The sequence below is a fragment of the Manacus vitellinus genome, unplaced genomic scaffold, assembly GCF_001715985.3.
Source record: "Manacus vitellinus isolate BGI_N305 unplaced genomic scaffold, ASM171598v3 scaffold_49_pilon, whole genome shotgun sequence".
In the NCBI taxonomy this organism is placed as follows: Eukaryota; Metazoa; Chordata; class Aves; order Passeriformes; family Pipridae; genus Manacus; species Manacus vitellinus.
The window spans coordinates 5,497,791-5,762,322 of NW_021940603.1; the positions used below are offsets into that span (position 1 = coordinate 5,497,791).

At 39.7% G+C, this 264,532-nt stretch overlaps 1 protein-coding gene across 3 annotated transcripts; it reads left to right on the top strand.

The window, feature by feature from the left end:
* Positions 1–11,097: 11,097 nt before the first annotated feature.
* NYAP2 (neuronal tyrosine-phosphorylated phosphoinositide-3-kinase adaptor 2) lies at positions 11,098–144,118 on the top strand. 3 transcript variants are annotated; one of them, XM_018080049.2, is made up of 8 exons: positions 11,098–11,376; positions 17,960–18,202; positions 68,958–69,256; positions 89,006–90,103; positions 108,700–108,909; positions 117,488–117,591; positions 141,476–141,749; positions 143,788–144,118. In XM_018080049.2, the coding sequence occupies exons 2-7, from the start codon at positions 17,997–17,999 to the stop codon at positions 141,701–141,703; spliced, it is 2,145 nt and encodes a 714-aa protein (XP_017935538.1). In that variant the 5' UTR covers positions 11,098–11,376; positions 17,960–17,996; the 3' UTR covers positions 141,704–141,749; positions 143,788–144,118. The 3 variants fall into 3 exon arrangements, with proteins under 3 accessions (XP_017935538.1, XP_008929476.2, XP_017935539.1); XM_008931228.3 differs by having other exon boundaries at positions 141,476–144,118; XM_018080050.2 differs by lacking the exons at positions 11,098–11,376; positions 17,960–18,202 and adding an exon at positions 22,151–22,229 and having other exon boundaries at positions 141,476–144,118.
* Positions 144,119–264,532: the final 120,414 nt, after the last annotated feature.

Below are 264,532 nucleotides of genomic sequence, written 5' to 3' on the forward strand. Positions count from 1 at the left end.
ACATGGAATTTCTCACTGGCTCTGTTTGGTACCCTCTTAATATTCACTTACTCTTCGACTTGTTCTCACAAATAAGTTTGTGTTTCAGTGTCTTTGTACTGGGATAGGTAACAGGAGTTGCATCAAATTTTTATTCTTAATTTCACCAGCAGTTTATTCACCCCAGTGGCACAGTAAGTAAAATGGCACTGATAGCACAGGAGAAAAAGTCTCAATCTCATTCAGAGTTAATTGTTGGCTTTGTGCATGATGGAGCCAAGATAAACATATTTGGTTTTTATTTTTACTGTCCACCCCTCCATCTTCCCTGGCCTATGTCTTAGTTGTTTGGTAGGTTTTTACTTTGATATATTTACAGAAAGGACAGAGTAACTGGCCCTTAAATGTGTAAACTCAAGACTGACAAGGTTATTCCTGTTTATTTCTTGCATTTACCTTGTAACAATGCTAAATACACCATTCTTCATATTATGTGTAATGCTGAATATTTATGAAAAAAAAAATTATTTTTCTTATTGATGTGACTGGGCAAAAATTTGGTGGTTTATGGCTGTTCTACAGACAGGTGATTGTTTTACAAAAAGATGTAATTCTGTGGTTGGCCTTTAGTGGTGGAAGGCCCATTTTCCAGGAAGCTGAGGACATTTAGTTTTACAGGAGTTTTACATTGGAAGATGTGAACTGGAACTTCCATTGCACTTTTGTTTATTATTTTCCGGATTGGAGTAGTTTAGCAAATACTTGGTCGAATTTAGATGATAAAGAAAAAAACTTTGGTGTTGAACATATGCTAAAAGTAGTGGAATTCTTATATATAGATTGAGTAGAATTGGCATTACATATGTACAAATGGTCTGACCTTCAGCAGCCTCATGAATTCAGGGTACTGTAAATTCAAACAGTCTCTAAAACTAAGGACATCTTTGCATGGCTGCCAGAAAGCAGTGATTGTAGCACTTATGAGCATGGTGGCATTGGTTTGTATACTTATAGACACAGTTTTTCCACCAGCATTTTATCAGCTGTAGTATATAAAATGTGAGTCATTTTCATTTAGTCTAATTAGAGAGTTTGCAAACAGTAATTCCAAACAAAAGCCAGTCACACTGTATTAAACACTTAACTGTGGTGAGCAAGAGTGCAGGTTTTGTTTCTGAAGGGTAGTCTGTGTACAAGAGGTATTTAATTAGTTTTCATCAGCGCTATGGATCCCGTATTTGGGGATTATAAACAAGCCAGGAAAACCTGGCATAGATGAATTGCTGTTAGCAAACTCATTGCTCAAAATAGTGCCAAGATGCATATAGACACTAAACAATACCATCATAAATTTACTGAGAAATCCTGTGGTGAAAATAAGGTTTAAAGTATAGCTTTGGATTCATGCTGCATACATCTCCCTTTTTCCATCTGGATATCAGTTAGAGTTCTTATTCTTCCTCATATGACAGCTCTTTAACTATGTATTGTTGATCATGACCATACTATAAAATGCTTTGGTGTATTTTGAGAGTTGAAAGGACTAACAAATGCAATATATATGAATGTGATACATTTGTAATGAATTTGACACACACACAAAAAAAATGCATTATGGTAGTGTGGAGAACGTGGTTTGACCATAAGGATGCCAGGGGATCTTAAGCTATTAAGGCTGGAGCTTTGTCCTCAATTCACCCTGTCATTTCTAGGTGTTACAGTACGTGGCACCAAATGTACCATGCTGTCTCACATCTAGTGTAAAAAAAAGATGGTATACTGTGAAGTATATTGGGCAAAAGGAATCTGCTGTGAACTGAACCTCACTCTATAATTTTCACAGTGTATATTTAGGACAGGTCTGTGCAATTACTTGGAGTTTTTTGTATATGAAGTATTTGTAACACTGGAAAGAAAAATCCTGCAAAATTATTCAGTGTATTTAGAGTACAGAGTATTTAGTATGACACATTAGCAAACAGGTACTTGGGAGAATTTAATGGCTCGAGATAACTGAGAAATCTATATTTTGCCTCATCGGAGCTGTGTATATGTATTGTGTAAATCCATAGAGGTATATTCAAGGTGATTAGCTAGGATTTAGTTCTGTGTGGGAGTAGGGGGAAAAGGTCTAATGGAAATGTTGACAGACCATTAACTAGAGTATCACTAATGGGTGCTATAATAGAGAGAGATATTTTTAATTGTAAAGGGGTTAATTGGTATTCCTTATTTGCATTCCTTTCTTCCTAAGTGGTGGCAATTTGAGCTTATCCACTGATAGGAATGGGGTTTATACTGATAGAATATGAAGGATCATAATATTTTCTCCAAGAATACAAGTAGGAGGGAAAACCAGAAATATGTTAACTGACATATGATGATTAGACAGCTATAGCTGAGGAGAAAACTGAATTTTTTCTAAGAATTTATTTAGGGAGTGCCTGTAGGAAATTATTGTTTCCACAGTAATTAGAAGAATTCAATTTTTTTGATTTTAATTGTTTTATATCTGAGCATGAAAAAACAGCTTACATTGGTCAAAGTGTTAACTGTGACTTACATGTTGCAAACTTCAACCCTTTTCTCTGTGGAGATAAGGATTTTCTGAATGTAGGAGTGAAGCTACTGGTCTTTCCTTTTGCTCAGTCTGAGGTGGTGAGGGGAATGCTTACACAGCCCATGTCTAGCCACTCAGACACCTAAAATGAGGCTTATTTATGGGAACAAATTGGGCTTCTGTTCCCTGTTGCTCTCAAAGAGGCTTAGTTGGTCCATGACCAGAGGAACAGCTCGGGCTGCCATGTTACCTCTCACTTTCTCACCAGCCTGCTCTGACAATAAAATCTTCCCCTTGTGCTGTTTAACCTTGGATCACTGCACAGGGTTTAAGCCAGGAGCAGCTAATGAGGGCTGGGGGAGCCTGGCCATGTGCCACCACGGCAAGCTGCCTCCACTGACTACTGACTGCATGACAGCCAGTCTCCATTGTCTGCCTGCAGCTCTCCATGCTTGGACTGGGCTCCAGGGGCTGATCATCTCCTCAAGCTGGCTGCCCACAGACCAGAAGGAAGCTTAGAGCCCACCCAGCACCTTACATAGTTACTGCCTCTCCAAGTGTGACTCACTGATTTGGGTGATGTGAACAGCTCAAGGTTACCAGCCTTCCTTGCCACTTAAAATGCCCTGTATGAAGCCTTCCTCTTTGAGGTCATTGCTTCAACTCCAGAGTTAATGAGACAATCTTTGTTTCATTAGGAAAAGCAAACCAAGAAACGAACAGATATCCATGCCTCAGTCTCTTCTGCTGTGGCCATCTCTCTGTTGTCTTGAAGTCATCTTCCTGGCATTCTCAAATTTCCTTTTTTTCTTTTTTTCTTCTTTTCTTCTTCCCCCCCTTTTTTTTTTTGCCTATTTCTCCTTGGTTCTGTTTTTCCCTTGCCTTCACTGAGCTGTGCAAGCTTTCTCATGCTAAAACAGCTTTTTCATCCATATACTTCACTTGCAATCCTGTCTCATCCTAAAGTGTGTAGCAAAAAATATTTCATGTGGATTTTTATGAAGTACTGAAAACAAAAACATTTGAAAAATGATAGAGGTGTGTTGCTTATAAGCCCTAAGTATATTTTATTGTACAAGTAGCATCTTTTCATTTCTTTGTAAAGTTAATGCCTTAAAGAATTCAACCAATAGCAACCATTTACTCTTAAATACCATCTTAACATACACGACACAGCTATGTGTTTTAATAGAGGAATTTACCAATTTGTCAGTCCTAAAGTACGACCTGCAATTTCTTCTCTGAGTCTTTTCATCCTTTCAGTATTTACTGTGCCTTCATGTAGTGATCCAGATGCTTTACTGGTGGAAGTGAATAACTGACTTTCTCTATCTTTGCCCATTTCCTAATGGAATTATGGGACTGATTTGCCTGTAGTGCTGGGGAAAAATTGCAGATTGTATCAGTGAGTGCAGATAGGAGACTTCAAGTTTCAAGGGAGTTTCTCATCTCTCATTCCACAGCCTCTTGTTCTAGACATCATCGTTGGTGCTTTTACAGATTTTGTACTCTGTGGGGTTCCAGGCACCCTTTTTTTCAGAGTTCAGAGATGCTTTGAAGCTCACTGGAACTCCTTGTTCACAGCTGAGTCTCTGAGGAGCTTGGATGAAAGCAAGAAGTTGGCTGTTCCTGAGAGAGACCCAACAGGCCTGCCTTCCATCTGCTGGCCTGTGCTGGGTCTCTTGCTGCCCGCTGATCGCACAGGCAGGGTGGTCCTCTCACAAATAACAACATCCATGTGGTGCCAAAATCCCAGGCGAGTTCTCAGCTTGATCAGCTTCCCAATCTGCTTCGCCACACGGCCCTGTGGCATTTGTGCCAGCATAAGGCCAAAGGAGTAGCTGGGGGTGGGGGAAAAGCAGAGCTGCGTTCTTAGGTTGGTTCTTTTTTAGCTGCAGTGCTGGCTTACACAAATTTGGAATTCCTGGAGATTTTCAAGTGCTCTGGTAAAGCACTTTTCAACTTGCATCCGTGGCCACATTTGTGTACAAACCCTTCTCTGCCTGCCTCAAAGCAACTGAGCGGTTGCATGTGCTTGTCAGAGTTGTGGAGTTTCTAGGGCAGGGAGCACTGCCTGTCAGCTCCCTGACTGCCTGCAGGATTTTCTTTTTTCCTGAGGCTTTAGCAGGCCAAGTCCCAGTGCCACAGCTTCAGCATGTATGCTGCCTGGGCACTGGAGTCACTCAGATTGAAGCTTAAGCTCACTGGTAGTGTCGGTAGCATGAGGACTTTTCACTTCCAAAGTCACGGGGCCACCTTGGCAGAGGGACCATTCTCACGCTGTGAAGTGCCCTCTGCATTGTGTAGGGCAAGGAAGTGATTTGGTTGAAAAGAACCATCCTCTTTGTTTTTGTTTTTTTTTTGGATTGTCCCTCATTCTCACCCAAAATTATTTCTCTTCTGGATCATTTCCATGACCCAGTTCCCTGCAAGGCCTCACAAATAGGAATGAGCAGCAGGGTGGGGAGGCAAAAAACAAGCTTAAACCTTTGTACTCCATAGGAAAAAGAGTACTTCTTTGGGGCTAGAAAATTGAGTCTACTAGAGCAGAAATAGAGCAACCATACTGACACAGCTGGCTTTATCCTGGAATAACAAACCCACCTACTATCCCCTGTATGAGATGAACAGTGAAAGCACAGTTTTGCTAGTACAACTGCATCTATGTTGGGAGATTTTACCAGCATCCACTATGCTATAAATACAGATGTCTGTATATGGGACCTGACCATAGAAATGTATCTTTACCAGCTTTAATTGATTTTAGCTAGGAGCTAACTGGCTCCAGAAGAACTACTTATAGCTTAACATTTCTGTGGAAAATGTACCATTTAGTAATTAATGGGGTTGGAAAGCAGCCAGAATCTTTCAATCTCATCCGGTTTAAGAAAAAAGAATCAATTGACTCTTTTGAATGGTAAATATCATGAAATATTTTACAACAAATCATGGTTTAAAATAGCCCAGTTGCACTAGCTGTCATGTAGGATAAATCACTTGCATCAGGGCATGATCTTTGTGATTTGTGGTCTATGCAAATAAGTGCAGGGTTTTGCTCCATATTTTGTATTCAGGCAAAGTTCCCCGTGGACTTCAATGGGAATTTTGCCTAAGCAATAACAGTAAAATTGGTCCCATGTGAAAAAAATTGATCACTGGGGAAAATTAAGAGATTTTTCTTAAAGGCACAGATGGCAGTTAAGCATTTAACTTTAATTGGCTTTTCACATGAGTAGGGACCCCTCTACTGTTTTACCTTTAGAAGAATCCTCCTCAGAACTCTGAAGAGAGAAATGTGCATGATGGTTGTGGGAGGGATAGAACCAGTGTGCTGCAGGGAAGTGAAAGAGTTCTGTTCTACAGAGGGATGTGAAATAGCTGAAACAAATGCTGAGATTAAGTAATGAGAGCTTCCTTTACTCTCATTGTGTGGGTAGTTTTACTTGTTATTGCAGCAGTGTGTGTGTGAGGAGTGAGAGAGGGGCAAAAGGAGTCAAATGTGGATGGGAAAGGGAGCAACTGCAGAACTCTCAGGGTTTTAAGAATGCTTGAGGGGAAAAGGTGCAAACATTAAGGCTTATCTAGGGCATGGCACGAAATTATTTGGGAAAAGCAACCTTGAAGGCTCAACTTATTTCAGCATGTCATGTTGAAAATTAATTGCAAATAGATCGTTAAGTGTTCACTGAGCTTAGCATGATGGTAGGTGGGTACTAAGAGCATGAACAAACAAAATCTGAGACAGTTTCTTAAGGTCAAGGTTATGGTGAGCACTGTGCTTGGGTTTGGATGTAGTTTGTTTTCTATACACTTTCCTCGAATTAACCCACTTCTATTTAAAAATATTTATTAACTCAAGTTTAAATCCAAATAAAAATCTAAGGAGATTTTGTTTTCATTTGGTGCTAAAGGCACATCACAGTGATTACTAAACAGACTTAGAATGAAGCACAGGTAAGACTGTCATTGAAAATTTCACTTGCCTCACACGTGAGACGATGATAGTCTCTGTGAGAAAACTATTGTTTTATTGTGAAATTAAGACACTTAAATGGGTCCTAGTGGTTGGGAGTGACTAGAACCAGATGGTAGGTGCTAGAATCAAGAAAAGCTGAATGCAACTTCTGGAAAGGTCAAGAATAATAGCAAGGTCTAGGCTAAGAGATGTGGCCAGGGGTCAGGCAATAAATCCGTACTACAATGGGTATGAAGTGGTGAGAGCAATTGCAGACTGGCAGCAATAAAAATTAAGAGCCAGGACTAAGCACATAGGAAACAGGAAAGAACAATCGAAGCTAAGGAGGCAGAGTAAAGGAGAAATAAGCAAACCAAGTTTAAGTTAGCTTAGCCAAGCAACTTGTTAATCAGCCAAAGTCAGCATCTTGATGGCCTTGTATTTTTAAGTGTGGGTAAACTGCCCACCCTTAGCTTCCACTGTGATGATTCTGGCTTGGTGAACCTTTGGTCTTGGCAAAACCTGACTGATAGGAACCCTGTCTCATTTGGCTGCTGCATGGACAGGTCTTGTTCAGTAGTCTCTCTATTCCAATTCACTGGGACGAGGAGTTTGGGTGCAGGAATGTAAGTTCATATAATTCTCCCCTTGGTTAGGTGTCAGGAATCTCCAGGTTTAAGTCCTCAATTTCTGGTTTTTATTTCAGATTTTTTTAGCCCCTGTGGAATCTCCATTCTTAGAGCTCTTCATCTATGGCCTGCTGGTCAGATATAAAAATCTGTCATGGAACTGCCTTCTCTGCAGAAGCTTTAGATGATGTCTGGAGTGGTGCATTCAAAGAGAAGAAACCTGTCCTTTTTGAGCCTCATAAACATAAATAATTACATAACAGTCCCTGCATCAAGTCAGGTGTTACTAGGTTCAGGCCTGGAAATGTGGGGCTTCCTTTTCCTGGGGAGCCTTCCTTCTCCATTCACAAACCAGGACAGAGACTGAGTCACTGGCACTGAACTCCAATCCATTTGTCCTCAAGCTTCCCTTCAGGGACAGGCGGACTGTTGTTCTCAGTCAATAAGTGGTCTGTTAGCATCTTAAATGAATATTCTCCTCCTCTTGAAAACCCTTTGTCTCTCCACTGCCTGCAGTCTTGAGCCCTGCAAATCCTGAGCATGTCAATTGAGCCTGAAAGGGCTCCTCATCCCCTGGACAAAGAAGCCTCCTGCAGCAGTCTGCCCTCTCCTTGTTATATACTGTGTGCTCCAGCCTCCTCACAGCCAGGTAGAGGCTGGGGTATCCCACAACTCGTCTAAGACTGAGTAGTTACCAGTGTGCAGCTCCACATTGTTCATCTTCTCTTTTCCTGGTGTGCAAATGCCAGCCACAGGTCAAAGTGACAGCTCTCTCTCTGTCTGTATATTTGTTATATATGTGAGCATGTACATACACATACATAAATGAAGTAGGTTAATCGATGTGCTATGTAATGAAGCTTTGCACGAGTTTTTCAGAAATTCAAAGCGAATGCGAGTAATCTACGTCTACTGGAGTTATGTGTTTGTAAGCTCCAGGAAGGATGTGGAGCAAAGGAGATGGGGAGAGGGGATTCACAGCTACTGTGAGGAATGAATGGTTCTCCACTGGTAGCTCTTTGGAGGCCAGGAAGCAACATGAGAACACAGGTAATAATTTGTGGAGGTGCATAGATTTGTACTGATTAGGATTCTTTCATAACCTAGGAGTGAAAGCCAGTCATGGCTTCTTTAGGGTTGTCATTAAACGTGTTTAGGGGTGATCATAGCACTATGCTGTAAGAAATTTGGGAATAGAAATGAAGAACATAAAACATGCTACCTGAATTTTTGTCCAGCCCTTCTGTTGTTCACACAGGAAGTGCCATGAACAATTCTGTAGGTGCTTTTTCCTGGCTTGATGTTATCTGACTATGGAAGCAAATAAGAGACTTTTGTGTGTGATAACCAGGAATGGAACTGCCAGCCTTGCAGAGGTCGTGATATAATCCCAGTGCCCTTTCCATAGTGCTATTGGGAAAAAAAAATGGACATTTCCTCCCACAGCTGATGGAGATATAGTCCACAGTAACCCTGGTGCAAGAACAATAAATGTGGACACTCCCTAAGGTGTAATACCATATATAGTCTAGAAGATGATTGTATATAAGTAAGTTCAATTGCTGGGATGAACCATGTGGTGAAGACATAACCAAGTGTTTCACACTTTCAGATTAAAATTACTAGTTCTTCAAGTTGCTTATGAAGTTGCAATGACTTTACAGTAATATTTTTGTGAAAGTAACTTGGAAACAAATTTGACTGCAGTTTCGCTGTTTTCAGTGCATGATTTGGGGCAGAGTTAGGGTCCTGGAGAAGTACTGGAAAAAAAGAGGATATCATGTGACAGGAATCTCCAGTTGATCAAAATGAAAGAATTCCCCAATCACCACATGGTCACAACTGCTTTTAAGGTATCCTTCAAGGAAGGAAAAAATCAGAAGCAGAGCTGCAGGCTTGCCTCTGGGCTAGGAAAAGAACTCTCTTCCCAGGACTGCCTCCAGTTCTACATTCTAGGTATTTCCCTTCCAGGTCTTTTTTCCTGACACAAAGGAAAACCCTCCATATCTTCAAGCCCTATTTTTCTGACTTTGTAACCCTTCTTAAGAGTAACCCTTTTGAAACGGTCTCTTGGAGATGTAATGTGGAAGTTTCAGTGTCCTGTTTCACAGAGTGGCAAGAGGTGTGCTGGGACACGCAACTATTACAGTGAACAGGGAATGAATTACTAATGAATATGAGAGACAGTTTTAGAATCAGGCTTTCTTCAGGTTTTGCTTTCAATGTGTGAAGGTGGTCGCCATGTTTTGCAATGGGTCTTGGTGGCTATCTTGAAGGCTGTTGAATGTGAGGTAATATTGATATTCCAGCTGGGGGGAAACAAATCTGCAGGAAGTTCTCCTGTGCTCTGTAGGCAGGGTCTTATTTTGTATTGCACAGCTTTTCATGCATTACTTTTGAAAGCATTTCCTTCCGTGACTATAATTCCTGTTATTAGTTTTAGAAATAAATTCAACTGCTATCATAACATCAGAATCAAGGTTTATGCTGGAGAAAAATATGCCTGTAACTTAAGAAAGGAGAAAGAATCAAATAGCATTTAACAATGGGGTAACACAATCTGTGCACATTCAGCCATCACTCCTTTCCTGGCTTTGGCACAGGGAGTGAATGCTTTTGCTTTGTGTCCAGGCTGCAGGTTTGGGGGAGAGAAAGCAAAACTGCACATACTCTGCAAGGAGGAGCTATAACGTAGATTGATCCAGTTCAGAAGAAAGGAAATGTTTTCTTCCAAACCATTACACAAATTCTGGATGAGCATTAAACTGTGTAGTTTCACCCTGAATGCTTTTCAAACAGAATGCTTCTTTCCGGAGTGTGCATATCAATATAAGTAAAACGGCATAAATGTCACGCTCAGTCTGTCCGAGCGGCGTAGTTTTGTTCTCGTGCAATGGGAGCAGGTGGTGGGAGGTTGTTTTGATGGGTTGAGAAGCTCCTCCCCTCCTTCCCCAAGCAGCAGCAATCTCATCTGCGTCAGCAGTAATTGTGTGCCTTGCACTGCTTTTCAGTGAGGGTGAGTGCAAAAGATACATCAATATGAGGTATCAGACTGAGGCGTAGATGTTCCTTTTAAGTGGCTGCTCATTTCCTTGAGCCATAATATGGGCTAAAGGTTAACTTACACAATCTCCGTGGAAGAACAATTTCTCTTTTTTGGGAAGGGAGAAGGAGGGGGAAAAGGGCGTTGTTTCATATCCTTTCCCACCTATAGACTCCATGTGATGTACAGTGCTGCTCATGCAGATTTTTTTTTTTACCCCCCACTGGATTATTTGCTAATCAGACTTCAGTGCAGTGGAGATAAGAGCGAGACTGTTGCCTAGCTCCCGAGCCCGGAGCCAGGACCGCCGCCGCCGCTCCGCCGTCCCGCCTCTCCATGGGCCCGGCGCGGCGGAGCTGTCCGAGGTGCTAGGATGATGCTGGCTGCGCGGGGGGTCAGGGCAGCCGGATTGCAGCAGGAGAGGAGCCCCACAGTCCTGCTGGCACCCGAAGGTAGGCTTGCTCTTTGTTTGAGAATTCCTGATTAATCAACAACAGCACCAACAGAGTCAGGCAGCCGGTGAGAGCAAGCCTGCCTGTAGTCACGGGGGAGAGAGAGACGATGCCACAAGCCAGACTGCTTCAGACCTTCTGTATTGAGTGGCAATGAGCGAGCGAGCGTCTTTCCTTGCTGCAAGAAGCCATTTGGATAGGATATTTGCTCTTCCTTATATTCCTTTCTTTTTGTCTCCACGGAACATATTCAAATGAGGCACCTTAGAAATCTCTGTGTTAGTGCATATGATGGTGCTGTAATCGTCTGTGTTGTAAAGTGGGCAAAAATCATCCAGTTTCTTCTCTGCTGGACCTCAAAGCAGGGTGTTGTTTATACCCTCCCATTATCCATACCCTCTCTTCTCTGAATGTGGATTTAAAGAAGCAAACACTTGTCTTTTCTTTCCACTGCGTTGTTTGTTTTTTTTTTTTTTTTCAAAGCCAAACTTTCCATGCCATTTTAATCATATGCTAAGAAGATCTGTAACATAACACATTGACTTGTAGTGATGTCGAATTCTACAATCTGGGCAATTCTGCCAGCAAGATTTAATGCACTTTAACTGAAGAAAAAACTGAGCCTAACTGAAAATCTGTTTCTTATGGTGCTGAAATATCCCTTCCGACTGCACTGAGGTAACCACAGGAAAGGGCTTTTACAGGCAAAAGTCACCTTTGATTATTGCACTTAGTGGTCCCCGTGGACTTAGATTTTGGTACGTACATATTTTAATACATCCTATGAGCATGCTAATGAAATATGGTGCTAATTAGAATGAAAAAATAATATTACGAAGTGAAATAATGAATAGTCAGAATGCATAATGAGGTTGCATGTATTTTTAGACTGTATTAATCAAGCCATTGCTAAACTAAAGGCCGAAGTCTATTTGACTGGTTTTGTGTACTTCACGTGTTGATTGTGCTTGTAATAGAGACGTTTTGTAGCTGAATTTTTTTTGTTTGTAAAAAGCCCTGTTAAATAATTAAAACCATTCTTTTATATTTTCTGATTAATTAATTGAAATAATTTCCAACATCTATGATAGTTACTTATCAGACCTGCTGTACCATTAATATTTTACAGCATATGAACATGATGCTGGTGTAGTGAAATCTCCATTTCATTTTCTTAAAGAGGAGGAAAAAATAAGTCCGTCAGCAAGAAGCTTGTGATTTCTTCTGAGTTCATATGCACTCCTGTTTGCACACAGAATGTCTGTGTATATGTCTGTGTGTTGTGTGATTTTATTTCTTCTTGTTGTTTATAAGTCTTCTGCATCATATTGGGAAGTAAAATGTCATAATTGCACTTAAGTGTTGGCCATTCTGAACCTAGGTTTGTAATTGTCCAATACCCATGTGGTTAGGAGGATGCCTCGTTTTCCTCAGGGGATAAAAGTAATAAAAGTGATGCTGTATTGCAAAGTAAACAACAGCTTTTTATGTCCTGGAGTCATAGAGGAGTCATTGTAAGCAAAGACCTTTTTCCTTTTCAAGAGGCATCTGCAAGGGAGCCAAAATTCCAGTCTCAGGGTATTTTTTTTTGCTTCTTAAAACTATAGGGAACACAACTCTTCCATAGGAGGAATAGAACATCTATAGAAATGGACTATTTCTTTAAATCCATCCAGTAGCATTCGCAGTCTACTGAAGGAGAGTCTTTTAACCTCTTGAAGTGAAGGGCTCAGCACTACTTAGCTTCAGTGATTTTGCCCAGGTGCTAGAGCTCATGCTGTGCAGTACAATGAGGACTGGGTATATAATCTGTCCCAGTCAAAATATAAAACGTATTTTGTACTTTTGAATAATGGCAGTGGTTCTTTGGTTCTTTTTTTCAAAATATGTGCATATATAGTTGTCAAATGACACACAATAGGAAACTTGCAGCCAGTTTCAGAAGGTCTTTCCTCTTTGACATTGGAATTTAATGCGTCACCGTGTGTGAAAACAGTAAAGCCATCTCATTGTTAGGAATGAGCAGGGGATGCAACTCTAAGAAGCATGTCTTAGCAATTTGTATCATCACATTCAAGTGCTTGGATATTTCAAATCTCACTTGATATAAGGCACAGTTATGATAAGAGTTCTGCAAACTAGTCTCTAGTATATTTTTACATCACCAAATTTTTGTTGGTCACAGCAAAAGTATTTTTTTGTACATCCAATACCATTAGGTCCTTATTAGTGCTGCTGTGGTCAGCAGTTTGTGAAAACTGGATATGGCTGGCCTGTCTACTTTGCTCTTATTTTCTTGCAAGCAACTAGAATGCAACAGCTCAAACTCGAGGGTTGATAGGCTGATTAACATCCTTGATTTGTGCAGAATCCTTCTAATATACTGAATTTAGTGGAGGGAGTTGATAGGTAATGTGAAAGCAGATGTGTTTTCAAGGAGATGAAGCAGTATTTGGGAGGGAATCAGGCAGGACTGGAGAGGTGTGTAGTAGGTCTTGATAAATTAGATATTGGATTCAGGACTCTGGGCAACTCCCCACTTGCTATTCCAGGCTCTGTTCTCCTGCGTTAAAATTAAAAAAAAAAAAAATCCCTCTGCTTTGGAAGAAGGCAATCAGTGCCTTTGTCATTACTTCAAAAAGCTCCTTCAGTTTAATGTCAGCATTGCCAATTTTCAACGCAGCACAGCTGCAGCTTATGGCTGTCAAGCAAACTGAAAAGCAACTGATATTTTGGGGATCCTCATGTGAATAAGAAGGAGAATGCCATGTCTGAATCTTCACGTGTGTAGCACTGCTTGGATACTGTGATATTGGGTCGATTACTCCTCATATTCTGAAATCAATATTTTTGCACACTGATCATATGAAAAGGAGGAGCTTTGGGACCGAGAATGTTGTATATTTGGGATCAGAGCAAACAGTTAAATTAGAAGTAGGGTATGCAACAGTCTTGTGAAACACAATGCATTTATGCTCCCATAGAAACTGTGTCTGAATCAATACAATGATCTTGAATTTAGTTATGTAAATATTTCTAAGCAAACCAGGAAGGGGACTGCTTGCCCTTGCCAGTAAACCAGATGCACTGGCAGGAAAGGAAAAAAAATCATCTTTCTTGCTTTACTCCTCCCATGCTGACAGCTGAAAGCACGAGCCAGGGCAGTGTGAGCTGCTCTGTGCTCCTTTGCCAGTGTCCCTCTGATTTGGGGGTACCTGGAGGGGCAAGTGTCAGTGAGTATGAAGGGGTGTGATTGTGTTTTTTCTCTCAGAGAGGTTTCACATCGTGTTAGTTTGACCTTTAAGAAGCAAAGTGAACATGACTGAGAACTCCTTCTTTGTCTCCATGTGCTCAGGTGAATTTTCAAAGATGTTCATGTTCAGTGAACACTCAGAACCAAGTTCCTCCAAACAATTTTTGTTGACCTTGTAGTTTGTTGACTTCCAACAGCTGAATTCCAGTGCTTTTCCTCTGCCCTGCTGTCTCCTTTTGTTCCTTCACAATGAGGAGGAGAAAAAGGAGTGTCTAAACAATTTTTCAAATGGTGCAACTCCTAGTTAGAATATTCCAGGGCTGCTTGATTTCAGAAAAAAAAAAAAATGCACAGAAAGCAATTTGATTGCAAATACTTAGGTGACTCTGTATGGCACTTGTCACTGACTAACAAAATCCCTGACCACAGTGTGCATGGTAGGGGCACCAGAATGGTGGTGCCTCACCTACAGCTTGCATTACTTATTTAGCAACTTGCATTTGCATAGTTTTAATCAAATATAAATGTACTCCAGCACAACACTTGCCTGTACTTGTGTCTGCCCTGGCAGATGGTTAGGAATTGCTCACTGCCTGAGTTTACAAGTCAGCAGAACCTTTGATCAAAGGTTGATCAGTGCTGTCTGCCATTTTCCAAGGAGGGGGACAGCAGGCACTGCATGGGACTCCATGGGCCACATGTATTGGTTGCAGCTTATTGCAGTTGTTATGCACATTTATTAGGGTAACATGGTATCTCTGCAGTGGCATTAATACCTGTAAATAAAATTGGTCCTAGTGTGCCTCGTAAGGAATGCTAATACTATAAAAATGTTTACAGTAATTAGTTAAGCTTTTTGCATTTTTAATCCCTGTTTAAGTATAGTATGCACAACTGTAAATTATTAGTAAATGCAGTGAGGCTGTAAAATACCATGCATGCAGGAGGTACAGGGGGTTTGGTCCAGAAAATGCTTGCTTGCTTGCACAGAGGCTCTTTGGAGTTGGTGCCATATGTGCAGGTTTAAGGTTCTGAAATATGTGTTTTCCCCAGCTACTTCCAGGAAGTACCCCAAACTGAATTTGGTGTTATGAGTGTGCAAGCATCACAGTCATGGGAGGAGCTCAATAGCTACAGTTGCTCAGTATGGTTGCAGGATTGGACCTCAGTTAGGACAAAGAATATATCTTGGTCTATCTATTAAACAGTGTGTAAGTTTTGTCATTCTACATGAATTTAGTAATAGGAAACATCAGCAATAAACTAGCACATAAAGAATCTCATCAGCACATACAGCAGAATAAAAGCTTTTTATTTCAGTCTTTTTGCAACTGGAATGACTTTATCCTCCTGTTCAAAAAATAAACATCATAATAAAAGGAGATTCAGTATATCCTAAGTGGTAGCTCATTTTTGACTTACAAAGTGAAAGGAAAACAATGAGGGAAAAATATGCAGTATTGTTGTCACGAAAGAGAATGCGAAGTAGATGAAGTTCTATGTCTTGGGGAAAAATGAATCAGAACTGCATTTATTTAAAGCCTGTTGAAGTTATCTTCAGTATAAAATTTTCTACTATATTTCAGGAGTAAAATCTGGACAAATCAATGACAATACTGCCATTGAGTTTACTAGAGTGAGGTTTTTCTGTTGCGCAGGTTTATTTCAATTTAATTGAACATATGCAGAAACAAGGCTTTATTAGAAGTCCAAAATGGAAAAAACCAGTGTAATAGCCATCTGCAGGGGGGAAATGGCCTGGACTTGAACCATCAAAGAGCAGATATCATTTAAGGAGTTCAGAGACAGTGGATTTAGAGCTGTCTATGCTGTTAGCATTGGCTTTAGTCAGGTAGGTGTCATGCTGTAGAGACACACTCCTAGGAAGGGGCTTTGGTAACTGGACTTACATTTTTTAATCAGCAAGGTTGGGAATTGGTCTAAAACAATGTCTGCTGAAACACCAGTAACATTGGTAGAATCTGTTTAGCTCATTATCAGCTTTCCAATTTACTTCTTTGCAGATAGTGTGCCACTTATGGTGAATATATGGAATGGCTGAATGCCTGTTCCAACCCAGTGGAGTTCTAGTCTGTTCCAATGTCAAAGCTGTGTAAAATGCCATGCATGCACGTTGGGCTGCACTAAGACCTCCTTCACTGGTTTTACCCTGCAGGGATTAGTAGGAGATGCTTATACCCATGCCTGAAAATGTTTAAAGATCATTTCAGTGACCCTGAACATCAGCCTTATGCTCATGTTCAGGTTTAGTTGATAGAAAAGGTTGTCTGGGAGGTAGAAGAGGTAATAGGAGCAGACTCTTTGCATTCTCTGAATCTTCATCATTTTAACAGTCATGTCATCATTGTATAGATATAATTTTGATATACAGACATGGGGAACAAGAGAAAATTATTGGTGTGCTTTTAAGGTATTAACTGCCTGAAACCAGATGCTTGTTGCCGTTGTCACTTCAAGTAATCAAAAACGGGGAGAAAAACATTCAAGGGTGGAAAAATATTTCTCTGGTTTTTTTCATCCCTTGCATTCTCATGGTCAGGGCTGTGCCTGATAGCCCACAGTGGATTGCTGGAATCCTGAAGAGCATTTAATTTATTTATTTGTTTATTTATTTATTTAGGAGCAGTGCCTATTCAGATCAGGATTTTACTTGTTCAGCTATGTGATAAAGATTAGAAATATGACATTACATTAGGAAAAGGGGGAAGGATTTTTGTTGCTGGTCACACAGGAACCCTGTCCCTAAAAATCTGTGTGCAGACTGGATTCTCATTGTCTATTCAATAAGATCACTTCTAGTTGTAGTGCTGGCAGGGTTCTCAGGCTGATTCCGAGAAGTCACACAGTCCTTCTTCGGGGAAGGGAGGAATGCTGTAGGAGTGAATAAGCAAACGTGCCTTTGAGAGCTGAGTTCAGCTTCCAGGTCTGCCTGCAGGTCACTCAGTCCCTCCTGCAGCGACTCCCCAGTTGTAAAATGAGGACCCCACACAATACAACTCAAGGTTGTCCTGTCTCTGGACCTTACAGGACTCAGTGTTTAAAATAACATGGCAAAACTATTTTTTTTTAATAAAGTTCTATTTTACTTATCTAGTAAGTAGTTAATCCAATGCATAGACTTTAGAGAGAGACAGCATATCTCTTGAAATTCTGCCTTGCCTTTAGTCTCCTGTAGTATTTACTGATGTGTCAATCCACCAGAGTTCTTGCAACTCCCAGGATGTCTGTTGATGAGTGGAAAACCTTTGGGGCCTTTCTGAGAGCTTTTAGGCTACCTGCCATAGAGCCAGGAATGACCTAAGGGTCTAAGTGTGTCTGCTCCTTGCTGCTTAGCTGGAGGTGCTGTGAACCCAAGTGCCTGTCATACCTGTGGAAGAAGTATGGAAGTCTGGAGAATTTCAGGGCTTTAGAGTTCTGAAGGACCCAACTCAGCTGGGCTGTCTTGTCCATTCTTGAGCCTCAAGCTAGCAAGGTGTTGGGCAGCAGATGACCAGGGTTTATGGGCTCATATCTACATTACTAAGAAATACAGGAAACTATTTTACAATATTTCTTTCTAGATTTTGTACCTGATGAAAATTTTTTTGAAGAAAAGTTTTTTGTTTCAAAGAATTGAACAATATTTTTCACCTGAACTTTGGAATATCCTGAAGAATAGGAATTTTGTTTAGTAATCTGCTCTGGTGCAGCCTTATCTAAACTGTAAAAAGCACCTATTGTCCTGTGATGAAAGCCTTCTCAATCTAATTTAAACTGAGATTGGGGGATGTCAGTGTCAATGCAACTGGTGGGTATTACAAAAAGGGAGAGGATGGGAGGAAACTTTTTTGGGATTTACAGTGTGTAATTGGATGGATCTGCACTCCCTGGAAGAAGAGACTCTTGATTTTGTCTCCTCTTGTCTCGAGTAATGTTCTGAATTGCTTTGTTTATTATCCTTTAAACAGGAGAAAGTCTGAAAAATTGTCTCTTATGAAGATGTTAATTACAACTGACACAATCTCGCTGTCATAAACCATAAGCTATTTTCCTACTGATTAAGGTATTATGTGTTTTTCAACCTGCAGGAAACGTTGCTTTCCTTTGTTCATTATCTCCTGCAAGATGATGAGTTCTAATCAGGAGGAGGTCACTTTGGGCGCTTTTCTCCAGTATATTGAAGATATGGGGATGAAGGCCTATGATGGCTTGGTTATACAGAATGCATCAGACATTGCTCGAGAGAATGATCGCATGAGGAATGAAACAAACCTGGCTTACTTGAAAGAAAAGAGTGAAAAACGTCGAAAACAAGAAGAAGCAATAAAACGGTAAATATTTTGCTAAAAAGATGAGTGATCTGGCAGAGTGAATGAAAAGTGAGGGGTTCGGTCTCAGGTATGGGAAATATGTGTAGACCAGTTGATTTCCAAGCAGCTTGCTGGTAAAAGCAGTGCAGACCACTGACCCATGTCAGGCTTGTAATTGCACTTTACATTGTATAGGCGTGATAGTGAATGCTTCTTCCTCCCTCAATGGAAGAGAGTATTCCTGTCTCAATATATTCAGTTTGAGCTTGTGTGGCATCTTGAACAGGTGTCATTTGTAACAAAAAGTTTGGGTCTCAAGAATAAGAGATGTAGATCTAGTGAAAAATAGATTCTCAAACTCTCAGTGATTTTTAGATGGACAGTTTGTACTTTGTGCAAAGGTATATTTGTGTGTGAGCGAGACAGGGAGAGCCTCGCAGGTCACAATAAGCTCTCCTTTAGCTGATGTTTTAAATCTGGTAAATTTTCAAAGCTTTTTAATAACTATCTGAGGTTTTGCAAAAAAAAAAAAGTCTATTATTTGCGATTTCCTCTCCATTCTGTGAACTCTGAAGTCAGTAACAATCTTGCAATCATTTAAAGGAAAATGGATCAAGCCCCTGATGGGCAGTACCCAATAATGGCTCTTCTTGAACAGTTCCATTGATTTTAATTGACAGTTAATGAGGGGAGCACTTGCCTGACCTGACCTCTTGTGCCAGTGGATATCAATGAAATCTCTGCAGCCTCTTGGAGAGGAGAAGAAGGTTGAATGGAATATATATAAATACTTATTACATACACATTTGCATTATTTAAAAAAATGGGTTTTCTTGAAGTGAGGTTAAAATCATCCATCCAAATGCTATACTTTTATGTGCAAATGGATGGCTTGAGCACAAACTGAGAGACCCTTTGAATTTTTTCCCCCAGCATGAGTCTTCTGTATTTCAGTTTAAGTGATTAAATTTTGTGCTATGTCTTGGGTACTGTACATCCAGGTGTAACAGACATGCTGCGCTGTGAACATTCAAGCACTGCCTCAATAGTCTGATTATTTTGATGGAATATTAAAAAGAAAAGAGCAGCGCATACAGTTTGACAGAGGAGGGAGATAAAGGAATGTAAAGGAAAAATATGGCTGCTTTATGTTCCAGGAAGTGGAGCTTTTTGGATTGTCAGCAACTTAGTTGGAGTGATAAGAATAATGTAAAATTAAGGTGAATACAGCTAACTAGGCTGTACTCTGGCTAACCTGTTTGTGTGTACTTTTGTATGTGTGACCATAAAGGCCACTAAGTACCAGAACAGGGTTTTTTTTTTGAAGAAGTTTCTTGGGACATGAGAGAGTAAGTTGTAGACTGACCTGGTTCTTTGTAGTCCTCTAGCCAAGCTTCTCTACCTAACTTGAATGGTGGTAACAGTATTTCCTACTGTGGTTTGTTTGTGTGGTTTTGTTTATTGATCTTGGCAAAGTGATTTGATGAAGAGCTCTGGACAAATACAGATTATTTAGGTTGAGCCAAACCATGAAATTCTTGCTCATGCTAAACTGATATCACTGAGGACAGAGTTCTGATCCTCGGTGATATCAGTTCAACTGATCCTCAGCTGAAGACAGGATTAGGACCAGCAATGTAGTGGGTTTATTAGAGGAACAGCATGTATCTGCATGTGGATTGGAGGCATCAACATTTCCTGAATACTGGGCTCTTCTGTGGGAAACTGTGTTTGCAGTGGTCCCCTCTGATCCCTCTCCACCTGTCTTATCTCAGTAACACTGAGGGGATAAACAATATCTCTCTGAGGAAAAAAAAGTAGGAAAAACATCTTAGAAAATCTTGAAAAACATTCTCTTCAAGTCTTTTTCTCTGTCTCTTTCTTATGGAAACTCTTAGAGGTAAAAAAAAAAATAAAATGATACTTGTGATCCTTGATTAGAAAGACTAAAAGCAATGACAGACCAAGGGAGAACATCTGATCTGTCTAAAGCAACCATGATGTCTGAAGTCACTTAGGCTGATTGCAATTGAGTCTGTTCCCTGTAGTAACCTCCAGAGATTCATCCAAAACCATGTTATCTATTGAAACATAGCAGACAGGAAAGGTAGTGTAGGATTATTGATTTCTTCTTTGTTCTGTTCTATATTCCTTAAGTCTTTACCTTATCTTGATGGATATTTATATTATCCCTAATTCCTGATACTGTGGCCTAGATAGAAAGCGGTGCACATGTGCAGTGATAACAGTGCTACCAGTCTGGAGACTACCAACAGCTGCAAAAAATCTCCTTAGCAACAAGGGAGTCATCCCCTGTGATTAACTGCAGGTAGATTTTTGAGCAGGAGCAGGGGTTCCCACAAACACTCTTCTTTGGCATGTGGAGATGAAAATAAAGCAGTTGTAAGTCTTTGGACCTTATGAAAATTATCTGATAGTCCAATTATTGAATTGTTTTAGAAGCTAGTTTACCATTTTTGTATTTAGAAGCTATTTTAGTGTTCAGATGGTCTCTCTTAGAAGAAGGCTGGTTGTGTATATTAAAAACATAATAATGAGTAATGTATTAGCTAATAAAGTGGTGGTGTTCACACACAACACTATTTGGAAGCAGCTGTTATTTACCTAAATCATCTCATAACTATGCTGAATGACTTAAGTTCATTGAAATGCATTAGTCTGAGCAGTTTGAAAACAAGATCTGAAAAATGACCTGAAAAAAAAAATGTTTCATTGCACATTTTGCCTTCCAAAGAATACACTGTGTTGTCTTTCCTCAGTAGCACTGATGTACCTTCAGTGTGACTGCTGTCTCATCATGTGTGGCTCTGATAGGTTAATTGTGGGGAAAAATGTATGGATCTATTTTCAGGAGATAAACACAGTGTATTGGATTGGAAAAAAAAACCCAAGCAACTAGTCTTTGTCTGATCTTGCTGGGCTGAGTCAGCTGATCTGATCTGAATTTCTGACCTAATTTTAGTATGGTATTTAGCGATCATGCAGAGAAAATAAGGTTAATGTGCTGATTAGTAGCTGAGAGTAAGCCACAATAAATAAATATATATATATCACCTAATGTTTAGACCTTTTTCTTCCATCTTTTATTTGTCTGGTCTCATTACATGATCATGTCTATTCAGGCAGCTGTGTCCAGACCAAGAGAACGTACTGGCATATTTCCCACAGAGCCTATAAATTGCAAATAAAGTTATGGAGCAGTATCATTTTCACTGGCAATAAAGTTGCAGTACTGTGACATGTACATTTGCCATGATACAGTATCTGCCCTAGGCAGCATTTCTGGGAACAGAAGGTAGATTTGCCTCAGCTATTTTGGGTGCCAGGAAAAAGGTGAGTATTTGGAGTTTATATAGGGCATCTGTTAGAATGAGCAGTTGCTTTCTGATTCACCCATAATTGAAATACATGTATTTAGGTACTTTATTGTACATTGTTTTGTGTGGATACTTCACCAATGCTTTCCTTAATTGCACAAATACCAACTCTTGTAACGAACAAATAGCGAACCCTCCTTCTCTGAAGGCTCAGACATGTTGCAGTAATAGGTACACTTTTAAGAGGTGCATGCATTTAAAGTTCTGGCTTCTATTTTTTTAGGCATAACTTGAGCTACTGTTTCTGTCAGGGAAGTTGTTGTTTTGATTTGTATCACTGTGAAGATGTGACTGCTCTGGTGTAAAGCTGGTGGTGTTACTGGGCATGAATTTCTACCTGCCAAATCCTGGACTTAATCATCAAAATATTTACTTCTGCTGGTTTCCCTTACTTGTAGCTCATTCCCAGGATGTAAATGGCTCTGTGGAAAACCTTGTTTCTGCTTGTTGAGGGAAGTATCCAGGCAGATGCTGTCAATAGGAGGAGCTTTTAGGAGCACTGTTCTGTGCTAAAGCAAACAGAAATGGGCCAGCCAGCCAGTGGCAGAGTTAAGCTCTTGTAGTAAAGAAGGAATTGTAATGAACAGCTGTCATCCTAACCTCTCCTTTCTTTGGCAAATCAAGTATTGAAGACTAACCCATCAGCAAAAGTAAGATCATATTTTTCTCTTACCTTTTTTTTTTAAGTTGTGGAAGTAATTGAATTCAGGTATTATCTGTCTTCAGTGTTCTGTAGTTCCTATCCTTAATTTCCTTCATGAACAAGACGAAAATTATGTGTCCTTCAGCTAAAAGTTGTGTTATCGAGCGTGGGTGACAGCAAGCAAATATAAAAATATTTCTATGCATGGGATTATTCACTGCCAAAAACTCTGTTCAGCTGAGAAAATGTGTGTAATCTTAGACTATATGGACATGCTGAAGTGTTTCTGCCAGAGTAAAAAATAACCTAAATAAAATAATTTCATTATGAACTTAATGTTCTTAATAATGTCTTGAAATCAGAACAATACTCTGGGTGAAAGAATTCTTAAAGCACTATTTCTTCTTTTTTTCTGAACATTTATCTGTACTTTAAAGTCTGTAGTAAATTACACATTTCTAAGTTTTTAGGAATAAAAATTCAGGCTTGCTAGATTATAATATCCTTATAGCCTGACATCAAGAAAAAGGTGAAGGAAGTGCCATAAATATTTTGGATCATAGTGAGAGCCTTGGTTGAAATACTGCAAACACATTATTGAGATGTTATATATTATAAGCTTGTAACCTGTTATTGTCTTGGTGTGTTGGTGAAGGGGTTTTTTCTTTCTGTGTATTTTTGTTTGGTTTTTGTTGGTTTTTGTTTTTAATTAAAATCTGAGTTCACTCAGTGAACGTGATTTTTAGATATGAGGTCAGTGGTACATGCTCCTTTTAATCAAAGGGTTTGTGTTATGAGGAAGCTTAACTGGGGCACTGGTTGTTTTCTTTATCTTCCTCCTGGACATGTTGCATGCTCATTTCATCCTAGATTAAGTTATTGCTCTGATACCACCATTACAGTGGAAGTGGCTGACAAAGTGTGATAGAGACTTATTTTACCGTGATTTCAAAACCTTTTTCTCATGAAAATATCATAGGGTCTCTTTTGAGGTTGGGTTGATGTAGAAAGAGTAGCATTGATAGCTTTTTATTCATCAGGAGTAAGTAAAATGGTTATGCAGTCAGTGACCTCCAAATGTATTTTTGTTGCATTTATAAGTAAACAGATGTGATGATCTAGCCAACAAATCCTCCCTTCCAAATGCTCATATCCATATGGCTGCCTGTATTATTGCCACACAAAATAAACAACAGACACAATGTATACTATATTATATTGCTGTTGCTGTTATTCTGAGAAGTTTTATTTTAGAACAGTCATGCGACTAATGTCATTTAAAATTTACCATACAGGCTGATAGCCAGGTTTGTAATCCAAAGTTCCAAGGAAATAAAGCAGAAATCATTATCAGTTTGCCGTTTAAATGTTGATGTTAGTTTCGATAACTCTTCCCAGATTTTAGGACTTCTGCTTACAACTTTTACTTTCTTTTGGGCAAGTTACATGACCTCCCCCCCTTCATCATTCCACAAATTGCTCAGACCTCTACTGGCCCACTATGTAGGTGGGTGCACTTTTGCTCAGGATTCATTTGCTACATTTAAAAGCATATTAGAAGTGTGGGGTCGTAGAGAGTCCAGAATGCTTCTAAAGAGTTTGCAACCCCTTTTTCCCCTTGTTAAAATCCAGTCGAAGTGGCTCTGTGTGTTCGCAGGCTGTCTGACCACCTGTGTAAATGAGCGAGCTGGCCTTGCTCCAGTTCCATTTGGGCGTGTGTTCCCATACAACCTCCAGGCTGGTGCCGCCTCGGCACTCTGAGTCATCCTGGAGGAGTTATGTTGTACCTCCGGAAGACAGTCCTTGGCACGCTGTTTCTGAAAGATGCTGGGGGGCGTATGGATCTTAACGACCAGTTTGCAGTCATTTGCTCCCATTCCACTTTTATTTCTAGTCTTTTTTTTCCTCACTATTTCTTGATTGCCTGTTAACTATAGGATGTGTAATTCTAACTTCTCCCTGGCAGTTAAAATTATCCAGCATTACCTCTAACTGAAAAGTCCCTCTTAGCAAGAGAGATGCGTGTAGAGCTATGAAAATGTAGATATTTTGCATGATCCTGTAGAGTTCTGGTGGTGCCAGTATTTCTAGTCAAAGGTTTGCATTTGTTTGGAAAATGTCTTCAAGTGTATTATGAAATTGCATAGAGTAGAGTAGAATTGAATAAAAACTGTTGTTATGAAGACTGGATAAAAAATAAGGAAGGCTTTTCAGTTATACCCAGATTGAGTCTTTGCAACTAATCTAGGATGGACTCCATTAATGAAGAAGTACATTCAGTAATATACTCAGCACAATTCATATGCAAATTAAAAGCATTGATCTGTTCTAGTTCAAGGTTTCCAATAACCAAAAAGTACTCCATGCTGAAGTTCACTGACACCTGACAAATGCTGTAATTGCCTGTGACCTGAATTTGGCATTCATGTTAAAACCTGAAGGACAGATACTTGTACAGAAAATATGCAGAAAGAAGTCTCATGAGCCATTAGTAGCAAAATTGCAGCTAGTCAGAGTCCTAGACATGCACACATGCATATTCACATGCACTTTGAAAATTTTACCAGAGCTCTCTATACAATAAACGCTGGCAATACGCAGCCCCAGTCTGAGAACCCAGCAGAACTGATGCTCTGTGCTAGTGTTAGAATAATAAGAGTGAATCTTTCTGTACCTTCAGGAAAATCCATTATTTAACAATAGCTGTTCATAAAGTTGAAGAAAAACAAACATTTTCTTTCAGCAAAACAGCTCAGTGCATTGCTCTTTTAAGGGCCATAAATCACAGCTGTATTTGGCTGGGTTTGATATTAATAAAGATTGCTTTAAGCCTCATCCAGCTGGCAGGCGTCTGTGCCTTTTGCATGTTCTTCTCAGCACTGTTCTGACAGGCTATGCATGCTTCTATTTATTTATTTATTTATTCATATTCCTCCATAGGAACACTGTATGGTACTTGATTATTTGATTGGGATGTTAATTTTCTTAGCCTAAAGTAGAGAGTCTGCTCTTGGGTATGCCCCTGAAAAAAAAGAATATCACACTACTTCTGCAGCAGAACCATCTGGTGAAGGGGGTCTTGTTGTCAAGTTATGCTAGATCAGTGGCTAAAATTTGTATGAAAAAAGGAATGTGTATGTGCATTGCTTAGTTTTTTCTGCAATTGGATTAAAACAGGAGTAAGGAGAGATTAGAGAAGAAATGGATTGCAGAGACGTCATTAGCTGTGGGGTTTATAGTTAATTTGAGACTCCTTTTATTTTTCCTTCTGGCTTTCTACTTCAATTTGAATTGTAATTGTAAGCGTAGTCAGTTTAAAAATATATAAAAATAAACAAGCACACCACAAAACCCCGATAAAACCAACCAAACAAAGAAAACCCATCACGTGGAGTGTGTGCTGAGTACAGGGCCTTCACCAGCAGTACAGAGCCAGCAGGCATCTCCTGTGCAGCAGCCGTGGTGGATCCGGCGTGGGTGGGCACAGCTCAGCCCTCGGGAGAGCCCCGCTGGGCCGGGGGCGGATACTGCAGCTCCCCATGCGAGCTGCTGTGAGCCTGTGAATGAGCAGAGGGAGCTGCTGTGGTCCCACAGAAGGCAGTCATAAGTGAAATTGTTTTTTATTTCACTCTTTATTGCACAGTACCCAAGGACCCCAAATGGAAATTAGATTCCTCTGAAACACTAACCCAGTGCACGCTGAGCAAAGACAGCTCACAGTGTGAGCTGAAATTGTACCCAACAGGTGACTAAAGGGACAGCTGAAGAGTTAGGGGACTGCTCATTTCCTTCCCTATATTAGTAGAGCAAAGAATAAATTGAAGTGTATCCCCAGTGTTTGTGATGAATTACATCCAGCAGTACTCTCTGAAAGCTGGAGAGAAACAAACACTGTCAGCACTCGGGTAGGTGCTTCTGGAACGTGTCAAGATTGAGGAGACCATCTGAAACCCACAGAAACATTCCTGCCAACAAGCGTGTTTCTTGACAAAATGGTAACATTTTAAGAGATCAAAAATGAGAGTAACTGCAGGGTTTTCCATAAATTAATAAGATTTACCTGGGTTTAATCCATTTCTCCTTCTGGTGGATTATATAGGGTGTATCTCGCCAGTAGATCCTCTGCGAGCTGAGGGCACTTTAGTTATTAAGTTGAGATCACATGTTGGAGCCATTAAGTGAATTGCTTTTTACAGCCTTTCCCTGAATGCTGGGGCAAATGCCGTATTTCATACCCTTAGCTAATGTTATGCTGTAATTTAATTTCTGAAACATACTTTTAATTGAATCTTTAAAGACAAAAGGAAATTGCTGAGTCCTTTAGTATTGCAAAAAGAAATTGTTGAAAAATGTAGCCCATCTAGAGAATAATCTTCTATAATGAAACTCAAAGTTTGTTTTACTTCTCTGCATGCAGCTACAGAGAAGCAAATTCCCGCTGTCTGCAGAAAGCTCAGGGCTGAAACAGAGGTGTTTGGAAATGTGGGAATTTATTTATCCTATGCTCCGCTTTGTAACTCTGACATGAGACAATCCTGCAGCTCTCCACAATATGTGTGTCTGAATAAGTAAACAAAGAGAGGCTAATTAAAAAATTAGTCTGCTAAGACCAAAATCATGTTAGTAAGAGCTCTGACTGGTGATCTCATTTTTCTGATTTTTGTTAATGAGATGAATTTGAGAGAGAGATCAAACATTTTGCCATAGAACTGAGTATTACAACAAATTCAGTTATTTGCATCTAGTGACTGCATCTGATATTTTAGTGGTTAGATTTTGATATTCATCTTCCATAGGCAGATGGATTCAAGGTAGTTTCAGAAAAAATCCTTATAATCTGTATGTTATGCAATTCTGATATGGGAGAAACATCTTGATTGGGTCAGCAGGGGTGCTGGTCTTCAATTTTATGGACATCTGATTAAAAATAATAGCAATCAATGCTAAATGCTGCCCACTCTAGTGGAGAGAAAATCCTGGAACATCACTTTGTGTTTTAGTATCCCGATTCCTTTAAATCAGCAAGAGGTTTTTAGTGGAGATTTTCCCTTTTATTGCTACTCTAGAAAAACCTATGGGTACATGGTGGAAGTGAGGCATGTATGGGGACATGAAGAATGTAAGTGGAGTAAGAAGCATCAGGTTTAAAAAAAAGAAGGATCTGAATTCAACCCATGAAGCTCTAGCAGAGTATCTTCTAATAAGGGGAAAGAACAAAGACAACATCTTGATCTTTATGTGCTGGGAGAGCTCTGTACTTTAGATGCCCTGAGTTGGTAGCAATTACAAGTGTGAGTGGTGCTGTTGGTTTCAAGAGCAGCCCCATGTAAATGATGGACAGACTTAGGAAGCCAGTGTAGGGGTGCAGGGAATCTATTTGGCTTTAACTAAAATTGAATTTTTATTTGGTTTTCTGGCTGGAAGGAAACAATACAGGTTATCTATTTTCAGGTGCTTCTACAAGCATGGAGACAAAGGATTGACTTTTATTAAAAATTTCAATTACATTGGGGTCTGTCTGCTTTTACATATTTGCTCAGAGGCTTGGGCACTCACTCTTTATGGTTAGGTTCCTTATAAATTTTTGCTTAAAGGCTGTTCTGTATCTGAAATTATTTCAGGACTTAGATATCTTTTCTGTAGGAGCAGTAGCACACAGGAATACCCTCTGTATGCCTGTTAAACACTGAAGGCCAATGTATGTCAGAAGTCTTTGGGCATTTCACGTCAGATTCTGGCATCATAGGGAGGTTCCTGAAAGTGCAGAAACAAAGTGCCTCACTAGAACTGACACCAGTCTGGTAAAACAGCCCTATGGCTGCCCCTACAGAGACAGAATCATCTCAGTAAACCTGGCTTTGGGTTGCAAGTGACTCCAGCTGTATTCCATCACTGGGTTAGGAATGGCAACCCACACGATGTGGGTCTTTATTAGCCTGCTGTATTAGCAAACTGCTTAATTTTGGTACCAGATGTTCAAGCTCTGATGATGAAACTCTACTTTGGTGTCAGGAACATCTTTCACAGGAATCTCCTGCATTGATTGTCAGCCTGTGCATTACCACATTAAAAAAGGCAATGACTGAATTTTAGAGTTGGTTTGACATGATTTTTGTTATTTCACTGGAACAGTCATCCCTCATTCCTCTCTATACCAGTTATGAGAGTTTAGAGGGCTGAAGCAGAAATACAGTATTCTTTGTATTTCTGTAAAAGTATTCTGAAATTTATGTACTGCACTTAATGCCAAAATGCAGCTGCTTTTGAAGACTGAACCATTTTCATTTGTGTTACATGCCTGTTGTTCTGAGATTAAAAGGTTTTAATCAGTATATCACAAATGCCATTTAAGAGATAAATTGTTTCAGCTTTACATCTGAACTGTTAGACAAAGCAAAGTGCAGCTTTTTTTCCTGGGAAATCATATTCCTGCATTCTTAATCTGAATTCTGCTACGCCCGTGATGAAGCGGATCAAGAACTGCATATGTACTTGCCATGGCAACCCCTGTATCACATGATGCACACACTAGTTCAGCCAAAGAGCTTCATGGCTTATTAAACAGGCACACACAGACCCAGACACACACCATTTGGCCATGTGACTGCTCTAGCCTGGGCAGCTTTTTAAAGGGAAACTGTGTTTGAGCATCATAGTGTTTTTACCAGCATCATCTCGCTCGTGTTCCTTCCTCTCCTCTCAGATGCTGTGCTGAGCTTTTTAAAAAATGGATGAAGGTTGAAAAGACTCTGCTCATAGGTTTTTTTCTTCTGTCTTTCATTTGGAAAAAATCTATGTGCCGAGATAGTGGGGGTTTTAATTAGTGTTTTTTTAATTAGACATTAAGGGGCTCTTTGCAATTGAGTGAGCTATGGTGGACATACTATTTTTCTGGACACATTTTCTACTCTCACCTCCTAGATTTCACTACGTTTCAGGAGAGTAAATGAGGACAGAGCAAAAAAAAAAAACAAAAAAACCCAAAGCCATCCCTGGTCCATTCCATTATCAACAAAGCATTCCCAAAACTACTTTGCTCTTTGCTGCTTTATACACTTCCACTTAGACCTGTTGATGGCAATGATCTCCAACTCCTTGCCCAACAAAATGTAGTCTGATAGAAATTTTTCCTAACTTTGCTTGTTTAAGAGAAGTTATGTCTGACACTTGATTAAGAAATCTGAAGGGCTCAAACCCCAAAGGAATGAGTGGTGGTGTGCAAAGACAATTTAAGAGATTGAGCTGGAATGAAGCAAGTGTGCCTGACCTTAATGTCCCCCAAAGGAGAGGAGAACAGCACCAGTGCAGTCTTGCCCCGATTCCTTTGCTATAGGGCACTGTCAGTGTGATCTCTGCTGCCTGCTGACAATGTTCTTGAGGAGGAGCACACTTGTACACGGAAGGGAGCTGCTGAAGCACTGATTCTTTACTAAAACAACACGCAGTGGAAAGGAATCTCTCTCCCATTTTGTTTGCCTCTCCTCTGTCAGGTGCCTGATTGAAGTAGTATGGTTTTTCTTTCTCCTCTAGTTGAAACCTGAGGTTTTTGTGGCAAGCACTTCATTTGAGCCCAGCTACATCACCAGGTGCCTGACTAAAATGGAGAACACTGTGCCCAGCAACAAAATACTGTGCAATACTGCATTAGTCTTAATTAGTTATTGCCAAAAAACACTTGAAGTTATTCAGGCTCTTGTCTGCTATGCAGATGCAATTTATCAAGTGTTGTAGAGAAACCAACTCTTAAGTACATGTGCTGAAGTTAATAATTTTTGTGATTTATGCTGTTGCTTTTGAACTTGAGGAAAATCTATTTTCAATGTTCAGTTCCAGTCTATCAGATTTTCCTCTTCGTTTCCCCAGTAATCAGTCAAGGTGCAAATACTGATAATCCACACTATTCAGTGAGAAAGTGCTGGTTCCTTGTGTTCTGTTTAAAATGAGTTTATTGTTCGGTTACCATTTCAGGGAAGATCCATGGTAAAGGAACAATAACCTGCTTTAGGAATTAATTTAGAGAGGTATTTGTACCTAAATTGACCACTAAACAGAGAAGGAGTAATATTTGTGTGATTAGGGACACAGTGAGAAAGGTGCTCTCTTCTGAAGTGTGTGTCCATGCATCTCTGCCAGCAATTGTACAAGGATTTAAATACAAAAATCAACCTTTGAGTAAGGAGACATTTAAGGTGATATGCAACAAAAAATCTTTTTGGTAGAATAACGTAGTATAGGTTGCCGTTTTTATTGCATTTTAAGACAGTACAGATTTTTCAGTATCTTTAATTTGTTAATAATACTTGCTCTGATATACTGTTAAGAGGGAAAGAAAACTTAGAGATCATTTCTTTTCTTGGAAGGCACTGAACAAAGGCCCTCTCTGCTCTGCTGAAAAGCAGTGAAGATTTTGACATGTGCTCCTAGCAGTCTGCTGCTGCTGTGTTGTGCTGCATCTGCAGAAGGGAAGTAGTAGCAGCAATATCTCCCCTTTTGTGAACCAGCTCTTCAGAATTCCTTCATTCCTACAAGTGGGATTGCATTTTCAAAAAGATTACCACAATCATTTTTTTTTTTTCTGAGAAACTGGTCCAAATCTCTCTTCTATTCCAAAATTTCAAATTTTGTTTATTCAGTTAATTAATGAGTTTTGCTATCTAAAGGTTTGTGTTTAAACCTCAGGTTTCTATACTGTTTGTTTGCAGTTATGGCAGTGGAAAAGGCCATTTCAGCTCGTGACAAAATATTTTGACTAGCCTCTTCCTACTTAGTCATTTGTTTGTCCTCAATATATGTTTATTGTGAATTGTCTTCCCAAGAGATTATAAACAAGATGGTAGCTGTCACTAGCTGATCTTTGCTGTCATTTATTGGTGTGCTGATCCAGGAGGTTCTGTGTGAAGTGGGTTTGTCAGACTGGGTCTAAAATTTGTGGAAATAATGTCACATACCAGAATACATCAGAAAAAAAGCCCAGTAACTTCATTGCAAGACATTTAGGGTTGCTAAGAGACAGAATGTAATTATCTGCCAATTTGTTTACCATTTCCAAACACTTCGAAGGGGGAGAGCTGTGGGCTGCCCTGAATTCTAAGCTATGTGCAAAATAAGCTGAATGCATTTTCTTGTCAAATGCAGTTTTAAGGGTATTTGGAAGTGACACGAGAACTCTGACCCGTATTTTTTTTTTCTATGTGTAAATATCAGTTATTTTAATTTCCCTCTCACTTCCCATATCTACATACATTGCATGCATTTTAACCGGTAACACAAAAAAATGTGAAAAAATGAAATGTATAGCTATATACAGATTTTGTAGTAAGAGAATTAATGGCTGTGCTTGATGGAAAATGAAACATTCTTACTTTAACCGTAGCAGTGCTTGGTGTTCCTGTGTTATGATTCCATTATTAATGTGTGCTAATGTTAATGTGAGGTTGACCAGCAAGTCATTCACTCATTTTATGTTTCTTTTTCTAAAATGTTTTGTGTTGTGCTTGTACTTTGAAATAAGTACTGCAGTTTATTTTGGGTGCAAACTAAGTTTGTTCCACAATGAAGTTGACATTTCTCTGTGTCACTGTGGCTATTATGGAGACAGTGTAAGATTTATGCCATCCTAAGCATGGTTGGTTTTAAAGGCATGCATCTGGTAATGAAGTACAAACTGTAAACAGAGGTTTCTCCCCCTGTTTTCAGAATGGGAACATCTTCCATTGCTTTGTCTTTAATGGAAATAAATATTCATTTTTAGCCAACGTGAAACCCTAGCTGTAAAATTGAAAAACTCACCACAATACTAAAGGGATAAGCATTTCTGAGCATCCTAATAGTAAGCTCAAGTCTGAATTCGTGTTCAAACAGTATCTTTGACAATGCAGTGCTGAATGTCCATACAGGTGCATTACTGTTTTGTAGGATGTTGCTCTGGGAAGGTTAGGAGACGTTGTCCTGGTATTTGGCCTCTGCACCTTGCCCCTGGCAAGGGCTATGAATCTTTTTGTTCACTGGAGTTCATTGGGACAGATGAAGGTAGATGTTTTTACCACGCTTCTGCAAAGCCAAACTTCAGGTCAATTCCCCAGAAAAATTGTCCTAGAGCAACTTTATCTGGCAAGGCTTTTTTTTGGGTAGAGGCTAGTAACCTCTCACCTCCTATCCACCTCTTCAGGGATGCACAGGGGAGATTTAGGGAGACTGTATCAGCCCCTCAGTGTCACTCTAGCTCATTCTCTGGTCCTTGTGGTTGCAAAAGGAGGCTTGGTTAAGTTCTGACGAAACACCTCTTTTGAAGTCTGCATCAGTAACACAGAGCTACAGGCACACTGGCTTGTGTCAGAGATGATCGTTCTTTTAACTTCTGCTGGTAGCAATCCAACAGTAGAAGTCTGCATTGGGCAACCAAAGGGTTAAATCCCAGTTTTCCCCCCCAACACCTGCTGACTGCTCTGTTAATCTGCCAGATCCCTTTGATGCTTGCTCTGTCCTGTGGGTTTGCTGTGGTTTCTGTGCTGGTGACATCAGGAAAATGTGACTGTGTGGGTCTTTCAGTGAAGAGCATAAGGGGCAGTCAAGCAGAGGTTTTTTAATTAATCCGATATAGAAGTCTAGAAGCAGTAAAAGGGGACCCGAATTCAGATACACCCCATAGACTAAGATCATGTGGAGGCCAACAGTGTTTAATCCATGTTTATTTCCATATGCTTTCTGAATCATCAGTGATTTAAGTACTTGTTCCATAGTACTCCACCACCAAATATAACCATTTTCAGATTTAATTTTGCACTATATCCAAATGTAAATGCCTCCACCTGTATGACCCAGGTGCCAAAGTTGTAACAGAAGGTGCCTGGATAAGTAGGATTGCCTGAACATTTACTGTTTGGCTGTAAGTAACTTAGAATTTGCAAGGGGATGCCATCTCCATATGGTGCAGACCTACCAGAGCTTTTGGTTTAAAAGGCTGAAGTAGCCTTAGGATAGCTGAGGTGAGTGGAACTTGTTCAGAAGGGTGAGTATGAAATGACAGCTTGAGAAAGAAATACACTGACTGCTCTTTTTCTCTCCTTCTCTGTGAAGTCAAAGCATTGATCTTTTTTTTTTTTAGTTTGAACTAAAACAAATTTCAGGTTGTTTGATTGAAAATGGTTCTTTGCTTCCTCAGTGGTGTCTTCAGTTTGCAAGAATTTTCAGTTTCTCCACTGGGATTATGAGGCCAGAGGATATAAAGATATCAAATCTTGCTGGTTTCCCGCTGTGTTTTTTAAAGCTTGTGTTATTTATTAGAACCAGTCAAAGACCAGCAGAAGTAATTTGATGAATAATTTGTTTGACAAGCAGTGGCAAAGTTCCTTAGCTGATTCATACTCTCCGATTGCCTCACCTTTGTAGTTGCTTTGTTTTCGCTGCTGTGTCCTGATTTGCCTCCTTGCAATACTTTCTGCTGAAAGTGATGCAAATCACTTTTCCCAGTCCTTTTCATCTTTCTCTGTGTGTGTGCATAGGAAAAGGCAAAATATGTCTGAGCATTTTTGAATCTGTGGTGGCTGAGGCTTTTACAGCATGAACTCAGACCTTGCTCTGAGCCCACTCACCAGAACTTAGAAGGGGAACAGGAGATTCAGTTGTGCATTCTTTAGAACAAATGTCTCTCATGACTTTCTGAAGCATTCGGGAGAAAATTTAGCTTAATCTTAAAAGTAGCCAGTTTTCTCTCATTGCAATTTTAGAACCTCATTGCATACATGATTAAATATTTAGTTTCCAGCCTAAAGCAAGTAGGTTTTGGGAGCAGAGTTCTCAGTCTCTGGCTTTTTTTTTTTAATTATTTTTTTTGTTTGTTTAATTTTTATTTATCAAGTGTCTCAAAGCAACAGAAGGACAGTTCTTCTCAACAGGGCACAATCTGTGACCATTTTTCATAAGATGGGATCTCCACTTCTTATAACAGCTGTTTTTAGGGCCTTTATGCCTATTCATGGAGGAAACTGTTAGGGTAGTTTAGTCTTTCTCCTCTTCCTTGCAGGTTGATGCTTTTGATATGTTTTTTGTTGGTTTTTAATGGGGAATGTGTGATGGGTCTGTGGTCAGATTACACCGTAACCACACTGGAAGAAAAGCATGGGTGGTCAAAAACCTTCACAATTTTGTAATCATAATGAAGGCTTGTATGCCAGTTCTAATTGCTGCAAGTGAACCATTTCCTGACCATGCTAATGGCACATCCTATTACCATAACCATGTCTCAGCCATGGTAGAATACCTGTTGATTTAGGATAATGGTTATAAAGAAGAATAGAACGAAGCACCCATCACTGCAGAAGATGCTAAATTTGCTTCCACTTTGATTTAATTGTTTTTGTCTAGGTGAGAAGCCAGAAACAGATTCCAACTGGATTCTGTTAATCAATAAATCTTTAATCAATGGATCTTCAATCAATGACTTCTCTCACTTTTCCCAAATCACAATTTGTCCTGAAGCAGTGAGGGCTAACATCATATCTAATGCAACTTCTTTAATTTACTGGAATAACATTTGGGATGAACTTATCTTGAACTTTATTTGCAATAAACCATTGGTGAAATGCTATTTTTTTTCATCTCTGCTTGGTTTATTTCTGAGCAGCCTGTTGCATTTTGATGCTATTAAAATAAGAATGCTGATGTAGGGTCCTGATTCAGCTCCTATTCATTATTCATTTGTACTCCAAATAAATAGTTCAGTGCTTGCTCCTTGCTAACAGCCATTGTGCTGCTGAAACTACTAGAGATTGCAGTAAGCAAAACAGAAGGTCATGAGCACTCCAGGTCTTTTGACACTACTGCAGCAATCCTTCCTTACAATTGCATAAACAAGCAACAAATACAGCACAATCAGTTGCCTTTCTCAGCTCAGCTCTGCATGATCATTAGTGGCTTTCCACCATGTGGAGTTGTTCCACCCCAAGGGAGATGAAATCCCACCTGAGAAGTTGTTTCTTCTCAAGCTGATGCATGTGCCAGCTGTTTCACATCTCCTTTCTTTGAAGGTGTGACAGGCTGTGAAGGAGCAGCCGAGGTGGCTGCTGACATCGCGTGCGACGGAGAGCGGGCTCTGCATCCCGGTGTTCACTCAGCAAATCAAGGGCATTAAATTAAGGCAGTAGGCCCCACATGCCATTTGACAGTAATGGTGTGTTAAACTCGCTACTGTCTGTGCATTTGAGGGTTTACTTGTAAAGTCACCGTGCTTTTTGATAGGATGGTCCCTGATTTGCGCTCAGCCAAGATTTTTCTGACTCTGTGGGATGCTTGAAAAAAGGGGACACTGAGAGGAGTTTCATTCTGCCTCGTGACTGTTGTGAAAGGGCCAGAGATAAGCAGTGCCTGAAATCTGGAGGGATGTGGTGGTAACACCTCCGTATGCCTCTGGCACCCGGGAGGAACTGGGTCAAGAGGAGCAGCTTGCTCTTCTGGTGTTTGTGAGCATGACGGAGATCTTGCTGCCTGTTTTTTTACAAGTTTTTGTAAACCTTGAGTGTCATCAAAGACAGCAGGTTAGCTAGACTTTGAGTCCAACCAAGTAGGACAGTGTACCGATGCTACCTTCCTACCTTTTTTATATATACTGATAAATTACTTTCAGATTCCTTAGTTAAACAGGCTGTAGAGCAACATCTTCAAGAAAAAAGTCTATGTTATAAACTGTCAAGTTTCAGTTAACTTCCCAAGCATTTTAAAATAATTTTAAATTAAATATTTTAAATTTCTGGTCATGTTCATTCACTTGCTGTAGTGTTTTAGTTATTCTCTCTCTCTCAGACAACTCAAAAATAATGACTCCTTTTAAAGGCACTGTGATTGGCAGGAGTATTCCTAAAGTATTATGTGATAGGTAATTTCCACTCATATTCTCTTTTCAGACTTGGGATTGATAGGATAGGTGCCAAACTGTCACATTATAGCTTTCGGTAATTAAAATATAGGATGGCACTAGTATTGGTTCTGGATAATTACTTGTTTTTAGAGCAAAGCTTTGACAGACAATATTATGGATGGTCTCTAGAAATTGGGTTTAAAAAGCATTTCTCATGCCACAGAAAGCATGAGATTATATTTTGCAGGTAGGGCTATTTGGAGGCCAGTTGGTACCATTTAATGTAGGAGATGGTTGAATGATTTGTGGAAAATAAGGTTATCTGACAAATTCAGCCCATATTTCAGTTAATAAATAATTCATAAACTGATCGTGACTTCCACAGTGCATTCATTATTTATAAGGGCTCACTGAATAATTTGTGCAAACAAATTTCAGCCTATAGAGTACCCGTGAGTTGTTTTGTGCTTGTTATTCTTATTGTGTGATCATGGTGTTTGGTTTTATTTTCTTACTGTACACAACTTTTAAGTTGGAGGGTAGTAGATAACATTGAATAGTTCCCAAAGCAAATGGAGTCATTTCCTGTATGAGACAAAGAATGTCATGCTTTGCCACTGCTGCTTTTAACACAAAAGGATTGTTGGGACTGGAGCTGTTTACATCTTCAAGCAGAAGCCCACAAAGGTGTGGTTCAATTGAGCTTAAGAATTATAAGTCCAAACACTCAGTGTCACCCAGCTCTGCGTCAATTTTTCTCAGGAAATGTTTTTATGCCTAACTCGCCTTCTTTTCTTCCTCCTTTATTTTTCCCCTTCAAGAGAGTTTTTGCAGGTGCTTCTTTGCTCCTTTCCTTTTCATGAAAATTGCAATTCATCTGTTTTCCAGGGGAGTTGGATATTGAGGAAGGGAGAAAGGATGAGGAGTAGGAGATAGTAACAGGAATATAAATAATGATAATAAAAACATCTCCTGGAAGTTATATATATATTTCAAAAATCTCCAATAAGAGAGCTTGAACTGATGTAAATAAATCCTCAGTGCCTTATAAGTAAAACAAGAGCTTAAAGGGGAGTATCGTGTTGTCCAGAGGAAGAAGGCTGGAGAGACTAATTTGATTTCCCCTGCCACAATCAGCACTTAAGAGAGCAAAAAGTTACCAAAGCAGGGTTTTGGAGAGAAGGATTTGCTTTTCTCTCTGCCATTGTTACAAAATACAAGCTCAAGAAAGTCACTAAACCTGTTTTTCTTTGCTTCCCCTCTCTTTGCCTTCTTCCTATACTCAGACTGTGAACTAATTACAGAGCTAACTGTGACTCTGCTATGCACCAGTGGGACCATGGGATGCTGGACACAGCAGCATTGGAATGTCCTGCCTACAGACACTTCCCTCAGCCTCAGTGGGAGTGGTGTGGTGTATCCTGTGTACCACTTGAGTAATGCTGCTTGATTTTTTTATCTTACTCGTCTTAAACTGAAATAGGTTGTTGATCATTTTAGGAGACTCAGACTGTTTCTTCCTTTATGTCTTGCCATGCTTTTTTTAAATAATGGAAAAGTCTCTACACATAAAATGGGGGTAGCATTCCTTAATTGCCAATTCTGTGACAGACTAAAGTTCAGAAGCCATATAATTCCATTACCTGTAGGAAAACAACTGGAAACAAGTTTTCAGTTTTCATTAGTGAGAGTTGATGAGTTATGAAAAGGAGTTGATAAGGTACTCCTTAAGCAGCTGTGGAGATGTAAATTTTGAGGCAATAGACCTTTTATCAGTAGCTTGGGTTAATAGCTTGTTAACTCCAGTCTGTTTCAAAGTGATACTGAGCTGGTTTATTTTGAGGGGAAGCAGAATATAGTATAAAACTGCTACTTACATCTGTATGCTTAATGTCCCAGGTTTTTGTTATTGTGGGCACCAGGTGTCTTTTGCACCAGACATCTGGAGTGATAAGCAAACCCCCCTTTTTTGTGTACGGACACATAGGTAAATGTGGTGGAGTCCTGGAGTTACTAATGTGCATCTTGCTGAGAAAAACAGTCACACACATCCTAATTATTCCTGTTTGGAAATCAATAAATAATAATGTTGTCTGATATCTGTACAACTGGATCATCCAGAAGCTCTGAGGAAGATTAAACCGGCCTCATGCTTCACGCTAGAATGGCATTTCTGAAGGCCTGGGTATTGAGTGCAGCTCATGAGAAAATCTGAGGCACTATTTGAGATTATGTTTGGATGCTGGAATTAAATCAGAGAATTCCCATGAGACGTGTGACGCTGTTCAAGTTGCATTCCTCAGGCAGAGTCTCTGTTTCTGTGTAGTATTTGTGATGTTGGGAGGAGAGTCTGGATGACTTGTTTGTAGGGTCTGGATGCCTTTGACCTAACTAGGATGAAAGTTGGAGACTTGCAGCTACCATGTAAAGGTGTAATTTTGTGATGACAATACCTACTTGGTGTCAGACACAACGTGGTGACCTCTTATCATCATTGCATCAGGCAGCAATTTTTGTAATAGAAATAGTTCCCTTATTTACACTCACTGGTTCTTCACTGGGAAAGAGAGTAGAAATGAGCATCCTCATTGTCATCACTGGATGTTAGCCCAGCCTCTGAATTAAAAACATATCCCATATGTGAGTTTAGGCACTGAAGCTTGGTGTTTGGCCTTCAGTCATAACTCCCTGGATCCAGACAGCTCTCAAAAATTTGGGAAAATTTAACTCAAGATCTAATTCTGGATTCAAATTTCACTGCCTATTAGATGCTTTCATAAGCTTTACCTGTCTGTGAGCCACAGAAACAGAACTGTGTTTTCCAAATAATATGTAACCAGTCATTCTACTGGAGTGGGATTGGATACTTATGAGAAATACTTGCTCATGTCCAAAAGTAAGCCTTTCAAGGTAGGAACAAAGAACATTTGGAGCAGTGTGTTTACTGAAAAGAAATTTCTGTTCTGTCTCCACATAAAAGGGTTGTTTTTAGCCCAAACCGTAACATGAACACCATTGAAGGACTTCTGAGCTATGAAAGAAGGGGAGGTAGAACTTCTTAAGCCAGTTTTGCTGCCGAAAGTAGGTGCTTCCTAAAGCTGCATTCCCACCGTAAAATGATGTATACCATTGTGAATAAGGTACCGTCATTTAAACTACTCATTTTGTTTGAAAGAAAAAGCAAGCTCTCAGTTCACCTTCAATACTTTAATATGTACCACTAATAACCATTACATTTAAAGAGACACTATTATGCCATATGCCCTTTTATTGGTCTCTGAGGAGTATTTGCAAGTACACAGAGATGTGTGTAAGTTATTGCTGTGATAATCAAACCATGTGTGTCATATGTCACTTAGAAATGATATATTATTTAATAAAAAAGCTTTTTTTAAATTAAGCAATACTTCATTTTAAAACATGTGTAGGCATTTATCTTTCATGTAAGATTAAATAAATATATGTGTCATGGAAGGGGCCAGAATTCTGTAAGCAATAGATGAAGACTATGTGATCAGACTTGGAGCCCTCAAGAAGAAGTACCACTTCTTATGTCCTCCCACATATTGTGCTCAAATTATCATATTTCCCTTTTCCCTCTGTTTTCATGGATAGTCACTGGCTGTGTAATTTAATTGGCAACACTTCTATTGCTTGGGTTATCAGTTTGTATTTTTTACTAAATTCAACCATCTTTATGTCTAAAAAAATATGAGTTTTAAAATAGAGAAATTCACAGCTGGAGATTTTTGATCATTCAGTAAATAACAGAGAGTGACATTAATTTCATTTCTTCTTCGTGTTCTTGGTCTAGATTTTATCTTTTATAAAGATTTGTTTTAAAGTTCATAGTTTGCCTATTGAGAATACAGATTTCTAAAGGATTTTAGTGGAAGGAAAAACACTACCTTCCCTGTTCAAAAAGTTATTAATCTAAAATTTATCCTTTAGCCATATTTGTTTTCCCATATTTGACCAGTTCAAGACACATGTCGAATTTTCCCTCTCTGTGATTACTCCTAAATATTTCTGTAGCTGAAAATACAATCTTTCTGTAGCTAGCAGGAGGGTATTCCTACCTACCCGAGGCCAGAATATCTTCCTTGACATAAGAAATCCCTCATGAAAGAACTCCAAGTCCTAATCCTGGACATGGAATAAGGAATCACTATGCGGCTAAAAATTAGACTCTAATTATGCATAAGTTGAATAAAGTAGGAATTAGCTAACTGACACCAAAGCAAAGTGCAGAAAACAACTCAGGGCTGGCTCCTGCAGCATCCAGTTGATGGAAGGATTCTCATCCACAGAAATAGAAACAGCACCAAGCTCCAAACAACTCTAGTATTTTAGCTGCTGTTTGTTTGGGGCTTTGTGATCTATCTTTCTTTCTTTTCTCTCCTCCTGACAACGTAGCTGTCAGGAAACTAACCTGCTATTTAATCTAATGATGTGTTTACATTTATTAATCAACTTGAATATATATTTTCCTCAGTGTGACATTCTTCCCCCTTGTCTCCTCCCCCAGATCTAAGCTGGCATCATTCAAAGTGATGAGTATCTTCCTTCTTTTTTCACTTGAGAAAGTGGCACAGAAGTTAAAGCACTTCAAAGAGATTGTTATCTCTCCATAGCTATTGTATAATTAAACATCAACCTCCCCATACTGATGTACATTCTCCTTGATCTTTAAGTAGGAAAACAAAAAGAGGCATCTCCTGTGTTGGTCTCCTCTAACAGATGAGCATTAGCTTTTCACCTTTCTGCTGTAAACTGACTTGGCTTTGTCGGAAAGGAGTTGAAGTAGGGCAAAAAGATTTGCATGCTGCTACAGAAAGCTACTAATATAATCTATCTAACAATTGATTAAATTGTGAGGATGTATGATTAATGATACCTTGGTCAAATGTGACCTTTTAAATGTAGGACAGGATGTGTGCAATGACTTGCAAGTTTAAATGTGGAGTTTTAAGCTATGGATGAGAGGATGCTTTACTTGTCTGTTTTGCTCAGCATGTCTCAAATAGGTTTTAGCTGTAGCAAATTAGGTAGAGCTAGATGAAATGAAAGCCACCTCCGACTGAATTATCCAACTTAAAACAGCTTTAGCATGCTATTTTTAGATTTAAATATTCCTGTTTCATGGTGAGAGATGCCAAAGTTAATCTGCTTATGGAGATTCAGTCTTCTAAAGTTTTCACATGGGGTCTGTTGAAGAAGGAAATATATTTTCTGGTTTAGTGTTTTAAAGAAATTTAATTTTGGATTTTTTAATTTAGCTGGGGGAAGCTAATTGCTGTCCAGGACCACATTTTGGTATGGTAGATAAACCCTTACTGAGCCGAATTTTCAAGCACGTAAACTCTCATTGTGTCACCAACTGTGATGAAGTGACAGGGTTTCTGCTATCAGCCATGGAATTTGTTTCTCTGGAATCAGTCAGTGAGAGTGGTAGGTAAGGGGACAGGATGACATGGCACCAGACATTCCTTATTTTCAGCTCTTTCCACCCAAAAAAAAAAAAAAGGCCTGATCAAAGGTGTTCAAAAATATCTCCCTCTTTACTTTAGATGACAGTAGAGTGACTGTCTAGGACTGTAACAATCAACTCACATGAGACAGGTGACAGCATCTTGCTTGGTTTCAGACTCACTGCAGTATGGTCTAGTGAAAGTATCTGCTAAAAGCTCGTTAATGTTTGAGCTCTAATTCATTGTTATATATAACATAATGATAACTATTAGTGCTGCTGATCTATGGCAGAGGGCTGAATGTGCAAATAGCTTTTCCTCTAGTCTGGAACTAAATGGTGCTGGCCTGGCCGCAATCCCAGCTGGCTGTTTAAAGAAATGTGTCAAGGGATCACAGGAATATAGACATCAGTGGTGCTTTTGGAATTAAAGCTTGCTCTGAGCTCTTGATTTCTTTACTCTCCTTAAAGATCTCCAGCACAGTGCAGTGTGGATAACTCTTTTTAGCACAAGAAGCTGTCCAAGCAAGTGTCTGAAGTATGGTTTCAGATGAGTTTTCTCTGAGGAAAATATTTGCCTTTAAATCTTTCCAGCTCTAATTAAGCCTGCATACCTACATTTCATGTCTGTGTGAGCTGTAATTGCTAACATTTGCACAGAGGAGCAAGCGAGGAGCTGCCATGGCTGCTTTGTAAAATGCGAGCAAGCAGAATCCAGCAGCCAGGCCCAGTCAGTTTTAATAACTGACTGACTGGCTGGATCTTGCAAAAAAAGGATGGAGCTCTGCTGCATTTGGAGCCTACTTGAAATAAATATACCTTTGCTTCAGAGATTGCACACTCTTCTTCCCTTCAGGGATTAGGCTGCTTTGTGGCAGCACTGCAGGGGAAAAGGGGGCTGCAGGCCAGGGGAAGCTCAGGGAAGGGCTGTGCATGAGGGAGCAACTGCAGCCACAGGACCAAGGTGCCTTCACTTCCCTCCTAGTCCATCATATAGTCACCAAAAGCATAAGGCTGGGCTAGCAGCTTAAGGTAACAGCTACAGAAATAAGTAAGGGAGGGAAGAGAAGTAGTTGTACCTGGCTGGGTAAAGGAGAACTAATTAATTTCTTGGCTCCAGTGCTGCTGTGCCCCACTCCTGCCTGTCCTGTTGGTGCAGCAGGTAGGTGTGGGTGTGATGGAGTTGTCTTATCCCCATTTTTCTTATTCCCTCGAGGCAGTAGGAGCTGCTTGCTAACAGGCCCATGGCAGAGGGGATGGATCTTAGCTCAATTATGCTGTGGATCCAAGCCCGAAGCAGAATGTTTCATTTCTTCTATTTCTGGGTTTGCTTATTCTGGATGAATGGACTGAAATGAATCTCTCTGCAGAGCATGGATACGTGGGAGGTACATGCCTTTCTGTCTCTGGGCAATAACTACCTTGCTTCTAGGATTGTCTTTTTGGCCTGATTTTTCACCTTGGCCAGCTATCAGTGTAAGTCAAGGCATCGTTTCAGAGATGGAATTACAGTACTGAAATGTTACTGATGTGCGAAACTGGTGTGAAATCAGACTCTGGCTACCCATGTCAGCTCCCTGGGAGCAAGGAAGGAGCTGAATGCTTACATCCAACAGCATCAGTCAATGTGTGCAAATACAGTACCTTGTCTGAGACTTCTGCAAAGACTTTGCTGTCTGCAGTGAGATACCAGGTGAGGTACATGAATCTCTGCTAGTGAACCAAAACCATGAGTCTATTGCATCAGCTTTTGTTTACCACAGTTAAAATGGAATTTATTCTCTGGGGTTATTACTGTCACTCATTATTAAAGGTCTAGTTAATTTTGTTGATTCTTTATTATTTGTTTAGAATTAATTTCTTATTTCCTACTTGAAGAATGTTAGCTATGTAAAAACAAAGACTTTAATTAATTGACTGACTTAATTTTTCCAATATACATTAGCCCTGCTCCTTCCTACACATGTATCCAGAAGGGCAGAATAAAAATGACACGTGGTAAAATGAAGCAGAATGTCTAAGCTCAGGTCATTAAGCTCATGGTAATAATAAAGGCTTCACTAAATGGAAAATACCACCAGTACTCCAAACTGTCTTGATCAAAACTCAATTCATTTGTATTGTTTATAGTGTTAATTACTTTTAGGGGAAAAAAGTTTGTATCAATTTAATACATAGCATGATTGTTAAATTGTAAATAACTGAAACTGCTGAAGCTTTTCTTCTAATAAAATTGTAATTGGCCTTTCAAAGTAACTGCACTAATAATTTTTCCTCCTACTACTATTTAGTAGAGATCCTTAGTTGCCATAAGTCAATGTCTTTTAGTCTCATGAGGGTCTGTAGCCTACTCAGCTGAGAATCTGGACCAAAGCAGAGCTGTGACAAGAGAAGAGAAACATCACCTCCAAGGTATTCGTGTATAGCATTGTTACTGTGACTGAAGTCAGTGCATTGCTACTTACAGAGGAGAAAAATAGAGCATTACAATTATTTGTGCTCACTGAGATGTTTTATACACAAAGTGATAGAAGTGATAGAAATTTGGAGTAAAAAATATGGTTCCATTTTGCAGTTGCTGATAGTTACATGTTAAACTGGTTTTATTAACATGAACAAAGGGAAGCTGTAATGCACTACTTCTCCTCAGGACATGTAAGGATCTATGTGCTTCTTCTTGTTGTAGTACCTCTGCACCTTCTGATCTGCAGTGTACCTGATGTCGATAGTGTGGTTGCAAAATGGGGCTAGAAAACCTAAATTCATCCCATCTTAGTCCCATGATCACCAGTACTGTGTATCTGAACTGCCTGTGCACCTGCTGTGGAAGGACAAGGGCCTCCAAAGGATGAATACTTCAATAAATGATGGTATGAATCATTAAGCCAGTCTTTTCAAGCAGTCTGTGTGGTGAAGCAAAGAGATGAATGAAGGTCTTCCAAATTGTGAATGGTCTGTGACTTCAGGAGTATCCTCTCCTTCTCAGCAATCTTAGTCTGTTCTGATGTTTTGGTTTTATTCACTGTGCCATTTCTGATAGCAGCCACGCCTAGTGATCATTTCTTTCTTAAAATCACCTTGGCTATAGTAATTCTTTTGTGCACAAGTGTGCTTCAGGAATCTCTGTTTACTACTGTCAATATATTTCTGGGGTTTGGATGTGAAGTATCTCTCTCTGTGGCTGGTGTATTTCCAGGCCGCTTCATCTACAGATTCTGCATTAAATATTGAGGTTTGTACATGTAACCTTTGCAGTTTTGCATGTGTACAGAAGATTTTATACATGACAATACACATTTTCAAGTGCAGTGATCCCATTCTGTTGGGTTTGTACCTGAAAATTCAGTGTACCTTCACTGTCTTACAGCAGGTGGGTGATATTCTGGTAGCAATTTGTCCTGCACAGGAGTGTGGCAGAAACCCCAGGGTGGAGCACAGTCCTGGAACTTGACTCTGGTTTCGGGTTCTGGGTTACGCAAGTGTATAACCGTGTTCCTGCACAGGATATAAGGTAGGGCTCTCCCTCACACTGCCAGCAGCATCTCAGCCTCATTTTAAGAGTCTTGAGAATGGAAGCCACCCAAAATGTCACGTAATGATACTGTTGCATCTTCTGTCTCCCGGTTGTACCCAGAGAAGTGTTCCTCCCATTACAGATGTGGGAGTGTGTGGACACACCAGAAATCGGCCCTTACTTGTCAGATTGCAAGAAACCTGCTCTGGTTTCTAATTATCTAGAGTATGCAGGGCAGCTTGCTTGTTCCCTGTAAATAGCACTTAGTCTAGTCTCAACCTGTTAAAAGTGTACAACAGTTAACATTTATTTTTTCCCCAAGTATTTAATTTTGACAGCACTATAAACAAAAGCACTTCCATGCATCTTTCTTTGCTGAATTATTTATTTGAATGTAGATATGAATCATCATTATTGCGGAATACAGTGAAGTCAGGTTCTAGAACGAAAACATCAGTGCTAATTAGCTGGAAATAAAATTGTCAAAAATACTTGATTCTAATTAGGGTCTTTTTAATGTTTATACACTGTGGACTTGATCTTCCTCTCAATGACTGTGTAAATCTGGAATGCTTTCATTGCCTCTAGTATGGTATCCATGCAAATAAGATGATAACTTTATGGCTCATTCTAATGGTTATTATATGCTGTTAGCTAAATAGAAAGCAGTTCAAACTTTAAATTGTTTGATTAAGTAAAATCAGTCCACGTTTTACACTGCGTATCTAAAGCGTAGAAATATTAGTAGCTGTGCCATTCAAGAACTATAGACCTGACTGTACTCTGAAAAATAACCACATGCTCTCATCTATTTTACATAAAAGTATGCATGTATAATTAACTTACTCCTCTTTATATATAGCTGGGTGTTTTTTGTTTGTATGGTGGAAGTATTAGAGCTGATCTGCACAATGAGTGATAGTGACTCATACATGTTAAGAGTTATTTAGCTTCTCTGAGGTTTCCCCACATAGTTCATTTTACCACTCTGTCTCTTTCCCTTTGAAATCAATTATTTGTCCTTTTCTTCAGTGAAGCTCAGCTACTTCTTCTATGTAATTCCTCAGTTGTTCCCCATCCATTTTCACAATCTCCCTGTTCATCAAAACACTCAATCTTGCAGTATTGCCTCTGCCTCTTCTTTCTCAAGAGTTTTCTAGAATAACCTTTTGATGGTTGAGCCCAAAACTTAGGATAACCAGATGTGAAATGGGTTTGGATTTAGTATTTTACTCTATGTTTTCACAACTGAGACAAAGTTTATATTTGTGTCTGAACCTCACTGAACTGTGAAATAGGTCACATTTAGAGAACTTGCAGGATCTTATCCTTGATAAGCAGGAATTTTGAATCTTGAGTGTTCTCTCACTGACTCCTGGTGGTCTGCTTGGGACTCCAGAGGCACTTCTGCAATTCCTCCAGTCCAGATTTCTGTGCTGTAGTCTCTTCTCTCTCAGGTCCATCCTCTCTGCTTTATAAGTATAAAACAAAAAAAAAAAAAGTATATTCTTTGTTTTTCTGAAATGAAAGCAAGCTTCAAAAATCATAACTTCTTTTTATTAAGAGTTAAATTCCAGTGCAGTTATGCCAAACCAGCATGGTTGCAGACTGTTAAGCTATTTATTTTTGCAGCTGCTTAAGTAAAAAGCTAAAGGCGAAAACCTTTTTTGCAGCAAATAATTGACATGTTATTTTTCTGTTTTATAAATTGCTTAAGGGGCTTATGATTTTATTCATAGATTAATAAATTTGTTATAACTGTTTGGATAATTCTGTGACTAATTCTTGAGCTGCTAGTTTATAAACAATTTGAAGATTTTTAATTCAAAATTCAGGGGTTATCAGTAGCTGGTTTCCTTTGTTCGTGACTAGCTCTGGGTTCTTGCTTTTTCATGGTCTGTAGGATAAGTGTTTGGTCCCCATGTGGGACCTTTAAGGGCAATTGCAATAGCAAAGAAATAATAGTGACTTTAAGTTGGTTGGTTTAGCAGTGCAGCATATTTAATGCATAACATTTTGAATCTTTTTGTCTGGGACTATTTTCTAATGTTTAGCCCTAAAATAAGCCAGGTCTGAACCAATCCCATACCAGGGTGACACCTCTGACGTTCACTTGGGGATTTGCTCACCCCAGGATCGTTTATGCCAGGAAAGAATAGAAATGGCTTTGCTGTTTAGCTGAGAATTAAATTAGAGAGGTCTTCTGAAGAAATGGATCATTTGTTTTTCCACATAGGTCCTGAATTAATAGCCAGATGAAACTGTTTCTCTGTGCTAGCCTCCCTTGCTGTCCCAAGTTCTGCTTAATGGAGACTTGAGCCCTGTTCTGTTGTGCTGCAGCCCCATTAATACAGTCTGGAGAGGCCATCGAGGGAGTTCAAAGGTGTATAGTGACACATACACTTGTGTTCAATGAAATATGACCCAATAAATGGAGAAATTTCATTTATCGCCTGTCTGAGGAGGCTCTGTAGGAAACTGGAGATGTTTAGGAAAGGGCTGTTCAGTGTGCTTTAGGTTGTATCTCATTTCGTTCCAGAAACTCCAACTCAGTCAATTCTGCTGCATTTGAGATGACTGTAATGAGGGATGTAATGTCTCTCTGAATTACCTGAAAATCTTTTAAAAGCTCTGTCACTATTCTTTCCCTTGAGATTAAAGACTAATCTTGGGTATTTGCCATCTAGGAATCTACCTAATTACCTGAGGTTATATGCTGGTCAGTAAGAGATACTTTATGAAGGACAAGGGAATTATTCTAGTGTTTGTAAAGTCAGTAATTAGGCACATTATTTCTCTGGGGATTGATTTGAGCAGACAAATGCAGGAAAGTCCTGATCTCCTAACAGGAAACTCCTATTTCATGAGATGATCCATCTCCTCAAGTGGGTCATTGCCTCACCTGTGGGGCTTAGTTGCACGAGGACTTCAGACTGGACAGAAGACAAGGCTCAAAGGATGTATTGCTGGATCCCAGAAAGTTGATGGCTGTTCATAGATCCAAAGGTATTTCCTCTGGTTACAAAGCAAAATTCCCTTTCTAGTCTAGAGAGTATAAAGTGTAAGGATGCTGTCAGCCCTCCCTTCCACAGGGACACTGTCACATACTGTGGCAGCAGCTTTCCCTGCCTCTCCCAGGCTGCACCAAACTCTGCTGCTTGACCAGCTCCCAACTCCTTCAGAACATTTTAAGGAGCAAAATATAGTTACTCATATGGAATAAGTACTTCTGTCATTCCTTGAAGTTCTGTGCTGTCTACTTGGCCTGCCTCATTGACATTGCTCACTGGCTGGTTCTCCTGCCTCTTATTTGACACAGGCTGGAAGGAAAGGATCTTGTTCCTCCAAATGCAAGGTGAGGGCTGTGGCTTATATTTGCAATATAATAACCCCCTTGAGTGGGTTATTGCACCCCTCTATTCTCCTTAACTTCCTGTTGGACATGCCAAAATGAGATGTATCCCCTTGCTAATTGCTGCAGTATGCAATCAGGCCTCATATTAATATGCTGGGCTTTACAATAATTTATTGTAATTTTTGAAGGCAATGAAAAGACTTACTATGCTTTAGTCTATCCTAAAAAAACACATCTAGAAAGTATTTTTAAGTACTTTGAAGAAATATTATGACACTTTGTTGGTGAGGTAACTCCATCTAGAAGCAACATGGGGAAAAAAAATGAAACGACAGGAATTATTTGACTTCGAAAAAAGAGTAAACAACATACATCTAACATTATTCCATGACACTTTTCTGACCTGAAACTGATTAATAGAAAGTTATAAAGGTTGGGGATTTTGATGCTTTTTACACCATATCCTAGAACCATGAGTTCCACCAATGATTTTAATGCTAAGTACTTCCTTTTATGTATTTTGCACAAATGTGTCTTATAAAGCACAGGTAAAATAGACCAGTTGTTTGATGGTTTCTGCTAGGTAATACTTTATATCAAGATTCTACAAGTAGTTTTCTTCTTAGGGTTGCTAAAGCACAACTTATCAAGCCTTGATTTTATTTTTAAATTAGAGAAATCTATACTTAAAATATGATTGTAATCCAAAACCTTTCCATCTCGACCTGGGAAGTATGAGTAGAAAAAATGAATTGGTTTTCAGACTGAATTACCTGTACCATGTTTCACACTTTAACACATACTAGTAGGAAAGACTTGGCCTTGAAAATGCTCTGCTTATACATATAGGACTCCATAGGCTGAAGTTCTTCACTTATTACATAGACTAACCAGCACAGAATTGGAGGAATTTCTTTATCATAATTAAATACATTACCTGGGAGATAATGTAGATGTTAATTTTAACATTTCATTTAATACTTCCTTGGGCCTTCTAGAGTTGGGTAAACCAGAACTGTGATTTGTGTTTGGATCAATGAAATACTCCCTTAAACAATAAACTTCTTGTTTATTCTCGGTGGTAATATCACACTCTCGCCTCCTGATTTTAGGGTGAAATAGTACATCCAAGATAATGATCAGACTTTTATTCCTACCACAGAAAATGATTTATTTGGTCATCTTGGAAACATCTTAGTGCATAGGAATTGAGCAGAGAAATACATAAGACATCTTTATTGATTTATGCATACAATGATATTCACAGTATGTGGTTGCCCATAGTAGCCACATATATTCATGCTTAGATCAGATTTTAAGTTCTCGGGCTCAGTCTCAAGAATAAACAAAATAGCAAAACTGGAACTCAAGGAAATGATGATAGACTGAATCTTCTGAAGTAGTTCCAACTCATTTTACATGCTGTTTGACTTAAATCATCAGATCATCTTTCTATATCAGAATGGCCATTTTTGTTTTGGAAAACTGCTTGTTGCAGATGAGTTTTTTGAGGGGATGAAGGTTGCCACAAAAAAAATTCAGCAGTTACATGATATGGTATCTATAACCCTGGAATGATTTCCTTACTCCTAACAAAGAAATTTTGAAGTATTCCATTTTTGTGCCAGCAAAGAGAGCCATGTCAGCAGATCTAAATCCAAACTTTGGGTTTGTTTGTAAACTCAAGACTCTCATCATGTACAAAGGTAGACCTGTATCAAAATACAGGAGATAACTACATTTGGTTCTGATATAGGTCAGACGTGTTGCATGCTACTGTACCATCAATGGGCTTTATGAAATATGATGCAAAATCTTAAATCTGAGCTGGACCTGAGCATTACAACATCTTCCCAAATAGTGTCACTACATTGTCATTGTGCTTTTGTTCACTTGGGTGATTCTGGAGACACACAGAAGGCAAACATGGTTTCATGCCTTTACTCAGTAGTGGAGTTGAAAGTAGAAGAGAAGAGAGTTCACTCTCTTTAACAGATGAATTTTATATCCAGTCCAGAGAGAGAACAAATGTCTTCCTATATGGAATATTGCCAGTTTGAATCCTGATGGAAGGATTAGTATCTTTGGATCTGAGCCCTGGAAATGCCTTATTTAATACTATGCCTTTTACAATTTATCTTGCCAGCTGATGTTTTACCAGTGGCACCATGTGTTTATATACAGAATTATGCCCACAACTTGTGTAGGTCATGTTGTTGTAGTGATGTATTCCCAGTGCCAAAGTGGACAACTACTTTCCTAAAACCTCTGTCTGTCATCAGCTTATATTCCAGTTTCCCTACAGTGCATTTGGACTGTGCTTTAGGTTACATATTTCTTAAGTAACTATTGGTAATTTCAAGAGATCTTGCTATCTATCTCCACCAGACTTTGATTCCAAGGCCAGTGTGCTGTAAGAGCTGGAAGGCATATCCTGTAGCACTTATATGGACAATGCCTTCTGCAGGGAACGTGTTGCCTGTTAAAAGACCACGTGGTTAAACTCTTACAACTATTACTTGTGAAAGAGAGAACTGAACGAGACTGTCACATCTCAGGGTCTGACTTTTAACAACTCTACTCTTCATTTTCAACCAAGGAATTACTGTTATTTATTCCTTTCTCAAAGAGATTCAAGCAGACTGGAAACACTGCAGAGTCTCTCCTTGTGTAGCTTCTTCTCACCTGCCATCATGAGGCTAAAGGTGCTGTTGTTACCAGCTCATCTCTGCATTTTAAGTCCTCTGTGAATGACACCTGTAACGTGTCAGGCTGCTGGGAAAATATTGCAACTAAAGTACAGTCCCAAGAGCTCTTAGTTTACCTAATAAGCTATACTAAATGTAATGGCCAACTGAAATAATATTCATGGCTTTGACTGTAGCATATTTTAAGTTAAAGGGATCTCATTGCAGGATAGGTGTCACAGCAAAACAGATTTTGTACAGCTTTATTAGAAAGCATTGGACTATTTCCATTTCCATGTACAGTACTAAGGATGTTACTGTTAACTATGCATTGACACAGTATTTTGTGTGAGGGATCCAAGTTTTAATGGTTTTATACTCTCTGTCAGTGTGATGTATCATAATTGCTTTTTTGGACGAGTTACAAGCTGAGCGTAAATATTTAGTATTAATGAATTCAGGTTTATTATGTGTAAGTGTATCTGCAGTGCAGCAAATAAGCATCCATCCATGAAGTATCTTAGCATGTTCAGGGCAGGAATTTTCCCTTTCTTTCTCATCTTCCTCTTTCTGCTTATCTGACTTCTGAAAAACAAAATGACTTGTTTTTTTTCCAGTTGTTACTTGTCCCCTCAGCATTGGCACTTCACCACAGATACTGGACACACTCTTGCATTTCTGTCTGTCATGTCTTTTGTTATGAGCAGATTGACCAACCAGTCAAATCCATTCATAGGTTGTTGTCTGAGAGCTATATCATATTGACAACATGAGGAATTTTGTTTTTCCTTTTTGTATATATCATGTATTTTTCATGTCATCAGACTTCTGCTTCTCCTGCTAGTGTGCTGGGGAACTTTGGAAAGCAAGGTGGGAAAGAATGAGATGGTAGTTGTAGATAAGCCAAAAGCACGTTCTGCCCTTGCTTTCCAAGTCTGAGGCCTCACTGCAAACCACTGGTGTGCTTTCAGGCCCAATGCTCAGTCTTCTCCTGAGAGACTGCCACTGTCAGTTGTGTCAAAAGGGAGTGTGTGTGTGTGGGTTCATAATGTCAACAGCTTCTTCCTGAATTGAATTGATTTGTGGTGTCTGTGATGCACCCCTCTCTGAGGCTCTCAGGCTGTGTTCTGGCATGGGGCACTGTATTCAGACCAGTATTTCTGTGCATTTCAGAGGTGGAGAAAAGCAGAAGTGTGATAGGAGGTGGTGCTGGATCTGAGATTGCAGTTTGGGAATTATGGGATGTGAATTCAGGTTTTTGCTCAGCTATATGTCCTGCATCATCTGCCAACCTTTGAAGTAGAGCAATAGCAGTTCTCCAAGAGTAAATGATTGGGAGATGCCAAGGTCCTGTAAGTCAATGAGACTGTATAACTATACAAGATAGCTGTACAGACTGGACCCCGTGTTCTCAGTGGGTCTTCTGCAGTCCTTGCCATCCTCCTGCCGTGCAGCTCCATTTGTGGCCTCAGCTCTGCTTTGTCAAAACAAGCTACGTCTATCTGTGTAGGCTCAAGGGTGGCCTCTGCTTTCCCCAGTGCTCCTCATTCCCTCCTTTCCCCTTGTTCCATGATGAAGAATCACTGTTGTAAATGTCAGAGCAGGCATACAGCTGCTGACAGCTGTGATGGTGCTGGGCATTTGCACAGAAATTCCATCAGTGGAGTGTACAGGATGACTGGTGGTTCTGCAGTAACAGGCAATGTACAGAAAGGAGAAGAAAGAACTGTGAAAAGATGAGACTAAAATTAAAGGCTGAGAGAAATGAGAAAGAGAGCAGTAAATGTTTCTCTCCAGAAACTCCCCTGTGAATCTTTAGGTTTCCTGCTGCCTTCCCACATTTTATAAATGGACTGAACAGATGACAGTTTATATTTATAAACCTAACGAGATGCTGCTAGTCTTCTGTGAAATTGGTTGGATACCTAGTGATAAGCTAATACTTCGTAGCAGTTTTTCCCCTCATGACAATGTGAGTTCCTAAATATCCAGTTTTATTCGGTGTCTTTTGTAATAAGGCAGATGATCTTCTCATTAAGGCATGACTGGGGTAGAGCCAGACTCCCCCTGCTCAGGCTGGCTGGTCTGACAAGATGCTTCTGGGCTGTTATGGCTCTTGTGGAAACAAGAGCCTCCTCGTGATCAGGGCTGGCTGTGATGGTACTGCCTGCTGGACACAGGCACAACTGGTCCTGCCTCAGGGAATGAGATAAAATAAGAACAGGGGAAGGGGAAAGAGGGTGTTGAGACCATGTTGTTCTGGTAGGAGTGGCTGGCCAGTGATTCAATGTGCATTTCTCAATCCTCTGTTTCCTGTGGCTTTACAGTTTCGTAGGGTTCTGCAACAGTCTGTAATCGCTCTGTGTCTGAGATGACCTGTCCTGTGGTTAATAATTTACACATAATTCACAGAATTGCCCAGAAAGTGGTAGGCATTTTTGGAGATCAGGATAACTACTTCTCTAATGCCAGCAATAAAATTGCCATTTATATTAAAAGCCCCAGAGTGCTTAAAATTTAGTTGGAAGTAGCAGATGAGACACTGCTTAATTTTCTCCTGCCCCTGCAATATCATAGTCAATTTTTGCTGCTGTTTTTAATAATAAACTGGATAAAATGTGCGTGCTATATGCTTTTAGCTATGATTATTTAAACTCTGAATTTTGTTTCTTTTTTCTTTTTCTTTGGTTTAAGTGTTAGGAAATAATTTTCATATGTTTAAAAAAACGAAAGTGGAGACAAGTAATAAGGCTTGTTTTGGATAGCTTGGAGGCCCAACTGTTACCTGATGGAAAGCCTTTCTCATGTAATATCTTGTAATTTACTTAACATTGCTAATATTTTATAGCCATAACTGCAGTGCAGTGAGAACTCTACAGTCATTCTGGAGGGAACTCAGCCCTCAAATTGCATATAAATGTTCTGTGCTTCTGGAGCTTGCTGTAGGCCCAACTCACTGACCTACTCAGTGGTTTTATTAGCAATTTTAACTAAAAACACCTCTTCGCCTGCTCTTGGAAATTTTAAAGTTGCTTTGGAGAATTCCAAAATGGGTTCCGTTGTGAAAGAGTCATCAGAACAAGCTTATTCTGCTGATTGCCACATTTCCCTCTCATATGTCTAACAAAGAAATGCTCTAAATTATTTCACCTGTCAAACTACTAGTCACTTGAAACCCCAGTGGAGACAAGTTTTTTGAGGGTCTAGATCTACTTATTTTTTGTTCAGCCTTCAAAGTGTAAGTTAAAACTTTATAGATGAATTTCCCTTTGCCTTAATACAACGAGATGCATAGTTTATCAAACACATCACTGCAAGCTCACCTTAATAATCTGAGCTTTAGACTCACTCAACCTGAAAATAAATTGAAATATACTGGAATTAGGTTCTTACAGGAATATTTTCTACCACAGGAGTTCTAATGAGCAGGTAAGAGACAGATTGGCAAGGACCTGAATAATAATAAAACACATTAGGGATGGAAGGTAACTAAGACAGAACACACAGCAAAACAAAAGGGAAAAACAATGGTCATTATTAGCAAAGAATACCAATGAAATTTTCAAATTATATATTGCAACATTGTCATTGAAAACAGCACTAGCTGGGACAGAAGCTTTCTGCATTAGATGTGTAAACTGTATAACTCTGTGTATAACTCTGTCTAAGGGAAATTTTGAGGAGCTTGAATCTCAAGAACTTTGTTTTGTGGGTGATTTAGTCTCTGTTTTGGCTCTCAGTTACCTTGCACTTTGCAGTTAAAAGGCAGGACAGGGAGACTCCTCTGGCTCTCACTCTTCCCAGGCACAAGATGCACCAGGGCACAAAGTGCTCCTCTCCAGGGACAACCTTAGTTGTTTGTCCAACCATTCATATGCACTGCAGTCACTGGGGGACTTGGCTTGAGGAAAAAAGTTGACATTTGTTTATTTCTATAGAAAACGGAGCAGTTTGTTTATACTCCTCTCTAGCTCTGTAGTCCTGACAAAGCATATAAATTATTAGTGGGAAGGATCCGAGCCTGGCTTTGTCAAAGGAGGTGAGGAGACTCTCCATGCAAATGAGACAGAGGAGACTGGGTAATACAGTCCTGCTCGGGTTTCTCAATTTTGTACTGTTTTTTTCAAACTGGATGCATAATGATTAGAGTCTCTGCTTTCAAAAGCAAAATGTGAGTGATTTGATCAGCTTAGATGTTTTCTTCCTACTAGCCTGCATCTTTGACAGTTTTGTGACTGCAATCAGATGCTGTCCAGCTGAAATAGGTAGTCAGTTCATATTTTCACAACCAATCTAAACCTTTTGTAGAAGAAATACTGATGTCTTTTTGAAAGGAATCTTTAGTTGCTTTCATTGTACATAAGTATTAGTACAGGAATCCAGTCTTTCATTCCCTGGCTGTATTTCTGTATCATTTTATCATTTAAAAAAATAGTAATCCATAGCCTTTCAATTTTTTTTTTCAGTTCATCAACCAAATTTAATGCTCACGAGACTGAAAAATGTAGGGAAATAGTCGATTTCTAACTGTCATACTATGTGTGGTGTACAAAACTGGAAAGATATAATAACAGACTTAGGGATATGTCTGGCTTTTCTTTTTTTGCTATGCACTAGTCAATTCTGCTGAAAGCGAGGAATTAAGTCAGTGCTCTTCATTTTCCTATAATTTGAAGCACTCTGTTTTCTCCTAGCCTGCAATTCAGGTTATTTCCCAATCCCACTGTGTTCAGAACGTGAAGGAAACACTCATCTGTTCAGTCCTAAAAAAGAAAATTCAAATGTGGCTTTAACATGTCTCTTTGCTGATGTAGGCTCCCTTTGACACACATTGATTGCCTGTCATACTCTTTAAATCAAAGCTGCATATCTACATGTTCCATGGTACTACGGCTAATTGTTCCTCTGTTCAGCTGGAAGGGCACTAAACACAGATTAGTAAGCATATGCATAAATAACTCTTATGTATTATGAAAGGTTATAATTTACAATAATTTTTATCTGTATTTCAAGAATTATAGATGTTAGCATCTACTAGACAACCCAATTTTGTCACTTTCACAGGAGGGAATCTCTCCCTAGGAGGTATTTTCTTTCCTTAGCACTATTCTTTCATGAGCCCCCTTGAAGTTATTTTGGGTCTGGAATCAAAGCTATCCTAATTTTAGTGGATACACCTGTGAAATATGATCTCCTTTTTAATATCTTCGGGTAGATTAGAAGCTTCAGCTTGGATCACTAACAAACATCTGGGAAACTGTAGTTTTGATTTCCCAAATTTTTTCTAGTGTCTTGCAACCTTAGATTGCATTTAGTTTTCCATTCCAAATTCCAATAGCAATATTATAAAAGAGCCTTGGCTTTCATTTTAGGAGTGTGATGTGGATAAAGAAAAACTTGCAAATATGGTGACAGATAACTGTATAACTCAAAACCTTAATGGGAAACATGCTGGCTTTACCCTTTACCTCCATGAAGGTTCCAGAGGGCACTTTAGACCTGCAATAATGTAATTGTGCTTCCTCTATCTTTTCTCACCTCTAATCATCATCTTTTGTTGTAAAGCAGTGTATCCACTGGCTAAATAACTACATGTTCATAGCCTTTATTTAACAATTGTTATCTTTCACTTCTTACTGAGTAAAAAATTAAATAGAGATTCTAGAGACCAGAATAATGAGCTGGTCATAGCCAGAAACATTAAAATTTCTGTGTGTTATTCCAGGTAAGCTGGAAAATCATTTCACCTACAAATTCACAGAAGTGTGTGTGTGAAGTCCAGTATGGTTCACCCTTCCTAGACCTGAGGACATGGTTTCGTGGTGAACATGGTGGTGGTGCTGGGTTGACAGTTGGACTTGATGATCTTAAAGGTCTTTTCCAACCTTAGTGATTCTATGATTCCATTCTTTCAAGCTCAGTAGCCCATTATTGCATTTATTAAGAGGATGACAATGCCTGTTAAAAGATAGGCAAAAGGTATGTTGCCATGAGCTCTCTGCAGGGCTTGAAAGCCTGCCTGTTCCAGTACTATACAGAATGGTTCAAAATGTTTGAGTTGAGGCTGCTCTGGTTTAATATCCTTACCATAAGACCATCTTGAAGAAAGATTTTTTTGGGTTAGCATTACAAAACTGGAAATTCTGGGGTAGCTGGTGCAGTGAGAACAGAGCAAAAGGCTTCTTTGTCCTGTCCGGGCACTGGGTGGCAGGGCAAGGTAAGGGGTATCATATATTCTGGAGCAGAGAACAACAGTATTTTTTTGGTTTAAAATAAATAAAAAAGCAAAGTTGAATTGCTCTTACTAGAGACAAACAGATACTCTTTGTGCTGCCTAGTCTGCAGATAACTGATTTGGGCTGCAGTGCTTGGTGCTTACATACAAAGTGTCTCTGAGGCCCTTGCTGGTTTAAGTTATTTTAAAGTAGGCTGCTGCCTAAATGTAGCTTTGGGAAATGGAAAGACAGCTCATAATTTTTCAGGGTTATTGTTCTTAGATAGAAGACTTTTCAAAGGGGTTTAAGCGACCTGGAAATGTACATACAATGTAACTTACTACCAGCAGCTTTGCAGATTTTAATGGTAATTCTTAAACCAAAGAAAAGTAACAACACATTATTTCTGATGTCATCTTTATGTAAAATTAGGTCCAGACTTTGTGTAACCCCAGTTGCCACAGCTCACCACCTCAGTGCACAGAAAGCACTATTTCTTGCAAGCTGAGATACTTCGAACATGCTCCTCAATAAATGACAGCTCTGAAGAGTTGCCTGAGGAATAAAGGGAGTTTACACACTTAGTAGGAACAGCACAGAGCTGATCACCTTTCATGCAGGGAACTGAACTAGTACATTCCCTATTTAATTTAGCATTATGCCATTGAATACAGGTTACAAGTGTTTGCTCTTTGTTTTAATGTTTTAGCTCCCTAAAAAATACTCACACAGACTGTCACAGCTTGGAAAACAAACTGTTGCTTTAGCAAAATTTGCAACTTCATAGGCTGTAGTGATGACCCTTTGGGCAATGTAAGTACGTGTCCATAAAGGAGCATTTAACTACCACTTTCCTTCACTATCAGAACTTGTTGGATGTAGGTTCTGCTCAAAAATTTGGCAAAAAGCTACTCCTGCAGGAAAAAAAAAAAAACATAACGCAGCAGTGCCCCAAATTATCTGAACATCCCCATTTGCAAAAGTAATTCTGAGAGTGATGAAAATCAGCATGTGCTGATTTTTGGCAGCTTTGGCAGGTTATTGGCAGGTTTTATTGTAGCCAGTTGTCTCTGGTGTTAAATTCTTATATACATAAATACCTTTTAGTAGTCTGCTGGAGTTCCTGGGTCTGGCCCATTAGCTCTGTGCGCAGATACAGAGAAGAAAAGAATTTCTGTACTTTGCATTTGAACAATTCATCTTGATTTCTAAATGGAATGCCTGGAGATGCAATGAATATATTGGAAGACCTCAATATGGAATCTATTCGGGGGCACACTGGGTATATGTATGCATGGGGCAAGCTATACTTCTGCTGACTGTCCTCTTTCAGTGGTCTTAACCACCTCTATGCCCATTACACTTGCTTTTCACATGCTCTGACATGCAATATTAAGTCAACTCTGTTTCTGAAAATATAATGTCCTTTTTTATTTATTGCTCTGAGCAAATAAGCAGCTTCTGACAACCCTGGCTAAGAAACTGACATCCATCAAGACAGAGTTGTTTTATATTATTATTTCTAAAATTAGGTGCGAAGCACATAATTATTCTCTTTTGGCAATGATGATCCCTTTGCTATGCATAGAAAAGTGATATAAGCAGAGAGATTTTCAAAAGGACTTTGTACCTTAATGAACAAGCTCTCCAGGCTTTGATGATAAGGACTGCTGATACTGATGTACAGGGTTTCATGTAGATTTTTTAGCAGTTTGGGACTGTCCAAGGAAGAAGGAGGGGAAGAGAGAAACACCAATGTACACGTCTGTGTGGAGTGATTCCCTTTCCTGTTTTCTGGGTTTAGCACATCTGTCAAAAATATTTCACTTACTTTTTTGAGTCTGTTTCACTTTGCAAAGGACAGACACTCACTGCTGTCCACTTAAATCACAAAGTAGTGATTGACAAAAGAGCTGAAACCTTTCCTCCACACATCAGAACGAAGAGAGAGGTTAGTAATGCTAGCTGTAAAGTCAAGGCAATGGACTCAGGCATGGGTCTTCCAGTGAACAAAAAGGATTTTCTGGTGAAGATTTCTATGGGTTAGGGAACCTATGACAGCAAAGTGATGTATCCAGCAGAACATTAATGTAGTTAGGTTGGAGAGAGCTGCAGTAGTTACATTTTCTGTCTCTTGTGCAAAGACCAGTCCAGCACACAGAGTCACTGTAAGTGGGGAACTTGCAATGTTAGTAGGAACTTGCACTGTGCATTCCCTTAAATAAAAATTTAAAAATACAGTTTGTATATTAAAGTTGATTTAGTTCTATTTAAATAGCTAATCACAGAATCGTAGAATATGCCAAGTTGGAAGGGACCCATGAGGATCATCAAGTCCATTCCTGACTCTGCACAGGACCATCCCCAACAGTCACACCATGTGCCTGAGAGTATCATCCAAATGCCTCTTGAACTGTCAGCCTTGGTCCTGTGACAGCTGCCCTGGGGAGCCTGTTCAGTGCCCAACCACCCTCCAGGTGAAGAACCTCTTTCTAATATCCAACCTTAACCTCTCCTGACACAACTTCAGGCCATTCCCTTGGGTCCTGTCACTGGTCACCAGAGATAAGAGCTCAGTGCTCTTATTCTTCTTCCCCTCAGGAGGAAGTTGTAACTGCAATGAGGTCTCCCCTCAGTCTCCTCTTCTCCAGCTGAACAGACCAAGTGCCCTCAGCCGCTCCTCATATGGCCTCCCCTCAAGACCCTTCTCCATCTTCATTGCCCTCCTTTGGACATTCTCTAAAACTGCCACAATATTCAAGGTGAAACCACTCCAGAGTAGAGCCCCAAGGACACGTTTGGCCCTCCTGGCTGCCAGGGCACTGCTGACTCACATTCAACTTGCCATCGACCAGGACCCCCAGGGCCCTTTCCTGGCACTGCTTTCCAGCATCTCCTTCCCCAGTCTGTCCATACATCCAGGGTTGCCCCATCCCAGGTTCAGAATCTGGCACTTTCTCTTGTTGAACCTCATGGTTGGTGATTGCCTAGTCCTCTAATTTGTTGAAGTCTCTAGGCAGGGCCTCCCTGCCTTTGAGGGAGTACAGCTTCTCTGAGTTTGCATATGCTTTTTTAGCAACTAAAAACTGACCTGAATGTCAGTGAAAGCAGTACCTAAAACATTACTAATATATTCAGATATATGCCTGGTCAAAAGAATGTAAATTCTTGAATTTTGTCATGTGCTGTGATTTTTGGAAACAAAATTGCCTTATATGAATATAACAGGTCTAGAGTGGTGAGGTGCCAGAAGATAAGCCATTGCATAAAACTGTCCCTTCAGTGGAACCTACATCCCTGTTATATCCCTACTGTGACTGTGCTACTGAGACCTTCTCCCACTGTGCCAGGAAGTGCCTCTCCCTTTCTTATCTACTCACATGGCATTTATAAAAGAGGTAGGTCATTTATACAAAGAGGTAGGTCAGCTCAGGGAGTGTATTTTGAACTGCAAGTTATGAATGACAATATTATCAGAAGAATTATGTGAATAACTGGAGTTTCAGGTCACTAGTCAAATAAGAAAAATCTATATGTTTTGCTACAGATCACACTGAAGTGAAATTTGTAAAGAGTTTTCCTTCAAAATGAAATGTTGCTCTTCCTGTTCACTGCAAGTCAGGATCGAAGGGTCCTTTCAGAATCCTTTCTCTTTAGAACTGGATACCATAGGAAGCAGTTATTCAAAACAATATTTTCTTTGTATTTGAGCTTGGATTTTAAAAGGAAAGTAGAGGCATGTTTGCTCAAGGGACTCCGAAGGGCATCTGTACAATCTGTGTTTAAAATACACCGAAATTTGGAAAGGGTAGACCCAGTATAACATCTCAGCCTGCACAGAGTGCTTGGTTTACAGGTCACCATTCTTAGAGTCAGCACATTTCATTTAATTCTCCAGGTTTAAACTTTTCGCAGCATCTGATCCATGAAAAGGCTTTTTTTACTTTGTGCAAATTTTATTTCCATTACAACTCCTTGAGTCAAAACTGAAGAAACATTTTATTACGAAAATGCTCAAAAGTGATTTTGCATGTTAATTTGTTCCCATATCTCATTGAAATATTTATTTAGCCACAGTTGCTCAGGCAGAGTGGAGTCTGGGCCATGTGGTTTTTCACTGAATGTGATAAAAACACAGCCTTGTTCTAGCTCCACCCATTTTTGACAGGATGCAAAACCCCACTCCATTAACACGAACATGCATTTGCACTCAGTTTAAACCATTGCATATGGTCGATGTCTAATTCTAGGTGACTCTGAAAATGTGAGCTTTCATTTGCTGGCTTTTAGCTCTGCGTCCCCCAGTGCAAAATTAAAAATAACTGTAGCCATATAAAAGCAGAGCACGTTTCACTCCCGCCTGTTAAGTGTTGTCTGTTCACAACTCACAGACCTTCCCATGTGCATCAGCTGGGTCACAGTCACACGTGGGGTTGGAGCACTGGGCACCCTGTGCCCCAGATACAGCAGAGAGTGTTGGTCTTTGAGGAAAGCAGGCCTTTGTGGTTGTTCAGCCCCATGTACTCACCCTTAGTCCCGGTTTTAAGAGGCATCCTGCTATAGGGAGAAAGAATTCCAGTGGAAATCAGAAGTAGTACCTGCACTTCTGTTCAAACTGTTGGAATACAGTTTTGTTAAGCTCTCTGTGGATCCTTACTCCTCAGTTACTCCTCTCCAAGCTGCTTAACTTATGTTAAATTTGTTGTAAAAATAGCATACAGAGCTTTTATTTATCAATGTTCCCTATAAACTGTTTTGGGTTTGTTTTGGGTTTTTTTTGTTTTTTTTTTTTGTTGTTGTTTTTTTTGTTTGTTTGTTTTTGGGTTTTTTTGTTGTTTTTTGTTGTTTTTTTTTGTTTGTTTGTTTGTTTTTTTGTTTGTTTGTTTTTTTTCCCAGAACTATTGCTATTGGTAGCATTTTCAACCTTTTGCATTATAAAAACAGTTCACTTCAGAGCACAGCAGATCATCAGTTGAAATCAGGTTTTCTGACATTATATAGAAAACCTGCTGTGGACAATCTTAGTTAGTTTTGCTTATACTGTCCATTGTGCACTGCATAGGGATTACAACTGCCTTTTGGTTGCTCACCAGGGACTCAGTTAATCTTTCGGTACAGCTACAAGTCGTGGTTCTGTTTCATCTGGGCAATCTTCTGTGAGCAAGATTCAGTCCTGTTGGGGGTGGTAGAGCCAGAGTCTCAACAGTACCCCAGAGTGTTCAAAGAAACAATCCAGTCTCAGAATACGTGGACACACATCTGCAAGTGCTGTTGCTTACAACAGACTCACGAGTGACAGGTGATTTCCACAAAACTTCCAGGGTATTTCAGGGCAGTAATGCAGGCACTCAGAGAGGAGGTGTCAGCTCATTGCATATTTGCGGGATCAAACCCTGGGCCTGTGGGTTTGACAGGTGTGATAAAAGAATAAATTTTATTTTATAGCAGTAATGTATTCTGTATCCTGAGAGGCCTGACTTCTTAAGAAGCACCTGATCTCCTACCTCAAATGCAGAGGCATATGGCAGAGGTAAGATGTTTGATGTGCATAGACATGTCTGTTGCTCACTTTGAATAGTCCTCCAGGTGCACAAAATGGCTCTAAATTTGACCTTTGTCATGACTCATTTACATTTTATCTTGTATCTAAAAGGATGATAGTATTATCCTTTGGATCTTGATGTAAGATCATGGTGAGTCATTTGAAGTATTTCAGAAAAGTAATACAGAGAAAAAAAAAAGTATGTGTATTCTTTGGGAATAAGGAGGGGGACCTCTGAAGTGGGATTTAAAAAAATAGAAATGTATGTAATTTTTATGTTTAATTTTTGTAATAAAAACCATGTAGGTTTGTGTAAAAGCATACCTACAGCACAGTTCCTGAATCCATGATTGTGAACCTGCCCTTATTTCTTCAGTATTACATTTCATGGTCTGCTGAAATCATGTTTAGGGGATAAAAATAGTATATCTTCTGTTTTTTGGCATCCAACCTCTAATTTACAAATATAATTTATGCTAATCTTGAAAGTGCTTCTCAGATACAAAGTAAAATGTGTCATCCCTAGTATATGTGTGTATAATTTATTCTGATGGGGAATAGACATTTCAAAGCCATTTCAGGCCTTCATATTCAGAATATTTGATATGAGCAGAGGAGCAGGGCGTTCATTGCTCTTAGAGTAAGGAAATGGTTAAAATAATAATAGCTACTCTCTTAACCCAGAAAATATAGATGCATCATGGGATAAATTGCTGTTTACACAGCCAAGCCAGCTTATACAAAATGCTTGAGTTATGTATTTGTATTTCTTTTGTGGTTTTGCTGTTGTATAGTAATTTCTATGGAAAATTCTTCCTATATTATCACAGTTAATTTTTTTGTGACTATTCTTCAGTCTCTGACTCAGATGGTTTCTGTGATGGATTAGAAGCATGTCATGGGGGGTTAGCTCCGTGTGGGCTTGCAGCTCCCCAGAGGGAAGAAGCCTGGCCATCCATGTGCATCATTTGCCCTGTAATTCATAGTTCTCCCCATTTCCACACAGGAGCCTGCAGAGACTCCCAGCTCAGTTTCTGCCAGCTAACAAACCAGTATCTGTGACTGAGTCTTCTTCAAGCACAAGAGGAGCTGCTATTGAAATAATTTCTCTTGGTTCTCTGGAATTTTAACATTTAGAAGGATGGTGACCTTTTGTGATCCCTGATTGGTGTGTATCGCAGCAAAGAATGGCAAAATACCTTCAAAGATGCCATGTCCCCAGCAGAGGACATTCCCCCTCCTCCTGCTTAAGAGGTCAAGTCTCATAGTCAGGTGTAGCTCCTGTTTTGAACTTATAGCTAAAAAGTCAGAAAATCTCACGTAAAGAAGCACAGGAAGAAAAATAGAAACTGTACAAAGATGAGGGGAACTACCAAACTGGTGCCTGAGGCATGAAACTAATCCATTGTAAGTCTGAACTGATAAGAGAATTTTTGCATGAATTCCAAAAACAAGAGTAGATAGATGGCTGGGAGGAAAATGTACCTCTAGGGTATTCTGACTTTATGGAACTTAGGTAGTCCCAAGATTTCTACTCCTTACAACTGCACTGAGGGATTTAATATTCCACATTTTTTATAGTTAAACCAGCAACACCAAGTAAAACAAAAGTTTTCGTACAACTATTAATTTCTTTTCCAGGAATTAATTCAGTTTCTGCTTGGACCAATTAATGAAACTGCACAGCAAATTAAATTTGTTTTTCAATGCTGAGTAGGAACAATGCAAACTAAAAAGACCACACTGACTGAGGCAGTCAGTCTCTGGATACTTTTTCTTTGCTACGTATTTTTCAACAATGTGATGAAAACTTATTTATGTTAGTTTTCTAACTTAAAAATATATTCATAGTCAATAGGAACACTATGACTCATGACAAAGCAAGGTGGACATGACCTTGCCCACACTGCATCCATTTAGAGTACTTACTGTGTTCATTTTTAATGTTTAGTCTTCCTCTATAACTGGCCCTTTTGTGATGTCTAATAAAATGAATAATATAAAATATTTCTCCTTTGTAGTTCTTCAAAGATGTAAACAATTCCATTACTCTCTGCTGTAGTTAGGTCAATGCTCCAATATCCACATGGTAGAACAGAGCAGGCAGAGCACCAGAAGCTGAGCTGTGATGTGTCCAGGACTGCCATGATTACAACCTATGTGCCAGCAGGCTGATACCACAGGTAGGAGCAGCAAGGTCAGTGTGATTTAATGCCAGCCCAGTTCTGACCTCAGCTGACAGACAAAACCTGTATTGGAGATGTAACAGGACTCATTGGATCCATCAGTTGGATCTCTTGTTCATCTTTTAGAAATGAAAGCTGAAATCCACTGTTACCCTTTTAAGGCAGATCCAATAATATTGGTATTTTTTGTAATGATTTAATTCCAGTATTTTGTGGAAGAGAGAGAAGGATAGGAAGCTTGCTTACCTTGCAGTGCACCCAGGAAGAGAGCATGTAATCTGGCAGCACTCAATGGTCTACACTGGCCTTGTTTGGAAGGCTTTGAAAAAGTCCTGTAATGTGGTTTTGAAAGGAGAGATGCTTCAGAATAGTCTTCTTAAGGGTGTCTGAAACCAACCTCATTGCACCCTTTTCTCTACTCACTGCAGCACCAGTCACTAAACCTTGGCAAACACCAAAGTGCTTTTTCAGCACAAAGTCAGCTTTGATGTGTGTAACGTGAGTGATCATATGATTAATTTTGTTGTTATATAATTCATGTCTCTCTTTGGAGACAAATATCTTGCATTTTTAACAGTTATTTGAATGCTGTGCATAATTCTTTGTCAGGGAAGCAGTTGATCCTGGCCAAGTTTGAATTGGAACTTCCCAGAGGTATAATCCAAATCTGTATTTCCATATATATTAATAAACTATGTAATACTTGCAGCAACTCACCTAATACCATTTTGAAATGAGATAGAACTCATTATCAGCACAATGAGGAGCACAGACTCTTCCTTGTCAGAAATAATGGAGTGAGATTACACAATTACTTTCTCTCACTGTCTCTTTAGTCATTTATGTAACAAGGTGTGTGTAAAGGTTTCTTGGCTTGTGCTGTAGGGGGACATACACTGGTCCCAGCCAATTCTTATGGTTGCAAGCAGGAGGAGTATATAAATAAATCCTTTAATTCTGTCTGGTTTCATGATGTAGCATCAGCAACATTTTGCATTGCACAAGTCTAAATGGAGCTTCAGCTTGTTGCTACCTGAGGGTAGGGGATGCCATGTTTGAAATCTGTCATCCTGATTTTGGACTTTGGCTCTGGATAAGAGTCTGAAGTGATTCCTTTCTCTTTGTACCACAGAGAATTTTGGTCTGTATTGGAGGGGACAGTCCTAAGCTGTGCCAAGGGAGGTTTAGTTTAGACATTAGGAAGAAGTTCTACACAGAAAGAGTGATTAGACACGGGAATGGGCTCCCCAGGGAAGTGGTGGAGGCACCATCCCTGGAGGTGTTTAAGGAAAGACTGGATGTGGCTCTCAGAGCCATGGTCTGGTTGGCAAGGCAGTATTGGGTCATAGGTTGGGCTCGATGATCTCAGAGGTCTTTTCTAACCTAGTTGATTCTGTGATACTGGGATGTGAGCTTGGCACTCCACCTTGTGTGAGGCTGGCATGTACTAGTCAGGCTCTGCTCAGAAACCTGCTGCCAACACTCAGGGATTGCTACCAGAGTAAGTAATAAACCTAAGCCTTTTGTGATCCTGGTCAATGACCAGGGTCCTGATTCAAGAATTAGAGACTAGTCTTCTTCTGCTTGGGGTTTACAGTGCTTAACCATCAGCTGCAGGTTGGCTCCTACACTCAAAGAAGAATGAACTCTGTTTTGAATGTGGCTGAGAAGGGGGAAATGGTGTCCTGCTGCTTTTTCTAGTAGCTGAGCAGAGGATGTAAAAAAGCAAGACCAGATCTACTTCAACTGTGAAACAGAACAGAAAGTTCTGTCCCTGTCTGTAACTGCAACCTCCCTCTGACCTGGCTATAGGACTGTTTATTGTGGAGGAAGTGTAGGAAGCAGGTAGGAGGTTTGCATCTGTGATACTGAAAGGAACTCAGTAAAGAAGAAAAAAAATTGAGGGAAGGGAAAGAAAGGACGTGATTTAATTGTTTAATAAGACAGTGCATTTAGACACCAGACATATTTTGAAAGTTTTTATTTCTGGAATATAAGATGAAGCAGTTTGGCAAAAAAAACTCGTGCTTAATATAAATGCAGTTCTGTGTATTCTTAGGAAAATAAGAATACAGGTCACCTTCGTGGAATTTGTGCAAGTCATTCTGGAACAGAATCTGTCTTACACTGTGTGGTTTAAACACCTTCAAACTGCAGTGAAGTAAATGCACTAATTAAATAGTGTAACCCGTTAAGAATTCTAATACTGGAAACTTGGCAGAATGAAATTATATTTGCTAAAAGTGATTTATCCAATGGACTTAAGGCAGGAAACAGACTCCCCACCTGCATCCTTCAGCATTTTTGGATAGTAATCTTCTTCAAATAATTTGACAGACCCTTTTTGTAGTCCAGTGTCAGAGGATTATATTATTTTCAGAACAATTTATGAAAGATTAGTAGAGGCATAGTTAATCATTTCAACTAGCTACAGTTTTTTTATAAATATTCAAATTAATGAGTTCTACCTTTTGATCTTTCTGCCTGCAAATCCCTCTGGAATTGATGCCAATTAGGATTTGGTAATAACTTGGTTATGAACAGGGACCAGTGTGTGCATGTGTGGCATGCCTGTGTGCACATGTTTACACGTGTGGGTAGGTGTCAGTGCCCCTGGAGAATGGTACATGATCAATTAGACCTGTTCAGGGGGACATCTCCACTCAGAGAGGAAATGGAATAAAAATGCAAGGACAACAGTAAGCAAAGGTTCTGCTTTATCATGCACAAAGTTGTGCACTGCTTGTTGCCAGTCTGATGCTTTTAGGACAATTACATACAGCTTGTACTCTTCACACTAATAAGAAATGTTCTTGTTTTTAAAAAAGGAAATGCATTCCAGCACCAAATAAATGGCACCAGTCCAAGGCAACATGGAATAAGAAACTTTCAGAGAAGCACACTGACCCTGCTTAGAGCTTCACTCTGTGTGAAGGGGAAACAGGAGCTAAGTGGGGTTTCCTGGGACTTACCAGTTCTTGTACTAACACTTTTATGTGCCCACAGTGGAATCATTTCAAACCTTGTTGCAAACAGGGCCATGCTGACCTGTGTGTGTTGCTGAGTTTCTTTGCATAGTCACTGAATTGCCTTAATTGAAATGTGTAGTAGGTTTACAGTATAAGCACCAGTAAGAGCTGTTTTTCAGAACTGATAAACCTGCATGAGTAGGGCAGGAACAATACCAGGTTCTCAGTTCTGCCACCCACAGTAAATTTGGTATGATGACACTTGTTTCAACTGAAATTTCCTTCTTCTATACCTACATTTCTGAATGGTTGGAGGTTATTTTTTTGCTGGTGTCCCACAGCCTATGGCCTTTTCGTCTCCTACATTTGTAACTTAATACTCTGAAATCACTTGTGTTGCAGCTTTATACGGATTTCATGAGATGTTAATGTTCAGTTTCCTGTAACCAAGTAATTTTTACCATTCTCTAATATCAAGAGAAATGATTGATTGGACCCCAAAAGCCTTGTTTTCCAAGCTGCATGAGTATCTGTACTCAAAGATGAGTGTCAGGGAGCGTGAATCAAAACACAGTGTTGTATTTCTAAAACATTATTCTTTGCCCAACTCACAGTCTCCTGTCCTCCTGAAAATTCAGTTCTGATTTCAGATGTTTGAAATTTATTCTATAGACAATTTCTAGTCACAATGGTATGAAATCTGACAAACTTTTCTCAGTTTCTTCTTGTAAAGTTTTGAGTGCATAGCAGTGTATCTGTATCTCAGTTGTTGGCCTATATTGAAAAATAGACCTCTCATAGTCATCTTGTTTTAAGAAAAGGGCATTGCTCATTCTCAGATTTAAAAGTAGGATCTGCTCATCAGAGGCAGAAGTGAGACCCTGGTTCCAGGTACAGTTCAGGCAAAGGTGGATAATTTACTTATATTTGTGCTTTCTCTTACAGCATAGGTGGAGAAGTAGCAAGAGGAAATGAAGGCAGCTACGTGGGGAAACATTTCCGCATGGGATTTATGACAATGCCGGCTCCTCAGGACAGACTGCCTCATCCTTGCTCCAGTGGCTTTACCGTGAGATCCCAGTCTCTTCATTCTGTTGGAGGAACTGATGATGAAAGTAGCAGCTCTCGTAAGCAGCCACCTCCAAAACCGAAGCGAGACCCCAACACCAAACTCAGCACCTCATCTGAAACAGTCAACACAGGAACAACAAGTAAAAGTGGGAAACTACCTGACCGGACTGAAGGTAAACAGTGTAATTCTTTGGAAAAAAAGGGGTTTGGTGAACCACTGTTAAGATCATCCAGCTGATAATTTTGCATTTAAGAATTGTGTGTCAGTGCCAGCACAGGTATCCTAGATCACTGTTGTCTAAATTTTGGACCAGTGGATAGTTTTGCCTTTGACATGTCATAGAACTGTACCACTTACATGGTCTGATTGTATACTGGGAAATGAGTTGAGTTTATTCAAAATGAAGAGAAAGAGAGATTGCCATCAGTTGGCATGTAGGATAATGTTATCTGCCCACCAGCCAAGGTACACTGACCATATCACTAGCACTGTGCAAACCACAGCTCTGGAAAGGGTCCTCCTTAACAAAGGAGTGAAGAACAGAAATTACTGAAAAGGATACTGCATGGCCCTGAAACTCCACAGCAAGGAAATATCATCCAACAGTAAAAATTGTACCTGGGATGATATAATGTATTGCCCAAAGCTTCTGTTTGTGTCTGAGTCTACATTTTCCTCTTCCCATTCCTCCCAGTTACTTTTCAACCAGTGCAGCATTCAGAAGAAAATTAACAAATGGACGGAATAAGGATATTGCTTCCTTACTCTGAATTACTGAAGATGAGCTAACGCTATAGACATCCTCTCCTTCCTTTCTTCCATGCTGGAAATGTATTCTGTGCAGCAGTAGGACCAGCTGTGCTCCCTCCTAGGAGCTATCAGGATACTCTTTCTCACAGTGTGAATGGTTTTGGTCAGTGCTGGTCTTTCCCACTGCTGTGTTAAATATCAGTTTTGACATCCCACGCAGTACATTGTGCTCTTAGCACATATTCCTTTTGCTTGGTGGTGTGGCCAGAAATACTTCTTAGCTATATCTGTGTTATGACCCCTTTTAAGCAAATCTGATTTTAAAAAGTTCTCAGTTATAACAAAGTTGCAAATGAATGTGTAATTCAACTGGTGACACGTAAGTCTATGACTGTGAAATTGAACACAAATGCTGAAAAGAACTGTGGCTTTATTTATGCTGTTGGTAGTTGTTTTGCATGTGACATTTACCATTACTTCCATAGCTTGTCCTCTACAGTGACTACTACATCAGCTCCACTGCAGACTAACACAGCAAATGCAAGCATTAAGTAGCTGTCCTTAATAAAAACAGTTTAGCAGAATTTCACTGGACCAAAACACTCACAGAAAAGATTCAGATTTGAACCGCACACAGATTTAAATTTTCATATCAGGAAGTCTTTCAATTCTTTAACTTAATACACAAGGAGAATGGATGGCACAAACTTCACGATATTTGAGTCCAAGGAAAGAATATGTAGTTATGTCCCTTCTGACAGATTTCAAATTTTGGAATTGGTTGACATTTCTGTTTCTAAAACCACTTTGCATCCTCCACACCGAGCTTGATCTATCCCATCACTTGGTGGTTATGAGTGACATGCGTGGTACTGTAGCCATGTTCACTTTGGTTAATCTGTATGGCAGTGGTACTACTGTACCAGAGAGCTAAGTATTGCAGAGTGCCTTGAATTTGTTATTGTAATCACGAGCTGAATATTCATAGCAAGATCTCTGGAAAGAACTGATGAATGAGTAATACTGCATCATTAGCATAGAAGATAATACCTAAATGTTACCTTTCAGTGTGACTAAATGCCTTCATGGAACATTGGAATCTCTATGGTGCTTAATATATGATTTGTATTGTATTCATTCTGCTGCTTTGTATGTGGAGCAACAAAGGGTACTTTTAGGCAAAAATGATGATGTTCCTGGAGATTTTGAATTGGCACACTGTTGTTTTCATGTGTTCAAAATGTCTGCCCTGTTTCTGTGTCTTTGGTTACAGGGGTTTCACCAAAGAGTTTAATATACAGTAAGATCAGATTGTAGGGTTGTTTTTTAAGTAAGCAGTCAAATTTTTAAGACTGAGATATACTCACGGATGGTACAACATGATGTTTGGATGAACAGGCTGGATTTCTGAGATGTTTTGCTGTCACTAGGAGAGGCTTTGTTATCACCTGTGCACTCCAATGTAACACGTTGTTTTGATGAAAGAATTTTCGCATTCATCTGGCTAGCATAGGAATGTTTGTATAAAGACTATGGTCATACACTGATGAGAACATCTAAAGATGAGCAGAACTAGATGAAAGTCAAAGTTCGTATCTGCGATATCGATTGATAAAATTCTAAACAAGCTTTGACACCAAATTCGAAATTGTTAGTGTTGCTCTAAAATTAATTCCTAGCAAATTTAGTATCTGGAATTGTGGCTAGCTTAGAGAATCGCATGAAACTTGGATTCTGCTAGTCTTTTTTTATGAGCAAAGGTTATGTTTTTCTCTATGTAGCAGTATCTTTCCAATTTCAGGTGAGACAGTCCATAGGATACAATATTCATGTTCTCCTTGGGAGGTCTTTGAAAGCTCAAGTCCAAGAACGCACAGGTTTAACTTTCAGTCAGTGCTGTCCATCTTGTACCCAAATATTTACATATGCATGTCTCACACATTTGCATGTATTTGTGGTATTTGCAGGCTGAATGACTACAGCTTTTCCAGGAACTGTGGAAAATAATGATGAAACCCCTGTTGTTTCTCCATCAACTACTGTGGAATCTCTACAAAGGAGTTGTCACAAAATTGTTCCCAGCTCCATTTTTTTATGACAATGCAGAGTAATTCAGACTATAATGTCTATTGTCTGACCCTGTGGCTACTTTGAAAAGTAGTTTGCTGCATTTTCTAGACAACCAGGGACAGTCTTACCACTCATTTTTATTAAACATGTTTACTTTTTGCTTTTTGATAATGTTTATAGAAAAAAAAACCCAAACAGCTACTGATAGTAAATTTGATTCTTTTTCTCATCATGGTAAAGTCAAAATATTGAATTCATCCCATCATAATAACTGCCATAATATTAGATTGGTTTGATTATAAGTCTGCCTTTACTGCAGAAGGGGCAGAAAAAATTTGGTCGTGAGCTTGAAAGACCTCTTTTCTTCCTGAAGCACAAATAGCGTCAGTGACGCCCACACCAGTCCTGCACACTTTTCCTGTAAATGCTTTTGCTTCCATATTTGTGGGAGTGTGAGAATCTTTTAGGCTGCAGTGACACATATTAACCCTGTCTCATCGTGCAGCAGCGGGATAACACCTTGGTTTCTATGTTTCATCCCAGCCTACCTTGGCTCTGCCTGAAAGAGCACTCTCCAGCCCCAAGGCCTCATTCTCCTTAACTTGACTTTGCTGCTGTGTTTCCACGCTTTGTGTCCCTTCCTGTGCTTCAATATTCCATTTTTTTACTCCTCTGGCTCCCTCTCGTATGCACCCACTGAACGCCTTCCACCCAATGCGTTTCTCCTCCGTGACAGATTTCTAGAAAGTTGTTTTTAAAAATGTAGGTTGTCTTTTCTTCAGAGTTTTCGAACTCTGGTAGGAACAGCAAACAAATGGAGCTGTGCCCCATGCATCACACATTGGAAGTGAGAAGTGAACTGAAAAGGGTAATTTAAAATTACATTTCAGCATGGAAGGCATATCTAATCTTGTTCCTGAAAGGCTCTTTATTGAGAAAAAGCAGGAGCATAATTAATTGATGTGTTTTCAGTGCCCAATCTTACAGAAAAAGGAAGTAATAAAACAGTATAATTGGCCAATGTAACCAGCCTCAAGCAGTGTTTTTGATATGATCACTGCATGTCCACAGGAAAGGCTTACAGATCTGCTGCAGTACAAACATAAATTAGAAAGTATAACTGAATTGCATTTTGAAAGTTAATGTTTTGTTAAAATTCTACTTAGTAATATGGAGGACTACTTTATATAAGTAAATGCACGTAGAATATATGTAATATAATTTAATTTATGTATACGTGATTTACACAAGTATAATGAAAATGCAAGTTGTATGTGCTTACACTGTACATACAAATGTGCACACAAATGCAAATTAAAACTCAGAGTAGCATTTTTAAAATTATGTTCATGGTTGTAATTTTGGTCCTGACAGAGCCAAAGGGAAATATACTTGTGATATGGGAAATACTTGCAGGGGACCCACCTCTTGAATCCATTCAGTTTGTTCAGTATTTTCCTTCCAAGTGTCATGTGGAAGAAGATATCCCTCTTGCTGCTGCCTTCTAAGCCCATACAGTGGGCTCAGCAATTCCTAAAGGTGGGCAACTTGTAAGGAAAACTTTCCTCTGGAGAAAAGTAATTAAGGTAGCTGTAACTGGGGTTGCAGTCCAGCTGGTCTCTCCCATAAATCTAGTTTTCTGTCAGCTAGACTGGTGGCTCTTAATTGTAAACTTGAACTTTTGCTACTCTCATTGAACAGTGCTTGGAGTAAAGGGATTTAACATTTTTGCTCGTTTTGCATAATGCTGGTTTCCTTTTATTTCTTACCTTGGTGAATAATGCATTTAACCTGAACTTTGAAATAGTGTCCTCTGCAGTAACCACGTCATGTCTTTCCTTATAACCAGATCTTATTCCCAGATCTTTTTATCCGTACCTTCTAAAGTGAGAAATACCATTAATGAGCCCTATTCAGACCTAACAAGTCTAAAGGGACTGAAGAGTTCTGGTGGGTTAACCTGCGTGTGGGCAGTTTAAGATGCTACTGCTCTGGGCTATCTGCTTGGTCTCCTGCCTGTATGACAACCCAGGGCTCACATAGCAGAATGCAGTATTTTAGGGACATGTCTTTGAGACACAGGTGCTGCTGCAGGGCAGGAGCTGTACCAGAAGTGGGGCAGGCATGTCTGGTGAGCAGCATCCTGCAGTGAAGTCTGTCAGAGCCCTGAGCAGTGAGTGTGAGACTTGTGCGATGGCTCTTGCGCTGTGCTGCCTCTCAGCGAGGGCCAGGTGCCACTGGGGTCTGCAGTGCTGCTGCGATGCTGGGGTGTGGGCCTGGGAACAGTGGAAGGGCAGGCTGCATGGCTGTGGCAGGACAGGGTGTGCTGCCTCCCGAACCATCCTTGGAGTGTGATGCCTTGGAGCCATCCTCCCCTTGGGTGCTCAGCTGGAGCTGCATTGTGCCCGAGAGGCCAGAGTGCTTGCATGTTGTGCACCATATGCTTTTTAGCTCATTTTCTTCTTTCCTACAGCCTGCACTGTGTTTTGAGCACAGTGTTTGGCCCCATGGGAAGCTGCAGCTAGTGTTCATGTTAGCTATATAGGTATAATGCAAGCCGGTATTGAGCCACCTGTAAAGCAATGTCTGCCTTCCTTCACATACCTTAATCTGATTCTTGATCTCAGTGCTGCCTTGTCAATTATTTTTTGTACACTGCAGTGTATCTCTTGCAGCCTGTGAGGCTTGAGAGAGCTTAACTTGAAACTGCATGTTGGGAGAAGGCATCTGGCAATGATGGAGGGAAAAGCCAAAGACAGTGGCAGAAATCACAGGCCCTGTTGTCAACAGAATGAGGCTCTGTTATCATACATGACTCTGGAAAGGAGTTAGAGCAGCAGTGTTAGAGCCATGCAGTCTCTAGTAGAACCCTTTGCTCAGCCCTGCCTCTCAACCTCTATGCTGCTGCAGGGATTGGGAGGGTGGGGGGCACTGCTGGCCTGGCTGTGCCTTGGGACTCTGCCCAGCAGTGCTTCTGCTCTGTGTTTGGCCACTTTGGTTGCTGAAGCAGCTTGTTCCCCCTGACCTGCATTCCAGCAGGTAAGACATGGCAAAGATTTTGGTATGTTTTCTATCATTTAATAGCTTAGAGATTTTCAAAGGCTTTGCTTTTGGGGATGATGGTGGTGCTAGCTTTTCAGTGCTTTGGGATTTGGTTTTCTCTGCTTTTGCCGAGATTTCAGTTTGACCCTCCCTGCAGCGAACTGGTTTTCAGACTGCAGCTCCCAGAGCTGGGTTACCTTCCTGCAGGTACCACCTCCTTCAGCCATTCATCTTTTCAGGTCTGTTTTCTGGTCCCTCAGATGAGGGAGGGCAAGGGGAAAGGAAGGAATGAGAGCAGCAGTTCCTATAGTGTTTATAATAGCTTTCTGTGCAGAGCAATGAACACAATGTGATTTTGGAGGGATTTACAAACAAGTTTTGAAGCCACAGAGGGAATATGTTCTTACCCTCAAGGCACATATGCATACTCATTAACGTTAATGGAAGCTGCAAGCACTGAACAGTAAATAGACCATGCAGTGGTAAAAGACACGGAGCTCCAGTTACCCACTCGGGAATCACATAGTGCCCAGGACTTGGCAGTTGGTACTTCAGCTGTGTTCTGCTAGTCTATCCTGTGTACTTACTGTATTTTTTTTGTTCCTCTTAATTTAACAAAGTTGCTTTATGTGTTCCTCTTCTGTCTTTTCTGGATAGGATGTTGCTCATTTGCTGAGAGACACTGCACCTTTGTGAAAAAGCACAAAATTCAATGTGCAGCCCCCCTGTGGTACAGCTATTGCTCTGCTCTCAAGGGTGATGGAAGCTGTGATGTTCTTGATAACAGAAAAGCCTTAATAATGCAAGTTCAGGGAGCGTTGGGCTGATTTACCAGATTGACTGCAAATGCAGCCTGTCCAGGAGGAGCTGCCTGCCCTAAGCCAAAGCCAGCAAGCCCTGCTAAATACTTGTGACTCCTGCTGTGAGCATGTGGGCTTTTCTGCACACTTTACCGCAGTGTATCAGGGCTCAGGAAAGTTTATAAGCCTGGTCACAACCTCAGGCCCAAACTGCACATCATCTGCCCTGGAATTAGCAAAACCATCTCAGACCTAAAAGCAGTCTCGGGTGTAATGCAGACATGCAGTATAGGAGATTTTCTCAGGCTGCTGCTAGCCTGAAGTCTGCTGACTATATAGGGTCACTGTAGTCCCTGAACACACCAACAAGGCAAGGAAATATCAGCCACTTATTCATGTAGTCAGCTGGGATCTAGGAGAGAGTATTACCACAGGTTTCACATCATATGAAAGTCACTATGCTGCTTTTAGAGCCAACCTGGCCAAGAAAGGACTTTAGATGTGCTCTTTGAGGTGTCCGAATCAATAATCTTTGCCAGAAAGACCACAATGAAGAGAGAGTCTCTGAAGGAAGCTATCACGTGGGTGGTCTTGTTCACTACGTGGTTAATTTGCAGCCTCAACAGACAACCCCTATGTAACTGTAAGGTTATAGTGTCAATAAATCCATTCATTATCAACAGGTCACTGTAAGTCATCTTATTTGTGACTCTATTTCATTTTTTATTTTGTTTATACCTCAGGGAACCATAATCCTGGACCTTCTCAGCATTTCCACCTGTGAGTTGAAATACTATGAAACACTAGATTCTTGCTTTATTTTGCTTCACTGAATGGCTCTGCAGTCAAGGCCAGGAGAGGAGGGGAGGAGAAATCCAGGTTAATTCTCTTGCCTTGTTTTGACAGCCCATCACAATTTGTTAAGTAAAATGAAATGCCTGTGAAACTACAAAAATAACAATTTGAGAATACTCCTACTATGCTTCTGTTTTGCATACTGTCTTTGGCATTGTCTGTTAAAGGCATTGTGGACAAATGAGTAAGGGCTTGAGGGATCAGACTGAAATCCTAGAGCCTCTGTTTACTCTCAGAGCTGGTCTATGATAATAGAGATGCATGCAAAACTCATTTGGAATTAAAGGAAAAAACACAAAACAGCAGCACTCTTTGTTCTACAGCAAATGCCTTGGATTTCCACCTCTTTGTCTTACCTCATTTTTAACTGGTGCCCTAATTTTGTTCTCACTTAAACAATCAAATGAGACAAATCCTTATGGAGTGAAGCATGATTGAGCTCTCAAAGTATTTTGTACCAAGAGGTTTGTACAGGTTACACTCACATTGGCTTTACTGGGAATGCACAGTGCTTACAGAATCACATCCCAAGAGATTCAATTCTAGCTCCAGGTGAGACCCTGTCATGGCTAGCCTCTGTTTCAATGGTAATTTCTTTCTAATGACTGTTTGAATAGTAGTCTTGGTTGGTGCACTGGTTTGCTGCTTTCATCTCTTCCACTTGGCTTAATGTTGGGTGACATCAGGCAACATATGCCTGACATGCTACAACTGTGTTTGGCACTTCATGCTTTTCCGTCTGTACGTGTGCAAACGGTGCTGTGTTGGGATAACGTGCACAGCAGTGACAGCTCAGCAGAGCACAGCTTCCTTTTTGCAGTGCCATCAACTTGCCTGGAGGTCACAGTGTATCAGCCTGGGCTTTTCATAGATGTATGAGGGGAAAAAAAAAAAACTAAGCACACAGTTTTGGGGCTAATTTTAGTGGCCTAGCTTCTGGCATGTCAAACAAGAAACACGTACCCCAAAGTTCATGGGATTTGCAGCTGACTGCTAGTTCAGGGTGAGGGGAGCCTTAGATATGGGCATCTAAATAAACCAGAGCATGGTGTACTTGAAATCAGCGAGAGGCATAGCTTAATATCCATTTCCAGTGCAGAGGTATAATATTTGCCATGTCTTCCATAATTTCTCTGAGATGATCATAACTAATCATAAATAATACTCTGCTTCCAAATTCAACCATCTTACAATAACAATTGGAGGATTCTAGCTCTTCTTATGCTTAAGAGTAAAACAAAGCCAGAACTGCAAGTACAGGGCTCTCTGAGCATAAACACGCTTGAAAAAACTCAGCTGTATTGGGAGCAGTATAACCTTTGGGTTGTTGGTCCTAACAGTGCTTTGTGGAGTAAAGGAGATTCCTGTAATTCTCCCCTTCATGCATGGCTGCAAATGGAGCTGTTTCTATTTCCTCTTGGTGAAATATTAAAGGATGGTTTGGCTATAAACCTTGCCTTATAATCAGTGGGGGCATACCAGAACTGTCCTCAATTGGGAAAGTTTCAGTGGGGTTAGGTTTTTGATTGTGACAATGGACGTCTCTTAATATTTGGATTTTGATGAACAAGATGGTAAGTAAACTTTTGATTAAAAGAAAAATCAGTGATCAAAAGAGTAAACATACAAATGGGTACCAAGCACAAACTTGAAGATATACCACTAGTGAGGATGCAAAAACTTGATCATATGTTTAGCCTGCTTATTTTATTATTTATGAGGGTTTGCAAGCAAAAACATGAAAACTCAGTGTTCTGTGGTTCTGAATTTGTTATTTTTTGTTAAAGGCAAATAATTTTTACTGCGTTTGTGGCTAAATATCTGCAGGGGCTAATTGCTGTATGATCCCAGTTCTGAAAATACCTGCTTGCATGTCAGAAAGTGTTATGGCAAATGAAGACTTCTGTAAGTAATACTAACCATCATCTCCCAAGGGTGTAAGTGGAGGAACAGGCCCTTCACATCTCTACCACCACTGGCACAGATGACCTTGAGCATTTCACTTGGCTGTCAGTGTCACAGATTCCTCCTTTGTGACATAGGAATAGCAACAAAGGCTTTGTTAGTGAAATAGTTTGCAATCAGCTTATGATCAGAGTGTTTCTGTTCACATTCAAAGCTTGAGCTGATGGGACGTGTCAGTGCTTTTGTGAGCAGCACTGTAAAAAGAAGTAGAGAAGGGATTATGTGAAAAATACTGTCCTTGCTAATGTGAAATTCTGCACATCTGGCAGGGTTTCATTTGTGAACTCAGGGCAGTCACTGGGGAAACCAAGACTTCAAACAACTACTCAGCATAGGAACTGCTCAAGTTCCCTTTCCCAGCCTCCTGATGGCATCACTGATGCTGCAGAGCGTGAATAAGGATGGCAAAATCTGAGCTGCCATTATGATCCAGATCTGTGAAATGCTGAATGCCATGGGTTTACAGAACAGATAGTCCCATGAGATGGTAGGCAACAACCTGCCTCAGAGCTCAGGCTGTTCTGAGCTGTGCTCTACCACAGACTGTGCCTCGGTGGCGTGGTTGAATTCCTGCAAAGAGCTTTGCTTCTGAACAGCAACAAAATGAAACAGGCTGTAAACAGGCTGTTCCTTTGTGTGCTCTGTCTTTGCCTTTTCACCCTCCATCTCGCTTCTCAGGTGGAACAATGAGGTCAAGCCTGGCATTTGAAACAGGAGGTGGCCTTCCTAAAGCTTGTCTGGAACTGTGCACAACACTGTCAAAATGGTGCTGTACACTGCAGCCATACCAGGTGAATTTATGGTGATGAGACTTGGCTGCATGACCCTTGTAGATCAACACTATTACAGGCTCTACTAGTTTCACTACACCACTCTGCAAATAAGTGCAGGAAGAAATGATGGATGCCAGGCACACAGAGAAACTCCAAGTGGAGGCAGCTGATAATGTGTGGCTTGTCTGTAATTTTGTCAACACTTTATTTAGAGTTGAGGAGGAGAGAGAAGTCAACCCTATGGAGATAGAAGTAAAATTAACAGCTATGAGGCATTTTTCCTAAAGCTGATTACTGTGAGTATTTCATACCATTCAGCCTCTGACCACAGTGCTGCTAGTGTTACATCTCCAGGCCCTGCTGCCTGCCTGTGAGCTGCTCTGACAGTGCTCTCTCCACCTAAGCTATCATCATATTTACCCAAAAGATGCTCAGTGACAACCTGCAGTAACTGCCTCTGCAGGGTCACCTTGTGTCCTTTTGGCAGAGGAAAGAGTGCCCCTTTAGATGAACTCTTGTTCCTTGTGGCTCGTTTGCTTCCTTGATGCTCCTGCTGTGGTGACTCATCTGACCCCAGCCATCAACCTTGTGCTGTGTTTTGAAATGTGAGCTCGGTGGCAGAAAGAAGGGCCTGCCGGATGTGTCAGTCAGCGGCAGCAAGAGGCTCTTTATACAACAGCCAAAAAGAAAGAATTGCAAAAATCCCAGAGAACTTCTGGGGGGAGAGAGGGTTTGTGAAATCTATTGGTTTCTTGTTGCTGGTGGGAGATGCCAAGGACACACAGGAGCCAGTGTGGAGCTGCCGTGCCTGTGAAATTGTTGGACACAGTAAACCTCATGTTGAAGTCCCCAAGAGCTCAGTATTCTGCACACCACCACCTCGGTAGGTCTGCCAGCTTCATTTAATGGGCTGCAATTATTTTAGATGCTCAGCAAACAGATTGTTACTTATATAAGCAAATAATGCATTTGACCTACTTATTGTAGCTGTAAGTAGAAGATAAGCATTGCTGTGGATCTGAAAAATGAAGTGTCCCATATCTCTGGATAAATTATTCAAGTCTTTGCATATAGTAACTGCTAGTGTTCTGGTCTAGTTGCTTGTGAACCAAAACAACAATTAAATCAAGGAAACAAATACAGACTATTTTTCTAGATAAATGAAGGAGTTGAGTTAAACTTACTGTTTCATTAAGCATTTGCTCTTCCTCTAGCTTTATTTCCTTCTTTACCATTTCCCCAGTAAATAATTTTAGAGTTCACTATTTGGGTGCATCTCCTGGTTTTAGAAATGCCCCAGAGCCAGGAACTCTTTCAGAGATCAGTTTTGTTCAGTGTCTCTGTGAGCACTGGGTCAGAAAGCCTGAGTACCATGCCTTCTCCAGGAAGTTCATGAAAGTTCAGCAAACGATTTCCCACATCATTGCCCTGAGCTACAGTAACTGGTAATCGATAGCACTGTTGATCCTGTGAAGCCAGGAGTTGCACTGACTGGAGTCTGCCTTTGTTTACATGAGCATTGCCAGATGATACCACTGAGACCTTCAGTGCCCTTTGGGCAGCAGGTAACATAGGAATAAGCAGCTCAGCCCTCAAAGGCTTACTGGTATGATTGTGGTGTCCACTACGTACCAAGCTCATGTGACGTAGGTGTCTAGGGCATGTGTTGATGGGACTTAGCTCTTTACACATACTCAGAAGCATCCCTTTCTGAACAGAAGGGAGATATTTTCTTTTTACAGGTCAACAGAAATGCTGTTGTGCTTGCAGTCATCCCATGGCAAAGCCTGTAGAAACTCATAGAAAATGCAGAGCCTCACCGTCTTCCGTGTGATGTTCAGGGAATAGCTACAGGGAAACCGCAGAGAGAGAGAAGGGGCAGCTGAGTGTAGGGTGACAACTCTATGAGAACTGCACCACATCAAAATGCTGAGCTGGGGGGTAGTTAGGGTTAGGGTCACCCATTGTTCTCCATTTGAAACTCAGTCAGTTTGTGGAGAGCTGCAAAAGTAGAGCAATAGCAGTCAGTTTACAGTAAAACAGCAAACTGTCTTCCAAGATGACAGTTAAGATTCCATAAATGCTGCTATAAACTGGAAGGGCTTTACTCATGTTGCTGCTCTGTGGCTCTTTCACTGTACTCTGTTGTGACCATGGGTAACTCTTCACTGCTCCAACTCTGTACATGTTTCTGCAGTAAAACCACCGAAAAACACTTTGTAAATTAATTTCTCTGCCAGCATGATTCAGTAATTCTGTTTGCACGCTCTTCATTAATGATGCTTGTGGCAGATAAGTTCCCATGACAATTGCCTTTCTATATCTAGAATTCCTTCAGCATATATAGAGTTACAAAAATTTTTATTGCCACTGGTACACCATTTGCAAAATCTGATTTGCATATTGCAGACTTCAGGCTGTCTGAAACAGAATGAACCAGCACTTTAAAAGTACTCGTTGCATGTGTGGGCAGTGTGAGGATCCTTGAGGTTCCTTCCCCAATCATCCTCCCACTGCTCCCTCCTCAGAACCTCTCCCACTGGAACTGCCATAACTTATACCCATGTAATGTCATAGATCCTGGCCCATTGTGTCTGGGCATATTAGTTCAAGGATATTTTTCTGGATGGATACTCAGAGAGTAACCTAAAAGAAGTTATGTGAGATTTTCGTTTGCCTCCTTTTGCACTCAGCTCATCAGTTTTCCTGTAAAAGGAGGATGATTCAAATTGACTATTCTTTTCTTACTTATCCAAAGTCTTGCTTTTTCTGCCTTTCCAGAGCTGTGCTGACTGACAATAACTTTTAGCCTCAATGAATAGTACAGAACAGCTTGATTGCAAATAATTTGTAATTATTCCTCAAATACTCTCTTCTTTTTTTCTTTGCCTATTCAATGTTATCTGGAAAAATCAGGGACATCAATTACTCATTCTTTAAAAGAACTAGGATGTGAAGTTCAAAATATGTGAGAGCACGAGGCTGGGCATTCGGACAGAGACTTAGTTACTTTGTAATTTTTTTTTAAGTTTTTGAAGACCTTTTCACTGTAGAAAAGACTAATAAGTGGGATTCAGTGTGCCAGGTGGATACACAGAGAAGTGGAGGTCTATGGAGGAGAAAACCTACAAGCCAGTCTGTTCTGGAACGTGGCCATTTGCGGAGGGACTCTCTCCAGCACGCTGATAATCCAAAGGTTTTGATGTATCCTGGCATCTCTGGGTCTACCCTTGTCTCAAGGCTGCAGAACAAAGGACTGGCAGCCCCTCCTGTGCTGGGAGGAGGCACTGGCAGCAAGGCAGTGCTGGCTTTTGGGAATCCCAGGCAGGTGTGGCAACCTTGGCATATAGAGTGAGTTAGGAGCTGGGGTGTTGGGGCTGAGAGTTCAGCTTTGTGGCCCAGATACACAGCCCTAAACTGAATCTGGCAGTACAATGTCTTCAAGCACAGCACCCATCAGCTGCAGTAGTTGTATTGTTGGAGTAATGCAGAACTGAATTTAACTGCAGGGCCCAATTCTGCTCTCTGTTGTACTGATGTTTAATTCTGGAATATCACTCCCAAAGCTACTAGCTTTCCACCACTTTGAATTAGAGCAGAAATCAATCATTTTAAAAGGCAAAAGAAGTTGTAGCCAAAATAAAGAGACCTGAATACTTTTGAGGAAGTCTCCTTAATCATAGCCTTGAGACATACAAGTAGCACGTCAGTATTATTTTATGACATTGACTTTTAGTCCTTTCATTTTCAGTATAATTTTGTCTTCTTTAAATGCCCAAATAATTTCCAGTAAGAGCTAATAGATTCAGGAGCAGAGAAGAAATATGTACTGCATGAAATCATTGTGCTGAAACCACCTATTGCCTATTTGAATTAATCAGGTGGCTCTTTTTTTCCTTCCATGTGCTTCCCCTCTTTTAGAGGATCTTTTAGGAAAGGAAGAGGTAACCTGCAGGGAAAGGCCTTGTGTCCATGAGGACAGTGCTATTTTGAAAGCCAGGGTTTTTTTTGTGACAGAGATACAGTCTCTGATGTTACTTCAATCTAGTGATGATGTTTCTATAATCACTTGTTAAGATGCATCTTTGTGTGTATATTTTCTGACTGTTCTCAGTAGGTGAACGTTTGCATTCAAATATTCCTTGGAGAAGAAAAGATGCATGTTCAACACTGCATGTCTCCAATAACTACATTTAAATTTGCTTTAGTTTTCTGCTGTTGCTTTCCAATGATAGGTAGCTCCGTGCAAGTTTTGATGTAACCAAATAAATTAAAATAAAACCTTTGTGTTAAAAAACCTTTGAGCCTTAACTGGCAAAAGATAGATAGAGAAAGGCAGCATTAAGGGGTAAAATGACAGGCAAGGCCCTGTGGCCTGTGACAAAGAGATGAATTAAACTCAGGTCTCCTGAGTTCCTATCTTTTGCACAGTTCAGAGGACTGTGCCTTTTTAAATTCAGTTTCACTAAGAATATTCAAACTTCACCTACAGAGATAATGAAATCCAACCCAATATAAGCACTGGTGCACAAATGCACTTAAAATGATGTGCAACTTTGAACAAGCAGTTCATTTCATTAGAGCCAGTGGGGTTATTCAGTCTTGAACTTGCATACACATATATATACATATAGGCTCTGTACTACCCTAGAGCTGGATTTTCTCTGTTGAATTATGTGATGTGAATCAGAATCTGTGTATCTGTGATTCAGTATCCAGCACGTTCAGGGTTTAATTAAAGAAATTCTATTTCCTTTCACTCCTGGAGGCTCCTTTTGATAGAGGTATCCCTCAAAATACAATCAGATTAATTCCTTCCACATTTAAAGTCACATTTTTTAAGAAATTTAAACATTTTTAGGACCCAATTCATTCCTTCATTTAGAAATAGTGTGAATCCTATAGCCTCTTGTAAAAATTGAAAGGGAGGAATTTTCCTGTTACATCTGTTTATTCTATTTTTTACAGTGAACAGCACAATTCATCAGATTGGTCTGTGAAATTTAAAAGCTGGAAAACACCCAAAGGACAATTACAAAATTAATTTTAATTTTTAGATGTTTTCACTCATTCCTTACACAGCGAGCAAACAATAAACAGCGCTATGACAACATATTTTCATATTTCAGTCTCTCCTTAAAGAGTAAAAAAATACTTCAGAAGGATAATACCAGAAGCACTTTGTATTTCCAAAATTAACTTTGAAAGGCAGATTATCTGGGCATGTCTGAAAGCTACGTGTAACCTTTGCGCTACATATATCTCATTTCAAAAATGTCATATTCTCGGTAGGGCTTCTGTGAGGCTATTTTAGGCATTGTGCTACTTGCTTTGAGACAAGAACCGAAGTTACCAGAGCCTACATCTCTTGTTTTGCTTGAGGTTTGTTAGAGCTGGATAATTAATTGCTTGGTAGTAGGATACTATTAAACATGGCGAGTTCCTGCCCGAGCAATATAAACTTTGTGAAGTTCACTGTTGTTTGCAAGGATTATTGTATCTCCAGTTTATCAGTCATGGTGATTTGGATGGTTCTGATGCAAACAAGGGTCTGCTAGCACAGCATTGTGGCAGCTCCTATGAGGGCAGAGGACCATGGAGCAGATGCTGAGTTTTCTTCCTCTGAGCGCCTCTCATCTCTCAAACTCCTCACAGGCCTGGTGGTCACTTGTGTTTGTGTGTGTCTGTGATAGAAGCACTTTGAGATGGACGTTTAAGGAAAGTTGCACCTGGCGGGGAAAGAAATAGTTCTCACTTTCATTTTTTCCATTTAGCTTTGGATCAGGACCCACGTCCGCTGATGTATGAGCGGCAGAGTTTCAACACAGGTTAGTGGCAACAGTTGCACCAAGGACATAGTAATCCATGTTGAAAAGCACTTAATTACTCCATGTTTAGGGCAGACAACACAGCAGTGTGTGTACCACGAATATGTCAGCATGGTTTGCTTTTCATAGGAGTTTATGTTCTCAGCAGGTACTGAATACTTTTTCTGCCTGATAAATGTCAAGTACTTCAAGCAATCTTGCCTATTCCTCTCTGGAGATTGCCAAATAATCCCCTTTCATGGAGTATGGGGTCTTGCCAGGGCTTCTGCATTCATGTACATCTATCTCTGGGAAATGTTGGTAATACAGAAACTGCACAAATACTCCCTGCTCCTTTCATTAGCTTTGCACAGCTCTGTTTAGCTGCAGGATTCCTGTTTTTTTCTCTATTGTTCCAGGCTGGAGCGGTAGTTCATGATCCATATTCCATTATAAGGTGTCCTGTAGAATTCAGCCCTTACCATGGACCTCTGTTTCAGAGTAGAAACCTTTGCTGAATAAACTGAAATGTCTTGCATCATTAACTTCTTAAACCTAATTCAATTTGCCTCCTGAATGTCCCCCTGCATCCAAGGGGAGTTCGTGGTAGATGTTGAACAGTTCCTCTGTTCCCAGTCATGATTAAATGATTCCTTTGTTATTTATCCATTTACCTGTGTGTTTTCTCTAGGAAGTCTTATACTTTGTGCAATATATGGGAGGTAGATACTTTTTTACCTTTTAAAGTTTATAAAATACTTAAAACATTTAGTTCAAAATTGTAATTTGAAAAGTCCAATTTGTCACAGAAGGAAAAAGATCTCAGTAACACGCCACCTCCTGGAAATAGATGGTTTCATAAAATTAACTATGGCAGAGGAAAAATTCTTTAGAAACAAAATGGAAAGTAAATCACTTTGTCACATTTTACTCTGTCTCATACAGCAAGATTGGGTCATTTGACCTTTTTGTTGATAATGTCACCAAGATATTTTAGGCTAATGCTGCATATCATGCAACAACAGATGAGGCTCTGTGTGTCACTTGGTACTTAGTTTCAACCCATGCAAAAATACAAGACTAAATGGCAGAATGTCAATCATTTTTCCTTGACATTTCTCATTTCCTCATTTGTAATGTAATGTAATTTGTAATGTTGTATATGCAAACTACAGCACCTCAGGACAGGTTTAGACCGTGTGGCAGAACTTAATCAATTGGATAAAAAACTGTGAAAATGGAAGGAGGGAAGAGGAAAATATGCTTTTTCGAGCAATTTTTTTGAAAACACAGTACTTGTAACCACTTTTGGCTATTTTTCAATAAAAATATCAGCTAACACTATCCTTGAATGACCACTGACACAAGAGCATCCCAAGTTTTGATTATTTGTCTTTCCTTAACATCTCTGTAGATAAAGAGATGAAAGAGTGGGGATGTAGCTGTGAGGCAGAGCATGTTCTCAGTGGGACACCCGTGGCACAGAAGATGTAGAAACCAGCACACGGAACAGGGTGTTGAGGAGAGCAGAGGATGAGGAAATGTTTCTGTCTCAGGTATTCATTAAGGAGCATGAAGCACAGGGAACAGAAGACTGGGAGAAGCCTCTGTGTACAATTTTCAGATGTAGCCAAAATAGAGTTCAGGTCATATGCAACACATTCACAAATGATCAGACAGTTTGTGCCAGTCACTGACTCTCTTTATTTTAATGACAGCAATCTGAATAAGATTGCTTTTGACAGGGCTGTAAATCAGATTAACAGAGGTGTGGAGAGAGGATTGAGATCAAATTTATGTCAATAGAATATATACAAATATAATTTACAAATAACAGACTAAACGAAAAAGAAATAGTAATTTAGCTGCAAGCATGGCAAGAAAGATATGCTAGCATTGTCAAATACATCAGGAGTAGTATTTTCTGCAAAGCCCAAAAGATTCTGGTAGCCTACATCTCATTCCCAAAAGTCTAACCTAATACATTCAAGAAAATTAATTTGGGTTAATTAAAAAGACAAATTTAAAATGCATTAGGATATATCCACACAGTGAAAAAAATTATCAAGCTACCAAACACTCTTATCTGTGGTAGCTTTTGCATGTCCCTAGCCTGCTGCAAAGTGGAACACATTAATTAGAATCATCATGAAAGCATAATATAATTTTTCGAGTGTTATTTTGTTTCTTTTAATTCTGGAAAGATTTCTTTTTCTTTTTGCTTTGTTGTACCTTAGTTGTATGTTAAGCTTAAACAAATGCTGCTGATGAAGAGTGGTCTCATTACTTCATATATGTACATGTGCATATATGTACATTCGCAGCTCCATATTCCTAAACAAAACTTGTTTATCATCTGCCTGTACTGCTGTGCCTTCTGGGAATTGAACAGAGGTTATTTAGCAGATCAAAGCAGAATTGTGACAAAGTGACAACACTGTGTTTGAGTCCTCCTCTGATACCGACCAAGTCACCTTAGTAAGGTGCTTTAATGCAGGTCTCTGCCAGCCCTGGGCCAGAGTCCTCACAGGTACTGTCCTCAAAATACTGTCTTTGAGCTGGCAGAGCAGAGCCTCACTGCTGGCTTTCATAATATGTTTAAGGCTGTTTCTAAGAGAGGATTTTTGACTCCGTGAGTACTGCCTGCTTGGTTTAACATCAGACGTTTGCTGGCTGTTTGCTGATGGTTCAGCAGAAGGTGTCTGAAAATTTCTCTGAGCACTGAGTTCACAGTGGCAGATTTGGAGCAGTGAATTGCAAGGAACAACAAAGTTTGGAAAGGTGGGAAAGCTGCCATTCAGAACTGGCCTGTAGTATAGGAGTTTTTTGGGGTTGGTTTGTTCGTTTTGTTTCTTAATTGGGAAACTTACTAATGAGGTGTCAATCACTGTATAGGAATATAAACGAAGTTTAATGTATGCGGTAACTTTTGTTTCTGAATAAATTTGTTGAATCTGCATTGACTAAAAACTAGCTTCACCTAAACATTTAATGAGACATTTTATTAACCCTAACATTTAATGAGATGTTTTATTAGCTCCTTATGCAAAGCGAACAAAATGCAATTTCCATGAATTTCTTTATTGTTTAATTCACAAAGGATAATTTCTAAGAAACCCTTGACCTCTCATTTCAAATCAGTTTCATCACAATGTTTTGATTTATAGTTTCAAAGACAAGGTTCCTATAAATAACCTGTGTGGAAAGGATCTGAATCTGAGACTTTGTTCCTCCTTGACTTTGCTGAAATCTTGTTAATAATGGGATAGATTCCAGATAAATTAGGATTATCTCAACAGTAGATTTTACAGTTTGTGTATGACTATTTCCTTTCTCTGTCAGTGCTGAGAGAATTGTTGTGCTTTGTGCAAGAAGTTACTATAATTATAAAGGTCTTGCTTCATCACTGTGTCACTTCAGAGTTACATCACTGTCATTCCAGTATGAATGTCCAGGATCTTAATTATTCTCTTGGGGCCAAAAGGAGTTCATTTTGAAACTTAGTGTTATGTCTTAAGCAACTCTTTGGATCTTTAAAATCCCACAGTGATATTTGAAAAGCATAATATTTAAAAATGGAAAGTCCCCTGTCCCAAAGAGTTTGGGAAAGAACAGATGTCTCGGAGGAAGGGAAGTGCTCACTAACTACTGGAGTGTCAGAGCATTCTGGGGGAACTCTAGGAGTGTTTTGAATATAGGGTTATTTTTATAATGTTCTAGTGATGTAATACCAGAGAAAACCAACAACAAGCTGGTCCCAGGAAATTCATTCCAGAATTATGACACTGTAATGGAAATCTTATGGTTGACAAAGTGTGTTACATGCTTCTGATTAGTTTATATTTTGTTCTGTTTTCAGTGTCAGCCAAACCAAGACCTCACAGTGATGAATACACAAAGAAGATTCCACCTCCTAAGCCGAAACGAAATCCAAACACTCAGCTAAGCACATCTTTTGATGAAACATATATCAAAAAGCATGGCCCTATGAAGACAACACTCACTAGGGATGCCTCTTTATCGCAGGTCAGCAGTCCTGCTCCTGACACAGAGGAAGAAGAGCCTGTTTATATTGAAATGGTTGGGAATATTCTCAGAGACTTCAAAAAAGATGAGGATGACCAAAGCGAAGCCGTCTATGAGGAGATGAAATACCCTATATTTGATGATGTAGGCCAAGATTCAAAATGTCAATGTGAATATGACCATCACACTTGTTCTTCTCAGTGTGCTACTCCCACAGTGCCTGACCTAGATTTCACCAAGTCTTCAGTGCCATCTACTCCCAAGGGCTTGCTTTGTGATATACCCCCACCATTTCCAAATCTGCTTTCTCACAGACCTCCACTGCTGGTGTTCCCACCAGCACCAGTGCAGTGTTCCCCAAATTCTGACGAGTCTCCTCTAACTCCACTAGAGGTCACAAAGCTTCCCGTTTTAGAAAATGTGTCTTACATCAAACAACAAGCTGGAGCTTCTCCATCTTCACTGCCACCTCATACACCAGGCCATCAAAAACTGGAGAAAGATCAGACAGTATCTCATGGAACTAGCACCCCTGGGCACACCTCCTCACCTCCTCATCCTTCTACCTTATACAGAACACAGTCTCCACATGGTTATCCTAAAAGTCACTCTGCCTCACCTTCTCCTGTCAGTATGGGTAGGTCTCTCACCCCCTTAAGCCTCAAAAGACCTCCACCTTATGACTCTGTACATTCAGGAAGTCTCTCAAGAAGCTCCCCATCAGTGCCTCATTCTACAGCCAGAAACACATTGCAAGAAGGAGGAAAGATGGTAAATGCCTCTGTCAGTACCTACGGGTCATCCTGTCAGAGTGGTTCCCGTTCTCGGACACCCACCAGTCCTCTGGAGGAACTAACCAGCCTCTTCACCTCAGGACGAAGTCTCCTGAGGAAGTCCTCCAGTGGCAGAAGATCTAAGGAGCCTGCAGAAAGTAAGTCCTTGGTGTAATTTTTCCTCATTTTTCTTTTTACAATATATCTTTCATTAGATGTGTTAAATATGTTATATATATTAGATATCTCAGAAGTCTGAATTATATAAATTTCTTGTAACAAAAAGAAAAATTATTATTGTCAAAATTGCTTTAGTCTTCATATTGTTATATTTTTAAGGTTTTTAAGTATGCATACTGCACTGCAGAAGTACAGCTCATGACTTGGTCTTGCAAAAGAAATCAATTTTCATTAATTTTCCACAAATGTAACGTTTCCATGTGAGTTGGGATCTTCCTACCATGGCACATCCTTCCTTTCTTGATGGATGCTAGGACACAGTCATTGTCCAAGCAGTTGGTAGCAAAATAAGCAAACAGTCCTTGTTTGGTTTTTTTTTTGCCAAGATCCAGTGATCACCCTTAACTTGACCAGTGATCCCAGCAAGTATGATACCAACCAGAGGTACCAGCTTAACTTTGGTTAAGCCTTGGTCAAAGGCTGGAGTCGATGATCTTGGAGGTCTCTTCCAACCTAAATGATTCTGTGATTCTTTGTAAACCATTCCTCTCCTTCCCACTGCCTCCTTCTGTGCTGTGACACAGAGTATCTCTTTCAGCTGGGCTAGTGGGACTGGTTGGGAGGTTGTGCTGTGAATTGATCTGAAAACCAACACGATCTATAACACACATAGCCTATAAACCCACACACAGAGAAAAGCACAGGAGGAAATTGTGCAGGAAAACCTTAAGCCAATATTGACTTGTCATATGCTGTATCATAAAATCACTGCCCCACATACATTCAGGTTTACAACATGTTCACTTCTGAGCTAGTGAAATGTGGAAACTCCTAACAATATCAAGAGCAGTCCCACAGGTGTGTGAATGCAGAACCCGGCACCTGTATTTCTGTTGCAAAAACTTTCCTATTCAGTGGTGCCAGTGTCCCACAGGGGAAGGTCACCCTAGCACCTCTTGTCAGAGTGCAAAGTGGGCTCAGGATGCTTTCTCTTCCAGCTTCAGCAAAATCAGTTTATGACTCTGAAATCTTGTCACCTGCCTAAAGGAAAAACTCTCTTAGGAGAAAAGGTGATCTCATGTTTGTGTAGGTACTATATTATGCCTATTTGGCAGCTGTAACATATTAAATATGATATGATAAGCTACTCTAGTTTATACCTGATAAAGGAAGGTACTCTGGTTTCCAGGCTACTGTATCGCTACTGAAGAGAAGTGAATTCCACACTGCCTTTCAAGTTGTGTTTCTGCCTCTCTCTTACATTACTCATTGCAATGTGGTCACATCACTTTGGGACACGGTCAGGGGGCTCAAAAGAACACCCCCTCTGGGTTTCCATGGCAGAGGTTGTTTACCTTGCACCTCTGCAGCTTAGTGAGTACATGCCAGTGTGTAAGTATCAGGGAACTTGGTGGCAATGGGGTGGGTTGGCCTACAGCATTCCTCCTGACTCATGGACTCTGCTGCCCCAGCCTCAGCAGTATTATTCTTACTTATCTCTGTGGACTTCAGGAATAATGACTCTGAAATCAGAAGGTGGAGGTGAGAATGGACTTAGCAAAATATTGAGAATACTACTTGGCACAGCAGTTTGCTTAATTTGGCTTTAATATTTTCATGCCTGCAACCATTAATCCTGCTTTATGAATATCTCAGCTCCATGGGTTTCATTAATTGATTGCAGTAGTAAAAATTCAGTAATGCCAGATTTGTGTGCTGGATGGGAACAAGTTTGTGTCTAAAAGGCAAGATGATTCTTGTAATTGTGAGGGTTGCCATGTGACATTTTTAAATAATTTCAGCGAAGCGTTAGAGAAATTTTGGCAAAGGGCATGTAATATTGAACATTATTAAACATGCTTCTTATTCAGAAGTGAGCAGAAATCCCCTGTAAACCCCATGCTACACCAGATCTACCAAGTGAGCTTTATAAGAAGGTTTTATGCTCACCAATGTAAGCAGGTTTGGAAACTGTAGAAATTCCTGCAATGAAGAAGTCCTGGGACATTTCAGCATATCTGTGCTGCTGTCTCATATCTACCTCCAGAAAGACATTTTCTATATTTCATTTGACTGAAATTGAATGCAAACGTTTCGAGAGACTTTTCACTAATAAATTTAGACTAAATCTTGCCCTGCAGATCTGTACCAAGAGCAGCTTTCTTGGCCTCTCAAGGAACATTCTGTTTGCTCCTTAGGAAGTAGAAATGTGTTCCTTATTGGTTACAAACAGTAAGACAGCAGAGATATGAAATGGAAACTGTGTTCATTTACTTTAAGAAAAACACATTTGTGCTATAAATAGACACCAGTGGTGAAAAGACTCTGGAGTGCAGCTGTGTTGAGTAAATGAACAGACTGCCCACCTAATCCGATTGTAATTTGTCTGGTATTTACAGTATGACTTAATCCTGTGGGATTACTGCCCTGAGCAAGAACCAGGTTTGTCTTCAGATATTACAGAGGTAGAAGACACTCTAAGATTTATAGAAAAGACATATAGGTCTAACATTTTATGTCTTGAAATGATCCACCATAAAGAATCTAAATTGGGGGATTTGAACATAGAATTTGACCAGACTGTCACATTTACATGTCATGATTATACATAGTGATAGCAGGGGAGGCTGGACTACTCATACAATATGTTAATGAAACCTTGCTCTTGCAAATCACACTGGAAGCCTAAGGCATTCATACCATTCTGGGTTAGGTTTTTAAAGCAGTGGGAGAGCAAATACATAGAGTAGGACTAACTGGGACTGCCATGGTTTTATAATTGTCATGGCAGTGTAATTTGCTCTCAGCATACAGAAATATTTCCAGAATCTAGAGGATAATAAACACACACACAAAAAAGAAGGTATATTACTATTATAAAGTCATGCTAGGAAATTAAGAATATTTGCCTCTAAAATATAAAATTATTCTGACCACATCTCAAGCAATTTTCTCATTGAATCCTCCAAAACTCAACCCTCTGTGACTCGTCTGAAGCTCCCACTACCATATGCTAGTATTAAAAAAAAAGCACAAAAATAAATTTTGTATTCAGCTGAGTGCATTTGGAAAATATTGCAGCAATTACAGAGATAATTCTCTCCTCTTTATTGTTAGTACAACTGACTTTGTAGAAGTTTGGCATCTGAGTCCAAACTCCAAATGTATTTGCTGGCTTTTAATTTTGTAGCATTTTTGAGTGGGGTTTTTTTTTTAGGAGGTGGGACTGTACGAAGATTATTTCCAGTCAACAGCTCTAATATACAAGCAAACCTGTCCTTTTAGTTTTTCTGTATTATTTTATTCACTCTTCTGCCATTTTTGCCCTTTTATCCCCCTCCATTTTATTTCTTTAGAGTTCTTTTGCGTTAGTGAGAAATTGGGATCAATCATTAATACTAAGGAGTCTGTCACCTAAGGGCCACATTTTCTGAGGGTATGAGCTTCCATTGAAGCTCCAGACATGTTGCTGAACACACTCAGCATCCACTGGCTGCTGCTGCTGTGATGTGTGTATCTGGATTTTATAAGCAGCTCACTTATTGTACTGTGTTCTACTAAAAATCCTCTCGTGTGCTCTTAGCATCTTAAATATGCATTACAGCACAATTATGAAAGTGTGGAGAAAAGAACAAAGAAAAGTAAATTGTAAGGCCAAATCAGAAGTTAAAAAAAATTTGGTGCAAGATGATAAAAAAGAAAGGCAGAAAGATGGAGAGAGCCCTACAGAAAACTGAAGAAAGGTGTAGGACATGAAAAATGTGAAAGAGTGGAAAAGATAGATACTATTAATTGTCACTGACTGTTCCTTAACCCTTCTTGCCTTTGTGTGGGATAGCATTGGTAGTGTGCCCTAACACTTGGCTGACCTCTGTGAAATATAACTTCAGTCCTCAAAGGTCAGAAGGAAACAATTTAAAGGGTACCAACACTGCCAGGTGTCCTTTTCTGATGTGGTTGGAAGGTGTTTAGGTATGACCACTCAGTCCAACTGTGTTGAATGACACATTCCCTTTGTTGTTACTGTGAACACTGAGTGCCTGTGTTACCTGTGTCCTTCAGTAAAGAGGGAACTATGGAGGGAGAGGGAGGGAGTGGTCTTGAGGTTTTCTGCAGCTGTATTTGCTGCTTCTGTCTTTTCTGCACCATAGAAACACGCTGTACTCCATGGTAATACAGCACTGGAGTCATGTGCCTAAGGCTACCCACATCCTAAAGAGAAGCTGCTGTGCATCTGCACTGCAATGCCTCTAAGGCTGTGTGTGGCTTCAAGGCTCTCTGTGTGAGATGCTCCTGTAAACCCTTGTTAGGACCAGCCTTTCTTTTCGCGTATCGGTTGTTTCCTTTTTTTAAGGCTTCAGTTTCCTCATAATTTCCTGGGAACTTCATGCCAGTTTTTAACAAGTATTGCAGATATTCATCGTAACTGCACAACAGAATAGGTACCTCAGCTGTGTACCCTGACTGTGTCTGTGCTTGAGGTGCGAGATCAGGACACACTGCACACAGCAGCTGGTGGGTTTTTTTTTCCTAAGCTACTCTGCAAGACTTTGGAGCTGCTTTGGCTTTTGTCTACAGAGTTTCACTCTTCAGCTTCTAGTCACATATAGGGAGGAAGTTTGTAAACGTGCTACTTTGCAAAAGCAGTTAAAGTGATTGAAAATTGGCATAATTATTAACATTTCCTGTTCTTGGCTGGTACACACTGAATTAGGAATCTAAACCTGTCAGGTAATGGGAGAAGGGGAGGGGTGCTGAAGTGGCTCACTTGCTACAAACGAGCTCAGGTTGATTTTAAGAGGCTGAGACTTAGAGTGGGATATTCTACTTTTTTTTTTGTGGTTTGGTTTGGTTTAATGCTGCTGCTTTCCAGGAAGTGGGAAAGCCCATACCATAGAAGTTGTGGATGTCCCACCCCTGAAAATGTTCAAGGCCAAGTTGGATGGGGCCCTGAGCAACCTGATCTAGTGAATGACATCCCTGCCCATGGTAGGGAGGTTGCAGTTAGATGATCTTTAAGGTACCTTCCAACTCAGGCCATTCTGTGATCCTAAAGAAACTTCTGATTTCTTGTTAGGTAGAACAATATGTTGGAAAAGAGAGTTTGGGAAATGCATCAAGTGAAAATGCACTCCATGTAGGCCCATATAACCTTTATCTTTGTGCATTAAGCCCAGGATGAGGGACACAGACAGGGCAGGATTTCAGTTTATGCGTTTTTAACAGAGTTCAGATGAGAAATGCTGGCCTAAGGAGGATGAATTTTGGATTCCATTGTATGCCTACCTTCTCATTTGCTTTTCTGCTCAGCCTCTGGTATTCTGAGGAGGAAGAGCTTGCCTGCAAGACTAGACTGGCCAGAAAAACCATTATAGATACTTCATTGCATACCATTGCCCAACTACTGCACAGCTGAGTCAGTACTAGAGACTAAAATTTAAATGCCTACGTAATTTCTAACCTCTAGGTTAATATTTTTTTCCATGTTTTTATCTAAAGGGATGTCAGCTCCATTCTCCATCCCTTTTAGGCATTGTAGCAATTGATTGCATGCAGTATGAATGCTATGTTCAGTCCAGTCCAGCTTTTCAGAAATAATACTGAATAACTGAAGTTACTCCTGAACCTTTGAACCAGAGGTGAACTGACTTCTCCACACAGGAGAAGCAGCCATTTTCCTAGAAGTTAGCTTTTGTAATCTGATGAACCATGATATGTATGGGATTAAATGAGATGATCACAGCAGTCACATCTCATTTGACAGTCCTGAAATCAGGCCTGAAAGCAAACACTTAGTGGGAGTAGGGAAAAGTGCCAGAGGAAAAGGTAAGAGAACACCAGCATTGAAGAGAATTACACACTTTCACCACTGCAAGGATATGATCTTACCACAGTTAATTGCATTTAGCTAAACCTAAAGAAGGCTCTGTCATTGCCCATCAATTACTATCTATCAAGATATAAGCAGGTAAGGAGTTGCAGCATCAGAAGTACTTTCTTCAGGTGCTCACCAGTGAATGTATATTCAGGGCAAGAGCCGTGTACACCTGCACTTGCAAAGATTGTGAGCTGCCTGGCCTGCTGGTATGAGTTAGGTCTCTACAGCTCTGTCCTTCACATAGGGTCATGTCTGTCGGGGAGCGTGTGATTTTGTGAAGACAGCACTGAACATAATTTAAATGTACACATGTGGTTGACCAAATGTCAGCATCCTTCAGGAGCTACATTTTTGGGTAGAAAACGACATTCATTTTGCCATTGAATGGTCTTTGCTGCTTCAGCCGTGCCTCCTGTTGTCCTTCACCAGCAGTCCTTAGATCCCTAGTGAGAGGAGGTACGCCCTGGACTAAATATTTGGTTTGGATCCTCTAGCCTGGCCAACTGGAGGCTTTTCTTGAATCTGATGTATGTTCCCCAATTAACAACCACAGGAAATAACTGGAAAGAAAAATCATAATTTGTCAGCAAGGTCTTTCAGCTAAGCCCACAAAATGTTGAATATGAAATCAACATTTCACCCAGGTTTACTCTAAGTGAGAAGGAGTGAGCTACGCAGCAAAAGTACCAGGAGGAAATGTGGGAAAGCATTCGTGGCAGCTCTGTGGCAGCTTGCACATCCCTAGGTGCTAATTCTGTGCTGTAGCTACACCACTGCTGCCCCATTTTGCATTGCACACCAGTAATTCCATTCTTTCTCGACACCAAGGATAATTCCAGGTTTGAGAACTTGTTTTCAATGGATAAATCAATAGGCACCTGTTCCTTGACTAAAATGTATGCTATGTTGATGGTTGCCTTGCTGCTTTCACAGAAAAGCCAGCATGTGTATTTTAAAGGCTTTTAGTCGTTCAAGTCACTGATGGTGGGATGTTCCCTCCATTTTTAAGATGAAGGAATGTTTTTGTTAGATGCAGTTATTAAAATAGAAAACAAGCTTTTTGAGATTATACAAAATACTTTTGCTAATTGGTACCATGACATCGTCTCCTCTTCTAATTCAGCAATTTAGGCTTATCAGGAAATCAGGTCCTCCCGGGATTGTGACGATATACAGAAGCATTGAAGAAGACATAAGTTCATAAATAATTGCTCAGGTTTTTCTGGAAACAGCTGCTGTTTCTGATTGATGTATACAGATTTATTTATTTATTCCTTCTGTTTATACTACTTGACTGTAATATATATTCTTTTTCTGAAGAAGAAATAAAATTGTAAGGGGTAAAAAAGAAAAATTAATAGAGATAAAGCTATTCTCTCTTTGTTATATTTCAAGTAAAAGTTGATTTCAGGTAAAGAACTGAAATAGACATTTTCTCTTTATGTTTAATGTACAGTAAGATGTGAGATGTCTGAGAGTTGTTAAAAATAGAGGGGGAAAAATGCCTTAAATTCACTTACTGGAACCTACTTCACTGTGTTGTGAATAAGCAAAGTGGCATGTGCTGCACTTAAGGACGTGGATAATGATAATAGGTTCTCAGTTTTAAGTGCCATTGATTTTTTCCCCCTCCCCTGAACAGAGCTTTCTAAGCCAGAGAAATATCTTGACCTTTAGACCAAATCCTCAGCACTTATAAATCACTGCTTTTTATTTGAAATCGTGAGAGGTACTCCAGTTTATACCATCTGTGTCTCTGGCTTCAAGAAAATAAATGCATCCTTTGTGACTAGAACAGCTTGTATTCAAAATGGTGTAGTGATACAGCAGGACAGTGAATCAGAGAGTTTATTGCCTTTTTGTTTCAAACAGGACCACACAATTTATGACCAATTTATGGGTGCTCAACCTTAATGGTAAGAAATGCTTAATGTGGTGATGTTTGCCATAAGCATATATTAACTTCAAAAAAACCCTGCTAAATACAATTTCTTAAATTTTCCCACTATGCTTTTTTAGGGGAGGTGGTGTCAGTGTAGGGTATCAAATCCTCCTGTTGTGAAAGAAATATGGGGGTAAAAAAAGAGGATAGGAATGGAATTACTTTGATTTGATAGAATGGTGCAGGGTTATTTATGTAGCTTCCACTCAGGAAGTTGGTGCAGATGCCCTGGATGAAGCACAGCCAGGATGGCAGTGCCAGTGGTTTGAGAGGACAAGCTGCTCAGTCTTTTAGAACTTGTCTTTACAACCGAATACTGTACCCTGAAATGCATCTTTTTCTTAATTAAGAGTCAGATTTTCTTTGCATTAGGATTCAAGTGAATTTTCATTTGTTAAGTCTTGAAAGTAAAACCAGAGATTATTGGTAGGAAGGCCTTTGTTTGTTTTTAAGAAGCTCCGTGTTCATACAGCACTTTGAACCCCATTTGACATGTTCCACAGATAGGTGTATAGAGATAGTACTTAAGTTTCTTTGCTTAAACTGAATCACAGGGAAGGAGATCACAGTGTTGTTTAGGAAAATTAATCAAAATCCCACAGACCTCACCACCACTACCAAAATAAGGACTGTGAACTTTAGGATGGTGCAAGTTTCAAACACAGCAGAACATAACAATTTCCCCAAAATTATTAATGAGAGGAAAAAAAATAATTTTGCAAACAAAACTCACAGTTTTTTTCTCTAGGAACTGGAATACCTACATCATATCTAGAGGAGCTGCTTGAGATCACTGTTAAATGAAACAGTTTTGCAATCTTATGATCTAAAACCTGATTCAGTGATCTCTTGAGCTGCTGTCATTGCATCTTTACAAGAGATGGAGTTTAATTAATGCCTTATCTGCACTTACAGTGACACAACTATAGCTGTAGAACCTCTTGAGTTCTTTGAGGGGAATAATGGAAAGAACAAGGCTTCTTCCTTCCATTCCAAAAACCTCCAATATTTCTGACTGCTGTTTCTCCTCTTGATATTTCTTAAAATGCCTTTATCTTACTGATCCATGTAACAAACACTGGCAATTTCTTGGGCTAAGTAGTTGATATTTCTGTTTTTAAAGAACATACTTTGTCTGGCATGACTGATTTGATTCCTGGGTGAGCAAGCTCAATTTTTAAACCCCGTCACTAAAAACCCAATCCAAAAGTCCTTGAAGTATGAAATAAGATATATGTTAAGGGATCCAATTATAAATTATGGCAAGAGGGGTCCTCTCCTTGTCTTAGGCTGCTGTTCCTTGCAGAACCACTCTGCACTTAGGTTTCTTGAATGTAGCAGTGAATAATACAGAGTGGCTGAACGACCACATGATATGCTACACATTTTTGTCAGTGCATTTTCTAATCTGCCCATAGAATCATTAAGGTTGGAAAAGATCTTTAGGATCATTGAGTTCAACCTTTGACCAAACAGCACTAAGTTTTGACCAAACCAGCACTAAGTGTCATGTCCAGTCATTTCTTGAACCCTTTCAGGAATGATGGTTCCATCACTTCCCTGGGCAGTCTGTTCAAGTTCTTGACAACTCTTTCAATGAAGAAATTATTCCTGATGTGCAACCTGAACCTTCCCTGGTGTAGCTTGAGGTCATTTCCTCTTTTTCTTTTGCTAGTTGCCTGGAAGAAGAGATAATATTCTGAAAAACAGTCTTAGACCAGTCTTAGACTCTTAATGGAGAAAAGGTGGATATGTTTCTCCTTAAGTTTCTCTAAACCTTCCAGGATTTCATCAGTAACAAGAAAATCAAAGAGTTAAAAATAGCTTTATTTGGGTTATACATGTAAATGATTCAAACATCAAACGATGAAATTGCTGGGATGTACAAACGTGCAAGGTATAGATAAGGTGAAAAGTACAGGAATGTTGAGGAAATAATTGTCAGGATAATCATGCATATTAAAAAATTAGGTTCCTTTACATTGGATTTGATGTGAAGGTTCACATTCCTTTTACTCCTCTGAACAGAATTATCCATCCCTAATAATTATTTTATTGTTAAAACAGTAACATGCAATTAGCACTTTATCTGGCATTTAAGAATGAGTAAGGAGAACTATTGTTCTTGTAACTACTCATCTGAAAGAAAGAAACTGTGTGTTTAATTTTACTGGAGATAGCAATTACTTTATTTTTGTCTTTGAATTCGTGATTCAAAAAGTACCTCCCTCCAGGAAATCTATAGCTATTTTACTGCTCTGGCAGTATTTGTGTAATTTGTATGTAGTTTGTGTGTGCTGTAACACATACAGAGACCCTTGTACCAGCCACACAAGCTGCTCTGCTCACTTGGGAAGGCAATAATAGTAAGGCCTTACAAGCACAGGCATCAGCCAGAGCTGTACAAGGCCATCTGCAATTCTGCTTATTTCCTCAGGATCGGAAGTCTGTGCTGGCACAGCTTCACAGTTGCTTCGCTAGCAAGGGTAAAACCAGTTCACAAAATGAGACCTCTAATTAGAAAGTGGGGAGGGCCTAAAATAATTAACTTGTTAAAAGGCATAGAAAGCCAGAATGACATAAAGGTTTTATTCTGTGACTGGAAGGAACCCTGAGCTTTAACTTGCAGAGTAAAAAGTGCCTGGGACCCTGACCCAGCCAGGCTTGGCACAGAGGCTGCACAGAAAAGTTCACGTGCTTGTGTCTGGCTCTGTAAAACAGAGAGCAGAATTCAGCTGAGGCCAGTGTTGAGACAACGTCAGGATTCTCTTTTACAGGTAATGTGTTGCGTTAGAAGGGGAGTTGTACAAATGGGATGTGTGTTCCAATAATAAAAGGCAAATTTTCTAGTTCATTAATGAAGCCAATAAAGAGAAATGCATTAATACATTTTTTTTAAAGTAGTTAAAAATATATAAAATAGTCAGGAAAGAATTCATTTTCACACTAACTTTGTAATTGATTTTTTTATGTGAACGTATGAAAGTGAGGGTTTCTGTCTCCAGTTTTCACAACTATCTTTGCATTTTCTAACATTTACTACTGAACCTGGAGGAAGACATACAATTTAGAAGAAATGAAAGTGGTCAAACAGTGGAAAAACCATATGTTCAAACTGCTGAAATAGTTCAAGGGCTGTTTTTCTGCAGAAAACTTGACAAAAAAAATGTTGACAAGTTTAATATAGTCAGGACTACTATGAAAGATGGATGTTTCTGAACTGAAGCTTTGAAACATAAGGTCATGAACTTTCCACGAGAACATTTTTCTTGAAGTGTCTATATACTTTAGCTCTTTCGGCTCATTCTTACCCTCTCATTTCTTGCCATACTCTGCTAGGACATGTGCAGGACCTATCAAACCATCATGTCCTCAGCCAAACATGAAGGGTGTGTTTTAAGAACCTGAATAACAGAATGAACATGCAGTGGACAGGGCTGAGACGTAAAGCCTTTAAGAAAGAATGGGCACCATCTTTTCAGATTGAATGCCTAGTAGCAGTTGGGCAACTTTTTGCAGTCGCTGACTTCCACAGTGTCATTGCATGGTTCATCTAACACTGTTTTCTTTGATCAGTGTGGAGTTTAGGGTGGCAGTATGTTCTTGTGTGCATACATGTGTTGCTAAGTAGTCCAAGGCTCATGTCAGTGATACCAGAGTTTCACAAGACTGCCACATTCAGACTTCTCAAACTAGTCCTCTTCCTTCTTCTCCTACTTAAATCCTATTTGCTTCAGACAGTCACAGACCATGTTCTTACCCACCTATGGATCTGAAATATATGTACACAAATTTAGGTGCTTGACTGAAAGGGCAGCCTGGATAATCAGCAGGAGATCTGGATGTACAAACTAGGTAAGAGAAATGTTTGCAGCTCACCAGGATCAGCTGTGCTGTACATTCATATGAATCAGCATGGCTGGCTAGCCTCTAGTAATAACTGCTGGAAGGAAAACCCTTCCTCTGTTGAAGTCAATGGTAGAATTCCCTTTTACTTCCTGTAATTAGGCTTTTGCCCAAACAGGCTCTGGAGGACACTGGCTTGTGATGAGGTTCTTCTAAGTGCAAGTCACCAATTTCTAGGATTCCCAGCTCTGAAAGGAAAATAAAATAAAAAGTGCAGTGAGAGCAGAGAATAAAGTGTTCTGCTTAATTATGTAATGGTGACTGGTCTGAGTTAAATAGAAAACTTGTTTGTAGAGTGCCAATAGAGTGCCATCCTTGTCAAAGTTTTAATGTTTGGTTAATGTTTGATTTAATTTTGAGAGTTCCAGGACATCGCTTTTATTCGTTTTAGTAGCGCATCTGTACAGTACATATCTTCCAGATGTGGCTTTTTCAGTCAGATGATGAGGCTGTGGGGTGATTTGCAGCAGAATAGGCACACTTGAAAGATCAAGAATGGTATTGGAAGAAATCATTAAGGAATAATGATGGCCCCATTGGAAATAGGATGTATTATATTGTCATCACTTCTGTAATATGTATGTAAAATATATATGATCATCTTGGATCAGTCACAGAAACTTAGAATTGTTAGGATTGGAAAAGACCTCTAAGATCCTCAAGTCCAACTGTCAACCCAGCACTGCCACCATGTTCACCATTAAACCATGTCCTCAAGTGACATATCCACACATTCTCTGAACACTTCCAGGGATGGAAAATGGCTCTTTTTAAACAATACTAAAACTATGTTTTCCCTTATTTCAATCAGTATAAAAGAGAATTTTCCCTCTTACAATAGGACATCAAACAATGTTGAATGTATGTCTTACCATGCAGAATTTTAAAAACTTCATCTTTTAAGTGACTAATGGTGCCAGCTGGAGTCTTTTGAAACTTAAAGAATTCTCTTCTGTTTTTTCAACCAGATTGTAACAGAACTTTCATTGAATATTTTATTCCAAAGCCTTGATTGATCTTTCTTTCATTAGTCTTTGGTTAATTGCATTGTGGCTTTTTCTTTTCCTGTCTTGTTTTCCTAGCCAGGATTGCACACTTAGCAGGTTTGAGAAAGCCACAGAAAATCACCTAAATGCATTTCTTCAGCAATCCTTCTTCCCCTCCCTTTGCTGTCTGCAGCAGACAGATGTGATCTCTGCTGGATAAAACAAAACAAACCCTACACTGCTCACAGAAACATGTGCTCCGTGAACGCCGAGAAGCATTTCAGCCGTGTCTTCTTAAATGTTAGATGGTTTGTGAGACTCTTTCAGGCTTTGTATTGATTTTGCATGGAACTAGGTCAGAGCTGCTTTTAATTGAACAAGCTGGCTGCTGCAACTCTCACTTAACTGTAAAAAAGGAGTATTAAAAATTGATATGCAAAGCAAACTTCTGCTTAATTAGCAAGCGGATGAAGTCAGAATAGACAAACCACCATAGTTAATAAAGATGAGGATATGGGTTTCACTGACAGTGTAATATACTCTTCTTTTTTTTTTTTCTAATGGCTTAAGCACTGAACATTATCCATGTTTGTTGCATGCAGCATTAATAGCCGATTATTTTTCTTTGGGAGAGGTTAGGATAAATTTACAGCTGTGCAGATCAGACAAAGCACCACACATCAAGAAATCCATTCAAAGACAACTCTAATTTTTAAATGTGCAATAAAGGTAAATAAAAAGCCCAGGTGTGCAGAAAGAAGAAACTGGGATTCTCTCGAGGGCTGAGTATTGCTCTACGTCCAGTGTCTGTGGCAGTGGTCAGTCAGACGGGTGCAGGCTGCTGTCGTGCTGGCAGTGTCAGAAGGGACACTTGTGGAGCTGTGCCCAGCCATTCCCCTGGCCAGGACCCCGGGTTAGACACAGCTCACAGCTCAGCAGCCCTGCCCCAGGTACAAGGGTAGGAGCTGCAGCCTGGGACATGACTCAGGGAGCTCTGATGATGACACATGCTGGCTGCAGTCTAATCCTGCATCTCCACCCCTCCTGATGGTCATGTGTACCCTTGGGGATTCTCTGTGCTCCTGCTCCTTCAGCCAGGTCCATTGTGGCTGGATGAGGTGAGGTCTGACATGTCGAGGCTGGAGGAGATCAGAAGTTCTGACTCATCTAAACTCCACCCAAAATGACTTACTTTGCTTTACACCTGTATGTATATGCTGAATTTTAAACCCTGTGAGTAGTACTGTTTAATTCCCCCAATATGCAAGTTCTGCTTAGAGTGATGTATTATTTATTTAGGTTTGTAACAACACACAGGGAAAAAAAGGAATAAATTATTAATATATGGATTACCTTATACATTTCAGCTCACAGTTGAGAGAGATGGCAGAGAGCAACCCTCAATTTAAGTTCCTTAAGACAATTGCTTTTCTTTCTTCCTCCAAAACCCCAAGCAGTGATAAAGGTTCTGCAATTTATCACTTAGCATTGCACTAAGAAGCCACCTGGACCTGAAATTAATTTGTGTTTAAGATCAGTGGCAGACTGGCCACAGATTTACACTCATTTGAATGATAGCTTTTTAGGTAAGATGTTTTCTATAGTTGTAATTACAGTTTTTTTGGTCCAAGTTACAACTGGCTCAGTTTGTTTCTCACTTTCTTCAGCATTTCCAAGTTTTCTGGTACCACAGCTCACGTGCCAGCCTTGCCTAGTATGCAGCAATTCGAGGACATGTCATAGAGAGGAAATTTTACATGCCAATTATTTGTAAAATATGTACTCCATCGGAGATTTTAGCCACCATCTTATTCTTTAAATGGAAAAGCCTGAGATTCAGGTGAAATAAATAAGAAAAAAGCATATCCTTGAATAATGAAATACAATGACAGCTGGAAGTGCTTGAAACATTTGAATGCCTTTATGGTAGTTTAACCAACTGTGTCCATAAATATTTAAAGAAGTGAATTATTTCTTGAAATTTACATTTTTATGTACCATTTTGGTGGAAGAAGTATTGAACAATAAAGATGCTTTCCATAATAATCTCAGCTTTCAAAATATAGCACTTGACTGTGAAAAGATTTGCCAGTGGCCATCATATGATTCACTGAGCTCCCAGTATAATACTGAGCTTTGATAGTTCCTAACTCCAAATTAAGGCTTATAACAGCACTAGGTAACCTAGATCCCATCTGTGTTTCTGTGCTTCTGAAATGAAAAATGAGAAAAGAACTGTGCAGCAGCTACTGTTACCTTTCAGCCCTGTGTCTCTGTGTACATGTATATATCTGACTGGTAAGAGTTTGTGTTTTCAGTATGGATCAATGTGAATAAATTGGCCATTTAAATCCTGCTGTAGCTGTTATAAAAGGTCACTGCACTGAAACTGTACTGGTTTGTTTTTCAGTCCATGATAAGGTCACCACCCTATAGGTAACTACAGCCACCAGCTACATTCGTGCTCTGCCTTCTGTCCATGTCTTGTGTCAGGCTGTAGGAGCAAAAAGGTGGAGTAGTGAATATGCTGTTATGAGACACCATAATTTGTGCCACTGAGCTTGCTTCATGGAGGTACATTTGCAGCAGGTAGTTATTGACAGTATAAAATCATCCAAGTGGCTGGGCCAGTCAGCAAATGTGTCAGTAATGGGCTGAGACCTGGGAGGGGAACTCTGCATTTCTGGAGCTGTCCTGGGCGCATCAGAATTGAGGTGCTCTTTCAGTCAAGCAAGAACTAGCAAAGTAATTTATTTTTTTTAATTGAATTTGAATATGATTCCCATTGACATTTATTAAGGAAGCTGAAATTATTATAAAGTCGTCCCCAAAATATTTGAGTAAAAGTGAGGTAATAATTTTTTTCATTTTTTTTATGTGTTCACTAGCAAGCAGGAAAGAAATATTACAGAAAACTATATAAAAAATTGACATGTTGTTTTACTGTCTGTGTATCAACATTACTGATAGTGATCACCAAATAATAATGATTCAGGCTCTGTGATGGGTTACACAACATTATAAACTGATTCAATCTGCTTTTCATTTTTAGGAAATATTAGTTTTCAGATAAACTGTGAACTGAAAATCCCCAAGAAAGGATAGTGGAATGTAAATTTACAAAGTCTAGACAGCCAGCTGAAAACTGATTTTCTACACCTTATGAAGAACAAGACCATAAACCAAATCTTTATTTAGTCTAAATATTTCCATAGTTTCCAGCTGGTTGCAGAGAAATGCTGTGCTTTGATTCAGCTGATAATAAAACTAAGAATGTGCAAATCATTTTTATCAGGCAACAAGTACAAATGCATCTCTGTTAAATAAACTGAAGTGGATAAATCCTTAGCTCTGCACTCAGCCAGAGCATTTCCACTGTAACAAGGGCTGACTACATGAGTGGGTGACATTTCAAAGGGTGGTGTTCAAGTAGTGTCAGTGGGGCACACACAGAGAAGGTTTACACTAATGCAATCACAGCATTTCCAGGAGCAGCTGAATTACACAGTAAATTAACTCTATTGAATGATGCACTAAGTTGTTGGGGTATTCACAGGGCCCAATTCTGACTTTTAAAAAACATATTCTTGTCTTTTGTCTTTCTCTTTGTTTTGCTGGAAAGAATAAGCTGCAATCTAGACAGCATCCTGTATTGGTGGAAAAGAAATTTGTGTGCATATCCAAAGAATTTTGTAACTTTGTTCATAGCCTTCCTTCCCCAGACAAGTAATAGCTTAAAAAAGTGAATGTTTTTGGTATAAAGAATAAAATCAGATATAACTGTATGTCTCTGTTACATGAAAAAATACATTGCTATTTTTGATAGCTCAATGCTCAGAAAAAAATATAAGAGCCTTTTTGTTGATAACTGAAACAGTTCAAATCTAGCAATAGTTTGGGCTCTCCACCTCTTTGCACAGCTCTTTGTATTAGAAAGTCTCTCTATGCAGTCACAGGCAGAGCTGTGTTACAGACATCTTGTAGCAAAGGTCCCTGAAAGGTAGATGTCATGTTATATTGATGCAGACTGTTATTCAACCTTGTACCCTGCTGGGGTTACCAACTAGGAAAAACAAACAGTTTGGATTTTCATTGCAGTGTCTTTTTGCATACATTAAAGTAGGTAAGTGACCTAGAAGTTCATGGAAGAGGTTTGATTTTTGAAGGTCTTTGTCACATGAAGTGTCTCTGAATTTTATTTATGATTCCTAAACTGGGGTTGTTTGATCATTTTCTCATGAAGTGTTACTACTTGAAGGTTGTGGTAAGATATCCTTAACATTAATTTTTACTGTTAACTGATAGTCATTCACGTTCATTGAGGAAACTCCAGGCTGACTGTGTTGTTACTCATTAAGTTCATCTGCAGACTGGAATGTCAGAGAACCCAAAACAACGTGAGATTTTGTCCCTGTTGGGCACAAGTGGGGTCTCTACCTACTACAGATATCTGGTAGTGCATCTTTCACTGCTGTAGCATAGGCAGCAGTGTGGGGGGTTTTGAGCCACTGGCAAATCAAAGCAGTTTGAATGTGGTTCTTTTTCTGGACTGTGTCATCTGAGTGGAAATTCCTGTTGGATATTCCTGGCCAGGGGGATATCCAGGAGAGGAAGTGGCTGCTCCGACTGACAGTCCTGCACAGCCAGGCCACTTCCATTTGGCACAGGTCCCCTGGGGAGCTGTTGGCATCTCCTGCCTGTGAGTTGCTTCTGGCATTTTCTCTATGCTTGGCTCTCTCAAATCTTCTCATGTCCCTTGTAGCAACAAAAAGTTTTTGAGATAGGGCTCAAGGGAAGATTGTTGTCTCTATCAAATATGGATTCCAAGCCTGTAGATACATACAGAAGTTAGATACATACAGAAATTAAAGGTACATCAGGGGGTTGATTAATAAACCCGTGTGACTAGAACTTGCATCCTTACATGAGAGTATCATGTAAGGATGTCTGTGGGTTTAAATACAAAGTATAAAATTCAAATCTCAGGGGTTTGTTTTTTTTTTTTTCAAAAAGAGGTAAATGGCAAACTTTGAATAACTGACTAGCTCTTACAAGTAAAGAGCAATCTAATGTTTCTTCTGTATCTAGTTTTCCATGTGAATCTTTAACAGCTACAGAAGTTAAAGAACAGGAATGAACTGATCCTCCTGTATTGCTCAACGTGCAAGAAAAGAAATTAGGGTCTTGAGAAGAGAACAGAAAATCACCAGCCATGAAGAAAGCAGACATCACTGCTTCATTGAAAAAATCATTCTGTTGTGTTTTGAATTTCTCCTTTTTACATTAACTCATGGAGTTGCAAGCAGAAAGTAATTTTCTGACTCCAAGGATTTTCCAACCAAGTGAAATTTCATTTCCTAGGTTATGGAGCTGGGCACACCCAAAATGTATTTTTGGTCTTTTGTTTTGTGGGTTGTATGCTTTTGTTAGAGCTTCCAAGGAATACAGATATGTAGCTTGCACAGTATTGCCTTAGGAGAGAGCTTCCTTAGAAAGTGCCTGAAGAAGAACTTGTTCCCAAACAAATGACAGCTGAAAAGAATCCAAGTATTTCTATAAATTTTTAATAAACCACAATTTGGTAGGATACTATTTTCAAAATTATTTTCGTGGCATATAAAAGTTGCAACAGAAAAGTTACATTTTATCCATCTGCTGCATGGTGTATGGTTTCAATAATTAAAAACTGTATTGAAACCTACGTAAACTACTGGGTTTTGGCCTAGATGGTAAAATAATGCTATAAATTGTTCTTAAAAGATTTATGATTGCTATATATGGAGTATTGTGCAAAAGACTGTTACGTGATGTGGATGATTAGCAGACACTCTGTAACAAAATGTTCACTTGTGTATTTCATAGAACCACTAGATGAGCTGAAGATCAGAAGTCACAGCACTGAACCACTACCAAAGCTGGAAAACAAAGAGAGAGGATATCATGGGACAACTTCCTCTAGGGAGCCAGGGAAAGCTCAGGAATGGGATGGAACGCCGGGCCCGCCTGTGGTGTCCAGCAGGCTGGGGAGATCCTCTGTCAGCCCAACCATGTTGGCTGGAAGCAACAGCTCAGGTAAGTCACGTGGCAGAGCCAGGAAGATCAAATGAATCTCCCTGTGAGATGGAGGATCTCTAAAGATACACAGATGTAGATAAGTATCCAGATTCTTTAGACTTCCAACTATCTTCTAGGATCTGCCCTGCCCATTGACTGCTGTACTAGTAAGCCTCGTGCTGTCTGCCTGTGCTCTGTGCTGGAACAGATTGGGATGGTGGCAGGTAATACAAGCACGTAAACATGCAGTTCATCTACTTTGAAAGAAGTAAGGAATTCCATGTGACATTGAAAGGGGACACTATGACTAAGTCACCCCAGGATGGCACCTCAGAAAGAAGTTTGTAAATTCAGGTATCACAGAGAGTAACAAAAATACACTATGCAGAAGCAAGGCTGTCTTAGTGATGGGCACAGTGACTGGACACAGGCAACTTTTGACTTATGTTGGTACAAGAAATTTCCAGAAAAGTGACTATGGGTTTCAGAAGTCTCAAATTCACACCTATCCATTTTATTAATCAAAATTTTATATGTATTAAATAGTAAATTGCCATAAACCATGGCATTATGATGCAGCCTTGTTTATAAATTGACAAGACAAACAGAACTGATGCGTGAATGGACATCTATAAACAGATATCTATGGCTCTTGCATGAGTACCACATTGTTACTTTTGAGATTTGACAGCTCTCATAAATGAGTAACTTCACTGCTTATTAGTTGGATTGGGAAAAATATCCACTTTAAAAACAGTTGGTATATATAGTACTGAAGCCTCATGGTCAATGTTCAGTAAGCATGAGAGCACGAATGAGCTACTCAAACAAGAAATCATTCCTGCAAGAGGGATCTGCTGGGCAGTGAGTGGCAGAGATGAGTCTTTAAACTGCTGAGCCAGCAGAGATACTCATGCCTCACCCAGAGCATCGCTTCCCTCTGTGATAATGGGACTTACATTGTCTCTGAATTGTTGAAAATGACACCTGAAACTCAGTGCATAACTTGAATAGTCTTTGCTGATGTGACATATCATTTGCAGCAATCATGTAGTCCAGCTTTTCTTGCTACAGACCCTGCAGATAATCCTTCCTGGGGCAGCAAATGTGACTTTTCTGCTAATCTTATGACTCTAGCACAGGTTCTTTGGGTATTACTGCCATTTTCTTACTTGTCTGTTCTCAAAAAGACTTCTGGTAGGTAGGAATTTTCCAGATTAGCTCATAGCTTTTGGTAAAAATTTTGTTCCCAGTGTATTAGAGAGTCTGTGCTAATGCAGGTAGAAGGGTGGGTTTAAAAGCTACCACATCAAAGTATTGGGACATTCAATAATTAGACAAAAGGTGTGTAACAACCCTCTCAGTTCTACGAGATGACAGTATGGAGCAGAGTAGTAAAGAAGTTAAAATTAAAGAGTAAGTTCTTAGCAAAATATTACACTGCTGTCCAACCTTTCTGCAGCAGTTTTATTTCAAAGAGTTGGTTGATCTCCAAAAACAGACAAAACATGTTGGCCTCAGCCTTCATTTGGCATCAGAAAACTATAATAGTTGTTGAATCATGCCTTGATTTAGTCAACTGTGACTTTGTCTTACATTGCTAGGACTGTCAGAGAAAAAAATATATTTTCTTGGCTGAATTTTGACTCCTTTTTATGATTAAAATCTGAAAGCTGATTATGACTTTTCTTTCCCTGCAGTTTTATGCTATTTCATTTGATGAATATTGCCTCTCATCTACCCTGAATATTTTTCCCCTGTGTCTCTTGCTGTTGCCTGAGCAACATGTTTTACCTTTAATCAGTGGGGCATTGCATTCAAAGTGTACACAGTTCTCCTCAGTGAACTTGTACATGAGCTATAACAGTTCATTCTTTGCAATTAAATTAGAACTGTAACAGAATGCAAGAAGAGAGATTTAATACATCTGTATGAATACAAATGCGTTTTGGAGTCAAGGAGATAAAGTAATTCTGCGCTAGGAATTAGAGCTTAGATTTACCACAGGACCGTAAAAAATCAAGGTAGGCCCCAGTACAGTCATCATTGCTGTTGCTCTCTTTCCAACATCATAGATAACAGAAAAAAAGCTACTTTTTTTTTTTTTTTTTTTTTTTTTTGTGCAGACATGTCCTTGAAATACCACAGTTTGCTGCCTGCCTCCTAGTTCACACTGGTACAGGCATTTACTGGGGCAGTGTTGGAATAAACTAAAGAAAATGGGGTTGAATTACTCCACTGTAAAGCAGAAAGTGTGAAAGGACTTCTCAAGTGTGCTCATCAGGCAGCTTTGCTGAGGCACAGATGAACTGGGAATTGGGGTGGCCTGAACAAATCCCTGAGTGGCAACACTGATTTTTTGTAGGTTCTCCCCATCTCTGAAACTGCTAGTAAGATAAGAGGGAGAATGAGCCCTCTCCAAACAGAATCTTGAACTTTCTGTCCATTTTGTTCAAAGAGCCTGGACTGTCAGCTGCACACAGGTATCATTGTGCCTGATTGCTCTGCGACATCATTTGTCAAGGCCACTTTCTGTTTCTTGGCATCCTATCATTTCTCATGGAAAGCAATGTGATTTGGGGGCATGCTGACATTTAGGAAACTCAGTGCAATTGTAGTGAACAGCCAAATGGAATCTGTAAAACAGAAAGTTGTACAGTTTCACTCCAGGAGAATTGAAGAGTATTTTCTGGAACGTTACTGCTTTTTTCCTGACTGCAACCATGAAGCATTTTACATTGCCACCTGCTGCTGGAGACAGGCACTGCCTTGCCTTTTAAACCTCAGATACTCTGTTGTGTCCTGTTTTTGAAGCACCACCAGCTTGTCACTCAGCCAGCCATTAGTATCCCACCTGAAAGCACTGTAGATAATCAGGAAGGGAGTAAATGCCCACCCTTCATTGGAATTACTGGCTATCACTTTGGATTTGCAAAAGTAATGAAAATTTAAGTTCAGCTCTTTGGGAGCGGAGCAATGCCTGGGAAGCCCAAGGTGCAAGTTGCATCCATAGGTACAGGAAGGGAGTAGCAGCAAAATACCAGTTCATTCCAGCTAGGTCTGCTTCATGTAGAGATGACTGAGTGCTCCCACCAACCCTAAATTTTCTCCTTACCTGCAATATCAGAGTATCACTGTGCTCCTAAATCCACAAGGATTCTCCAAGTGAAGACAACTTAATGCTGGAGGTCTATGTTACTGGACAGCCTGCTTGGTGAGGTCCAGACCTTGCCTGTGATGGTCATTCGTGTTCTCTGCACACAAATCTTCCCAAGCAGTGCCTGTTACCTAAAATAAAAGGAGTAGTACTGGGAGCTGTACACTGAGGGCATCTAGCCAATGCCCACAATCCAGGTGTGTGACCTCCAGGCTGTGGGATCACGTAGATCCTGACTGGAGTAAAACTGTTATCTAGATGTGACAAAAACACACATAAAAAACCTGAACAAAAATGCCTGACACTTACTTGTGTTACAAAGCAGCCAGGAAATACCAAACAAACACAGCCAAATCCTACAACAAAAACTTTACAAAGAAAATAAACACTCATACTCAGGATACAAAGTATATTCCACTAATAGCTTTTCCCTCTGGGCAAAGTATCCTCAAAACTTATATAGAAGGTTCCTTTCAGGCATGGTTTTACTCATTACGTGACTTGGTTTTGAGACTTGCTAAGCTTTTGACCTATGGATATATCTGGTAACACTGAGGTCCACAGGTTCAGAGCTCCCTTTGTGAAAACATTTCAGTTTGATGTGCTGCTGTGCTATTTCAGCACTAATTGGCTTCTGCAGGTGAAGTCCTAAATACTTTTTTTTTTTTTTAAAGTAACAGGATACTATGTAGTTTATTCCACCATAATGTTTCTTAATTTCAAATAATGTTTCAGCTTACTCATCTCTTTTTAGAAAACCAACATGGCTAGGCCAGTATGAAGATAATAGTGTGATTCATTTTTCCAGTATGCATGTTTTCTTTTTCTTCTTTTTTTCTTTTTTTTTAGCATGTGATTGCTCTCAGCCTGTCACATCGCCTTGTTTAATTCAAAACGCATTTCTTGGCAGCTGTAGCAAATAAGCAATATTTCTCTTTTCATGTGCAAAGAAGAGACTGTGACAGGATAAGAAGCTTCTCCAATGTAAGTGACAGCCAGAGTATTTTTTTGAATTAAGATTAGGATAGGCAGAATGAAGGCTTCCTTGGATGAAAATGAACTCTTCCCATTAAGATCCAAAAATAAAAATCATGCAGAGTTGTTGTACTTCTGGAGAATATAGAAAACCATAGCACATTGGTATTAAAATTATTGAAAATATTTCCATAAATCTTGTCGCATTTCAGCACTGTGCTTTGTTGAGGAAAATCCTACAACACCCCCTGTCTCAAATGCAGCCAGCCAAGCCTCTACATCTTTAGTAATGATGACAGCACTTGCACTTTTGGAAAACAGGCCATTTATGTGAGTGCTTAAATACATGATTAAGAACACAACTTTAAGGCAATCCTATCTGTGACTGGAAAACCTGTATTTCTGTGTTGGAGAGTCTCTCCTAAAATTCTCATCCTTAATGCTGCCCTTTGGATGTGTCCACTTGCTTATGTCCATGTGTAATCCCACTGGCGTTGCTGGGACTCAGTTTAAACCTGAGAGTGCAGTAAAGCTCGTCCCACTGCACTGACTACACGTGTGGGGTTGCCTCAAGTGAGGTTCCTGTGGTCCCAGCCACTGGCACGTTGGGAGTGTTGTGGCTACTGTGGGTGACATAATAGGAGACTGAGGCACAGTAGCCCACCATCCTCTACTAGCACTCCACTGCCTCTGCACCTGGCTCCCAGAGGTGAACAGTCCATTTTTCCTATTGTGTCACAGCGTGAGAGATGCGTAACTTGAAGTTGTGCACAATAATACCACCAAAGTTCCATCAGTCAAATATAGCAACTGAATTTGATGAGCATTTTTGTGCATAATGTAACATTTTACAGCTTCTTGGCTACCCCCAACAACCTTCTGAATTCAAACTTCATGCTGCCCATTGATTGCAAGGGACATCTCTAAGGGATGCTCACACGCCCTACATCCCCTGGCCCCACTCCCCAGAAGCACTTAGACGTGTTCCTGTGAGCTCCCTGGCTTGGCACTAGGCTGTCATCCCTTGTCTGCATTGGAGTTGCTTACAGCCGTGTTAGAGCCCCTGGCTGTGGATGCAGAGAGGGTCCAGTGTTTGGAGTGGAGTCCCTGGAGCTCCCTTTCAGGCAGGTTTCATTAGAAAGAGAGGACCCATGTGCACAGTGAAGCTCAGTGCAGAGATGAGGTGCCATGCTAACTTTATCAGGATGGAGCTAGATGGATTTTAACTTGAGTTTCCATGGACCCTGAGCAAATGGGTCCCCTTTTGGACAGATATTTACAGAGCCTTCCCTGTGTGCTTATCAGGATTGCTGATAGAACTCAGCTTCACACCAGGAATTATTGTCACAAAGAGGACTTCTCAAGACTACTCATTTAAGATGTTAATACCGAGCTGTCTCAATATCATTCACAAGAGATAAACATGAATTAAACACTAGAAACCATCCTGAGATTTGTTGGTAGTAGTTGTTCTTCCTTTAAGATTCTCAACAGTAAATAGGAAAACCTATTTTCATTCCAGACTCAGAATTGGTGTCAATATTCAGGCCTTGCAGACAAACTGAAATGACCATTGAAGACTTGAAAACCAAGAGATAAAGATACAGGCCATGATGGGACAGTGGACTTATGTATGTAAGAAGAATTCTTGCTAGTTTTTAGATATCCTGGAGCAGAAGTATTTATTTGAAGTGACCATTACTTAGAAGTGATCAAAACCCAGATAGCCCCAGTACAGTAAACAGCTGCCCATAGCTGAAAAATAACATGCTGCAGAATGCAGAGCAGTGAGTTGTGTTGCATCACTTATGCAACAATTTATGTATTGGTTTTATTCCCCCCAGTAGTGTGCAGTGTGATGTTACTCAGACCACTAACTACAGTAGACTATAGTATTTCTTTGGTCTAAAAATATTGCCAATAGTGATATTAAAAAAATTCCTCCAACTACCCAACTTCTGAACTTTAAAAAAAAAATAAAAGCTAGATGAAGCCACCTCTGAAACACCTTTTGGTGAGAGTCACCATGGAAATCACAATAGTTTCCTTAATACTATAACATATATTAGAGGGAGATAAAGGAAGTTATGCTTCATCTGTGTGTGATAGGTTTTATTTCTTTGATGCCAGATGAAAGGAGTCTCTTTGGCAAGAAAATGGTAATCTCTTGTTGTTGCACATAGGTCCAAATTGGAAATTATGACACTTCTCCCTGCTTTCCTAAAGCAAAGAAAATAATTCACAAGCACAGGCAGACAGTGCCTTGGAGTTTTTTATGTGCTGGGTGTCTGATTCTGCTTGTCACAGCAGAAAAAGAATCTCTATTTAGCAGTACAGAAAAACAACTGAAAAAAGACCCAATTCTTGTCCTCCCTGAAACCCCAGCAAAATTCCAGGAGATGAGAGATGAGATATAATAATGAGATCCATTTTTTTTTAATATATGTTACTGAAAAGAACGGTCAGAAATCTGGCACCCAGACAGTGTGAAATCAGAACAAAAACAAATCTAATCAACCTTCAGAGTAACTGCCCAAGTCCAAAAATAGCAAACCAACAGATTACGTACAAAAGGCAAGGTTACAGACGAGACCAGTCTGCTCCTTTCTGTGCCTGTTGCTGTGTTGTCTCGTGGGATGTTTACAGACTGACTAGGAGTGAGTGGATTGAATAATGCATTCATCGAACAGTATAAATATTTTTGCTGCTCAGCCAGCTGGATGGTAACCAACCTATTAATATTTAGTTGATGAATATTCACCCATACAGATGTTTTCATTGGTCTAAGTGCTCTGGCATAAGTGGATAGCTCTTCTCCACACCCTGTTGAATTCTGAAATGTCTGAGGAAAATAAGCATTTAAGGTGACAACGAGAAATTATGGGTGAGATTGGAAGAACCCCTTTCAGCATGTTGCTGGTATGTGGAGTAATGTGCCAGCTCTCCTTAAGTTTCCAAGGTGTGCCAAGTGACCTTAAGGGTGTGCTGGTGATAGAGGTCTTCTTCCTTTCAAACAATGGCCCAGCCAGTGGCTACTGATGATACTGGAGATCCACAAAGGAAATAGAGAAATTAGTGTGAACAAACATAGGCAAGGCAGCAGTGTAAATGAGGCAGGAGAAATTTCAGACAGACATAAGAAAAAGACATGTGAGAAAATATGTGCTTCAGAGACAAATTTGCTAAACCAGGATTGCACAAGGCATAGGTCCTTCCTCTGTTCTTGAAAACATGAAATTGAATAGGAGGAATTCTTTGAACCTTACTTAAAAAATTAAAAATTCTTTAAATTCTAATGAGGTATGGTATTATAATTACTTGTTATTCATGGTAAAGCAATACTATCAATGCTAAAAGTGAGAGTCTGTTATTGTACAAAGTGTGTCTGGAGAGTGCAAATGTTCTTGGTCTCAGTGTTTGCCCACTGAATAGAAAAAACAGGTGCAGGATTGGGAGAAAGGTTTATGAAACATGAGGAGAATAAACACATTGATCCGAGCCAAGTCATGGGTTGAGAGGTGTTTCCTCACCCATATAAAGGAAAGGTAGGGACAAAAAAATTTCTTGGGCAGACACAGGCAGACCCTTTTCTCGGGAAAAGACAGTTGTGTGGTGTTGAACGCTGGGGTAGCACATGGGTGTCAGCATGGTTTAGATAAAAAACCTTCATCTAGGCCTCCTGAGCTGCATGGTCACCTCATGTCAGCATGTACAGTAATAACCTGCACTGGAAATCAATGGGGAACCTTCTTAGAAACGCCTTCATGCAGAACAGCAGAAGGAAAATTAAATAACTGTGTAATTTCTGTGCAGTTCTTCTCCGAAATGGAGTTTTCTCTCAAGGTAACCTCTGCTTCTGTTATCACCTTCATTCTGGGTAACTGACTTTGCCACGACTGGTGTTTTGATTTGTCTCCATTCTTCCTACATTATGTCTCTCAATTTACTGCCACTGACATCAGATTTCCAAGTATTTTTGGTGTCATTCCAAATCCCCAAGTGTGACAGTATCCTCAACACTTCATACACTGCCTCTTTCATTTTCTGGCATTTCATGCTTTCCCTCAGCACAGTCAGTCTTTGGGCTGCCATGTCCATGAAACCAGAAGCCGCTGTAACTCCCTTAATCACTGCTGTATTACAAGAGGGGTAGAAAAGGCACTGGGGGTGAGGCAACAAGAATGCTTCTTTTACGTTCTTCCTGTCTGTCTACTGGTTTATGCTCTATATTTCAGCTTCAGAGATGCTAGAGCAGAGAGGCCAGGACATGGAATGGGTTCTGTCTTAATCCCTCTTCTTCTGATCTCAACTTCTGTTCATGATTCAGTCAAATGCCTGAGATTTTAACTAATAACCAAGCCTGGATTCTCCATTTCAGGGGAATCCTGGGTCCGGCGTGTTTCAGTTTACTGCAGCAGTAGCCCACCTCCTGTTCACTGGTGTTTCTACTCTCTTCCTTTCCAGAGTCTAAAGCAAGCTGCAGATTAGGTCGGTCTGCATCCACATCAGGTGTGCCTCCTCCCTCCGTGACACCGCTCAGGCAACCCAGTGACCTTCAGCCGAGCCAGGTACCATCGTTAGCCAATCGTGAATGACTCCATGTGCTGCAACATGCCAAATGTTTCTCACCTCTGTGTCTGTCATCTGTTACAGTAAATGGTTTCTTTGGGTTTTTGTCTTTATTTTCTGTGCTCGTGCGTGCATCTGTGTGTGCGCATCTCCCATTGGCAATGAAATTCCACTGGCCACAGCCAGCAGAATTTTCTTTGCTCTTAATTCCTTATATCTTTTTCTGTCTTCATTCTGTAATATAAATGTAGTAAAACTGTACTGTATGAACTGTCTGGGCTTTTTATTTTCTCATGTTTTCTGTACTTTTTTACTGTCTTGAAATTTATCAAACTTTGATAAATTTAATTTATGTTTTTATGTAAATTTCTTTTAAATGTCTTGTCTGGAGCACTTACACCAATGTTTGTCAATGACTTGTACATACTTGACTTCTGCTCAGTTATACTTTAATATTTGTGCCAGTCTCACATTTGGTTGGAGCTTAATGCATGATTGTATTACACTGTGATTTATCACTGTCCTGAAAACTGCTCTTAGAGCAAGTGATTTTGTTTAGTTAAGGCAGCTAGCCTCTCTTCAGCTATAGACCATGTAATGCTTACAGGACTATTAAATAGTCCACTGTAGTTATATTTATTGTATATTGTTAGGAATCAGAAAAACTAATCAAAGGGGCAACATCTCCTTTTATCTTAAACAGAGATACTTTTTTTTCCTCATCAGAAACAAAACTACCACACAGAAAGAAATAGAAATGTTTGGGTTTGGCAAGTTTCTCCAATAGAGAGAAAATGGAAAAGAAATAAAGACACGGGAAACCTATACTTACCTTTATTTTATATGCTAATACTGATATTGTAACATTTTGTTGCACAGACCTGTATTATTAGTTTGACAGAACTAACTGAGAGTAGCAATTGAGAGAAGAGGTTTCGCTTAAAAGTAATGTGAATGCCTTCTGTCAAAGCACTCTGGTATCACATCACTCGTGTGTGCAGGCCCTCACATCACTGCGTACGTGGGGGGTGTATGTGTGCACAAGGACACAAGAACATATATGTATTTATGTGCACATGCATATATGTATATGCACACACACAGGCACTCTTATTTAGATGGCGAGTTTCCAGGGAATTAGTCCCCAAAATCCTACTGAACGTCTGTGAGGTTTGAGTGGGAAACTCCCTGAGGTCTGCTTTGCAATAATCACATATTTGCATTGTTTGGAGCTGGGCCAGTTGCTTCTATAAGCAACTTGACCAAAGTAAAGACCATAAGAGTAAGGTTGATTTACTCACTCCAGACAGCCAGCTACTTGTTAGGAAGGTAATATTCGGCCAGCCTAGTCCATAGAGGTTACCATTCTGTAACCTGTATGAACTGATGCTATTGTATTACTTCTGAGCCCTGCCGGACACGAAGCCTGACAGAACCATGCACGTTTCTAAAGCATATTGTACATAAGCAAATCAAATCCATAATGGAGATTCAAAGTGATGGCCCATTTAAATAACATGTCAAGCGTTCCTTCATCTGAGGAAGAAATTAGGGTAATTGCACTTCCAAAGGTTTTCAGTGTCCCAGTGTTCATGTAGTATATATTTTTGATTAAATGGGTCTTACAGTGGAGATGATGCTTTGCTGTTTACTCAGTGGGAAAGGCACCTTGGGTGTTTTGAAGGGATTTCAGTCTCTCATTTATACTAAGAACTAAACAATAAGCCTTGAAAGCAGAAGTTGATGTGATAGAAGAGATAATGAGCCTTTTAGAAGCTGTGACCAGAGTTCACTGAAGCTGTGGAGGGAAAATCCACCTCAATTCATACAGAAGAAAGGAACAAAGATGATAAGAGGAATTTTCAAGTGACCGTAGGAGGGTGATCTTGTTAATTGAATAATGTATGGTATGGTCATGACTTCGTGAAAAACAAGAAAAACTAGTGCAAGTTTTCTCTCCTTAAGTCTTCCCTTCAAGCTGACAATATCTTACAGTCCATCTATTATGTTGCCATTTGTTATGATAACATCATTTTTAAAGGTGTTGATTTAACCTTGATTTCAGTGGAATGGCAGAAGTCCGAATATCTCCAGGGCAGATAAAAACATTACTTTGACTGTACTCTTTCAACACCTATTCCATGTTAACGAGCAAATAATCTGTGATGGGTGAAATGTGTTTCAAATGGCTGGGTTGTTAGCCCATCCTCAATCTGACAGATTGTGGCATACAGGGTATCTATTTTCGTGTGCTCTGGCTATTGATTGTATTGATACTGGTTTCCCTAACCACATTGTAATGAGCAGTTAGACTTTCCAAAAGATTAAAAGGATTTATTGTGTTATCCACCTCTTTGTCGATCAGATGGATGCAGCAGACATTCATACAGGGATTCAAGATCTGGGAAGGGCAGATGACTGTGAATTGGTTTTCTCAAATCTTCATGGATACCAAACTGATGGTTTTCAGAATGTTTAATTTGGGGAAAACGTTTTGGAACTGAATTCTCAAAGCCCATTTTTTTAAAAACAACAATTCAAAGAAGTGATGAGGATGTTTAGTAACTAAAATAGATTTGATCTAAGGAAACCTATATTATATTCCAATCAAATATTGGCTAACTATGTAACTATTGACATTAAATCCCCTATGCCTTATTTTCTTATTTCTTGTTTGCTTATTGGTGTAGGAATTGTGAGGAGTAACCAGTGAGTATTCACAGAACTTATTTGTGGTGTATTGATGGTAAGCATTAGAGGGATTACTTATAAATAAAAAGAAAGGTCTTATGATCAGAGAAGAATTATGTAGCTGGTCTCTGATGGACAATACTTTAAAAATTCTGTAGGTAGTATCAGAGAACAGTTACCAACATGCTGAGCCAGACAGAGAGCCTGCCATTCTGTCCTTAGTTCTGGGAAATGGGGAGAGTATTTGGAAAGAACTGGCTGCAGGAAGCAGCCTTGGATGAAATCTTGAATTGTCTCAATTTAAACTGAAAGAAAAATGTAAGTTTATCTTGGAACTGAATTTATTGATTGTGAAAGGACAAAGTTTAAGAAGTTAAGGAAGTAGCAGAGGAAGTCAGGTGGGGAGCTTGGAAGTGTAGTATGGCAGAAGCATGAAACACTTTTGAGCTACAAAAGTAGCATATAGCCGTATTTCCTAACATTCTTAATATAAATATTCTAAAGAGAGGAGTTTAAGTAGCAGAGAAGCATTCTAGATATCACCTATTGCCTTGTAAAGAAAGGAAAGGAGGAAGAAAATGTTAAAGGCGCAGGAGCAGGTCATGCTCATGTGCCAAACGATGAGCCAATGGGGAAGATGACCTGCCTATCTGAACAGAGTTTTAGCTGGAATTCAGGAAAATAGGAGAGTTTATGAAGTTTTAAAGAAGAGAGAGGCAACTCGGGAGGAGAAGGGTGTCATGAGGTTATGCAGGGAAAAAATCAGAAGGGCCAAGGCCCAACTAAAACTTAATCTGTTGGCTGCCATAAAAGACAATAAAAAATGTTTCTGTAAATACATTGGAAACAAAAGGAAGGCTGAGAAGAATCTCCATCCTTTATTGACTGTGGAAGGAATCATAGTGACAAAGGATGATGAAAAGGCTGAGGTATTTAATGCTTTCTTTGCCTCAGTGTTCAATAGTAAGACCTGCTGTTTTCTGGGTACGAGCCCCCTGAGCTGGAAGGCAGGGACAGGGAGCAGGATGAAGCCCCCATAATCCAAGGAGAAATGGTCAGTGAACTGCCATACCACTTAGACACACACATTAGGATACAGTGCGTTTATATTAGGAAAAATTTCGTCACAGAAAGAGTTGTCAAGCAATGGAACAGGCTACCCAGAGAAGTTGGGTCCCTCCTACCATCCCTGGAGGTATTTAACAGATGTGTAGATGTGGCAGGGGACATGGTTTAGTGGTGGACTTGGCAGTGCTGTGTTAATGGTTGGACTTCATTATCTTAAGGCATTTTATAACCTAAGTGATTCTGTCAATCTATAAAGATTCCCCGGTGTTCACAGAAAGCTTACAGGGAATGGAAAAATACTCTAGAAAGTACAACAAGTTATATCTTAGAGATAAGAAATGTCTGACTAACATTAGAGTTAGTAAAAGTCCATTTGTGTTTGGCCTTTATATGGGAATGAAAACAGTCTTTTTTAGCCAAGTAACAGTCTTTTGTAGCCATCTAAGTGGATAGAGAACAGTAGAATTTAACCATATGTGAGGTTTATAAAGTACAGTAAACATCATGGTCCACAGATGCCCCAATAAATAACTGCTCACCCATATTGCTGGAACCTCTGTGTTGGTGCCTGAGGCTTCTGTACCAAGTATGGTCAGGTGTTTGCCCCTGCAGTGGTATATGCTCAGTCCCGTCAGGGGACCCCCACAGTGAACAAAACTGTTCACTTGCGTAAAGCAAGCAGGATTTGGAGTCACAGGCATCACTGTGATACAGTTTCCTTGGCATCCTATCATTCTTCACAACATCACCTCAGGGTAACAAAGGATTACATTCTGTCGATGGGCTCAGACGTCCCTGTCGCACACGGGATTCGTGTGCACTGAGCATGTCTGTCACAAAAGAAGAAAGTGTTGCAAGCAAGCTGGGCTGTGGAAGTCCCTCTGCTGGAGAGCAGAGCATCTCACATCCAGAGTTCTAATGTACATAAAATCATCTCTAGGTCACTACCATGCTTCTCTAAAACAGTCTTCAGCACAGCAAAAAACCCACTGATTTCCCTTTTAAGAAAAAAGAGATGATATAACTAATATGGATTTTTTTCTGCAAATGAATTTGCAGAAAGTGAGGTTCATTTTCATTAAGATGTAGACAGTGATTGGAAAATCCCATGTACTAAGCTGCATAGCAGCACAGTAGTGCATGTTTATAACAAAGATCCATGGCCTGAAGGAAAACACACTCTTTGAAAACAAAACTGCTGATAGCTAGAGTTTGGTATTTAAGCTTGTCTGCAAAGCAGAGCCTATTTTCAGACAGATTTCTACAAATCTGTGTACCTTATCTGCAAATGGGCAGCCTCTCTTCATGCTGCCTATTATTTGCCTTTCAGTGGCCAGACAGTACTGTGCTTTTCTAAGGTATGCTATCTTAATTCTGAGGATGTGTGTACCTCTTAAAGTCTGGTGTCTTCTTGTGGGGAAAACCGGGCAGTGATATCTAGCTCCAATTTAAGCAAGAAAAGAAGATTTAAACTTCACAGTGATGATCAAAGTAAAATCCAGAAGCCGTGCTGAGATTAGAAGGAATAACTCAGAAAAGGGAATGAAGATACATGGACAGCTATGAATTATGGAGTTTCAACGTGCATTGAAGGAATGAAGAAAAAGCTAGAAAATATATCAGCATCAGCACTGAATTTTTTTGTGACTTATTTGAAAAAAAGAAAGTGCAGCTCACTTTATTACTTCCCTGGTATTTGCCTGAACCTTCAGGAAGCTGAGATAGTACTTTTCTTTCCCCATATGACCTACCTACCTCTGAGTATTCTAAATCAGGGGTATAATACAGCTTCCCCATTGGTGGCATGAAGAGAGGTGCCTGCAGAGGGAATTCACCTAGCAAAACCCTCAGTGAGCATGTAGAGCTGCTTGTCTGTTCCCTTGGACAACCTGGTAATTCAATTAATTAACCTGGAAAGCTTGTTGGGATCATTCCTGCTCTGTGTGTGTTAGAGGCTCCTGGACAGATAACAGTCACTACGATTTCCATTGCTGGTTTGTAGGCATTTATAGGTTTTCACACTCCATCCATGGGCACTGGGAGAAACAGTATGGATGTGGCTGGATCCTGCTGAAAGGTACTCTTTGAAATGACACACTTTTGGCACCTTCCCTCCTGCCCAGGGGAGCAGCCTTGGCAGTGGTGCTGGGAGAGGCTGGTGTCTGGTGCTGGTGTTTGAACTCACTGACAGAACTGTGCTAAGGACATGAAAATCCAAGTTTTGCAGAGTGGAGAAGCAAGAGACCAGGAGTTTTCCAACACAGTTTTTCCAATGTATTAATGTAGGTAGGGAAGTAAGAAGCAGATTTTTTCACTTTGGATATGCAGCTGGGAGGGTTTGTCACTGTGTTTGTGTCCTGCTGGGCTGGGACAGGTGTCATGCACATCATGGTGTGGGAGCAAGGGCAGGAGAGAAGCCCCCAGTATTGTTTGGGTCCATGCTGGAGGGGGCCTGGGCAAAAATACACTTTAGTAGCTGTTTAAAATGAACAATTTGGCTGATGCAAAAGGATTAGGGAAAGTTTTGTTTATCCTAGAACCAGGGAAGAGAAGGTGGGTGCTGCCAGAGCTTTGACCCCCATCCCACTGTGGACAGGCAGGCTCAGCCCTGGGCTGAGAGGGGGCCAGGCCCAGTCCACCAGCCCACCCTGCCCAGTGCAGCCCACTCCATTCCACCAGTGCATCCCGCATCCCAGATCCTGCACCTGCAAGGAGGGCAGTGGCACAGACCAGGGCTGCCCCCGTCACCCCTGCCCTGGGCTGGGAAGGCAGGGAGGAAGGGAGAAGGAGGAGACTTGCTCCAGACTCCTTTATTAAATCCCCATTCTTCCACACAGCAGCTTAGATAACATTTTGTTTAAGACTCAGGATTTCGGTGCCAACCGAAATGCAATCAGAAGGCACACAATGAAAAAAAAATTCTAGCATTAAAACTGATGTGAGGCCTTCAGGGCAACTATTATTTAATTTTGTACTCCAGCTGAAAAATCCCAAACACCCATTCTAATTGTTCCATTTTAAAACAAAATCATGATGGAAGGGAAATACAACAAAGAAAAAGCTGAGGTACATATTTGGCTGCTTTCCACATGCATCAGTAGAGCAATACCTTGTAGTTTAAGTGCAGTTTAAGGTCATTGTAAGAAATATACAAAGCTTTAGAGTAATAATTTAAAATTGAATTTTAACAAGTACTGAGCATTCTTCAGCAACACAGCTATGTATTTGTCTCATGTCTAAGGTAATTAATAACTCTGAATTGGGTCAACTAAATATCACAAGCCCAGCTCATAATGTCTCTAGCCTTAGTTGTGTATATAAAGCATATTGTATTCTTTGTATGCCTTGTAAGCATTGTGGTCACCCTGTAATTAATGAATGCAAGGAGGGTAAATTGTTACCATTATGGCTATAATTATTTTTGAAGGCACCTAGACAAAGTACTTTTCCAATGAATTGACATTATCATGCTTTAGTTGGCAAATGTGCATCTGAAAGCAAATACTCTGTGAGCATAAACAAAGCATCTGTGCTCTTCTATTGTTCTCAGCTTAAAGTTGCCATTTTCCCCAGCAGTAGTGTACAAGAGTTCAAAGAGTCAGCAAACACCCTGCAGTTGTCAGGCACTGTAGCAGAGCTGGGTTCCTGATTGCTGCAGTTAATGAATTCTGCTGCTGAGAAATGAGCACCTACAAAGCAGGATTCACTGTTTCATATCTGAACACGGTAGTCTTTTTTTAGCTTTCATTATACATAAGAAATATAGTCATTGCAGGTAGATGGAGAACTCTGCAGACTGAAGTGCTCCTTCATCAAGTTTGAATGCTAGGGAAATGGTAACACAAAAAATAAAAGTGTTCTAATAAGAGAACTTGTATGTGTTACATAGCATGAACCCATGGCAGCGCTCAGTACTCTAAACCTTTGCTAGATGCACTCCTTGATGAATCTCAGACTGGAACTAGCATCAAACTCTGGTGTAATGCACAAGGATTTGCAATGAAAGATCCAGCTTCTGTTATGCTTGGTCTGTTCACAAAAGGGAAAAAAAGATCCCCTTGGGCTTCTGGTTAAAGATCTCAGGGGGCATGCCTCCCACATTTGCATTCAAAGGGAGTATCTAACTACTGTGCTAATTGCCACTCTGATGTGACTGTCCCTCTTTTCTCCTCTAATTTTCCAAAGTTCTGAAAGTCTATTGTGTGTTTTGGACATAGAATAGCAAAACATATGAAACAATTCATGGAACGGTGGCAATCGTTTTCTACTCCCTATTGTAAATGCCAAGTGTTCCCCTACAAACCAGTGCAATGCCTCTGAGATGTCTGTTTCTGTGCTCCTGGAGCCAAGGTTACGGTTGTTCCTTTTTGATACTTGATCTTTTTTCTTTATTCAAAATATATGTCCACTGTGTGGGAAGAGTCCCATACTACTCACTCTGTAATCAGAGCCCCATGGGGTTTTGGTTTGGACTTTCTATACGCTATTTATTACTTTAGATGGTAGCTTCTATTTTTGCCCGAGAAACTATTCACTTAATGGGACTTAATTGCTCCTTATGTTTAACCATCCCATTTAATAAGGCTTGGGATAGTCACTGGATCCAAAACCTTCTAATGTTGGCCACCAGGATCTACCACAGTAATGATTGCAGTGTTGTCTAAAAGTCATAGTCATAAATAAGGTCCCCATTTTGGTAGACAATATGTGTAGAACAAAGTCTGTTCTTACCCCAAGGATTTGTAAGGTCAGTGTAACAGATGAGAAAGCGGTTGCAGGTGGGAGTAGACTGGTAAGTGTGTGAGGGTCAGGAATTGTTTAAGGTTTGGGTTTTGTGAAATTAGAAAGTGCAAAAACCACTTGGAGTGCAATCTACTGTATCTGTGACAGTGATTTTACATAGTTTTATTTGTCACTGATACAATGAAATGCTTTTGAATGTCTAAAAGCAGAAAACCAGGTACATTTTATGGGACACTTTGCAAATGATGTCTCTCTCTCAAATGGCCCTCTCATGGAGAAGTCCTGCCCCTCCAGTGGAGAAGTCTTTGGTGTCTGTGTAGGTGAAGAAAAAGGAATGTAGGCATAGACTGATTCTTGTGGATGCAAGTTTTGCAAATAGCTGGGAGGAGGGAAATCCTCTGGGTCCTACCTGGGAGGATGGACAGCCATGGGAGAACCCACGATGGGGTACAGAGAGAAGCCCCTGGCACAGGCACTACACTGATGGGACAGGGGTCAGCTTTTACCTTGAGATGATGTCTGGATTTGAGCAGTGTGTGGCCTGAGGGTATTTGAAAACCTGAATCACTCAGGGCCATAGGATTTTACTTTCTTGTTCAGGCTGCATGTTCATAAGAGTCAGGAATGAGTCACACTGACTGCCACGACCTCGAAAGAAGTGCCAGGGCATGAGGCATGAGCTGTGTCCTGCAGCATCACACAGCTGTCTGGGGAACTTGCACTGCTAAGAATTTGTGAGAGTTTGGACTTCCGAATACCCTTTTGTGCCTTTCTAAAATGCAGCAGAGCCCCGTGCCCACGAGAGGGAGCAGTTGGATTACTTTACACTGTTCTGTTTTTTTCCTGCAAAGACAAACCTCTTGCACACAAAAGCAAAATTCTACTGTCGTCAGTCCAGCTAAATATGCTGTCAACATTTTGGATGAGAGCAACAAGAAGAATGTTAATGTTTTGGGGAAGGCTCCACATTGCATTGTGTTGAGTTTCAGCTTGAATCTGGTCTTACATAATAAGTGCACAGGTCCAGAGCAGTGCAAATCGTTTCTGAATATGCAAACTGCAAATAAAGAATGCTTATTTAAAAAAAAAAAATAATGAAAAGAAAATGCAAACCTTGAAGTGGATGGAATTGCCACATTGCCACATCTATCATCCCTCACCTCCAAGGCACTCCTGACTGATTGGCATGAGAAGCAAATGTGTCAAAGCTGTCTTCTGCTGACAGAGAAGTCTCCTGTTGGTCCCAGCATCTTTTCTTCCCATTCAGCTGGGTTGGTTGTGCAGCAGAAGCAGGTCAGTGCATTGCTGGGTCCTGCTTTGCCAGGACTCTGATTTAAGTGCCTGCCCAGCGGCCTCGCACCACCGAAGCGGCCTCTGGTTCCCAGTGTGGGGAATGCCAGGTAGAGGTGGATCTGAGCATATGCTGCTGTTGTGGTTGGTCTCAAGGCCCAAGCCTGGCTTTGGTGGCTCTCTCCTTCTCTGTACAGCTCAGTAGCATGGTCTTTAGGCACAAAATAAATGTGTTGGAGAGAAGCAGTAGTGGGTGAAAGCAGGTCAGCTGTAGAAAACAGAATGCCACAGCAAGAGGGTGTCAGGCATGGAAATGGAGTGACTGGTCTCTGAGCACCAGACCCAGAGTCTGTCTTCTTCATGCCTTTCCTCACTCTCAAGTGCCAGCGTGGCTGCCACTATTTCAGCTGTAATTGAAGAGAGGGGCGGGAAGAGTATTCCATTCCTTTACTCTGATCTCTTCTTATTCTTGCATGAACTTTGTAAGCTTGCCAGCAGAGTAAAGAAAGAGGTGAGATCCCTCACAGAAGTTGTTGAAACCTTTCAAATATAACAATATTCTGACAAAGAGCGAAATACAGCACTTGTGAGGTTTTTCACTTCCTGCTTTCACTACCATCTTTACCAAGTTGTTTCTCAGATTGGGAGTTACAGTTTCTTTAAAAGATACAGGACAGACATAAGAAGATCTCACCTGCATGGTCTGTGGTTTCAGGGGGTTGTTATGATGCTTCTGTTTTTGGTAGGGTTGAGATGGTGTGTTTCAGCACTTTGAACAACCGAGAGATTTATGGGGACAGGTGCTGCAGCCAACGCAGCTCAATGCAGGTGGTTATTCCCTGGAAGGTGACACACCCTCCAGAGCCCCCGGACGTTGGTGAGAACTGTGTGCTTCTGGAGCCTCAGGGCTCAAATATGGGGCAACAGTCAAGCATGGCCTCTGCACTTGGACCTTTCTTTTGAGAGTCAGACTTGAGTACAGGCAAGTAGAGTGGCATACATAGGAACTAATATTTCCAATAAAATACTTATGCAGGTCAATGAGATGGAGAGATACATGCCTTGAAAATCTTCCATAATCATTGACCAAGTGTGCCTGAGCTGTGACTCTTTCAGCTTAGTGAATCAGCGAGATCACTGTCCTGTCCTGTCCTGCCTACTACAAGAAACTAGAAATGATTTGGAACTTCTTAATCTCATTTTTAGCGGATCTAACAGCATTGTATATGGTTCTACTAATAATAGGTAACTAGTTCCAGTAATACTAAACATATAATGCCATTTATGTGACATAATTCCAGTCCAAACATGAATAAGTTGCCTATAAAGGAATTTGATTCAGTAGCATTCCTTTCTCTTCAGGGAATCTCTCTTTAAGGCATTTCTCATAAATTTTCTTATTCTCTCTTAAAACTTGTAAATTCACTTCAAAACTTGTTCTGAGACTTTTGTGTGCAAACAATTAGTTTAGTCACAGTACCAGAACAATAGCAATTGCTAAGTTTATTTCAAATGGTCTTGCAACCACTATTGAAGACATTGTGCCTTGGTTAAAAAATTATTTAAAAAAAACCCCAGAAGCATGCAATTTCCTTTTTCCCCCTCCCCTTTTCTGTGTGTATTTATGTTTAACTCAGGGCAAGAATTTTATAATATTCTTAAAGGAAAAGATAGAAATAAAAAATGGCATGAATTCATGAAAGCATGGGTTTATATATAGGCATTCTCTGTAAATGAACCAAACATTCTGTATCCTAGGTAGAACAACCTTTTTGTCTGCTCATACGCATTTCAGTTGCCTCTACGCACTCCCACTTGTCCTCCTTTTTTTTGTATATGAACTGAATGTATTGTTCCATGTTTCTGTTTGAACTGTGTGTGCCTGATGCATAAAACATGACGCGGAAGGGCCAGGCTGTCCCCACCGTCTGCATTCAGTCACAAACCATCCAAGCTGTGTCCTCATGGTTGTCACCACCTCACCAGACTCTCTCGGTGTTTGTATAGCCTTATACAGTATATTGCACTTACTGTACCTGTATAGTATCTCGTCTGTATACTGTATGCACATAACTATGTATATTCACTCATGTATGTATGTATAGTACGTTTCTATATCTCTGTATATGTATGTGTGTTTGTTCATAGACTTTCACTAGAAATCTGTGGCTATTCATATACATTATGTGTATGACAATTATAAAAAGGTATGAATGCCAGCACCCACTTTTGATAACCTACTTTTATTCTCATTTTGTCTTGTTAAACAATGAAAATAAAAACATCATGTATTTTAAATGAGAACTTTAAAAGATTATTATTTTTACTAACTTTAAGCTTTCTAGTTTTTCAGAAAAATTGTTTGAACAGAATCAAAATTGCATATATATTGGTGTTTCTCCTCACAGTTTTCTGTAGTCGGAAAATATTTGGTAACAGCCCACTCTGTGTAGTTTTGGTTCTCTGCATCTTATGCTGTTCAAGTGCTCCAAGATTTAGAAATGTCCTAAACCAGATGGACTTTTATGCTGCAAATCCCATCTCTATTCACATGAGGGACTTGCTGTCAATCTAGGGGTGACTCATGTCTATGACTTCTTGCATGATTAAATACTGGATATAGAAGGGCCTTAGGCTGAAAAGAATGTTTTCTCCAGTGCAGGTGAGCCTTAGGACTTCATAAAACCACCCAAATTTATTAGTCAATTTTATGGGAGCATTACAGACACTATTTGTCAGACCTCTTATGCTTTGCACTCCACAGTAACATATAATTGCCAATTGATTAGGCATTTATTAAAACAGCTAACAATCATTAGTTAGCCCTTTGTAAAATTAATCACCACACAGCTGTATGTAGGCTCAGTTATCTGGTGGTGAGGCAGCAAAGCACTGGCTTATCTTAAATAGCAAAATATCTCATAAGTCAAGGGGACGACTGATACATATTTTCCAGCTGAGCATGTGTTTAAGCTATTCATTGAATTGGAGCTTAAATGATCATCATCTGTGTTTCTCTGTGAGACCTAGGAGTGATAGGTTTGCTCCCTTTACAGTTAATTTTATCACTGTACTAGATTGCTCAGCTGGGTCAGTCTCAGTGTGGAGTAAGTTACTGCAGCAGAGTGGCAGCAGCTACTCAGAAAAATCTCAGAAGACAGATCTTTATACAGGAAATACTGAGAAACTTGTAGGATGACAGAGACACTGTTAGGAAGAGCCTTCAACCCAACTAAAATTGAATAATAGAGAAATAGAAAATTCTTTACATTTTTTAATTTAAAGTTACAGGGTTAAATTCTGACTTCACTCAGGTCAACAGCAAATTCCAATTTCATTCATAAGCTGTAACTGGAATGCTTTTCCTCAACAAAACACAGGATGGAGAAAGGACATATTCCACTAATAGATCTCAGAGCTTATGGGCCAGAGGCCTGATCTTAAGTCTTTGCAAGTCAGTGGCAATTAGTGGACTCTTGGCTTTGCTTGGCCCATCTCTTTTTTTACAGTCTGGAAAAGCGCATTTGCTATCTGGGGGGAACACTGTTGGGATCATGACTCTTGTTTGATTTCTGCACTAAAATTTAAAACACAAATATAATCAGAGAAAAGCAACATTTTTTTGCTGGTTGACAGTTTGTCAATCTCTGCATCCATTGAATCCCCTTTTCTAAAGCATGCAGATGCCAATCTGAGTCTCTTGTCTGTATCTCAGCTATTTTGTGTGTCAGGAAATCATGTCAATATTAGATTTGGGTACTGTATTTTTTAGCCATTCCTGATATAAATGAAATTGCATGATCTTGCTGTGAGTCAACATTAAATATGGTATCTGTACTGAGGCAAGCTCTTACATCATTGGATTCTTTAGAAACTCTCAGTACAGTTTTTAACTCTAGCAGCTGTTAATTAACTGAATTTCAAACTGGAGTTAGAAATTAATCATTAATGGAGATCTCTGTCTTTTAATCATGTTTTTATGCATTTTTAAAAGGAAGATGCAACCTCCTACAAGAACAAGATCATCTCTGTACATTCAGTGTTGGTTTTAGTCATGTTTTCCTTAACTTTTTTCCCTCCATACAATCAGTACAATTTTTGAGAAATGGCATTAATCTAAGAAAATTATTGACTCAATTTCACCATCCAAAAAGGAGAAATGGAAGAGCATATTTCAAAATTTCTCATCTGTAAAGCAACTTTAAGTAGTGAAACTTCAAAGTAACATGGAGTGCTGAGGCATTTTCCCTTCATATATTATTTTGCTAATTTTATATTTCTTTTATTTTAAAATTGGTCTCTTGACCATTTTCTTGAAAATGCTAGAGAAATATACAGACTTAGGAACTTTACTGGTGTGTTGGAAGTTCTTCATCTGTCCCAGGAATAAAAGTTAGTTAAATCTTGGATTCCAGTACTGACTTCAGTAGAAATAGTGCTGAAGCTGATCTGTGAGTTTTAGCTTGGAAAAAATGAGGTCCAATGTAACAGGGAAACTAATGGAATTTGTGGTGTCACATATTTGTAACTTTAGGATTGGCCACAATGTCCACTTTCTCATATTTCTTAGTTCTGACAAAGTCATGGTCTTGTTTCCACTCATTTTCACTCTTCCATATTCAATGTTTTGGCCCTTCTTGGTAGAAGCAGTATGTAAATAATGCACCCTGCTGCCTTCAGCTCACTTGTATATGAGAGCTTCTGCAATCTGCAGAGGTTGGATCCAGAGGAGGAAAGAATCTTGCCCACCAGCAGCTCTCACTTCTCCATGCCACCTCTCAATGCGAAAGGGGATGGGCTGTTCATCCCTGTATGAGATTTGGAATCTGGCAGTTTTCCAAAGTTGTCATGATTGAAAGTAAGAAACCCTAATTACAGGTGAGTTGCACTGTGGACACAGTCACTCAGCCATAGGCAGGGCCAGCTGCAGTGGTCATCGAGGTCACTGCTCAAACCATCCTGCTGTTTGAAGTCTGGTTCAGGAGCATTTAAGCACACATGCCTTAACCAGCAACCTCCAGCAAGAGGAAATGCTGGAGGGACAGGGTTAGTAACCTTCCAAGGAAATCTGGGACATGAGAGTGTTGCCCTGAAGGTGCTGCACTGCAAAATGCGGTACACAGGAGATCCCTCTATCACTGAACTCTAGCAAAGTATCTGTTCTTTGTCCCTCCTGTGGCTGACCTAACACAATACTGAATTTTCCTTTCTATTTTACAGTGAATGACAGGATGTATAATGGTGGGTTACTCGAGTTCTGCATTTATTGCTTAGCAAAGGCATAGATGAAACTTTGATTTTTCATGAGTGATCTCAATAGGAATGCACTTTGAGATGATTGACTGCATAATTGGGATGCATGAGATGATTTTACACAATATCTCCAATATCAGTTACTTTACAGGCTCTTATTTTGAATGTACTAGCATTTCCAGAATGTGCTAATAGTGATAAAGCAGTACATTTCAAGCGGGTTTTTGGTGTTTAAAAAAAAGGCTTAGGTGAAAAGAATATATGTTTCCAAATAAGGTCAGGAAGATATATATCTAGACTGATTGCCAGCATAAAAATGGAAAGCAGAGCAGTGAATTTATCATTTCAAATTTGCTTTATTGGTAGCCTCAGCAATAATCCAAGGGTTACTGGAAAACCCAAGGCACAGGAGTATGTGCAAGGCTGGTTGTGTATAAAGTAGCTGTGACATTTAGTAATTGGAAGCAATGAATCATGAAACTAGAATCAGAGGTGCTGAAGGTTTACTAGTCATTTGCTAATTAAATTTTAGGATAAGTATTAATTGCTCATAATCTTGAATCTTTGGGAATTCCTGGAGTTCCAAAGATTCTTGTCAGTCATTTTTAAGTGGTGGATTAGCCAGGCCATAGAGTGCAAGACAATATAGTCAGATCTTTTAGTTCTATGCTTGAAAAAAGGCATTCAGAATTTTTTATGATACTGTATCATGTAATTATATTAAGTCATAGTGTAGTTCTTATAGGGACTCTAGTTTTATAGTTTTTGCAGGGACTCTATTCATTTTTTCTGTAGTAGCATCATTTGAAATAAAGCTTATTTCCTGAAGTTTAGAAATTCAGAGTAATGTAAATCAAACCATTAAACACAGCAATTTGAAAGTTATGAGAGCCCTAAAATGTGCTGTGTATGCTGTTTCATAAGCTGAAAAGAAATGTATCAGTGAATTCTTTTAATGCGAAACACACAGGGTGAGATTACAGAGTGCTCTTTCCACCCATTTAGTCAAAATAAAGACTAGTGTTCTGGGGACATGCTTTCCCATAAGGGAAAATAGAGATCTTACTTGTGTCCCTTAAAAAGAAAAATTTGTGAAAGGTCAGAAAGGGCAGTTTGTGCAGTGCTTAACACCTTGTGTGTGCATTTGTGCTTGTGATGTAAGTACCTAAATGCACAGGATCATTCTGATCTGGTTGCTGGCTTCATAGGAAATCTTCTAGAAAACACTTGAGGCACTTGTAGGGAAGAATTTGCAGTTACACTGTCCATTGTCCCCAGGGAGCATTACCATACACTCCCATTTGCATGGAGAGTGTCTGCTTTCACAGCTCACCTTGCACATCCCATGTGTTCCCGAACATAATGTTACTTTTAATAAGCTTTGTATTAATAATCAATTGTTGTTTTGAATTTGACAGTAACAGGAGAATGGGTTAGGAGTACCGAGCTATACGAACAACTAACTATCTTGGGCCAAATTATGCTGTCTTTCATGTCAGTATTACTCCAGAATAACTCTGTCAGAGAGAGAAATGACTGCAGCTTTAACTTGTAGTTCTACCCTGACTTACTGACTTTTGCAGCCATTGGAAGTAACAACCTTCAACAGCAGTGCAATGGTTATAGCTCACGGTTAGCAAAAGAAACTTGTGCAACGTAATTTTCCAAGCACCCTCTACTGAAGTCTTTTAAAATCATTTTTATTGAGGTTATTTTTACTGTTCATTTGAACAAACTGTAGTCAAATTCTTGGACCCATGAAGTCAGCCGGTACATTCCTGTTGGCTTCAGCTGGGTGAGGATCTTGCTGCTCAGATTTTCTGAAACCTGATTCTGGCTGAACTCCTTCCTGCTTTGGACAACTCCCCTTTTGTGAACATGTGCTAAGAGGACCTCCACGTCGAGCTCAGAGTATCAGATAGCAGATTATGAACTGTTGCTACTTAACATAGCCCTCCTCCGCTTGCCCCCGTGGCACACGACTGCCTTCTAGGAGTGGGATTTCACACCCTCCCAGTGGAAATACCTCACCCAGCCAGGGGCTGGGAATCATCTGCACCACAGAAAGTGCCGTCAAGAGTTTCAGTGGGAAAGAGAGTTTGGAAACTCCTGTCTCAGAACAGGCATGAGGGAGGGAGTACCTTTTCCTCCCCGAGGATGGTAAGTGGCTTTCAGAAAGCCTTTCTTCTTCTCTTACTGTAGCCTGCCAAAACAAACCAGCATGCTTGGCTCTGCTGAATGGTGTGTAGCACTGCACACAGATTGCACTGTTAGAGGCTGCTTTGTTTACACATCCAGGAGACATTTCTAATAATCTCCTCCAAATGTTGCTGCTTTTTTTTATTTCATTGTATTTTGTGTTAGTTTAAGATCACTTTGTTTTAGCTTCACATCAGCTGTTGGGCTTTAATTTTATCTGTGATATGCAGTTGTGACAAAGAAAAGGGTGTTGGTATGGGACACCCATATGTGTGATGTAGTGTTTCCCATTCTTCAAGGGTCAGCCTTTCTGCCCACCCAACAGGAGGGGGAGATGCTCATGAGGGTCAGAAGTGAACAGCATCTCACTCAGCCCCATAACCTCTGGAATTTCAGCACTGTAAGTGGTAACCTGCATACTAGGAAAAAATTATGGAAGCACAACTGAATTATGGGGCTCCCTTATTGCCCAGAGCTTCCGATTTCACCTCAAACAAACCAAGAGCCAAGATGTCACGAGGAGAAACAGCTGAAGGGGATATGGTGTTGTCTAAAGCCCTCATGTAGGCTATAGTGGAAGATATTTTTTTAGGTCATTAGAAGTTCATACACCACAAAAGAAGCCCCAGAGCATGAAATATCATGTGGCCACTTCAAATGATAAAAACATTTTCCCCAAAATGAATGAAAATTGACAACATTTTCTAACTTAGTGAGTAGTACTGGACCTGCATACAATATTTCAAATATTTCTTCTACCACATAGCATTTTTAGCAGCACATGTTTTCACAAGCACTTGTGTGAAAAATTGCAGTGCACCTTTCAATGACAGGTTTCCTGAAACACCTCTTAGCACTGGGAATTAGCATGACTCTATCCTCCCTGCACTTCACCCTGGTGGCCTGACTTTGGAGGAGCAGTATTGCTCCCAGCACTTGCTCTTCTCGTCTCCTACCTGCTTGGTTTGCTGGGCTAAAGTTGCATAGGGCTTGGTTTGAGACAAGAGGATATGAGTGAGACTTATGTAGCACTGAGAGAGATCATTATCTATCCACATATTTATGTAGCTATTTATGTCACACATAAGCAAGTAAAATCACAGCTGAGAAAGAGAGTCCCAGGCCTGGTGCTCAGGATGTTTCACTCTGTATTTTCAGTCCTGCTCACAGATTCTTCTTTTCACAGCCCTCATGTTTTTCATTTGGAGAGGTTATGCTACATGGAGTTATTTGGTTTATATGTAACTTACAGGTATCACCATTTTTTTTTCAGTAGCATCCATGTACTCAGGAATTTACCCAGACCTGCTTGTGCACTGTAGCAGTGCACTTTGCCTGCTGCTCCTTATAGTGACAGTCCAGTTCCTGAAGGGCCAGAAAGTCTGATCTTATATTGTGAATAGTCACCCACAAAAAGATACAAGATGCTTCCTCCACCTGGTGACCACAGCTAACTGGTGGGAAAAGTTGTGTCCAACAGTGTCTGCTTAATTGTATTATTGGATAATATTTTCTTCTGTCTTTTTCTGTCTATGACTCTCCCTGCCAAACCAAACTATCCTGCTCAGTTAAGAGCATTTACATTTCTCCTTCATGATTTAAGCACCCATATTTTGAGCACTTTTGTGGGTCTGCTGTTGCAGGCTGCCATGGCACAGCACAGGCTGGAGCTGTGCCAGCATCGTTCTACTGTCAGTGGTGGGGGTGCCCAGGGTCAGGGCAGAGCCCGTGCCAGGGCAATAGAAAACAGAAATACTCTGCTCTGACACAGGGGAGTTCCTGGCAGCGTGAGTCATTGTCTGTTCCCCAAAGCCTGTTCTGATTTTTCCCTGGGATTATGTGCTTTTCTCAGTAAATTTTGATGTGGCAGAGAGCTACAGTATGTACTGACCTCTGGCTTCAAGTCTTGACCTCTAAGAGCAAATGAACTGGACATGTTCTGCCCATGAAACCTCTGCTCCAAGTCAGTTTTGTGGTCTAGCTCAGGGCAATCTAATTTAAGCAATACATGCATTTGTAAACCATCAGGACTGCTAATTATTTTTCTGGAATAATACAAAATTTCAGTCGTATGAGATATGAAGTCAGGCCCACTGCTAATAGAGTCACCTACACACAAAAATATATTGTTTTCACTTTGCAGAGAAGGGAACAACTTTGTCTGGTTTTTTTCTCTGACCTTCATAAAGCATTAAAATACTCACCAGAAGTGATCTTTTTGTACCTTGAAAGATTTTCTTAGGCAAAAGATTTTACATTTTTTTGAGGATCTGTAAAGATGTTGTTTTTTCTTAGCTGAAGATGGGTTTATAGTATTACTTCTTGTTCCACGGCTCTGCCAACATAGAACCCAAGAGTACATAACAGATCTTAATAAAATTTATTTCCAATGTTTTCAAATAAAAGTATTAGAAAACTGAAGGCAAATAGTAAAAGTAAGGTGGCAACATAGACTGGTTTCTCCTAAAGCCTTCAACAAAGCGGGTGATTAACACAGAATAGAAGAATTGAGTTTTGTATAGTGGAAGACATTTCTTACTTTTTGTCGTTGATGTTCAAGTTTGACATAAGTATTTGCTTTTAAGAAGATTTTTGAAGGAGAGCTGGAGACCAATGGCTAATCAAAGATCTAGTGTGGTTACCAGGAACTTGTCAGACATCCTCATTTAGTCTTGCACTCAGTCATGTTCAGGTGAGTGAATTTATCCAACCACTCTATGTTGGATATGTTCCTATGTGCTTCCTACACATCAGGTTATCACGTAGCTTTTACTACCTGCTTAGCATCAAGGATTTGAGCCTACTTCCAACCCCTCCATGATGAATGTCCAAACTTCTGGGCTTTTGCCTGGTGTTTTTCTTCACTCTCTTGCTCTGTCTGATTTAAAATAAAAGAAAGAAAAAAGTTTCTTAGACTCTGGATAATCTAATGAGTAAAAATTCCTTCAAAACAAAAACTGATGTACAATTAGTAAATTCTGTATTCCAAAGGATATTATGTGACGTAGTACCTGATACACATTCTGGACTCTCCAGAAGGTCCCTCCTCACAGTCCTAACATAGGTGCTGGTTCTTTATTTCCTCTTCAGTAAGAACAGGCTTTGGGCCAAGATTCTTCGGTCAAAAACAACTTTGTCTCTCCTGTGCTGTGTCTTGTTGGCTCTTACTTCCAGTGCTGATGCAGTTTTTGCCTGTCTGCCTACATCCACATCTGCAGCCAAGCTCTGACATGCTGCAGTATGTGTACAATTCCTCAAGAACTATGGGATCTTTCCCAGGAGAGCTGTATAGCTGTGAAGTGTTCTGAATGCTCAACTTTTTTCCATAAATTATCTTGTAACATCATTATTTTTTGTGCCTCTCACTGAAAAAATTCCTTGTTATGATTTAGCAGGGATATTAACAACCTGATGCATGACCAGAGGAGCAGGCTGAAGCCAGAAAGGAGAGAGGATATGAAAAAAATTAGTGCTGTAACTAAGCGTGAGTGCCATCAGTTTAGTCACAGGAAGGATTAGGTCTAAGTCTGCAGTGTTAAACACATTAGCTTTAGACACCTTGGTAGCCCTACTGAAGTCATCAGGGGCTTTTGCTGTGATTAATCAGCTGGGTTGAGTCCTGGCTTGTGAACCTCAGCACCTGTTATTTGTCTAGGACACCCTGAAAATTTAGTTAACCCTCTGGGACTTTGTATCATCAACATGGTTATTGCCATATCTGTAGTTCATTGATCTACAAGCTGGGGATTTCCTCTTAGGTCTGTTCTGCAGCTTCAGGAGGCCATGCACCCTGTTTGAAACATTTTTAATTTGCTGCACTTAAACACTAGACAAAACTATCAAATAAAACCTTTTCATATTTCTTCTCACATTCAAGCTTTTTTCCTCAAGCCTTCCCACATTATATGTGTTCACTTGGTCTATTTTAGCAAATGACTTTGCATGTACCAGCTCTGCACATTTTTCCTGCACACACAGTTACCTGAATGCAGGTACAGGAGAGGACTGTGCCATGTGGACAGTACACTTAAGAAAATGCTAGTGCGAAGGACTTAGACATTGAACAAAAATAGCATTAAAAAAATCACAAGTGGACTTGAAAATCTGTGCCTGGGAAAGTGGAAAAACTCAAATTCTTCATAATATATGATTCACTAACTGTAACAAAATACAATGACCGATATAAAAAAGGATTTTGAAGCTGCCTATTCTTGGGTTTATTTTAGGGGCTGTTTTGCACGGGGTGGCAGAGTGGCCGTGTAACTGATGCATTCTACAACACCATTTCTGTCTTTGGGAAGTTGCAACTGGTGTTTTAGAAATTAGCATGGCAAAATGCTTCTTTAGTCCCCTTGAATCCTGTGAAGGAGATCAGCTACCAAAAGACATGGTGTTGGCAGTACACTGTGCGTGGTACAATGGTGAGTGTGGGGGCAGTGTGGATGGGACCCCTCACGGTGACTGTTGTGTGTGCTGTGTGTGGTGCATGGTGACGGGAGCACACCGCGTTCCGTAAGGGACTGGCATTGGCACATGCTCTATTTGCTTGCCTGATGGGCTATAAAAGAGAAGGTATTTCCCGATGCCTAGAAGAGGAAACCCCTACTCAAGCGCTGTTGTCGTCAAGTCCAGCACAGAAGCTGGTGTGCTGGTGAATATTTTGGGTAATGAATTGTGTGCAGACTGTGTCCCTGTCCTTCCCCGCGTAGGAGGACCCGGCCACACTGAAGACACTGCTGCGTAAGTACTGACCCATCACTGACGAGCAGAGGGGCAGGAAATCTGTGTCAGGTAGAGCCTCATCCAGACATCTGTGGAGTTGAGCCCAGGGTGGGGAGGGCAGAATCTCCAGTTCAGTCAGTGATTTTGGGACCGAGCCTGGGCACCCAAAGAGACAAAGTCTCATGGCCGTGGCAGATGATGTGCCTCACACCTGCCTGCACCACAGTAAATGTTAGATCACTCCTGAAATGAAAGATAAGTATTCAATTAATAAAGCAGGCATAGCAGACTTCCCAAAGAATGGCTCGGCCACTCAGGAGGACATGTTGCAGATAAGTTGCCTGTGTAATTCAAAATTCATAAGAATATTCAATATCGAGATTCATACTGTGGTTTAAACTTATTCTACTCAGAGTACTATCTGGTGTATAAGGTAAGCATGGTTTTGTGTTTGTATGAAGAAAGGGAATTCTATCTAAAATGATTTTATCCTGTTTTGTTCCTTATTTTTTTTAACAAAAAAATACACACACCTTTGTATTCTATTTATTTTTCTGTTTGAGTACATAATTTATTATTACTTTTTCTGGTAGGCTTGCTCACATTTGTTTCTTTTGCTTTGTTTCCTGGTATGAATCCGAATATTTTCTTTATCTGTTTATCATTAAATGCTGACTGTGCTTGAGGCTGACCACAAAAACTACTCAGAGCAATAGAAGTTTCTATAGTGGCTTCTCAGCAAACCAGTCCCCAGTTCTGGGAACATGGTGAATGCCCACGCTTGGCATTCTAAGACTTGTGAGCTAAAGGCATATGCACAATTAAACGTACTCAAATACCTTTAATAATAAGGATACCTTTCCTTCATGAATCATAAAATGCTGCCTAAGTATTACTGTACACGTGCATTTTCATGACAGGAGCAGAGGTGTACTTGGACGGCCCCTGTGAACGTATGGTGTGCTTACACTTAAAAATCCTTAATTCATGACTAGTGTGGGAAATACATGTTGGGAGACTCAAGACATCCCTTTAAATTTGCAAAGTTAATGGTGAGAGGAAGTTTTCTGATTCGCATGTATACAGTGTGATATCCAAAACGAATTAGCCCTTTCAGGATAGTTCACTATTAATGATTTCGGTTCCAATCAAAAGCCTTTGAAAGCAGACACATTTTCAATCGTGACCAACCCACTGAACTCCAGTTAAACCACATTCTTGGTTTCAGAGGGGCTGTGACATATACTTACAGCTAGACACATGCTAACCTCAATTTTTTGATCAAGATCACATTTTCAAACATTCTACATGCATGGAAACATGGAGATTCTAAACTCTTAGTGCATTCCAGTTAATGAAATATCATCACAGAGTAGGATAGGTTAATCCATATAATTCACATGGAGTTCATAAAATCATTTTAACAAAATTAAAGAGAGTTATATTTAGCTTGATACTCAGAAGTGTTAATACCCTGCTTTTAATCTGACAGATTGGATTTGGAAAGCAATATAAAACATGAGTTTCAGTGTATAGAATTTTTTATTTCCACAACTTAAGGATGTTGTTAAGATCCATGTTCCTTTTTAAGATCTGTTCCATCACTTAAAATCCAACCAGTGCTAGTTAGCCAAAAACATTTATCTTTAATAGCTTTCAGTGCTCTGGAGAAGTTAAAACAGGGACCTTTTATTACCCATTTTTCTTAAAGAAGTAGTTAGAAGTAAAGACTAGCTTTGATTCTGTTGTTGGCATAGAGATTATTTTATTCATCAAACAAATTAGAGTTTCAAATAAGAGTAAGTTGACCTTGCAAAGAAACAGCATATTTAATCTATGACCAAAATAGTTATTTGTGTGCTTTTTTCCTCTTTTTTTTTTCCTTCTTTTCTTTCTCCCTCTACCCTCTTCCAATAGGTCACATGTATGCAGTGGTTGCAAGGGGACCATACGATGCTGGATATGATCGAAAAAAAGCGTTGCCTCTGCAAAGAAATAAAAGCTCGACAGAAATCAGAGAAAGGACTCTGCAAACAGGACAGCATGCCTATTTTGCCGAGTTGGAAAAAGAATACTGGGACCAAGAAATACAGCCCTCCTCCGTATTCCAAACAACAAACTGTGTTCTGGGACACTGCAATTTGACAGGCCTGTGGAGGATGCCTTCTCCACTGTGTTGCACCGAGCACAGGTAGCCTGCTTTCTTAATAAGGCAAAGGCTCTAACCTAAGACTTATCTGCAGGTGGTGAACTTCCTAGGAAAAAAACCCACACTGATTCAGTGCTCATCTGTCAATCAAGAGAGAGAGTTACTTTTCTGACTGGATTAAGGCATACGTATTTATCCAGGATTTTTTTGGATCCAGAAGATATCAAAATGTAAATATTTCGCCAATATATTGAAAACATCCAAACTAATACACTGTTTAAATATATATATATATATAAATTCAAAAATTTATGAAGAATTTTACTATATAATGTTACTGTTATACTGTTTTATTACCTATTTTCTATGTTTTCTTCTACTGTTCACCCCCCGCTGCCACCATTTTATTTCTCTGACCTGCCTAGATGTGGCCTCTGTACAAAAGCATGTGGTTGTACATTTTGTTGAAGAGTACAAAAAAACATGGTGCTAGGGCTGTAGCAGATAACTAGAGTTGTACTTGTTAGACGTCCTTAGCTTTGGGGGGGGTGGGGGAGGATGGACAAAGGAGAGAGTTCTGGTGGGAAACAGTGAAACTGCAAGCACTGAAAACCAAAGTGCTTAATGTAGATGCCTGAGTTGCATTTAAAATATTAATTGTTCTGCATCTGTTTTCCCCATAACGTTAATCAGATAAATTGCCCTTGGTTTCATATGAACCAATTGCTAAAATTATTTGGCCAAGAAACGAAATTTTCTGCAGCAAAGCCTGCAACAAAACTCTTCCTTCATTGCATTCAGTTGATTAGCAGAGACCATGGTTCACTGTGACTAAGCATTGTACAGCCCGTGACGGACAGACCCGGTTGCTCAGCAGGTTAAGGCAGTGCCACTGCAGCCGCCGTTCCTGTCCACATTTGTCTTTGGTCCAGAAAAATAAAGGCGACAAAAACCTGTTTACATTTTTATTGTTTTTAAATCCAGCAACACATCCTTACTTACGCCGTGTCAGATTTCCTTGTGTTGTTTATAAAGGCTGGAATTCAGACCCCTTGAAAGCCAGTAGGGAAATCCCTCTTGATTTCATGCGGTTTTGAAGCAGAGGCCCACGTAACGTGTTCTCCTGGCTATGCCGCTTCTTCTTCCTGGCTGCTTCTGTAATTGGCTTGCAATCCTGTATTATATTACACCCATTTTAACAGAATATTATGTCATGACCAAAGAATTATGACCTCCTGGTTTTAACAGGAGAAAGAGATGGCTTATACTGATTATGAGGGTGAAATCCATGCGATGAAATATCTTCCAAAACGATCTGTTGAGAACAAGGGAAACTTGTACTTCTGTGGAGTAGGGAAAAGAAAAGATCTATGGCATATATTTTGTATATTTAAATTTCTATCTATGTGTCTGAAGTTTGGTAGCACAAACGTCCCTCTTTAAAACAATCATTTTAATATTATATTTACCGAGAAGAAAAGGTGTGTTGTTTGAAACTTCTTGTTGTATTGGCTTTTCTTTGAAATTATATTGACAGCATTGCCACAGCTGTAATTGCTGATCAAAAAAAAACCAAAAATAACAAATTTTAGAAGGTTTTTGTAATCTATATTGCTAAAGTTTGAGTTTGAGTAATGCTTTATCAGTAGTAGTTTCTTTTCAGCCTCTGAAATAAAGTTTTTAAATATTTTATAACTAATTAACTAATGTATATTTTGATGTCCAAACTGAGATTTCTGTAAAAGATGAAGTGTGTGTTTATATGTGTGTATGTATATTAGCATTACTGTATATGTATATATGCATATGTGTACACACATATATATGTATATATGCATGTATCTATATATACGCATAGATGTGTGCATACGTATATACCTGCATACATTAAATATGGGTGTGCTATGAATATACAGTGGCTGGACTGGGTACACAACTGAAACAAGGATTTAAAGAGCCCTTCACAGCCGAAATGACAGAAGACATGAAAAAATCACAGAGGCTGTGAAGGAATCTTTGGATACATGTTACATCCAAAAGACACCAACTGTATATTCTGCTTATTCTCTTTTTTTTAAAGAAAGAAAATGGCAGAAGAAAAACTCCAGAGATCTCGCAAAGTTCCAGAATCTGCTGGAAAGAAGACAACTTGTTGGTCATGAGAAATCTGTTGAGATAACAGGTTCATTATTCAGAAAGTGTTTATGCTTTGTCTTCCTTGTAATGTGGCAAGAGAAGAATTTTCCATAACCATGTGTGAAATACTTAGCTCAGCCCTTTCCCCCAACTGCACAAGGTCTCTGGTGACAAAATGAAATCTGGTGTTCAGTCAATCTTGATAGTCCTTCTCCACACTGGTCTCTTCCCGGAGCAGTCCCTTTAAAACCCCACTGCTGAAGCAGTTTCACAGTCCAGACTTGGGCTGCAGCGCCCGGCCCTTTGGGGGAAGGCAGGTGTTAATGTGAACAGTTACGTGTTTGACAGTGTTTGTTCATATCGTGTCCTTTTCATATCAATATGTAATAGGAATAATGATCAGGGAATTGAAGCATTCTTGTCCTAAGCAGACTTGCTTGTACACTTAGCCCACCACAAACCACTCCTTGTTTTGCTTTTATTGCTCAACACTGTTTGTGTTGTCCTTCCTAAATAACTGCCCATGTGCTTCCAGACCTCCATTGTATCCCATGGAAACAATGGCTTTTTGTTTCAAAGCGCGACAACACGATGAAGTAAAATATAACTTAGCACTTACCTTCAAAGCACTTTAGAAATGTGAAGTAAACCTCACACTTGCGAGAACCGTTTTACAGAGGAGGGAAGTGAGGCTCGGGTGGAGTAGTTTCCGAAGGTCATGGACAGAGCCAGAACAGGACATAGGCCACTGACCTGTCCCTTGATTGCTGGCCCACCACATCCCTCGAGTAAAAGGCACATCGTGCTGCCAAGAGCTGCCGCCACAACGCTGTTAAACATTCCCTACACCACCTCTTGTCTCAGCAGCTTCTGCGTCACAGGGTGAATGACAGTGCTTAGTTACACACGGTCATTAAAGCTGTAGTCTGTATAAATATGCAATCTGTATATACATACAGATCACATATATACACACACTTACGAAGACTGTATATATGAAATTGTTCGGTATGCACTTATTTTGCTTTAAACTCCTGAAGGTAAACATTATAGTGTAGCAATTTGTGTAAAGTGCACTGTGATTTCAAGAAAGCACAGTAAAGTCACAGGTCTTGTTATTCTTGCACTAAAAATGTGTTTACGTATATTAGCCAATGTATGTCTACTTTATCGCTCCTTTTGACAAATTAAAGCAAATGGTATAAAATAGTATGGGGTTTTTTTTTGGTTTGGGTTGTTTATTTTTAAGTGGACAATGGCACTATGTTTTTAAATGACAGGGTTTTTAAATAAAATGAAATCATTCTGTGTTCATTCCGATGTAATACATTTACCAATATCTTGAAATTGAATGTCATGTTGCTTTTTTTTATATTTCATTAGAAATTGTCAGGTATGTGCCTGAGATTGTGTAGGAGTAAGGAGTAGCTAGAGGCTAACTGTAATCATATATTATTAGCCGTTTCTATATACACAGTATAAATACATATTAATTTTCTTTTCATTTTTGTACTTGATTTTTTTAGGTAAGATGTAATTAAATGTACTTTGATACTTCTGAAGTAATAAGATGTTGTTTGAAGATCAATTCTGCTTTCTTTAGTGCATTGACAATATTTTACAATAATTTAGTGCTTATTTATTTGTGCTCCAGTGTAATTATAATAAAAAGCAATAGTTTAAAATATTTGGCTGTTCATTTTCTTTTGATGGTTTAAGAGACAGGTTATTCACTAGGGATTAGCCAGAGATTCCTGGGAAGAAAAGTCAAGTCATGGATGTATATTTATAGCATTCCCTAGGCACATTTTTAATCGCACCATTTGTTGGAGGAAATGAATTAATTACTTTAATAGGTTAGTATTTGCAAGTCATGCCTGGTTGCATTTAATGCCATGAGTGCCATCCTCAACTTAATCCTTAGGATAAGATTTCTCTGAAGAGCAGACAAATTTTTCCCTAAGTGCTTTTCACAGTTTGGGAAGGAAGATGCTCACTTGAAAGACTACCCCTTCAAAGATCTCCATTTGAAGAATATCCACAAATGGGAGAGGGACTCATCACACTCTCCATGAAGCTCTAAAATATCTACTTAAAAGTAAGCATAATCTTCCTATTTCGAAACTGAATATTTACATCCATTGGGATGTAAAACCCAGCCCTTGCAGAGGAACTCCACAACTTTTTTAAGAAGACATTCCCCTAATATTTTGAAGAAGACATTTTGCAGTTTAAAAAGGTTTCCAAGAGGGAGTAAGCAAGTAGTTAATAAAGAACCCAGTAAGAAACAGTAATTTGTGGCACTGAGACGAAATTTTTCTCCCTTTGTGAAAAAAAGCTGCCTTTAATATGAGAAAAAGGTACTATCCATGTTCATATAGACCTGTATGCAGAAGGGCACCAGCGGGAATCTTTCGGCTGTCTTGAGCAGGAGCTGGTTCTGAGACAGGTTGCTAATGATCCAGAAAGTGCTTTCCAAGTGCTTCTCTGCCCCAGGAGTGACCTGCTTTCCCTGAGGCACAGCCTCTCTCTCCTCAGCAGTGACCCCATTGCCAGGGCCCATATAACGGCTGAAGAACTTTGCTACCTCTTCATGCTCCTCTTCCTCTCCCCAACCCCTGGCATGGATGTTCACAGTGACTCGTCCTCTAAAGCAAACTCCAGCCTTTTCTCCCAGGCTCCATGTTTCACATGGAAATCCTACAGGGGTGGCTAGAAATGAACAGAACACTGTTTTACAAGGATTTTTCAAAACAGAGATTCTGTCAGTTTGTTGCACTGATGGCTCTTCAGTGGGATAGTTCATGAAGTCCTGTGTCCTAGCTCATTTCTAAAGACTTTCCAGATTGACTTCCAGCATCCACCTCAGTCCACATGCCATGCCTGACCACCGCTGGAGACAGCAGCACCTGAACAGAGAATGTAAGGGGGAGGATTGCCAAATGCAGCAGGGAGCATAAATCTGGGGCAAATTCAGATTTTTCCCTAGTTAAAATAGGCGTATTCTCTTTCTCTGCCACTGCAGGAACACTTTCTATATACCATTGTTTCTTGAACAGAAGAGGTTTAAATTAAAGGAGACAAGACCATAAAAAGCAATGGTTGGGTTTTACACTTGTATTTGCTCTAAGTTTATTTAAAAGTGGAAAGGTGCCTGCAGTGCTCTATCTTGGGTCTCTGCTCCTTTTGCATTTTAAAAGCCGCCACAATACCTCTGGCTGGAGTTTCTGCTGTTTCTCTGCCGCAGTCACTCAGGGTGACCTCAGCTGGTGCCAGAGTGGCTGCGAAGCAATTAAAGCACAGAGGGGCCTGTCTTGCTTGGGAACAAGTAAAACCTGCCCTGAGCACAGCGGGGAAGTCGAGCAGCCGTTAGAGGGGAGATCGGCCAACATCTCTCAGATCTATGGCCAGCGCTGACAGAGCTGGCAAGGGAACTGCAGGAAACTAAATAAAATTTACAAAAACAAAAGACAACTGAAAAGAAACACTGCTCAAAGGCAAGGCTGAACGCATTTGACATTTATTTTCTAAACCTGCCAACATCTCTTATGGGGCATTTTTTTTCCCTTCAAAACACAGTAACACACCTGTCACCTTTTAATTGAGAATTTTGGCACTGAGGTGTGTGGCGGTTTCAGTGTTTTCACCACCTGTGGCATATTTTCATCCTCCTTTGTCCTCTCTTTCTGTCTCATTCCTGTTTTTTCATTATGTGCTTTGGGAAATATATTTCTAAGTACAAGAAGTTCCCCTGTCATCTTTTGTTCCCATTAATGTTGTTCTCTACCTCCCCTGTTTTCAGCTGGCTCTATGCTCTCTAACCCTCACGAAAACATACGAGGACAGCAGAAGGAGGAACCACCATCAATTTTATTTTAGAGGGTAGCATTTATCAACGTTGCTCTCCGTGTATACACAGCAAGTTTCACAGAGGGCTAGGGAAAGAGAGCTGGTTGGGAACGTGGCAGGAAACACTGAAGTTCAGTCTCCAGCACAAGGGTGCCCCCGAGGCAGCAGGGCCAGGCAGAGTGCCCTGCAGGGAGTTGGGTCTGCTCTGCCCTTTCCAGGCACAGTCCCTTTCCCGAACATGGCATGGTGGGACCTTGACCACACCGCTCTTGCTCTCTCTGGGGCTTTCCCACCACTTTTGCAGTTGATGCCCTCCACCCTCAGTACCCAGCTCTGCCCTGGGGGAGCTACACCTCTCCAGCTGGGGAGACCAGCACTTCATCAGGTCACATCCCTTGCTCAGGTGCACCAGGTGTGCTTTGGGCTGACAAGCTCCATATTGGGCCAGTCCTGGCTGCCATAACTTCCCTCTGTGCTCTCATTGCAGTGGAGTGCAGCAGCGTGGCAGTGCCCCACGGGGACAGAGCCCGTGGCTGGGGTGGCAGCGGGCAGAGCACCACGGGTCTGCTCAGAGGCACCGCTCAGGATGGAAGGGAGGTCATGGGGACTCAGCTCTCCAGCACATGTGACAGCCACCCACCAAAAGGTAACCTCCTCTGAACAGCTTTTGATAACCATCGCAGCGTGCCCCTGCACAAAGGCTCCTGTTTGGGAAGCCGGGAAAAGCCCCCGGCTGTCATTGCCCTGGAGGAGAGGAGCCTGCGCTTCCTCAGCAGTCGCTCCTAATTGAATGACTCTGGGTCCGCTCTCTATGACCTTAATGCTCTGTTTAGACATTAACACCTCTGCAAAGTGGGTGTTAAATGGTTCTGTTAGTGTCTGTAGCGTGTTTTTACATCCACTTGAGAAGTGTAAATGATTCTACAAGGCGCAGGGTAGTGGAAAGTCAGCTTTCCCTCGGCTCCAGCTGGCTGGGGAAATTCAAATTAACTCCTGTGGAATCCAGCTCCCACCAAAGAGCTTTTCTTTCCCAGATTCTTCAGGGTTTTTTTACCGTTCTTGTAAACACAACAACTGAATGGCTAGTGTGTTTATTTTTCTAGTTTAAAGAGGCTGAGGTGTCCTTGGCCACGAAGGCGGAGGCCTTCACTTTCTTCCTGGATTTTAGATCCTTCAGCATTTGAGAATTTTGTCATAATTTCTACTGAAGTATGTGGCCCATCCAAGAAGTCTGAAACTAGCACTTTCTTTCTTTATTTATTTCTTTTCCTGGCTGTGTGTGGGATATGGTGACACAAGTTGCATATGGAATAAGCTGACAGGATGAGTTTTTCGCAGTAGTACATATTTGACTGACTAGGCATCACCTTGAGAATGTTGCTTCATCCTCTGAACTGTGTCAGTTAAAATTTCCACACTCACCATGGGTAAGACTTTGGCCATGTCTCTTCCTGGCCATGGTGACAGAACATCTGGCCTAATTTCCGAAAAGGTATCTAGTCTAGTCGTACCACAGAATAAGAGAGCAAATTTCCAAACTAACTGGTATCCAACATATTCAGAGTATTCAAGCTTGCAAGCAATGCCATCAGCCTCAACAAAAACTAGACTTCTACTCCTTGTGCAGCAGCAGTCAGCAGGAGAAAACCTGCAGTACTGTACATAGGGTCAAAGGATTGAAAATCAACACCTGGAAGGGTAATTTAAGCTCACCTGAGCCCCTCAATACCCATTTAGTGCACCTTGCAGCACCCTTTGGGGTTTGCAGCATTATAAAGAGGTGGTGACCTTTGAGGGAAAGCCCAGCCAGGCATCTTACCTGAAGAGCAGCTCAGGGGCAGCCCTGACAGTGCACAACCCCTGTGAGCACGTGTGTGCCCTCAGGTGTGGCCAGGGAATGGCTGCAAGCCCTGCAGACACAGGTACTGCACAGTTGCCACAGTCAGTGCTGGAACGATCCTGCCAACAGCTGTGCCGGGGATTTACTGCTATGGACTGACTGGGACTGTGAATTTGACCAGTTGTGTTTTCCTTTGTAGTTTTGTTGTGTTTCATTTATCCTAGGAAGCTCCCCTCTCTTTCATCACTTAAGTCTATTTTTGTAGATGCAGACAGAAGTACAAATCTCCAGTATGCTGTCTGAATTAATCCTCTGAATCTGTGTCTGAGAGAAGTGTTGAAAGCCCTTTGTAATAACAGGGTTGGAAACGAACTAAGTAACATGTCAGATTTTTAATTTTGCAAAAAGTTTCAGATTCCTTTACTTTCCACCTGGCTCATGAATTCAAACACACATGGTATTTTGAAACTTGTTACCAAAAGAAATTTCAAATTTTGACAAGTTTTAGTCCAATAGAAAAGCAAATTTCAGCTCAGGCTTTCTTTACTTCCATAAGAAAGTGTTCTTACTGCCTGTCTAATTTACACAAAGATACTATTGCTTATGTTAACATGTTTCTACCACATATAAATCACTTTCTGTCCTTCTCTCTCTGAGAAAGAATGAATTAGTGCTTTTCACTCAGGTTTTTCCTTCTCTGTATGTCCATAAGATAAATGAATGCTCTGTCAAGTGATGTTAGTGGGTTTAAAGGAGGGAAGGATTGTTTAGTGCCTTGGTGTGGTGAAATACAGCACTTAATGTACATGTTCTGCTAGTTCAAGGCGTGTTTAGGGAAGTTTTATACTGTTTCCATGAGAAACTGATAGGAAATTTGACAAAATGCTGACTTTGGATTTTTGTTTGTGAAAAAGTATCCACTATCCTTCAAACTGATCTTGACTGAAGAGCACTAGATAATACAACCAAGAAGAATAATTAATAATGCATTTACCACTGTGCTAGCATAGAGAAATACACTTTTAGTTTTACTCTGGACTGAAAATATTTTATACACTTTTGATTTATCTTTGGGTAGATTGTTACTGTCTGATATCGTCAAAAGGTAAATCAAAGCCTTAATGAGGGACTGGTGTCAATTTGTCCCACTATTTCAGAGAACATTTTAAAACTTTGGAGACCTCAGCCTCAAGTAGTCCCTTACCTCTTCTCCCCATTTTTTAACCTAGTCCCATTTTCTACATTGTGCACCTTATGGATGCTTTTCACATTCCTGCTCTTATCTAGTTTGCTGTGGGTGTTTTGGCTTGGGTTTGTGGGTGTGAGTCTTGTGATATGTTTGTATTCTACTGACACTCTCCTGTATACTTGTGAAATAAGGAGTAAATTAGTTTGCCGTGACAAGGTATGGACATATCACATATATTCATGTGTGCATGTTTGTATACCTTAAAAACTTGATGGATGCCTGATTTTAAGTGCTTGTATTAAAAAAAAAAACAAAACCCACAAGAAAAAAGGGTCATGTGCCTTTTTGGCATTCAGGGCCTTCACATTAAGAAAGTCTCATACTATGTTATGACAGCTCTGGCTTGAAATCCTAATTTGAAGATGTAATTTACTTTGCCATAGATTTAGGCACTTTTTTACTTAGACATGTGAGTAACTTTCCTTGAGAGAGTACAAGAAACAACATTACATGCTCCTGCAGAATCCAGACAGCAGTACATACTTTAGTTTAACAAATTATCTTTGTTTTAAAAGAAAATAGTTTTCAGTGTCACATTTGTCAAGTGCTATTTGATAGATGTAATTCTGTAATGGAATGTGAAACTTGAAGACAGTGCCTTCTTTTAAAAACTCTTCTGAGGGGCATTAAGCTCTAGTGTATCTAATTAATGCTTTAAATATTCTTTCCTACCAGTTCAATCTTTATCTATCTCTGTGCTGCCTTGTTACCCAATATGAACTGCTCATTGAAATCGATTGTTCCTGGTCTTTTCATCCGTTGATTGTTCTTTCATGGCTGAACATTTTAAAATAACATTATTGATTTTTCTTACATTATAGCCCTCCTCATAACTCCTAACTAGAGAGTGTCACTGTGGCCTAAGAACATGTGGGGACAATTACCAGTTCTGAATGTACAATGAAAAAGGTATGTTTAGCGCAATATTCATCCAAGCATGGATCTTAACACAGTCAATTCTATGATTCTATCTTAAAACAGTGCTTTCATTTATTTTCTTTTTAAAATGGTGAAAATATTTACTCACAGATATGAAATAGTGTGACACAGATCTTAGAATGTGCTTACTGGGATGTCTTGGGTCTCCACAAGCCTCTCATTTACTGAGTTTCAACAATTTCATGGGATGAGAGTAGGAATACAGAAGAATTTCTGTTCTCCCTTCTACTGCTGAGTGTGTACAGTGGGCAGGGAATCGATACCATCTCTTGCACCTCTGATGGCCCAGAGCACTCCCCATGTGCTTGGAGGTGACTGTCAGGTTGGTGATCACTGGTGGTTGTTCAGGAAAGGAGGTTCACATCTGCTCTGGGCTGGCAGGATTAGCAGTAACATGTCAAATTTTGGTCTGATATTACTGTACCACTCAAACTTGGCTTTAGGGAAAATATTAATTGGTCTGCTTTCCACTTTTAATTCGAGAAAGAGGAACAAACTTCTTTGTATATTATAAATGTTAGGACATATCAGGAAGATAAATGCAAAGAAAAGGAAGTACAGTTGATCAGAAAATTCAAGCAGGAAGACTTTTTTCTAGAGACTTTTTTAATGGCAGAAGATGTTAAAATTCTGGTTTTGTTTAAAAATATTGAGTAATTTTTGAATGTTTTCTGTCATATAATTAATTTTGCAAGTGGAATGTTTTTTGCATTTTGAAATGCATTTTTAACAATAAGTAAGTTTTATATATAAATTAAAAAATCAGGTGAAAACCAGTTTTTTCTGTGGTGTTTAGGACTTGGTAATAGGAAAGACTAGAAACCTTGTTCCTTTTGGAAACAATTTTCAAAATTATTGGACTTTCCACAAAACAAAAAAATCTCATAGGAATTTGGAGCAGCAGAGCATGACACACTGACACATAAGCACTAGGACAGTGACCACAGTGTGGTCTTCAGAAGAGCTGACTGTGGGCATAGTGTCAAAGGACAGCATGAATATTAAGAAAACTCTAAAACTAGCCCTCAGAATCATGAGAAGTGGTTTTCTCTGTGACCACACAAAATGATGTGACTCTGAAAACCGATGCAGAAAAAAAGACTTTTTGGTGTGGCCTGTTCTCTAAGATAAAAACTCTTTTTCTGTGAGGGGGAGAGACCATCTCTGTTGTTGTCAACATCTTCCAGTTCTCTCCTTTCACGGTATTATTTACAGCTTTCCACTCACGGTTTGCTTCTGACTGATATAATGGTCTTTAGAAGGCAGATGATGAATAAAGGTACATGAATAATCCAGAGATCATGCTGTGATGAAGAGTTTCATTAAAGTCTTTGCCTATATACTGACTGAGATCTCTGCAGGTTAGTGCGCCCAAAAGAAATCTAGACATAATTATTTCCATGTGTTAGGAATGTTGAAAATACTTGCAAAAAAGGTCTTTCCTTATATGTCATAGATTTTGAGAGTATTTTGTTGTTTTCATGCTGGAGAGGATTCTCACAAGTGCATGGAGAGAAATCCCCCAGTATATTCATATTCCCAGGTGAGTATATTAATTTGAAAGCCATACACCTGCAGACCACTTTTCCATCCTTTCTGGACTAGCTGTCTTTGCATCCCTTGCTGCTATGGACTTGCCTGGTGATGCAGAGTTGTTAACTGCATCCCAACCTGCTCTGCTTTTACTCATCTCCTCATTGGAAACTTAATAGTTCAAGTGATGAACAGGAATATACAGAAAAGGACAAAACAAGATAAAAGAAAAGATGTAGCATTTTGAACAACCACAGAAAAGAGAAGATATGACACTGCAAATTGGTAGCCTGACCCAAAATATGTGAAATAATGAAGAATAGACTGAATATGCTGTAGTGGAGGAAGTTAAACTAAAAGGGAGAAAACAAACATTTACCAGTGTCATAATTAATGCAGTTAAATAACACTAGGAAAACAGCCAAAGATACTGTTAAAATTTAAGGCTGAAACAAGGATATTTGGCATAATTAGTAAAAAAATAAAATTTACAGGGATTAACTGAGTGAATGGGAAAGAATTTTCGAGTGTTTTTAGCACCCTACATCACCCATTTTTATGCCTGGTCCTTGTGAAACTGTCCTCAAGATTACAGTATTGTGAAGTCATCAAGGTATGTTGTAGATACAAATATTTTCACTCTGAAAACAATATACAGTTTTGGGATCATTTTTTCTGGTTTTGAATACTTGGTCCATTATTACCAATACAAACATGGTGCAGGAGATGATTGCACCAGGGTAATGCTGTTAATACCCAGCATGAGACATGATCCTTGCATCTTGGGTCCCAGGTATGGATATTTTGTACTTGAGGTATTCCTCACTAACTTCAGGGAGTTGGAAATGGTCATGGGAGTCGTCAAGTTTTGACTCAGCTCTTAAAATTAAAATGTTGTTGTCCCATGGCTAGTGAGCTGCTCTGGTTTGTTGGCTGTTTGCAAGGCACTGTCAGACACTTCCCTCGTGTGCCCGTGTCAGAGAGAAATGGTGTCAGCAGTGGCCATGGCATCAGGGGACACACACCTCCCCAGACCATGGGCTAAGGCTGAGCAGCAAAGACCACCAAGAAAATATCGTCATCAAGTCTTTTCTCTGTGAAAGGGTTTCTTTGTATTTCAGGGAAGACTTCTTAGCATCATCTTTAAACCTTTTTCCATACAGTTGTTTTCCAAGCTAAGAAAGCACCGTGGAATATAAATGTCAATTACACGAAAGGACTTGTGAGTTTGGCCTGTGTTATCTCCTTATATTTCTCTGTGTGACCCTCTGGCCCTTCTTTGTATTTTTTTTTTTTTTTTAATTGTTTATTTTAACAGCATGCAGTGCAGCAAAGCCTTCAGTCATGAGCAGGGCTCCTGACCAGATTGATTTTGGGCAGGTTACTGAGGTATTTCTGGAAACAACTGCTGGCCTGGGCTATCAACATCAAATCAAATTCCCAGAAAACTTGTGACAGCAAGAGCAGGAGAGGAGCCCCACGGGATAGGAAGCTGCAGGTAGGGTGGCTGCTGCAGGCACTGAGCCAGAGGACCTCTGTGTACAGTGGGGCTTCATAAGGGTGGCCACACAACTGTGAGGTGCTTTGCTGGTGGTTGGTGGATGCTCTTGGATGCTTCCATAGTAATCTTTGAAATACCCTGGATTTAATTTTTATGTCAGGCTGCTTGTTTCTGCTGAGAACAGTTTATGGTGGAGTTTTATGTTTACAGAGAGCTGTTAGGCTGCCCTTTAAAGTGTTTAAATAATATTGTATCAACACGGTGCAGACTGATATGTATCTTAGCAACTGTGTCAAGTTCATGATGGGCTAAAAATCCAAATAGGAATCAAACAATCTGGAGCCTTAGAGCTTGAATACTGAGAATAAAGAGAAAATTGCAAGGTTATTCTGGGTCCAACCAATGCTGCTCTTCAGCTTTACACTGTGCTAATTGTAGGTTAAATAGTACCTTGAAACTGTAATTAAAATGAAAGATACACATGGTATCTCAAAAATTATATCCATAAACAAATGATGTTTCAAGGCAAGAAAAAAAAATTGAAATAACAGAAGGACAATAGAAGTTTGAAAGGAGTGAGGTCTATAATGAAGCAAAATACAGTTGCTGGGTGTTATTTACACTTTACACATCCATTGGTTCTTAAGTCTGGAAAACTCTGAATACAAGGCTGAATGCTGTATGTTTACCCCAAGTGCCATGTGAGCAAGAATAGAGGTGCAGCTCCTGCTGTGAACATGAGCAAATACACATCATCTGTTCTGCTATTACAAAAGACGTGGAGCTCTGAGCCATGCAGAAACCAGCACCATAGAGAGTTTGCAGGCCTCTGGGCCCACAGGTTAAGTGGGTCATAAATTGTCCCAGAGCTGGCAACAGTCACTTGGCATCACATTTCGATGATCTGCATTCATGGTCACCCCATTTATTGTGTGACTATTTTGGATCATTCCTGAACATACTGTGTGAGCAAATCTTTTTTGACTTGAAGAGGCTGAATTGGTCCTGTCTGCAGTACCTGAGCTGAGCCTGCAATGTCCCTTACATAAGAGAATGAAGTCTTCTCCATAAAGCACATTGCAGCTTTCAAAATGTATCATGTAAGAGTTGTTCAGATTTTCCAAGTGCTCATTTATACAAAGATCTATGACTCAACTGTTTGTACGATGCTGGTATTTAAAGGCATAATTAGTTAAGCTCTTTAAGTACCTTGAGGATGATTATAGGTCTGACAGTTTCTAGCTATCAGGACTTTAACTCATCAGATGTCTCTGCCAGGATTCTTACAAGGCAGGATTGTGCTTCTTCTTCATCTTTTTCCTTTCAAAGAACAGATTTTCATAATTTTCATTGATTCCTATAGGAACAACAGAAATTTTCTACAAGGAATAGCATGTACAATGCTCTCAAAAGATCACAGATGCATAAAGTATCTTATTAACGATAAGATCTTAGCTTCAGATTAATTCATAAGCTAATTTACACTTTTGCAAAGCTTCCTAGTTTAGGGTGGTCATTCCTGAGGTGTTCATGAGACAAGATAACTACAGTTTCCAAGTAAATTATATAGCAAACTTGGTGCATGGTGGACTTTTTTGGGTTTTGATCTATTTTGGTTTTTTTTTTCGTTATTTGTCAAAATTAAATTCTTGTAGAATTACTGGCATTTATTCTTCATTGAGTAATTGGTAAAGTCAGAACAGATGAGTTTTCAAATGATGCATTGGACAAAGGCCCACCTATTTCATAGTTTAACTCCTATGGAACAAAGGAAATAAACACATCTTGCATTTTCATGTTCTTCAACTAGAAAGGGATGGCCATAATCCATTACTTGCAACTAATAACAAATATTTTTCTGTCTGAATCTTTAAAAGCATGTTTGTCAAGAAAAGTGAAATGGTTTGTGTATCATGGATTTTATGGAGCATTTTCAATATAGTTCTTAAAAAATATAATGAAATTAAAAACAGACCTAAGAGAGAACGAAGAAATAATAATGGCCCAAACCAAAACTGAAACAAAGTTTATTTTAGGTGTTAATGGTTATGACCTTGTATTTCTTGAATGTACTGGGTAAATCACTGCAGGAACTACCAGGGGGTCTCAACAAAGAGTGTGGACCCCTGAGGTTCCAGCTGGGCTTTGGGAAGGGATGTGCTGTGTGAGAACAAAGCCTTCGGTTGGGCACATGGAGATTAAAGGATCAATTTGGCAAGATGGAGCAAGAATACAGAGTTATTAAAGTTAAAAGGACCTTGAACATGATTCACCATGTGATGTAGAGGGGGCACAAGGGGTTTGTGTGGTTATGCTGCTCACTGTACTGTGTGAATCTCTGAAGAGGGGAGATCCCATCTAATCTCTAGTTACTTTGTCCTTCCCAGTTCTTGTGTCATGCTTGAGATGTGAGATTTTACTGACTCTGTATTCTCAGTAATTGAACCTCCCAGCTGATCATTTGAACCTTTCCCAGGAATCACAAGGGACAGTCTAGGCATCTCTGCATTTTAAGACACTGAGAACATTTCACCATATGAGTTTGAGGACTTCTTGAATATCCCAATGACTCCTGATGAGCAACTGGAGTACTGGGGCATTGCAAGAAGCAACAGAGATGAGAAAGAACAGTAACTCCAACACAAAAAAGAAAACTTATTTCTGAGAATTATTGCTTTGGAAGAAGTTAATTTTTATTAAAAATATAAAGTATGAAGATCTAAATAGAAAGGCAGTGGAGTGATTTCTCAAGAGCTGATAATCTGTTCCTATCAAATATTTTACAAAAATTTACTGTGAAATCAATTTTATCGGATGATAAAATCATATGGGTCTCTTCCATCATGCAGATTCTCTGAAATGAAATGCCTTTTTTGGTGAAATAACCTATTTTTCCATGAGAAAATTAGGATTTTACAGGAAAGAAAATATATTCCCCTCAGGAAAACTTTGTCTGAAGAGAGAAAATGAAACTCATAAGCTTTTTTTTCTCTGAATATCTTACTGGGAGATGAAGATGTTGAGTACCCTGCAGCCTCACTGCCTCTCCAAGCAGCCAGTCAAGGGATGCCATATATATCTGGGAGCTTGGCTTCTCTCTCAAACTGTGTTCAGGTTAAATTTAGTCCTATGAAATTACTAAGATCCTTTTTGGTAGACAGCAGGAAGAGAAAATTCATTACGGTTCTTCCAAAACATTCCTTTTTTTCCGAGAATTCTCTTTCTATAAAGAAAAAAACCCCGCATTTCTAAGGTTTTGCCCCCTCCCAGAAGGGAAGAAATCTTTCAAAACTCTATCCCTTTTGAAGGAATAGATATAATTTTCCAAACTTGAGACATTCACTGGAGCAGTATGTAGGGAGTGCTTTGTGGTGGAAAGGAGCACTGTGACTCTGAGGTTTCAGTGGTCCTGGCCACAGGATTGATGATGTTTCAGGATAAAGGAGGCTGCCTACGAGGGCTGTAATATCTAGTAGAGCTTCACAGTCAGTATTGTTTTAAATTCTGAGAGCTATCTAGTGAAACTACTTTTGTTAGTCAATCTCTGGGGGTTTTTTCCATGTGTTGTCCCCCACTTATCTTTCCTCTGGTTTATCTTTCCTTGTTTTCTGTCACCTTTCTCATTATGTAGCACCTCCCTACTTTTCTTTCCATAGAAATTTCCTTCTTGGGAGTGGGAGGACAAGGGATTTGTTGTATTCAATGCCATTTTCTCCTGATAACAATACTTTTAGTGATCATGGTATCTAAAGACACTTTCAAGATATGAGAGAAGTAAAGAGCTAGACAATGACACCAGCATTTCATCTGGTATAATAAAAAAATAAGATTAAATTGCACAGCCTGAGTGTTTCTGCCAATGATAATTATAGTAACAACATGCATGATCTTAATGATAATGTCAAGGTAGTAATATGAATGTAATTCTTTGAAATGTGTACTTTTCTTTTTATCTAAAATATTGTGCTTTTTTGTCTTGTTGACTTGCTCCTTATTCTGGAATTAATGATAATGGGTCCTTTGAATTGATACTTACCCAATACTTTCCAAATTACTAACAAGTCCTTGGACTTCAAATAAGAATAGATCAGACTTTGCTTGAGAAATTCAGAAAGAATTATGGCACGTACACGTTTTTCTAAGTCTATCTGCTCCCCTGTTCAGCAGGTTTGTGTTTGCTTTTTCTGTCTGCAATTTTAAATGAATATTTTTGGTGATTGACTGTAAAATAATAATTTCCTGAGCAGTATGTCTCTTTCAGCATGGTTTTTTGGTATGTTGTAGTAATAACTTCTTCCATCAGAGAAAAAGTAAACAAATCTATTTCCAACCAGGCCGTGTGAGCGGAAAAAAATAATTGTGTAGTTGGAAATCCTTTATTCTGCTTTTAGACACTTTTAGAGAAAGCATTGTAGTTTTCTGTAGCCTATGGTGCACTAAAATGACTTCAAGAGCTTGAAAGAAATATTAATTCTCATTTCAACCTTTATGTTTAACTCTAGATCATGGCTCTGAAAGAACTTTTGCCTCTTGCCCCTAAGTTACAGTATTTGACACTTCAGGTACCACATAGAACTCAGATATTCTATTACAGGAGGAAGTAGTTGTTTATCTTTTCTAACTAGTCTCCTTTAAGCAAAATTGCTCCTTTAAAAGACTGTGTTGCTCCCAGATGTTGTTTAACATTCATCTTCCCTCTTTTGGCTTGAACCATATTGCAATGTTCTCATTTGTTTTGAGATTAGCTATGGTTACAATATTTGACTCCAGCATTTTGAACACTTTGGAGTTAAATAACATTTAAATCCAAGATTAATCATGTTGGGTTTTGCCATTAAAGAAAGAGTTCCATCTGCTAAATTCAAAATTATATTGGGCTGAGTAATTTCAAATATTAACAGCAAGGCATTTCATCTTGAGCTTGCTTAAATTCTCTCTATTGTTTGAAATCAAAACTCTTCCTTTATACTTGATGTCAAATCACAACACAATATTTAGAAGAACGTTTTGTCCAATTTTCTTAGTCACACAGATATAACAAGATGACATTCTACTTTTTCATTCAGCACCTGAAAAACCTTCATTTAAATCTGCCAAAATATATAATTTTTTATTCTTCCTAAAATTTTTCAAATGCAGAAAAAGATGCAAGAACAACAGAGTTCTGCTATCCTGTTGGTTACCACTTTGTCCATGCCCAGTTACTGTGCTTGAGTAGAGGGAATTATGTGCTGATAAAACACTTCTACACCTCTCTCACTGGCAACACTTGGGCTGATGCTGCAAAACAGAAATTACAGTAGGAACACAGGCTTCCCTGACTGCATGGAGACTGGAGATGTGACTAGATATTGTTCTTGTCTCTAGGTTGTAGACAAAACCACTGAGCTCTACACCCTGGGGAGCACTGCAAGCACAGAAGAAACTATCCTGGAGCTGGTGAGCATCTTTGTGGAGGCAAGGATTAGCTGTCATGATTAATGATCTCAAAAACTAGGTCTTACTTATTTACTTTATAGGAGCTTATGAGAAAATAACCCTTCTTGGGTTTGTTTTGATTTTTGTTTTTGTTTGTTTGTTTGTTGGGGTTTTTTGTTGTTGTCCAGTGGAAGTCAGATTGGAGGTTCATGTCAAGAAGTTATTTTTCAGTGTATTTCATATGAATTTTCTCTGAAAACAGTAAAATCTGCCTGAAGCAAATTTCTATAAATCATGGCTATGCATTTATTGGGAAGTATTTCCCAGTGTTCCTGCAGAAACTGGAAAACTTCACCTTGATTTAATGGTTTCTCTGAAAATATCTGTTGAAGGCAATGTTTCAGGAAGGAAAAAATACGTGGTACAATACCACTACCTTTTCCTCATCAACTTCAACTTTCCTTCATGTTCTGTCTTTCAATTAGGGGTTTTTATGTCCCTGCAGTGAAAAATATCTATGACTAGTAATGTTTACCTTTTTTTTTCCTATCCTTCTCTCATCATAGGGGTATTTTTTCCTTTATATCCTATTTTCAGACTTGTTATTTCACCTGCCCTCTCTCTTTGTTTCCAACATGGCAAGGGATTAAGAAAGGAAGGGTAGTAGATGAATTCCTGAGAGCAGAGATTTCAGGAGTGTATTTGATTCCTATAATGCAGACAACTTTCATCTCCAATTAAAAGGAATAATGAATGAATCTGTTTTAAACACAAGTTCAGTCACCAAATGATTTCATTTTGCCTATGCTGCTATGGTTTAAAATTTTCATACAGCCCTGTATCTAATGGAAATTCTTCTCTGAATGATTAGGAACACAGTCTTAAGATATTGAAGTCTAAAATAGTAAAAAATATAATTAAAAACATTCATTGTGAGCTAAGGCATGGCTCATAAAATTTTCTGCTTCTTTTTAAAAGCTGATAGTTATCTAGGAAAAAGGTGAGGAAACTTCATTCACTAATGCATGAACTAATGCATAAACTCTTTTTGTATCTTTCAATGGATGTTTAGCATCTAATATGCTAAAAGGGAATAAAGTATTGCATTACTCTAACCAACTTCAAGAATCAGTCAAAAAATAATTTCTTATCTTTGTGTACTCTAAACCACACATATATATATATTTATTTTTCTATGCAACAGAGCAAATGTCAGTACATGCATGGATATAAACTAAGGCAAGTTGGATGAACTAGAAGTATTCCTGGGAGGGGAAAGCAAAAACAAAAAAAAGTGTAAATTTTTTAAAAATCAATGCCAAACTTTATCTATTAATCTCTTTCTTTAAGGTCATTGAGTTTTACAGAAACCACGTAAAGCTGTAGTTACAACAATGTTTTTATACAAAAAGCACTTTATAGCAGCACAAAAAATAATTTAAGGTCACAAGGTAGACATTACTACTCAATGAAGGCACATTTTAAGAAAAATACAAAGCCGCATAATGGTTTTAAACTAGTGATCAGTTTGGTCGGCCTCCTCAAAGTGGATAGTAGTCTTTGAGTTTTATTATTTGTCTGTTAAAGAGGAAAACTGTGCATTAAAATAACAAAGGAGAGAAAAATTATATACAGTGACATTTACTGTGAATGTGAGTGTTGTAAAACTTATTTCAGAGGAAAGAAGAACAAGCACGGATCAAAACTGTCTCAATGCACAGCTTTGTGCCTTGTCGCATCTACTATTTCTGGTTGAGCAATATTAGCAAAAAAAAAAACAAAAACAAACAAGCCAAACAAAACCAACATCCACAAAAAAAAAAAAAATCAGAGGATTTAAAACATTTGGCATTTTAACACCTTTTTCACTAATACCAGGGCCACTAAGTCAAGTCAGCAAGTTGAGTTGCTGATTGGAGAGGGGCAGGGCCAGGCACAGACACAAAGCATCTCAGGTAGGGACAAGACAGAAGCTTGAGCAAAGGTGGAAAGGTCCCCAGTGCAACATCTCTCAACTGCCTCACACGGGCCCATTCCACTTGCCTGAGATGAGTAACAGCTACCCCACAGCAGAGCTGGCACTGAGCATAGGCAGCAAAACACCCAGAGGGGTGAAGGATACCTTGACAGTCATCAAAAAATCTCCTGCATTGTTCAGGCTGTGACAGCATCAGCCTGTAATTCCTTTGTTTCCAAAAAGAAAGCTCCTGCTCATGCATGATTTTCTTTTTAAATGAGAAAGGAGAAGGTGTGCTGGCTGTGTGCACACCTGCTGCACTCCAGGTCTGGGACCAGTTAGTGTCAGGCAGTGCCTTCCTGCTGCTGGAAATAACAAGGAGAATTTTCAGTCTTGGACTGATTATTGAAAAAGCTGAGTTAGATCTGACTAAGGAGCCTCTCATTTCAGAGAGCAGAAGTTCAAAGAAGGGAATGGGCAGAGGAAATAAGTCTCACTCGAAAGACTTAATCATCCTGTTTCAGGAGATCTCAGCCTGGTTGTCAGAGGCAAACATGGGCATCTAGGTAATTTAAAGGAGCTATTACTAACAATTGAATTTATTGTTTTCTGTCTATTTGTTACTTATTCCAGTTTTCTGTAAGTTATTGAACTTATAGCCAACCAGTCAATTTTGAAGTATATTTACTTCTTGACCTTAAAAAGAAAAAAAAAAGTGGCAAAAAAAAAGGTTTTGAGAAAAATATTTTTTGTAGATCAGTTCCAGAAGCCTCAATGTTAAAATCAAACCACAGCTCTACATAAAAGGTATTTCTCCTCTGCTAGTTCAAATATACTCAAAAACTCTTTTTGCAAGCATCTAACTGTTGCTTCTTCACAAGACCATGTTTTGTCAAAGCAATTTCTAGTAGTTAATTTAATGCCAGCCCCAGTTCCTGGAGTGGAAACACAGGAGAATATTAATAAATAAATTACCCTTAGCCTCCATTAAGCACTTGATAAATTAAGTCCTAGGTTCACAAGGGTGTTTAAAGACAGGACTCATACTTGCCTAGTTCTCTGAGGGAAATTGAAACAAATGGGATTTAAGTGCCTGTGGAGAAGTTCTGGATCTGGGCCTAAGTGAAAAAGGCTTAGCTCAATTTGACTTAGAGCTTGGCTTTTCTCTATCACATACCAATACCAAGATTCTATTTTTAGTGTTCATATGTGGAAGTTTGGCACGATGCCATTGTTTACTACTGAAGTTTAGTACTGACCTCTGAAGGGAAATGTAAGTCATGTTGCCAGTGGCACTATGTTTATGGAGTATAAAATTAAATTTCAAATTCTGCTTTGTTTTCATAGAATCATAGAATCAGCTGGGTTGGAAGGGACCTCTGAGATCATCAAGTCCAACCCTTGATCCACTGCCACTGTGGTTACTAGACCATGGCACTAAGTGCCACATCCAGCCTCATCCTAAAAACCTCCAGGGACAGAGAATCCACCACTTCCCTGGGCAGCTCATTCCAATGGCTGATTACCATCTCTGTAAAGAATTTCTTCCTAAAGGAAGGAATTTGCCCAGGCCTGACCGTCCAAGATGGGTCACAGAAGAAATTTCTTCCACAAAGGCTTCCAGACTACTGCAAGTATAATGCCCATTAAAACACTCAGGAATATTAGAAATACAAATGGAAGTGATGAAACTGAGATATGTGCCAAGTTAATTTATTTTTGGTTTCTATGTTAACGAAATTTTGTTGTGGTTAACAAAAACTAAGATACATTTTCTTATTAACCTTGTAGTCTTTAGCCTGACCAGCAGAATTTTAGTTGGTGAAACAGAAGCAGTGCCTTGACCCCAGCAATCCAAGAACGACAAAAAAAGTGACTTATAATGGTAGGAAAAGGTTCCCTGATCCAGAAGCTTTTCCAGGTTGGCTAGTGTGGTTATTTCCATGCTACACTTTGCATTGCTCTTTATGCATGGCTGAGTACTGACTTACTTCAGAAACTGAAGTGCTCTTAACTGATCTGAGACTCAAACACGAAGCTGTGTGTGTGTATAAATGTATGACTGTCATAGGTATGTGTTTGTGTAAAGATGGTGAAGAGCTGCATTGATTTACCCTTCCTCTTAGCAGTTTTGCTAAGCATGCTCTACAAAAGTGGAGCTACAAAGCCAGTCTCAATTTCTGAGAAATGGTGGCATTGTACCTGTTTGCTTCAGTTTTTGGATGCACTTATTTCACATAGATTAAATATTAGGATGGATTTGATATCACAGTCAATTTTTCATAGAATCTGGGTAAAGACAGTGGATACAGTGATGAAATCTAGTCAAAGCAAACTCTGTAGCAACTCTGAGGCCTGCCTTGGATGCATTCCACAGTTTGCTTTTCTCTGCACTAGAGTTGATTTATTCCAGAGTACAGATGGATTCCTGAGCTCTAGAGGTTAGTTGCATACCAATATTACCCTGGCATCGTATCACAAAAGTAATCAGCAGTTTAGCTCTTTATCTTTTTTTTCTTAGTAGTCTTTTTCCTGGGTTTGTGATAATCCCTCTGCCATAGCCCTAATTTCTATTGCTTTGCTCCTTGTCTGAAAAATCTGATTTTTGCATCTTTATGTACCACCTGGCTCACCAGAATGAAACTCAATATGAACCACAACAAAGAAAATATAGTTAGGTTTTTCCCTGACAAATCTTTATTGTAGAGAAAACTATTCAATCCCTTAGGGACTAAGTGAATGTTTCTTCTTGTGCTGCACTTATCTTTTATCAATTTGGGGTTTTTTTTCTATTATAAATACTTATTCTTACATGTACTGTTAATAAATTGTTTTGAGCAGTGCTGGAAGGAAGATAAAAAGTGGGACTAGTATTTTTTTTCTCTATTGAATATTTCTAAATTCATAGAATCTAAAATACTGTCAATTTTAGATTTGAATGACTTTACATTCACAGAATACTCGGGATTAGAAAGATGCTAACTACAAATGCTGCATTAAGAGAAATTCAATGCATTGTTATGCACTCAAAAATCAGGAAATGATAACATTAAGATTCTCTGTCTAACCAAATGTGCTGCCTTCATATTGTCATGACAATACAATACTTAGGTTGTAATAACAGACTGCGTGTAGTACTGCTATTATATCTTATGGGCTCATATCTGACAGCATAAAACACACATCTGAACTAGAAAACAACACTTGTACTTTGTTGTTTTTTGGGGTTTGGTTTTTTTTAAAATAATATGGTATTTTCATGTTCCATCTTGCCTAGTCTGAGAATTTTCAAAATCCTGGGGAAAAATCTGATCGTGACAGAGGAACCCCTTCCCTTGCAAGGCTGGTTCACCTGGCAGTGAGGGCACCCCTGGCACCTTATCTCTCAGCCCTTGACCAATACTTACATCATGGAGTAAAAAGCAAAGTATTTTTGCAATCACCTGTGCACTACAGGAAATAAAAAGTGTTGTCAGAAATATATTTGAGAACAATCTTTCAGAATTGTCAGTATTGCATACCTGCAGTATTATAATTGCAGCATTTACCAGGGTTAGCCACAAAATGTCCAATATAACCATGGTTTCTGCCAGCACTTGGAAACGAAGATTCTGGTGAAAAATGGTTGGTAAAAGTTTCCACAGGATAAATTTTACTTCATTTTCTGTTTCTCATGCTATCAGCAGATCCAGAGTTATGTTGTAATAAAGCCTGGGCTTTGTGTTCAGAGATGAGAGATGTTTAAGGCATTATCAGTATTGTGGCCCAGATCTTTGTGGTTATATTTTCTGTCTCTTGTATTGTTCAAGGGTCATTCATGAAGTAAAAAAATTCTCAAAATCACTTCTGCACCATTTTGGCCCAGGAAAAGATGGTGTGTTTAAATTGCATTTAAACCCTGGTCATTAATGCTGCTACATTGCTGCTCCAGCACAGGGTCATGGGCTTCTTTCCTTTCCTGTGCTACGTGAATGTTGGCTGCCAGGAGTCCCCTGGAAAGCAGCTACATCCACCTGCTTAGACCAGCTTTACCCAACGAAAAATGTCTACCCAAATGCACTGTAGGATCCCACTGTGCAGGGAGAACATGCTACTAAATAAACAAACCTGGACTGTTCTTTTGCACAGGCTGTATCTAACTCCCTCTTTCACTGAGCACAGATAAAAAGGAGGTAACTTAAAACCAGTGAAAACCAGACTCCCAAGTGAAATGAAATAGACTTGGGATAGGTCCTGCACAGTACCAAATATATCCTTTTCCCATGCACCCTTGAGGGCTGCAGTAAATATGTTTCATTTAATGTAGTGGTTTTATGAGCTGAGAACACAGTCTGCTGAATTTTTTGTCTCTGATAATTTAAGATTGTATCATATCTGAATTTCTACTTTCAGTGAGATCTGCTATGATTACTCTGGGGATGTGAAAACCAAAGAACAGCCTTTATCATAGAGTCATTTTAAATAAATATTTGGTTTGATTTGGTTGTTTTCTTTTGCCTGACTACTCGCACCAACTGTTTAGCATCTTCTCTCATGATAAACGAATTGGTGCCAAATAGTTAATGAGGAAGATATTGAGTTTTGGGACAGCCTGGTAAAGGGTGCTGGGGGAGGGAGAAATTGCTACTCACAGGAGAAAATCAGAATCTTAGTTTATGGGTGGCACATGCAATGAAAACCTGGCAAGTTTGTCAGGGCATATTTGCTATATTACTGTTGTTTGGATCTGGCATATTTATACCATTGGTTGACAGAAGTAAGGGAAGTAACAGAGGCTGCTGGATTTGCAAACCAGCATGGGATGTCCATGCAGTATTGCTGAGCAGAAGTGGAAGAAAATGAAAAGTGATCTTGTTATAGTGGGTTCATTTGGCAGACTTTCTCCCTCTCCACTTTTCCTCAACCCATTTCCTACTCTCACTCGACCTTGTCTTAATCTCTCATTTCTCAAAGTCTTGAGTCTCTTGTCTCTGTTCTTCCTTCCCATACGAATAATCAGTCAGTCAAATGGGTAATCTGCTGTAGGAAGATCATAATCTTTCAGTGAGAACCTGGAGTTGGGAAGCTGAGATGTGCAAGGAAGCAACCTGTTGTTGCTTCACTCTCTGGTCAAGATGTGAAAGAGGCTAACAACTGCTGACATACACTTTGCTGAATTTGTTGTTACTGTGTTTAGACATTCCTTCTTGCGTGCATTTTCTAGTTCTTTCTAGTCTCTAGCTTTCTAAAGAACTTCCTGTATGGTTTCAAGCTGTGAGGATATACATGGTCTCCTTCCACGGGCTGGTTCTGCAGAGGCCAAACATGTCCAATCACTCTCCAGACAGTGTGGTGGGAGCAGGCTTTCTGAAGGATAAGTCAGCTGTGGCAAAGTAGAATGACTCAGCCATAGTTTTAACCACAAAGGATTGTATAGCTACATTTTTTCAGACAAGAAAAGTACTAGAGAGTAAATCAGATGCGTTTTTAAACCACAGAGCAAAATGAAAGTGGTGGTTATGATACAAGCTGTTTTATCACCCTAGCAATTTTCCAGTGGTCTCAACTATAATTTTAGTAAATCCAGCTGTGGTGTTTAGTCAAAAAAGAGGTTTAGGGTTGGTCTGAGGTTTTTGGTTTGGCTTTTTTAGTTTTTGTTTTCTTTAATTGACTGAGTTTTCACATACTGTAAAGGGTCAGGGATGAATGGGAAAGGTTGATTCATTTCTCTCAGAGCTCTACCTGCCTCTTTAAAAACTATGTTTTGTTGCTACTTTGGCCTGAAGTTGGCAATTTGTCTGTAACAGTCTGTATCTTGTGGTCTAAATCAGTTATTCCAGCATATAGAGACAGGATTGGCATCTTTGAACTAGAGACATAAAAGTAGCAAGACTGTTCTTTTATAATCCCCAAGCATACTTTTTACAAGCCTGCTCTTTAATTGTGGTGAACATGATGGCCACTCTCCCTTCAGAGTACTCTTACAGGGAGCACATCTTTTTATTTCTGGCTGGGAAAGGAGAGGGATGGCCTGGCAGGGAGCAACATTGCTGTCCCCGCCAGCAGTGGATCTTACAAATGTTTGTAAGATCATTTCTGAAGCCATGATAATCTAAGCATAAGGCAGGCAAGATCTGCAGGCAGAATTAATTGTTTTTATTAGATTGATATTCTTGGGAAAAGACGTACTTCAGGCACTCAGCCTGTCTTCATGTCTGAAATTATGTTCTACATGGCAGACCATGGCCTGACAGGCTGAGTGCCTGCGAGCTACTCCGCTTTTTTCCATCTTTTTTCCCTGCTCTTCTAATGAAGGCTATTACCTCTTCCTACAAATGCTGACTCTATAATGTTGAGCCTTCAGCAGGTGGCAGAAACTAAACTAATCTGGATTTCTTCATCACAAACCTGAGCTGGAACAAGTCAGAGGTGGCCCATACTGAAATGGGTATGAGTGTGTGTTTCTGTCTACCTGAGTAAGCCCAGGATTTATTTCTCACTATATGCTCTGCCTCTGACAATGACTCTGCAGGGTGACAGAAACTGTAATTGAAATAACAAGGTTATTGGGTAATATGAACCTAGAGAGGCTGCTAGAAGAGTCCTTAGCTTCCACACTTTTTACACAGATTTGGGGTTTTTTTTGCCCTTTCCTTAATGCTGGACATCGTTTTACAGCAGGTCCCTTAGTCAATCCTAGGACAATCACACTGTAGCTGAACAATGTTGAAGAGTTATAGCAGTATCCTTCTCTTAAAAGTCCTAATAGTTTAATTAACAACACTAGAAACAACAATGTGCATATTGCAATGGCTTCTTAACTTCTGCATATGAATATCCAAACCAAAGTGTACCTGAGAAGTGCAGATGAGATCATTTTTGTTGCCTGTTCTTAATCTAATTTTTCCCCATATTTTTCTGAACAGCAAAATATAATGAAATTAACTTATATTGCTTATATGTCTAATTTGGCTCTGCAGCAACCTTGGCAATTGCCAGGTGTTTCTGCTCAGGGTCAGCCACTCCTCACTCTGGCATATAATGCTTTGGAGGTGAGAAAGAAGTTTCTTGGAAGTTTCCTGGGTTCTTGTTTGTGCCTGCTAAAAGACCTCTCACTAATTACCAAATGAGTCACACAATCCTGCTGAATTACAGTATATGCACCTGTAAAATGTTCTGCCAGATAAAACAATCTCTCAAGTAGAACCAAATGTATCAACGTCAAAGTCAGCTTTGTCTGTGATGGGGTGAAAGGCTTTATATCATGTGCAACATTTATTTAAGTGCATCCACAGCTTGTCACTAAATTAACCACACCCAGCTGTGATAAACGTGCCAGCCTCAGCACCTGAATCTCCTTTGGAAACAAACCTGGAGCTAGTCTTGTTAGACGAGGAGGCTGAGCTGTTCTGAGAATCACTCAGCTGTTCTGGGAGTGGTCTTCATCAAGGCAGGTGCACAAAAGGAGCCATGGGAGTGCTTTTGGGGCTGCTTTTGGCTTGGTGTGAGAGTGGGTGCCTTGGAGGTGAGGAGGTCTGGGAAAGGTTTGCAGTATAACTTAGAAGAGGGATATTACAGAGGTGCTTTTCTTGAATGTGGTAAGTTAAAAATCTCCTCCTGCATTGCTAAGACATCTCTCTCTCCCCTTTCAGAGAGGGCAGCATTTGTGGACTGAGAACCAAGTAATTTTTTCCAGAACAAGAGACTTGTCCTAGACTACTTGCAAAACAGAGAGTAAAGGTAAGTTAAAATCTTTCAATGTGTCTCACTTCAGGCACTCAAGATTCCTATCTAAAAAGCCAGTATTATGTGTACGTGTACCTTGGATTTAGTATTCATTGAGGGGCATACATAATCACCATCTTCATGTCTTGTGCTTGGACTATTGGTGATAATGAAGTCTCCTAAGGAAATAGTTTTTATCAATGTTGTTTACACGTCTCAGAAGGACACAGTCTATTTTTATTTTTTTTTGTACCTTTCATGTTGCTTCTGGTTTATTTTGGTTTAGACTCTTCCATACTCAGTTCAAAATGCAAAGGACAGTGAAGCTATATGTTTTCAGTTGACGTGTGTGCATTTAACAATATATATCACAAATTTAACAAAAAAAAACCCCAAGGCCTTTTGCAACCTAAATAATTCTATGATTCTAATGAAACCTTCGTTATCTAACCACTTGAGTATAACATGAAAATTCAGAAAAATGGTTTTCTTATTCATTTGATGAAGTTGAAGGGGACTACTAATGTTACAGCTGTTTATATCATTAAATACCTCTCAACTGTGTGGGCTGTTCCACGGCTCTTTTCATCAAGACTTAATCTGTGATTTATAACTTATAATAATGAGTCAGACTTTTGGTGGTTTCCATGTCGCATCTGGAGGAAACATTACTTTGAGCTAAAACCTTAATTACTTATAACATTAGAAAATCCTAAAAGTGACTTAATTTTTTCCAGCTCAGCATAGTGCTGGGCCTTTCTAGTTGCTTCTATATAGCATCTCACAGTACAAATTAATAAGAGGCAAATTCTTTTGTTAAAATTAAATTTTACAGAAATTTGAAAGAGGTTTTTTTTGTCAAGTCAAGGTTTATATCATATTTTTACTTGGTTCTAGCTGCATAGAAAAATGATCTTTTATAACTGTCTATCAATTTAAAAATTTGTAAAAAGAAATGCTATGAAATTTAAAGTTTTTTAAGTTTCCCTGCCTTGGGTAATTTTCATGTGTCTTATGGGTTTTTAAGCTTTGAGTTAAAATAACTAAAATTACAGAAGCCCTCATTGCAAAATCAGAGCACCTAGCAGTTTTCATGCTATCAATATCTCTGTGGTTTGCACTGATAGACATCTAGATAAAGACATAGTTCAGTGTCTTTGCTTATGTTCCTGGGTTACCTATCTGTCTAACAGGCAGGAAACAATGAACCCACCTCCTATTGTCCACTAGTGACTCACTCTGCTGCCTCTGCTCCTCAATTTCCCATGTATAATAGAACAATAAGAATGGAACTTTGCCCTGCTTTGTAAAATATCATTGTATATCTGACTGCAAGTCTTCTCTAAGAGCTGAAATTATGTTCTGATGCCTCCTTTGTGTATGCATAAGAACAAGCCACTAGTAGCAAAAATAGCTGAATCCTGCAGGATATAACACATGGAAACTCAAGAGTCATGCTATTATGTTCTACTTTCACCTGGTAAAACTGTACAACTCTGAAGAAGTGATGACTGAATTGTATTCTATTTCAAAACTCCTCACTAGTTCTGGAAAAGACTCAAGTTCATTGAGATCCATATGGTAAAAGAAGCCTGGAACCACAGAGGAGCCAAACATATAGACACTATCAGCACAAAATAACTGACTTGAAAGAGATTAATAGAACAAATAGGTAGGATTGAGAACTCTAATATTAGATTGTTTTGAAGGAAGCAATCAAATAAGAAATTTGCTCTTCCTAATGAGTGCGGGCCTCTTCTAGTCACAAGAACAAGGTTATACTGACATGTTTAGATTTTTTTATTTTAAAACACATATGGAGATTTCCAAATGTAGGGTTTTATACAGCCATATTAATTTTTTTTTGCTTTGGTGCATGAATAAATAATAGGCTAGGAAATGTGAAGGTTAAACTAAGCTCAAAACTACATCAGAGAAATGAACCATATAGCAGGAAGATAGCGCAAAGGGGATCTCTAACAGCTCTAGCTGTTAACAGAGCTCCTAGTGCTGTACTGGCCTCCATGGTAACTCTATACTTGTGTTTCTTCACCTGGAGCAGAGAGGGCCTGCTCAGCAGGGCAGGAAGGCCAGGTCTCTTTTGTCCTGGTCCATCACAGTTTCACCCAGAGGTCCAATGGGCCACCAGTGACGTTGCTGAACATGTATTTGAGAATGGCAGAGGCACCTGCTAGAGCAAGGCTTTGTCCTATACATTTTCCAGTCCCTTGTACGTGGGGTGCTCTTTAGCAGGAAACCAAAATCTGTGGTAGTTGTGCAATGCATTAAATATGAAGAAATGTCTTGCCAACTCTGGTGCCTGAGGCATGGGTTTCATTAAACATACCATCTTCACAGTGTGCCTGGCTTTTAATTGTTAATGCTAGTAATTAAGTTATCCACATTTTTAATGAAAACCTTGACCTTAGTTGCCCTGGATCTTCATTTAGTATCGCTTCTGTTTTACAACAGAAATCCCCTAACCCTCTTTGCTGTAGTAATTGCCTTATCAATAAAAGAAGCAACCACCTTGGGTGGTTATGTGTCTGGTATGTGATATTACTGCTGTAAAGCAGTCAAAAAGACAGCATTGTCCAATGCAGAGTAGGAATGTGGATAGACAAAGCATGCAGAAGAAGTATATCACATCTCTATCACATAAGTTTAGTTTGTTTCAGTGATTCTCTAGTGCTGGCTGTTTGTTTTTTGTTTGCTTCTTTGTTTGTTTTCTCAAATGCAGTGCAGTTGCCTTGGATTCAGAAGTCTGTTGCAAAATGTAAAGAAGAGCTCAGCATCAAACAGCTGTTGTTAATCAGACAGCATAAATATTTTATAAAATTTGAGTTGATTTTTCTCTCTACTTCCATGAGACCAATGCCACTTGTGTTTGTGAGGTGCACATGTGTATAATTTTCAGAAGTAGTCACTGAGCCTCATGCACTGTAGCTGCATATAGTAACTGGCTTGGCCTAGGCAGAGAACTGGCACATAGGCCAAAGGAAAGCTTTCTGCAAAGCCAATCCTCCCCATTAAAAAAATAGAAAATAGCCAATTCAACTGGAATACGCACATATGTATGTGTGTACATAAATAAATGCATGTGTAGGCACACACTGTGCATAAACTGATCAAGAGAAATCAGTGGAGTTCCCCAATAGAACCAGAGAGAAGAAAAATTGGAAAGTAGGGTACACAAATCTGTGGGGAGTTGAGAAGTGACTGCTTTTTCTAGTTTCCTGGGAGACAACTTGACATAGAAACAGAAGAGATCCTGGCTCAAGCTAAGGAATGGGTTAGAAGGTGCTCTTTAGAGTGCTTGTTCCCACGCATAAGCTTTCAGAAGTTTTAGGGCTCATTTAACTGCATGCCACTTCTAAACAGCAGCAAGTAGAACTAATTACTTGTTTATATTTATTTATTTTCAAACAATACAGACTTCCCTGGCAAACAACTTCTTTCCTCTCAAAACTGACTCTGTAAGTGGGGTAAAAAAATGTCAGAAGTTTGTCGTTTTGTTGTTAGGGGGATTTTTCAAAGGTTCTGTGAGCTGAAATGCAGCCTAAAGCTAAAAATGACACACCCAAATATGAAGTTTAGATAAAATCGGATATTCTAAAAATACTTGGAGTTTATCTTGCTTCTGTTAAGTATAAGGTAGTTACAAGAAATTCTTGTGTTTGATAGCACACTGAATCCTGAGTCATGTCCAGTACTAGTTTTATACTAGATCAGATATTTTCATCCTGTCAGTGGGAATTATGTTCCAAGATTTCTATAGGCATCTTTAATTGCTTATTTGTTTTCAATTACTCTAATGTTATAAAGCTTTTCTATGTAAGTAATTTGTCCTAGTTTCATGAGGGCACAGAGTTGTGAGGGTTTGTTCATTAAGTACAAGCAACCACATAGTAAGAAAGAGTCTTGGTGGTATAGAAATGATGTGGCCCCTTTTGGTATGAAATTTCAAAAAAGATGCATTAAAAATAAGAGCAAATGTAGAGAACTACAAAATTAATTAGGGTACAAAGACATGGTGTATGTTGAAAGATGTCTACTTAGTTCATTAACTTCTCAAAGTGAAGGTTATTACTTAGCAGTGGTCAAGTATCTCTGTAGGAAAAAATAATAGGTAGCCCTTTTATTCATCTGGAAAAGACAAAGAAATCCAGTGATGAAAAGGGAAGCTATGTGAATTCAGATTAGAGATAAGGCAATCTCTTATCAGTAAGGATTATTCATCACTGGAACAAGTTACCTAGATATGTAATGGTTTCACCTCCACTTAAACTACAACTGAAGATCTTTCTAAAAGAGATGCTACAGCTCAAACACAAATTATGGTCTTAAAGCATAAATTATTGGGTGAGGTTCATTGGCCTGTGTTATGGAGGAGAACAGACTATACTTCTTAACAGTCCATTTTGGCCTTAGTGTCTATGAGTAAATAGCTGTCAGCAGGGTTATTTGGAAGCATAAATCTGTCTTAGATGAATATCCCTATTGAGCCTGATGAATTTTGTGTACACACTTTATGGATCAGGCAAAGAAATTAGTGTCCATGAGCACTGCATGTAGGAAAAACTTAGTCTTGTGGATTTTCTAAAGGTTTCCTCATAGTCAATTCCAGTTCCTTTGAACAGTAATGGTAGGAAAATATCTCTGCTATTATCAGGATTGTTTGTTTATTTCCACTGAACTATCTGGGGAAATCCTAGTAAGGCTGATGGCATATTTACAGCTATCTGCTAAACTATTGCAGGATGATGGAATCTGAAGGACAGCTTCTGATATCAGAAAAAACATCAGATGTTACATGCAGGCAAATGTAATGAATTAACTGACATCAGTTACAATTGATTGTTAGTGTAATAACCCAAATTTGCAGTTATTTTAATAACAGGTGATGTATAAATATGCTTACTGAAATCAATCGGGCTATTCATATTGTCTAGTAACTTCCAGGAGCCTTGTTTCTTATCCTGTCTAAATAACTTAAGGATGAGACCTTGTATCAGCTTGTACAGATTTGTCATATGTTTAACAGCTTGTCCCATTGGACTCCTAACACTGATACAAGATTCCAGTACTAGGGGTGAATGCTTCTGGACTCAGAGCTCAATTGTATCTGTATGCTATTGTAAACAAAGAGTACAACCAATACTGCCTCTCAGTCCATGATAGAGCCACAGCTTTCACCAGCTAAAGATACAGAGGTCTCTTTAGTGAAGGAATTGTTGGCCCTGAGTGTGACTTTTTTAAAAAAAAAAGAATCTCAGAGGACATCATGTTCTCTTCAAGGTCAAACTGACATGAGCAAAAATAAGTCAAGATGACTTACAGCAAAAAAACCTATTATGCTCTTTGTACAGACTCCTTAAAGGAGGATGCCAGGTTTGACATCACAGAATTCAAAACAAAATCTGACTCTTATTAACTGTGATTAAAATATGCTATTTGTGTCAGCTAAGTACATAATGCCCCTAAAAGATCATTATCTTGGTATCTGTCAAGGTTGAAATGTCTCCATAGAAAAATCTGAGAACATACTTCAAAACTTACTAGATTCCACTGGAAAACCATTAAACCTTAGTAATTTAACACACCCTGATTGTCAAATTCCACTGAAAATATGTATTTATTTCCCTAAAATTATTATAGTCTATTCAGCAGGAGTCATACTTTGGTTTAATTTGTGACTAACTTAACTGTGTATTTGATAGCTACATGTTGGATGGTCATACAGGCTATAGAATAGTCTTAGTTTATTATGTTCCTCTAAGGATGGGTTTAAACAGACTTCTCAAGGAAACTGTTGTGGGCCCTGGTGTCCCTCCTCAGCAGGGTGACATTAGTGAGTGCTCTGGACCCCAGCAGGGTTTGTTCTCTTCTCTCTGTGGTGCCTGCAAGACAGAACCCCGTGGTTCAGAGGAGGGCAAGATGTTTCTTGTGGCTCGAGGACTTCCTTGGCTGCTGAATGAGTCTCTGCCAATACTTGCCCTGTGCTCTCCTGGCATTGCTGAACAGGAGAGAGAAACCTGGAGAAACCCTAAGGGCCCACCAGTACCACTGGTGGGATGATGTGTGATAGCTCTTGGCCAGTACATCAAGCCTATGGGTGCTCAAGGGTGTGTTTGAACCATTCTAGTCTTGACTGCTGCAGGTGTGAGTGACCTCTAATATGGTTTCCATTGTTGCCTGGCTTGGTTTTATAAACAAGGGTAAAATTTAGTCCTAAATAAATCCTGTTCACTGGGCTGATCTGTAATCTGGAGCTCATCTCCATCAAAGCTGAGACCAATTTATGTCTGTTCAAGGCCAATTCTGAGTGCATTCCTAGCACACTTTTCTTTCACTTCCTTCAAGAACAATTTTCTGTAACTAATTTAAAAGCAATAACTGCATTGATAGATGATGTTCAAATGTTCTTGAAAACTTAGGAACAGGGACCAACTCCTGCAGCAGCCTTAGAACTTTGGCCAGGGCTTTTTATTGAAAAGCATAGTATATTCTTGGACTGGGTTGTGGCAGGCTCATGTATTTCATGATGGAACATGGCATTTGAGAACGCAGACAGGTTTCCTAATTAACTCTTGTTGCTAAACTCTACACTAGGATACTAGTCATGGCTTGTGGCAGCATTCTAACACGTTGTTTTGGCATGCTAAAGTTGTCTATAGAAACAGTCAGAAAAGGGGTTTTACTGTGGATCAGCCCCTTTGCTGTAGGAAGGAAATTATCAGTAAGTCTCAAGTCAATAAGAAGAATGTCCAGGTGGCTGTATGTTCTTAAAGTACTCTCCTGGCACTCTTGTATTTTTCAATGAAAACTTTTTAATAATGCAGTCTCTTTCCTATTTCCTTTTAAAATTGTGGTTAAGCATTGCAAGAATTTTAATGACTTGAAGGATTTAAATTGTATTTGAAAAGCTGGCTAATGTGGATATGATATCTTTTCATGTAACCAAAATAGTTACCTGCAGATAGTGACAAGTGTTCAGAAATGCAAACCAGATTGAGGCAAACTTCATTGTGGAATTTGAAGTAAATAGAATGTAAATAGAACACTTGGAATAAATGAGCCATTTCTAGAACAAGAAATTATTTGGCCCCTCTTTTTCTAATAACTTTTTATTAAACTCATTCTTATAGATGGAAAAAAATCTTTGTGCAGTATATAATAATTCTTGGAAGAGATTATATCACAAGTGTATTTAATAATGCTTATTGTTGCATTACACATTTGGAGGACAAATGGCTCTTTGTGACAGATATCTGCAACATCTGGTGCAACAAGACATGACATGAGCAAAAATATGTTAAAGTGAATGAAGGTGAAACACATTATTAAAGAAAAATATTATGATTAGTGAGTATATGACCCTTAGTACCATAAGTAATTGTGTTCATTATCACTTCCTTACCTGCTTTCTGGAGAGATGGGGAGGGAGGAACCATTATATTCTCTCTTCCAAAATGACTGTTGAGCAGGTAATCATATTATCTCTTGCCACTGTCAAAATTCTGATGTAACAGGGCTCAGTGCCCACTTTAAAGAAACAAATTAAATTCATGGGTTAACTTAGCATCTTAAAAGAAAAGTCCCTGACAAAACAAGGACTGAAATGGAACATAATGCAGTCTGATTTAAGAAACAATTTCTAGAAACAGTCTTGCAGTCACTAAAGCCAAGGGCAGCATGTTGGTTTTATCTCTGCAGAAGGAAGATCAGGCAGTTAATCTTTTGATACAGAAGGTTAATTTTTCATTACTGTGGTTATGTAGAAATTTGGTGAGAATTAGATAAAGGTTTGAGCTGCCAATTTAAACAGAGCAGATATCCAAAAGATGTCATTGTTACTTTAAGTTATTTACTACTTTTTAAAAATAATGCAACACTGTTTTCTTGATGACTGAGGAGAAATGTTCCTACTTAGCATCCCACGTGTACCATTTATCTCTAGATTAATGTTTGGAGGATTAAATCTGCTCATCTGAAAACTTCAGTGTAAATTAAGCTAAAAATCATGCTTAAAGAAATTTTTCTATTTAACAAATATTATGATATTGTCTCAGTGTTGCTAACTGGGCAGCAGGAAGAGAAAAGTATTACCCACATCGACTTTTATTTCACCTTGAACTTTTTTCCACCAAGAGTGAAACGTGTGGCATTCTTATACAGTCTGAGTAACTGGGCTGCACTGTGCAATCAGAGCACTGTGTGGCTGTAACTGGGACAGAGGGGAATCCATTATACAACTTCTAGAGAGGTGGTAAGGACAATCTGTCTTTAAAGGCCTTAAACAGACTGCAGATGACTCCTTTCAGAAAAGGATGATGAGCAAGGAACATGGTATTTCTCTTAAAAAAGAAATACAAATTAAAAATATACAATAAAAGAAATACATAAATGAAAATTTTGTTTCTTTTCTAAGCTCAATTAGCTATGTAATTCAATTAGGTGCTTTCAAAAGCTGGACACGTGCATCTCTATACTTCACAATGCTGAAGACTCACTTGGATGATTTGGGTTCCTTGTTTTTTGTTTCCTAAATGCTAAAGCCCAGTTTGAAAATAGAACATAAGTATGATGTGGGAATTATCTGAAAATTCTACTTGTGACAACTGGAAGACAAGATGTTGTTAAATTATTATTCTTTGCGTGATACTTGTTTTTAAAAATAAGTTTTGTAACAGTTGGAGTGTTGGTTCCTTTCTTTATCCAGACAGGCCTTTTTGTATGTATATATGTATATGTCCCATAAATCCTGACTTCCAGCTCTCATATCCCTCTACTTACTTGTTAGCAATTTTTTGTGTACAGATAATTTCTACCAGAACATCTCCTGGCAGTCTCTTAGTCTTCTAATTGTTCTTTAAATGGATTTGAGAGTTCCACAAATATTCACTATGAATAGAAAAACAAAGTTGTCATTGGTAGTTCTGAGGAAAAGTGGTGAAGGAGGTAGTAGAGGTAATTTTCAAGGAAAATTTCTGACTATTTGGGATGAGGTGTAAATATTGCCTGAGACCAGGAACTGAATGCTGCCACTGGACAGCTTTTCCCCATTTTCTTTGGTGTCATTTCCATCAGCTGAAACCTCTAAGCCTCTAAACCTATCTGCTGTTGGAGTGGAAAGATTTCCTTTCTTGCCACAATTCACCATGTCTGTCCTTCAGTATTTTTTTTTTCCCCTAAGATTAAATAATTCCAGTTCACTCATTCTTTCCTCATCTCCTGTGTTTTCCAGGCCTTGAATATTTTTCATTGCTTTCCCTTGCTCTTTCTAATTGATGTAGATCATTCTTATGGTTTAGTTGCCACAGTGGAGGCAGTCCTTACTCTGTGACACCTGCATGATCAATAGAGCAAAGGGACTATTTTATGTAATTCATGCTTGCAATCTGCTGCATCTCCCTGATTTCGTTCTGTAGATCAGCTACTTCTACAGTCCTATGTTGTTCTTTTTGTGTAAGAATAACACTCAGTTTGTTCACCTGTGCACTTGAATCTATGGTTTTAACATTTTGTTTGCCTATCTAGAATACAAATTAACTTTGACTGTCCAGCTTCCATACAGTAGGTAGTACCAGAGCCAGTGCAGAACTCTTTTTTGATAAACTCTTCTCTCTTGACAGTGAGCAGCTGACAGCTGCTCTCTGGATATGATTTTCCAACCACTTTCAAAATCCTTACTGAATTTCAGGGTATGACATCTCTTGCTTCTCCTCTGTCCATATCACTTGTTACCTGAAACAAATAATGTCAAATCAATCCAGTTCCCTTCTGTTACAGTGTGATGTCCAATGTGGATGTGTCAAATGTCATGTTATCTTCTAAGTATTTCTAAAGAATCCGAGTATTTTGCTGGATTTAAACTTAAGCAAGCTGGAATATTTTCTTTCAGCATCCTGTCTGCTAAAGCATCTGCTGACATAACTGAGTGCAGCTGCAGTAGCACTCATGTTACAAGGTATCTGGAAGTTTCACAGCCAATGATGCAAATCTTTAGACGCAGTGATGGATATTTTTGACAGCAGCATTAATTCAGTGACTGACTCACTCGAAGTCCTTACTGTAAGGACAGAGCTGTCCTTACAGCCACTTCACACGTAAAACTTTCTGTAAGGACCTAAACTGATTGGCAGCAAGAAGAGAGTTTGAACTTCCTTTGAAGCAGCAGGTGCTGGCTACAATTAGGAGGTGTGAAGAAAAGCCTAAGCAGTAGTTGAACACCAGTAAAAGACATTTAGAGCATGGTAGTTTTTGCTAAAGCCTATTGCAAAATTTTAATTGCACAAATATATCATCTGATTTAAGAATGTTTCTTTAGGACTTTCTTCTCCCATGACTTTTAGTTTAGTAAAAATAGTCTGGTATGCAAAAACTTAAAAGAAATTAGAACACTATTTTCTGAATTAGTTGCTGTAAGTTACTAAAATAAAGGGCAAAACGATGGCAAGAACTGAAGGCAGTGTATAAATGTTACTTCTCACGTTAAAGTAAAAATGCTTTATTATTAGATTCAAAATATTGAATTCCACAAATTAACAGCTGTATCTTATGTTATATACAGACAGCCTGACTCTGTATGCTTGTCTGAAAGACTTCCATCTGTTTATGTGGAGAGAGGTGATAGAAGTGCCTGGAAATACATTACAGAACTATAAGAGGAGGGGAATCTAATAATACTATCTATATGCCCCAACACTTGGCAAAAAATATTGTATCATAGATTAAATTCGTTAGAAAGCTTATATAACTCATGTAATCTGGCTTCCTAATTGAAGTGATATTTAAAATTGCACTGATTTGGGAGTAGAACTGGGTTCTCTTCAACTATCAAGAGTATTGTATTAAATAACCCACTTCACACTAAGTTTTAAAACATCGAATCTGAGCAAAGCTAAATTCAGTAAAGGTTCTGTTAGTTATACACACTTGTCTGTTAAAAACTGCCTCAGTAAAATGGCTTAGATCATCTAAAAGAAATGGAACAGATACAGTAAAAAAGTACTGAAAGGCATGACAGGCTGTGGGTGAACAGTTAGAGCCAATTCCAACTCTTGGATATGCCTGTGATTTTCTATCATGCACATTAGGGAGTAGAAATTGGGCCAAATAGTAAGTATTTAACTAGAAAGTTGGATATAGAGAGGTATGAAAATAATAAAAGAACAGCTGGCAAACACATTCTGTAAAACAAATTGAGAATGAAGACAATACACTTGAACAAAGAAACTGAATTCTTACATTCATTTCTCGAGTCTGTTTTTCAGGGAAATTTGAGCACAGAGGGAAAATAATGTACCCTTAAACACTTTCAGGAGGAGGGTGATGTCATTGTTGCGATTCAGCTGTACCAGTATAGCTGATTTAAATATCAGGCTTCCAGGTCATAAAGTGCACTGTAAGAGTAGGCCTGCAGGAGAGGAAGAAGTCAAGAAGAAACTGGAAATGGAAAATAAAAGTCTGATATGTAAATTGCTTGCACAGATGTCTTATTATAATAGCAGGCATTTGTTGCTTAACAGCAATAAAATACAGTAGCATCGTTACAAATTGTTATAGAGCTTGAGGGTAGGATGAAAAGGAAGATCACAGTGGTATATAAAATGGTTTGAACAACGATTACAGGACAGGTCAGTTATCCTGAAAACATTAAAAAGTGTAGAAGAGCTCAGGAGTGAAAAAGGTTAGTGCAAAGATGCCCTGTTTTGTCAAGCAAAGAGGCTACATAACTTAGTTTTGGTCACTTTTGTGGAGGACATAGCAGTCAGTACTTTAGGACAAAATGGAAGATTATTACTCTTGATTGACCTCCTTGTGCTCAAAATCTTTGTGAGAATCAGAGTAGATCTATGTTTTGATTGCTCTCTCTGTTCTTTTACTGACTAAGGCAAAATAGCCCCAAGGAAATATGAAGAGATTGATTATTATTGATTCAGTACAAAGCAAGGTTTGTGCAGAGAAGCAGCACAGCAGCAGTATCTCTTATTAGACCAACTTATTCAGTATAAAGGGATGTCCTATTTTGAACAATTTGCAAAGTGACGTTATTCTGTTGCTCTGCTGCACTTGCATCCAGTGGACTTGGCCATACCACAATAAATCTGTCCTAAAGTCAAGCACCAGCTTCATAAGTGGGAGGAAATTCCACTTATCTGACTTTTTAGGTTTTCCTACTTTATTCTCCTGCTTTGGCATGCTGAGTGATAGAGATATATCCTCACAGATAATTTGAGCTGGTGTCCATGTGGCTTGTGCCAGGGATGAAGCATGTACCAGGAAAGTCTAGACAACATCTGATCATGCATTGGATTCCTGCCTTCTGCTGACAGTCACTGACTACACAGGGATGAAACACAGTATTGTGTTCATGTATGCAACAGACCCTGTACTTGTAACTTGTCTGCTAGGAGACTACAGCCTGATACCTGTTAAAACTGTTCCTTTTCCTAGTAACATTTATCCCTTCACTATCTTCAAAGTCAATTCCTTGGGAAGATGGTGCACTAATATTTCTTACTGAGGCATTCCACCACTTTGCTGCTTAACCAGGAGACAGGTTTGTGCATCTTGAAGGATGTGTGGCATTCATTCAACTCCTTGCTGTTGTTAAGCAATGGGGTGGGTGTTGCAGGTATTCTCTCGTTGGTCTAGGAGAAAAAGAGCACCCTTGTGCTTAGGAACACTCCAAGTCAAGTGCCTGAATGTAGATTCTTTCTGTGACATGGAGGTACATAAGGGAACTTCTCAACCTCCAAGAATCTGGTGTCCGTGGGCTCTTGAGAGAAACTTGACAGTATTCACAAAGCCTCTCTTTCATAAATTGTTTTCTTAAGATCTTCTCAAAACTATTAAGTTTTGTATTTTCTAAAATTATTATTTGAGGCTGGGATGGTGCTAATTTTTCTTTTTACTGTGGAACAGTTTAGTTGGACAGTTTCTTGGAGGAGAGGTGCATAACCACTAAATTGATGGATCAAAGAGAATGGGAGAAAGTAATACACAGTAGGGATGTGTTGTGTTGTTGAGATTTGGGTTTTCTTTTTTTAATACAGTATAAAAATATTTTCATTCAAGTACACAGTGTACTTGAAGAGGTCAAGTGATTTTCCTGAATAAGAAGGAAATTCAAATTACAAAAGCTTAAGAACAAGAGAAGTATTCCATGAATCTTCTTTGTTGCAATCTGAATAATTTTAAATGAAGTGTGAATGTTCAAAACTTATAAGACCTACTTCATGTGTCTTTTTGACCTCCCTGAATCCAGAACAGCCCAACTAGATTAGGTTAATGGTCCCTCTGAACTAATACCTTGCTTTTGACAGCAGCCAGCCAGCAGCACATGCTGAGGCAAGGAATATGAAAATAGGGCAAATGATTCTTGGTGTGTAATACTACTTTTTGGTATTCCGTAGCCTTTTGAACCCTAAGGCTTCATTTGCACTAATGTTTTTAACAGCCCTTTGAGGTTTTTTCTATGAACTTGTACAAATTATGCAGAAGGTAATGCTCTTTTGTCTCTGTTGGCATTCAGTGCTTTTGATAGTGTTTTGCAGCTAGCTACATTGTGTGTAAAAAGTGTCCCCTCTGATTTTATTTGAGTTTGCCTCTCGCTGTTTTCATGGCTAACTCCTGGTATCAGATGTTAACCTTATCCACACCTCTAATATTTGAAAGTCCCATTACATTCATTGCACTCTCTTCCAGCTATTCCACTAGAATCCTGAATTGTTTAATCTATCTTCACATGGAAACTCTTACAGGTTTCTCAGATTATCTTCATCAATCTTGTTTTAGCCTTTTTCCCCTTTCTGAGGTGGGAAGACTGTAACTACACAGAGTATCTATGGCTATGCCATTGATTAGCATAGCAATGGCATTTTCTGGTTAGGTTCATTACACTTCTAATTGTGCTTTCACATCCTTTGCCTTCTTGAGTGCTGCTGAGCATCAAGCTGCATTTTCCACACAACTGTCTATGTAGAATCCAATGTAATTTTCATGTTATAGCTAATTAAGCAACCATGAATTCTAATGTATTTAGGGTTATTTTCCTTGCGTATGCAATTTTACTTTGAATTTTGCTTACTACTTTCTTGCATAGATCCTCTGGCAGTTCAGTTTCTTTTAGAGCCCTTAATGCTTCTTGCAGTTTCAAGAATGCTGTGAGCTGATGCCTTGATATGTCACTTGCTCAGGTAACTCTTAGACTTGAGCAGTATAATATCCCTCTGTAAAAACACCCTCAGCTCTTGCCCATTACATCAGTATTAATTTTATTCTTTATTGTTGCTTTAACCCCTTGGACACATAACAAAGATTAGATTTCCTGTTCTAGATATTTCTGGATCCTGTTTGGAACCTTCTGAAAACTTCCTGTTTCTGTTTCTGGTTGTAGTGTGGATTTAGGTGACAAGTGAGGAACAACAGGGTGTTGACACTGTGCCACTGATGTTACTTAAGCACTGAATCTTGCCTCAGTAATTCAGCATAAAGGAATCTGCCTCAGTACCTTTTACAAGATAACTAAGAGTCTTTGGGATTTCCATCTTTCTTATCTTGCTTCTGTTGCCCATCTCTATTTACTACTGGGCTTTACTACAGCTTTGGTGTACTAATACTTGTTCAAGCTGAAGTGCAACACTTTAGGTACTCCCCACCCAAACCATACAGAAGGATATTTGCTGTCTAAGAACCAGTACACTGTGCAGACAACAGGGGAAAGCAGTGCATCCACAGGCCTTGATGTTCACAATAGGAACAAATTAGAAGGAAGGAGACGTGGAGTCTAGAGATAACTTTATTTGTATGGGAATGATTATTTCTATTAAGTCACCTGAATATGAATTTTCATGCTCTTTGACAGCACGTGTATTTTATAGTTTCTTGCTCATGGAACTTAAAGCATATGCCACGCATTTTTTGTAAGTCTCAGGAACATGATTTATCTTGTCCTTCGATTTTTTTTATTTTTTTTTTTTAGCATTTTCACATTCAAAGTGCTCATGCTCATCCTTCAAGTAACCCTTTCTCTGGTTTGCTAAGAAATATCTCTGCTTTATTTCTTCCTTGACACAAGTTTTCAAATGTTGAAGTCGAACAGGCAAACTCAGATGTCACTTCAAAGCACTGTAGAAAGGATTGCCAAAATGATCACTGCATTTTACCACTCTGTTAAATGTCCAGTAGCAGAATAATACTTCCCCTGTGAGAATCTGGAATTTGAGTTGTTGCTCCTAGAAAGTACGTGAATTTTTAGTGGATGGAACTCTGTTTATATTTGTTACCTCTGCGAAAACTGAAATTGGAAAATCATCACCTTAATAAAGGTCTAACTTATTTATTTTGTCTGTCAGCATATATATATCTGCATTGTATTAACCACTGTCAATTTTCCATGGTTTCTGCTCACAACTTAAGCAGTTAAACTGATTGGCAAGTAATCAAAGTCTTACCCATGCTAGTGTTTTCTTGTAACTATCATTTGGTAGTGAAACAAAAAAATCTAATGACTGATCATTTTGAGATTATATGTGAAGGTAGAAACTTAGCAGCATCTGGTTTTAATCCTAGATTTTGCAATGGGAAAAACTTCCTTTGAGCTATGGCTTTTGGCAGAGGAGGATGCCTCCTTAATATAGATGTAAGTCAATCTAATTAAGCTCAGGAGGAAAATAGTTGCATTTGCAAATTCAGATTAGGCGATGGCTGTTTGCTGCCAGGCTGGCACAGGAGTGCTGCAGGGCTGGCTGCAGACAGCAGCTCCTGACATGCATGGGCCAAAGACACCCTCCCTTCTTTGCTGCTCTCTGTTTTCTGAGCCACTGGCACTTGGCAGGAGGTCAAAGGCTGGTGGCACAAGGTCCTCTCGGCCGTACCAAGGTGAGATGCAGCACCCAGCCTCTCCAAGGAACTGAACCCCAGCAGTGCCCTGGCATGTTCTGGCCTCCTAGTGAGGAACTTCTTGTGCCAAACATGAAATGTTGCTTGTGAAATAATCCAACTCTGGGTTTGGGGTGTCCCTGGACCCCAGCTGAATTCTCACCTCTCAGGTTGATCTGTGTACTGTAAAACGTGGCACTGGATGCCTAGTACCTAGCCCATGATCTAGAGTGGAAATTTGGTTATTCTTAGCTAACAGATGGGGTTTGTTTAAAAACTAGTTGAGGAACTATAAATACAAAGTATACAAAAAATGAACCCCTCTCTAGAAGAGATTAAAATAATGCAAGAATTCATTGAAAGATGATGTGATCAGCTTTAGTAGTTAAAGGCAGTACGATAGCTTCAATAAATATGGCACCAGCTGAAGCTTGCCTTGTAAAGTTCATATATTGCTACTTGGGAACTAAATGATTTTCAATAAAAAAAAGTTGGAGTCAGCTTTATCTCATTTGAGGTCTATTGTTGAGCACTCAACTGGAGAGGAGGCATACAGAGCGCTTTTCTTCCCCTTCCATCCTCAAACCCTAAAAGGATTAAAATAATCTCTTGTATGATAGTGTAGAGAAGGCATTTTCCTTCCTCCCTCTTCTCAAGGTCCCAGGGGAAAGCACACTCTTTACAGGAATGAGGCACTTCAGTTCTGGCAGTCTCCCCCTGCCTCTCTTCTGAACACTTAAGCCTCTATGAGCCCTACTTGGTCCCTTAATGAATTCAAAGGTAAAATCAAAGCTTATCAGGCATAACATCCCCTTTAATGTACTTGGAAACACCTATCTTTGTGTAGTGTGGTCAGCATCCCTACTCTTGCTTTATACTTCTGCAACCAAGAGAATTGTACATTTTATGGGTCTTTTTAAATGTTTTATGTAAGCTGTTTTATGAAAGTTCAAGCAGATGTTAAGTGAAAATTCCCACATGAGATGCTGGGAAAACCAAAGAGCTCTTTAATATGAAGATTGTTAAATAACTAAGTTCCTTTTCTTTTTTTTTTTTTTTTTGATCAGGTGTGTTTTAAAAATAACTCTTGAACAGCATTTCAGAAAAAACTCTATAGCTTATCAGCAGCAGTATTTTCAGTTGCACAATCCATTTTGGTTTCGGCCATGTTATTGCCATTTGGCTACCAAACAATCTATATTTGAAACCAGTTTCAACCCATGCTTACCATTGTATAATTCTCAGTCAGCAGTCAGTTGTAACTTATGCAAGTTCAAAGTAGGTTTAGATGCAAAGATGAAAATACTGACTTTGAGCAGAAGAATTAACCTCTGTCACCTTGGCCATAACTTCTAAATCCATTCTGTTTTGGAAAAAGTATTTTGGAGCATTGTCTTCTTTAGGCTTATAAATCAGTGCTTAGTTGTACTGCTTAATATATACATATAATTATTTGGGCTGAACAATATTTGCCTTACTGGTATCAACATAAAATGCTGCTCGGTCCATCTAGAATCAATAATTTCACTCTCTTCTTTGGAATTAATTGGGTGCAGCTGACAGCACAACTTGATCCAGTAGGATTTTTGCTGAGCTACAAGTATTTTAACTTGCAGCTTTTGAACTAAATCATCAGGACATGCATGAACTACCTACCACATAGATTTTTCAAGATATGTTTTATTTTATTTCTTGAGCTAAAGGTCTAATTTCTAAGACAAAATAGAACCAATTAATAAGGAAATGTATTGAAAGATAAATGGCCATGCTGAAGATGCTCAATGCCATTCAAATGGAAATTTCTCACATGCAGACAGATGTAAGATACTTGTATATTGTTCTTTTATACATAAAACCACCCCCCTGCTCTTCTGAATGAAGCCTCTAGCTCTTTGTAGACATCACCTACAAGTTGAAAGCAGGAACAATGGCTTTGAAAGTAGCACTTGGCACGTGAAAACCATATGTTGGGTCTGCTCTTGAATGTTACAAGCTCTCATGACAGCACACACAGGAAATAGTACAAGCTAAGAGAGTGAACAAGCTACCCTAAAGTATCTGGGCAGAAACTATACTGTGGTAAAATATTAAGCTTTTTTATAGTGCGTATATTTAGCATTGTTTAGTTTTCTCCCCTTCTGATGACAAGTGAAAGATTTTATTTCAGTCTGAATCACACTCTCATACATACAATATCCTGGTTGGCTCTTTCACTCACAAATAGTTGCATGATAGAAGGCTGATTTTATACTAAAATATCCTAACTTTTCTGAGAGTATCCCCCAAACATAATGACTGGAATTAGAATTTCATAAGCAAAATAATTGATATTCTATCTAGAATTCAGAGATTCATTTTACTTATACCACAGTGTGCAAATAAATCTTTGAATTAAACAAAATGTAGTCTAGATCGATGCAAAAGATCTTGTCTCCAGTTGCACAAGTCAATCTGCAAGCTGTTTAAGCTGTGCAAGAACAAATCCTATGTGCTTCAACAAGAAAAGCAGAACTTGGTGTTGTGTTCTTCAGTAGAGTCCAAACCTACCAAGAGTGAAGCCCAAAGCAAGAGGTTTTCATTCATTGTTTTGTTGGGGTTTTTTGTTTGTTTGTTAGTTTTAACTGGAGTAATGCAAATTCACAGCCCCAGAGGTATGGCCACGTGTTTCTATGTAAAATGCTTTTACTGTGCAATAATGGCAGAGAATAAAGTAAAAAAGGCAGCTTTCAATCATAATTGATACATTGCCAACTTGTCCCTGAGCATGTGATCCAAAAATTATGTGAATTTGTTGGGGGGAGCTTAGAGACTTCAGTGTTTGTAAGTAGTTATCTGTGTGCAATGCAGTTCTGTGGTCAACCTTACCTCTGGATTTTCAACATATCAGCATTCATCCTACCATTTATACATGTGAGACCACAGCTCTTGGTCCTACCAAGGGTAGAAAGCTCCAGTTATTCTAAGCAAGGAGCTTTGTTTACAGCAGACAAAACCTATGGCTAATGCAAGAAGCAAGGCAAAGCTGAAGACCTGTTAGATACCTGGCATCTGAGTGCGGGGAATGGGGAGGTACTGGAGCAGTTTCAGAACTATATTGCCACCTCCATCCTGCAAAATATCCTGCTTCATAGCTGGCTAATAACAGGGTGGGAAAAATTGTTGTTGGTCAATGAATGTGAACAGTTCAAAGCTTATCCTGAACTCATTTCTAGAATAAGCCTTCTTCTTACACAAGCATCTCCAACATCACAACTCCACAGAGGTAGCCCAGGGCTGTGTCACCACAGAGGGCCCTTTGCTTTGGTTGGGGGAGCAAAATCCAGCTCCATTTTGTGCCACTGCTCCTGTCAGCTTTTTATGCTCCCCTGGGGCAGGGCCTGGTCTGTGGTGAGATCAAATCAAGCAAAAGAATAAAAAATACATGGGTGAGCTACTGATAGGAGAGACCCCCTTCCCAATCTGTGACCTTGGGATGCTTCACTATCCCCTTGTGCAAAAAGTTTAATGATACTTGGATGCTTCTTGTAACGGGCACTGTGAATTCCTCAAGTGACATGCCTGATTGCTAGCTGTCAAATACTCCTATAATAAAGCAAACAACCACAATTACTATGCGTTCCAACCAACAAAAATCTGATTTTAAAATAAGAATGCAAAATAGCTGGATTTGACAGAGCATTTTTAGGTATGTGCATAAATCCACAAGATGTGATTTTTGCAAAGGTTTTGTTTTCTTCAAATGATCATATTTTTGGCATGTGAAGTCTGATTGTTTCATAAGGCCACAAGGGTCCAGTCTGACTATCTAGGCCACCCTCTGACATAAGGCACGACACAACTTCACAGAAATCACTGCAACCACTCTTACTTGTGGTTGAGGCTGCATGTTTATTTTAGAGTGAGAGCCAGTGTGGAACCCTGACCCTGCTGAAGTCTTTAGAAATAACATAACAGCCATGGCCTTCATAAAGGCACAGCTTTTTCAGAGAAGCTTAGGAAACACAATAAAAGTCAGACACTGAAGGCAGCTGGCTCTTTGAAACTTTAATCTTCCAGTCTCACATGTGAGATACACATTATTATGTCATTTATGTCGTGGTTCCTGTAATAATTTCCCTGTAGGAGAATTACCTTATTTTCCCATAGAAAAAAAAAGTTACATTTTATATTTTTATAAGCTCATGCTGAAGCCCTCAACTGCCAGATCCTTCCACTGAGTATAAGGGCTTGGAAGCACTGACCAAACTGTCTTACAATGCTTGGGTCATTCACCTGGAAATTTTGGTGCCAAGGCATCACGCAAGAGAGCTGCAACCTTTCTCATGCTTTCCTATGACAATCCCTCTATTCTTTCTCTCCTATATGATACAAAGCTCTACATACAGACCAAACCAAGTATTTTATAGTATTGGTATTATGCATTTATGTAGTATATAATTACTTATAATTTTAAAAACATATAATTGCATAGCTTATAAAACAAGTGGGAATGAAGAACCATCAGGGTATAAGGATGCCTGAATGCAAGAAACTTGGTTGTTTTAATAATTTATGGTCTGGAATTAATTTAAACTAAAGTAAATTTGCTATAGTGTACTCAAAGGTCCCTGTTGGTGTGTTATCACAGATATAAGGACCTTGAATATCCTCTCTCTCTACCCATGAGTACTGCAAGTTTCCTTGATCAGCTATTGTAGTTCCATTAAAATATTTTAACTACACTGCTGGGGAATCTTGATCACATTGTGTCTTGCTACAACTGTCATATCCCCCAGATCTTTTCTGCTTCAAGGTTATCATTCCTCCTGGTGAAAATGGAAAGTGTTTAAGGACTGGTAGTTGCAACTGATATAAATTGTTTCTGGAAGGCTGAGAAACAGAGATGCTCTGTTGGTAAAATTCTGACTTGTTGCAAAATTTTCTCTAGTAAGCCTGGTTGATCATGTTATGGTATCAGCAACTTCTCACTTAACATTATTAATAGGACATGGAATTTCTAGCCACAGTGAGTTTGGCCCCAGGAGACCAAGACAAGTCTTATATTTATCTAAGTGTTAGCCCAGAAGAAAGCTGCAGAAAACGTAAAATCATGGCTAAAATTTGGCAAGACTTCCCCTGAAGTAGCCAGCTGAAACTGGCTACTGTGCTTATCTAAAAAATATCCACAAAATCATATTTAGGAACTAAATTCTTCTTGATTTACCAGAGAAAATCCCTGAGATGCAAATCTGAGAGTAATTTAATATGGTGCATCAGTGACTCCCCAAGAATCAGAGATGAGCTCAAGGGAGGATCACTCAGTTTTTACAATACCTTACTCTTCAAAGTGTTCTTTCAAATGACTTTCCAGTTGTTTCTGCAGGTAGTGTATTTGAGAGTCTGACAGTGTCACAGAAGAATTGGTTTTTGACCACTACTAACATTTGTTGAGGCAACTCCTCTGCTCACTTGTGCAGCCATTGGCATGCTCAGTCTTCTAATGAAATAAACACACCAAAACACTAAAATTTTAATGATTTTAATCTTGTTTCTTGAGCATAGAATGACAAAAAAAGCAACAAAATCTAACTGCTCCATGGGTTACAGGACTAAAGTCTGGTGTTCTACATCTGCCTCCTGTGTGGATTATCTGAGAGGTAACAAGGAGTGAGCTGTTTGCCACCTAGCCTTATCTGAGCACTGATATGGCCTCTCTCTTCTACCCTTCTTCTTATTTTTACTGAATTCATAGAAATTTGGTGCCTTTGGGCTCTCTTTTGAAATTGTCCAGTAGGTACAAAGTTACTGTGGTAGACTGACATGCTTGTACACACATCATGATTGCATAAATTCCATTCCCCTAGGAAAACAAACTAAAAAACTGCATTCCTAACAATCCATGGAGAGCAAATCCCAGGCTTGCTGAAGCCCAGTGGAAGTCTTACCACTTGATTTCAGTGGGATCTGTGTTTGGTTGTAGAACTTTATACCTAGTTGGAACAGTTCTGTGCTTAGGTATTGATAGATGTGTAACGTGTTTAATAATATGACACTAGCTAGCTCAGAGCTTAATTAATTTCTCTTGTGAAATCAATGCTTGGCCTTTTCTCACACCCACAAAGACAGTATTAGAGATAGGCAGTCAGACCCTGAATTCTTTACTGCTGCCTCACAACATGGACCACAATGTACAGCAGGAGTGGGAGCTTCTAGGAATAAGAGGAACTTGTGGTGGCTCTATTCAGGACAAATTTTTCACCTGTACAGTGCTAAATATGAAACTGTGTTACATACTGACACATATTGTGGCTTAGAAATTAAAAATAGTGGAAGCAACATCAGAATTGATTTAGGTGCCTTGAATAAAGGAAAACACCCAGTGCAGTCTTGAGACCTTTGGGTATTGAGAATGGGGGTTGGAGAGGAGGTGCAATGCAGGACCTCAGGCAGACCTGAAGCTTTCAGGAACAGCCCTGTGAAGGCCTGACAGGCTACTCTGCATAGGTAGCTGGCACTAGATGCTTGTTGTCAGGCAAATAGCCAGTTACCACTGATGATTCATACGTTTGCATACAGAGGTCCCAAGATTATATTTGCAGCTCTTGTCACTCCCTTTGCTCACAGCCAATTCAAGAGTAAAGGAAAGAACTTGAAGCGTAAAAGACAAATGCAAAGGCGATGTTGTGATATATTATTGTCATTTGTCCATGAATTATAGCTCTCTTTTATTCAGACAAAAGGTTGGAACAAATAAAATTTACTATCTTTTGTTGTACCGGAGAGGAAAAGAGTCTTTTCTCTTGAAACAGAACTGAAGTGAGTATCAAGAGCTCTCCTCTCTTTCTGAAATTTGAATGTTGAAGCAGTGTGAATTCAAGAGTTTCAATCAAGGGCTATTGAGAGCTCACTGCCTTTGCAAGCCATTGTCCTGTCTGCAACTCTAACTGCAGTTTGTTTCTCTGCCATAGAAACACAAATGGGGGGTCCTGGTCCTCCATTCATTTCAGTAAAAGTGCCTTCCCCAAAGACCATGCTGTAGCAAGCTTGCAGGGTCCCCTCATTTTCATTGGCCATATACACGGACTTGAAGAAGTCCTATAGTTGCTTTTAATGAAAGGAATCAGTTCCTCCTGGATGTAGCTGCTGATTGTCAGAAGACTTAGCATCAGTAGAAATTTTGGCAATGCTTTACTTCAGTTATGTGTGCAAGAAGGCCCATGTTTTGTTTAGCCTGTTTGTCCAAATGGAAAGAGAGAATGAATGACATACAGCTGAAGCATTAAGACATAGTAAACATGTACTGTGGCAAAGAAGAAGCAAATCTTTAAAGCTTGAAACTCTTCTCATTCTGAAGATCTCTAGGGTAGTAATGACAGCATCTCCTGTGGACTGCAATCCTCATCTGGTGTCCAGCAGCCACAGTGAGGTGTTTGGGCTCAGGACAAGGTCTGATGTGGTGCGTGTCTTCTCTGTCCTCTCACCCTGTCACATGGCAGAATGCAGGGCAGATTCTTTGTTCTCCTTTCTTCCCTCTCCTATCCCAAACTAACATCCTCTATGGCAGGATATATTGCTGCTCCTCCCAGTCCAGTAGCATCTCTCAGTGCCTGCTCACCCCCTCGCTGCTGTGTAGAGCAAGAGCTTCACCACCAGCTCCTTGGACTGAGGGTGCTCCGATGCAAGGGCTGAGTCCTGCCCATTCCTCTTGGAGTTGCACTCCTCTTGGAGACATTATCTTGTGTTGCGTGAGGAGGATAAAGCCTTAAAAACAAGTACAAAAATGTACCTGAAATTAGAAATTAAAAGCATCAGTGTTTTTAACATTGGGATAGAATCTGAGGAGGAGTAACCTGGTCTTTACAGCAGGAAAGAGACAGAGGAAAGCTGTGAACATCGTGTGCTAAAGGAGAAAGGTGATGTCTGTATGAGTGGGCTGAACAAGCAGCTGGAAGGGGGCTATCTCCTACAATGTAACTTATAACAAAAAACCCTCAACCCTTTGAAATCTCCATGAGCCCTTTTGTAACGATACAGCAAATCATACTTGCTGGCCAGTCCCAGCAGTGGTTTTAAGCTGGCTGGTGGGTTTGTGGCTGTCCTGGGGCTCTGTGTGCCTCTACCACATTTGCAGAGTCCCAGCCATCCTGTAATTCTCTTCCAGGTCAGATCTCCTGTGTGCATGGGGTGCTGGTTGCTCTTAGTGGTTTCCCAGAGCCTGCCAGTTCCATTGTGGATATTTATCACAGTGCTGCTGCAGGCAACGTGCACCACGTTAGTTTTTGACTTTGTCTATGTCTTGAGTGCAAAAATACAATTGTCATCTCATGCTTTGCTTGTGTTTCCATCGTAGCCTCTTGTATTACAGCATTTTACCACAGTCCTTTGCTTTGACTCCACCTTGAGTCAAGCTTTGGTCAGCCTTTTGCCTTTCTGCTCCAGCAATTTCCTCCAAGCATCTACACTGCGGGATACCTTCCTGTGGTGGGTGTGTGTCTTTGGCAAGGGCAGTCAGGTCTAAGAACTAAGCATGGATACATGAAGAAACCCAGAGGGATACACGTGTCCGAGAGCAGATAAATAAACTTGATATGTTGATGTCTGTAGGGCTACTGATAATTAAACAGTGCATCTAGCCAAGGCAAAGTCAACACACTGGAGGTACAGAAATATCAAAGCAGCTTAGTACAGAGTTACTAAGTAAAGGACTTGTGGCAGCAGAGCTACTAGGGCCATATGAACTCCACAGGGAACAGCCTCCCTGCAAAATGGATTAATGTCTGCTCTAAGGAGGGATGCTTAGTGTAGCCTGAGGTATTAAATCACTTTGAAACCAGTCTGATGTACGTACCAGCTACTTTAATGTAAGCTAACCACAGTTAAAGTGGTACAACTACCCAATGTAGACATGGCCTAAAGCAGTGCAATAAAAGTCCCTTCTTTTCCAGGCCATTTGGGGTTGTGTTGGCAGGTAATATAATCCTGGAGAAGGAAAAATTACTGTATTACCAATGGAAATTGGGAGGGGAAGTCAGTTAACAGTATTGCCAGCACTCTTATTGCAGAATCAGCAATTACCATACAATTCTCTCTAGTTCTGCAAAAAATCAAAGTGGGGACACACAGCCTCAATCTCAGGAATATGCCAACCCTAAGAACAAAGAACATTTTTTATTAGCATGTGAGATATTTTAGCATAATCTATTTTGCAAAGGGTTATTCAGACCTATGGAATGAAGCCTATGTCCCTTGTTTCTCACTATATACCTTATTTTTCATTGTATTTCAGCACTAGCTATCTATGTTTGGGAGAAACAACTTAATATATTTCAGCACTATATATTTATAGGTTCATAAGAATTCTAAGTGGAACTTTAATAACTTATTCATTTTATGTTATCAGTTTCATGATGCTTTCTGCAGGATTGTATTTTTAATTGCTTGTGCAGTTCCCTGATGGGTTTTATGTCAGGGTTGCTTGGTGTTACAATAAATCAATTGATTTATTGCTGTTAATGATTATATAAGGCAAGGGAAAAAGACATACTGGGGCACATAGATCTAGGGATGGAGATGTTTCTGGTGTGGTAGCTGAAGACCTCCTATTTTACCAAGATTATGCCGATGCATTCTCCTCTAATCTAACTTCAAACAGTAGAGGGATCATTAGGTTTTGGTAACATGACAGGGTGTTCAGGACGTTCACTCAACTCAGTGAGAACCTATAAATACTTGTGACTATCATAAAGAATAAGAATTTGGCCTAGGAAAAATAATACATGTCCTACAGACTTGTGATTTATCATTGCGAGGCAAACACTGAGTGCTTTTTATTGCTTATTTTCACATTTTAAAATTGAAACGAGGATATCACAATTCACATCAGTGTAACAACCATGCTCTGCCTACTTGTATTTGTAGCAGACTCCAATGATTGTCTATAATTTTTCATGTAATCTAGTTCAGTTATATTTGGAAGCCTACACACCAGCAAGTCCAGCAGAGTACCTGCTTTGAGGAGGTCCCTGAAGCACTGATCTGGTTCAGTGCACTGATCTATCCATGCCAGAAAGGCTTGATGTCCAATGCACCCTCCATGGAAATGGAGTGAGAGAACAGTCTCTATTATTTAGATATGCAAAATATTGATATTGGGCTTGTAGCATCTCAATCCCACTAGTTTTCTTTAGGGATTTGAGAGCTAGTTCACTGACCTCTCAACAAAGTAAGGACTGTTTGGGTAATACCACTGGTCATTTGAAATAAATGTAATTTTTTCTTAAAAGTGAGTTTTGAAGTGGATCAAGAAGAAGGAGGAAAGGAGCAGAAGAGAACCAAGTCACTTGAACTACAGGGTGTGTACCAACTGCCTGTCCTTCCTACAGAGTTAAAGTGTGTGCTGGAATGAGAAATAAAGGCACATTTTGTTTTACCTATGCAGTGGGAAATTGTGAGCATTTCTATGACCAATACCAATTGTTGTTTCAGTCTGGAAAGATTGCACTGAGTAAACCTAAGGAAAACATACCACTATTTTACCATTTAATTTCATATGAAAATGAAATTTAAACCTTTGCCAGATTCTGTAAGAAATCTCTTTAAAATAAAGAAAAAACAATGCAGCTGATGGCTGTCTGCCAGTTACACCACATCTATTGATCTATCACTAGAAGACTTTCTGTGATCACATAAGCTCATCTATTAACATTTCTAACCTGAGGTGTTTCATATTAAGTGGTTTCCATAATAACAAAACAGTAATTGAAGTGATTTCTTAAGAGTCTGGGGAAAAAAAAAAAGAACAACACACTGATAATTACAGTATTTGAGGTTAATTACTTGGGACTTGTTTCCTTTCAAATGTTATACGTTTTGTGCTCTCTAAGTACGTGCATAAATGGTGCAGCTTGCGAACTTAACAAAGCTAAACTCCTTCCTTCTAATTTATACTTTCAATTTGCTCTCAGACTTGTATAGAAAAAAAGTCTACTAGGCTAGAAGAGAGCCAGAAGAGAATGACTGAAACAAGCTAACAAGCACCTAAAAGCAAGAGGACAAAAGTCCTGCCAGGTTCACAGAGTTGGTGGAGAGCGAGGATGAATGAACCTTAATTCCTTTTGTGATGTCCTTTAGATCCTGCACTGAGATTGATGTTGTAATACACCCTGATCTACTAAACACAGAAGTATCTATAATATGGGGAAATCTTCCTCTGCCAGTGATCTGTTTTAGTTAAAGGGAGAGGTTGGGTCAAGCTGCCTTATGATCTTTCCATCGGCTCTTTGGGATAGTAGTGAACTTCTTTGGTGTTGAACATTACTTTAAACAAGGGCAACTCCCCATATGAATCCTGAGATAGGAGCGGTCTGATGGAAGATGAAGACAGTTGGTTGAGCTTCAGTGTAACATTAATTACAGGTATGGGAGAAATAAGGTTGAATAGAAAATATAAGACGAGTCATGGATATGTTTCATTTTATACCCTGTAAGTTGTATGCAGTTTGCAGTACAGAATTCAGTGACTGTGTGTAGCTTTACTCATGATTGTGACCTTATCTCTGTTCTAAAACTTAGTTGTGACACAGTTTTCTTCTACATTTACTTGTGTGTTACAATGAATTGCATGAGCAAACTCACCAGGCAATATTAATAGATTCTTCTCCTGGAGTCCACCATCAGCATGGCATTGAGTCTGACTCCTCAAGGCTCTCTTGTCTGTATTTACATTCCCTTTTGTATTTACACATTCAGACCATCTAACCTTAGTGATTCACTGGTTTAGTAATTCTTCAGGTTGGTTTTGAACTGTGTTTGTAAGTAAGGTTGTCCAGCAGGAAGAAGAAAACAGCAGAACTGAAGTCAGAGGCAGCTTTCCATGCAAGACACCTGCAGATCATTCGCAGTCCCCTGGCAGGCTGCAGCTTTCTGTTCAAGTCAGGTGTTCTCTGTGATAAATGTCATTGTCTTCAGGAGAGAGATATCCCTGCTTTCAACAAGTCAGAGTAACTTATGCACCCTTGCACCTGAAATGCCAAGGCCACAGGTACAGGCAGGCTGTGTCCTGGTGCCTGGCCAGCTGTGTTGAAAGAGAAAGGAGGGAACTTCTGTGATTTGTGTGCCCAGCCTCGCCCTCAAGCACTTCCCTGTTACCCAGGGGAAGGTTGAACTGGCTGGGCTGCAAAATCCTGGACCTGCCATGCTTACTAAAGAGCTTCACCCCAGGGGACTGTTGTTTCTAGCTAGGTGATGTATGATAACATCAGGATTTTACTGCCTGATGTATTCACAGGACCTGAAGTTAGTGCACAGTTTTAAAGAAAGGTTATGACTTGCAGCCAATGAATTGATATGATCCTATTTTTAGTTTTATGTAGGTGATCAAATTTTAAAATAGGTACATTCAGGCAAGTGACTACAGCAACTAAATGCCTTCTTGCTTGACAAATGTGCTTGGCTTTGAAATGAGGTCTCCAGATTTTGGTGAAAAAGTGTGCTGTTCAGTTTTATTTCTTACTTCTGACCAGCCAACTAACAGGAGAACTAAGCTATTTTTTCAGTCATCTAAGGATGTTCTGTTTGAAGTGCAGGTGAAAACTTGTTTTCTTTGGTTTAGTGGGAGTTGTATATGAACAGTTAATATTGCATGTTCCCTTTGCTAATGAACTGCAAAAGGGCAGATTAAGCAATTTTCAAAGAGTTGTTGAGTTGAAACAGGAAGGGGAGAAGAAGGGAGTTTGTTTCCCTGCAGACTGAGAATTTGCATATGGAAGTGAAACGGACCAGAACCATTGAATCCATTTTATCAGAATTTGACTCTGTTTCACAGCTGCAGGGCTGGATATGGCTGTGGGTGATCTGACTCCACCTACCTTTACATAGGCATACCTTAACAGTTCATCCACTGAAGTCAGTAGACTTCAACATAGCAAATTTAAATCACTAAATCACTGCTGAAGTGATCAGACTCTAGCCTATGATTTCTACACACCTCTAGAGAGACTGGCTGAGCCCATTTTTGCATGGGCTTTCACCTGATATAACCCCATTACCTTCACTAGGACCGCACAAATGTAATTCAGTGGAAAGCTGGCACCATGTTTCCTGAAATTCAGCCTGTGAACTCAAGTTTCTGGCTGGATGGGCACATATTCTAATGCCTTTTCTAAAAATTGCATGTAATTCATCACAAAAACAGAAGACCTCTCTTTTCCCCACTGGTATTTATGATTCTCTGACCCTTATACACAGGAATAGGAGTTTGTCTTGGTGTCACTCCTTAAAAACTTTCCTTCCCCACACTGGTATGCACATTTTACATCTTTTATAAAAATAGCTAGAGATGTATTAGCACAACTGAAGGGCTTTATTTTTATTTTATTAACTAAAATTACTACATTTGTTGATTCTTCAGAGTATTTGATAGGAGACAAAAACTAGATCACCTCAATTCTAATGATCTTCTGTGATCCTACAGCTAGCTAAACAGTTTAGTTATATATTTCTTTATTGGGCTGTTGTCATTAGAGTAACATTTAGAGTGATTCTCATCACAAAAAGTTGCTACCTCATAAGGCAGGGATACTGTTCCATAGGTCTGCACATCAAAACAAATACATTTATTTCAACCAGCACAATATATATCTGGAAGCAATTATTACAGTGTCACAGATGAACGTAATTTAGCATCTGATTACTTGCATGTTACTCTTCCTGTAGATGAAATGAGGGTATACCCATTATAATGGATTTTATTTCCTCTAATTTTCCTAGCTGAATGCAAGGTCCTTACAGAAAGTACTTCAGCTCTTTGCACTGTGGGAAGCCAAATAATTTTTACCTTTGTCTGGCTGCAGCAATTTTCCACGACTGCTCTCCTTTTATTGTTCTTGCAGGTGCAAAGTTCCACCTGCCTGTTTCCCTGACAAAGAGCAGTGTGGTTTTTTAATTTTTGGATTTCTTTTTTCCCCTCTAACTCACCAGTGTGACAGCAGAGCCATTTTCACTAACAGTTGTCCCTTCTTAGTGGGCAGAGAAAGGCACTGCTTAGCTGAAGGGTCTTCCTCCATCCTTGAGGAAAGTGGGTTCTGCTGCTGGCTCCCCAGGATGACAGTCAACATACAGACCCAGGAACTACCCCAGTGTGATGAGGTGTCCAGGCTCCTCTGGGTGACAAAAAGAAGAAAACCTCAAGAAAATCAGTCATCATCAAGTGTAGTTAATCTCAGGGAGGCGCAAATATGTAAGGAGGTGTTACCTCTCACAAAAGCAGACTCTGAAGTCTGTTGAAAGCATGGAGAGCCCCATTCACTGATAAGAGGCGTATATTTGAAAAGAATAAAAATGCAAATATGGAAGTCTCTGTCATGGACAAAATAAGGCAGAACAGGGCTTTAAAGGATCTGATTTTATTTTCCTGCAGTACATCTGCATTGTGGATGCAGACAGTTCCACTAAGGAAAAATTTTGCTCATACTTTGCTGATTCAAGGTGGTACCATCTGCTGGGACCTTCTGGTTTGTTAATGACAGGGAGCCCTTGCATTGCTTGAAGATACCAGAAATTTCACCAGTCCCTTGTAGAGGGGGAGACAGAGACTGAGACTTCCTCTCAGCTTACACATAAAGCCTATTTGCCTAAGGTGGCTAGATTTCACGTTTGAGAAGCACAACCACACAATTTTTGGTGACTGGTTCCTTCAGGTTTCCAGGGGTTTGGGCACTGGCAGAAATCCAAGCACAGACAAGTTTGTTCTGGCCAGTTTAGAGAATTGATATATTGCAGGACTCTCAGGATCATGTGTTTTGGCTGCATGAGAATAGGTGCATATTTTCCAATACATATTTCATTCTTGAAACATTTCTATCATATTTGTAGTCCCACTAAATCAAAAGTTTGGAGACAGAAAGAAATGCTGCAGTTTTGTTTTTTCGACTCTAAGCTGCACACAGCCTGTTTCCGTGGTCTTGGTTCAGTTACCTAGGAAACAGCTGTAGGATGGAATTTATTTATTCTGTCTGAGTAAGTGTCTGTGATATATACATGAGGCTTATCCTGCTTGTACCTGTGGAAAATCAGCGAATTCTTTTATTACTATTAGGCTGATAGCAGGCATCTCTGACTAAATGAAAGCAAGCACTGGCACTATTTAAACGGTTAACAAAAATCCTCTGTAATTCCCAGAAGAGAAGGGTGAAAGAAGAACTGTTCCAATATGTTATCAGGCATTTATGATGTTGGGTCAGAGAGGGAAGCCACAGGAGACCACAGCTGTACGAAGCAAATGGGGACCGGAGTCCAGCTGACCCCTGGCACGGAAGGTAGCCACGTGCACCTGGAGCGAGCTGGGAGCCAGACAAAGGGCTGCCCATGGCTCACCAGATCCAGAGGTACAGAGAGGGACAGGCATGGGGTCAACCTTCTCATTTAAATCACACCCCAGCAGCCAAGATACTGAGGTTATGAACTTGGTCAGTCTAGTCCCTGGGAGCCCCAGTAGAACACCAGCTCTTGCAGGAAAGGATCAGGCAGAAGTCCATGTGCTCTTGTATCCTGACTTTCCCCTTTGTTCCAGGCATCCTCACCATCCCATTCCATGCATATTGTCATGCCACGTGAAAAGCTTGTATTTCCAGACTATAAGATGCTTTCTGACTCATTTTAGCTCCCAGTGGGAACCATTGCTCTGTTGACTCCTTGCCTTAATCTGTTTCATTTATTTTTTTTACAAGAACACAATGTGTTCCCAGAGTGGCTATCCTAATATGCCCTGTGAACTTGGGGAAGGGAGAGATCAGCAGCCTATTCCTTACTCCAATCCTTCCTTGCTTCCCAAAGCTCCTGGCCATGTTCACCTCCACATGAACAACCTTCACCCTTGGTAGACCAGCATCACACACCAGTACTCACAGGCAGTGTGTGTCCAGTCAGACATATGCTGGTATAGATGTTTTTATGCTTCACGTTCTGTACTACTGGGAAAAGTTAAATGGCAGACAGATTACAGCCCAGGCTTCATACAGATTTTTTTAAACACAGTCATTGAGGCCTTGTTGGTAGCCCCAGATGGAATCTTCCAGCTCCCAAGGGTGACTTTGTGTGTGTAGCAGATGTCCATGTGTGGGCTTGGAACAAAGCCACTAAGGGAGGTTTTTCACTTCTGCTTCCCATTGCAGTTGCTGTAATTGGTACAAAGGCAGAGCATGTGTGTCTACTTTTAGTATCTGGTGTAGTTGTGGCTGCACTGGACACCAACAATTTCTAAATCAGGATAGTCTCAGCTGGATTTGGGACTCTGAGTCCTTGGAGCTGAAGCTACACCTCCTGCTTGACAGCTTGGGCAGCCCTACTGACCCTGTGCCCTGTAATCAGCTGCGAGTGCTGGGCCTGCGGTAGAGGTCAGGCTTTTGGCTGCAGTGCTTTAGCCAGCACGGTGACAAGAAAATCTCATATTTCAGTAGAGGTTCAGTTTAGGTGGCACAGGGAACATTTGTGTGAATAGAAATGTTTTCAAAAGAATTTAGCAATTTTAATAGTAAATCAGCTTTTGATTAGTAACCACTCTAAACTCTCCCACAGGGTGCACCAGGTGCACCCCTATTCTAAGATCAGCCCAGCTGTGTTTTAGATTGGTGACTTTTATGCCTCTTTCATAAGCTGTGTTGTGATGCTGCTACTGCTAAGTGCAAAGAAGACTGCTTGCTCTGCTCTGATTTATGCACCGTGTAGTTCTGATTTTAATAGGATTAAGCAAGAGGGAAGTAAAGGCAGAATGTGGCCATGCATTTTATTTCCTGTGTATTTATCTTTATTGTAGTATTTTGGTATTTCAGTCAAAGATCATAAAGTGCTTTACAAAGATGGTAAAATCATGAGCCATACTTTATGGGTGGTAAAACTGACTCCAGTTAAGAGAATTTTCCAGTGTCACACAGACAGTCAAGAGCAGGAAGAGATTCCAAATTGTTTTAACTCTACACTCCCTCCTATAATTGGTATATTATTTATTATAGTTAATATAGGCTTTTCTTAATACTACATTAGCATAAAGCAATCCAAACCTCTCTGAGAAATTATTTTTAAAAAGTGGAGGAAACTGTTAAACTCATAGCATGAGCATGCAGGAAATTAAAGCATGTAAGAGATTTATGAATTTTGCAGATGGCAATCTTAGCTCTTGGTACACATGATGCTATGAGGTTTTTAGGACATTTATTTGAAAAGGAATTCATTACACTACTAGTGTGTAGAATTCTTAAGAAAATCTTGCTTTTGCCTCTAGATGGCTCACCTGGAACTGCCATTGCAAAAATGTTATCCAAAAAGGAATTCCTACAGTATATTCTCATGATATAATGGCTTGCTTTTCCAGCAGCAATGGAGAGTCAATCATGTAAATGTATTATATCTGAGTAAAAACATTCTGCCAAATTGTTTTGTCTTTTGTAAGAACAAGAAAAACAGATGGATTAGGGACAGGGCAGATTTATGAGTAAAGTAACTTTCTATTAGTCATTATCATGAGTCACATCCTAAAATATATTAGGGAGGGCTGTATTTCTGGCTACAATAAACATTTTCCAGGTGCAGTCCTTGCTGCGGGGTAGGCGATGTGCTTAGGCAGTGATCACATTGTTGTCTGCCTATAGTAATTCTGCCTTGTAAATAAGAAATAGTATTTTTCTAGAGGCAGCAGGATACAGACTACTGTATGTAGTCCTAAAACTTCAAATTATATAAAATAATAATAAATAATTGTGTTTAATGTAGTAGCAATTAAAAAATACAAAAGCACTTGGGGAAGGAGCTAACAAGTTTTAATTCTCTTACTAAGCAATGTGGTTATAGAGATTTATAAAAGTCCAGGTTAAAGTACATATTTCTTATTATATCCGTAATTAACAAAGAAATGAAGGACAGCTGGTGGCTCAGAACACACTGAAACCCACCCAGCTTCCATGAGCAGAATTCAGAAAGGGCTGTTTGCACACTGAAGCCTTTGCAGGTATTGTGTTGAGAGAACTGCAGTGTTTAGGGGGAGTCCCGTCACAGCCTGCAGATACTGCAAATTCAATTTAAAGTGCTCAGGGGACGCACAACCATACACACAGCACAGAAATTACAGCCCCGTTCTCGGGGCTCCCGTGTACCTCGCTGGAGTGTCAAGAGACTTCCCCAATATTTTTATTCCATATGTTATGCATTTTGGGATTTTTGTCAACGGTTTCTTTAGGGTGAGATAAAAATCGACAGGAAAACCACTTACGTCACACCCTTCTTCTGCCTGCAATGGAGACTGTATTTATCTTTCATCTGCCGCACAGGAGCAGCCCCCTTTTTTTTCGGTGGTGCCCCGGCGGCTCCCGCCTGCGCATTCCACCTTTGTTCCGCAGGAGGAACTCCCCTTGACGTCGATATGTATTCCACACACCAGGCGAGTGCAGAGCTGGCGATCGACAGCCTCTGCGCTGCAGCCTGGGGAGAGGAACGCTGCTCCAGATCGTTCCCTGCATTTTAATGGTCCTGAGAAAGTAGAAATCTCCATTTTCTGAAATGGAGAGAGTAAATAAGGGAACAAAAGAGGGGTCAGATAATGGAGTAAGGACTAAACTAATTTGATTTTTTTTTTTTTAAATTTCTACTATTTAGTCACACCGGTGTCTGAGTGATAGATTAAATGTTAAGAATGTAACTTCAGAGTGCTTAGATGAGATTGAGATGTTCACCAGACACTTTTCATAAATAACTGGGACATACAAAGATCATGACACAAGCCCAGACCTGTAGTGAGCTGGGAACAGGACTGAAATGTCTTGTGAAGTCTCTCCTGCCTCTCTGGTACATGATTTTTGGGGAGATTTGTCTTAAAATATAATCAAAACTGGAAAAACCCCCACATTAGAACCATATTTCTCACTGAAATGTTGTTCCTTTGCGGACAATTTTCTCATTTATTATAAGCTAGTAAGAAATAGATAATCTCAAAAATTAAGTCTTGAAAAGATGTTAAAAGTAGGTTGTGTCTGAATAGCTATCATGTACTGTGATAAATTCGTGTCCTTAGAAACAACACCAGCTTCTCAGGGTGGTCCCACGATGTACATCTGTGTGTCTGTGTCATGCCTCCTCGTCACAAATGTTTTAGCAAATTTGCAGAAAACTCACTGCCTTGCCTCAGATTCTGGACAGCCAAGCTCCTCTATCCCTTGGCATTCAGCTCAAAAAACTGTCACCTCTAACTCAACAAAAGGACATTACGTGCATTCCCCCTTGCTTACATTTCACTCCCCAGTTCATGATATGAGAGATGCTACTTTTCTGTGCCTCCCAAATGACATGCTGAGAAACACCACACAAAATTCTGTTGTTATATTTTTTATTCTGGTGGGAACTCTGCTGAAATGAAGACTGCAGAGCCCACTTTTGTGGTCTTTTCTGCATGCCCAGTTCTGTAAAATGCAGTAAGACTGAGGTATGATCCAACTGGAAGCACGACGTGTTTAGGAGAGACCATTATAGAAGAAATTCTACCTCCTCTCCCATTCCCCCAGCACACATCAAACCTGAAATCAACCCAACCCTACCACTCCATGAAGAATCTGTTACAGTTCAGCACAACTAGCAGACCCAGCTCAAGAAAAGCCCAGAGCTACATTAACACAGAAACCAAATATGTGCTCTCGGGTTGTTGTGTGGAAAGTAGGGTCCCTTTAGGTCAAGGGCAAGGGCAACAGCTGAGCAGAGATGTGGCTGCCTGCACTATGCCTTTTGTATGTACATAAAACTTTGGTTTCCAGGGGTTTGCAGGCAAAAAAGTCCCCCTGACACCCAAACAAATAATCAGAAATAAATAACTCATGGAGCTGTTGATAATAAAGCCAGAGAATGGCCATTCACAGAAATATGCACTACATCACTCCTCCTGACTGCATGGTGATTCATCACCATTTCCCTTCTCTCGCCTTTTATTCCTTCCATTATCTTTGCTCAGGGATCCCTTAAACTCTTTCCACCTAATTTTAGATATGTTTTTGTTTGAAATGCTAGATCTTGGAAAAAGCCCTTTTCAATAGGAGTATTTCCTATAAGTAGGTCACTGCAGTAAAGGGGTTAGATGTGCAGCCTTTGCTGACAAGATACTTTGCTTTCTAAAACCCTTAATGCAGCTTTACAAAAAAAGAAAGGAAGGGGGGAAAAAAAGATACCCATTTGTTGACCTTTGTCTGGTGCTGGGTAAAGTGTCTTTCTGACCAGCTCAAGAGAGACATTAAACCAGTGATGTACAGAACTATATTTATACTCTGAATAAATAGACTAAAAATATCCCTTCAAACAGGGTAAGCTGTAATTTTAAATCGTAACACTTCTGAAGAGCTTTCACTGATATCAGACACTCCCAGGCTCCAAGCAGTAAGGCACTGCATTTTAATCAAATAACTGTGAAACCATTGCCACAAAATTGCAACCAAAATGTTTGTGTAATGTTATGTAGCTACGGAAACAAACTTGGGCTTCTAGAATTACCTTATTAACTGGTTCATAGCAATGGGCTCACTGCAGGGTTGTGGCAGAGTTGCCTGTTAGGCTCTGTGATTTCTCCCCTTGCCCCAAAAACGAGTAAATCCCATGTAGGATCAGGAATGGGCAGGTGAGAAGTGATACTGGGGCTGGTAAATCAAAAGTTCTTGATGCATGCAAATACCATGTGATGTTTATAATTATATTTCTCAATTATTTTATTAGATATTCTTTCTTTTTAGACCTACTTCATTTCCATTTTAGCTACTTGGGGTGCAGGCAAAGATACAACCTTTTGGTCACTATGTATTATGCGCCTCAGAAAGTATGACATTGAAGTTACGAGATTTTTTTTAATATTAATTACAATTAAAATAATTGATTTACAGAGGCTTAGTCCTGTTCTTCCTTACTAAGCTCCATTTAGGGTTTGTCAGGAACTTCTGGTATCTAGGAATGCTCAGGGATCAAGAGGTTCCTCCACCCTTTTCCTTGTCCTCCACCCCCTCAGATTTTTGGTGACAAAACACCAAAAATATTTGTGCAAACTGAACTCTCTTACTTTACAGTCTCCCTAAAACAGGAAAGTTTAGTACAGGGTATTAATTTTATCCATTAAAAAAAGGAAATATTAAATGAGAGATTAGTTTTCTGCTGGGGATAGTACAGGGCTGTATTTCAGATGAAAGCTACTCTTTATGTACCAATAAGCACTTATCAAAAGCTAAATATTCTACAACTCAGTCATGGTGGAGATGAGTTTCAATATTATTCTGCCATTTCTTTCTCTTTTTTTAAAAAATCTGATACAAAATGTTGTTAGTATCTATTGAAGTCTTTCTTTATGGAGGTGGAAGATAGAAAAACATTGCGTATTGGTGAGAGAATAATTTTGCATGGTGTCTATTTAATGATTCTGTATTTGGCATGAAGAATATCCAGACTCTAGGGCAGTGGCCATGGTGGTGCTCCCATGGGCAGATGGGGAAGGGCAGCAAAGTCCCAGCTCTGCCTACCCAGCTCTCATCAGGGCTTGTGGTGGCTTAGAGCTGGAGCTGGCAGCTTTTGATCATCAGGAACTGTCTATTATTACCAAGCTTCCAAGAGAAGCACCAAGCATGGATAACTCTTTCTGGCCACAGCTCAAGCTATGAAACACAAAGAAACCCTCAAGCTTGTTTTCAGGCTTTTTTAATCATCCTTTGGAGGCTGTCTTTCTGCTACTTGTAAAGGGTATGGATGCAGCTGGTTGAACTATCTTTGCAACCAACCCACCTTGTGACAGAACCTTGCAAGCCATCTGCTTTCAGCAGACAGAGGTAGTAACATGCAGCATCTTTACCAGGGACAATTTTTCAGGTAAATGAGATACCTGAAGGTCATCAGGCTCTACTTTTCACTCCTGTCCTCAGAGGGTTATGTTCATGTCATCCCTTCTCCTGTAGCCTTAAGCAAATGTCAAGGAAAAAGTGCTTGGTTATACTTCTTTCCTATCTCAAGAGAGTAGAGAGTAGAACAGAAACTTTGTCTCTTTCTTTCCAGCAATACGAAAATCAAACATCACAGAAAGCCTCTGAAAAGCAGGGCATACCTGGAGAGCTCCAGGGAAAGCGGGCTTCTGCAGGAGTTCTGCAGATGGAGAGGCAGAAGAAACCCATTGCAGAACATCACAAAGGGATCCAACAAACTACTGTCTGCAGCCCTAACAATTGCCCTCTGAACTCAGTTGTGGGTGTCTGACAGATACTGCAGTACTTGTCTCTTTGCACCTGCCAGTGCTGCTAAAGAAGGCAGACTTAAGGAGGACAAAGAGTGAATCCAACATAGGGGATCAGGCAAGCCTGGTTTGGTGGGGAGGATCATGGTGTGTGTTCAATGCCCAGCACCTTCTGCCCTCCTGGTGAGGCCAGAAACCTGGTGGATGCCCTGGGAGGACATTGCCACTTGTCCACTGACAGCTGAGAAGGGAGCCATGGAATGAGAGCTGAAAGCAAACTTCAGGGCAGCTGCAGTAAGACCGGAGATGACTACTGCTCAGCAAGGTTTAAATGTCTGTATTCTTCTTTCTAAATCTGTTTTTCTCATTTCTACCAACAAGAGTCAATGACAGTTTATTCTTAAATCTGGAGGAAACTGAACATTTGTATCTCTCAGTCAGAGAAGCAGAAAATACACATTGCTCTGGCCCAGTGTCAGAGCTCTCCACGCAGTGCTGATACCAAAGTTCAGCAGTGCTGATACCAAGGTCCAGAAGTGCTGATAAAGGCCCATCGGTTGAATTTGAATGTGCTCTAAATATAAATATTTGCCTCCTTCACTTTAAATGTGGAAATTCAACAGGTTGGTCATGACCCAGAGGAAATGTGAGAGAAAGGAATTGTGTTTATGGTCTTTGCAAACTCATATTGACCAGTCATGAAACTGCAGCCCCTAAAAAATGTGTAAACCTGCCAATTTCATATGGAAAACATAAAGAATTAGACATTAACATGACTGTATTGCAAAGCTGAAGCTAAGCACTAATGGTAAATCAAAACATTCAGTTTATGACTTAGGTTTTTTGGATTTTTTTTGTGTGTGTGTTTTTTTTTTAATGTAAAGATTGCAAGGGTGGTTGTCTTCTGATTATGGAGTCTAAAATTCCATTTTTCAAGCTTTCTTTGCAGACACGAGAACAAGAAGCTTACCTTTTCAAATGTCTAATCTCTGATTCTCATAATAAATCCAGGATTTTAGACATTAAAGAAAACATGAAATATTGTCAGGCTTGCGATAACATCACACAAGCTGGCAGTGCTGCTTAAACCTGTCTTTTGTTAGCTTTTCTATGAACACAAATTACAGGATGTTCCTAAGGTGTTCCTGGAAAGGAGAACCATGCCAGGAGAATGATGTGCCTTTTACATATGTAATATTAAGACTGGTTGCTAATTTCAAAATTGGTTGTTAGCCTCAATAAATAAAGTACTTAGAGCTTGATTTTTTAGAAGATCTGAACATCCAACTTGCCTTTGACTTTAGACAGGGTTTTGATGATTGTGCCTCTAAAAACCATGCTCAGACTAATATTTTTTAACAAGGACATCAGAATAACTGTACTGGACCAGACCAACCGTCTCTCTAGCCCATTTTCTACTTCTGACAGAGGTCAATAACCATACTGAGAGAGAGCAAGGCAGGCACACCTCAGTGATGTATTCTCCCAGCCTCCAGAAACAGATCAGGAGCTTTCTGAGCTGCAGCATCACCAACTCATTTTATAGCCCATGATGGGTTATTCTTATACCGGAATTCACTTTTATTTTATTGCACATTGCATGAAGAACCTGCTTTTGGTGTTCTGAGTAGGCAAAAAGATGGCCTATCTCTATCACAGAAGGCATGTCAATATTCATGGATTTCTCTGCTAACTCTTCTGGAACTATGTGATGGAGGTCATTTAAGTGATGCTAATTTTTTACAGGGGTTGGATTCCCTTGGGACCAGAAGACAATTGGAGTTGTGATGTCTTCTACATGTTTTTTAAAATCACATCTGTATTTTCAATGGCCATACTCATCTCCCTTCTCCTGTCTGCTCTCCATTATATTGGCACAGCATATACCAAGAAAGAAGAGAATTAGCTAGCAAATCTTGTAAGAGAGAACCAAAGGCAATCCTGTCTTGAACTTATCCACTCCAGATATTCTGGAGACAAATACCAGAAAGTAAAGCTAGAGTATTTCTTGCTTACAAAAGAGTAAGCTGCTGGTGCTGTCATCTGCTTCACAAATTAGAAAAACTCAAAGAAATTGTTGATAAGCAGCACCTACCTCTCCCTAGAGATGTTTGAATATTGTTTGCCAGCCTTACAGCCTCTGTTAAATCTCTTCAACAGCATTCCTGGTGAATATCCACCATAAACCTGGCCTTTTGGCCATATTCACCCAACTCTACCAAGACACGAAAATGTACAAAAGACAGCTGATTACAAAATAGGTGATGGTGCACATTTTATTCTTAAGAACTCCTATTTCTGAGCACTTTTAGTCTCTTCCCTCAAATGGCATTCTCCACTATGCCTGGACTAGGAGTAAATCTTGCCTGGAGCCCACAAGGGTCTTGGGCAAGAGGAGCTTCCTAAGCTCCTGCAGAAGAGCTGCCCTTCTGCCATTCCCTTGGGGATCAGTTACAGCACCCTGAAGTGGGCTTGGATGGCTGTACTGGGTCAGGCACACTGCCCAGAGCTGAGCAAATTTCAGTAAAAATTAGTGTTGCTCCCAGGTGATGGAAGGATGGCATCTCCCAGTCCTCTGCCATCAGCTGGCTTTGGCTTTAGGCCTTCTTTTCTTGACAGCCTTACACTTAAGTCAAAAGCAAGCTAGAATCATCCAGAATGACTGGTGTGGGTAGACTTGCAATCCCTCAGATGAAACACTGATCATCCTTCAAGACCCTCTATGCACCTAGTAGAGGAAAGAGAACTCCTCCAAAGAATGCCTCAGAGCAGCAGCCTAAGGTCAGGGATACGATCCCCACCAGCCATGGCTCCTTGATGTCAGAAAACCACCTTTGGCTTACTCTTGGCAAGAAAAAGCACAACTAATCCTATTGATTAAAAGTAAGATATCATCTTATATATTAGTGTGAGCACAGTGCTGCTGTAACCTACTACAACCCCAACCCTGTGCAAATAACTGTGCAAGTTACAGGCAGTTCAGGAGGACTTGCTTTAAAAATGAGTAGAGCCTGTAGATGTAGGCTGAGGAGCCAGGGACCTGGCATTCCCAGATGGCAATACAGCAATTGATGTAAGGTTTCAAAATACCTTTTCAAGGACTGAAGAGCCCAATTTCTGTGAGTAGCTTGATTTCTGGGTTTCATCAGTGCCTGTGAACATTTGGGAGTGGTCTGAGTATTTAAAGATCCCTGGTAGCGTTTACAGAAAGTAAGGATTTGTAACATAGACAGACCATACCTTCTAACATAGTCACTCTGGGACATTTGGTCGTGTTGTTCTCAGTGTTCCTTTATCATTTTGTTCTAGAGGCTGGATTTATTTTATATGGAAGTGAGAGAAATGATTGTTTGCAAGGAAAGCTTGATTATTTTGGACTAGAACCCAGGAAGGTTATGGATTTGCATGACAAAGGTGCAATTTTGCAGCTTCTTTTGGTATTTGTTGCTTCTTTTCCTAGGGTTGTTGAAACTCCAAAGTTACCTAATTTATTAGCCTCCCTTTGTTTACAGTAGCACACTGTGATTATCTCTTTCAAAAGACATAAATGAAGAAAATCTACCAAACAACTTTACTTGTAGATACTTTTTGCTCTAGGCTTTGAGAAACATCCTGCAGCTACTCTCTAAGGCTGATATATTTTTAGTATAACATGCTGTTTTCAGCTGCCACCACCACCAGGCAGTGCACCTAGCAAAATGCAGTTACCTAGTCTGTGGATCCTGCGTAGGAGTTGGACACTGTGAAAATACTGGCATTTCTTTTACTGCACAGGATCCATATTTTAAGACTGAACAGAAAATGTCACAAGAGAAGCTGTGTGTCTACTGTCTCAGCTATCTACATAGATTACATGAGATTACTTTGAATTCTTTCTTCAATTTATATACCCATGCTACTTCCCTTGGAGTGAAGTGTTAATCTTGGTTATGACTCTTAGCCTCAAATTATAGAGGTTACGTTCTTAAAATCTGGAAAATACATCAAATGTATGGCTACATGGTTGTTATCCCTCACTAAAGCTACATCAGAGAGCACCCCTGTGGGTCAGTGTCAATGATTCATATCCAGGCTTCTCACAATGGATTACACTGCTGAACAGCTATAAGTTGAAAGCTGTTTATCTAAACTGTTTCTCCCTCATCTGTGATAAAATGTTCAGCCCAAGAGACATGGAATGGGGAAAACTTCTTATTCTCTTCTGGATGAGCTACAATGCAGTACTGTACATCACCTGTGATGACTTGTAGTGATCCTGGAGTTCATGGTTTATTAATGGTTGCCAAAGAAAATGCCTGAAGTGCTGTTTGTTTGCCATAAATTATTTCAAGCTCTATTACTAGGGCTGTAGTAGTAATGTTCTATGTGATTTTTTTATATAAATATTATATTTATTGCTAGTAGCTTGAATAGATACAATACACTCAAAAATTCTGGAACATTTACAAAAGCATTTATTTCAGGAATCTATTTAATTGATTAAATTGTTTGCTATAGATATATTTAAGTATGACTTAGATGTCTGTAAATGGACAACAAAGAAGCAAGGTCTGCTACTGAAATTAAATTTTTTAATGCAATGGCCAGCGACAAGTTTTTTTGCAACATTTATTTCTCCTCATCAGGCCTCTGTGAAAAAAAGACACAAAACGCATGGGAAGAAATTCCCAGTTCAAGTAATTTCACAGAAAGAAGAAAAAGGATAAACATCAGAAGTGCAATGAATTATTTATTAAAAACAAAATTGAATTTTCTGTTCCTGCAATTTCCAGCAAAGAATAAGATAGCAAATGGTATCACTCTTTAAAAAGAAAAAAAAAGGAGAAGCTGATGTGTATTAACTGCTTTTTTTCTTTCAATATTGACGTCTGCCTTAGGCACAGATCCTTTAAACACTTACTGTGATTTTAACTTTGAGCATAAAACCAGTCACAAAATCTCTCTAATGGGATTATTCACATGCTTACAGTTAGGAACACAAATATGTTTCCAGGCCCATGCGTCTTCTGAAAAAGAGAATTCCAGGCCTTCAGTCAAGACTGTATTTCCTCTTGTATGGCTGAAGCAATTAGTGCTAGATTGCTGTTCTGGGGAAACTGTCTGTAGAGTTATTTCCAACATCATTCAAATTATAGGTCTTATTTTGCTTGTTTTCCAGTCCTTCATGAATATTACCATGTGATAAGAGTGTTGCACATGAATATCAGTAAGAAAATGGTGTGGCCATAAAAATTAGCTTTGCTCGTGTGTAGCTCTGTGCTGCACTAAAAGCACATACATCTCATTAGTGTCTAAGAAACCGGTAACTTAGGCATTGTCTAAAAGGAATTCTAAAAACCATTTTTCAGTTTGTGCCAATCGGGTGGTTAATAATGTAAGAGCTGTAAAGCAGCACAAAGGATTATTTTCCAGTGAAAAATACTGAGAAAGACCCCTGGTTATGACGGCTTTGAGGCTACTCACTAGTGAGTGCACATGCCGGCAAGTTAAACAGACATGGAATTAAAAAGGGGGGCTTTACTTCTCACTTCAGAGCCAGCACTCAGTTTGGGAGTTGCTCTATATTGGCATTCCAATCTAGAGACCCCAAAGCTCAGGTTTAAGACCCACATAGTGCTATCATACATGATGTTCTTAGCAGAATATTTCAGCAGTTCCTTAATTTCTACATAGTGCATAGCATCTTCCAAAACATTTTCTGCTTTTGAAAGGCAAAAAATAAAGGTACCTAGAAGCTGATGTTTTACACTAAGATGCAAAAGTTGGAAGTTACAGGCTGACACTGTTACTAGAAGAGGTCATCAATGTGGTCTAAGGAGTATTTTTATTTGTCAGTCACAGCTGGCTTCAAGAAATCACCATCAAAGAAGGGAAAGCTGAAGTTGCCACTGCTTTTTAGTGTAGAGCACCAGCCTGTAAACTTATACATGAAAGGCAGTAACACAAGACTTTTCCCCAGGCTCTTTGTCTATATTACTTCCTTCTGGTTGTGCAAGGCAGCTCTCTGCCTGGCATCCTGCATGCTGCTAAAGATGCCTGCGCTTCCGTGCTCACTGTGGGAGCCTGGCAGTCAGGTATGGGGTCTGGTCCTTGTGGGGTGATGGTTTACACATATTTTACTGAGGCTCCTTACTTTTTTTTTCATCACCTGTTTCTCATATGGCTGCTCTAAACACGTTAGAAAATGTGTTCTTTGGGAAAAAAAATCTACAGGATTTGATAGAGTTTTCATTGTACTGGAGCTAGAATAGAAGAAATTTCTTAACTCTTATCAATCTAAAGTATTGAAAGGTCTCTGAACATTTTACTCTGAGCCATAGAAATACAAATGATAGGTCCTATTTTTCAGATCATTGATTAAATATATAAGCATAATAGTTTACTTGGATCACTTTTTGTCATTTATCACATAACATTTTGATTATTAATTCCTTATAACTTACTTCCTTTGGAAAAAAAAAAAAATCATTGTTTGTTAAGGACTACTACTGGCCAAACCCCAATATTTTGGAATTTATATAAGTGTATATATATTGTTGGATGGGGTTGACCCTAGGATGCCAGAATACCCACCAAAGCCACTCTATCAGTCCCCTCCTCAGCTCAATATGGGAGAGGAAATATTGCAAATGTTTCTGAGTTAAGGTCCGGGAGAGGTCACTGACCGAATAATGTCGTGGGCAAAACAGATTCAAATTGGGGATATTAATAGAATTTATTATTAACAAAATCAGAGCAGGATAATGAGAAGTAAAATAAACCTTAAGAACACCTTTGCCCCACCCCTCCCTCCTTCCCAAGCTCTACTTTTTCCTGCCCAGTGGCTCAGGGAGATGTAAAGTGGGGGTTACAGTAGGTTCCTCACAGATTTTATCTGCCGCTGCTCCAGTGTGGGGTCCCTCCCATGGGAGACAGTTCTCCATGAGCTTCTCCCATGTGAATCCATCCCACAGGCAACAAAATCTGCATTAACTGCTGCAATGTGAGTCGCTCTTCCACAGGGCCACAAGTCCTTCAGTCCTTCCTTCAGGTGCAGGCTGCCCCAACATGGGTCCCCCCACAGGGCCACAAGTTCTACCAGAAAATCATTCTCCCATGTGGGCTCCTCTCTTCACGGGTCAGCAGGTCCCTGCCAGGAGCCTGCTCCAGCATGGATTTCCCATGGGTTCACAGCCCTCTCTCAGGCATCCACCCAGTGTGGGGCTCCTCTGTGGGCTGCAGGTGGATCTCTGCACCTCCGTGGTCCTCCATGGGCTGCAGGGGCACAGATACCTCGCCGTGGTCTGCACCATGGGCTGCAGGGGAATCTCTGCTCCAGCACCTGGAGTACCTCCTCCTTCTCCACTGACCTGGTGTCTGCATAGTTGTTCACATGTTGTCACTCTGCTCTTCTCCGGCCGTAATTCCATCTACACAAATGTTTTTTTTCTTTCTTAAATATATTATCCCAGAGGTGTCACTATCATTCCTGACTGGCTCAGCCTTGGCCAGTGGTGGGTCCATCCTGGAGCTGCCTAGCATTGGCTCTACCAGGCATGGGGGAAGCTTCTGGCATCTCACAGAAGCCTCCCTTATAGCCCCCCACTACCAAAACTTGGCCACACAAACCTGATGCAATTGTATACACTCGCTGGGACTTGACACAGTGAATATAGAACAACGTTTCATAATCTGTGGTGGGAATGGTCAGTTTGTTTAAGAAAGGACAGAGAATAACAAAATGACTGTTTTCCTATCCTCTCCATTAAGGTTTCTATTTAAGCACTAAATTTCTTTCTTTTTGTATTTCTTCTAAATAATTCTCCAAATCAAAAGTTTCATTACTCTGATATATGTGTCCTTCCACCTGAGGAAGGTTTTTCCCCTTCCAGTCTGCATTTTATGTGGTTGTTTTTTACTGAGACCTACACAATGGCTTAATCAATACGAAGTACCCTCTAGGCAATGAAAGACCACAGGAAAGTGCAGCATCATTAAACTGAATTACAGACAAGCACTTTAGGAGACAAATAAGTATTTTGTTACTATAAAGCCTCACTTTTTTATAGCTATGATGATTGAAAATGTTTACAAGCGTGCATGGCACAGTGACGGCAGAGGGAGAAGGCTGAGGGAAATGCTCTATTTGAATGGCAGCAAACTTCTGCTGCATATTGAGACATGGGTTGGGAGCTGAAAACCAGCTGGTGGTTTTCTGGTGTGTCTGGACAGTCAGTGAGACACAGCCAGCTCACAAAGCTCTCCTGACAAGCAGCTCCAGCTTGGGGCCAGGGAAAGAGGGACTCAAACCCTGAGCGAGAAATACAGTTCTTTTGTGTGAAAATGTCAGGGTGAACTCACAGATGAGAAACTGAAATGTTGGTGACCAAGGAGAAGTGCACAGGTCCCCAGGGACACCTTACAGACAGATAAGTAATTCCTACTTTGAATACACAAGTGCCTCCTTTTGTATTCTCTATTTATTTCTAAAGAGCTCTCACTTAGCTATTGAATATTAATAGCTGTGATGATTTCTATTGAAGTAATTTGAAAAAGTCATCAACCCTTCTGTAAAAAGTTGCTTGTCTGATTTACAACATCCTCCTAATCAAGTTTTTCTTTCCTGTTACTTAAAAAAAAAAAAAAGAAAAATTCCCATGGCAGAGTATGCATATATCAGCCTTCCTCACCTGTTTGCCTTTCAGCCAGGATTGCATACGAACATCTTTCTTATAAAATTGAGGAGCAATACTGAAATCCCTACTTCAGTTGATGTAGACTTCGGCTCAACTCCCTTTGTGGGAGACTAGCCTTCTGCTCAGGCTAGGGTCACATATTTAATCTTAATAGTTTGCAGCTGGTATAATTATTTAGAACAACAAAATACTGAGTAACTTTCAAGATTATCTTGAACAAAGCACATAGCTTTTCTGTGAACTAGAACCTTCTTTCATCTTTAAGGTTGCATAGCTGAAGGAGAAAGATGTCTTCTTAGACAAGAAAAGTCACCTCACAACAAAACATGTTTTATTCTAACCCTCTTCCCCTCTGCACAAATATGTGGGCAATGGCTTATATCCGTGCTGAGCACACATTTGAATTCCCCATGCAGAGAAATCAAATGCCTATTTGTAAAAGGATCATGGATGTGTCAATTTTGCTAACTGCATGTAAACCACTCCATCCTGTTTGTGCAGAGAGAGCAGTTGCATGTTAGAACTGTGCATCTGCATTGCTTGTGAATTTATACAGGCAGATCCTTAACGGGAATTGAATGGCTGGGTAAGATTTTTGGGTGAGCTTTTAAAAACTATTTAACATTGGCTTAACTTTGCTTCAGTTGACAGAAATTCAAGAATTCGTTATTGACTTACAGGAGACCAAATTAGGCTTGTGATGACTGCTTTGGAAAACACTTTCTTGGTCATCACACACATTCAAATTGTGATCCAAAACCATCCAGTAGCCTAAAGTGTGTTGAAAGCTGTGGCTATGCACATAGGTCTGGACCCTACTCTTTACTTCTGTTGATTAAACTGCATTATGATTAGCTGCAAAATTTTTCTTCTCATCAGCTAATGGCCCTACATCACATTCTCAGTTCCTTTCAGGCTCCCTTCCTGGTGAAGCAGCAATCACTGGCATGAATTCTGGGCAAACCTACAAAAGCATGGATTCATTAGGAGAGGAGTAGAACAAAATGGGTTTTATCCCCTCATTAACACTGGTGTAATACCTACTCCTGGGAAAACCCTCTGCATGTTTATTTACTCCCAGTCTAGGACTAGAGCTAGTCAGGGAACATGTTGGAGATTTCCCAGTTGCAGAAAACTTAGTTTGCAAAAAGCTGCTGCCTGCATATCTGCCTGTGCCTTGGATCTGGCAGGCCTCAGTCTAAATGATTATAAAGCTCTGGCCATAACTGAACACTTGTTTACATGCACAGTCATATACTTTAGAAGGCATACTTACATTTTTTTTTATTATGAGGAACTTGATATAAACAACTGTAGTTGTTATATTTCTGATATTTAACCAACAGGGAGGAGAAGTGATCTGTGTTGGTCTCCCATGACACAAGAGGTGGCCCATAAACCAAACTATTAAGATACAATTCTTGCTGTGAAAATGTTTGAGTGCTCTCTGACTAGAGAAAGCAGCACAAGGAGGAATGAAATATACTTTGTGTTTAAATGCAGGCGCAATTGTCATTACCTATCAGTCTCACAATTTATGGCATCTGTCTTTTTTCAGTTTAAATTGTAAAAGTGAGCTGGCTTAACAATATGATCTGAAGGATCTACAATGTATTAGAGCTGTCAACATTGCTAAATATCAGAATTAGAACGAAATAACTTAGTTGCCTTAAATTAGGAAGACAGGGAGGCCCCAAGAGGGTTCTGCTATTAAAAAAATCCTTTATCTCTGAACTTTGGTTATCTATTCTGTTTCTGCCACTTTGAAATGGGTGAGGCATGGTGAGAAAGAGGATAGGACAGGTCCCATTCAAGTAGGCACTCTGCTGGTCAATGCAAACTGGAATCTGTGTCAAGGTCATGGGATAGGTCAATGACCTAATTTGTTTTCCTACTCTGAGCAGAGCACTTCACGTGCTCCAGAAAGAGGGGAGAGAAAGGCTCAGCTCTTATGGACAATGTCCTAGCACTATGAATAAAGTGCTCTGTGTCATCCACCAAAACATTGTGCAAGAAGTCTCTCCTATTCTACAGCTACGAATATGACAAGCTCTCAGATCTCCCTGCAGCCATTACCATTGATCCCTCACAAGCAGCCAGCTGCCCACACCGCTGCCCACACATCTGTTACCGATATTCAACCACTTTTGAGTTCCTTCCCTCCACCAGCACCCATTGGATATGGCCAGGATGGATTAGTGGGGCTCACTTACACATGAGAAACTCCATCGAGGGGTTGGGATAAAATCAAGAAGCAGCAGATCAAAGCCTTTGAACACCAATCGTCCAGTGAGGATCCATTACAGATTCAGCCTCTTAACACCTCCCTAGCCTGGGCACAGGCTGAAGCTTGGCCCTCATGGGGGATGAGCTGACACCACCCTGCAGTACAGCTGTAGCACCAGTCTGGGTTATGCTGTGCCTGTAATATTGGTGGGGATGTAATACAAAACATGGGAACACTTCGCAGTGCCATAGGCACCACGTGTCTCAGGATAACCAGACAGGGGGTGTGAGCCATGACATGAGTCTCACAAGAGCCCAGCTCATTGCTGGCATGACAGGTGAGGGTTAGAGCTTTACTAGATGCTGGGCCAAGGAGGGATTTTGCCAAAAGCCCTGTAAGGGGTGAATCTTCCTCTAGGTACCAGTAAGCTGCTTGCAAACATCCTGCCTTCTGCTTCCCTGGAGCGCTGGGGAAGGACGGAAAGGACCTTGATGCCTGGTGTAGCCTGAGACCTCTGATGAGAGGATGCTACTCAGAGGGAGTCTCTGGGAAGTACCAAAACACTTGTCAGTGTTTTCCCCTCTAAATCTCCATGAGATTTCCATCTTTGCATCCATCTAAGGGGCAGAAGGCACTGAGAAGTGGTGGTTGCCCCAAGCAATCTCACCCTATGCTCAGCTGCTCTTGGTGGGCCAGATGTGGTCCCTAAAACATTTAACACCAATGTTTGGGTATGCTCACTGGGAAGCAAGTCTTCCAAGGTGACAGGCAGGTGTGGGCAGCAGCTCATTCATTTTTATATTTTGTTTGGTGTTTCTTCCTCCAGTTCGATATATCTTTGAAGATTTGCTGTCCTAGGACCATCACTCATACCATTGTATGGATGTTTGTTTTTAAGTCTTTAAACTTGCATAGAACCATTGTTTCTTAAAGTCAGTCATTTCCATAGATATCAGAAAGTTGACTGAGAAACCACAAGCATCGGGCATTTAAAATAACCTTTGTTCAGTGCACTCATTAAGCCTTTAGTTCCTTTCAATGATTTTACATTATCATGTGAATATGTGATTATTTTTTACTTCATTGTTCCTCTTTGAAGGAAAAGACTAAGCTGCAAAAAGTGATAGGAAATAGAATAAATTGTCTCCTCACATCAAGAGCTTGCGTTCAATCCTGCATGCAGTTTGCTTTTAGTTTTACAAAGGTGTAGATACAAAGGTGTTCCCTAAGTATGAGGTAGTTTTAACTGGGTTGAAATCGAACAACTCAGGGTGGCAAGTATCTGCTCTTGAAACATCTGGTGGATGGCAATGAAGCTTCGGGGGTCCAGTTCTACCATCAGTCCTGGAAAGCCTGTGAGTCAGCAAGGCTGGAAGGCCATCCCTGAAAGGAGGAGGGCTAGGTGTTTTCAGGAATATCCCAGGTTGGAGATATTCCTGAAAACAGTGTGCTCTGCTCACTAGGTTGGAGACCCCTGTCAGGGGTTGCTCGGTAGCTCATAGGGAACAGGGCCTGGGGTGCATGAGGAGAACCTTCCACCACAGGGTGAGTCACAGACCTGGGAAGATCAGCTGGCAGTTCAAGGCAGGTCTTTGGCAATTCAGACTAATTAGAAACATGGTGTATTGACTTTGCTGTTAGACACCCCAGCTTTTGCCATTTGAGAGACATGCTTTTCTCTAGTATCAGTATTGCTCACAGTCTGTTGCTCAAATCTGGGGTTGTTTGCCATCTGTGAGGTTATGTATTTATGTAGATAGATTAAATAGCTCTCTGACACACTGTTTCCATTTCTATTGTGCTAGTTTATAAATTTACATGGTTACAGCATTCTCTAATTCAGTGTTAAGAAAAACATCTTTAGACACAGACGTTGGTAATATTAACTCCCGTCTCTCCAAGTATGGCAAGCAACTATTAGTAGCATTAGTATTCTATTAGCAGACATTTCACAGAGAATGAAATTCACTTAAATTAGAGCTGACTGAAAAAGGTAATACATGCATTAAATATTAATATAGTTTCCTCAAGAAAATATTCAGAGGACACATCAGAACTGTCATTTTGCTTTCTCTTCTGTTTGTGGAATATCTGTGATCATAATTTTCTTCCATTCATTCTTATTTAATGAATTGGTTATGAATATTTGAAAGTCAAGCTGTGCTGCTGAGTTGTTATTCATTAGAGAAGTCGCACAGTACTTTTTACATATTCAAGCATTTATGAGGCAGATCCTCACATGCGCCGGTTTAAAATCTTGTTTCCACAAATCCTCTGTGATACAGCTTTGAAACTCCTATTTTATAAACAGTCAAACACAAACGACTTCTAAAAGTGTCAGGAATTGTGCATATGGCATATGGGGGTCAGTTCAGCAACACGGATTCTACCAGATGCAAATGTCCACGTTGCAGGACCGACCAATGAAACAGTAAGACAGTAACAGAACTGCATATCCTCCCAAGTAGCTGCTTGAGTTTAAGTTGAATAATATTCAATTTTTTAGCTAGGGAAAGATTTATCTCCAGCTGTAGCACCTATTCATTGCATGCTCTCTTAGACATCTCTGGATATACCAGTCTTATTGCAGTGAGTGGTGAGGCAGCACAGACAATCAGCTTAGACTTGCCATTTTGGGATAGCTAATGCTGGGTGAAATGAATGTAGCTGAATAGTGCAAGTCTCAGATGTTGCATCTGGCTGGTTGTTGCATCCCTTGCAACCCAAAAATGAGGCCAGTTATGAAAATTACTTCTTGACATAGATACAGTTGACAGCATTTGCTGCTCCGTTTTTTTTGTGTTAAACTGGGACACTTAGGGAGTTTGTTTGTTTATTCATTTATTTGTGAGGTTTACAAGTTCAAATGGAGTGATTTCTGTGTATTTTCTAATTTAGCTCTGTGTGATACTAAACACTGCTTATTGCACGTGTTGAGACTATTTCAGCATCTTTATCTAAAAGTATCGGAATGACTTGCAAAACTTGAGCCCCTGGAAAAATAGTGTGCTGCTTTTCTGCCTTTGAAAAAAATCTGAACTTGATACATATTTAAACTGAGCAACAGGGCTTCTGACTTGACTAAGCAACTCCAAGTTCAAGATATTTTAAAGGCTCGTAGAGCCTCTCATGAATTCTAGAAGGAGTAGCAAATAATATTTAATCAATGTTCAAAGAGATATAATGGGAAGTAATCTCTATAGCATTGGAGAATATTATTGCATGAGGTTTTCAAGCACTATTATGTTCAGGAGCACTTGAAATATTCATGTATTTAGGCAATTGATAATTCTGGAGTGCCTCCCAAAATAATATTGGATTTTTCATTTAAGGCTTTTGAAAGCAGTACAGAGTACTCACTCCCAGAACCTCCAACATCTGTAAGGCAATTTAGGCTAACAACCCAAAAGCTGAGGCACCGCCAGCCAATATTAAAAATGCAGATCTTAGCTGCATTGCAAGGAATCAGATGAACTGTAGCACAGTGCACACCAAGATGCCAAGCACTGATCTTTTTTTCTTTGGAACAGATGTAGCCTCATGCTGTTGAATCTTCATATTCAAATAGACACATGAGAAACGCATAGCATTTAGCACATTCCTTCAGAGCTGTAACTCCAAGGGCGAGTTAAAATAACTGGCATTATTTCTCTGACTGTTAACAAAAATAAATTCATACTGCATATCTTCGGCTATCAGTGCAGTATAACACATTTGTAGGCCCTTCCTAGTTGTTTCCTTTGAAGAGTATGCAGTAAGTGCTTTCATTTGCAGTGTGAGCAATTGCAAGGACTGTTCACCTGCAAATCAGGAATTCTCCATGCTGTACAAACAAGGCACAAGGACACACTGTCTGAATGGGATGAAGCAGAGAGGCACTGTGTTTGAGCTGCACACTACTGTGCCTTTTAATACACATTTCATTCTCTGTACAGCATTAGACTCTACAACTTGGCTTTAATAGTAACACAGAGCTGAAAATGTGACAAGGACTTTACAGACATTAGCAAGAGGCACCCGGGGTCCCAAAGGGTTTGCAGCTTCACTAGCTGATATAGCAGCTTCAGGATAAGCACTGAAAGAAAGGTAGTCAGCCTGCCTTCTATCCTGATCACCACTGTTTTGTAGAACTGTGCATTCTGATTAATTCTTTGTATTTAAATTGGGAAATTCTAGTAACAATGATTGCCACTTTCTTCACTTATTTTGATGTCTTCTTTTAAAGGAAAGCCAACACTGAAATGCTGGTCAGCTGCTGAACTAGGTGACAACTCCTCCAGAAATAATGATTTCATGAGGTGCAGAAGCAGCATGAAAGTTCTTTTCAGAAACATTAAAATGTTTAAAAAGGACCATCTTATGTTTTTTTTCCATTAAAAAAAGTTTTGGCTTTCAGCATTGGACAGCCAAACTGTAACTATTAATCTGATAAATTCTAGTCTCTATTTATTGCAGAGCTAGGAGAAACAGTGACTTTTGCAGAATTTATCAACTATTCACAGGTGTTACTGCTTGCAAAGTTGCTGGGCTGGGCTATGCGTCTGCATGGCTATTTGGAGAGAGATAAAGGCAGCTTTTTAAAAAATGTCCTATTGCTCTGCTATGATATTATTAGGTGCTTTATGGGTGGGTTCTCACTTGCCTAAGGTTATTCCATTCCAAAGGTCTTATGTGTTGTCCTTAAGACAGTAGTCCTTGGAATCAGAGAGATGACAGCAGACTGGGTTATTTTCCTGAATTAAACATACAGTCATATTTCTCAGCTCTTGCGACCCTCTCTTTCTTTACATCTCTCATTTCTGAGGCCATTTCTTATAACTTCAAGTCTGCTTAAATAACTGGCCTGAGAACAACAGTTCCATTCTATGATAACTTTAAAGGTCTCAAATTCTTTTTGTTCCACCCTGGAACACACAAAATACAGTCTTTGGAAAATATCACAAATCAGAACTGCTGTATTTGTCTATTTTAAATTAAGGGTGCGGGGGGGGGGGGGAATCACATTTTTGAATCTGTTTTTCCCTTTTCTCTCTCTGTTTGGAAATTATCTGCACCATAGGAATATTAACATTATAAACTTGTTGAATCAGTACTTCTCCAGAATTTTTTAAACTTTGACAATGGAGACCAATCTGTGGAAATACATTTACTCAGAAGTTTCTAGCCATTGCTTTTACTTCAACATTAGGGAAGGTCTGGTTACAGGAGATGAGTTCTAATATTTGTTGATATGTCTTCCAAGTGTGATCTCTCTCTCTGATTTATTCATCAGTTTTTACTGCAAAGTCATCATACAATGGATGATCATATCATCCCGTCACTTAAGGCAGTCCAGGTCTCTTCAGGAGGAGCCTATGCCTAGAAATAACTGGGAAAGTTAGCCTATTCATTCATCCTGGTGTATGCTGGGGTGTGCCACTCCTCACCAGATTAGAATGGAGAAGTGAGATTGGAACTTTTCTCAGAACTCAAAGTGTTCCTGAATTTCTCTGCTGTTCGTTGTCTGAATGTGAGGCTTTCCCGGTCACATACTTAGTTGTCTTGCTTGTGCAGGCTTCTGAGTCTGTGTGGGGTCTCTGTCCTTTCCAAGGGCATCTGGGTGCTGCTGGCTTTGTGTTACCACCAGGGCTGTTGGAGCAAGTGTCCTCTTGCAGCTTTTCCCGCCACATTTCCTGCTTCAAAAGCTGAGCACACCTTGCTCCTTCCACTTCATCAGATGCCTCAGTCAGCCCCCTTCAGCACATTTGGCTAACCAAGCCTTCATACACAAGTCAGCTTGCAGAAGGGACCTGCCCTGCTGCTGTCTGCCATCCCCAACCCAAGCAGCAGTCTCAGGATTCAGACTGACAGAGGAGCAAAATATTTGACAGTCATACCTTGTGCTAGGATAGGCTCTCCATTCTCATTTGCCAGCATCTTCATTCTGACCTTTCCATTGCTGGCACATCTAATGGGCCCAAAGCAGTTATCTGGACAGGTGGCTTAAATGCTACTCACAATTTTTTTCTCCACATGTGGTTGTGAGGCTTTTGTTTGCCTGTTTGCTTAGAGATAACACTAGAAGAGATTGGAAAGGTGACTTCTAAAATAAAACTTTATAAGTGTATTTACTACACATGGCATATTTACATACATCTATATAACAAGGTGTGGGAGCTTTGCAGCACTTCCCAAGGACATGTAAGCTCTGCCTCAAAAGGGAGACATGTATAAATAAATGTATACTCATAAAACTCCATTGACACTCATTGATCCTGTTGCACCAAATATTTACATGACAGCCTACTGTCTTTCTGTCCTGGGAGTTATAATTCTTGCATAATTTCCACCAGTCACCTACTGTTTCAGTCTTGCTCGAAAAAGATGGATCTTGGCCTCATGGATGTCAGTGGTAAAACCTCCACTAAGTTCACCAACAGAACATTTTCTTAGCCCTTTTATATAGCTCTAAATGAGGGGTTTGTATGTGTGTCTTCAGCAAAGCAGGCTTTTGCAACTCTAAAGAGAGCTTTTTTGCAGAGACAGCACAATGAGAGACACTACCACTGTAAATTAAATAAGGGGACTAAAAGGCGATAGCATAGTGACTTTTAAAGGGAAGCAAAGTGTGAGAGCTGCTGTGCTGAAGTTTTTAGCACATATGGGGTGCAACCATACAGCTTTCTCTCTGCTTGTGTTATTGACATTCACCACCAGCAGGAGTGTCTCATCAGGTCTTTACTGAGGTCACTGGTTTTGGAGAATGCAGTTAATGCAGCTCTGAGGATTTCCTTAGGGGTCCTCGATGGCATATTTATTGATTGATATTAATTCACAAATGCTATAAACAAATACAAACCTCTCTTCTGCTGCACAGAGAATAATGCAACCAGAAGCGACTTCTCTAGTGCAGTGTCTTCAGACACAGGAAATCACAGAATCATTGAACGGTTTGGGTTGGAAAAGATCTCATTCTAACCCCCTCCATGGATAGAGACACCTTCCACTATATATAGTTTCTAAGGGCCCTATGCAACATGGCCTTGGAAACTTCCAGGGATGGGGCATCCACAACTTCTGAGGGCAATCTCTTCCAGCACCTCACCACCCTCACAGTAAAGAATTTCTGCCTTATATCTAATCTAAAGAATTGATCTAAATTGCAACAGATGAAGAATTTATTATGCATTCACTGGGAAATTTATGGCCTTAGGTTGAGACAGGAGAGATTTAGATTAGATATTAGGAAAAAAAATGTCACTGTTAGGGTTGCATTGGTCAGACATTGGAATAGGTTTGCCCAGGGTGGTGGTGGAGTCACAGTCCCTGGAGGTGTTTAAGAGGCATCCAGATCTGGTGCTGGGTGATGTGGTTTAGGGCTTACAGTGGTGGTGCTGGGTTGATGATTGGACTGGATGATCTTAGAGGTCTCTTCCAACCTTGATGATTCTATGATTCTAAAAAAAAAGAAAAGATGGCATTAAACTATCTGTTGAAAGAAAAAAAGGTAGACAACATCTGTGATTCCTCCTTACAAGAAATGGCTTTGTACTGTGCTCTGTTTCAGGAGGGAATTTACCTTTGTCCTGTGCTCCACTTTGGGTTACAGATAGAGAAAAAGAATCAAATGTCCAAGCACAGATGAAGTCTTTGTGGCAGAACTCAGTCCTATAGAAATTCTGAGAACGTCACCAAATTAAAAATGTTTATTTCTACTCTTCCTGTCACTTCACTGTAATATCACTAGAAGAATCTAAAAGTAGGTGACAAATAGAATTATAATATGTAGAATTTTATTCCTGCAGAGATGTATTTTGCTTAGATATGTTATTTAACCACATGGGCAAGCAATTTCGTTATGGAAATACTGTGAATGAATGGCTATGAACACTCACTATATTCACTGCTTTGTCTTCAGATTTCTATGTGCAATTTAACTGCAAGACCTTTCAAGCCTGAGAGAACAAAAGCCATTACTTGGAGGCACTGCCAAAGGGAACTGTGGTGTCCTAAAATTTTGTAGCCATACTTTGAGGTCTTCGAGCTTTAGAAATGGAATTCAGCTCAGAGACAAATGTGTGTGCAACTGCACAGACTTTGTAGTTTGCACCAGGCCCTGTCTGAAGACATTTACTGCATGAGACAACACAACTCATGGCAGTAAGATGTCAAGGTTCTCCCTCACTATTTATGTAGGCAAATGACCATGAATTTTCCTTTTATACTTTTAAAATTAGGTAATAACAAGCAGTTGTGATATAATCTAAAATAGATCCCACTGAGGGATTTTCCTAATTCAGAGTCGATGCCCCATGCACACACTTTGTCAGTGCAGCCAATGTTTTTAAAAGTCACAGTCTGACTCCAAAAGAATAAGTTTTGTGGGGAAGAGCTGAAGAGGCCATAGGGGTCCAAGGTCTGTCTAGGTGGCCACAGCCAGAAGCAGCTCAGGGTTCACTGCCTAGTCTGAGCACTCAGAGAACATCAGGTCTAAAGGCATCCTTCACTTATTCTTATCCTAAGCCACATGTCTTGCAGGGTCTGTACTTGTTTCCTTAAGAGAACTGAGGCTGAAGGGCCAAACATTTTTTTTTTCATCTAGGGATTTTTATCCCAGTCTTGACTGATAAAGCCCCATAGTTAAGGGCTTGCTAGCTGCTTGTTTTAAAAGAGCTTCTGGAACTTTCAATAGATGTGATGGTTCTTCAGAACTGATTAAACAAAAAAAGCAAAACACTTGTATAGACTATGAAACACAATTCTGCATTGCCTAAGGCTGGAGGTAGCCACCACAGGCACTTCAGCTAGCTGAGAGATGAAAAGTATAGCTCACAGCAGCACTCAGTTCTAGAAAGGGTTGCCCCAAACTTCACAGAACAGAAATTGTAAGCAGAATATAAATAGAACTAAAATTTAGCTATCACTAATATGTGAGGATGATTACTCAACTGATTATGAAATGCCACAACTTCTTCATGAGTTTCTTCACAGAGACTTAATAGGGGGAAAAATCTGTTTCAGAAATTAATATTTTTCTAAAATGTGTATTAAAAGCCAAAAATATTGACAGGCATCACTGGAGTGAGGCAGAGTAACAGAAAACACTGCAGGAAATAAATAATTGGAAGATGATGAGAAATATATTTGGGCCAATTTGCTTTTTATTTATAGCAGTAAATTCAGGGGTTAACTGACACCCAATCAATACTGACATTAGAATTATAAGGACAGAAAACTACTGAGGAAGAAATGAAGTGATTGAAGCTTTTATGCCTGCTTTTCCTGATGCAGGAAGGTAAAAAGAAAACAAGTTTTCAGAAACAAAAATAGAAATATGAAATTATGATATAGATTAAAATCCAGAGAAGATTGGCCAGAAAAATGCTAGACTTAAATGAGCATTAAAACAGCACCAGCTTGTTCCTGGGGATCTCATGCTATTTATTGCATGGTTTGCTAATGAAAGGTGCCAGACTCACTCTTCTTACTGTATAACAACACACCAAGGGGTTCTGGATAGAATACAGGATGATACTAGGGTGTCTCAGAAGCACAGGCAAAGCCAAATAATGCCATCTGGTAGCCAGGTTTTAGTGAGTAAATGCAGAAGCTGGTGGAAGGTTATGACAAGCACACCAGAGCTTAATAATACAGAAACATTAATGCTTTCTCCCCTGCCTGATTACCCCAGCAGAAAGTCTGCACCAGCCTGTTCTCTGTAAATGATTCAATTTGCCTTTTTTTTTGTTTGGTTGGGTTTTGCCCTGGGCATGCTGGTACAGCATTTAACATGTTTTGAGCATTGCCCACAAAATAAATTAACAACAAAACATTAAAAAAATCCATTACCTTGAACTCTATCTTCCCAAGGTACACTCTCTCTAGAATTAATTTTATGCAGGCAAACTGTACTCCTAAGTAAAAAGGAAAATGAAAAACGTGTCTTTTCTGACAAGTGTCTTCACGAGGTGTAAACATGGCATAAACAGGTGTGGTTTTCCTTGTGGTCCTTTGGTACAGTTCACGCCTCATGTACAGGACTATCAAAACATTTTACCCAAGTCTTTGCACTCTGACTTGCCTGACAGCCCATGGAAAGGCAGTAGTTGTTTCAGTTTCCTGCTCCCACAAGACGCCAACCAAGTCCTTTGAATCTTACTATCCTTTATCATACTCTCTGGGGGATGGGCGTGGGTCACTCCCACCAGCAAAGATTCTTCACAGCATCAAGATTAGGGTGAAGATAGCTTGTGCAGATGCTCATTCTACATTAAGGGCATCATCTTGTACCTGACCTAAGAGGTCTGGATAGGGTTTCCTTCCAAAGGAGCTGTGGGAGATCAGGTTCTGTTTGTACAAATAGTACAGAATATTGGCTGCAATAAAGGATCTATTAACTGTCTTGCTTCAAACCACCCATACTGTTCAGGGTCAACCCTGAGCATATGGTACCTGTACTGCCATAGAGAGCCAAAAAACCCTTCCCCCTCTTCATTAAAGCCCACGTTGCTTTCCATGCACTGGCCACATGCCACTTGCCAAACTGCCCTTTTGCTGCAGCTGCCATTTGGCTGATGAGTGCTGCCTCCAAGCTGCCTGATGTGCAGAGCCAGGGCTGGGACCCACCCAAGCTGAAAGGCAGGCAATCCTCACAGAGAAGCTCTTCTTCCAGGGATGGAGAGTCATGGGAAACCAGTCTGTTTTGGGAAGAATAAAAACATGTTTTAACTTGTACTGGGAATGAAGCTAAGAAACAATCATGCTGTGGGTTGAAGACTTGTTCTGGCCTCTGTTAATAACTAGATAAGATGCAGCATTTTCAGATGGAAACCTAAATCCATAGTGGTTGGCTCTGAAACTGGCCGTGGCCTGTGCCAGATAGAGAGAACAACCTGTGTGTTGTTCTGCATCAAAGGCAGCTGGAGAAGGAGCTCTCAAGGAAACAACTATATTCTCAAGATTCACCCCTCTGGAGCATGAATCCAGCATAGGCAAGAAATGTTGATCCCTAGCAGAGATGTCATCCACTGCACTTTTTTTGAGGATCAAAACTGTCCTTTTCCTAATGAACTCTTTGGTAGATGTGGAAGCATCAAAACTGGTGGACTGGCTGTGAGATCCCATAATGGAAAACTGGGAAACAGGTCTTGAATTGTTCAGCATATGGAGGTGGTGCTTACCTATGGCAAGCTTCTTGCCTCTTCAGCCTTTAGAAGCCTGAACAAATAAATATAAGTTGCTCAAAGTACCCACAGAGCAATGAAAACAGGCAATGGAATAGTTTCATATATACTAGGAGATTTCCTTTAAATGTCCTCTCTGGCTTGCTGGGTAATGCCCTTATGAATACTTGTAATTAACGCTAAGAACTGGGCTGAATACCTCCTAGTGACAGAAAATCATGTTGAGCTAGGCCGTGTTTTTTAAAAAAGGAAAGGCTGATGCACCTGCCCGAACATTTGCTTGACTCGGGCACATGTCACATGCAGAGCAAGCCAGGTGGGTGCCCATCCCATAGGCTAGGGGTTCAATTTTGGCATGTCCCCAGTAGCTGTGAGCTGGCCCTTGCTTTGGCCACCCACCCTGAGGGCTCAGAGAGCTTGGCAGGTTTCAGGACCTGTGCTGCTCTGCCAACAGGGCTCACACTTGGCATGTTGGAGAGTTCATCAGCCAGGCCTGATATTCTGTGTATGGATGTAAGATACTGGGATAAGGCAACTGTAGAATACGAAACTCTAACATCTTTGTACAAAATATGCCCTTTCAGCCAGCAGCAAACTGAGCCAATGTCCATGACCCCATGCTTATGAATGCAATCCTCTGGGTTAGGCAAGCAAAAAATAACTTTTTCTGCATCAGTCTGCCAAGCTCATTTCAAGTAACCTGTACCCCTGCAGCTTCTTGCAAGTCATGGTGGTTCTCACTGAAAAAGTCACTTAAAATGAGAACATCCTCAGTGTTTTTCATTGTGGGAAAAATTTTACATAGAAGTGCCCAAGCAAGGCCAATTTTGGACCTTGCAACAAACTTTTCTAGTGCATCTTTTGTCTGTAGGGGAGCTACCCCAGCTACCATTAGAGGCCCAAGGCAAGTAAGGATGAAAACTTGGTTTCATTTGGTTACATGGAGTAGTGAGCTGAAGACTGAATAGAAGCTCAGATGTTGAAGGCTGAGAAGCATGAAGTGGGATTTCAGTTGAAAAAGCCTGGGTCAGATTCCAAGAGATGGTAGCATAGTGTTCAACTTCGAAATCATGCAACACTGAACTAAAACAGGACAGAAACTTCTCTCAGAAAGCACACATTCAAATATTTCCAGCATTTTTACTGATAAACTTTAAACACAAATAGGCTTGTTCTGGAGTGTCTTAAGATATTCAATAGATGCTTATTCAGTTGTGTTCTAGGGGAACCATTGTGAGGCATGGAGAAAGATGTTGAACACAACTATCTTCATCATGGAAAAAATGTAATATTTCCAACCAGTCTGTGTACCTCCATATCAGAGAAGAGTTGCTGTACATGCCACATCAACCTGTGGAAAGCCTCTCATTTTCTGCCAGAATAGGGGAGGGACTCCTGCATGAATAAGTTTTCTTGGCATCTATTTTTAATCCATCTAGGAGAACATACAAAAATCTGCCCAGCTAGGATATTCTTCCATACTTATGTACTCTGCACAGTAGTTTAATGTTCAAGCTGGGAGTGCTTCTGCAGGGCCTGTTTGTCAGCAAGCTAAGCTCTGCAGTGTAAAGCCTGTGGAATCACACTGATAAGTAGAGTTTTCACCCCTCTGGTCTTTCTTTGAGCCTCCATCCAGCTTGCCTCATCCTTTGGCGCCTATTTCATCTGACTGTCTTAAACAAGTGTGACAGGGACTCCTGATGTTATTGCCCAATGCCCTGGTCACATTTTGCTCTAAAAACATTGAAGGAGAAATCAGATGGTTAAGGCACCTTCATCTCAGCAGAGACTCTGGAGCCCTCCAGGAAATATTTCAGTGAAGCTGAGGTGATGGGTGGAAAAAGACAGCAAGCCTGGGGAGGGAAGGAAGACATATTTTTCGTTATTTTAAACACATGTACTTGTCTTGATTCATAATGGGAATCTGGGTGGGAAACACAGCTGGGAAGACAGAGGGAGAGGCTTATTTTTATTATGAAAATATGTGCTAATTGTGGCTCAAAGCAGAGAGGGAGGGTGGGACAGTATATGACGGAGAAGCCACCTGCAGTGGAGGTGGGGAAGGAAGAGAAAAAGGGCATTATGTTTTTCTTATCTGTCAATTGAAAATATACCTATTTCTTCTCTAGTAACTGAACAGCAGTGAGGCAGCCTCAGAGCACCAACTCAGATCCAGCCCTGCTTCTGGCAACAGCTTTTATGGCTTGGTTCTAGCACCTTTTATTTAGACTTGTGTGAACCATTGGTTTTGGGTGGAATGAAATGTTTCAGTCAACCCAAAACTGACATTTGTTTTCACTCAGTCTTCTAGAAAGCATATTCTTTCCCTTTTGGGCATCAATCTGTATGATGTTTGTATTTGTTTAAAGCCAAGTAGTGGAGATGCAGAGAGGCATGATTTATACATGCAAGAAATTGGAAAAAAAATTATCATCTTTCTTAGCAGTGAGAAATACTGGAATGTCCACGCCAGTGTCCCATACTGTAAGAAAACTCTCTTTGAGCCTTTGCTTTTTGAGAAACTTTTAACCCCAAGGTTAGTGGTGATTCTAAGTGTCAGGGTACGTGGCCAGGACTCTGTATTAAATACCCAATTATGTATTGGTGTTGAAGCTGATTATCAGTCAGGCACGCAGATGCTCTACACATTGGGTAAATGTGCAAATGCTCTTTATCTCACTGACTGTGGTAGAGCTCCATCCAAAATAGATTTACTTCACCAAGAGAGACCCATAGCACAATGTTAATTAATCTCAAACTATTTGGCAGAGATAGCTCAGGCAGCAACTCAAAGAACATTATTTGAAATAATAGACTAATTGCTGCTGGTCTGAGTGCTACTTTGTTTTCATTAATACCTGGAATGTAAATGTGGGTCACAAGTACAATGTAATCTGAGGGCCTCAGACACAATCTTGTCGAGCTGTGCTGGAGGGTTTCTGCCACAAGTGACAGGACATACATTTTGTTCTGCAGTAAACCATATAAACTCCAATGGACCCAGTAGTTCTTCTGAAATACTAAAAGAAGTTCCACTATTTCCAATTACTATTCTAGTTTCCTCTTAATCTAAATGACTCAGCCCTGCTCCTCTGGAAATGAGTCTTGGACCAGTGACCCCCAAGAGGAAATACAGCAGGATTTTGCTGTTGTTGTTTTGTTTCTTTTAAATTTTTGGGCAGCTAAAAAAGCAAAAGGCCACATAATTCCCGTTTAGGGTCTCCTGCTTTCACCTCTGAAAAATCCTGCTGTGATCCTAACTGCATTGCTTAGGTGTCTAATACCTTTTAATCTACTTCTAAAACACTTCATCCTTTATGCAGCAAAGTGCAGTATTTTATGTCTGACTGAATGAGGAAAAGGCACATTAAGGAGCAGATGAAAAGTAAAGTTTGGGTTGCTGCAAGAGGGAGTTCTGAAAGGAAAAAATTTAGGGACATACTGATATACTCGGAGTCTATGGCCAAGATTTTCCTACTCTCCCACTCAAACAAGAGATCTCATTGTCTGGGCTTTATGTGAATTATCATTAACCACAACTTGACTGCTCTATGAAGCTTACCCACTGAGCACATTTAACAGCCCTTGATAATACTCATAACTTGCCTATGTCTAGTGGAATAATTTCAGCATGAAAAACACTACACAGAAATCAAACTCTTCTCCGGCTCATCTGACACAGTTTGACATGACAACACAGAAAGTAGATAGATATAGCTGGGATTAATATACAAAGTTGACAGACAAAACATTTCTCTTAGGCACCATGAAATGTTCTGACAATTTTTTTTGTTCTTCACACCCAGAAGTTGGCCAGGAGGTGCTCCTGAGAAGAGCTTTACAGTGAGCTTCATTGAGCTCTGCAGTGAAAAAAAGCTCCTAAAAGACCATGTGTGAGGCAATATAGAGGGTGAGTCAATTAGAAAATCATCCGTGTCATGTGATGCTGGAAGTTCTGTGGCTGGTATATATACTACAGTTTTCCCATAAATAGAAGTGAGGAAATTGTTGCTCTAAAACTTGAATGTGTAGCTAATTTGAGCGTGATCTCACAGAGGGTTGTTGTGGAGTTCCTATTTGTTATTATTTGGTGATTAAGCATAGCTTGTACATCTGAAACTCTTTGTCTATTCATTCCGCTTTTAGACTTGGAGCAGCAGATGCCATACCAACTCACAACAGAAGATGATTCAAGCAGATTTCTCTCTATTTTGGGGATTTGCAAAGGCTCCCTCAGCCCTCAGAATTCTGCTCATTAATGCCTTGACTGCTGTCATATATCTTGTATTTTGATAACTTACTCATTAGCCCAGACAAGCAACATGCAGCCCTTGGCAGAGTTCAGGACCAATCTATGCAGTAGATAGAAAACAACAAAATGTCTGGCTTCTTCACTGAAAATTTAAACCCAATACATCTACCCTTTCTTTTTCACTGCCGAGAAAAAAAAAAGTTGGTGCTTGGATTTCCTGGGCTCAGTTCTTTTTTCAATCAGACCACATTTTACTCTGATGCACTTTCATTTCACTTAGTAAGAGTTGCTGTTTTCTAGTGAATAGACAATCATTAATCATACATTGTATCTTCAAACACAATCCACAGACACTTTTCTTATTCTAAAGGAAAGCCCTCCCTCCTCCTCTGGAAGTGCCATATTTTACAAAAGGTTTCCCATTACTTGGAGACTAACCAGTGGCTGGAAATTTGTGTCTCCAAAGGCCATGGACTCAAGAAAATTAGACTGCCACCAGCTGTTTAAGTTAAAAATGATGTATCTATAGAGATTTGTGCTTCCATACACACAAACAAGATAAGCACTGGTCAGGAAGGAATTTTTTTTAAGTACCAAATTATTTGACATAGTTAAATAAGAATTTTTAGTTAAGAAAATACACATGCAAAAGATATTTTCCAACATGAACAGATGTTAGAACTTTGATCTTTGGTGTATAATCTGTAGCAGACATACAGAAACTGTAGGAATTTATGAAGTTATTTCATTTTAAATTGTAATGCATGTATGATGAGAATATGGTTAACTGGGAATACTAATGGCATCATCAAAGGCCAACTCTTTTACAATAGTTAAAAGCAAGCCTTAACCTATTTGTCTTCTACTTTGCAATCAAAATTTCAGCAGCAAAACTGCACAATCTTTTTGTGGAATCTTGTCATTACAATGAAATTATTTTTCTTCTATCTATTCAGAGAGAAAAGCAAAAATAGGATTTTTTCAAGCCCTTACATCCCTATCAGTCTTCCTAAATCTCGGAGTCACTTTAGGATCAATTTAAAAGGGGCACACGGGGAACTAGGCCTTCATTTCCAAAATGCAAGTGAACAACTTATATGCACGTTACTGGTTTTATGCTATTGTTTTTCCATTCACAGTGACAAGGAATACGCTTTAATTTGGATGCTTTTGGTCTGGGCTACAGGAATATTGTCTATTCCACTGGCATTACTGTATGTAGCTAAATGATTGTTGTAGCACCAACATTTTTTAGTGATGATGAGGCTCAAAATGAAATTATATAATAAGTTATTCCCCAAGAAGTGCTGAGGGTGGCTTTTGTGAATTTTCAAACCACATATAAAGTGATGTTTATGTTCACATATCGCAGTGATCCACTGGGAAATCCAAGCCTTGATCATAAAAGTTCACCCTTCCCTTTTAGGTCAAGTGAAAGCACTGTTGAAAGTATTGGGGAATAATCTGTTTTCTCAATAGAAGTTACATGACTCCCCTGCTTTCCTAAGACTTTTTCCATGTCTCAGATTTTATGATTGACAAAATAATGACAGCTGCATCCTTTCTAATTTCTCAATGGAATGCAGCCAACGCTGCCCAGAAGGACAAATAACCCGGGTCGAGGGGAGCTGAGAATGGAGGGAGATCACATGGCTCAGGAAAGCAAGCACCATAAAAGCTTCCTGAAAACATACAACTAAAATACAATTAATAAAACAGCTTTGAAAGGAGGGAGTTAAATTACTGTGTGTGGCTGTGATCATTCTCCTAGTTTAGATTACTCCGGTATAAATTAAATGAAATAGGACCTGGACTGCTAATTAACTACCCTACCCACAGGTGATCATAATATTTGCAATGTAAAATCCCTGCAAAAGCAAAATTTATACACCTAGAAATGACAAGTATGCATATTAAAACCGTTTTTGTAATTTACAAGAATAATAAAGTCCTTTGATAGCTAATCGGAAAAATGGGAGGAGCACGGAGGAAATTCTGTATACATTTAGAAGCAATGATTTAGATAACATTTCCCTTGATTCAGTTTATTTTACAAGAGAACAAAGGGGTTGTCCTGCTGGGTAGCTTTTCAGCAGGGATGCCCTGCCTGTCTTATTTCATATCTGCAACATTATGTGGTTTCAATTAGCGGTAGCACTTGCAAAACTAGTTAACACAGACATTTTGGCTTGAAATCGGACTCCAAGGCGGTGAAGGGTACTTAAGATCTACTCAGGGATGGGTGGAGAAATTCAGTATATTTGAAACAGTGTTGATCATTTGTCATAATGGTGTCACTTCTAAAAAACTCACTGTATTTTTGTGGGCTTAGTGTTTCATTTCTTCTTTACCTCCCTGTTTAGACATTGCTTTCAGCTTTTCTAGCACCCCTATTTCCTGTCTTTTTTGTCACCTGGTGACTTACTAGGCCCTTGGTTAAGCTTTTCTTCAGGCTTTGAGGGCAGCCAAGTATCCAGTTAACTTGCTCAAAATACTATGGCACTTACAGTGCTTAGCATTTACAGAGTCCTCTTCCTTCTTAAAGTTCTTTGCAGTACTAGTTACTCCAAGAACAATCCTTCATTATCAGGAACTGACTGGTTTAATAGTCCATCCAGCCCCTTAATGGTGTGAAGGAACCACTAAAATATCCTTGTAAGGCAAATGTTAATTCCTTTAGCTTTACAGGCAGGAAAGATGACTTCTGTTGCTATTTCACATCAATGTAAGTGTCTCTTGTAATACATCTGCTGGCAGAAAAAAGCCTGTGCATGATGATTCAACCAAGTTTCTCAGTCCTACTTATCCTAGATATCTTGATAGGCAGGTGACATTTTGATGAACAAAATAACAAATGTCATTGCTGTGGTGACAGACATATACAATATTCCAAATATCCACTGAAAGAGAAGTGTTTAATACTGGAATGAAAGAGGCAACTGCTTGACAGGATTTGAACATGTATAACTATAATATTTTTAGCAATGAAGTCAATAATATGTCTCACTATCACCCCTATCACGGTGCTAAAGTAGTTTTTATCAAGACATTCCTAGATGCTGCTCTAGTGTGGTGATTGCCAACAAACACAGTATAGATGAAAGGAGACTACAGAACAAATATGAGCACTTCTGTTTTTTCCAAGAGTTGCATTCCTGATCTAAAGGACTTAGATTTGTTTCAGTGGTGGTAAAGGCTAGAGTCAAAAAGGACCCTAAAGATTGCCACCATTTATTTGTTTTGCTGGCCTAATGCTGGTAATAGACCTTATAAAAAGCTGGTCACGTATTTGGCCATGTTTCATTTTTTATTTGTGGTTGCTCTCAAGCTGAAACAAAATTTAGGGGCTGCAAATGGAAATGGAATGAAGGCGGAAAATGCTGCTTGTGTCAAACTCCACTCTATTCATCTGCTGAATTATTCACATGTCTGATCAACAGCATTTGTTTTTATCAGTGTCTATCTCAGCCCTGCTTGCACAGCCATTTAACCTGACTCTCACTTGTGCTGGGAAGCAGCAACCTGAAATAAGGAGCAGAGGAGGGAGCAGAAGCATGGGGTGCAGTTAGATTTTCTCCTTCTGATCCACTTAACAGAAATCAGAATATAAATGAGTGGTAAGGTCACCGTGATCAAATACATACGCAGTGTGTATGTATGTAGTTCAGCTGATTTGGGGCCAGAATACTGAATTTACCCCAGATTTCTTCAAAGTCTCTGCAATGGGAGTGTCTTGTTTTGGTAGCAGTCTCTCTTTTTACAAGACAGGTAATCCACAGTGATCCACAATCACACAAGCAGGCTTTCCCCAGCTGCATTCATACTGCTTAACAGCTTTATTGCAATTCTAGGAATAAAGACGCTCACATTTCACTGACTTAAGAGAGTAGGTTTAATGCACTGTGCCATTTGCCACCATCCTGACAGGCCTTTCTTGTGTACGTGTGTGATTAATACATGTATTAATGCTAGTAAAACACTTATGGAGTTTCCCAGATGTAGACATGGCCCCTTAATCCTTCCCTGTTCTGCTGGGGATAATAATTTTTACAACATGAGATCACTTGCACCAGCGAAGTGCATTTTAACACCTTTTGCTGTTATCTGTATGAACTGATGATCCTAATAGAATCCCAGCAGTGCATTTAAGCTTTATTTCCTAGGTTAATCAGGCTAAAAGACAGTTAACTAAGTTTCCCAAAGGGGGCCTTCTTTACATTAAAAAAACCCCACCAATACTGGAGTTGTTTATCACCAGAAATTTTCCTCATTGAGAAAAGAAAAGGAGCAATGATATAAAAAGAAAGGGTGTTTTTTGTCTTGTAGTGGACAGCACGGCATACCATTAAGAAAAAAAAAAAGAGAGAGAGAGAAATATTTTCTGAACAAAGAAGTCATGCCGGTCCCCCTCCTTTTTTTTTTGATCTTTAATCCCTTCTCTCCCAAGTAGAATGGCAAAGGAGCCCTTCTCTCTCTCTAATAAATAGCTAGCAAAAGAAGGCATTCAATGCTACGTCTCTTTGATCAACACAAAGCTGTCAGCTCCTGCCGCTTTTTTTTCTTCCAGCTCTTGTTCCTGGTTAAAAGTGGAAGTAATACCCCCTGAAAGAAATACCCTAGGTGTCCTGCAAATCATCAATCCTATTTTTTTCCTTGTTGTTTTTCAGTGGCCCACCCTCCTGGCCTGAGCAACCTCCTCACTAACACCCCTCTTCCTCTTTCCACCCTTTTTCCAGAATACCAGTTTCATTTGATACGCAATTCAATGTGCCAGTCTGACCTACTGGGACCTTGCTGTCTGAGACTCTACCACTGCGCAGACAGGGGAAACCTTCCTTCTAGCAATAAACATGTTTACTTCCATCCATTTAGCTTCCTGTAAAGGGATTAAAAAATATTTCATAAACACAGCAAAGGGATTTTTGGAAATTAGCTTTTAATAATTTATAATACTGCTCCAAATTTAGAAAAAGCACAGTGTAAGCAACAAATAAAAAAATTACACGTTGTGCTTGACCGAGTGTCTGAGATCCCATTTTGCTCCAGTCTTCAGGCTGCTGCATTTCAGCGACATCCCTGCATCTCAGCAGTAAACAGTCTGCAAATATTGCTGCTTTCAGACAGGTCACTCAGCGCATTTTAAAGCAGGCTTCTTGTTTACTGCTCAGATTATCTGCAATCTGCATTTCTGCTCCTCACGGTGTCAGGACCTGATACACAGTTTGCAAATACCATGCAAAGGAAATAATTCACAACGGCAAACAATTGCAATCAAGTGTAGAACATGAGAGTGGCTGGTAACAGGAGAGCAGGGCAGAGGCTTTGGTGTCTGCCTGTGTGTATAAAGGGTTGGAGGGGGGAGGAATGGGGGACTAAGAAAAAACGACTGCATAAAAGAGCATTATTACCAGACAATGTCATATCCTCAGTGACATGTAATGATGTTTAAATACCTTTGCCATTTCCCCCTGGTGATTGCTGCACTGGGTGCGTTCAGTGGGCCTATAGAGATATGTTTTTCAAAAATCAGGATGGAGTGAATGCCGTTCGTTGTTCTGGCTGCAAAATGTCAAACTGCAGTGGAAAGAAATACAGCATTGCAGTGGTGGTGCACTGAGGCCCCCGGTAGGAAAGCAGGAGCTATTAAGTGGAAAATTCCTGCAGAGGACGTGTTTCCATTTCTAATGTGAAGAAAGAGGGTGTTGTTTGAGGCTGGCAGGTCTGTGGAAAATACAGAAAACACAGGGAAGATGAGAAAATGACCTCACTGAACTCTGAGAACTTAAGCAAACAAACAGCCTCAGCCAACATACCACATTCTTCTGCCCAAACAACAAATTGACCTATAAGTTATATAATCCCCCATAAGCCTCTATGCCTCAAGTAAATGTGGGGAGGGAGAACGGGGCTGTTCAGGGGGTTGCAGGGGTGGGGAGGACAAGCAGTAAAACCTGCTGCACTAGGCAAGATTCTCTGAGGGTGAGCTGCCTGTCCTCCCCACAGCACCATCTTCCACCCCAAATGGAGTCCTCACATGAGGTTCAGGTTTAATTGTGCTCTGAATACCAGCAGAATGATGGCACTAGTTGTTTATTATAGTATGAACTATTTCAGTACAGCATAAATTTTCCATTTCAAAGGGTCCTGAATGCCTGCAGGGAAGGGACTAGGTTTTGTGAGCAGAGGGTGGCCTCTGTAAAAGTTGGTGGGGGGTTCATCTCAGGGATGGTTAAAACTGCATTCTTGAAACCTGACAGGGGGACTCTGGGAAGCATGTTTAGGGGCTGTGTTTCCCCCTATAGAGGCCCCCTGTAATGTTGACTTGGACTGCCTGAGTTACCATTTTATATCAACTGAACAAATCCCGGTGTAAAAATGCAAGGGCTAATCAAAGGCCACGGGTTCTTCTGGGGTTGTTGTTGTTGTTGTTCCACACAGTACAGCCTGGCAGAAAAGGCAGATGTATGACAGCATCCCCAGTACTGGACTGTGCTGAAAGGTTTGATTTGTTGTACGGATGCTGGTCTCGGTGTTTTTCCAATAACTAATTAATTGCACATAATGGAAAGTTATTAATAGGCAGAACAGCAGATAAACCAAAATTTATAGTTTACAATAATATTGCTTATAAATCAGAAAGGGCTTTTCTGTTACATAATAGTACATTTGCTGTGGAAACCTGTTCTCAGCTACCATGTAATTCCAATGTGCACTTTTAATGGATAGGGCGCTTTTTTTCTTGTTTACATTATTAAAATCCTGTTGTCTCCCACTTGCAGTTGACTTTGAGCACAACCAGAACCTGCTCTGCCATCCAGCATTTTGCACAGACTTTGCCTCTCATAGGCGTGTTAGTTTTGAATTGTCCTTGCAGCTTTAAAGACTATATGATGCTTTAAGGACAAGCATAACTACAAACAGATAGTGTTTGATCTTGAAGGTGCATCTTTAAAGCATAGGAATGTGCAAGGTTCAAATACTAGCAGCAAAGAAAAAGCAGCTGACACAAGATTCACAAACTACAGATGCACATTCAAATTTCATGTAAGCTGCTATTTAGATCTAGTGGTTTGAACCATTCTGTTGTTAGGCACTGCTAGCCATGAGTGCACCGAGGTAGAACTCAGAAAACCCCAGTAGCTATGAGGAGCTGACTAGATTCAATGCACAGGTTCCTTCGCCAAAACATTTTAGAGCAAGATAACATGAATTACAAGATAAGTGCTGAGGAGAAAGTGAGACCACCCCAAACTCGACCCAAAACCGCAACTCTTGCCTCTTGTAGGGTTTGGAAAATACTATTAAATAAGTATTTTTTCTTTTCCAGTTTGACATCTCCCTTGATGTCAAGAAAACAAGGCAAAACAAGGACAGAATTACAAACAAAAAAAATCTTCACATACAAGACTTTCAGCATTATTTTGTATACATACTTTGAGCAGTTTGGAGAGAGATCAAAAAAGGTGGCTGAAGATTGGACCATGTGTCTAAATCAAATTAAATTCTCCCACAGCTGTTGAGTATTGTTTTTCAAGGCTCCAGATGCCACTTATTTCAGGTATGGAGGAGATAGGGTTGTAGTAATACCAACAGGAAATAATTCTGATCTGTGTAGTTTGAATCTGAAAACCAATTTGCCCAGAATCCAGCACTCTTCCCATTTAATCCTAAATGCCAGTGTCTCTGCAGCACAAGGGCCAAAAGACATTCAGGAGCTCCACAGCGTTGTGTTATTCCCTTTCTGGGAATGTTTAACCAGGGCAAACTATATAGTGCAGCATTTCTGCACGATGCCATGGATTCTGTTTCTCTTTTCCTTGTGCTGTGTAACTGAGGGGCACTGTAAGGGGTGCAGTAAGGAGAACAGCTTTCTCCTCCACACTCTGACAGGAAATAGAAAAGCTCCCCAAAAAAATCAAGAGAAAAACAAACTTTGTGAACGACAAAAAGAAGGGCTGCCAAAACAAAAGTTTCCTGCACCTAATAAAAAGAAAAAGCAGATTTTTGCTCATCCTCACCTTTTGGTTGCAAATGGGAAGAGAAAAATGTAAGGGGCACCCCATTGTTAAGGCTCTGGATTTTAGCACCTATTGCAGGATTAACTCCTCTGAGGAGTGCAGGGCTTTGGTTATACTGCTTTTTATAGGGGTTTTTATAGGTTCTTTGTCTTTTACATAGTGGACTCAGCTCATATCATAGCTTCTGTTTTGCATTCAGTTTACAAGACCTGAGATACCTAAAAAGACTTCTAAGAGACTATTTTAAATAAAAACGTAAATGAATCTGGGTGATGAAGTACAAACCTGAGCCAAGCAGATTGCAGTCAAGCCATGTTCAGCTCCTGCCAATGCACTTCAGTCCAGCCCTACATTAAGTTTTCAGGACTGTGCAGAAATCCGTAGTCAAACTAACTTGTGCAGGAGTTTCAGAAATTACAAAAATAGGTTGTAGAAAAAAACAAAAACTGTGAGTTGCCCTTCTTTGCATCATAATCCCAAAAGACACGGAGTAAAAGAGACATAGAATCTTTGATCAATATTTGGCTTTTATTTCTTAGTTCTTTTATTTTAAATCATCAGATTCATGACAGTTGGGAAATGTGTGCTGTCAGCATCCCAGAGCTCATTCTGATCATAGTGGAAATAGGACATTTGGCCTCTGACCACTGATGGAAGCTTTGACTCTCCAGGATTTTACTATCTCTATATTACTATCATCTGGTTTCCTAACTTTTATAAATTTAAGAGCTTGAAAAAAGTTTTGGAATCACTGCCTGTAGAACACTCAAGTGTGAATCAGTCTCCCTCACTGTTTTGTAGTTCAGATGACTTTCAGTCTGGACAACTGGAGGATGAGGACCCCAGGACCTGATGAAGAGTAAGCTCACTGTTTGATCTGGGTGCAGAAAGAAAGGCCTATTGATCAATGGTGTCATACTGAGACAGAAACAAAAAAGGAAATTTCACAGCAGGACATATGCACAGGACTTTCATGTGTAAAATGTGTGTAATCTGCCCAACACTGACAAGATGGAGACTTTTATCTGCTTCAGGAGCCATAGCTCAAGATGTGGGTCCTGCTTAGGAGCCATAAAAGGCAACAAGAATTATCAGGTGTTTAGAAACCATGCCTTGGGAAAGCACTGAGCTTTCCAGTGCCTGACAGGCAGCTATAAGGAGAAGGTAATCTGTGTTTTCCATGTCCATTGGAACAAGACTTGGCTCAAAGTATATTAAGACAGAATTATCTGGGACTGTATTAAAAACTGTGTGTTGAGTGATAGGAGGTACAAGTACAAAAGTGAAAACATTCCCCTGTATGCAAATCCTCCTACATACCAGCAGAAATACATAAATCAATCAAAGTGTAGGTCAGTTTGTGCTTGGAAAAATGTTTGACTCAACAAGGGATTGAGTGCTGCTCAGGTAGTTTTGACCCAACTGGGTGCTGACAACAACTCATGAAAAAAGCGTGGTGGAAGAACAGGCCCAACATTTGAGAGTGATGGCACAATAAAAGGAGGGTTGTTCCCAGCTTCTGGAAAGATCTAGGGCACAGTCAACCTCTACAGATACATACATTTGGGTATTTTTCTTACAGCAATTGATCTGGCAGTAAGGAGTGCTTGATTACTTTCTGCAGACTAACCTGTCATAATGCAAGACCCTTTATATGTAAACAAGGCTAAAATTTACCTCCTCTGTTGATACAGTAATTTTCAACAGCAGTTCCTCCAGCTTTACACCAGTGAAGCAAGTTAAATGGCATGTAAGGCAAAACAAAACAGATACTAAAGATGTGAGTCAAGATCTTCAACTTCATGATTTATCTTACCTAAGTATTACGGAGAGCTCCTTGGTATCATTAATTTCTATAACATACATTACTAAAAGAAGTCCATGGGGTCCAGGGAGAAGCAATAAGAGCAATATACTCCCTTTTCTGCTTTTGGTTGTAATTCTCATGAGTGATGAGCATGATGATAAACTCACTCCATCCAGCACGGTGGGAATGTTACCTAGTGTCACTAACAAGTATTTAGTCTGATTCAGCCTCATAAGCCCCCCACCACACAGAAACTAATTGAGAGGATTAGGGCACACCAAGACACTCAAGCTCCACTCCTGTGGGTCTGGGGAGAAACAACACATTTAAACATTCCAGCTACAGTTCCCTTGGCAACGTACATAACAACAACTCACTAAGACTATGGGTTTCTGTTTTCTTAACCCTTCAGGACATTGACTGAATGAATACTTCCTTGAGGAAACTGTTCAGTCAACCAGATATACTCAAAGACACTTAAAACCAGCAGGCCTTTTCTCCTTACAGAAACAACAGCAGTTGAATTCCATGTCAAACTGATCTCCTCCCCTAGCATTAAAGGGTTTAATTCAAACACACACATATACCATTAGCAAATCCTCTATGGAAGTCTGTATGAAAGAAGACAGTAAAAACCAATCCCCAAATGTCAATGTTTTATATCATTATAAAGTTACCATGGATCGGAGGACACAGAGAACAATACACAACATTTTATAAAGCACATAAGTACTGTTAAGAAACAAAACAATATTAGCATTTGTGTAGATTATAGAACACAGTATTGTTCCTCTCAGTTATAGCAATAATAACATCTACAGCAACTTCATAATGATTTCTCTGGGAACTTAAAATAAATTTTAAAATTAAAACACTTCATAAATATTAACTAATATAACTAGTATTAACTAATTGACTATTAAATAATAGGTTTACATCGTCTTTGTGAAATACATGAGATATGCTTCAAGTTTATTCCACTGCCCAATGAACTGGAGCTTTTTGTGGCATTAAACCATCTGTTCTTTAGTGGTGACCATTCCTGTTGTGCCAAAGTTTGGAAGAGGACTCTCCAGCATATGCAAAGTCACCAGACCTCACCTGCACCTCACAAAGAGCTGCTATAGGTTTTGGGCTGTCATTAGCAGGCAGAATTGATGAACATGCTCAGTTAATAGCTGCAACTCCAGTGGTACTATTGAGATTTATTTAAAACACTGGTCTGTCTCCATTGTCCTCCTCAGAAGTTTGGGTTTATGAAAGCATGAAAACCTTTACCCTGGAGACCTTTGGCCCAGAGTGGAGTCATCAAATGATGTGTAGCAATTATCTGAAGAGAATTTACCTTGCCTCCTCAGCATACAAGAAGTGGCTTGATCCAGCTTTCTAGGAGAGCAGGAAAATCCATGTTGAAATAACAAATATTCCTTAACCACCAGGGCACTGATGCACACTTACACAAAGGGAGACTGAAGCTACAAAACTAAATCAGGGATCAAACATATGTTGGTGTGGTGTAAAGAAGTCACAGTTCACAGTACAGCTTTTTCCCCTTTCAAAATGAGCCTGCATAACCTCCCCTTAGATCTATCCTCTGATGGTGAGTCACCTGGTCACATTTACAGCTTCAAGCAGACAGAAGAAAGAGTAAGTACACCTGCAAAATTGTTGAGGGCTCTTGAGCCTTAAACATCTAAGGTTCCATTGCTCCAGCATTGCTTTCCATCAATAGAAATTGCTCACCCTCTCTGCAGGTTGTGAGCCTTAGCTCACAACCATTTGTTAAAAATTATGCAGCATCCTCACTAACACGTGGTTGCCAGGGCATCCTTGTTCCCCAGTCGACTACTATGCTAAGGCTTGACTGGCAGCCATCCAGCTGTGCTTCATTTAGGAACCTCTGCAGCAGTAAAGGATGTGTTTTCCCAGCTTACAGGAGAAATAAGTCAGTTTGTTGCTTGTCTCCTAAAGACCCTAAGTGTTTGGGGAAGCAGTAATTTTTCACAGAGGACTGTGAGGGAGCCTCTTTTCTCCGTATTCTCTGCAAACCAGAATTTAAATCTTACGGCAGAGAGCTTGGATTTTGTGCTAACCCAGCTAGTGTGGATCCCAGACACATCAGCATGGCACTGCGTGCAGACCAGCACAGGCACAGAGCCATGCATGGGGATGCCCTGCACATCTGGGGGGTTGTACAATGTGGCTGTATTGTCTTGCCTGGGAGGAGAGAAGGTGTCTTAGCAGCTGCTGCTGCTTCTACATGTCCCATTTTGCTAAAGATTTTGCAGCATCACAGCGACATAAATCCCAGCTAACAGTGCTTTTAATGTCAAGTTTTCTTGGGCCAACTGCAGTTAAGATGGAAGGAGTATGCTGGCACCAGATAGCTATGAAAGGGCCTTGCTTGCCATTTCAATTAGTGTTGGTGACACCCAAAGATGTAGCAGTGCTGTGGTTGATTCCAGGCTGGACTTCTGCCCAATGGCTTGAATAGGCATTGGTTACAGGAGCTGACTGCAGGGTACATGGTGCCAGCAGCAGGCATGAACTGCTGCCAGTGCAGGAGCTCATGTCCAGAGAGCACCCAAGGGGGTGCCTGGGCTGAATGAAAAGCCAGAGGGAGGGTCAAACCAAGAGGACAGACTGACAGATTTTTATTGCTGCAGGATATCACTACTCTTTAATTTCTCATTCCTAGAACAATTAATGAGGTGCATTTGTGCCCTCAGCACTGTCTTGTGGTAACTTTATAGTAATGTTCATGCAATAAGTGCCAGATGAAGAAAGGAGGGAGCATCCAGATGGAGATGGGATTTATTTGGTTATATATTCCTGCTGTCCCCAAAGTAGAACAAGGTTCCACACACTGAGAAAAGGACAATCTAGACTGAAAAAAATCAATAGAAAGTAGATGCTACCATCACTTCAGCTGTCACTCATAAAAACTGCTGCTTATATACCAGTCCTTTTATCTGAGAATTAATTAAATCTAAACTACATGAACCCTGGACCAGGCAAGTGGAAAGGACAAGGAAAGTTTCCATTTTCAAGCTCTTTATTTCAAAAAGGCAAGAAATGGAGCCTTATGCTTAAGACCATGAGAGCTTCACAAATTCAAGTTTTGGAGGTCTCTTTACAACCTTGAGCAATTTGTTTTAATAGCATCTTTACAATCATGCTAATTTGGGAAGCAGTTGACAGTCAAATCTTAACACCCTTCTTGTCCATACTACTTATGTGTTAGTTTACACTCTGGTTCTAGCCTGTGAGAAGCCAACCAGGTTCTCTAGACAGAAGAAGTCAAGACAAATTAAACACCAGCTCATATTTAAGGTTTATCCCTGCAGGATGGATAAGCCTCACTGAAGTCACTATTCTGAGACAGCTATTGAGGACAGTCCAGATGCAAGCCAGGTCTAGTTCCCAAAGCATAGAGGGGATTAAAAGGTATGATTGCAGTTTAACACAGTTTGTCACAGGTGAGCTAAGAATTATATGCATTACTGGCACCAAAGTAGAGATTTTTGCACTCTAAGGCTGCCTTAGCTGTTGCTTCCATGTGCTGTATAATGGAAGTGTTTGATGCCAAAGACACATATCCGAGTAATTAATGGACTGTTAGCACACTGTCAGTGTTCTACATTTTATGTACATATAAATTTACATATACACATATAAAAACACGTAAGGAATTATATATATGTGTAGTGCTCCTGATTGATAGCAACTGAACTATTTATGCTCTAGTCTTGCTAGGGGAAAGGACACTGTTTTTGCAATTCATTATGTCCCCAAAGAAATAGTAAACACTGTATCCATGCTATGAAGTAAATATATAAGAGGTCAGAAAAGCAACATAATAGCAAAAGAAGAGATGGCAGATGAATTATAGAGCTACATCAACCCTTACCCTGGTACTGCACCTATAGCTTTAGCATTTCAGACCTAACGAAAAGGAGGGAAAAAAAAAAAAAGAAAAGCAAGAATTTAGCTTTCGTTTACTGTGTGAAAGGGGAGTGTGTAGCTCCTCACACAGTCCCACAGGACATGCAGAATGCAGTGACTCGCTCTATACAACCTTTCACTGGAAGAATGTGCAGGCAGCAAAAGTATTTGTGATACTAATTAAAGACTAGAAAATACTCATTTAGGAAAATGTCCCTTGGCAGGATATTTCAAAATAAAGTAACGTATTTCTTTCCAAACTGATGTAAAGGGCTGTATTCCTCAATTTAGTTAGAGAAAAGGGGATTAAAAATGCACCCTGTTTGGGATGAAATGAATTATAAAAATGAGACATAAAGCATTACTTCAGTGTCAACAAGGGTCCAAACTAAAGAATTGTCCTTTAGTCTAAGGACTGAAAAATAACAGACATGTAGATAGAAAAAAGGTACATTTAACATAACAATCTATTTGAAAACTAGTATCCTTCTTCCCGAAACAAAGCCATAAAAAAAGTCACTCTTTTTGTCACATTTGGGGGAAAAAAAGGTGAAAACGTTATAACCAATATTATGGCTCAGTGGAACACAACACATAGTTGCAGCCCAGATTTTACCAAAAGACAGAGTTTTAAAATTGGAACAATATTTTGAGACCATATTGAACCCAAACCTAAAACCTGGAACATTCTGACTAATTTCATTTTGTATGGACCTTATCAGAGTAGTTAAAAACATCAAAGGTAAATTAATAGCTGGAAAGTCCTGCATAATGTACAGTTTTGCTGATGAAAAGTCATGCACACAGCATAAAGTGGTATTAATAAGTATACAAAAGAATGTATTATCACTCACAGCATATATAAATGTTGGCTATACTTATGGTTTTTTGGAAGTATTGTTGTCATGGTTACCATTCAGCTGTCTTTATGTTTTAATATGCCTTGTTTTTTAAGGTTGAGGTTCAATTCAAGTTCATATGAAGCAAATCAACTGAAGTTTTCAGATGTGGTCTCTAATTTAATGTGCATCATTTTCTGAGAGGCCAACTTGAAATACTTTTGGCATGACTTTAGGAGATGTCAAGCACCTTCAGATGCAGCAGAAGCCAATGCCCTGTATGCGGTGACTGAGCCATGAATAATCACCCAAACTGCACAGTCTGTAGTAGTCTTATTTTAGAAGGCTATAAACCTGTTTCAGTTAGTAAAGGGAATGTTACTGTACTCCTGCATGCTGCATCTACCACCCTTAGACACTAAATGAATGAGTAATTATCTAAGCAGCCTTTATTTATTTGTCTGAGGTAACAGGAATGTTTAACTGTAATGTAAAACATAAACTTAGTTCCTATGTGTAACATCAATAATCCAATACCTTTTGTCCACTTCCCCCTTCCATTTATAAATTTCCTCAAGTTCAAATGTTGGGAGTGGGTGGGTGTAAAGGCATTTTGCCATCGGTAGGTCATTAAAAAGCTGGAGTTTCAAATCAAAAAAGTGAGACTCAGCAATAAACTAAAAAAACTCCTGGCCAAGGTAATTGAGAATTATCTCAGCTAGTTCTATGTGGGGTTTGCATTGTCTTCTGCAGGTAATCCCAAAGAGGCAAACTGGCAGGTAAATGTCCTTTACACTTTTCTGTGGAAACAGAAGAACCTGCTCTTCGAAGTAGCCTTTTTACCTTATATAGCCTTAAGAAATCCTTTTCACCGCCTCCAGCAAGCCACCTGGATCTGCAGAATACTCAAGAAAGGGCTCTTATCTTGCCTTCCCTTTCCTCAATTTAGCTTTAGCTGAGCAATCTGGCAAGGAGGTGCTAATCATTTTGTAGTGCAGTGCACTACCCTCTCACCTACACAATATTTTTTCAATTTATTCAGTCTTCTATCTTTTGGGGACCCGTGCAGACAGATAAATAGTCTTGATTTGTCTGTGTATGGTGTGTATTTGTAATCAGAGATACTCAATCATATTCACTTTTTATCAAACACCTCAACATTATTTCACGATTTAATTTCACAGTGTGCATTCTTTATGGTTTTTCACCATATTGATACTAAATGGGTCAGTAAATTATAAGCTTTATTTCCTAAACCCTACAGTTAAGCATCAGCGGAGAGCTGAAGATGAGTTGTAAGCAAATTGGATTGCAGGAGGCCTCTTTGGCCCCTGTTTCCAATTCCAGCGTATGTTCAGATGAGTGGAAAATGTTTGCTGCTAACCTCAGTGCAGAGCTTCCAGTTCCCTGCACAAGTGCTACACTTCCATACACTTGATGATGTGGTCTGTGATCTATGGGAAGAGGAAGAGTGCTCTGAGGTGCACCTATTTGTTATGCTGTGGGCTCTGGAGGCCTGGTACCATGCAAAATAGCATTTCAAAAGTCACTTTCTAGGTCAGAGGATGAGATGGTAGCAGTAACATCTCTAACCAGGCTGCCTTTGCAGAGGAAGCATCACCTGCCTCTGCACCGTGTTAAACACTGAACTGATCAAGAGACAGTCGGGCACTGCAGGGTCAGCCTTCTCCCTGAGTGAGTGAGTTCACAGTGCAGGTATGTGAGAATATTTTTATCACAAGCCCCAGCTTTTAGACAGGTTATTAGCAAAGCACCAGCAGGGGGTATGAAAAACGACAACTACTTTTTGATTTGTTCATTACTATCAAACAATTATTTAGAGTTTAACTGATCAAACTCTCTACTTTAAAAAAAAAAAAAAAAGTCCTTGTTCTGCCCGCTTGATGTTAAATAGCAAAGCAGCACAGGAGTGAAAATATCCTGGAGCCCTTTATCATCTTCATTATCTTCACTGGTAAAGTGAGTGAGTGAGTGGAGAGGTGTGAAATTCCAGCAGAGAGAAACATGCTGTTTTAAGAGGAAGTGCTGACATGCAGGCTACAATTAGACAAAAAATGACTGCTGACATTTAGAAATCATTACAGAGAGGAAATTGTGAGTATAATTATGTCATCATTGCACTGTTCAAGTGTGCTGATGCATTTTTGCTGATCAAAATCAAGTGTTTATATTTGTAAATAGAATGCACTTAGCAACTCTATCAATGGAAATGTTCTAGCCAAGCACTACAGAAAGTGGAGCCAAGTCACTTTCACAAAAACTTCTTTTTTCCTTTTTGTTGATTTTCAGTATTTTGATTTGAAGATCATTTCTTGGTAAGAAAATTTGTTTCTTTTTATTTAGTATTTTGGATGACAGTTTGATTGAGGGTTTTTGTAGGTTTTTTTTTGGGGGGGGGTTTGCAGTGAACAATAGGAATGGCTATTCTGGAACAAGCAAAGGTCCATTTTGCCAATATGTGTCCTGTACCAAACAGTGGCCATCAGCAGATGCATACAGAAGGATACAAGAGAACACTAACTATATAATGATATTAGCTATACCAGTCTCCCAGTTTCCAAAATTGCTGCTCAGGGACTTCAGAGACTGATCAAAAAAAACCCAGAATAATGAAGTCTCTGACTGGCTTTAGAAATAGTCTGACACTGGAGTCAGCGGAAAGGGAAACATGATGTCAGCAGGTGGCAAGATATGTAAATGTTATCATTTCCTTGGAGAAGAGGAGTTTGTTGACTGTGCAAATACTGAATTCTTGGCACTGCATTATTTAACACAGTTCTGCCTTAAGCTCTGTCATAAGTCCTTTACCTATGACATATGTCATTCAATGACAGGGAAAAGTGACCAATCTATGATACATACAAATGCTCAGTTCAGAATGAGCAAAATATGTGAAGGGATATGTTTCTGGCTGATTACAAAACCAGATTTTTTTGGAGATTTTGAAGACTATATATAAATACACTTTATAAATATGCAAGTGCTTACAAAGGCTCTTGAGGGAAGTAAGAAAAGGTCTTGGTTCCTGCACTGAGATGTCCACAACAAAACATATCTACAAATGCTAGTCCTCCTGCAGACGGCATTTTATTTACAGTATTTTGGAACATATTTATGGTGGAGATTAAGAAAAAGACTAAAAGTGTGAACAAGATAAAGGATGCTTAATAATGAGGTACTCTACATTACCAACACAGTTATTTTTGAAGGCTGTGGCAGAAAGAGAGATATAATTATTGAATGTCAACTAATTGGGTTCAAATTAACTACTCCTCAGCCTGCATCTACTGAGCTCCAAAACTCCCCTCAGTATCTCTTTGTCTCTTTGCTATTTTTATAAGAATTGGTTTGTCTGTGTCTTTTCTTTCATCTTTGGGTTCTTTTTTTTTTTTTTGCAGTCCTCATTTTATTGACTTTGCCCTTTGGGAAAGGGGTTTTTTACAATCCACCTATTAATTTTCTGGGTGTCCTCCTGCAGCCAGCTTTTCTTCTTTTGACATTGGGTCCATCAGTTTCCATCAGTGTCCCTGTTGTCTGGATGTCAAAACGTATATCCAGTCAAATTGTGTTAGCAGAATAATGTCAGGCAATTCTACAGTCACCACATCAGTGAAAGAGCTGCTTTCATGATGTCATTTTATGATTGGATGAATACATAATTCATTTATATAGTTATAAAGATTTCCATGTCAAAACACAGAATTCTTTGTGCCACTGAAAGAGTAGAAATCAGTAGTTAGGGAACAATCCACACTGGGTGTCTTGGGAGAGGCCAGTCCCACAGGTATTAAAGATTACTGCTTATTGCAGCAGGGAATGTTGAAGAACCCATGAAAGACTGGGCCACAGAAATATGTAATAAGGCTTCACTAGTGCATAAAAACATGGTAGAAAGAGTAGTGTTATGTTACTGTGATTTATATTATAACATTTATTCATAAGGCTACTTTTGTCTTTATTTCTCTTTTCACTAATTCAGGCCATTCCAAAACATATGGAATCAGTTTTCCATATGTTATCTTTGTAGAAAGCTTACTTAATTACTGATTGTAACAAGCTAAAGAAAAAATATTTTTCCCATTATATGCTTGTTTTTGAAAGGCAGAAATTGAAAAAAAATCATCTTTCTCTGCACAGTAAACTGGTGCCACACAGAATCTTTTTAACCACATCATTCCAAATAGCTGAAGTCTGAATATAGGCAACATCTAATTATTTTTTTCTTTAGTAATCTATCTCAAAGTGTATTTTAAAAAAATTACTTTGTCTGAAATTTTGATAAACACAAGATAGCCAAAGGGTATTGTTGAGTATCAAGACTGTCAAGTAGTTAAAGCCCCATTCCTACCAAAGGGAGGTAAACACAAATCAGTACCAATGGACCATGTAGAGTCCACTGAAATGCAAGGAATTCAGCACCAGTTCAAGATCTGACCCCAAAAGTAGAAGTGGAAGGGGCTGTGAAAGGTCCTCTGGTGCACCTCAGCAATTACTCAAATGTATGTTGCCTTTGCTTTTAATTTAATGATTATGGTGTTTTGTAGGAGATTTTATTTTATTATTTTTAATTTTATGTTTTTGTCATGACCATGATGGGTATTCCATAACTTCCTGACAAAATGTATCCACCTTCACTTCTGGAGACCTAAAGTCCTTCCTTGACATTACCTCTTTGGATACCTGGAATCTTTCAGTCTTTGAAGTTAGCCCCTAACACAGCTTCCAGCCTCTGTAACACGGCAGTCTGCGTTCTCTTCACACCACTTGACAAGCACAAGTGGTGTTGGTCTCAGAGTCTTGCTGGGTGCTTTGTATGAGGCAGAAGGGAAAAAACCCCACTTCCTAAATGAGACACTGCATCAGCAAAGATATTAGAAAATATATGGTAAGCAGTAAGAAAACGCAAATCCTTGGATACTGGAGGGTGTCTCCTTATATCGTCTGCATTGCACAATATTCTCTGTAGTTTATGCTTTCATTGAAAGACAATTTGTCAGTGTCTTATTTGTGAAGACATTGTCAATACAGCATAAAACAAGTCCTGAGCTGCTGCTCTGATAGCCCAGTTCTGTAAGCTGTCTCCATTTAAGCATTAAGGCCCCCTTCAACAACAAAAATCAAAAAATCTATTTTGCCAGTTGTTCCTCAGACCACTCACACAGTGAGGTGTGACCTTCAGAAGTTAACGCCACAGTGAGTAAATGTTAATATTGAAACACACCTGGAGTATTGTTTGCCTGCATTGGAATTATCAACAAAGCCAGTGCAAAGTAGTGACTGTACAGCAGAATCATTCTATGGAAGGGCTTTCGGTAGAGCAGTAGGAGAGACTATGGAGTTATAGTAAATCAGTGCCATTTCATATCCTTTGTTTTGATTAGATGGAATGATCTGCACTGTCAACTTTCAGACAAGAACCAAATTTTAAGCCCTTTAATCTCCATTGTGAATAAATATCTATCAAAGTTGTCTTTTTTCATCACCATACTAAGGTAGAGATTTACCAACACACTTAAATAAGACTGCAAAATCATTAAAACAATGGAGCTCTACTGCTTGATACTATTGCTATATGTTCAACAAAAGTAACAGAAAAGGGTGTTGCCTGATTTTAGTAAAACATACTGTAATAAAAATTATTCCTTCATCCATTCCTTGATTCCATTTGATCCATTCCAGTTTGAAAGCCTTCAGCTGAGTCTGCAATGAAGTTACACTGTCATAAATGAGACTATAGCAATCAGTCTCAAAAACTGTTAAATCTTTCAAATGCATGAATATAATATGCTATTTCTGCTGTACAATGGCTTAAATGAATATATGACCTAGGTATAGATAAGAACATGCAGCAGCAAGTCCAAGGGCCACTGTGCATAAAATAAGAACAATTTAAAATTAAATACTATTATTTATCAGCTAAAGATTTTAAGTTATAAAAAGCCTCATTCTCTTCCCCAACAGTCAAGTACAACTAAAAAGAAGATTGGGAAATCTGAAAATATGGAAGCAGAATAACAATCCAGCAAAGAATGGTAAGAAAGGGAAAAGATGCTGTCCAAATTTGATTGTTGAAACATATTTGTTTCTGAAAATACTGCTAATTAGCACATTAAACTCAAGTTTTATTAATTAAATTTCAATTATTACACATGTGAAATAAATTAGGCAACCTGTAAATCTTAATTACATTGTTAATTGTGATAACTTTATGATCATTTTGTGATGCCTTAAATCAGTGAAACATGTTTTTCAGTTTTAGAATTGATCAGAGATGGTGGCACTTCCAGTATGACACACTGCTTGTATATTTTAGTAGAATTTAAATCAGTAATTACAATATTTTGATTACTGTGTTTTATATTTTGATTACTGTGTTTTAAACACTAGTATCCATCAACTAGAAAAACAGGGCAGTGTTTTAACACTTCACGCAGCAATCGCTTCTGGTTAAACAATTGGTATTAATTATGCAAGCATGCATCATTCATGCACTGGGGTTTTATGTCCATCACAACAGGGAAGTAGCTTTAGATTTAGACACGGATGCAGTTGGCAGAAGCAGCACTTGTAGTGAAACAGCTCAGGAGGCTTGGGTGTTGTCATGTCAGGGCATTTGTAAACCTGGTTGGTTCACTGTGCTCAGATAATGCAAGCCAGGATTGTTTATAAACATTAAGAGACAGCATCAATTTTATACCAGCTGAATGTCTGGCTTCTCTTAGCATCAGTTCATCCTCTGCTCTTAATTAGATGTTGAAAGCATATGTGGTGAAAGCAGCCCTATGAATGGGACTAAAAGAACCATCAGTACAACAAGGTCCTGGGCACTGGTAAGGCTTCAGCTAAAGTATCAGGGTCCAGTGATAAGCAGATGACCTCCAGAAAGTTGTTAAGTCACAGGAGCATAGTATTAGATAGAGCTCTGAGAAGAACCAAAAATCTAGAAAACACAACTTAAAATGTGAGGTTGAATAATTGGAGATAATTAGTGTGCAGAAGGCTGGGATAACAGAAAAGTTTGGTATAAAAATGAGGAAATAATCTTAGCAGATAAGAAGAAAAGTGAAAACAACTTAATTGGCAGCAACAATAACTCACAAGTGATTCCACACAAAAGTGTGCAGCCTTAGACAGAGGCAAAGCTGGTGTAGGTGAATGACCTTCACCAGAACCTATTTGCTGCTGTAAAAGGGGAGGATGCTGCAGATCTTTTGCAGGTCTGATTCTGGCAAAAGATTTTCCTTGTGCTCTTCAAGTATGCCAGTCCACAAAGTGAAGTTCACGCTGCACTTCAGTGGGATCCTGGAAGCCGATTCATGCACTGTGCCTTGTGTCTATTTTAAGACCAGGCTCTTCCCTAGCCTGCCCTACAACACTGAGCCAAATTCCCTTCAAAGCTACATTAAAATGTAACGCTTGGGCTAAAGGGTCTAGTAAGCAAACTAAGCCAAAAAAAAAAGGCAAAGACAAATTAATAAGAAAGGCCGCAAATCAAAAATGTCCTTTTTTTTTCTCTGTATTTAATTCAGTATTTCAGGAGACAAATTTGGGGCACAAAGTTTATAGGTGGTGCAAACAATTTCCTGGCATCTCTCTTTTTCCTTCTTTAGGAGAAATGTCTAACTTCCTGCTGAGTAGAACCACTGCAGAGCTGATCACAGGAGAAATCCACCAACCTACTCCTGTTACTAGTTGGGTGATACAGTGCTTTATTTCACTGCAGCTGAACATCTCTGTCTTTGACAGCCTGTTTTCAGCAGTCACTTTGTACATGAGCTTTTAGAAAAGCTTTTCAAATCACTGTAGAATAAGTAGGAATATGCCATGAGTGTACTTGTAGGTAAAATTAAGAAATATTGTGGTTTGATTTCTGAAGGTTGGCTACAAGCCCTGCAGCTGAAGTTTTTCTAAATAGGCTTTCAAAATAAAAAATACTCACTAAATGTCTCGTGAAAGAGTAAACAGACAAAACAGCTTTGAGCTTCACTTTGTGCTTCACTTGCAAATAGTTATCTGACCCAGCCTCACACCTCCTGGCCTCTAACTCTGCAACAGGTCACCCCAGCATAGTGTTACATGCTATAACCTTGCCCTGCTATTCATGCTTAATGTGGTCACGGCTTGATTTCTTATGGCATGCTGGGACTCCTGGCCAAATTTCATTGCTAACAGGGAAAAAAAGTCAGGCTAACAAACTGAACATTTCCAGTGCAAGTAAAGGAAGACAAAGTCGCTTTTCACTCCAAAAATACATATATATACACACATATATATGTGTATATATACAGACACGCTCCTATACATGTGTGTGTATATTATCTTGCTAAATGAAGCCTTCTTTTTGTTGCATTTAAGACTTACAGTGTTCTGAGAGAAAAGCTACCATTCCCTTTCTCAGAGAGCTGCAACTCAGCCAGTCAGTTCAGTCTGAGAACACCAAGTGAGCCATTTGAGATGTGTGATCTTTGAGCTGCACAGCATCCCATTCAGCATAACCTTCAGCAGTGTAATATGTAAAGCTGAAAAAAACAGAAGCTGCAGAGGCAAGAAAAATCAATTAGCAGGAACTTCCATATAAGAGAAAAGGCCTGCACAGAATCACCACATTGCCATTTTGAATTTCCTAAAGCTACCTCCTCCCTTCTTTTGGATGATCTTGGAATACATTCTGTAATGAGGATGACAGGCTAGTCTTCTAGTCCTCTAATTAGGCACTGATAATTTAACAGAACACTGCAGGACTTAAAGTCAAAGCACAAAGTTGGCATTATATCCTTTTCTCCACACCCCTGCCCCACCAAAAATTTCAGATATGGCAAGTCTCAATGTTAGGAAAGAGGCCGTTATAGTTTGCAAATAGTTTCCATCTGGAAGAAGGCGCACCCAACAGAATTTAAACAATGCACGCTGCAATCTCAGTTACAGTGGCATAAATTAGGATCAATTCCACTGAGGTCAGAACAGTTATATCTGTGAGACACGTGAGCACTGAGCCCAACTAACTGCAGTAGAATTAGTTCTCATCTCCTCTCCCATAAGTCAGAGTCTGGCCCCTAGTTTCCAGCTGGACTCTCTCCACATAGTGGGCTAAACCTGGCTTTGAATTTCAAGAGAATGAATGTGGAGATACTGATTTTATTGGAGCTATTCCCAATTACAGTAGTGCAAATTTTGGCCCAGAGACTATTTATAGAGTCCAGGCACCGAGCAGTGGCCAGCAGTTGAGCTCCTGTCATACTCTGGCCTAGGTGGACTGGAACATTCAGAGAACAGACGGCAAAAGCATTTCTGTCTTATCTGGAGTACCACGTTTCAGACCTGTGTTTGATCACAATTATTTCTCAGATGGATGAAGGCAGCAATTCCAGAAATAAAGGGGACATGTGGAACACACTTATCTACCTAGTTCCTCTACACCCCAGGAATATTTTTTGACTTGTTAACTGCTGGAACCCGATCCTCATGTAATACAGGAAATGTGTAATGGTGATACCAACGACCTTAGCAAAGTGCAAGCTGTGAATAGCCCTGGTGAAGCTAGGGAGCAGCCAGAAAACACAAAAATATTGGCATGCCAGCTGTTGACTTCTAATGCAGGTGAATGGCTTTAGAAATATTTAAACCAGTTGGAGTATAAACCAGCCAATCTTAATTAATGGTAAAGAGGAGAGAAAGAAGGCAATAAAACATAAGAAGTGCAATGGCCACATATACTGAACGAACAGCAAAGATTTTTCCTTCAATGGCAGGAGCAGCGATAGAGGCAGGCACAGAAAGGCAGAGCTCAGCAAAAGGCTACAGAAACGCTGGTGCCAGCTGTGAGATTGAAATGGGCACCCAAGGAGGAGGAAGACTGTTTGATGGAGAGGAGGAAGCAGCTCAGGGTGAGGTCTGTCTTGCCACCTCTTCTCCCAGAAAGGTAAAGGTGGCTCTGCGCAGCTGGGTGCTCTCCATTAGGGCAGTAATTATAAGGTGAGCAAGAAATGTAGCTGTATAACCAACAAATCCCTATTAAGCATTCTCTTCCATTATTTAAGGTTGAACTGATGCAGAGTTTAATGAACCACAGCTGTCTGACAAATCATAAATACACCACACAAATGAATTTCAGAGGGAGTGAGACTCTTCATGAATTTGAATGGAATTTAGCAAATAGTCCCAGATGAAACAAAGCAGAGAAAAAAAATTAAAATGTCAAAACACTTCATTTCAGTATTTTCAAAATGGAGTGGTTCATTCTGGAACTGCCGAAACACCCCTCAAAAACTTTCAAAACAAGCTTTTAATCTGTCCATTTTAAAATTGCTCTAAATTTTAAAAGGAAAGAAATCCTAAGTTTTAAACATATGAAACAGCCTCAAACCAAAAATTAAGCCAGACTTTTAAAGCTGAACTAAATATTTTGGCTTGAACAAAAATTATAATTTTTTGATTATTTTTTATTTTGCCAACAGTTTTTCAAAATTCAATTTGACCAAAACTAAAATAGAATTCTGAAAAAAAAATAGTTGTTGGATGGAACCATTGATTAAAAATCTATAGAGTCACAGAATGGTTTGGATTAGAAGGGACCTTTAAAGGCCATCTAGTCCAACCCTCTGCAACGAGCGGGAACCTCTTCAACTAGACCAGGCTCTTCAGACAGAGCCCTGTCCAGCCCAACCTTGAATTTTTCCAGGGACGGGACAAATACCACCTCTCTGGGCAACCTGTGCCAGTGTTTTACCACTTTTGCTGTAAAATCTTCTTCCTTGTATCTAATCTAAATTCACACATTACCAAGCTTCTGCTCTAGGTAATCTACTGCCCAATTAATGTCTCTGAGTTTAATGGAGCAGAGCCAGGTCCATTACTTTCCAGAAACTATTCGAGCTTATTGATCTATTTTTAATTGGAAAAGCTGAAGAGATTTCTTTTTATAACGCTGAAATAACAACGGTTCCATCTGAGAACTCACAGTAAGAAACAATTCTCTAGTCATGCAAATGATAGGCTTAGGTGCTTGAAGACAGGACTGTTCTCTGTGGTGCTGTATCAGAATCTGTGTCTGTTTAGACCAATCCTGGAGCTTTCAGCCCAAGCTCCTTGAGCATCCCTACTGCCCTGGTCTGCTTGCACTCAGATCCTAGTCTTGCAGGAGGAGTGGGGGTAGAAATCAGGTCACATCCAAATTCTGTTCCACAGGCAGCACTGCTGTCACAGGCCCTCCTGTCCCCACTGGAGCTCAGCCACACAAGACATTGAAAGCGTGGCTGCTGTGAGCCCCCTCACAAAGAGCATGGAAATGAAGCCCCAAACTGCCATCCTCCTGAGAGGACCGCTACTGTCAGCCAGAAATATTTGGCTTGCAGGTGTTTGGCTTTCTGATGAATAGCTCTAATTTTCTACAGAAAGATACTATTTTTTGTGGAAAAAAAAAATATTCTCACAAAATCCAATTTTCCCTTTAAGGAACAGATGGAGATGGAAAAATTTTAACCTATAAGATGTGTGGTTTTCTCCCCACCCCCCCAGTCCTTTCTGCATATTCATTGACTTGCCTTGCTATAGAAGATTGCACTGAAGGTGGTTGGCTCTGAGCCCAAAATGTTGCCCAGTGTCTCAAGTGCTATCAGTGATATTTCCATGTGTGGGCCTTGATTTTTCTCATATACCAATCTCATGAGAGGCAGAACAACATTCTACCGTATTGCATGTCACTGGATATCATGATCATGTTCCCATGTTGGCCAAAGGGAAAAAAAGGGTATTTGCAAGGGCTTGTAGACACAAAGAACCCAGAACAGGTCCCCAGGAAAGGGGAGTCAGATTTTGTAGCTGTCTTAGAGGTATGAAATATTTTATCACCAATACTAGTATGCAGATATTCTAGAATTTATTTGCTTACAAAATAAAAAGCAAAGACATATTATCATAATACCAAAAGAAATTCATCCATATTTGAGATTTGCTATAATTCAAGCAAAAGGAAGGAAATTCAGGGTCAGAGATCACTCCCTCCCTACTGTCTGTCACAACGGGTTACCATCCTTAATTTTACCCAACTATGTCATATTGGAGGCTTGATCCTTAACTTTGAAGTTTTTCTCTCTTATGGAATTAAGCCAGAACCACAAAATATTTGAAAACGCAGGGCTTGATGGAATTGAATGTAGTTTTTCTGTGTAAAAGTAAAACCAAACTGAAAGCATTTGCCCTTCCAAAAGGATGGTTTTAAAATTGTCTTTGACCCTTTTTCTTCATATTTATACTGGCTCTAGTTATTTGATTAAAACTGTAGGAAAGCTATTTTGAAAATATTATTTTTAAAAGACAAATAAGGAAACTTTGATTATTTTTTTTCAAATATATCCTCTCTTTTTTATAAATGCTTTCCAGATTTGGCTTGACATTATTACACATTTCGGGATTATCTGAAAGTTAACTCAAGTGATACTTTTCTTTGGCCCTGCTTTTTAGCATTTTGAGGTATCATTCTCAATTGATTTTAGTGTTCTCTTTAGGGATATTTGATATAAAATCACAGGCTTGAAGATCAAAAATACATATATATATATATACAAATGTACAAATATGTATACATACATATACTTATGCATACATGTGTATACATATGCATATGTAGCCCACAGAAATTAATCATAAAAATGCGATATGTGTTCAACCAGCCAAATACAATAAACACATCATTCATTACTTTAAAATTCTATTGACTTTAGTGATAGCTTTTCCTGAATAACAAATGTCAGCTCTAGTCACAGTAAAACTTCAGGAGTTCAACAAAATATTTTAATAGAACTATGCCTAAATTCAAGGAAACTTCACAGAGGGAGGTTGCAGTGGCTGATATGGATGGAGGAAGTTTTCATATCAATAAATATGGTGGCATCTGCCAGGTAAAATGTTGTAATAATCCTCTGGGTGCTACTTCCCTCCCACTAATGTGTTGGACAGTTTAGATTAACACCATATGCCTGTTCGTAGCATGGGTGGAAACCAATGTAAATAGAGAGAGAGAGAGATTCATTTCACAGCCCTGTTTTTCCTGCACTCCTGTCTCCAGGCTAAGGGCTGGTGGCATTTACAGAATAATGGAAGAGGGAGAAAACAACCCCAGGAATAGGTCAAAGCATGGGAGGGAGGAAGAAGCATAGGCTAGAAAAAGAGAAGGAAAGGAAGGGAATTAGTTATGGAGGAGCTCTTGTAGCTACTTTCTGATAGACTGAGGCTTTCAATCTCTTCTGTATCCTCTTCATGTCCTCTTCCCAACTTCTCAACTTGTCTTTGCTGTCACATAGGGATTGTGCTTCTAAGGCTGAGCCAGACTGCTCACCCACACCTCACCCTATCCACTGTGCTTCTCTAATGTGGGCTAGCAGCAGTCCATGGCAATGATTTATTATAAACTAGGTGCAATTGAAGTTCTCTTTTCCTTTGGGAAATACTTGTAAATAGAGATTGCTGTGTAGCATCTGTAGTTTCCAAGTACCCATATGCAGGATAAATTAGTCAAAAAATTATTCCCTGACTCTGCATTTACACTGTAGTCTTCTTGGCAGAAAAGATTGTTTACTTATTTGTAGCAGTATAGCAAGACCTTTCCCCTATTGTTTGCAAGCTTTAGCCAGCAGATGAGAAATAAAAGCAACTTCAAATTAATTCTTGCACCAAGCTCATTTATGGCTGAATTAAATTACAGCTTCAGAAATGAATGTCAGAATTAGATTGCACTGTGCTTCATTGGCACTGTTGATTCAAAATTTATGGTGTTAGGCCTGTTCATTTAGACACATGGACCTCTCCTTCACCAGACAAGCCACTGAGTCACACGGACACAAAGTGAGGTTCAGATGGAACTCTGGAAAATTGGCTCCAAACACTTTCTACAGATTGGTTTATTTAGATAAAGGGCAGTGGTGAATGCTCTGTTCTACCACAGACAAACATGTTTTTGTGAAACAAAATAAAACTAAATGCATAGTCTGTTTTCAGTGCGGACAGATGTATGAAGTCTCCTTACATTGTTTTTTAAGAAGAGCTCTGGGTTCGTCTGTTGTTTGTGAAAATGGTTCCATGTTTTTTCTTCATGGCTTTTGCATGTGAGAACCTAGGACTAGTACCAATAAGCTTTTCAGCCTTTCAGCCTTTAATGAAGACATATGTTCCTACCAGAGAAGAATACTGGAATAAATAGCACAAAAATAAGCAAAACATTTGCAGGTCATCACACTGGTTCTGTGTTTTAAAAAAAAATATAAGCCAGAAATATTCTGGTCAGATTCATTGCAACCCATCCCTGGTAAAGTAATGAAAAAATACTCATTCAATTAAAACTGCCAGAATTCAAACTAAATGTTATTCATAAAAAAATGGTTCAGCTAGCTGAATCCATGGTGAGACAGTGACAGATATAATAAAAATCAGCCATGCCATGACTTTTTTTTCCTCTCAGAGAATTCATAATGTGTTTTTAATTAGAGGGAATCCAGTTTTTAAAAATCACAGTATGTTTCTGCGTAATCAGTCTGCCACTGCCTGGTCCACTATTGGTAGCATGTTTTAAATATTAGGGGTGGGCCTGTGTCCCAGGGCCTCAAACCCCCAAGCCAGGGATAGTTTCAACTCCAACACTGCAGGTTTTCCTGGGGAAAAGGTACCCTCAAAATAAAAATAGTTCAGTACACTCTAAATGAGAAGGTCTAAATAATGGTCCAAAACACTACAACCACTGAAAGTTGTCAGGTTAAGAGCTGAAATGCATGGCTTATATGCAAAGAATTTTAATTTTTTTTTTTCCTCAAAACTGAAGGAAGGCAGGGATTCAATATTTTCTGTTAATCTTTTCTGAGATAAAAGTGACTTCTAAGAGTTTGGCTTCAGTTCTAAACTAGCAGTGAAGCAGACAAAAAGAAGTGAGAAGGGAAGTGCTTTCTAACAAAGCTACATAAAGCTGCCTTTGGAAAACTGTACAGTGACATAGTGAGGTACATTGTAAAGTTAAGTGATTGAGTCAACTTCTTGGCTGCAAGATTCCAATCTGAAGGCAACTTACCTTGTTTTGGTTTCTGTGTTCCTGAAGCCATCAGGACTGTTTCCTACAAAAATACATGGGGTAAGGGAGAAAACATGAACTGCACAGCCTCCTGCTCATGAAAGTTTCAGAGTATAGAGGCTTGTCTGACAACAGAAATAGCAGCTGCAAAATGATTTATATTCAAGTAATCAATATTTCAAGAAATGTTGAGATTTGCATCATAATACATAAAGTAATTTGGAATAGGTAAAAACAAATAAGGCTTGATTCTAAACTTTAATCTGTTTTCCCTTTTTTATTCTTCTTTACAGTTTAAACTCTTCTTGCTCCACAACTACATGTCTCCAATATCTATGTTTTCACAAGGGGAAGCATTAGACTTTAGACAGTTGTTGGACTCTGGGCTAGTGGTTCCCAAGCAAAGAAAATACCAAAGTCAAATCAGGGTTTATATCTCTTTGTTTAGAAAGTGCAGAATTAATGTTTCCAAGTGAGAATTTATATCCTACAGTCCTAAACAGTTACTGTGATCCCCCAAATAACGTCATTTTATTAAAGATGTATAGATATGTATACAAGTGCAAGAAAACTGTACTTAATAGATAACTTTAATATTTAAAGAAC

Excerpts from the sequence above, each read along its gene's own strand:
- NYAP2 (XM_008931228.3), top strand. The coding sequence starts at position 17,997 with ATGATGAGTTCTAATCAGGAGGAGGTCACTTTGGGCGCTTTTCTCCAG. Across the intron at positions 69,257-89,005 it reads ACTACCTGACCGGACTGAAG|TGTCAGCCAAACCAAGACCT; the intron begins GTAAACAGTGTA and ends TTCTGTTTTCAG. Across the intron at positions 90,104-108,699 it reads ATCTAAGGAGCCTGCAGAAA|AACCACTAGATGAGCTGAAG; the intron begins GTAAGTCCTTGG and ends TGTATTTCATAG.